The following is a 288,358-nucleotide window of genomic DNA, read 5'->3' as shown; positions in this document are numbered from 1 at the left end:
TGCCTCACTTCAGAATGCGTCACCCCACAGAAACTGGCTGGAAAGCGGGCCCTAAGCGCATGCCTGTTCCCATCTCACTGTAGGTCACCAATGTAATGTTTGTAGATCCCTTTATTACATTTATCCTCGCCATCCATAGTCTCTAAATAACTTATTTCACGTATATATGATATTTAGGCTCGCTGGTCTCATCGTACAACGGCAATGAAAAAAGCACCAGGAGAGGCAGCCATAACCTCTGCCGCTCTGAAGGGGGCGCACGTGAGCCCACAGGTTCTTGTTGCTACTGTTATTCTACCGCAAACAACAAACTACACTTTTGAAACTACAGGAAGATAAGGAGGACTTTTACAAAACAGTAATAGAGATTGTTGTCCAGAAGGATAGCATGGACTTATATTCATCTTCAAGTCAAGGTATAACACAACTGTAATGAAAATGGGATCTTACTTAGAAAGAACAATCCAATATTTAGATTTTGGGTATCCTTTTGTTGATCGGTCTGTTTAAAATTAATCATAGCATCAGACTAAAAAAGCTTTTGAAAATAACAGAATATTTCGATTAAGGTCAAAATAGGCTATAATATTTGTAAATCTGACTCTGAAAGAGTCAGTGCCTCACCAGCCATGAACCTCACCGCACGTCACTGCTTTACACCAATAATATTCTGGATCAAACGATTTCACTGTATATCCCTTATGAGTATTTAGTTGAAAACGTTAAGTCTGATGATAACATATCATGAGCGAACATCACACTGCTGTGCCGCACCCTTGGACCTTGGCTGTGGCTCAAAGCTGTGGAGTTGACAGAAGGTAATCCCCACCATGTGAGGCCTCGGCCCCAGTTTGGAGGCGGGGTGTGATTCATTCAAATCTTCCGGTGCTATAAAAAGAGGGGAAGTTGCAAGTAACCCAACTTCAACCCACAAGATCGTGGCACAGCTCAATACCATCCGGGTAGTAATTCCAAGTGATAATGAATACTATTAAATCTATTAAAAATGCAATAGTCTGTCTCGTCTTGCTGCCCCGTTTTCTGATGGCAGCAGTCATGTTTTGGCTGCTTGACTTTTTATGCATAAGGAAAAGGGTTTTCTTAAGGATGAAAGAGCAGGAGGGCGATGCCATCGATCCTCCAGTGTGCATATCGGACTCGAACCGTCTCTTCAGCATGGAGTCACTCAAAGCAGTGTGGCACGGCCATAAACTGGACTTCCTGAAGGCAGCACATCTCGGGCACGGAGCGCCTAACAGCGAAGTTGTTCAGCTGGGGGATCAGCAGCGCAGCCGCATCCTCGATTACGCAAAAGACAAGAGACCGCTCATCCTCAACTTTGGGAGCTGCACCTGACCGCCGTTCATGGCGCGTCTCAAGGCTTTCCAGGGAGTCGTGCAGCAGAACGCAGACATAGCAGACTCTGTAGTTGTGTACATCGAAGAAGCGCACCCCTCGGACGGCTGGGTGAGCACTGACGCGCCCTATCAGATCCCCAAACACCGGTGTCTGGAGGACCGGCTGAACGCGGCACAGCTGATGCACCTGGAGGTGCCCGGCTGCCCGGTGGTGGTCGACAGTATGGAAAACTCCTCCAACGCTGCGTACGGAGCTTATTTCGACAGACTTTATATTCTGCAGGAGGGAAAGATAGTTTACCAAGGTGGCAGAGGACCTGAGGGCTATCGAATCACAGAGCTCAGAGACTGGCTGGATCAATACAGAGAAACGCTGGGAAAATCCAATAATCTAGTTATTAATGTGTAGATTAATTCTCATCTTTGTAGAGCTGTGACGAAAACAAAAAATGCTGCATTTATTCAGTATTATAACTCTTATTAGATACATTTTTCTCCGCCAATAATGGTGTAAATGTATTTATTTTTGATATGGTTGGATCGAAGTTATGTGTTCAACATAGCAGACAGTAGGTGATTTCATATCATATTGGACATCTAGACATCCTGTTGGGAACAACCTACAAAAAAGGTTAGTTTTTTCTTAACTAAGTCCGTGAACAAAAGTATGTTGTGTGTCAAAAGTTTGTATTTCTTTTCCTCGTCTAAATGCGCATTTGATGAACCAGCAGGATGAGATGTGCGCATCACTGTGCTCCTCAGTATTTAGTGAAGGTCGGTTTTTAAACGGTCTAAAACCAGAGAACCGATACTGATGTTTTTCATACTGGAGATCATCGTGAAGGTGCAGCTCTCTGCCCTGCATGGCGCGACTACTTTGTACATAGTGTTCCGTTTTATGGATATATTTTTCATACATTAAAATTATTTGATCTACTTATTTCAAACTGAATACTTTAATTTTGTAAGTTGAATCATTTTTGTTTGCATGCAACATGAACGAGTTGTGTCTTTTCCCTTTATTCTCTTTTTGCAATAATGTCATGCTGTGCATAGATTTTACTGTAATTTGTTTTTTATATTAAGTAAACAAAAGAATGAATGTTCAATTTCCTGCACAATAAAACACAATGGCCTCTCATGAATTCCTCCAGAAATCTCCTCTCTGAAGGGAAGCCCCTGAAATTGGTGTGGAGAAGCAGAAGATATCAAATCACTTGAAAAATGATAAGATTTCCTGAAATCTACAAACATAAAAACTTCATTTATTGCTTTATTTTAATGCTAATTCTTTGTGATTCACATTTTAAACCAGTTTATTCTCAAATTAAAGAGCAACACAAATCTTCAAACTTAAAATCTAATTTGAGAACATTGTGTTTTTTTGGCTGAGCCTTTATTTTCAACTTTTCTGAATTACCTGTCTCACATAGTACATGCTCAAGTTCTTAAATCAACCAGCAAACACCAGTTCGCTCTGTAGTTAGGATCAAAGTATCAGATGTGTCCTTGGCAGACAGGCTTCTTTAAACTGTATCGACAGTGGCTATGGTCCACGCTGCTGTGAAATAGCCTCTCTTTGTTCTCCGCAGCCCCTTCCTAGGCCTTTGACCCCTACAAATAAGTGAGGATAATCACACTTGATCCTATTATGCCGAATTATATATCCACCTGTAAGGGTCTAAACGCATAAATGTTTTCAGAGATTAGCACACCAATCCCAGAGCAGAAAAACATGCAGTGTTAGGAGTGATTGCAGTTAACTGTTAGCGCACGTAGGCACTGAAATATATTTAACGCTCTGTAGTATAGGTAATGATGCATTATTGTTCTCATAAGCCTTCAGAATTAAACATAGAAATACAATGAAAACCACCATGTTGCCAAATGTGCAATAGGTGTATGTGTTTTTTGTTTACCTGGAAATAGAATTTCATTTACTTTTGTAGTACTCTCCATCAAAACCTGAATCCCCTCAGAGGCTTCAGATATGAGTCACGACGCAATAAGACACAAGGGTGGGGGTGGGGGGGTAGTGCCTTAGACACAGATGACTCAGGAAACAAGATGATAACGCTGACACAACCTGTATGCGGAGCGATATCTTGTCAGATGCTTTGGTTCTCCTTGTCTCCAGCTTTCACTGACGCCATTATTCATAGTCAACTATGGAGTTTCAAGTCACAACTGGGCTTTAAATCACTGCAAACGCATCACAACAAGGTTTTAAAAAGTGACTACACAAGGAGGCTCATTGTAGTTTAAGTAGGTAATTTGACCAGAAAACTGCCTCTAAATCAGGGCTTTACGACACATTTGAGTAATAGCTAAAAATGTCCCTTCATGTTTTATAATAAGTGGTTGTAACAAAGTTGAATGAAATGAAAGAAAGCCTTTGTTACGGGTCAGGAAAACAAGATCTGTGTTTTTCTTCAGATCCGTGGCAGTGAAAACATTCCAGTTTTTTGCAGTCCCTGGCTTGTTTGTGTAGTCCCATCAGTAACACATCACAGCTTCTGCAGCCAATTCACATCCACATTATGTCCTCGACACATTATGTCGACACATGAAGAGATGTGTTGATGGACAACAGAGCAACAAGCAGGAACAAGTCAACAGGTTTCCTGGTACTTTGGTTGGGGATACAGACGTTTCCAGTACCTGCATATCAAAATATGCTGCTTTTCTCTTAATATATTAATTACTGTATATTTTGTAGTCTTGGTTAAACAAAACCAGCAGTTTGGCAACCTCGCCTTCAGGTCAGTGAAATTGTAACAGGCGTTTTCACAATTTTCTGACAGTTACATGTCAAAGATATGGTAGTTAGTTGCAGCTGTACAGAATGATTGGGGAAACGAAAACGGAGAGAAATAAAGAAACACACTTCTATTTTTGCTTATTGTTCCGACTAATTAATAGATCATCTGTCCCCCTCTGGCTCCCAGAGATTTTTCCTACAAAACATTAAAGAGGCCCCTTCATTAGACTAACCATAGATGATAGATGTGCAGTATACAATGGGATAACAAGTAGACATTACATCAGAACAAACTGCATTGCTGGTTTGACTTCAGGGGGGTTGAAGTGACCTTACTTTCCTGCTCATCTGGAATACATTTAACACACATACATACATTATTCATGTAGAGCTGACAGTTGACTGAGGGGTATACCTGAAACACATCTTGCAGTGCTTCCAGAAACGACCCCCCACTGGAAATTCTTTGAATCTGGATTTCTTCAACATTTTTCCACGGACGTTAAGTTAATCTTTCTGTGGAGATGAGGACGGGAACAAAGGGTTAAGGGTCTCAGGTTTTGGGGGAGATATTTCACTTTTGCTGTTCTGGATTGCTTTATGACTCGAGGGGGAGCAGAATGGGTCTGTTGAGGTGGGTTTTTTGTAACTTTCTGGTCAGCTTTGAAGGAGAGGGCCCCTCACTCCCCAGGGTCCCCAAGGTCATAACTCCACAAATGAATGTCTGGTGGTGGGGAACCGGGGCCCCAGCACACTCAAATTCAGGTTTAACATGTTAAGATTTAACCATCCTCCAAACAACCATCTTTATAATGGTATAGATAAGTTCATATTTAAAAACTCAAGAGGCCAGTTTTAGTTTCACTGTGGATAGTTTTCCAGGAATACAAACACTACTCGAGAACTGAAAGTGTTGTCATGAATGATAGGAACTTAATGGAGCCTTAGTCATAGCATGTGTCACAAGCATTGTATCAATCAGCTGCTGTAAGAGTTCTACTAGTGCCAAGTTCAATAAAAGATGGAGATCTATATACAATTCATGGTGGTTAAACGTTTTGTATTACTTGTATAACTGCTGCAACATATTCAGATCCATTGGACAGTCAGGGGCTGGTAAGGACAGCTTTTATAGGTCAGGGACACAGTAACACAGCAGGCGTCTCTGAGACATTTTCCATTAAATGTTGGTCTGGAGTGAGAAAATGTTGCCTAAAGCGCAGAGGGAAAAATACAGATTGTTGCTAAGACATTTTTTTGGGTTCAAAGGTCTGTGATGTTGCTAGGTAAAAGAACAGTGAAATGGAAACCTGGGAAACATTGTCTGTAACATCAGCTGTTTTCACATTGTTTATGATACATTATTTTTAAACATAATATTTTGTATTTTAAAATGGAATGTTTTTTCTTCAGCTGCTTGAGATATATTAATAATTATGAGTGCATTTTAAATTCCAAATATGTCATATAGTCATTTTCGGTGTTGAATTACCTTATCGCAGTTAATGCAGCCCTTCACGCTGCACTCCTGTGTCTACAGCCACCCTTCGTCTGTCTCCTTTTAGATGTATGACACCTTGTGGCCATACTCCGAGACTACATGATCTTTACACCAAAATGTAAGACATGCTCTGCAGTGCTCTCTGTTGGCCAATGTGCATTAATGGGAAAGCAAAACAACTGCTGACTCACTTTTACTGAGGAATGTATGTACTGGGAATGTATGAATAAGCTAATTTCATAAAAGTTTTCCTGGTTCAATATTATTTTAAAGTTGAGAAACCATTAAGAAATGGCTTGAGAAAATAACTGCCAGAACACATTGTTATATACGAATCTAAATATTATTCACTTCATATACTGAAAGAATATTCAATTTCTTAATGTCTAACTATGTCGTAAAGACCTGGTTAGTTTGAAAAGGTTGCAGATCTTAAAAATCGGTTTTACACCAATAGAGTAAACGACGATTGGAGTGGTATGATTTTTCCCAAACAATATTATATAGGGATGCATGAAATATTATATAATGAATAAAAAAGTAAAATTGATAAAGCAACGTAATTTGTAACAGTTTAATTCCAAATGTATATATTCTTTCCAATAATTTATTTTTACATAAAATGCCTAAGAAACAACTGTGAGACTTTAACAAACCAACATACTGCCAAAACTCTCCAATACTCTGTTAAAATATCATTTGTATTTCTTTAGAGATTATGATTACTCACTTCAATGCAATATCATTGTTTTGTAGGCTATGACTGAGAAAAAGGTGGACCAATCTGACTTTAATTTTAGTGTCAGCTGTATTTCTAAATATATTGCTTATTTAAACTGCAGCTGAAGTCCTGGTGTCGTAGATAAGATGCACCACAAGGTGGAGGCAGAGACTGCTTTCTCTAGGTTTGGAGGGACAGAGGAGGAGAGCTGACAGAATCACTGTTCTCATCCAGTGGATGATCAGCAGTTGGCCCTGGGGAGTCTTTAGTTGCACATCCCAGAGCAGCAGAGCAGATGCTCCACTGATTTCAGAACAGGTAGGTGGGGGGGGGGGGGGGGGGGCATCGGATGGATCTCATGCTGTGAAACATCTGACATATTATCCTTGCCAAGCATCTGAACCTCCTTGTTGTGTCAACAGAAAGTCAGCGAGATAGACTTGATATTAAACTGGTGATTTTTAAGACCTGAATAGGACAAAACAGACAAAATAAGATTATATATTTTATTAAAAGCAATGAACAGACAACAAAAACGTATCCGGCCAAAACACAACAGCAAATAATCCCAGACTTAAACACATACTGATAAATATGCACAGTGACAGTCACTGCCCCCTTATAGAAATGTAATCTAAAATGATTCAAATGTCATTACTGCACAATGTATAACACAACTTGAAATGTACCTCTAGTCTATAGAGTGGTGCAGAGATGACGTATTTACCCGGAAATAAGCTGCGCATGGGTTCCCTCGACAAAAAAGCAATGGGATTTCTCCATAGGATTTTGGAAAATAGCTCGAAATAAGGTCTGTGGAAAACGAACCTGTTAGATAAATGCACGTTTTGTTCAGCCGGATAATATCCACATGTCTGCCCTACTTGTATAATTTTCTAATCATAAATCTAATTGCCAGAAGCAAAATGCTAACGTTATGCTATAAACGAACTACAGCAGGGTCGCTGCTTCAACGTCACGCCAACTTAAGATCGATATTCAAAAATACAGATTCAAAATTGTACAAGTTGAAGCGTTTGTTTTAACAGTTTGCAGGAGGCAGGTACTTGCTTTCAAGCAGAACAGGGAAAACAAACTTAGCGGGAGTGTTTACGTGTTCGGTGTAATGACGTACAACGTCCTCGACAACTTCTGTAGTCCTATTCAGCCACTTGTTAACAACCATCTTTTTTCAGACACGTAAACTCTTCAAAAATCTCCAGTGGGGTCACTGCTGATGTATTTAATGTCGTAGAACAAAACGTGATCCGTCTCTTACATTTGTGTCAACCACAGACCTTATATCGAGCTATTTTCCAAAATCCTATGGAGAAATACCATTGAGAGGCGAAGTCCCTCCCTTTCCGGTGGAACTCCATGGGACCTTATTTCGGAAAAATTATGTATTAAAGTCAATGGCGAGAGAAAAGTTATGCGGTGCGGTGCCCCCACAAATAGAATCAAATTATGTGGGAAACACTGGACCTTGTTAGTGTTAGCTAGCTGACATTAACGTTACCATTACACTCGTTTAACACTCACCTCGGCTCTTACGGAACCGACTAACTCCCCTTTTGTGTATACAGCTCTCAACATGCCCAGTAGTGATTTTCTCCTCGTTTAATACTTTTCGCCTCATTCTGAAATAAAGAGGTGAAATGTGCTAACGTGACGGCCGTCTTGCTGTTTGTGACGTGTATTGTGCACAACCAGAGATGTTCATTGAGCGGTTTCACACAAAAAAAAGTGTTACTTCACAGTTTTACGACAATTTTGTTTTTTTTGACTTGCAAAATTATCTTTTAAATTGACAAACATCGTGTAATTCATGGCACAATTCAAACGGGATTGAAAGATAACTTTTCTCTCGCCATTGTCTACATAATTCTTCCGAAATAAGGTCCCATGGAGTTCCACCAGAAAGGGAGGGACTTCGGCTCTCTATTGACTCTGAGACGAGGGAACCGGTAGTGGTAAAATGCTAACTCACTTCCGGGTTTTAGGACTCGTCACAGCATCACTCTATTATTAAGATAACCACTTTTTGGAGAATTGTGATAGATAAATCCCACACAGCATCTCCTCACAAGCTGAATTTCATTCATCATTGTCAGAGTGAGAGAATATCTCCCACTTGTAATCAGTTAATTAATTGAACATTTTACATTAAATATGTCCCACATGTTCATCTCTATCCTTACTGGGTACATAGATGTGCTTTTTTTGGTTTTCCAGTATTTTAGTATTCATGAAATCACTTCGCCCTCAAGAGTGGGTGTCCCTCTCATGCATGATGAGACAAACCAATATCATTTAACATATGTTACAGTATTGATTTCTGGGCTTAGAGATGAATGGTACATAGGCTGTGAAATTCCCACACTGGTGGTAAAAAGAAAAAAAAACTCCCACCTCTGAGACACTGCAAATGAGTTTGAGTGTGGTCGATAGGTGAAGGTGTAAGGATATTCATGGCATGGATACGAATAGATGATGAACTGTGAAATTACATCTACTATATAACTTTGACACCAACATCTAAAGTAATACAGAATTGGATGGTATATGGAAGTTAATTTACTAGAGGAACATACTGTACAATTTGTACCCTTCACAGGAAAAATATCTAGCTCTGCAGAGTTACTACCTGCAGGATCTAAAAGTACAGCTCTTTCGGTAGCCTGTGATATTTTATAAATACACAATTTAAATGCTAATACTTTAAAAATCAAAACAACTGATTTTGCATTCATTATAAAATGATAAATTCACATTACTCTGCATGGCGATATTCAGGGCTGATTATTTACTTGTCAGAAAATTGTGAAAAACAGATGTTAAAATATTGCAGGGCCTAATGTAATCTATATCGGTAGCTTGTTTTTTTATATTCAATTTACAATCAAATAACCTGTAGATTGACACTTTTAAGAGAAATATTGACTAAAATGATAAATACATTATCAAAATATCTGCTGAATATTTTTCTGTTAGGTTGATTCAGGGTTGTAAAATCAGTGAAAATGTTTAATACAATTTGTTTACACATTAAATATCAATGATTACTTGGTCACATTTCTAATACTGAAAGAAAAGTGCTCTGTGTGCTCTGTTCAAATCAAATCAAAGTCTCATTTTGTAATATTAACCCCATAATGATATTCCAAATCATCCTGGTTCAAAGAAGTTAAACCAGGATTGTGAAGTCAAAATCTTAAACACCTGACGACGACATCCATCCATTTGACCAGCTATCAAGGTAGAACATCGTTTCACATTTCGTACATTTCTAATCTGTAGTTTTCAACAGTACAATTAAAAACAAATTTGACAATCCAGTGTCGTGGCTGTCCACTTCGTCCAGCAGACTATACATTCAAATATCCTGGTGTAGTCCAGTATCTCTCACTTTAAAAACACAACTGTACAACAGTCATAGTATTTCCTCCGTGCCTTTTTCAGACATTTATCTTGAACTCCTTCCAGAGGGAGACGGGAAGAGGCACACTTGATTTGATCAGATGGAGGTGTAGTGTCTCCCAAAGCTGGTGAGTCTAATCTTCTCCGGCAGGATGATGTTCACGGAGTGCTCCGGCTCCTCCTGGCTCGCGCCGCCTGCTTCTCTCAGCAGGTGTTCCCTCTGCTGCCGAACGAGCTGGCTGTACTTGGCGTTGGCCAGCCAGGCCTCACAGCGGCCAAAAAACACGATGCCTGTGGTGCCCAGGATGACCAGGCAGGTGAGCAGGGCCAGCATGCCGAAGCAGACCAGCTGACCGTGGGTGACCAGCAGCCCGGGGGAGTGGACTGTCTCCTTCAGGGTGATCTTCAGCAGGTCTCTCTCGGGCGGCCGTAGAAGCTTGTGGAAGGTGTGAGCAGGGAGGGAGTAGTGCTGCGGAGTGAGTGCAAACACTCTGTGGTCCACAGGCCTGGGGCCCACCGGCTTGGGTCTGGCCTTGGGTCTGTGCTGCAGGGAGCATGTGGGACCTGCAAACCATTTCTGGCAATTGCACCGGAAGTATCCGTCAGGTTTTCCAACACACGTGCCCCGGTTGGCGCAGGGTCTGCCAGCGCAGGGCGAGAGACTGTTGGTGTCATTACAAGTGAACCCAGTGAAGCCAGGCGGACAGATGCATGTGAAGGCCAGGCCGTGGTTTGTGCAGTTTCCACCGTTGAGACAAGGGTTAGGCTGGCAGCTGTCAACGCTAATCTCACAGAAGTCTCCGGAAAATCCAGGGGGACATAAACAGGAAGAGGAACCAGCTGAGCCATCGGGATCCCTACATGAGCCTCCGTTCTGACAAGGAGAGCTGGAGGACAGAACAACACAACGTGAATATACAGCAGGGGAAATAAAGCTCGCTTTTACTGTGGAATAGTTTATCCTTTGCTTATGAAGCAGCCATCAGTCATGCAGTCTAATCCAATTTACAGGTTGATTTAGCAAAGTGGATGTTAATAGGTTGCTTTCTAGTCTAAATCCATAATTTGCGGGGTCCTCCAGAGAAGTTTATGGGGTCTTTTTTTAATTTAATTTTTTACTTTCGCCACACAGGTTATGTTTTCAGCTCAGTTTTTCTGTCTGTAATTTGGTTTGTCTGTTAGCAGGATTACAGAAAAAAAATTATTAGAAGGTTTAGCATATTCTAGTTTTGGAGCTTGTCCAAATCATCAGAGCACAAATTATGTGATAAGGGAATTCTCAGGAAAAACGACATCCTAACTGGGAAAATTCCTGCCCCCTTAATTTGAACAACAACTCAGACACAGATTTATATTTGTTGTTCACTCCAAGCAATAAAATACGACACATCCTCTTAGCGTCCATGTTGTTTTGACATTACGACTTAATCTTAATAGCTCTTGAAATATAGCTTTGGGATTCAGGGTTTCTTACAGTTTGTTTTAAGTGCCTGGTTGCAGCACAATGCAACAAGACTATTCATTAAGGGAAACGGAGGCAAAAATGATTGGATGTCAAAATAAAACGAAGAAAAATATTTCAAACCCAAAACAATCACATTCCTAAATCATGAGACAAGTATAAGCAAGTCATTAGAGCTGACTCATCTTCAAAATATTTCTTCTTTTTTCAAATGTTGACTTGATTTATCGATTCACTGTAGCTCGTTTCAGCTCTAGAATAATAGATTTATTAATATTGTGATGTGGATTGCAGTAATTTTTCCCAGCCCTAATGAAAAACAGTGTTCATTTGATCTACTGCAAATGAGAAATCTGTACCAGTAATAATAACAACAGGATATAAAAGCAGTCCCTGCAGTAGTGTTGGTGCACACACGTGCAGCATACCCGATCAATGCTTCACAAACTAAGTGCACAGATTAAAACGCTGGGATGAAAACAATCAATATATCTAATACCAGCTCTTGTTATTACACGAGTCCCTAACATTCTGTCTGTGAGTCAAACGAGTAATAGCTTTGGAAAACTTTTCAGACATCTCTGGTGTTTCTTAGAGGAGCTGATTAATGAAACCTCACACAGGCCTTTTTAATGGAGATGAATTTCCCTGGAATACAATTGAGGCTCTACTCATCTCGTAAAATGGTAGTAAGAGAACATATTATTTTCTTTTAGAGGATAAGGAGAGAAGCCAATGACATTGAGCTGTAGGCAATTTTATTTTAAGTGTATTATTTAATACCAGGTTGTCTGACAGAGGACAAACATGGTGGGTTTCAATGTCAGCTTGCTGTGTCTCCACAGAGTCTTTCATGTGTATCTGATGGACAGGAGCAGAACAGTTCAAGCTTTTCAGCATTGAAAGAGAAGAGATGAGGCCATTTCTAGAGCTTAAAGGAATGAGGTACTGCTTTTGTTGTGGATGTTTTTTCTGAAGCAAAACCGTTTTTTTTGTTCAGAATGATGTCTTGTTTTAGTGCCTGAAGCAAAGGCTGTACTGCGATTCACATTTTAACCTTGTGCCAATCCCGGCACTTTAAAGATACTTCAAAGGCCTGAGATCAACAGAAGGCCTGGCTGAACCAGCGCCTTGTCTCCCCAAATGGGGACAAAACCAGCGGTGCATTCAGGTGTTTCTCATCGACTCATTACGTCAAACATTTCCAGGAATCTGCTCTGGCATAAATAGTAGTACACGTCAACAGTAAATATGGCTCAATTAGACGTACAGTTTCAATGGTTCAATATTACATAATGAAGCCATGCCACACATTGTGGTTAGTACTAGTAAATGTTGTGTATCTATATAACTGGTATTTATCTGTGAGGCTCTGCTTTAACATGCCAAGCCTCTTGGCACACATTTACTATCCCTGAAGTTTACCTGATGCCATAGTGTGCAATTTGCAATGTCTTCCTACTGTAATTCGTTCAGTTTATTCACCTTTTTTCCACAGCACAATATCACCACCTGAGGGCAATTTCTTTGTAAAGGTATTTGTTAGGGAATAATTCTCCTGGACTCCTAGATATCTAACCTTTTTGCCCTTTGACGTTTCTGACCAACCCTGACGTCTGTTATCTCCCGTAAGGAAAGGGACTGCTTCAGCTATATGTTGTTGTTCCCAGTTTATGACCGGGCAACTCTCGGTCACAAATGGTTTATTGTTGTGAGAACGCTGGAACACTTCCTTCTCGGTGTTTGTGGACTCCAAGGTGTGAAATCGTCGAGGCCATAAGTGTCAGACGCAAGTAATTCAGTGTTCCCAGCTGTTTAGTCTATCTCCTCAAATATGTTGATTACTCTCTGTGAACCAGTTAAAAGGTATAGCAAGAGAGAGACTCTTCAGAATTGACGTGGCAACTCTCCCGTGAAGTCAGAACCTCTGACTCGTGACTTGTTTTGTGAATTCTCCGGCCGAAGCTCCTAAATAAACCATCAGTGTTTGACATCAAAGCTCCTGCTCTTCCCGTGTCTCCTTCATGAGTTGGTGACTCCTACTGCATTGCTGCACAGAAGTTTCCCCCACAGTATTGGTAATGTAATAATTTGGGAGGAAAGGACTGTCTTAATGTATCCTTAAACGACGCCTGGGAAGCAGTGGATTGTGGGATACCGGCAAAGTATCACATAAGTTGTCTCCTCTTTAGAAAAATGAAGAATGCATTTCTGGTACTGAATAGAGAAGCTTTGGAAATGTGATGCTCGATGACTTCAAAGGATCTCATTATTGCGATGCAGCTTGTGATGCTGTCCATGTTCACATCAACAGCTGCTTCATAAAGGTGAAGAGCACAATACACATGGCTGCCGCTGTATATTTATGACAGGCGGGAGCTGCAGAATGAACTCTATGAAGCCCCTTTCCTTTCTACATCAAAGGATCCATGTGTTTGAAAATTCAAGCCTGCAGGAAAGTTTGTTTTGGCAATGTACTGTAAGCCCAGTAGAGACGCACATTGCTTTTGTTGTTTACAATGTTTTGCAATTGCTGACTGAAAGAAAAACTGGCCAAAAAAATACAGACGCTTACAAATGACCCTTTCAATAAATGTACCGACAGATGCCAGGGCTGCATTCAGATTATCATTCATTTTAAATGGAACAACCTAAGAGAGTGAATATTGAAATTACATCCTCCATGTTGCTGGAAACAAAAGTTTAAATTAATCAGGGCTTTTCTTTGTTACTGCTGGATGTGTAAATCACCAAAAAGTGCTAACAAATTGACTTTGTAAATTATTAAAAAGAGAAATGTCAATGTTGACAAGAACAAATTAATGAATTAAGTAATTGTTCAAGTATTCCATTTTCCCAGAGTTGGTTCACTTGTTGTTCCAAGTGTCTTGAATATACCTGATTGCAAGTATGCTATTTTTTTTCATTTGCAGAGTTGTAGAGCTCAACACCAATAGAGTTAGTCCTCCAAGTAAAGTTGACTTTGCAACAAGAAATAATGAGCTGGAGCCCCATTCAAGTGGAGTTTTCCTTCAAAAAGCCGGCACCTTGCCAGTTCCCACACTTAAGCATCTCTGTGCACAACACAGATGCGCCGGAGAAGATGGCTGCATCGTCTATGTGCTCCTCTCCAACTTTGCCCATTTTCGTATTTTGTACATATGTTTTTTACTTTTGCCGTTTTACTTTTAACATGGTTCGCAACATGCTAGCCGACCGCACCTACTCTGCCATACAATATAGCAGAGAGGAACTTCTCCAATTGCGAAACTTCGTGGACAATAATAACCCTCCGACAAACAATGGAGATTCACCATGGCTACCTGTTGCTGTTCTACCTGAGAGACGCAAGAAGAGGACAAAGCGCGGATGCCGGGCCGGGTTGCTGGTCAGACTGAGGAAACGAGAGAATCGGCCCCCTCTTCCGAGTATTCTTCTGGCTAATGTTCAATCCATTGAAAATAAGCTAGATGAACTCAGAAGCCGGATTGCTTTTCAACGGGACATTAAGAACTGTAACGTGTTAATTCTTACTGAGACTTGGCTCAACCCCGCTATCCCGGACTCCGCCATTGTCCCGGATGGATTCTCTATTTTTCGTCAGGACCGGACTGCAAACTCGGGGAAAAGTAAGGGAGGCGGTGTGTGTGTAATGACTAACAACAACTGGTGCTCAGATGTGAAGATTATTTCATCGGACTGTTCCGCACAGCTAGAGCACCTCATGATCTCATGTCGGGCCTTCCATCTGCCGAGGGAATTCACATCTGTTGTGATAACAGCAGTGTATATCCCGCCGCAGCCACTCGCCGACAACAACACGGCACTCGATCAGCTGTTTGGGATTATTGATAAAACCGAGACTTCACGGCCAGATGCGGCGTTCGTTGTGGCCGGAGATTTCAACACCGCCAACATGAAGAAGGTTTTGCCAAAAATATTACCAACACATCAACTTCCCGACGCGCGGGGGAAACATACTGGACCATGTTTATTCCCCTTTCCGGAATGGATATAAGGCTCTCCCTCGCCCTCCCTTCGGCAAATCAGACCATATCTCACTACTGTTGTTGCCTGCGTACAAGCAGAAACTTAAAAGGGACAGACCGATTACAAGAACAGTACAACGATGGAGTGAGGAGTCAGATGAGGCACTGCAGGATTGCTTTGCATCCACGGATTGGAGTGTGTTTGAGGACAATAACATTAACACACACACGGACACTGTCATCTGCTACATTGGGAAATGCATCGATGACGTGGTACCGAAGGTTTCTGTACGGACATTCCCAAATCAAAAGCCCTGGGTAAACGGTGAGGTGCGCGGCAAACTGAAAGCGCGCACTATCGCGCACACAGCGGGAGATTTGGAGGAGTACAGGAAGTCTAGGTATGATCTCCGGAGAGCAATTAAAAATGCAAAGAGACAGTACAAAGACAAGGTGGAATCTGACTTCAAAGGCTGTAACGCTAGGAATATGTGTGCGGGACTAAGGACAATGACTGACTACAAAGGAGCAGCGGGGGGTGCTGCGGGAGTGTCTGCGTGCGCATCTCTCCCAGATGAGCTAAACAGTTTTTTTGCAAGCTTTGAGAGCAGCCGGGCTGTGGAGGTACAGAGGGACCAGGAGCTACACTGCCCTTTTGTTTTAAATAGGGCAGATGTGTGTAAATCCTTTAAAAGGGTTAACCCACACAAGGCTCCTGGACCTGATGGCATCCCTGGCCGTGTTCTCAGGGTGTGTGCAGTTCAGCTGGCAGAGGTGTTCACAGACATCTTCATCAGGTCCCTGCTGCAGTCTGTAGTCCCCACATGTTTTAAACACTCCACCATCATTCCTGTCCCCAAAAAGACAAAAATCACCTGCCCCAACGACTACCGCCCAGTAGCACTCACCTCCATCATAATGAAGTGCTTTGAGCGGTTAGTCAAATTATTCATCACCTCCTCCCTCCCTGAATCTCTGGACCCCCTGCAGTTTGCCTACAGAGCAACAGGTCCACAGACGACGCCATAGCCCTCACCCTCCACACTGCCCTCTCACACCTGGACCCGAAGAACAGGAACACATATGTGAGAATGCTGTTCATTGACTACAGTTCAGCATTCAATACCATTGTGCCCTCCAAGCTGGCCATCAAGCTCAGAGATCTCGGGCTCAACAGCGCCCTCTGTGACTGGATCCTGAACTTCCTGACGGGCAGACCCCAGGCAGTGCGGTTGGGAAACATCACATCCTCCACCCTGATTCTAAACACCGGTGCCCCTCAAGGCTGCGTGCTCAGCCCTCTCCTCTACTCCCTGTTCACCCACGACTGCGCGGCCACACACAGCTCCAACACCATCGTGAAGTTTGCTGATGACACGACCGTCATCGGCCAGATCACAGACGATGACGAGACGGCGTACAGAGAGGAGGTCGAAAACCTGACATCTTGGTGCCAGGATAACAACCTCCATCTCAACATCAGCAAAACAAAGGAGCTGATTGTGGACTACAGGAAGCAGCAGGGAGAGGGACACGCCCCCATCGCCATCAATGGACCTACGGTGGAGAGAGTCAAAAGCTTCAGGTTCCTTGGGGTCCACATCACTGAGGACCTGACATGGTCTCTTCACACCACCACCATCACCAAGAAAGCTCAACAGCGGCTCTTCTTCCTCCGCAGGTTGAGGAGGTTCAAAATGGATTCCAGGATACTCTGCAACTTCTACAGGTGCACGATAGAGAGTATCCTCACTGGCAGCATGACGGCCTGGTACGGCAGCTGCACCGACCTCGATCGTAAGGCTTTACAGAGGGTGGTGAAAACTGCACAGCACATCACCAGGACGGAGCTGCCATCCATGGAGGACCTTTACTCCCAGCGGCTCAGGAAGAAATCACTACGGATTATCAAAGACCCCCATCACCCCAGCCACAAACTGTTCTTTCTGTTGCCGTCTGGCAGACGTTACCGCAGCATCCTGGCAAGGACAAGAAGATTCGGAGACAGTTTCTTCCCGCGGGCAGTGAGACTGTTAAAAAATTGAACTGTTGAAACAACATCAAACATTCATCTGCTACTCAGTAGTATGTATCTAATACCTAATATATATATATATCATTCCAATAACTTGTATATAGACTCGTACTGCACTATTCCACATCATAACTTTATTTCATTTTTATAACTATTATTATTTTTGTATTGCTCATGCTCTTATTGTTATTGTTATTATGTTATTATGTTGCATTGTTGGAGAAGCCTGTGACATAAGATTTTCAACTGCATAATTACTCTGTAGCTATGTCAGATTGACAATAAAGAACCTTGAACCTTGAACTGTGGGAATTGTGTCAGCGTCTCTGCTAGTCTAACAAAATGTGCAAACACCCACTTGACTCTCTGAAGTTACAACAACTGAACTGGCTACAGGTCACAAAGTTAAGAACAAAAGAACATGCCATATTTGATCTACTAACCGCCTGCTACCAGTATACACAAACCCCAGTGTGGGATGGTTTTGATGTGCTGCCTCTGCGTTACAAAGTGAGCTGACAGACGTTGTAGACAGAGATATTGATTATTGCTCTATTTCCTAAAATAGAACCTCAAATAAAAGCTGCTGGTACCTGTTTGTGAGACACATTCCTCCCTTCAGGTGGCAGTTTTCACCGGTGTATCCGGGGGGACAGATGCACAGGTACCCCCCCTCTCCTGTCTCTATGCAGGTGGCATTACCAGCACAAGGCCTGGACGAGCAAAGGCGGATATCTGTTGCGAAAAAAACAAGCATGCTGTTTTTAGATCTTGTGTGCTCTCGCTCCAACTTCCAGTCTCTGCCTGTTTTTCCCTCCTCTGCTATTTCCATTCTCACACTTGCACTCCCCACCGCGGCATCTTTTCACAGAGAACAAAATTGAGAACATAACCGACCATGTTGCACAGCAAAGGAGCTCATATGCTCCAACAGAATAAGAGATGTACTTTGTGTGCTGATAAGGAGGTCAAACTGAGCCAGAAGCAAGAAATATCTCTCTGTTCTATCTTTGTTACTTCTATCACTCGAGGGGCAGAAAGTCATTTTCCATGCAATAATGTTAATCACAGATGCTAAAAGAATAATTGCTTAAGTGGTTTTAAATCGGTGTGTCAAGTGGGAATGTTACTTGTACATTTTTAATTTCTGCAGCGTCATAATTTTTTTAATTGCATGTTTCTTGCTCATTAGCTAAACGTTTCACAGTTATTTTGTTGCATAGTCTTCATTATTAACCCATAATAAATGTTGCCCGTCTAGAAATACGGTGAAATACATCCCAGACACAGACCTCATTCAGTGTTAACCAGTGTGTCCCTGGGGCCATGTGGCTCACCCTGACCTCTGGGATGTCAGTGGGTGTTAGGAGCAGAGATACGAGTATCAGGGGAGTTTAATGAGACTCACCTTGGTCACACAGGCTGCCCACCCAGCCCTCCTCACAGACACACTGCCATGCCTTCTCACATGTGCCGTGCAGACAGCCGGGGAAGGGCACGCACCGGTCACAGTTCTCTCCTTGCCACCCCGGTTTGCACCTAAAATAGGAGAAAAGGGAGCAATCCTGAGCTATAAATATACCACCCACAGAGCTCTGTCCCCATAACCTCTTTGTTTATTGCACTTATTGTAAGTCACTTCGGATAAAAGTGTCAGCTAATCAAGATGTAATGTAATTCATGCCTTTTTAAAAGTGTAATGATAGATTAATGTCATGTTTCGGCATAGTGCACTAATTGGTTAAATGCCTTTAAAATACTAACAGATGAAATTGTTATTTTGGCCCAAAAGTAGATACAGTAGCATTTGCCCGGAAAAAAAACCATTACAGACTGGGCATGGTTTTCAGACAGAAGCTTTTGAGCTGTTTGTTAGGATAACAGTGCTTTGAAACAAAGGGCTGATTTGGCAGATGAATAAACACAACATAGGTGCCAAACACATCTACAACAAAGAAACGCAGAAGGTTCCAGTTGGCTGGAATGTGATTGCGTTTCTCTAAGGGAGGAACATTCACATCTCCAGCAATGGAAATAAGGTTGCAAAAGCCCTAAGGACATAGTCTATCATCTACAACGGAATCTAGAGTCGTTTTAGTACCTGCACTTCCCGAGCTTCTCACAAAACCCATTTTCTGTGCACCCAGCGTTGCATTCCCAACCTTTGAGAAAGAAACAAAGGGACAGCAGCAGTTTGCATCAAAACATAAAACACTACGGGCAATAACATATTCATCCATTATACTTTTTATTCTATGGAGGAGAGTCTATCGACTCAGAAAATGAGTTTGTCGTTACGACTCAATTGTGCGTCTCTGTCAGTTTTTTCAACATTTCAGATTACCTTTGGCGATGCCTGTCACGACCAGAATTAAGACCACTGCTGTGAGACGCATCGTAATTGCGAGCAAGACCCCCGTTTGTCCTGCAAAAATATAAAGTGGATTAAGTCGCTAAAAGAGCTGTCTTTTGTGCAGAATGCTTAAGATATCAAATTACGCACAAGTTGTATTTTAGGGAAAGAAAATAAACCTTAAATAGACAATTCAGATGTATGCTTTACAAAGATGGCAAATGTTGTAGCCTACCTAGCAGCTGTAGGGTGTTTATGTATGGAGTTTTAAAAAAAAGTTGATTTTCATTATGAAAATCACGCTGCACATTTGAATATCATTTAAATAATTCTGTGTTAATATTCTCTATTAAATTAGGGCTATAATTGACGCACCTGAACCAAATACTTCTGCTCCCAAAGGCATCCATTACGCACAAGCAGAAAAATACAAAAGCCATTTCATTTAGTAGTTTTCACATTTGTATCTAAAAAACCTCTTACAGTAAACTGATGATATTGTAGCATCTAGAACGCTGCCTTACCTATGTCGCTCCTGCGCTCTGTCTCCAACTACCTTCGGTCATGTTTGATGGGTTTTATGAGACTCGTTTTAATCCAAGCGACGCGGTTGTAAGTGATTCCAAACTGGCACGAGTGGTGCGGCTCGCGCGAAGAGGACCTGGAGGTTTTGACGGGACTGCTGCATCGCGCGGCGTCCCAGTGCAACATGCTCCTCCCATCTTTTGAGGGAGAGTGTGTGCACCAGTCTGACCCCCGAGAGAGGGGCTGGAGCTGTAGAGAACATAGGTGCCCATGTTTTATACATGCGTTATTGCTTGGAAAGTCTTTAAGGAGAGTGAGAAAGTCCCTGTAAGTTATTCACACTACCATTACTGCTACATTTTACACTTTCATTAAAAGATGAAATCACTATCTAATCTATTAGGCTGTGTCTGCCATGAGTGGAAGATACATTCAGATCCATTATTTAAGTAAATGTAGCAACACTATAATGTAAAAATAATCCTGTCTATCTATTCAAATACCTTAACCATAGAACAAAATTGAATAATCTTTATTGCCATGCCGATGCATGAACATTTGTTTATCCTACCCAGCATAGGAAAAACAGAAACGCATGTACAAAAAATAAGTCACAATCTACAAAAAAATATATAATCCAATACAATATCCCTTAAAAGTAAATGTATGTATAATGCATCAGAATTTACATTTTGACTGCTACATTTTTGTTGATGCATTCATATGAAATATGATGCCTAACCGTATAAGCAACTTGCTGTTGTTGCTGGTTTAAAAATCCTCTTTTTTTACAAGGGAATCTAAAGTATCTAGTCACTATTAATTCAGATAAAGGTAGTGAACATTTTCCTGTATTACAGTCAGTGAGGAAATGTCAAATTCCATCCTTGATCTCTGCGGACCATATGTAAAAAGTAAATGTACAATGAAAGAGTCTAGGCTCACTCGCCCCCCCGTTTTCAAATTATATTGAGTGCCTACCATACATTATAATGCCCTATTCTAATCTTCATTGTTCATTTATTGCTGCCCACAATCTCTCCTCAGCCTTCCCAAGGGCAGTGAATGGTATTCTGCTTCCCACTAAGTATATGACTTATAGTCCAGGAGAGCTAATTATGAGTTTGCCTGCCCTCAGACTTTATTAGATCGGCAATAAAGATCAGAAATGGTGGGCGAGCAACCATCATGGGAAATCTAGCACTTTCTAATCCGCTCCACTGTTAATGCCTGTGAATGCAGTAGCATGAGGTGCCACCTGTGTCGTTTGAACATTTCCAGTTTTCCGGCTCTATTTTATACTTACATCATTCTGAGCAGACATTGCTTGATAAAACGGGCGTGAAAGTGAGAGCAGAAGGAAATCTCCATTTTATTTTTTACACACAATCAATATGCTTTCGGCAAAGAAATACACAGGTGATAAACAGACGAACAAGATAAAGAGAAAGGGATACATTTCCTCAGATTTGATGTTATCTTTATAGAGGTCTCCAGTCTCATTTCCCCCCGCTTCAATGCGTCTTGTGTGTCTATTTTCGAAACCTCCTGAGATGGAGCTCACAGCCGGGTCGTGACATACAGCCGTGATGTGTTTCCCTGAGACGACTACCAACCTGATCCACATCGGTCATTTATTTTTAATTAAATGTCTGAGGTTTGTATGTGCTTTATTAAACTCAAGGAGTCATCCATTGATTTGTTTTCATCCCCAGCACTCATCTCGTCTGCTATCTGTATCTGTTCTTTTATCTGCTCCGGAGGTGCAGCAGGCTTAAATTAGACATTATAGATCTGAGGTTTTGTGTGTGGAAAGTGTGTTTGTTGTTGCTTTTCTCAAGAGAGATTGAGGGTGAATTTGGTAACCACACAGGCAAAAAAATACATTTTTGTGTACACGCTATTTTATCTGAATGATTATATTAGAGCTGAGATCAATAGTTTATTGATTAGCCGATTGACAGGAAATTGTTTTGAGTAATTAGCAAAGCTAGGGCTAACATGCCCAGAATGAAAATGCTGACGTTTAGCAGTTATAATGTTTTTTCTTGTTCATAATCATTAACACTAAGCACAAATTACAAACAAGGCTTAAGAGGAATCAAACCATCCGAGAGACCTACATTTTGACCATGATGATGAAAGTGTTAATGTATCGCCATCATCCTGAAGAGGAATATGACCATTTGTACAACATTTAAAGGCAATCGATTCAATAGCTGTTGAGAAAAACAACAAGTGGCAACCTCATTGTAGCGCTAGAGGATAAAACATTAGATAACCAAAGGAATAGGGATAAATGGTAACCATGAATTCCTGTCAAATAGTGAATGTCAATCCATTTAGTTGTTATTAAGATAATTAACTCTGGATCCAAGTGGTGGCCAATGGATTCTTCTAACATTTAAATATTGGTTAGACAAAACAAGATCTTTATCCACTTAGATTCTGAGGAATGGTCGTGGGTATTGTTCACGATTTCCTGATATTAAATAGACCGTATTTGGTAATTAATACATTCTCAACAGATTCATCGATTATGAAATAACCTTAAATGGCAGTTCTGTGTGCATGTATGTGACAGGTTAAGTTAAAATCACCACCCAGTCTGATTTAATTTGCAGTAATTATGCCTCTGCAGGGAATGGGCGTATCACTCAGATCTCGATTATACAGGAGTCTTATTTCTAATATCTGTGAAGGTCAGTCCCTCTCGGAGCAGGTATTCTCCACAGAGGGGAGGAAACATTAAATGACATAGAGGCACACTTAGACCTGCATAAGACTGGCGTAGATCATTTTATTTCAAGTCCTTTAGAGATTGGAAATTAGTTCATCTGAATTCACAGCACGCTGATGCAAAATGTGGAAAAGTCTATCAGCGCAATATTAAATCTGATTAAAGGAAGTCCCCATTCAGTCGAAAAATACCAGCCAAGGTTTTGATTCATTTAAACATTTAGATGGCACACGTTGGTTTACAGGAAATGAATCCTCAGTATTGAATTCTAAACACATATGCTGCATAATAACACGAGGGGTTGCTGGCTACTTCCTCCCTGTCCACAGGCTGTCATACATCATTAGACAGAGATCACCGGTGGAGCTCAATAAGGCTCGCTTACACACATGATGCACAACTGTAAATCTGCCAGGACAATATATGTCCAGCACATAAACATAATTGCTGTTTTATATTGGTTAGAGCATCTGGTTACGCTTTGGATTACAGCCAGCAAATAAAACATTCTGCAGATACGGAGCAGCATTGGGATACTTACTGGGTACAGTGGATACAGCAGAACAAGTACAGGGAATAAATGTGTCGATAAATCACAATGTGGGGGCGGTCCTGGAGAGAAATAAACCTGTGATTACTTTTTAAATTACCCAGTATATAAGGGAATTACACGGTACAGACAGCCAGCCAACAGATGTATTTCCTGTGTCATTGTACTAAAGTTGTGTCTTAAAGCATGTGGCACATTCACTTAGGAGACAAATCTGTTTGAAAACTTGATGTAAATATTATAGATTGGGTTCGTGGACCAGCTCACCACGCTATCCTTGTTACTTTGTGCCCATAGAGCTGGTAAAGTAAAACGAATTATTTTAGCACCTCAATTATTTATGGTCTAATGATTTGACAGGATAAATTGGCTCTTCCACTTCTATAATGTTGGTTTTGATTTAGGAAAAGATCCAACGTAGGATCCTAAAACTACATTACTGTTTACTTTTCCCAGTATTTTATCATTTTATTAAATCATACACATACTGTAACTATTAGCTGGTATAGATGTATCCTTTGCTTCTTTTTCTAAAATAATAATTTACTTTGGGAAATAAATTGCTTAAAAATAAATGAGACTTTTGAGACTGCAGTCTCATGCTTTATTCCTTACAAAATTTAATGTACATGGCTATACTGTATATATAATGTTAATCGTTTTATTTTTAAGCAATTTAATTAATTTAAAGTAAATTCCTTTTTTTAAGTATATACATCTTAAAGAAAATGTACCATAAACTGTTTAATTGCAATATTGTTACTGTTACTCTATTATTTCTATCCCAGTAATAATGATACTGTTTATAAAAGAGGCACTCATTAAAGGGAATCTTTGCCCATTTTCAAACGGCTTTGTGTCGTTGCACTGGCTTTTCTAACCAAAAGAATACAGAGTAACCCTCTCATCCCTTAGCTTCCCATCTTATTTGTTCATAATGATATGTATTCCTGCTATACATACCAAGTAAGAGTTTTATTGGTTCCACAACTGTTGAATTGGCATCATCTGAAGCGTACCCAAACATCTTTTTACAGCACATTATACAACTAATAAGTGGATTATCCCTGTACGAAGAGCTGGAGAAGTACTGTGCTGCCAACGCGAGTGAGAGTTTAGTGCCCCGTGCCTCCAGGCGACTTAGAATCACATCGTAGAGAATCCTGTATTTGATAGACAGAGGCAATTTCTTCAGTCGATTTGGTCTCTTGACACCAATTTTCATTATAATTGACAATTTCTTAATGCACCATGATCGTTGGATGCTGCCTAAGTTCTTATGTCTCTGTGGGTAACAGACAGAAATAGGAGGTGTGTGTTTGAGGGTGAGAGATATGTCAGCATATTCAATTTTTTTGCCTTTCCGACTTCTTTATACATGCAGTAATTAGTCACAAAGGAGAAACCTGTCTCCCCCATTGGGGATAACTGGCTTATTCAATTGCACGTCTTGGTAGAAGGTGTCACTTCCTCAGTGATTTGGCTCCTCAGCAGTCCCAGTCTCAATACATGGACTTTAACAGATGGGATACAATATTTCTCCTTCAATTAGGCCCCTAGGTAGCTGTACAAAAGCCACATTTCTCAAAACACCCCAGCTCCTGAAAGATGCTTTTAGTGCCAAACAAAAATGAAGAAATACACACCACAGTCCAGGTGCACTTGGATAATGCATCTCACTTCTTACTTTTCGTATGCTGAGAAGAACAAATGTTAACATTTTTAATCCAAGCGAGCCAGCAGAAATAGAGGATAGTGACCGGATACGGAGAACACTCTTATCTCTTTCAAATACACCAATTACATGGAAGGAGGAGCAGAGACGGTCTGTTTCCGTCCGACTGGCGGCATATCACACGTTTTCCTGGCACAATATCCTGAGGCCTAACTCCTCTGTAGCCTTGGTCTCCTAGGTGTCTGCAGAACTTCAAGCACTTTCAGCTTCAACCTTTCATGTTTGTGGAAAATATAACCCAGAATGTTCTCGAATAAGAAAAAAGTAATTTAAACTAGTAGCGACGATATTATTTCAACTTTCTGCATGATTGAGCAATTAAATAGTGTAATGACAGCACACCTGAGTTTAGAACACTCATTAACATGTTGAAGGCAGTGAGATGTCTAATTTGGATCCCAGGGTTCACATCTGATGATTAATGTCAGTTCCTCTGCCTGCTGTCTTGTTATGCCCTCTCATCTATTACACACGCATGAACTACAGTGACCTCTTTCTAGTTTCTCTTGCACTAGTGTTACATCAACTTGGAACTTAACTCACACTGCAGAAAAGTATGTGATTAATCTTTTTTTTCATCGTGTCCTTTTTTAGCCTCACTCTAACACTCTGCTCCTCCAGCGCCAAAGTGGAAACCTCACTTGCTTTTATGCCGCAACACTCTCCTGGATCTTCAGCCATTCAAACCCAAAAAGCACCCTTCTGCTTCAAATACAACTGCATGGTTCTCTAGCTTTGCTGTTTCAATTCATATATTCTGCATAACATTTCTGTGGCTCTGTTTGGTAATGAGTATTTAACCTCAGCTAGAACCTGGATCTTTAATATTATGAAATAGGTATTATATTTCAACATTGAAAGCAAAATTATTTTCCTTTGTCTTTTTCAAAGAATAAAACCCATGTAAGCCCCCAGCATTACAACTGATTAAATTGTCCAATCATATCAGAACACTGCAACAAATCACTACATGGGGTTTGGGTCTGCACAAACGCAACAACACTAACTGTGATTTAGGAGGCAAAAACTCAATGGTGATGTTTGCGGGAATTTGCCATCTGCTCTGATGTGAGCCTGTGTGTCGAGATGTTAACTACATTTCATTAATGGAGACAGTGCCGTCGTTATCTCCATAGCAACTGTAGCCTCTCTTTGTCAGGAGCTTTCAGGTTGTGGAGGAAGCAGATAGACAAGACTGTTTGTGAAAGGAATAGAGCAGCAGTATAATGAGGCAGTAGAGAGAAGGAAGAGAATGAGAGGAAAACAGCTAATACAGAGGACTGACTTTTCCATGATCCCCTGTTAATCTGGTGCCAGTTATTCCTGGCTTGTTACCATGGGAACAGGAGGATGCTATCTTGTTAGGTGTGTTGCTCCTTTGCTAAGGGTTTGCATTATTACAACGATATAACAAAAAATGCACCTTTTCAATTCAATGGGGCGCACAGGGGGATATCATATCAAAGAGTAAATTCACACTAAATGAAACAGGGCAGAAAACCGCTACCGCTACTGCTCTGTATGGGTCCTAACTAATAAGTAAATGTACTGAGCATTAGTCACAGCACAAATTGATGTCCTGTTAGTAGTGATTTAATGCTTTGCTGGCTCCAAGTTAAGAAACTGATTCCCCGAGCACGGGTTAGTCTTAGCTTCTCCATCACATTCAGCTTTGATGTTAATGTCTCTATCTGAAATCCTCACTGACTTACGAAACTCTACTACATGATATGTGTACTGAAGAACCCATTTTCCTTCTGGCAAAACCAAATGGACGTTATGAGTTTTATTAAAAGATGTATAGCGTGTACAGTACGTACGTGCTTTTGTGTACATTTTGGCTTGCACTCCTGTGTGCAGTCTGCATTGTAAATTCCCTGCAGAGGTGAATGGATGATAAAATGTTTGTCTCTTTAGCTGCTCTCTGAGGCCCTATGTAGATGTGGAAAACCAGGGCACACAGCGAAATTGCAGGCTCTGGCAATAGCTGATATTCCAGCACAGAGTACACAAATACCAGAACCAGCAGACAGAATAGATAAATAACACTGAATCTGTTTGCTATATATTGCATCTCCCCAGGCACAGATTAAATGCAACCCTTTGCTGCAAACAACTGAAACTACATATTTTTACATTTTATGTAGAGGTAATTTAATTGGATGACGAACACAATTATTTCCTTTGTCGATACAGCGGGCGCCCATTTAGTTGTGGTTTATTAACCTTCCGGGAAAAGATTGTCCCACTCTTGACCTAACAATCAACATCGGCACCTCTACTGTTTCCCCGACTCAGACTGCAAGGAATCTCGGTGTGACCCTAGATAACAAACTGTCCTTCACTGCAAACATCGCTGCTACAACCCGCTGCTGCAGATACACTCTTTACAACATCAGGAGGATACGTCCCCTCCTGACCCAGAAAGCGACGCAGGTTCTGGTCCAGGCTCTCGTCATCTCACGCCTAGACTACTGCAACTCCCTCCTGGCTGGTCTACCTGCATGTGCCATCCGACCTCTGCAGCTCATCCAGAATGCAGCGGCTCGTCTGGTCTTCAACCTTCCAACATTTCCCCACACCACGCCGCTCCTCCGCTCACTTCACTGGCTTCCAGTAACTGCTAGAATCCACTTCAAGACACTGGTACTAGCGTACCATGCTGTGAATGGATCTGGCCCTTCCTACATCCAGGACATGGTTAAACCATACACCCCAGCACGTGCACTCCGCTGTGCATCAGCCAAACGGCTCGCTGCACCAGCACTGCGAGGGGGACCCAAGCTCCCATCAGCAAAAACACGTCGGTTTGCAATCCTGGCTCCAAAATGGTGGAATAAGCTCCCCATTGACATCAGGACAGCAGAAAGTTTACACATCTTCCGGCGCAGACTGAAAACTAATCTCTTTCGACTCCACTTCGAGCGATAGAATTACTAACAAAGCACTTATATACTAACAAAGGACTGGCTTATCTAAAGCCAGTTGAGTAGCACTTGAAATGTTTTGGCTCTATGAAACCTGATGTACTTGTATGGTTCTGTTTTCTTCAAGTTTGTATCTTCCTGGTCGAATGTACTTATTGTAAGTCGCTTTGGATAAAAGCGTCAGCTAAATGTAATGTAATGTAATACAAAGCCTTTTTATGTGCCTTGGAAGGGCTCTTCCCCCATTGTTATGGCCATATGTTTGTCTCTGAATATAAAACAGATGAATGGTGATGTTAAAGGGCTTTCTGACTTCTCCCCCTCTGCTAGTCTTCGACTTGTATCCATTACCAGACTGCATATATCCCTCACCTCACATAAAGAGTATTAAAGGACAGAGTGGGAGGAAGCATATACGGACAGAGGAAAGACCTGAGCTAACAACACAAAAACAGGCGCCTGCTGTGGTGCTTAAAGCGAGGATCTCTCATCCAAGCTGTTTCCAGCATGACTCATCTTGAATAATCATCCTGACTCATCTTGAATAATCATCCCTCTCTCACATGGATGAAGAAAGATCCAGACAAAATCCATATAGTTGTTTAGCACAGGTGGTAGAAGCTTAAAGATACAATAATGTATTTTCTCCTTGAAGAAAGAAACTGGATCCTACCCTCCTCCCTGTCAACTGATCAAATCCAAATCCTCTGTCACTCAGCATAATGAGCCGAGCACTTTCAACAGCATCCTCTACTTAGAATCAGGTTAGCGCTTCCTGAAGAAGCAGCAGGCAGTAAATGCAGACAATTTGAAACAAACTGTGCAACGTGGTTTACTGATGGCTTGAAATCACCAATTGTTGTGTCTGTGAGCTGATCGATAACAGCTGAAAGTTTAGACTGAACTGCACATAAGCTTCAGGAAGACAACAAAAGATGTAGAAATAAAGAATCCTTAAACTGTTATTGTACGACCAATAGTACCCAAGTGATGAGTGGAATAGTTGTGATGGAGCAAACAACAGTGAAAAAACTGAGGAAACTTCTACCACCCAGCTTCCCATTGATGTCTCTTCACGTCAGCGCCTAAAGGTGCAATCAGTAATCAGTATTTTATGGGCTCTTCGCTCAAATTGACCATCATTTATCTGCAGCGGTTCCCAAGTGTTGCTCATCAGTGTCACTCATCTGTTAAGTGTCTTCTCTGATTTCCAGCTGCCGTAGCAAAAAGAGCTGTGGAGAGTTGTTGGTGTTACTGGGCGTCCTTTCTGTTGTATGAATGCTAGTTTTTATTTGCAGGCAGTCATGTGCTTCTGTTTGTGCAGATTACATTCTTGCATAGATACAACATGTTATTGTTGAACTTCAAAGGGGCTTGTAGGCTTCCTTCTCATTATAGTCTTCACACCAGGCTAAGTTTACCGGCTGCATGCCGAGCTTTTGATTTATTCAACATTGGAAAACAACACTGCTATTTATTCCACAAATAAAATCTTCTAGTATTACATGTATAAACAAAAAAAGAACATTGTATGCACTTGTATATTCTTACAGATCACATATTTATATGAAAAATACATTGTATATCAAATGACTAATTTAGAATGTTATACAAAATCAAGTTTAAACATTTTAGAGACACATACCTTAATCACGGACATCAAGCTATATTACCAGAAGAACCTTTCTTTACATTTATTTTTATTTTAGAAACCTTTAAAACAATCACACTGTAAAACATTTACACAATTCCACATTCACATGTTGCTCATGTGCATTTAAAGCTAGGGTGGGTGAGGATCTATGAGGATTTACGAACTGCTGTTGGGATAAACATTTCAACAAAAATAACAACAAAGGTTTTGGGAGAAAATAACTCACCCTAGCTTATCGTGCTACATTTCTAAACATGCTCATTGTTAATAATTGAGTATACTGCAACTGTGAACATCTTACAAATGGCTCTGTTGAGCTGCAGGTAGGAAGGAATCAAGCAGAGGATAATTTATTCCTCTGCTCGTCTAATTGAATCTCCTCTCTCAGCTGAAACCTGTGGCTGCCAGCCCAAGGTTAAGGCGGTGTTGATATGGCCCCTCTGCTCACTCACACTCTCTCACTACAGTCCTTTGCTATGAATTATTCACATGCAGAGTCACAGCTGAAAAGAGGCCAACGCAAGAGGAGATAAACTCAGCATTAAGCCACCGTATATATATAACATGTTTTAAGAAAATCCTTTTGCAGAGCTGTTGCTTTAATTTGGTGTATTTTATTTTAAGAGCCTTATCTTCCAAATCACAAAATATGTCGGGTTCAGACAGTTTAAAAGCCCAAACCCTCCGGTATCAGATTGTGGTCGTGACATTGGTGAACGTTTTCCATCAGTTTCGTCCCTTACACACTACTGCAACCAAATAATAAGAATGCCAATGCCCCTCCAACTGTAACCAACATGATGGACCTAATTTCCTCGCTCAATTTACCCATCTCCCATGATGCAACAGGACAACCATTCTGCCAGCCACTGAGCAAGGGCTATCATTTTACAAAAATGATACGAAGGGCCAGATTGCTGAATAACACACACCAGTGGATTCATTTTTAAACATTACCTTGTGATGGAAGAACCTTGGTGCTAAAATGCTTAGACTGAAAATAAATATACAATGAAATTAACAACATATTGAAGTAGAGGTGTGTAAGCGGGAACCATCCACATTCTGCTATATGCAGCAGATGTATTCAAACTTAGGGAGAAATGTAATGTAAAAACTGCATTTAATTGAAAGAACCAGACAAAGAGAGAGAGACAAAGTTATCCATAAAAGAGAAGTACAGTCTGACCTTGCTGTACTTATTCAGCTTTTATCACTTTTTGTCTCTCTCTCGTTTTCTTTCACTAACAGTTTCTTTCACTTTTGCTGAAAGGCAAGAAGGAACAGAAAATGGAGCTGATGAATAGACGGATGCTCAAAAGGAGGTGATAAGGTACATGGAGAAATAGTTGTGCCATAACACCACAGAGGGAATGTTGATGAAAAATGATGAAAAGTAAGAGATGAATGGGAGAGTGGGGCAACATAAAGTACACAGAAAAACAGCTGTTAGTATAAAGTTTGCCCAGCGGAGAGTGGTCAGACTCTTTGAACTGCAAATCCCCAGGCTGGAAAATCCACAATCAGGGTTAGCAGTGCAGAGAGCTGCTCCAATAAGGCCACGCTGAGAGACATGAAAACAAGATGTGAACCGAATATACAACTACACCTCTGCTTTAAAACACGCCCTTAAATGTTCCTGTTTTTATAAACAAGACAAGATTTAATTTATCAACTAAAGGTAGAGGAATGCAAAGGGTCGGTAAATTCCTAGAACAATTCCGGGTCAAGGGATGTTCGACTTAATGGGATATTGGGGAATTATGCAACATTTTTTATAGAGGAAATGAGCAATACAACGTGGAATTCACATGTGCAGCCAACACTATTGTCAACCCAACTGCTCTGACAAAAATAGTTCTATGCTTTGCTGTAATATATATAAATATTTTTTGTAATATTTCAGGAAACCAGCAGATTTATAGTTAGTTTATAGTTGGTTTACCTTAAACCCCAAGTTTGGTTATTTTCCAATCAACCAGCTGCGAACAGAATAGTTTGTAAGATACACTACTAAAATGTTACCAAGATATTAGCATAGTAAACATCCAGTATTGTAAAGATAAGAATAGACAAACAAATGTATACATCTGTTTAATAACGAAAAATAACATCTGTTATTCGGTAAGGCTGCAACTAATACATATTTTCTCAATTTATCACATCCAAATATCTTGAACCAGACAATATTCTAATCGCTGCAGCGCTAATTGATAACAATAATAAATGTCAGAGTAATGTACTGCAAGTCTTTCATATTATTACAGTGTGCCATTAAACTGCTAAATGTACTTCTTTGCAAGTCAGTCAAAGCAGTCAGTGAGGCAGGGCAACGTCTCAAAGTCATAATTAACATCCATCACTCAACCTAAGGAACAGTACATTACTATAGAGGACATAACAGCGGTTGTAACAATGGCAAACATGAACATCTGGAGTACTACCACTGTGTAGAGTTCAGTGAGTGCAGGAGTGTGGTTCGCATTCAAAGCATTTCAGTCAAATATCATGCATCAGACCAGTGCTTATTGACTGAAGGGCAATATGACTATCATTTTCACAGATCTCAACACAAGGACACAGAAGTGCACTTCCCCTGAGCTTGATACCAAAACAAAAACATCAAATCCCTGTAAATGTCTGTTATTTATTCATAATATTAATGGAAAATAACTACTATACAGTCTTATTAGAGAACAAGACGACTTGGTAAGAATCAACAATACTAGTTGAACTTTACTTTAATGTTAAATGAATGTAAATTATATCACATTGCTTTGCACAACATTAACCTAAGAACTGCCCGTCTTCAGAGATGTGAGATTTAGATTTATAATGGTTCTTTGATGTGAATATTTTCTTTCCAAAATCGTGTGTCTCGTCTTCTGTTTTCATGGATCCAATCCTCCAGAAGGGAAGGCTATAGATTCAAAGACTACTCATAAAGTTTATCATGACTCATACTGGATTTTATATTCAGGAAGTCATCTTTTCAAATGACAGCTGTCTCATTTTGGAAGGCAAGTCTTACATTTAGAAAACCCATCCAAAGGTTCTGCTCATTTCCCCATCATTATAGCAGTAACGCCGTCATAGCCTCATGGTTAAGGAATTAAGTGGCACCCACACATGCATGCATCAGGTGCATGATGAGCTTGTTTTTTTCTGACTGTGTAATCATGTTTTCCTCACAGCACACAGTGCGTATCTCTGGCGATGCTTCCCACTGAGTGGCCTTTGAATTTGTTTCTTCTGGGCTGGCACGGCAATGCAGTAGAATCAGAAAGACATCTAACAAATTCATGTCATCAGTAAAGGCGTGGAAAACACATCACGCTATTTGTATTTATTACTTTACTGAGAAGCGAACAATCACGCGTGTAGCAATATTAGCTGATATGAAATGACTCCTTAATCCTTTACAATACAAAATATCCTTTTCATTTAATAACTTCTAAATCCATTATAGTGATACTTAAATCAATCCTAGCAAGAACACAAAGTCCACCGCAGCAGCAGCTCACTGAACTGCCACTGAGTTCTGCCTTTATCTAATAATCATATACTTCACTATATGAATTATGTAAGTGTCTTTATATGACAACTGAAGTTCAAAGATTGAGAGCTTCACGCTAAAGTAGAAAATTATAATAATCTTTACCGAGCGTATCATTTCCTTTGTCATGTCGATGTGTTATTACTAGAATGGGAAGACTCGTTTGATTGACATGTTATTTAATTGTAATTCCTGTAAAGTTGAAATCACTCTGTTGCTTAGAAACAGAAAGCTGTGTGTGCCCTGAATGCCACATGGACTCCAGTGGCTGTGCACATCGGAGAGATAATTCTACCAGTGTGAAAGGGAAAGGCTTTAAACTTAAATATTTTTAAAGAGTTGCGTCACAACTTATCACAAATTGAGTAAACCATGATGGGCAGAGTGTGACTTCCCTTAAATAATACAATTATTGCTAGTAAAATGAACACCTTTTAAACATAGCCTTCACCTGTGAGTAATTGCCACAGTCGTTGACATAGTGTGGGTTTTCTTGTGGGTTCGAGGATTTGCTCATTACATCTTGCCTCTACACAAACTCTGTCCCCTCAGGGCAGAAATGCTGACAGACTGCCAGCATAATTAGACCAGAGACTGTCCACATTTGTGCTTTACAAAGAACAAAACTGTCACCTAAAGCAAGCAAAATATCTTACAATATACATACAGTATGCTGTTTCTCCCCTTCAGTTGAAAGACTGAGCTCATGCAATTAGTGGCTTATTGTTAAATAATGTGAATGTGGAGGAGAAAAGAACAGGGCAATCTAATTAGGTGTAAGCCTCAGGAAAGTGAGACCTGATTAGTGTGTCCTCCTCTTGGTCATGGAGAAAGAAATCCAGCATGATTCTAAAGTGGTCACAGGTAATTTTGTACTGAGCATTACATTTCTCAAGGAAAGCTGTGAAAAGACTGAAATAGTCTGCAGATTTTCAGTGAAAGTTACACCCTATTAAAAGTTTGCTTCACCATAAGGCTTGTTTGATGTAAGCCATCTGTGAGAGTGTGTTCACAGTCATAGCGTTAGTTAGGATTCAAAGCGATTTTACACTGCACATTGCAAATACATCCCAAAACATAACATGGTGAAAAGAAAGTGATAACAAGGGAAAGATTGCTTAGTACACATGCAATAGATGATATCATATGCTTTCAGCCTCACTGCTGCTGTTATACGTTCAACTGAGTTTCAATACATCAACGCTTCGCTTCTGTAGCTCTGCACAATTCATGAGAAACATAATCCTAGGGGAGCAATGTGAAATAAACGTCTTTATTCTTCACAGAAGTTCCTCCTGTTTTAGTACTATTATGTTGTGAAAGTAGGCTGCAATAATAGCTTTTTTTAGTTTCACACAGTCTTAAAGCCTCTGGAGGGGCTCTTTAGGTTTATCCACTTGTATCTGTGCATTGGAAATGTACACACATCCTCAGAATCAGGCTGTTTCATCCCATGAGTGGAGGGCTGCCAGTTTAAAATTGCTTGGGCTATACTTCTCCTCATAAATGTGGAACACTAACCTCAGCTTATCCAATTTGTCATCAGAGCAAGACAGGGATGGATGACAATGCCAGAAGACTGTCCTGTCTTGGTCACCACAGTTTTACTTTCATTAGTATCAAAAACCCAGGAGAGAAATACTAACAACGATGGTAAACTTCCACTTATATTCCTCTAGTTCTGCACTACTAAGAAAGTTCTAGTTTGGGGTCTGCCCTCAGCTCTGCATGTCTGTGCTTTTGAAAATATCTGTTTCCCCTACTCGCATTTCAGAGATTTCTAGTATCATGTGCCTCTCTTTTTCAGTTGGAAAGTATTAACTTAGTTGTATAAGTTGCAATTGCTTCTGCAAATGACCCTATAGCCTGTTAAAGCCAATGTTCTCAGTTCTCTGATCCATCAAAGTCTAATTTCTTATTTCAGCGTGCCCCTGTTAACACAATTTTAAAAAAAAGACCCCAGTACCAGCAGGGGATTTTCATTACTGTCAGGGGCCGAGGCTCTGGTCAAAGTCTTTGTCTGGAGCAACTGGCCCTCCTGATGCCCTCTGGGATAACTGTAAGGGGGATTGTCTGGGTGTTCACCTTGTGTCCATTGCTATCTCTATTCCCAGCTGATTATTAGCGGCCATTTTTGTGGTGTCCTGCTCCTCTACCTGAGCTCCTGCTGCTGAAAAAGACTGGGATCTGCAGATGGGAGGGATGGAAACCCCCATCGGGCCCCCAGCCGTCCTTGACTGCAGCTCAGCATGTTGAACCGGCCCACCCTCCTATAAACGCTTCCCTAGCTCAACCTTCAAAGGCACGGAGGTTTTATGTCAAAGATAGAAGGGCTAGTGTGAGGTGTTTCTCACCCTTTAATCCTCTGATGTTGATCAGTTACACGTTTTCAATTTATGCTGACCGCTTCATAGCAGGAAGTGCAGTTATCAGGCTCGTCCTACAAAGCCTTGCTAGAGGGCAAAACCTGCGGATGTTTGCATTAAATTAAATAGCTTCGCCTTTCATTTAAAATAAACTAGTCAAACGCAGGATGGGCTTCTAGAGGTACTTAGATTTGATTAGATTTTTGGGTTGCACTGATCTTAGGGCTTTTTAATTCCAGACTGAAGTATGTTTACGACTATTGGATGGTTTGCCATAAAATGTGTTCAGTATTAGTTCTAATAACTTTAGTGACTCCTTGATGTTTCCTCTGATGCCAAAAACAGTATAAATCCTGCCAACATCAAGCTCTTACAAAACTAAGGATAGTCCCATCAGCCTTTGCTGTACTTTGCATGCTTACATGCTAAACTAAGGTGGAGAGCATGGTAAATATTATAAGAAGAATCATAGCATTAGGTTACATTTAGTATGAGCTGCTTTAGCCAAACTGTAGACTCTAAGCCTTGTTAGGGCCTGAGCACCGACAGTCGCAGCAGAGGACCTATTGTAATCACTAGAATCATTATTATTATTGGCGCTATAAATATTTTGAAGGCCTTAACATTCAGCATTTTTTGTTCAATATTTGGCAATTGTTTTGCATTTCTCAGGTGCCTTATTTCAACCAAATCCCCCTATAGTTGTAATTACATTACATGTCATTTGTTAGACACTTTTATCCAAAGCGACTTACATACATTGAGTACTGTGGACAATCCCCACAGGAGCAATTTGGGGTGAAGTGTCTTGCCCAGGGACACAACGACATGCTGACTGCAGTGGGACTCGAACTTGTTATCGCCTGATTCGAAGTCCATCACACCTCCACTGAGCCACAGCCTAATCCGATCGAAATACATTTGGTAGTTATTCCGACTCTAGTTTAAGCAAACAAAAGCATTAACTCTGGGCTTATCAGGTGAAATATCAAAATATTCTAAATCTGGTGTTATGGCTGCCCGTTTTGGTACCGCCAAAATGACACTCCTTTTAGTTATTCCCTCGAGTAATAATGAGATTATATATTGATTTTACGGTCTGTTTATATTGGCAGACCCCAGATAAATATAGTATAATAAATGTGTACAATTACATTAATGTATAATATCTACAATGACATATATGAATCAACACATTTAAGATCAGACATTTTTTCATAATAGCACTCTTAACAATTTCAGTGTGATTTGTATAGTGACTGAGGGGTTATTCATTTAAAGGGATTGACTCAGGATAACATAAAACTGTATTCAACATTTATAGTCCATTAGATATTCCAGCAGTGCTTTAATGTTTTTCAAGAGGTACAACGATCTGCAATTCACAGCTCAAGCAGCTGCAGGTAAAATTAAAGCTTCTTCTCTGAATGAGTCTTGTGGTGCGTTCACACCGCACACGAAAGCTTTTTATAGTACAGCTATCGACTGATGATGACATGCAATTTCCATAAAATCTTAATTGAAGTAATTGTAGAGACTTTGCTCTCATGTTGCAGTGTTTAATGAGTGTCGATAAGTGTGTTTATGGTGCAATGTTCTTGTGGTATCTAATGATGTAAATAAATAACATACATCTTATTAATGCACAGTAATGAACTTGTTTTATGGTATTATATTTACATTAGGTAACATTACCCAATTACTACAGTAGACTTTCTGGGCTCTGTGTCAAAGACTGACTTGATCCAACCAGTTTTAGCTTAGTCATTTTGCAATGTTCCATAATAGCACTCTTATCAATCTCATTGTGATTTATATAGTGTAATTTAGAAGAGTGTGTGCGGGTTAAAAAGCTCAAGTTATATAAGTTGGTAGAGCCTTAAAGTTCTGAATTTATGAACAACTGCTACTTTTCTAACTTATTATCTAAGGATCGTAATATGCACCTACTGAACAAAATTCTTTATTTTATATATCGGATAGTATAGAACTGAATGTGAGACATCACTTTTAGCCAGTAGTTGCAGTTATAATAATACTTTTATAATAAGATTGTTTTATAGATACAAATCATTCAGGACAGCTACTGATTCTTACAAATCTAACCTCACTTGAAGAATACTTAATACAACTAACAAGACTTTCTAAAAAAAAACGTTCATCTCCAAGTTATATCCCACGTGTATCCTTTTCTCAGTATCGGCACATTTCCAATTGATGGACTTCACATAAATGATATTAGCAAAGGGCACGCAGTGTATACCTCCTTATTCAGAAAGAGATAATTGGTCCCTCTGTGGCCGCACAGTCGTCCTATATATGCGCAGAGAGGAATCTGCAGTAGCCATGGTAACTGAGAGTTGCATTGATACCCAATTGTATTTGACCAAACATCGATAAAACCACAAAGCTACTAGATCCCTCTGTCTGCAACCCCCACTCCCCTGAACACTCTCCGACTCATCGTGTCCATATCTTTTCTCTTCGTCATATGCATTAAAAAACAAACAAACACGCGCTTTAGATGGTAGCATGTTTTGCAATTAGAAGATTTGAGATAAAATCTGGATATTAATGATTTCACTTGATCTCTGCAGCTTGCACGGACTGTGAAGCTGAAGGTCGCTGCTGAGAAGATTCCCTGAAGCCAAAGCAAGATGAAGCTCAGTAACAGCCCCGCTCACTGAGGGGATTAGAGAGACTGCACTTAATTTAAAAAAATGAAAAGGAAATGCGAAGAAAGAACACCAATTCATTGATGGTAATAATGATATGCAAATGGAGGCCACTGGTGAAATTAAAGGAGCAATCTTGCAGGGAATATTGTGATTAATGTTTGAGTTATTTTTCAATCTGCACAATATTTGTAAAAGCAATTCAGTTCTTCCTGCTTAATAATTCCACTGGTATTTATAACCACACAGCACGAGGCAACACTGTCAACTCAGGTGTTTATTCATGTGTGGGCCACCTGGAGGAACATCGAGCTGCTGTTTGATCCACTGTCACGGTGAGTAATGATAGTCTCGTTTTAAACCAATTACAAGGAATATTAGTGGAAACCTGACACAGAGGTAGTTCTGACCTTTAACCCAGCATACATTACAGATTGTAGATTGAATATTATGCACATTATTCCTACAGAAGTGTAACGAATAAAAGAGGCAGGAATCAGACAAAAGATCCACGCACTGTTTTATAAGCTACCAGCCGTTTCAATTGCGAATCGTTTCCATCTGAAAGACATTTTACACAATAAACAACCAACAATATGTTCATTCATCTCCCACTGCTCTCCCACTCCCCAGCTTGTATGTAGTGCTCAGAAACAAGCACATTTGTTTGTACTAAAGATAAGACTCCCGATAAATCTACCTCAAATAACTTCTTGAATTAAAAAAACCGAAGGAAGCTACGTCATTTCCTAAAACAGTCATTTTTACAAAAACAAAAATAATTGTCAGCTGCAGATTAATACATAAAGGGTTCACTTATTAGCATCAGGGAAGTTTATGTGTATAACATATTAAAATATCTATAATGCATCATAAAAGTACTCAGTGCTGAATAGTCATAAGCATTAAATATCATTAAATATTAAAATATCATAACTTAGAATATCATTGTATAATGAATATCATATTACTTCATTATTGCCGGTCACATACTGACTTTCTAGATGTACAAATATTTGTTTACTCTACAAGTCACAGTGGATATTTATGATGACTTATAACCAGTTTGCAATGGGTTATATCAGTCTACATCTCAAGAATATCATAAATTCCCCTAAGACACCCAATTAATACTTGAAGTCACTTATAATCATATTTTAATTCATTATAAAAGTAATACAACTGCATTATAAAATGATGTGAAATCAAGTTATTGTAAAGCATCAAGATAGCGGACCTTATGTCAAAAACGCCTGATGTGTCAGTTAATTGCTATAGCAGGATGTATGTTGCATGCTTTTATATAAAAAACATAGCTATAAGCACATTGTAACTTAGCTTAATGTATGTATGTTTATAATGCATTTTGACATGGAATCATAGAAGTGTTATAAAGTGTTATAAAAATAATAAACTCAACAATAGTATTTGATGTCAATCATTTGTTTCTTGAAACAAATGCAAGAACATTCTGTGAAAGTCTCTCAATCTTATCTAGATTCCATCTTAATTAGATTGTGAAAAGACAAAAGGTTACACGTCTTCTTTGTTTGAATCATAACCTTGTGCATAAACTGTGCATGTACTTTAACTCTGAAGGACATTGTGAGAATTTAAGAAGAACATTTACTCGATTTACGTGAAGATTCTTTTCAAGCATAAATCCTTTGTAAATTCAAGTGACAGTAAAGGAGTCACTGTCAAACCAGATCAATACATATCTGTGAGAAACGTGTGTTTTGTAAAGAACATTTATTGAGCAAGATAAAAACAGAGTGAGGAGCAGTACAGTTGTACATCAGTGGCTGCTTAACTAGTACGGATCCATTTAGGGCAAATAATGATTAAAGAACTAAGTCCCCTTGAGGTGGTTATTGTAATTGAATAATTAATTAGCTATCAACAACCTGTAACATTTCCTTTCCCCTGGTGTGTAATTCAGCCTTTGTTGCTATGCCAGAATAAATTAGATGCCTTTTGGTTTAATTTACAATATTGATAATAGTTTCATGTTTAAAATCCACCCAACGGTCATTTAACTGTGAAAGATTAAAAGATAAAACGTCTAAAATGTATTTTGCCTAGTTCGTAATTGAGTCAATCTTGTGGTCTTTGAACATCACAGAGTCTTATCATTGGACACCTGATTTGAATCTAAATCTTTATTCAAATTGCTCAGCATGAAAGACTCAATTTCTCTTTCGTATGGTTAGATAGTCAGAATACTTTCACAGAATATTACATTTATTTTATGGAGTATAGTACACATATATATTATATTCTTCAGTTGAAATGTTATTGCTGTTTGCTGATGTTGGAGAGAATCTCTGACAGTCTTTCTAAACCAAACCTTCCCTTACTTCTGCACGTCATTTGTGTGCGAGACATTTTAATAAATGAAGCCCTGGTGCACTTTATAGCTTGTGCAGACTAATGAAAACATTATTAATCTCAGCCCTCCCACATGCATTCAGCCTGAACGCTGCTGGTGTGCAAACAAAACCAAAAAACAATCTGGCTTCTTTAGATTCTCATCACAGCATTATCATTTCCATCTCTGCCATAACATTTCTCTTATGTGAGTGTGCTGCGTGTGATCTCCTTATTGATATTCATGGTTCCTGTTCAGACATATAAATTAATTATTACCAACTGTGCAAGACATCTAGACAGCTAATTTATCCACATTTCCCACAATTGTATATACGCCTTCTGCAGTTTGCATTACTTAGTGGAGCATCTCATTGTTTTCTTTCCTCTGCTAGCAGAAATATACGTCTTTGTAGCAGCAAATGTGTCCTCCATAATTACATTTTTACATATAAACACTTGCATACACACACGTACACACATACTCCAAACACATTTTTTTTTTTGTAAACCAAGGTTTTCTGATTCTGATATCTCTGCACTACAGTACACACACACACACACACACACACACACACACACACACACACACACACACACACACACACACACACACACACACACACACACACACACACACACACACACACACACACACACACACACACACACACACACACACACACACACACACACACCTGCCTTACAACCTGCAAAGTGGTTAATCAATAAAATTATACATGTAAATAAAGCATCTGAACACAAGGTCACTGAAATAACCAAGGCACAGAACATGAAAGTGAATAAGAAAATAAAACACTCATCCAAAATCAAACAATTATCCCATCATTCATTTATTTCAAAGCCATGGGCACACATATAAAACTGTTCTGTGGATCATCTGGGTATTCATTAGCAGTAACTCAATGCACCTCTTAGACCACTAAAAGCACCAAACAGGTGGTCAAATTCAACCTGGAGTGTGGTTTGAATTATGCTCCTCTTTCAAAATCTTCCGTGAGAGTCAAACTTGTAATAGAACCAGCCTTTTCTTTTATGTTACCTCGTTAAACCTTTTGATATAGGTCCTTTTTGTCAGTGCAATAACCTCAACAGCATAAAAACAAGGCCTGGATCACAATATGTGACTTCTCGAAAACAACAGTATTACCTTAGCAGTTCAATTTTCACCTGAACACACAGACATGTTCTGAAAGTCAATCAAACTGAGGTAGGAGTGTGTCCTGAAAACATGATGGTGCACCCATCTGGCTGTGTCTGTGTCAGGTAAAAAATACTTCACTATGAAACACTGCAGCAGCTGGGAATATGGATTTATAAATTGTTGTTATACTCTGTTCGACCACTTGAGAGCACTATTGCATACACAAACAATGGATTTTTGTAATTGCACTGATAAATGAAGGGAGTATTCTGCACATGTGCATTGCGTATAAGCATGTGCATACACAAGTGTGTGTTATAGTGTGGTTTAATCATGTTAATTTCCGTAACCTCGTATCCAAAGCTTTCAGTGTGCAGCCGTGCAATTTGTTTCAATTGCTGCTACTTACAGACCTTTTCTGCGTTAAATGAAAAAGATGCAGCACCCCAGGGTTCTGCTCGAAAATGAAACTGAAAAAGATTGCCTGTCATGGCTGTCAGACTCCATATCCACGGTCAGACAGTGCTGCTGACATTCTGTAAGTGTCTCTTTTATTGCCTTGGCATTTGGAGAGAAAGCTGTACGCGTCTCCCTGGCACATAGCTGGACTGAAAAAAGAGGGTTCCAGATCACAATCACTGTTTCCATGACAACATCAATGTTGACAAGGGGGGTGGTGGAGGGGGACGGGGGAATTTTGCCATTTGTTTGAGTGCTCATTAATATAAGATAAAAAACCAGCATGTGGTTACTGAATGAAACGGGCTAAAATTGCATTAAAGCTGAATGAGTGAAAGTTGCTACGCTCACAGTTGGCTTCTTCAGCAGATATTGGGGGGGGGTATCGTCTCATGCTGACTTGAGCAGACCGACATGCAAGTATTAATGCACGCAGACTGAAGCAGTAAGTGTGTTTGCAAAGGGAATGCTCACAGTGGTTCCTAATGCAGATTAGTGTGGAGCCATGTATACATAAAACCCATGGCAAATAGCCTTCTCTTGATTTAAGCTTAAAAATGTACTTGTCAGTATTAAGAGCCAATAATCCCTGAGGGCAGACATTTTTTTTCTGACCCCATATATGTACAGAACACTGTCATTCAAAATAAGAAGAATTGACTTAAATACACAGCAAAAAACAAATAATAATCAGTGTTTCCCTTGTGGTTTCAATGTGTTAGCAGGATGTCAAAGCGTATCTCTGAAGAGTTCATCAGGCAGATGCTTGAAGGGATGAAATGAGGCGTCTGATCTTTTTGTTTTAGTTGTGACGGCTTTGGGGAGTCTGAGCGTGGGCCTACACAGAAGATGAGTCAGCAGAGATCTTATTAGCAGGAAACAGTGTGCATTACTAAAAAAAATATCTGGGGGATGCTTAAATTGCTGCATCTGATTAAAGTATTATTATCCTGTCCCATTTGATTTTCAGTTTTGACAACAGAGCTTCTCTTTGGCAACTGAGGTTAAATGGATACAATGAAGGAAATTCTACGCCTTTTTTGATAAAATCAGTCATAAATGCAGTACAGACATGTTTAGTTGCTGACTTCAGACAATTTTCCTGATAGATAAAGAGTGGCTAACCAATAATTATGTGGAGATGTAATCAAAGGATGACAAAAGCCTGACATCTATTGTGTATTTCACAAAAGTTAAAACAAAATGCGGAAGTATATAAGAGTCTGCAGCCATGCTAACAGCTAAATGAGGCTGTAGCTAAATGATAAGTGTTTATGTTAGGACCAAATATCTACAGAAATGTATGGCATTAAAGGAAATTCTCAGCAAAAGGAATGTCTTTACCAAATGCCACAAAATAATCTATCAAATGATTCTTGACGTATTTTAGTCTTGAACAAAGCGATGGCAGAAAAGCGTTGCTATTACTAGCTTGGCTTTATTTGTACTATTCACCCTTTAGTAACTTGCATCCTAAAGAAAACAATAATAATTTGTATTAACTATATTTGAACTCTTCTCTTACATTTTAATTTGTGAGGCAAGATAATTAGTTGTCAGCTATTTGCGGCTAGTTAACATTTCTGTAAGGTGCAAAGATCTGCTGTGCAGAGAGCTGCTCTGGATATTGGTGATGGATGAATACCTCTCTGCTTATAGGCACATTTAATTAAAGCTGCTACCAAATTCTTTTTTTGATTACTTAGCAGAGTACAGACCCTTGAGAGTTAGTGTTTGTCAGCAAAATGGTCACAGGAACACATTTGAACATGTATCTTTTTAGCAACTTCATTTATATTATCCCACCAATTTAACAACCTTCTAGAGTTGAGTCCCAACGTAATCTAAAAATATTTCCCCGACATTATCATTCTAGTTTGAGGGGGGAAAAAGGGTCTGTTTCTTTGTCTTAAAACCAATCACACTTGTCGAGGACTGTGTACTTGCAAAATAGATAGCGCAGATATCAAATCAAATCAGAAATCAAATCAGGTTTTATTTATATAGCACATTTAAAAGCGATTTTTGGTCGAGCCAAAGTGCTGTACATGTAATACAAACACATTACTACAAATCACAATAAACGACAATAAATTACAACAGATATATCTTAAAAACAAAATAAAAATAAAACACACGGAAAAGTCAGGAGTCGTGCTCCGCTCTAACTAGAAAGCCAGAGAGAAGAAGTGTGTTTTTAGTTTAGATTTAAAAACCCCTAGGGTCTGGGCCGACCTCACATGGAGGGGCAGAGTGTTCCAGAGCCTGGGGCCAGCTGCTGCGAAGGCTCGGTGCCCTCGGGTTTTTAGCCTGGTCTTGGGCACTACCAGCAGCAGCTGGTCAGCAGACCTTAAAGCTCTGGCTGGGGTGTAGCGCTGGAGCAGTTCAGCTATATAGGCCGGAGCCAGCCCATTTAGTGCTTTAAAAACAAATAAAAGGATTTTAAAATCAATTCTGAACCGAACTGGAAGCCAGTGTAGTGAGGCCAGAATAGGGGTGATGTGGTCGCGCTTTTTGTGGCCAGTCAGCAAACGTGCAGCAGCGTTTTGGACTAGCTGTAAGCGTTTAATTGAGGCCTGGTCCATACCCACATACAGAGCGTTACAATAGTCCAGTCTCGAGGTTACAAAGGCGTTAATAACCCTTTCTAAGTCATTAAAAGATAAATACGACTTGGTTTTGGCCAATAGTCTTATTTTAAAAAAAGCAGGATTTTACTACGGTGCTGACCTGCTTGTCGAATTTAAAAGTGCTAGTGAAGGTCACTCCAAGGTTCATGACCGAGGGGAGGATGTTTTTTTTGATAGAGCCCAGAATATCAACCGGAGAGGCTGGAGGTTGCGGTCCAAAAAGATGACCTCGGTCTTGCTCTCGTTGAGGTTGAGGAAGTTTTTGCTCAGCCAGGATTTTATCTCTGCGAAGCAGTCCATCAACTGCTGTAGTGAGTGTGTGACATTTGCTTTGAGAGGCAGATAGATCTGTACATCGTCGGCGTAGCAGTGGAAGGGAATGTTATGTTTTGTGAGTATTGAACCTAGGGGCAGTATGTACAGTAGAAAAAGGATGGGGCCCAGAATCGAGCCTTGGGGAACCCCACAGGTAAGAGGGGCTTTGGCAGAGGAGAAGGCACCTAGCTGTACCGAGAAGCTACGGTCTGTCAGGTAGGACCTGAACCATGCAAGGGCAGAGCCTGTGATGCCAGCGGACTGTTCAAGCCGTGACAGCAGGATGCTATGGTCCACAGTGTCAAAGGCAGCTGTCAGGTCTAACAGCACCAAGACAGCTGGGCTACCTGAGTCGGCGGCTAGGAGCAGATCATTAAAAACTCTTAAAAGGGCTGTTTCAGTGCTGTGCATGGGTTTAAAGCCAGACTGAAACTTTTCATGGATTCCATGGATGGTTAAAAAAGACTGCAGCTGGGCGTAGACTACTCGCTCCAGGGCTTTTGATAAAAAAGGTAGCTGGGAGATGGGCCTAAAATTTGCGAGAATGGAGGGGTCGAGATTTTTCTTTTTAAGGAGTGGCTTAACCACGGCATGTTTGAAGGCAGCTGGGACACATCCTGAGGTAAGAGAGGTGTTTAAAAGTAATAAAATACTTGCTCCAACTGAATCAAAAACATCTCTGAGAAGGCGAGAGGGAATGCTGTCTGAGGTGCAGTTTGTCGGCCGCAGGTGCTTGACTACATCCGAGAGAGAAGAGAGGGATACAGGCTCAAAGTGGTCGAGGACAGCAGGGCACAGAAAAGGAGCAGGATCTGGGGTAGCACTAGTGTGGGCTAGCCTAAGAGCAGATACCTTTTCAATAAAAAATGTAAGAAACTTATCACAGAGAGTAGTCGATGGGACAATAGAAGAAACATCACAGGGATTAATGATAGAGTTGAGGACATTAAAAAGAACCTGAGGTTTATGGCTGTTTTTGGAGATTAACAGAGAAATGTGCTCTGTTTTGGCTGCTTTGACTGCCGTCTGGTAGTCAGAAAGGCAAGCACGAAGGATTTCTAGGGAGACATGGAGTTTATCCTTTTTCCATTTTCTCTCTGCACGCCTGCAAGCGCGTCTGAGAGCACGAGTACAGTCATTGAGCCACGGCTCTGATAGAACTTTGGTGCGTCTAAGCGTAAAAGGAGCAACAGAATCCAGTATTAGTGTGCATGTCGAATCAAACATGGAGATAAGCTCATCAGCATTAAAAGCACAGTTCACATCTAATTTACAGATCGGAGAAGCATTAAAAACATCAGAGAACTGTGAGGCAGTCAAGGGGTTAATCGAACGCAGACGACGCGCCGGGGCACGTGATTCGACTCCTGCGGAAGGGATGTAGGTTGTAAACAGAACCGGTAAATGGTCTGAGATACGCGTTGCTGCACATATTTCATCCACAGATACAGACAGTCCAAACGATAATACTAAGTCCAAAGTGTGTCCTTTTTCGTGTGTTGGGCCAGCCACGGACTGAACGAGACCAAAAGAATCAAGGAGATTTAAAAAGTCCCTAACCAGAGGTTTGGACTCGCAACACACATGGACATTGAAGTCTCCGGAGATCAAAACACGATCATATTTCACCATGATCCCGGACAGAAAGTCAGAAAAGTCATTTATGAAATCCTTATTACACTTTGGCGGACGAAACACGACTGCGCAGAGTATAGGCGAGGCCGGGTTCAGTTCAAAAAGCTGCAACTCAAAGCTGGCATAGCTAGATACAGGGTGAAGCAATCGGCATTGGAGGCTAGCTCTAAACACTGATGCTATGCCCCCACCATGGCCAGTGGCACGGGGGGAGCTGAAGAATGTACAGTCAGGAGGAAGAAGTTCAGAGAACGGTGTATACTCGCCAGCGTGGACCCAGGTCTCCGTCAGGAACATAAAATCCAGTTCACGAGAGGTGAAGAAGTCGTTTAGCAGGAACGTTTTGTTTGCTATCGACCTAGCATTCAGCAAAGCCATGCAAAGTTTTCGCTCCGGGCTTGCCGAAGGTGTAGTGCGTCTCAGCTCACGAAGATGTGCGTGTTGAACGCCGCGCGGGCCGGGAGCAGTCAGTCGGGCAGGAGGAGCTGCCAGCGGGCCCCTCAGAGTCCGGAGCTCCGGAAAAACGGGGCGAATCCACCGATCCCTCACATGGCGTGCAGCGGGAGGGCCATGACATCCGAGGCGTGGATAATTCACAGAAGAAGCCGTCAGGTATGCCTTAAGATGGACCAGTGCACCACCACGCTTTCCCCGTCGTCGAAAGCGCTTTCGGCGAGGCAGGATGCAAGACGACCGGCGCAGGTAAGTGGGGATATCCGACAGTAGAGGGGGGGGGGACGATTTATGGTTGCCAGATGTAGGTTTGGGCAGCAATATCAACTCCAGTGAGGGTCTGAGGTGGAGGAGAGCTTGGCGATCATAAACGAGCAGAGCAGAGACATTCTGACAAACATAAAACAAAAACAGGATAGCTAAAGGTAGAGAGCTGAGCGAGCGGCGAGCCGACACAGGCGCCATCTTGAATCACGAAATCACAAAAATCCATACAAAAATGTCATCTGTGGAAGCCGTAGTACTGTAAAAAGCACAACCAATCATTTTAGCCGGCCCAGCTAAAATAACTGGATGGCCTACCTGCCTGTCAGCCTTCCATCTGTGCACAAACTTATCTCGTGCCCTCATTGGTCATGTGCGCGTTTGTGTGTGTTGGAGGAGGGGCTCTGTAAGGAAGTGGCAGATTTTTTCCGGCTGTGTATTTTCAAATTCTAGCGCACTCGAGCTGGTTTCTCCAAAATGACCTACCCCACCTTTAAACTGTGTCTTCATCAGAGACATACAGCAAGAATTAATAAATAGTTCACCTCAATCTGTGGCTTTTCTGACTCTTGACATCCAGAATGTGACCACATGTAGGCGCAAATGTGCACCATGACCTCTATCATTAGATTCTTAATGGAAAGAGCAGCATTTCAATCTAGCCAATTACATACATGCTAAAGGTTGAAGGTAGGAGCAATGGTTAAGTATTTACTTATCAAGGGTTAACGGAATAAATATATTAGCTTGAGTCATTGAAACTGTAATTTGTTCATGTTTTCATCGGAGACTCTAACGAGGACATGCTTTATGTTGAAACATTAGTTGCTCCTTACTTTGAGCATGTGCTTCAGATCTCTTGTAGTTTCCAACCTCTAAGGTTTACTTTGTTCTTCCCAGAGCTCTGTCTCTCCATCATTACTCTTTCCTTCAACATCCTTTTTACATTAGAGCTGTTGGAGAGTTGGGTTATTTTTTAATATTTGTGAAATCTGCCATGTAGTGTAGCTTCACACTGTTCAACCACAGTGGGTCCGTCTTTCCTGTAGCAATCAGTCCTGCACAGTTTGTGAGAAATTGTACCAGCGGACACATGAACTAATGGAAAGCAGGTCAAATAATAAACCAATTTCTTACAGAATGTTCTCGTTCTCAAGTTACAAAATATAGAAAAAAACTGAGAATGATTTGGTCAGGTAAACACTTATAATATATATTAAAAGGTACAGTATGGCTATACAGCCAGATATGTCTACAGAGAATGGGTTCAAAAATGGCTTCAGTTCATTGTGAATAATGGAGTGGTAACAAATTGCAATTCACTCTGAATATATATACATTTACATTTTGGCTAAACACATCTCATTTAGATATACAGTATTCTAACAACTCAATTCAAATATCATTTTGAAGAATACAAATCTTATGCTTAACCTTTAGCATGTATTTAGTTGGTTAGATTGTATTGCTGATCTTTTCATTAGGTCTATTAATAGAGGCCAGGTTTCACCTTTGTGCTAACAATGCAATTATCTGCTGTGGTTACGCAAGACTGGAGCACTGCTTTGGATGCTATTAATGTCCCACTGATAAAACCAAAATGTGGTTACACCGTGAACGAGTCAGAACAGCCACAGATTCATTGTATTTGTCTCTTCTGCTCTCATAAAGACTTTAGTTTTCTTACGTCATTTTCTTTCATCTCTTCTTAATGTATAGTATACTGTACTTACATTTCTAGATTTGTTTCTGAATGCTCTAAAAGGTTTTGTTGGAGTTCTTTTTAGATTCAGCTCAAAATATATCAACTGTGTTGCTTTTACTAGATTAATAAATGAGGTTTTAGTAGTTGTGCAAGACTTCAGGGACTGATGTGTTATCCTTTCAGCAGGAAATCTCATGTTTCTTAAAGGAGAAGCATTTTGAAAGGCCAAGTGTAAATTGTACGAGGGACAAATTATTGATATTAAGTGTGTCTTGAGGGATGACTTAAAGTTAATGAGCATACTAGTGTAAGTTCATTTCTGCCTCACAGCACAATAAACACAACTCCAAACTACTAAAAATACCATGTGTGACCAATCAATTTGTGGTCACACAGAGTAGATTTCCCGTGGTAACTGTGGTCAATATCGCTGACCTGGATATCTAGCTGCTTTCCGACACCATCCCTGTCGATACACAAATTCATTAGAGATGATGCCCAAAGACAAAGCTCTGGTGATGCAGTTGTTGATCTATAATGCTATTTTTAAAGGAGAAAATTGAATTGACAGTGCCAATGAATGATAATGAAAGTAGGTTGGTTTACATCCAAAAGACTATCCGACTAGAACCTGTTTTGGATGTCATTGTGTACTAGGCTAGAGCAGGGAAAGTGTGTCACACTGCAACAGCTCTGTCGGTAGCTGGGACAATTAGGGCAGACAATTGGAATTGAGCAAAGCCAGGGGACGGAAAACCATTTGAAATCTGTTGTACAGAGCCTGACATGGTTCACTTGTGTGTGACAATTTCAAACGATGGTCTCAGGCTTGAGTCTGTACAGCAAGGATCACCAAAGACTGTGCGAAGGAGGGGGAAGATAGCGATTGATATGGCTACTCCACAGCGCCAACCGAAATCAAGATCAGCAGCAACTCGGCAGGATCGTGGCTCCTGCTCTTCCACCGCGTCTTGCCCGGTCTTCTCTGGACCATACAGTGACCAGGAGGAAGACCCACCGCTACGTCGCCAATCCTCTCTTTTGTCACTAAAAGGTTCTCTCTCCAATCTACAAAGCTCCACCAATCAAAGCCACACAGGCTCCCTTTCTAGCCTCCACAGGACTGTTCCCTGCCTCCAAGGATCATTGACAAGCCTCCAAGGATCATTGCCAAGCCTCCAAGGATCATTGCCAAGTCTTCAAGGATCTCTGTCAAGCTTTCGGGGCTCTTTATCCAGCCTGAGGGGTACGATCTCCCGGTTAAAGAGGAGGTCGCAGATTAGCCTGGACAACTCAAACACCAGAGAGAGCTGCACCAGCCCCAGCCTACAGAGCGCCACTGGCAGCTCCAGTGATGATGATGGCAGCTGGGACACCAACAGCTGGAGCTCAGGGGCCACCTGCCTGTTACGAACTCCTGTTAAGAAAGATAGCAATGAGGAGTCCAGTGGAAAGTCTTCCACTACTGACCATGGGTCTGTTGTTGAGGAGGATGAGCCTGAAATAATTTATCAAAACCTTGTATATTCACGTCCTGTTGCTCAAACTGAAAGTGATGGAGATTCAGAAAGGACTTCCACAGCCCTGCGGAAAGACATGGGAACACAAAGTGTGTCAACGTCTAGCCTGAGAACAACATCTTCTAAAGTCTCATACCATAAACGGGAAGAGAAGACCGAGCACAGGCGCAAGTTCTCGCAGTTTCTGAATGAGGTGACCGGCAGGGTCTTGAAATCTAACGGCGATCCTCCTCAACAAGAGTTCAACCTTCGACATCGCTACTCATCCCCTCCACCACAGCCACCAACACCAACCCCCTCTCACAACTCTCTAACAACCCCCCAGCATTCAATGCCAACAAACCCACCACCACCAGAACAATCTACATCGGCAACAAACTTGTGGCAGAGGTTGACCAGTTCAAACCTTCAGACCATTAAGGAGTACGATATGAAGGACATTAACAGCACCATCCACCAGTGGAGCAAGACATTACCCAGCTGTAAGATTTTGGAGCCCGGGGATGTTTTAAGTAAAGTGAAAGGGGAGAGCCACTCATTCTCAGAGCTCAACCTGGAGCTATGTACAAAAATTCAGGCACAGCCCTCCACTGGGAGACTTTATCTAGAGACAGACATTGACAGTGTGAGGCGACTTGATGAACTGGCAGCCAATGGCCCTCTCGGGAATGAAAGGAACGTTAAAACCCCGGAGAAGGTTATGGAGAAAGGGAAGGAGAGGGAAAACAGGATTACATGGGAATTAAATGGGGGATCGGGGATGGAGAGAGGGAAAGAGAGGGAAAAGAGAAAAGAAAACCCCTGGGGGAGGGACAGAGGAATAGACAAAGGGACGGGAAAGGATAACGATGGAGAGAGGCCTTACTGGGAGAAAGACAGAAGGATGGGAAGAGGGAAGGAGAAAGAGAAGAACATGGTGTTTCCCAGTTATGAGCTCCCTCACCCTCCATCAACTTCCAGTGGACGGAGTATCCCCTGCCCTGTGTTCAGCTGGCCAGAGGGCTTTCCCAGAATGTCCTACAGAACTACCTCACTGCCCAGACCTACTAATATCACTGTGAGTACCAATACATTCATGATAAGATTCCCCCTTTTTCAAAAAACATATCTTTTTTGTTTTCCAGGACGTATTTCCAATGCAATTGACGTTAAATGGAAAACAATTTCGAGCACACGTTTGACAGCAAGATTTCTTCTCATGGTTACAATCTTGGAAATAACATATAATATATTATGAAAACTGATCTTTAGAAGGTCACAAACTTAAATCTCCTGCATGAAAACTGTGCTACATTCTTGTACAAAATAAAAGTTGTACAATATGAATGTTGTTTCTAAGGAAACTGGGATGCAGAACACCCTGGCACCAATTTCTGTTTGGTAGAATATCGTTCCTGTGGATATTTGTTTGTGTTTGACCAAGCTGTTTTTGCTTCCTGATGTATTTCTTTTAACACTTCTCTTGGCAATGGAAAGGTGCAAACTACCATCTGCTATCATTTCTATTGATATATATGATACTGCCAGCTGCTTCTTTCTGCCTGATACCGGGAAATGTGGCCAAGTAAGTCTGAAACATGCTTTTTGGACCCTGTGACCCAAGATGGCGTAAACTAAGAATGTATCATAATTTCTTGTGTTGTTGAAAGTGATAATAAGATTGAACTTATTGTAAGTAAGTGTATGTCTAACTCAGGTAAGAAGCTGGTCTAGATCACCATTGGTTTCAAGAAGAGGACTGCTGATACAATTATACATTAAGGACAATAGCTATGATCATTCAAAAAAACATACCAGAGAGCAACATACACTGTGTTTCATCACCACGCAGTAAGAGTAGCAGAGATCACTGGAACTGAGGAGCCAAATGAATAACATTACACAAGCCTCTGATGATTTAACTCAATCTTTATTCAAGGCTTTGATTTACTGTATTGCATCACATTCCTCCTTGATAGCTGAATATTACTCATCCAGACTTAGATTTTAATCATTTATGTTTGGTGTTTTGCTTAATTGGGTCTGACACATCACACACTTGCCATACAAAACAAAATTTGTAAAACATGATTATTCATTAATGTGAGGTGAATAAGAAATGTGATTTATGTTGTGCTGTACATGAACAGAAATGTAGTACATGTAAAAAACATATCCTCATTCACTCTTTTCGTACACAGTCTGGAAATGAAAGCATGACCTGCAGTTTGAATTAAAAATGTACATTTACATAGCCAGGGTGTTCTCGAAGGATGGCTACAGAAAAAGGTCTATATTATTTCTCATTTAAATGGATTAGCATCTCTCTGCCCCCCAAACATCCAACAGAGATAGCAAAGGGAAAGTTTGGTTCCCCTTGGCATGTAATATTAAAAATATATCCACCCTTATTTACTGCTTATTTACTCAGAGCCTAGAGTAAAAGAGAAAAAGATAGCCTGGGTTTCAAACCCATTTTACTATCCTGCTTGGCAGCCTGTGTGAAGGTAGCTAATACATGAATAATTTAAACACTTTCCTCCATATTTTTAGGTGCCTTGAGCCTCTGGCTTGGAAATGCCACTTGGTACTACGTAGCTGCTAACACCTTGCAACACTGTTGTACTATTACTCTGCAGTATGTGGTGAAGTATTACAAAAACACATACTAGAGTATAATAAATGGTAACATTGAAGTACACAACAATTGTATCAACTGTTACCAGATTTGTACCCTGCACTGAAATGTGAAGATATAAATAAGATTAAAGACCCAATCATTGTGAAGCAGAGGGCTTAGAGGATTCATTGCATCATGTTGTTTGAACATCAACAATGTTAAACTCATGAATGAATGTTGTCTCCTGCTAAATGTGCTCTTGCAACAGCTTATTGGTTTTGCATTACAACCAGCACAGAAATTGCAGGCATGTTTTCCATGCTTTTTTGTCAATGCAGAAAGAGGGAACCCAGCTTGTCACAATGAACTATTGAATGACTATAGATAATTACATAATACAAGCACATTGAAAGGCTGTATCAAAAATAATTGTTGGCCAATAATAGTGTCAAAGCTGGGATATAGTATAATAACAATCTTAGGAAATGTAACTGCAAGGACTTACTTAATAGCCGTTCGAAACAAACTGTGTTGTCTGCTCTGGTTGAACAAACCCCTGTTGTGTTTTTTCAGAGGTATTGCACCTGTAAGAACAGCCATCAGTCATGGTGTACTAATGGTGACTCACTCTTGAGAACACTTTTATATCACTACAGCACGCTGGAAAGTTTAACCACTGCAGGTCAGCAAAAACAAGGATTTGTGTTGCTCTGTAACATTTAAAACTGTGCACAGTGTCGTATTTGAGAATAGAATCATGTTAATTGCAGTCTTCACAACCTTTGCGGATGTAAATTAACTATAATCATAATTTGGTGGTTGGTTCAAATTGTTTTCACTGATACTTGTAATTTAACGACAGCATAATAAGGGCTAACATTTAACATTTTTCCCCTAAAGAATGTACATCCATACTAGCTGCAGATTATCATTTAATGACGCCTTCCAGGAATGCCGACCCCCCCCCCCCCCTCCTCCTCCTCCCTCTCTCTCTCTCTCTCTCTCTCTCTCTCTGGGCTTGCCCTCCCTGCACAGAGGCATGCTGGGATGGAGGGATGGACAGAGGGGATTACCGAGCGTTGTCTCATTCAGTAGCTGTATGAGTCATCCTGCTGTATCACTCACACTGTTTGTAACACCCACATCACATCTAGACACACACACACATGCAAACAAACACACACTGTTCTCTCACAACCTGTGTATTGAAGCTGTGTACCTGACACATTCATTACAGCTCACTGAACACAGACTATAAATCCTGAGCCTGGCTGCAACTGCATGCAACACAAGCACCTGCTGCAGCACAAACAACCCTCACTAACGGCATCCTGAGCTCTAAAAGGTTCATGGTCATGAGCATGAATCAGAGTGAGCGTTATCACCAGGGTTCCAGGTGACATGTTGATTTTCCTTTGTTTTGTTTTGTTTTGGACCTTGCCTGCACATACAGTATATGTTCTGCCATATCAACTCTGATCCAGGGGAGCATTGACTGATTGGTTCTGCACCAAAGAATTAAGCAAACATGTAAACGGTAGATGGTCTTCTGAAATCCATGTCATGCATAATTCATGTGCAACAAACAAATGTGTGCAAACAACAAACTGCTTTCACATCCATCTCGATATGAGGTAGTACAAATGTGATTTAAGCGTAACGGAGTGGGGTCTCACCTCTATCTTGTATGACATTTCAAATGTTTATGTGTTAAAGGGAGACATTTGTGTTTGGTGATATACATTTTCCTTGTTATTGTTTTTTTCTTCTTTTAAGAACAAAGCCAAAAGTGTATTTTTTAAAGTGTATTCAACTATTCTTTTAAATTGACTCTCAAACTTCAAATTGTTCTATTTTGTTTAGCTTTTCCTGCTAGAACTGTATATGTCCTATCATTCATCTGTTGTGTTCTTCAGTATGTAAGTCTGCCTCTCACCCTCGGGCACTTTCTTTTCATTTCTGCAACACACAGCATTTTTCCGTTGCGCTTTTAATCTGTCATTTCTGGCTCGGGCTCTCTCCCTCCTCCCTCTGTCACTTAATGCTCTCAATGCTGATATATATATTTATGGGAGAGAGTGAGAAATAACAGATATTTGTTTGGCTGCTCTGAGATCTCGTTAAACATCAGATAAGAGGCACTCCACAGCAGGCAGTGACAGCCGCGGCGCCAGATGAATCTGCTTGATAAATAAATCTAATCATTGTACCCCTCTCTTCTTGTCTTCCCAACAGGAATCTGATGGAGAGATGCAGCGTGACACGAGGTTAGCCACTTTCACTTTGACCCCCTCTCCTCCCGGTAGTGACACCACCACCACACCTCTCTTTCCTTCTTCTTCTTCTTCTTCTTCTTCTTCTTCTTCTTCTTCTTCTTCTCTCCATCACTCCTAAAACCCCTCCTCTTTCCAAACACCTCCTTCTGCTCCATTCAATGCTCAGCCTCCCCCCCCCCCCCTCTCTCTCTCTCTCTCTCTCTCTCTCTCTCTCTCTCTCTCTCTCTCTCTCTCTCTCTCTCTCTCTCTCTCTCTCTATCTCTCTCTCTCTCTCTGCCTACCAGCCCGTCTCAGTCAGAATTAGAGGAGGCTTTCCTAAATGCATGCCGCTCTGAGGGGACGCAAAGGCACATGTGAACATTGTGATTTTATCTTCTGACAATGAGGCGAAAAGCATATCAACGGTAAGGCGCTAGAGAGGAGAAGTGCATGCCTGGTTTTATTAGCTGCTCTGAGATAAGTGTGTGTAGTTTCTTTGCCACACTTACAGTCTGGAGATAATGATTGTTGTGAGTGGCTGTCCATGTGTTGCATAGTCTGAGTGCTTCCACAAAAGCGTTGTGTAGACTGCTGTTCAACAGTGCAGTATGTTTGGAGAATGTGAATACATGCTGTGCAACGTGTTGGAGCTTTTTGTCACTGTAATCTCTGCAGCAGATTAAGAGAGTCGGCTGAAGACTGTTTGCTTTAGTTGAAGGAAATCTGCGTTGTTCTTTTGTTTTGTTGGTCAGTGGATTCAGCTATCATTGTGATTTTATTGGCAGGAGAATAATGAGGCGGCTAATGTTTTCACAGCCCTCAATTAACTCTTATATTCGTTCTCTGGGCAGTATGATACCACAGAGAGGCAATTATGGATGAACAAGCGCATCACGAGAGAGCAAGTTGTTCTCATTAAAAGAAACCCTTAACCTTGTATAGATAAAGAGAAGGGTAAATCCATAGTGCTGCATTTTACCTGATGAGTTGATAAGTTCATATATATCAGTGAGTACATCATGAAGTCTTACATGTGGTGTCTTTACAATCTGCATGTCAGCATAACATGATCATAACATCGAGAAGTTAATTACTTTCACCTGCAGCAAGCGAGGAACCATTAACTTCTGAGGAGATGATCTCTGCTTCCTGTTACATAATTAAAGCAAACAGCACTTCGAATAAGGTGCTGTCCAGAGGGAAAGTTTAGGTCTTTAAGTGAGTGTCAAACTTTCTGTGCACTAGGAAGAGCTTTAATTAATCTGGGGGTGAAAACAATTTAAAATGATTGCTATCTTCTTCAGCACTTTAGTGTTTCCACGATATGTAAGTTTGTAGCACTACTTCAAGTAAAATCAGGTGTCCTAAGCTTTGCTACTGTACTGCCATGAAGTACATTCTTAGCATGATTTATTGCAGGTTTTCTGGTGATACAACCAAAACTACAAATAAATACTTTGGCATACACAGCCAAACACTTAAATGACATTCATACGGTATATTACAATGAACAAGTCTTTACTCGAGTTGAATTAGATTGATGTCAACTACGTAAATTGAGATAATCTCGTACCTACAAAACAGCACAAAGCAGAGTGTAACATTTGAGAAGCACAGGTAAGAAGGCCACATTTAAGAGAAAATAAGCTTCATAAAAGTCAGTTTTTATGACATTTGCTATATTTAGATGTTACCCTTGTTACCCTTGTGTAATAATTAGAACTTTGGGGGGAGTCGTATTTTCCATTTTCTGCTTCAAGTTTTCGATTACAGCCGATTGCTGTAATAGCCATTATTCTTACATTTTTTTAGATTGTTAATTTCCTCTTTATGAGGTTATTTGCTGAACTTGTTCATTTGTGCCAAATCTCACTGTCAAATGGAAATACAATCCAAATGGTAATGCCCAAAAGGAGTATTATTATTACAAGTGTACATTGTGCGCTAAACATTCAAAGATCCCTGCTGACTGACTGATGATGTTGCATCCACAAGTTCAACTTTGTCAATTCGTCAAAACATTTCAAAGTGTTTCCATGAGTCCAATAAGGTAGTGGAGGTTTCCTTACGTGTGTACTGTAGGAGCAGATATTATTACCAGTCATAGTCGCTATAGGACAGAAAAGCGAAGAAATAAGAACAAACGGCATCTCATTAAGAAAAAAAATGTATGTTAGCTTCACTTGACTTTTAATTAGATCTTTACAAATGTTTCCCTTACCTTCATCAGCTGTATCTACCCATGATCCACTTGTACTCTTTCCCCAGGCCCTGTGAGAAATCTCAACCCCTCTGGGCTTTTCTCAGACTTTGAGGAAAATGCCTAAAGAGGCTTTGTTTGTTCACCTCTCTCGTATTTCCCTAAGCTAGGCATGCAGCATCCAATGGCAGATGCTATGTGAAGGCTCCCTTCAGGTTAGCCCGGAGCAGTTTACTACCTCCCCAGTCTCTCATTCTTCCGTCTAATGATTTCCATGAGGATGAGATCAGAGATTTATGCACGAGTCATTTGTGAGGATGGACTATATGTTGCATCTGGAGGTGGTTGATGAGGGATCTGCCTATGGCCTACCCAACGGCTTGTTTCTGCATCTGTATTCTGCTTCAGACCCCTGTGAGTCACATGTCTAAGTCTTTAGACTCCCTCTCTCTTTTACTTCCCACCTCGCCACCCTCATCGCTCCCTGGACTATTGGAGATACGCCTGTCTGCCACACAGCATTGATAAGGCTCAGTCAAAGCCAACAGGACAGGGCCAGCGGAGCAACATAAGCCTCTGGAGCGCCCATACAGTGGACCTTAAGTGTCTTGTAAACAAAAAGTCTATGTACTGTGTGTCAAGAGTAAGATGTGTGGCATTTTAATGTCTCGTACAGTAAAAAATACAACGAGCAGAGCTCTTCAGATGGGTTTTAACCTGATCCGACTGTCCTCTCACAGGCTGCTTCAGCTCGGATGAATTATTCCTTTTTTTGTTGCATGCATTAGCTTTAGTCCTGATCTTTCTTGTTCAGGGTCATGGTTCCTGCTCCTGTTACATCAAAATAATCTTTTGTGTGTCGGGCTACAAAAAAACATGTTGTTCCTCAGACAAGAGGTCTCACCAGCTCAAACAAACACACTTAGCCCTCTTATGAGTTCGATAAACACAATACTACACGTATTGCAGCCATTACACCTCAGTCAATTCTTCATTGCACCCTGGGGGGGCTGTGCATGCTGCTGTATGTTCTGCCTACATGCCAGACACAGCTCTCCTCCTGCAGTGTATTGCTTGGTGGATTTACAGATGTCACATCTGGGCAGTGGTGATAAAGAGAAAACGCCTCGAAGGTGGAAAGCGCAACCTTTCTTCAAAGGCGAAATGATGTTGTCATGACCCTTTCTACCTCTTTGTGCTCTTTGTGCTCCCTGTATGCTGAGGAGGATCCCATCATCTGCAGTCTCTGAATTCAGATTTCAGGAGGTTATAAACAGTAATTTATTCAACCTTAGCAATGTTTGAACACAGTAAATATAGATTTGCAGAGGGATTGGAGTGCAATGTGTTTCTTAACTTGCTGTTCTGCAGTCACTGAAAATGTTAACATTGACCAAACGTGCCACATTAGTTCAAAAGGTGATTATATGTTCATTTGTTTTACTAAATATATAAATAAGGCTATTCTACCTTTATTTTAAGCCATGAATAAGAACAATGTATTGATCCCACACAGGGAAGAGTTCAGATGTAGTACAAGTCAAACTGATGCTGATGGGAATGTCATGAGTTGGGCATTTGCTGATAAACCAAATAAATAAATAAAGTATTGGACAAATTAAAATCATAAAGAAGTGAAATTATCATCAAAGTTATTAGAATTCATTCTGAGGGGGAAATGAAAGTAAGTACTAAGTTTAATGGCAATCCATCCAATAGTTGTTCAGATATATTCAAACATTATAGCCTGGACCAAAATCACAAACACTATGCCAACAGGATGACTAAAAACTACAATACTACAGTATGAGCCTTTTTCTAATAAATGAAGAATACACGTATACCAAACTGAATACAACATGCCCAAATGTTAGGTAGTAAATCAGCAGCAGCAGTTTCCTTCTACACGTTGTCTTTTAAACCCCTCCATGTCTACATAGTGATGTATCTCTGTCTCTCAGGCGATTACTTCTCGTCGTCCGCCAGGCGGGGGAGCACAGGTATGTCACGACTGTGTTGTCGTGGCAACCTGCAGTGAGGAGTGAACTCATTCAGTTTTAACAATGGATAAATCTTAACACTGTGGTCTTTACACACACACACAGCGTACACATTGTACAAATAATTTTAATCTGTGCACTGCCCCCTTCTTTGCTGTATCTGTATCTGTCTATTGTTTCTTTTTTGAAAGGTTGTGAAGGGGTTAAGAGCTCAATTAAATGCTGGCCTGCGGCTCTGTGTAGCTCTGGAGCCGAACTATTGTCTAGAAAGAGAGATAGAGAAAACACTTTCTCAATACATACAGCAGGGCAATATGAAACATACATCTTTATCCAATTATTATTATTATTATTATTTATTCAACTCTTTTTTGTTATTATAGTTTTTACTATCCAGGCAGTACAACATTGAGAATAATTTAAAGCAATCTCACATTTGTGCCGTGGGCTGAAAAATAAATTAAATTTAGGAGGAGTGAAGTTGTTTTTCTTGATGAAAAGGGAAACATCTTTGCAATAGGGTTACTTGAACTTCATTTGACCTCACGAATCTAAAGTCTCTTTAGAAAAAATACTGAAGGAGTTTCTTTCATCCTGTACACGTACCTGTATCTACTGTCAAAAAGTGAAATGCCTTGACATAGCCCCCTAAGGCCCCCCTTGAATCCGATTGATTCAAACCTGATCAGGACCTTTGTAACATTAAAGCTATCTTAAAAAACAAAGAAACAAAGACATGTGCCTAAACTAATGTTCACCAAGTTCTTCTCAATATATTGACCTTTATTAAAGAGAATTGGATATCCCTGTTTACATTGCTGTTTAAATTACATTTAATTTCACAACTTGAGTATTATCATCCAAAATACTGCCAGAAAGTTGGGAAGAACAGATTTATTTAAAGAGAACTCAATGTAGTTATTACAAATCCATGAAATTGGGTTGCAAGAGGCAGATTAGAAGACTTCACATGTTGTGACTGTAGTTACTTTTACTAGACCGTCCCCTCTTAGTCAATAACCCGTTTATTAAACAGGCTTTCAAAGTTATGAGACTTCTCAAAGCACCCTCCAGAGCCACAATAGACGTTCCCTGCATGGTCTGATAAATGAACATATAAAACCAGCCTAAAGTTGCCAAATGAACCTGATGTTAATCCTCTGTCGGTATTGACCAGTCTGGCGAAGTCCTTATGTTGTGCTGTAACAGATGGAGACCCAGTCAGTGCAAAGATGCATTGCACTGAGCAGCACACTAAAGCAGGTTTGAATTGGACTGTGATGGGCTGTGAGCTGCCAGTAGCACACAGTAGTAAGTAGGTTTGGCAGCAGTAAATTACAGATGGGATTTTAATGTACTCATTTTATGTGCAGTACGTTTCCTCAAGCTTCTCCATCGTTTCGCTCATTCTGCCAATGAAAGCTTCTCCATTGGGGCAAAATGGCTTTTCAATAAGATTAGGTTGTGTTATTGGTGAATCTCAAGTCTGTCTTCAGGTATATAGAAGCTCAGCTAAAGCCAATATGAGGAATATAAGTCAAATAGAGAAAACACCAGCCCTGAACTGCACAACACGCACAGCAAGATGTTTGAGCGCTCCCCTGTGAAGACTCCTGCTGCGATCTGATCTGATCAGGAACAGAATGAAATATCGCAAACAAATTGCCAAAATGGATTGAACGCTTACTGTTTCCTCTGATGCTTGTTACACATATGCAACCACGCTTCTACTCTACACAAATACAACTTTATTGCTATGTGATGTTCAAAGGGCCAAGGAGACATGAAGGAGCTGGGGGGAGTTTGATGAGCGGCGTCGCAGCAGGGTAAAATATTCATCATAGTTTCATTTATCCCGGGAGGCTTTTGTGTTGGAAAACAGCAGTATGGTAACAAGCCTGACAGTGAATGCAAGCATATTTGCTGAGTTGCCCTGAACAGCGTTTGACATTACCTGCAACGCATGGTGAGGGGCGATGCTTTTATTATGTTACTGTAAATCAGGTTCCTGTTTTATTACCTTATAACAACCAAAGTGAATTAATGCAAATGTAATCAATGACATTTTAAGATGATTTGATGCATGATTTGATACTTCAGTCGTTCTTTTTAAGAAGTTAGAGGGCTTTAAAATGTGTATCACTTTCAAGGCCAACACATTTTTCCTACCCACTTAAGGTTTAGTTTCTTTTGATATGTAGATAGAAATTAAAACAGATAAACAGTGTTGGGGAAGCGCCTCAGTTGCAGTTATTGACTTCAAGCAGCAAACTGTGTTGACTAGTCATCATCATTGCTCTGGTGACTTAATCCACAGAGCTGTTTTTTCTGGCCGCTGGTAGTGAAGAGACACAAGAGACTGTGGTATTTCTGGAGTCTTGCATCAGAAGAAACACACAACTCATGGCTCTTAAGTAAAGCCTCTGCGGTAGATTATACCATGGGAAAGAAAAGTAAAGTCATGTTGCTAATCATCTCCAACCCTGCTCATGTTTGGTCCCTTTTGGCTTTTAGGCTGTTTGAGTCTTCACCGGACGCGATGCAATGTTTGGGGGCGGCGCGATTACATGTAAAGTCAATGCAGAGACGCGGACAGATGCGAATTCGCTCCGACGGCAAGCATGAAACGGTGGACGCGGCGCGAATCACACGATTGAACGGTGCCGCGTCAAACGCGAGAGTTCCATTTTTTCAACTCGAGCGTTAAATTCACGTGGCGCGTTCTTGCGGAAGCCAATCAGCGGTGAGGATCTCAGCCTGCCGGCACTGACGTTCAACCAGAAAACATCAGCCGTTAGCTGTTAGCAGTTAGCACACAGAGCTCACAGCTCCTCATATATGTTCAGAAACTGGACAAAAGTGAAACGAGTACAAACCACAGACTGTCTGTGTCATGGCGAATACAGTCGCTGGTTTATTTATGTTTGAAGGCCGTTGTTATGAGTGTGGAATGAGCATATACAACGTTAGCTTAGCCTGGTCGACCCGATCTTCATTCAGAAAACAAGCATTTTAAAAGGTTTTTCTCCTGCCGTCTGTCTGCAGACTTGTCAAAGCATTAATTCATGGTTTTTACTAACCAGTATCAGTATGTTGTTACTTCGGCATCATTTAGAAACGTGTATTACAATTTAATCACGGTAAAATATGTTCATTTTTTTGTAGTTGTAGCTCCCGAGCCAGCGCGTCTTGTTTGAATGATGCGAGTAAACACAGCTGGCAGCCGCGGTGAAACTCGAGCGTTTAGAGCGATGCGAATATTCACATCGCGTCCTGTGTGAACGCAGCATTATGCTGCGTTCACACAGGACGCGATGCAATGTTTGGGGGCTCCTATCGCATCGCTCTAAACGCTTGAGTTTCACCGCGGCTGCCAGCTGTGTTTACTCGCATCATTCAAACAAGACGCGCTGGCTCGGGAGCTACAACTACAAAAAAATGAACATATTTTACCGTGATTAAATTGTAATACACGTTTCTAAATGATGCCGAAGTAACAACATACTGATACCGGTTAGTAAAAACCATGAATTAATGCTTGACAAGTCTGCAGACAAGACGGCAGGAGAAAAACCTTTTAAAATGCTTGTTTTCTGAATGAAGATCGGGTCGACCAGGCTAAGCTAACGTTGTATATGCTCATTCCACACTCATAACAACGGCCTACAGACATAAATAAACCAGCGACTGTATTCGCCATGACACAGACAGTCTGTGGTTTGTACTTGTTTAACTTTTGTCCAGTTTCTGAACATATATGAGGAGCTGTGAGCTCTGTGTGCTAACTGCTAACAGCTAACGGCTGATGTTTTCTGGTTGAACGTCAGTGACGGCAGGCTGAGATCCTCACCGCTGATTGGCTTCAGCGAGAACGCGTCACGTGAATTTGACGCTCGAGTTGAAAAAATGGAACACTCGCGTTTGACGCGGCACCGTTCAATCGCCTCAATCGCGTGATTCGCGCCGCGTCCACCGCTTCATGCTCGCCGTCGGAGCGAATTCGCGTCTGTTCGTGTCTGTCCGTGAATTCGCGTCTGTCCGTGTCTCTGCACTTTACATGTAATCGCGCCGCCCCCAAACATCGCATCGCGTCCGGTGTGAACGCAGCATTTTGTCTCAGACCGTTAATAATAATAATACTTTTCTTTTTAATCTGGTTTATTACAACCCAGGTCTAAGTTTAGTTTTTTGGTCCATTATTCCTACTGCAATACTTGGATATTTGGATAATTGCTAAGGTCTGGGAAGGCACTGATACTGCAAAGATAGAGGCACTACATTCATAGTCAATATGGAAGCACTGACAACTACCTTTTTGTTGTGTGGATGACTTGTTGAAAGTGGTTTAGTGGTTGTTTACCATTAGCTCTTATCTTTTCTTGCCCCATCGGACTTCTCTGCTCCCACATCTCACTATAACGTTGGTTATTATCATTGGAGATAAGGCCACAACAACATAAATAACACCTACTGAGATATCCTCTAAACTGGAACAGGAAGGTTTACTGTTCAAAGTAGATATGGTGATTGTGTCTCTGTTAGCTCCTCACTTAATAGCAGACTTCAGGAGGGATGGCACAGCGGCCATTAAAGTTTAATCTCCTCATTTGGTCATTGTGAATATGTTATCTGGCAAGCAGTGACTACCTGCTCACCTCCTGTAGCGTAGCACCACTAAATCAACCTGCGGGCACCGTAAAGGCTCCCCATTGTAGATCCAAAATGGATGCTGTCTAGTATTGACCTTTAGAAGGTTTCACATTAAGGCTTTTTTTTCTAAATTAAATTGGAGTCACTTGCTGTAGGAGCCATGGAGGAGAAAACATATACAGGCAGTGTGGGAGGCGGAAACTGCCTAAAGTAGGTTATATTCTGAAGCAGTGGCAAAACTTTGTTGTACTCCCTGTAGTGTGCGTTGTCTGATCCTCTTGACAAGATGTAACACATGGGGACAGTTTTTAGGGAGACAGGGTTTACTCATGTTTGCATCCCCACTATAGCCTCCTCTTAACGCTTTGAGGGGACTCTGTAGAACAGAAAGTGTGCTTAATTTACATATCTTTTGTTTTTTAGAGTTTTTCTGGCAGTGTTGGAACAGCAGTGGGCCTATCATGAGGCTCTCTGAGGACTCAGAAATGTTCCTTCATGTGGAAAGTGGGTTTACTTTGCCAAACAACACCTGAGGCACCGAGATCTCATGTGTATCTCTCTGTGGGAGGTGTTAGGATACAGTGAGGCTACAGTGCTTCCTGTGCACTGCAGGAAGGTGTGTGTTTATGTCTGAGCATGTGAGGGCGGACTCTATAGTAGCACACTTACTTACCAATTCAGCAGCTACTTCTGTCGTCTTTCGCTCTCTCCCCCTCTGTGACTTGCAGATAAGAAACTGCAACCATATTAACAATGTTTGCACAAACTGCCATTGTTTCCTGAGCCACTGTTGAAGAGAGATTACAAATAATAAGTGGTGGTGCCATTAAAAATGGCAGCGGGCGACAAAACATTCATTCCAGTTTGTCGTTGAACTGCTACCCTGACACTCTGCGGGAGGTGATAAAAGTTGTGCCGCTGGCCTGCATTTATTCATTTATGCTTACTTGGCTCTTCAGGACAAGACACCATGTTTAAAAGGCAAATATATTATATCTAAAATGTTTGCACCCCAGTTAGATTATGGTGGTAATTTGACCGTTTGACAAGCCCCACCACTCTTTAGTAACTGTTGCCATGCCTTTCAAGCTTTTCCTCTTCATTCAGCATATAATAACATTTACAGTCCTAATGGTGGCAGATTCAGCATTAAAAGTATTTTAATATTCAAAACTGGTTTTCAATTTTAAACGAAGTAGACAAAAGCAGGCTTCACAATTTCAGCCATTGACTTTAGATGACGGAAAAGAACACTCATGCTATAAGGTTTTATCAGGATCAGTTAGCTAACATCTAAACAAATGCTAACCCATCTCTTCTCCTTGGGAAAGATACAAATTCCCAAATTGCTCCTGAAGGTATAACCAAGATACTACCAAATGCTGGCTAGTTCAACATGTGCAGAAATCAATAGCCTAGCAGACCATGCTCAGGGGCAATTGTTTTGCTCTTAAAGTAATAGTATAAGTAATATAGTAATACTCACCCGTTCATTTTCTCTTAAAACCTTCTACTGCAAACACTAGCGTGGCTGAGTTTATGCGGCTGTTTCATGCTTGCTAATGACAGGTTATTAGGCTCTAACCGTGCAGTCGACCGGAGTTCAAGCCCTAGCACCGCAGAGAGATGGTGAACGATGGAAATGGAAACATACACGCATTCATCACATCACTGATTGATTGAGGAATAACCTTTATGGTCAGCTGGTCAATACTTCTCTATTCCATAGGGTGTTGCAGTTTGTGGTGACAGCATTCAATTGCTCACAACAAGAGAGATATGTGAGATAAGTACACGATAAAAAAGAAGGCTAAAGCAATACAAAATATGAATCACTCGACATTCGATGTTGTAGATTGCTTTAACAGTGTTACTAAGGTTGGTTATATTGTAGAACTTACATGTAAAAGTTATATAGGAAAAATATCTGTGCATTAATCTTTGGTGTGATAATTCAAAAATATTGCACGCCAGGTTTTTTCACTGAATTTACCTCATTCATTATTACGTTTCATCATAACCAAATGTCTCGTTTTCTGAATGCACCCTAAATCTGTGTTTTTCTCTGGAGTCAACAGAACTAAATGTGCCTCTAAATCTTTGGGACTTCAAAGCTGTTTTTCTCTGCTCTCTTGCCAGGGTCATCACAGATAGCCAACTCCTATCTGCCTCCCCAGGCAAGACTTAGAGCTTTGACTGTTGGTTTGTGGTTAGAGTTCAAACTTGGCTTCAACATTCAGGCGACCAGCAGCAGCAGCCGTGGTAACAACTATACACACATGACAGCCGAGGCAGAGAGAAAAGTATGAAAAAGATATATATTGGCAAAACTGCCCTGAAAACACAGAGAAATGGTTGCAAACATCAGAAAAGAAGGTAAGATGAGTGAGTCTGGGGACTGTTTTAATCTCTAAACATCAGCCTCATATATGGGGATCCATTTCATTCATTGTGTCTAATGGAAATGGATTCTCATTGCGAGGTCATGACCATTAAAAAGCCATTAAAAAAAGAACGAGGCATCTAGTCATTCCCATCATTCATCTTCATTTCTCCTGTCATGTATCGGCTAACATCTACATCAAAACCGCTGTGCTGCAACAACAGTCTATACATCTGAAAAATAAAACAACATGTTATACCATAAAAAAGAAAAATCAATGGCTCTGTGCTCAGACCTAATTAAACTGGCATTACATAGTGATAAGAGCTCCGGGGCAATTTTCACATACTGTAGCTCCCTGGCTCTTTGCCGTCTGATTTTACAACACCGCGAGCAGCTGTTAGGCAGCGGAGAGGTTGTAAAGATTTCATTCTCTTGTAGCATCAGGCAAGCACAGGAGCATGATTGATACATAAACTCTTCAATGACTCAACTATCTGTCTGTCTGTCAAATATTAACAGTTCAACATATACAGTATATACTCATAAGGTCTTGTAAATACTCTTACTTGCTTTGTATACAGGAGTGTGATTGATGACAATTGTCAAACTTTGCTATTTAAAAGATGATGGTAACAATTCAACATGTGCTGTTTTAACACCCACACGTTTATTTACTATATAACCTCAGGGTCCACGTTTATAGACATCTTTTTTCTTGTCTCCTTATTATCTGACTTACGGCTTGATGAAGGCTTAATTAGTGGAGATCTTCCCCCAAGTACACAGACATTAAAAGGTAGTCGATCCCTCGTGTTGACAGAAAACAGTCTATAAGTCTTTCTGTGGACACGACTTTCTCCTGCTTTGCTGCCAGCTTTCTAATTGAGGCTGTGGGTCGAGGTGGTCTTGGAGGCCCACTCTGCTGCTGGTTGGCAGCGCTGAGCCATTGAACTTCTCTGTGAGCCAACTACCCATCAGTCTGGCAAAATGCTAAATCCCCCAGAGCGCACACAGACCATGCTACCCATCTCCAGCCTTTCATTATCCGCATCCATTCCCTAAGTCCGTCCCAGTCGCTATGTTTCCCCACATTCAAACAATCTTCGAGTGTCTGAAATATTGCTCCCTGTCTGGTCTGTTGTTGTTGTTGATACAGTGCTGTTGTTGCGTCTCGCTGCTCTCTGATGCTCTTTGTGTCTCTTTCACCCTCTTTTAAAGCTCACTCACACACAAAGCTGCAGTCCATTCTATATGTTCTTCTATGAATCACCCATGCTCTGTGTCTGGGGGCGAGAAATCCTTTCCTATTCTTTCAGGGGCTGTGTAATGGGATTCACCATTACACCGATGGGAGCTCTTTTCCCAGCCTCGCTCCCTCTCTGTGAATGGGAAATGATTTGTATTCTTCCTCCATCCATCTGCTCCTCCCCATCTGCCTCACTGCTTTCCCCCTGCCTGGGACCTCTCTCACACTCTGGCTACACTTCATCCTTTTCCCTCCTTCTTACTCTCACACACTTTACTTTTTAGACCATTGCCTTTCTCTCTGTCTGTTTTCTTCCCCTCTCTCTGTCAGACTCAATGAATCTGACACACTTTGACAGCAATGAAAGTACATCAGTGTTGTGACCGTGTCTCTGAACTCTCCCTGCTGCATGTTCAGCTCTTTACACGACCACAAGGACGACCTCCGTAAGCGCCTGTCGTACACCACCCACAAACTAGAGATGGTGGAGACGGAGTTCGACTCCACTCGGCAGTACCTGGAGACAGAGCTGCGCCGGGCCCAGGAGGAACTAGAGAAATTTACAGAGAAACTACGCAGGTTTGTGTGCATGACCTTGTAGATTGCCTTCTTGTGTATGCATGGGTTGTAATTTTCCCTCCAGGAAGAAACTGGTGATGAATTTATTATGTTGTAAAAGGCTGTAACATGTCATTAAAAGCCATGACAGTGGTACTCGCCTCATTTTCAGCCCAGTATCCCAAGTGATCAAGTTCATATTGGATGACTTCACACCTCCAACTAATGTCGACATAGGAAGTAGTGGGCACCCTTCAGTGCATCTCACCAAAGGTCAGCAGACCACAATGTATGCCTTGTTGCACTCCTAAAATAAACATATTTATTCAAACGTATTTAATGTGACCCTAATCTCTCCCTAACCTTAACTGTAACTTTGTACTTTGCCTGAATTACCCTCGTTAACATGTGCTGATATTGTAAATATCGATGATTAGTTTTTTGGCAATTTTGTTGGAAGCCCCAAATCCCCTTTTTTCTCTGGTCCTCTGATTTAATACCAAATGTACAACTATGGGCATGGGTAATTTGCTTTAAAAACATAATTTAAACTCTTTGTGGAATTTTGGAAATCAGACAGATTTCGTCTGACCGATGGGGCATTTGGGATTTTCTTGCAATGATACTGATCTTTATAGGCTATTCACAGATTCCATATTTGTTTGTTATGATTGGCACAACCCAAACTCGACACCCTACGTCATAATTCCAACCCTTCTCACTGATTGGTGGAGCTTAGTGAAGACGGAGAGTGCTGCCTTTCAGACTCATCTCAAAGCTTATCTGAAATGAGTAATCGGGCTCGATGTTGTTGCTAATGTGCCGGTTTTGTTTGCTCTAAATCAATCAGGGAACCACTCTCTTTCAGTGCCACTCCTTCATGTTCATGTACGCTTTGTCAGAGTCTTCTCACATCTCTTTCAGGTCTTCATTTAATGATTTATTTGTGCTCTTTGTCTCCACTGCTCACACTCTCCATATCTGTCTGGTTAATAGAGCCATAAATGCTGGTTTATCAACACTCTCTAAGGCCCCAGAGCTAATGTGAAAATGTGATACTGAACCGAGAGGTGACATGATAAAAACACCAGGAACAAGTTAACAAATGGAGTGTCGAGGACCTGTTTCATTAAGATCACTTATGTGCTGGAAGTCTCCCAAAGAGCAACAGTGATGAACGAATTCAAAGGAGAAATACAAGAGAGAAATAAACATGTTTGTCTTCAGCCTTAGAGCTAAGCGTTTGATTATGTATGTTTACTAATTTCCTACCTTAAAATATTTATATATGAACATATTTTTCTTAATATCTCCTGATGTGGCGCTTAAATATATCATCAAACCTTTTTACTTTGTTTTGGCTTGGCAGATTTTATCTTGAGTGATCTCCAAATCTGAGTCAGTACTTCAAATATCCTTTAAATCCCATCTGAGGTGTTTTGTCAGTGCCCTGATGTGGTTATTTATGTATTTCTCTGTCTAAAGTGGAGATTATTGAGCTGTGTGAACAGTACAATACTCTTCAGTCATCATGTGTTGTGGATTGTATTTAAAACAGACGTTGTTATTGTTCTCTATTCTTTCAGGATCCAGAGCAGCTATGCAGCTCTTCAGAGGATCAACCAGGATTTGGAGGACAAGATGCACAGGACGGTAAGAGACTGCTGCCGGGTATTTTTAAATCTGCAACGCTATAATCGTCATATCGGTCACAAAATGAACCAAAATCACATCTTTGTTTGTAAAAAGCAGTTGCAAAAAAACATTTAAAGGTCCCATGTCATGCTTTTCTGGTTATTACCCGTCCCCTTGTGTGTTATGTAGCTTTTTATGCATGTAAACGGTCTGCAGAGTCACAAACCCTCAAAGTACACCCTGTAGCGAGTAAAACTCTAACACAGAGAAGACGTGTCTATGCTGCCCCAGAACGCCTCGTTGGGGATTTCTCTTTTTCCATTGTTTACTTCTTGGGTATAGTGACGTATTTCGGGTATAGTGACGTGCCGCTACGTTACGTCCGCGGAGCCGTTACGTTTGGAACAATCCGCGGACTTCCTCTCACACACACACTCGGCGGGACGTTGCGAGGCTCGCTGCTGCGAGGAGCGGGACACTGTGAGCTGGCTCACTGGTGTGGGGTCGGCGAGACAGCGAGACACAGCTGAACTCAGCCTGGGCACACACACAAACTCCCAGCCAGGCTGCGGGTGTGTGTGTGTGTTTCGGGCTGGGTTTCGCTGTGTCTCGCTGTCCCGCAGACGGCCACTGGGCTCACAGGGAGGGGGAGGGCAGGAGCTCCAACAAGCCGTTTAGGACAGAGAGTGAATACACATACAGAGATGCTGTATGAGAAACCAATGTGAGTTTGGAAAATTGCACAATATGAATGTATTTTAGTATACCTCAACAATGGAATTATGATCAGTAGAAATGGCCATGACATGGGACCTTTAATTAAGGTTCATCAAATATCAAAAAATTCCGTTCCAGCCACAGTCTTCTTCTTTTGCCGCCTTTCTGTCCTGTACTATTTGTAAATGTAGCCTACCTTTATCAAAGTGTCATTCATTTGATGTCATTAAAATATATTAGTAAAACAATGCTGCATTGATTCATTGGGTCACATGACATGAAAACGATTGACAAAATTTAAAAAAGCACCATATTTATAAAAGATATGAATAACATAAAATACACTAAAATCAAGTAAAAAGAGGTGAGTGTTCTATTTGTCCTGTGTTGCAAATATATATTGTGTTAATTTGGAGTCACTGGGTCACATGACATTGGTTTTGTGTTTCAAACGGTAATGTATTGACGGTCCCTAAGTGAAATCCTGTGGTATAGAGCGAGCGCTCGGATGTGAGCTAACCGTCCTCTGACTGCTGACATTTAGTAAGAAGATCAGAGTGAATGTATGTCCAATATACATGTACTACCTAAAACTAATTTCAACACTTTATTTTTTTAAATAATAAAGCACGACTTTTATGACACCATTTTTTATGGTTTATTTTTTATGGCATAGCATTTATTTTTTAAACGTGTCTAGAATGACATGTTTAATGGCACACTTCACAATACGTTTTTTTGAGTTTTTGATAGCATACTATATACTATGATTCTGTTATACTATGTGATACTTTGTTTATATAAATTACTTGTGTTTTTCATGACTTTTTTGATGGCATTGTAGTTCAGATTCTTGTTATGGCCTATGTCTTTAGCTGACAGCACTTGCATTGATGAATATCCTCAGGCACTTGCGAGGTACCACTAGTTAACCAGTAGATTTCTACAAGTTATTCTAGTATTCCTAACCTGACAGACGTTTGTTGGGGCGGGGGGTGATGCTGTTGCTGAGAAGTATATTGGATGTTAACAGTTGAAATGTACTGCAAATGATTGTAATTGAATGAATGCATTCAGTGGTTAAACTAAATATATTTTGAGGGGGCTCATCTGGTCGCACATCTGGTCAAGTCGGCGACCATGGGCTGCTGTTGCTGTTAAAATATGCATACATTATTCTCTGGTCTGCCACACACTCAAACATAATTGTATAAACGAGTGTTTGCTGAGAAGCCTTAGGCTCTTTTAAAAGGGAAAGTCCCTGGAAAAGGGCCAAACCGAAGTTTAATGTCAAGGAAGACAAATTGACGATAAACACACAAGCTTCACATCCTGAAATACAGTGATCATAATAAATGACATAATGATAAACTATAGTCTAACACAAACCGTTAATGTGAGAGTGATGGCGACCTTTATTCTCTCAGCTCTCCCTCTCTGAACTGAGAAATGAGAAATCCACAATAATCGACCTGAACACCTGTTTAGCTGCAGAACCCCTCTCATCTCTCTCAAAGCAATTACATGATCAAAGACAGGGAGCGCAATCAATGTCCAAAGTAATTGGTCTTACCTGACATGCAACCTCTATTAAAACTATTACAGCTAACTGCGATCTGGTCAGCAGTAGCTGTCCAATCACATCAGGTTGAGAGGACCCCTTATTGCCCCCCCCCCCCACCAACACACAGCCTCTGTTTTAGTATTTACCAGCCAGAATCAGAGCAGGAGATGAGGCGGCTCTACACCAAAATCCTTTCTGATGAAATACAGTATCTTTATTCAAGAGGATTTTAATCTCATCAGAAGTTTGATCCGTAGGGTTCGTCTGTCCGGCACACACACTAATGGAAGAGGACCGAGTGAAGGTATTGAACCAGCAGCAAGTGGCTAGAATATTTATAGCAAGCTTCAGCGAATTGTTGTATAGAAAGGCTTCAGATGACTTTTACTGTACCCTCCTGTTCATTTCTATAACAAAAACGGCAAATGAGGAATATTTTTCCATTTCAGTATATTTTCTTATTCACCTTGATGTTAATAGATGGATGAGAAGATTATTGCCACTCATATTTGTCAAAACGTATTTGCATTTGCAAGGAGATAGTTTGTTTAGCTCAGCAAAGTCCATATACAGTATAATATGAGCCTTGCCTTTTGAATCTAATCACCAGTAAAACTATTAATTTATATTCAGACCAATATGTTATTTTCAGAATGCTGTCTGAATATGTATAAAATGCACATACCAAACAATGTACAGTAGCCTACGTTTAATAAGCACGTTTTTAGGAATAGGCAAAACGTTAGGGGGTAAAAAGGTAGATCAGGTACAGTACGTGTCCTATTGTCAATTTATTATTGCATAAAGATACCAAAATTCATTTGTAATGTATGGTGACAACATTCGGAACGGCTACATTTGGACTTGCCGTCGAGATTTGTTGGATGAATTTCTCTGCATAGTACAAACCAGTGAGGCGTGATCATTTTCATAAATCTACTCAGACATGAAACACAGTACTGTATGTACAGAATACAGACAATCACAATGCTTTTTATATCGTATACACAATGATAGCCTAAAATGCCTAACCATCATGGATCATTTCTCTTATACAGAACACACACACACACACACACACACACACACACACACACACACACACACACACACACACACACACACACACACACACACGCACACACACATCATTGTATTCAAGTCATGTGAAAATTATTCACAGAGTCTCACAGAGAGCAAATCGGTCTTCATGGCAGAAGACAGTATATGAATCGTTTTTTTGAGGCAGGCTCATTGGGATTGCCACTTATTTTGATGTCATGTCATGCGATGGCATTTCAAGGGGAACATATGTTCCTTTGTAGAAGAAAGGCAGGCAGACAGTGACGAGGGGAGCTCAAATGAAATCAGACATGTAATTAAATAATTTCTGAAAGCCCTGAACTGACAAGGTCACTGGAAAACAGCGAATAATGAAACTATTTCCTAGAAAGCAGAGCATGAGATTAACACCTGGAAGAAGTGACGGACGCACGTCGAGATGACATTGTAGTAACTTTCCGCTTTTTGATCAGTAGAAAAACGGAGCTGCAGATGAAGCTGTTTGTGTAGACGGAATATTAGGACTACAAGAAAACGTATTGCAATGTCAGTGACAGACTAGCTACAGCTTGGTGCCTGTGAGACGGTTTTAAAAAGAATTTCAATTAAACTTTGTGCCACTTCTCAGACAGTGCCGCTGAAGTTGAAAGGACATATTTACATACAATTGTTAGTCAGGTACTGTAGCCTTTTTGTCTCTGTTGGCCAAAGTATACACACTGCATTTAAATAGATGACATTTTGAAGACCAGACGGTAATAAAGTACAAGTAATAAAACTCCTACTTATACTTGAAGTTGTATAATAGGCTTTTTTATGTGATATGGGATGCGATTCTGCCACTAGATTGTGGGACTGTAGTGCTGGAGGAGCTGTCCGAGGTGCTGGAAGTCATTGTTTCTCCGGTGAGTCTTTGGCAGGGTCAGCTGACTAACAGCCGCCCTGAATCTGGCAGGAACCCAAGGTCCCACTCAACGACTGCCCTGCTAATAAGGCTAATAGGCACTTCATCAGGAAGTGGCACCGCTTAACACTGTGGCGCTGTGTACTTATAAACATTCATGAAATCCTGTCCCCGTTATAATATAATAACAAATCTGAAGAAGCAGCACATTAGCAATTATTGATCATATTAGAGATCCTCTGGTCTCGAGCAGAAACAGATGCAACAATAATCATTCGAAAAAATAATTAAGACTTGTAACCATTTAGTTATGTACTTTACTTTACTTAAATTATACATTGAATTACTTTGCCGATATGGATTAATTTCCTTAAGATGGGCCAAATAGCAAATAATGTCTTGTTTTATGTTTACCTGTGTGAAAGGTGTTGGAGGGATCATATCCTTGTTGCTGAGTGAGGAACATGTGTGTGAAGCCTCTCTTTTAGTATGAATGTGTTTTATTTCTCTCTGTTCTACACTGAGGCCACCGCTGCAACAATTACACTACACTCTTAAATGAAAAGACCAAAATACACAAAGGAGAGTATCACCATAGTGACGGAAGCAGATGTGATGCACATACAAGAAATAGTTTCTCTCTGCAGCAGAAAAGCAGGGAATAATTAGCAGATGTGAACATTCATTATAGTGCAAAACCATTGGGACTAATTAAATGACTTGTTACCATGCATGTGACATATACTGTATTTTTTCATTACATAACAGTGTTTCTGCACACTTTATAAACATGCAGGGACATGGCATTTCTAGGAGTCGACTTTAAATTCATCCCTAGCCAGTTACGTTTACTTTTTTATAACATACTGTAGTTGCAAGCAGGACATATTTGGACATGAGAAAGGTTTATTGATTTGTTAAAGTTAACTATTTTCAGGGTCCATCTCTTTTGCCTCTATGGTGTCAACTGAGTGTGTTTCCCTGGTTTCTGATTTTTTTTTTTTACCCACAATATTTATATCCTGCTTTGTTCAGGAATGTATCTGATCTTTGGTATCTCCATTTGAAGATCCTCTCTAATGAGGTTAGAAAATATCATTTGTTTCTTTGCTTTCCCCCCCCCCACAAAATAGGATTGCGTTTAACTGAAGTGGAGTTTTCTGCTCGCCTGCATGAGCCGCAGTCTTCAGTAATTGTATCTCAAGGGATTTAGGCTTCATTTGTTGTCCAGTGAAGAGAGAGAATCTCCAGCAGAATATGTAAAACTAATTGGGGGAAGGTGGGGTTTTTATATAATGTGCACTCAATTCAAGAAATCTTCCTGATCAATAATTGAAAAACGCTCTATAAGTTTTGTTTTCTTGTCTGCAATATAGAGGAGAGAACTGTCTCATTGGTTAGCTGAGTCAGTATATTTGTCTTCAATATCATGTAATTGCTGAGGAATGAGAAGAAACTTGCTTTCATTGATCGAAAGACAAAGAGGAGGCGAAGTGAGCCCCAAACTGTCTTGTGTTTGGATATAATACCCCTCTCCTCCACTGGGTCAATCTCCTTAAGATATGATCCAAATTTGCATATTAATTTATCGTGTTGCTGTTCTCCTATATGTGTGGCACCAACTGATAACACAGTCTTTGGGTACAGCCTATGTATCTAACTCGGTGTGACTGGAGGAGATAACAAAATTCAGCGTGCAGCACAGCTGTGATTCTTCCGCTGGCCATAACGCTGTAATTAAAATAACTCTTCCTCCCACTCTCCAAAGTACAGTACAAGATCATGTTCATCAAATTAAGCCAATCAAGATTGCCCTCTGTGTCATTTTTTAATCTATAGGTAGACTCTGTTTTAAAGACTGCCTGTAATCACGGCAAGTGGAGCATCAGCATGTTGGAAGATCTAAGAGATTACCGGAAAGTTTTCAAAGTCTATTGAAAAATGATGTCTGGCTTCAAAGTAGCAGACTATTTTACTTCAAATGTGCACCACAGTTTTGCCTTAATACTGTGATATAAGATTTTTTTTCTTATATTTCACTCTTGTATTATCCTTTGCATAAGACCAAAGTATTACAGTACAAGCATATGAGTGAGAAATCATCCAATAAAACATATTGTAACAAAGACGGAGGCTGTGGATAGTGTGCTGGACTTCAAATCAGGGGATAGCAAGTCGAGTCCCACTGCAGTCAGCATGTCGTTGTGTCATGGATAAAAGCGCCTAACAAATGACATGTAATGTAAAAGACCGAACATGGAGCAATTACATATCTGAGCCTTAAAGTGCCCTAATGTGGTCGTACGCACGGTCAGCGCCAGAAAACACGGATAGCAATCCAGAGTAATGAGCTGGAGAGAGAGTCCCAGGAAGCTGCGTGTCTCATCAGCTGATTAATGAGATCCTTGCAGAATTGGATTTGAATATCAATCCTGGCCTTTCGCTTAAATTGACATTAATTGCCACCTATTAGATTGGCTCTGCACCTCGCTATTTCCAAACAATCACCGCCATCGAGAGATTAGAGGAGAGAACGATGGAAGGCCAGGCGAGTGCTCAGAGCTGTGTGTGTGTGTGTGTGTGTGTGTGTGTGTGTGTGTGTGTGTGTGTGTGTGTGTGTGTGTGTGTGTGTGTGTGTGTGTGTGTGTGTGTGTGTGTGTGTGTGTGTGTGTGTGTGTGTGTGTGTGTGTGTGTGTGTGTGTGTGTGTGTGTGTGTGTGTGTGTGTGTGTGTGTGTGTGTGTGTGTGTGTGTGTGTGTGTGTGTGTGTGTGTGTGTGTGTGTGTGTGTGTGTGTGTGTGTGTGTGTGTGTGTGTTGTAGTGCAGAGATATCAGAATCAGAAAACCTTGGTTTACAAAAACAAAATGTGTTTGGAGTATGTGTGTACGTGTGTGTGTCAGCCTGTCCTCCTCCAAAAAACGACCAAATAGGTTGATTGTTCAGCAGCTTATTACGACCTATAGTCACGTTTTAAAGTTTAGCACCTCTAGTGGTCGTGTAAGAAACTGCCCCCCACCCTTCTTTCACATAATGGTATGATCCTAGTGTGTCCTCGCATATGATTGGCCGCATGGTGGCTCAGCAAAATAAAGTCCCGCCCCTGCCTGCATGGATTCACAGCAAGAGTTGGAGCGGCTGAAGGTTCTGCTCTCCCCGACTGGAGTCTGCTCTTCTTGCAGCATCTCGCGATCGGCGTGTTGGAGACCCCCGAAATAAATTATCAAGTCACCTCAAGTCAGAAGGTTCAAGTCCAAGTCAAGTCCCGAGTCATTGGTGTTCAAGTCCAAGTCAAGTCCCGAGTCATTGGTGTTCAAGTCCAAGTCGAGTCGCAAGTGTTTTGTGATTTTGTCAAGTCGAGTCCAAAGTCATCAAATTGGTGACTCGAGTCCAAGTCATGTGACTCGAGTCCAAGTCATGTGACTCGAGTCCACACCTCTGCTATTGACTGCAAGGAGACGTATTGTGTGAAGAGAAATTGAAGATGTTGTTTAATTGCTGATATATTTATGATCCACGTCACATATTCAGTTTCGGCGGCATTTCTTCCAGTTTGTCCAAAGGTCTTCTAATCAGGGCTCTATAAATAGAGAACTACGGCAGATGTGTAATATTTAATGCAGCCGAACCGTGTATTACAATGCCGTTATGTGATGACTTCCAAAGAGAAAAGCAAGAACACGCGGAATAAAGTATTATTTTCTTCTTTTTTTTTAAAAATGTTTTCGGATTTCACATCGCATAAACACCATATCCCAACCTGCATTGCGGCTAAAACATCCAATCACCGAGCTTCAACGATAGCTGAGGATTATGGGTAGTTCGATGTTTTAGCCTATCAAAACCTCTGATAAAAGAAATGTGTTTCTCAGAATCAAAAGGGAAAAACACAAAAGTAGTGTACACAATTTAAACCAATCAATGTTGTGTAATTAACAAGGATAAACTGATGTGTTTTAGTGGATGAGTACGGCAGATATCACTGTGAAATCATTTGACAGTGAGGGGAATACGGTTTTATTATGAAAACTTCGAGACCGAAAATACTGTTTTCACCCCGTGAGGGTTGACGCTAACTTTACATGAATTAATAGGGGGAAAGACGTAGTATATACACGTTCTCCTGGCGAGACCTCAAATAATCTTCGTAATATCTATCAAACTATAGATCCTACACATCCACTGGACCTGGATTCTAAAAGTACAATATACACTTCTCGCTAGAAATATAATCAAAAAGCTTTTTAATGGCCAAACTATCGTACAATTTAGGATTTTTCAGAGAGGTTATTTTTTAATATAAGACCCACCGTAGCGTTTGCAGTCAACGGGAGCACTAGAGGTCGAAAACTTTAAAACGTGATTATAGGTCGTAATAAGCGCTTGAACAATTTACCTATTTGGTCGTATGAGTTGGAGGACTTGTTGAAATAAAAATAGTTTATCTCCTAGAGAACATGCATCTCAGCTGAGGCCCTGACAGTGTGTTCATTATGGATTAAAGAGGCCCTATTATGCTTTTTGGGGTTTTCCCTTTCGCTTGGTGTGTTTATAGGTTTTTGTGCAAGTAAATGGTCAGCAAAGGCTAAAATCACAAAGTTCACCCCAGGGGGAGTTTCTCTCTCATACGCTCCCTCCCTGCCTGAAACGCCTCAATCAGACTCCTTTGTTTACTTATGTAACATAGTGACATCACTATGTAACACGTGTATGTTATAGACCAATCACAAAATAGTTGGCCAGCTAACCAATCAGAGTAGACTGGGCTCTGGTTTCAGACAGAGGGTGAAAAGAGGTGGTATGAGAACAATAAATACCTTTTTAATATTGAAGTATTTAAACATGTCACTGTAAGGCACACAATAAATAATATGAACCTGAAATCACCATATATGTCCTCTTTATGATATCCTGCTTGCAATGCAAAGTTATAGCTTTTTAAACTGAGGATGATGCCAGAGGAAAGTTCATAGTGTTTTCAAATGGAAATTGATTATCCTCTGAGGAGCAAGAACATGTTTAATCAATCTGTTGAATTAGTTTCTTGTGTACAGTAGATCCTTTAGCCTGATGTGTCTTTTAGAGAGAGAAACAAGCAAAAAAGAGACATCAGACATTAAGAGAGACTATACTCTGTACAGCAGGGTTCTTTCTTTGATGCTATTGTTTGCCATAAAACATATTTGTGACTTGCACCAGGATCATTAGGAATAATCCCCAGGGCACCATGAATGTCCGGGCCAGATAACAAACAGTAGTGGAGATTAAAATGGGCCAACAGAAAGACAGACCAGAAGACCAGAAGACATCATCAACAGGCTACGCTGGCACTAGGGATGAGATGTCACTTCACCAGGGTCATTTGGAATATTTTCGACAGTAATCACTAAAAATCATGTGTCTTTCTTACTCTATCCTTTATTTGTTCTTCTCCTTTTTCTCTCCCCCTCTTGTTCTCTTCCTCCCAGAGTAATTGATATGATATGAGCACTGGCAAGTGTAATCTTCTTTTAATTAAGACCTGCTGCTGGCATCGGCTTCCGCCTGATAGTGACTCACGGCCCTCTTGCTCTCATTTCTCTTCCCCTCTTCCATCATCAATTTTTTTTCCCGATGCTCCTCCAACTTTGGCTCCCTCATCTTTCTCCCGCTATCTCAACACTCTATCTAAGCCCCTTCTTATCATCTTCTCGGTCTATTTCTAACATCCTTGTTTCTCCTCTTTTCCACCCTTTTTCTCTTACACTGCAGTCCCAGCACCATGAAGAGGAAAAGAGAGCCCTCAGCAGGGAAATCATCCTCCTCAACAACCACCTCATGGAGGCGAAGATCACCATCACTAAACTCAGAGAGGACAACGTGAGTACAGAGAGTTTCAGTACATCATGTTATATTGGCTCCTGCTGACACCTCTGTCAGCGTTGTGCCTGAACGCTCACTTGTACAAAACCTGAACCTTTTGTGTGCGACGTGACTTCAGTTGAGGACATGACCAAAATATATTTCACCTTCAAGCCCACAAATTCAGCAGCAGCCAGGGGCATTAAGGACCTTAAAGGGCGGTTGCTGTCCTTTGCCGGTCTTTAAAGCCTTTATAGCACTTCTTGAACTCGGAGAACTCTTCCAAAAGCTGTTTCTCCTGATGGAAACACTTTGGCAGCCTTCCCCACTAACCCACAATGTCTCTTATCCACTGTCTTTCTGCAACTTCCTGAGTATTTGTGCTTCAAGGAGCCACAGCAGGAATTAACTATAAGCTACTGGGTGTGTTATAGTGATTATACTGAAATCAATGGGCACCCTCGGGCTGCTGAGTTTGGAGCCGGTGCTGTGGATCTGAGCTCTGGGGCATCTGGCTATCTGGTACCTCATTTTCTTTGAAGTGATTTAAGTGCTATTTCTACTAGGGGCTCTAGGTCAGGTTAGATGTCTCACTATGGTATATGGCAGTTTTTAGAATTTCTGAGCTATATAGTCTTTTGACAATCCCCCCGCATTGGTCCAGATTGATTTGAGTCAAGGTTCATTCAGAATTTGTCGCATCAGAGACGGCAGCAGGGAAGGCATTTTCTCAAGAGAGCATGCTTTAAATTAACTGCGTATGACATGAAATAAAAATAAATCACATTTCTAATGTGACATGCCTGACATGATAAAAACAAATGCATCATGTTGAATAAAATATCTTCTGTGATAAACCATTCAATCTGCAATAGATTATTACTATGGATGGATTACTGAAGTGATCTTTCAGGTCCAAACCTGAGGGTCTAAAGGCCAGAGCCTTAGTTTTAGTCAATCAACAACTTAGAAAGGGTTGCAAAACAACCAAAAACAGACAAAAAAAACACTGCAAAACATAAAAGACAACATGAAAAGGCAAAATTGCATAAAAGACTCGCAAAACAATGCAAAATGCTTATTTCTGGCTATCAGTTTGCATGAATATGGTTTATAAAAAGCCACATTTGCATTACTTAAATAGTCATTTAAAATAAATGATACAGTATGTAAAGACCTAATCATCATAAGACCTCACATAATCAGCAGCAGAAACTCAACTCACGTTTCCTAAAACAACACTAACGTCTCAAAGGATTATTTTGCATCTCCACAGCAAATACTCCACACCAAACGTCCCCTGGTGCCAAAAGAAAAGCAGTCACTGTTAACTGGTATGGGAGTTGAAACTGTCAGAGAGGAGGCTCTGATGTCCGGGGAGGTATTGTCAGGGCCGGGGTGTGATGGAGGCACCGGGGAGCTACACTGCACCAAGAAGTGACCTTTAAAGGAGGAAGGATTTCAGAGAGGAGGGAGTAGAATAGAAAGAGAGCCAAACGGCTAACCACCCACACAGCATTCATTCAGAAAAACTGAAAACAATTCATCCTCGCTCTGATCTAACATTTAAGTAAATATCCAACAACCATCCATAATAGAGAGAAAATACAGAGAAGGAGATAAATAATGCTGCTCTATCTTCCTAGGCTGGAGCCTGCAGATAAGTGAATGCATAATAACATTAGACTGAATTGGGCAGATATATTACAAATGAAAAAGTTCAGTGGAGTTAATAAGATCCTGTAATCCCCTGATGTCAACCTAGTGAAATAATAAAGCCAAGGTGAAAAATACCAGCTCACTAATTAAGCTCCACCAGCTCTAATGGATGATTTTCTTCCTTTGATTTGACGGTTCACTAAATCAGTAAATTGGCTAATCCAGCGGGCTACATGTCCTATTTTTCAATGGAATACAGCCCATTATGTCTACTGCATATTATACGCTTTACTATATTGTGTCAGAATTAAAACCATACATGCCAGGGTTCTTGTTTGGTTTCCCCCTTACCCATTATTAATGTATAAATACCTCATTAATAGTAAATTGATACATTTATTTTTAGATCTGCTGTTGTAATTGTATCACGGTTCATTACCATAATGCTCCTGGCTGTAATCTCTTACACAATTCCCCCAAAAGCTTATTGAACCATCCGGCAACCATAATGATAAAGATTTTTAAAAGCATCATTTGGTGAATATATAATCTTTCTGCGTCTTCCAGGATCTGTACAGGAAGGACTGCAACCTGGCCGCCCAGCTGCTGCAGTGCTCCAAGTCTCACTACCGCTCTCACAAGATGTCTGAGGTGAGCGCCACTGCATCAAAGTGTACACTCAATCTGTGCTGCAATAAAAAGCGGAACTGTTTGGGAATTGAAATTCGTTTTTTTAACCATTTAGGCTTTCAGTGCCAAGATTTTACATTTGGTTGAGTAACATTTTAAATAATACTTATTTATTTGTGTCTTGGTCTATATTAAGCAGCTCAAACACTAAGGTCATATCATCTGTATTTATTATGGGAGTGCTGAGTCTTTAAATAACCTGGGGGGAGTTAAAACATTTTAATAAACATGTTGTCATGGAACTTTAAGGAATATAAGCATTAAGCCTCATATGAATTCAAGACAATCCGTTAATCTGTGGTAAATACAGATAAATAAAGGATTGCCTATAACCTGTAAATGGTTTGCCTGATTAAATTAGGACATATTTAATCAAAGAATAAATAAACAAACTGAGTAATTGGACGGACCTCCAGTACCCAGTTGATCAGATCACCACAGACACATTTTACACCCCCCAACATTTTAAAACTAATGTTGGAAAATAGGATTAACCAAAAATATATCTAAACCATTATCAACAACATGACACTCATTTTACCGAGGTATTTGGGAGGACTTTTGACTATTGCCACAGTGGCTATAGCTCTGAGCCTTGTGATAAAACGACATCATCCATCACTGAAATTATCCTGTACATATTAAGTGTATTATAATTTGTTCTTGATGCATTATTTCTGTAATGGAGAGAGTTGTCCCATGTTGTGCAGTCTCCCTAGAAGCCTTGGTGAGTGTTTTCACAGAGAGGATGAAGGCACAGTGCTCTTCTTCAGACAGCCTGATGGAGGTCTGCTGTCTGAAGAGCCATCTGTCTGCAGCCCGCTGTGCATAATGAATGAATGAAATAATAATAAAGTGATACTCTCCAACAGAGCTGATAAGAGATTGAAGCACAGCATACATATCAAACATTTTTAAATCATTATATATGCACCAGTTATCATTTATGAGGATATATACAGTATATGAAAGGGGATTCTACTTCATAAACCTGTAAAAAGATGGTTTCTGTTAAAGTGGACCTATCATGCTATATTTTAATAATATAGTGTAGGACCATACCTATATAAGGCATATTTATACTTTTTTTTTCAAAATACCAAACAGATCATGCATTTTAGCCATGCCTCATTTTGCTCAATTTGACAATGTCTGTGAGAACAGCACCATCTACTGGCCTGGCATAATGTACTACAGCGTCTCCAGCGCTTTCGAACGGCAATGGCCGTGGCTGTCTCCTTCTGATTGGTGGAGTTGGCCCAATAGCCGTAGCGCCACTGTCCTGACGTCAGGAAAGTGTTCAAATCTGGATCAGTTTTTATCAGATCCGTTGCAGCCCCTTTTTTAGAGATTTGGGTATGGAGGAAAATAGAGAGGGTTGTGTTTTCTGACACTTGGTGAGTTCCCTGGAACACCGGGGACACATATTCATGTATAAAAGACGTACAAAAGTGCATTTTGCATGATAGGTCCCCTTTAAATATACATAGTGGTGGACAAGAAGGCAAGATGGAGGTAAACGGTAGAGGAAGTCTATGTATCTATTGCAGAAAACGGGCACAGTGGTCACAAGCGACCAATATTGGCTAACAGTAAATGCTAATCACATTACAGACCCATTGGACCCATTGCCTACGTGTTATTTGTAAGCTTTCACTGCTAAGGAGAGGCTCTGATAAAGGGAGAGGTTGTGCTTGATTGCTTACAACTGACACTTCTCGTTTTAAAAAGACTGTTTTCTGGTATTATAAACTATCACTTCCACAAAATAATTTACCCCTGGAAATGTAGAATCTCGTCAAAATGTGAAGTGTTTTGAAGAAATAGCTTCCACAGAATGGCTGTAAACTGCTAGTGGCTAATAAGTTCATCTTTCCTCAGATAGCAGCTAACGCTGAGCTAGCTCACACTGTATATCATTTTGTGCTTCCCCCCACAGCCTCACCTATTTTCCATCTTTATTCCCTCTGGGAGAGGCAGTGGCTGCTAAAAATAGCTCGGACTTAAAAGATGCAGGTTATTTTATGCCGCGGCGAGCTTCTATTTCTTAACAAAGCCAAGTCAGTATTTTATCTTTTTTAATTTTTATTCCCAGCTGGAGACCCAGAGCACTGGTTTAATTTGAATCTAAGCTGGTCCCTGTGGAACTGATATGTGTTTGATGGTAGACAGAAGAAAGACAGAACGAGAGAGAGAGAGGGAATGAGGGCCTTTCAGTTGTGAAGGCAGTGAGCAAAAGGAGGAAGATGAAAGGATAACAAATGGGAGGAGAAAAGAGAAAACTCTGTGTGGAAGAAACAGTTCATAGTGACCCGGACCAGCTCTAATAGGCACAAAGAAACATGTCTGTAATTGACAAGAACAGTTTTCTACAACATGAGCCAATCAAACTGTGTGTGTGTGTGTGTGTGTGTGTGTGTGTGTGTGTGTGTGTGTGTGTGTGTGTGTGTGTGTGTGTGTGTGTGTGTGTGTGTGTGTGTGTGTGTGTGTGTGTGTGTGTGTGTGTGTGTGTGTGTGTGTGTGTGTGTGTGTGTGTGTGTGTGTGTGTGTGTGTGTGTGTGTGTGTGTGTGTGTGTGTGTGTGTGTGTGTGTGTGTGTGTGTGTGGTGTGTGTGTGTGTGTGTGTGTGTGTGTGTGTGTGTGTGTGTGTGTGTGTGTGTGTGTGTGTGTGTGTGTGTGTGTTGTGTGTGTGTGGTTGTGTGTGTGTTACAGCAAGAGCGGAGGAAAGAACTAGAAGGTTCAGATGGGAGAAAGGAGGAAAAATACATATTTGGAAAGATGAAAATATATATGTGTGTCCACAAAACATTTATTTTGTAGTTAATGTAAGAAAACAGAACAAAATTGATATAAGGATTGTGTAGGGAGAAAAGGGAAGCAACAGATAAATGCAGATTGTGATCGGAGGTTTTCTGACATTTTCATTATAGGGGCCAAGTTGCACAATTCCTTTGAGATAGACAAACTAATCAGGACTGTGTGAGCTTTGCGAGAATGAATTAGTTTCTACACCAGGACTATAGATTTAAATCACTGAGGAATAACTTTAGCCACACGTTCAGTGCACAGATAGCATTGAATATGTTTAATGAACAGATCTAGGTTGATTGTGTAAATAATTAAGAAAGTTGGGGATTGTTTTCTGAAATATTTTCTGGCTAAATCTCTTTTCTATTTGTTTTTCTTAGCTGCCAGTGGATCTGCAGGAACGCATCAGTTCCCACATGGAGAAACATAATCGAGGCAGTGGAGCAACCATTGCAATGTTCTCCTCCAATTACTCTGACGCCGTGCCCACATCTCTGATTGCCAAGGTCCTTGAAAAGCCTGAACCAGGCAGCAGTTGCCCGGTAACGCGCTCACCCAGCCCACAGCCACAAGATGGAGACTTTCTGACAGCAACAGGAAGCACTGACCACCTGAACCGCCGTATTTCCTATAAAACATCTGACCTGTACTGCAGCGATACGGCCCTCTACTGCCCTGAGCGATGGCAAAATGCCGAGCGCAGGCAGAGCGTCGACCTCCACGGCACCGCGCTGTTCCAGCTTCACGCCCAGAACTCCACGGACAGCAACCCGGATGAAGAGGCCTACCACTCTGGAAGTTTCTCCCACCGTGAGCCCCAATCCCCCTTCGACCAACAAGACGACTTCGGCACTGGCAGCCTCCCGGCCTCCAGCTCCTACTCCAGCTTCAGCCTCGCATCAGACGAGAAGGGAGGGGTTATTGGTGGTGGTGGGCGCAACACCAGCAGCACCTTGTCCTCCTCCCACCAGGGTCTCTATATGGACTGGCGAGATGGTGGCAGTGGGGATTATGAGCGCAAAAGCATGTCCTCTTACGATAAAGACAGCCTAAGCTTCCCCAAGTCCCTCAGCATCCAGCACATGGCGATCCCAAGGAGCCCGCAGAAGGGCACCTCACCGGGGTACAGCAGGACGGCGTCATGCATCAGTGAGCCGTACCACTCCAGCACCCCTCGCCTGGCCTCCTCTCACAGCATGGGGTCCACAACCGGACTGGGCCAGGCTCGTGGAGGAGCTCTGGACAACAGAGGGGACCTCCCGGTCCCAGAGGACGACCTGAGCAGCCGCTGGAGGCAGCTCAGCGTGGAGGACATCAACACGTTCTCCTCTTCCTACCGCAACGTCGCAGGGCGGGCCTCTCCCTTCAGTTCCTCCGAGCGCCACTTCGCCATGGGCCCCTCCAGTAAGGTCAAGGGGTCTCTCTACAGCAGCTTCCAGGAAGGAGACGACGTCTTCCACAACCGCGTGCTGGACCAGTGTTTCACTGTGGCCCCCCTTTCGCCCAGCCGCAGCCCAAAACCCATGGAGCATCATAAGCAGGAGAACACAATGCTGTACCGAGCCAAGGAGGACAGTCAAGACTCCGAGGGCAGCTTGTTCCTCTCAGGGAGCTCCAAGGAGAAGGAGAGCGGTGGGGGAGCAAAGGCGGCAAGCAGCGCCAACAGCACAGCAGAGTCCCTACACCAAAGCTCCCTGGAAGCCTCCAGTCTTCAGCACTACCCCTCCCCCCGGCCCAGTGTCCGGCCTCGCCCCAGCTCCAGCTCCGCCCTCAGCGTCGGCCCCGCACTCCCAAAGAAGACCTCTCCAAGATACCAAAAATTTGGCAGCACGGGACTGACGAGGAAGGACAGTTTGACCAAGGCCCAGCTGTACGGTACACTACTGAACTGAGGGGAGATTTTCCTTTTATGCATGATAATGATGATGATGATGATTCCTCACTTACTGTAGTGTATGTCTCACAAGTTCCCTGCAGCAAACACATGCTGGGTGTGATGGGGAATTAGGTTGTTGGTGTTTTATGTAACTCTTAGCCAAGGCACGTTTCATTCAGTCTGCAACACTTTTTCTATCGTATGTGATGATAGCGACCTGAAACCAGCTTTTTTCTGTTTCATGACAATACCGATAATTAAAGTGACTGGGGATTTCTGCAACACAGCCCAGGCAACAACAACGTACTGTGCGATTTGCTTTTACATTTTTTGGTGTTAAGAACTGTTAGTAAAACCAGCAAAAGACCATTAAATTCCTGCTCTAATATAGTACAGTATAGATAATGGACTAAAGCGTGTGCAATGGGGTGACTTAATTACACATGTTTTGAGAAGGAAGGTTATCCATTATGTATTGTGGACCCTGCTGACTTCAGGCTGTTAAAAAAAAACTTTTTCATTCTCTATTTCAAACAAAATGCATGCTGTATTATGCATATAAATAAGATAAGAAACACTAATTTCCAGCTTAATTGTTTCTCATGGGGACATTATCTGCAAACTCCACTTATTCAGTGGTAAGGAAGATGTATTACTATTTCTAAATTAGCTAAACAAGAGATATTAGAAAAACTAAACTAAAGTATTTTATGCAAAAGACATTTAATGTTAATAGCAAGACACTCAATTTAGATTGCAAGAGATTCTTGATGCAAAATGTGTCACTTCTTCATATGGAAACTTAGCATAGAAATAGTCCAAAAATAAATATTGTTTAAGGTACAAGTACAATTGTTTGCCAGGTGAACAACAAAATAAATGATAAAGCAGAACTGTGAGATTTTCAGCTTGATTTTTCAGATTTTTTTTATAAAGATTAGTAGTTACCCTCATACCAGGACACTTGTGAAATTGCCTTAATCCTGTTCAATGGACAGAACGGTTTCCTTTACAATAACTGTACATACTGTATTATCTGCTCTATTGTTAATGTACGTATACTCTACTGTTACAGCGTCTATTCTTCCTGTCATAACACACTTAAAGGTAGGGTAGGTAAGAATGGAGAAACCAGCTCGAGTGCGCTAGAATTTGAAAGTACACAACCGAAAAAAATCTGCCCCTTCCTTCAGACTTTCTTACAGAGCCCCTCCTCCAACACACACGAACGCGCACATGACCAATGAGGGCACGAGATAAGTTTGTGCACGAGATGGAAGGCTGACAGGCAGGTAGGCCATCCAGCTATCAGATAATTGGACTTGCTTTTTACAGCGCCACGGCTTCCACAGATGAAATATTTGTATATATTTATTGTCAAAGCATTTAATTTATTCATTGCTATCGGGATGTTAAGAGCATTCCATGGAATATTACCAAAAATGTTTCTGAAGTGAATTACCTACCCCACCTTTAAGTTTTCTTGGAAAAGGATTAAGTCCATTATTAGATTAAGGATAATTCTTCAGTGGAGATATTCATTGACATTTGTTTTTAGTCAAAGACAATTAAGCTTACTGTAAACCCTTTCGGAGAGTTGAGAACACGCAGCCAAATTTCGACCCCGGAAATTCTTAAAGGTTACCTATTATGCAAAATACCCTTTTATGTCTTTAATACATAAATATGTGTCCCCTCTGTGTTAAAAGATTTGGAAAGTTTCAGGAAAAGATATTCCCTCTCTCTTTTTGTCCTGATCCATCTATATAAAAACCTGTCTGAAAATGAGCCATTAGCCAATAACCAACCAAGGTAGCACCCCCCCACCTTATCACCTGAATCTCCTCCTAGAGCACCATTGTTTTTTGTTTTTTTTAACCAAACATCTCACAGAGGGGCGTGGCCAGCAGCAGCTCATTAGCATTTAAAGCTACAGATGCAGAATCAGCACTTTTCGAACGGGGCTGAACCAGAGGGGTTTACGGCATGCTACAATGGGTGATCTGTTGGGTATTTCGAGCCAAACACTTCAGATACATGTTTTGTATATCAGAGACTTATAATATATTGTTGAAAAAAAGTATAATAGGGGACCTTTAAACACACATGTAGGACTAGTTGCACAAACCAAAAGTCTTCGTGTTTACAGGACGGATTAATGAAATATTCCCAAGGCATGTTCGCAAAAAAAAAGGTTTACAGAAAGTGAAAAGAAAGGAATGTATAGTCACTGTGTTGTTTTTAAACCAGCATGCTCAATTTAGAGAAAACACTGTGAAATTAAAAAGTGTATATACATAGAAAGTGGCAAGTCCTGTTGGTAAATTAAAAAGATGTACAGGATGTAAGATACAGAGCTGCAGAGAGGTTGACTTGCTGCTCAACAATCATGCTCCCATCTGTGTCAGTATAGATGGAAAACATCTGTGCGCCCTGTGGCATGTTACATCTTCAAGGTGTTCCTCCTGCCTGCGTAGCTCTATAGATCTGAGAGGAATGGCGACAGGGATAAGCTAAATATTGAGAACCTAGCTTTGCCCTGCACTAGTAACGTATAGATTTGTCTGGAAGGCCTCTTCCACTCCCATCCCCGCGGATCTGGGAACTGGCTTAATACTGTTTTTTTTTTAAGATTTCAAAACTGCATCTCTTCTTTTCAACCTTGGCATGTTATGGAGGTGAAACTGTGCCACATATGGGTTAAGAGGTTTTTGATTTCATGTAACCAATGTACAGAGGGATTGAGAGGATATATGGTATTTTTGTTGTGATGTATACAAAGACATATAGATACTACATGCACACTTGTTATTACACTATGACTATTTTTTATCCAGTTTCAGTTGATGTTATATTTATTGAATGTTTTGACCCTGAATGAAGAGGCTGCCTGTTCTACCTCCAGCCCTGTTCCAGGAACAACAGGCCGGCTGTCTAAATGTCCACATATGTGTCTGTCTGATGCATGGTTATATATTTTTGCTGTAAGTTTATTTACATAATAAAGACGGCTGTTGGAAAATACGTCATGGACTTCCAAGGATATTATTTCACAAACTTTAAATCCTACAGAGTGGAGAAATGTCTTGATCTGCAGTTTCAGAGGGCGGGACAGTTCTCAAAATCCTTAAAGCATTTGTTGTGATTCCATTTGACTTCCTCAAGTTATTGTAGCAAGTTTAGACAACCGCAAAAATGCTTCCCATTCCCAAAATTCCATGAAATTTAGAAATACGTCAATTTCCACCTCCTAGCCTACTTTCGCAATGGTTAGCTTTAGGCAGGGAGCAGAGGTTCGCTGGAGAAAGAGTTACATTTAGGTTTTTTCCCTTTGGATTTTTATTTTTGAAGTTTGCTGTGTCTGTCTTTTGCCATTTCCTAAATCTTTGTGAACATTTTCTTGATAGTTTTATTGATTTTAAGGGTTTAAAAAGCTGGTAACAGGAATTTGTATGAAAATTGCCAGACTCACAGATGTGTAGGTGATTTTGGCATTTCATTTGCCCTAAAGATTTCCTCAAACGATCTTGAATACCCTTATGTGACAGTTTTCACACCAAAACAGACATATATCACTTTAATTGTTTAATTTTAAACAGAAAGATGTGTTAGTATAAGCTTGGTTACTTACCCGTTGAATATCAAAGAGGCAGCAGCATCTTCAAAGACGTCTCTCCTTCAAGGCTCTCCAACATTTACCCTGATTTTTTTTTTGTATGTTGCTAGTCTTGAACCTTATTCTTTGGTCTTTTGAAGCTTTATTGTTTCATCTTTTTTTAATTGTTTTAACGTTAATTACCACTAGCCAGCAAAAACACAAAGAAGGACCGTAGTACTGCAAACGGCAGAAGCTATTTATGTAAATTATAATTTGGCTTCACAATTTCCCTGTTGGTCCTTTAAGACAATAATAATGTCAGTTGAACTTTTAATTACTACAGTATAAACAACTGCAGGGGAAATACACACAAACCAGCACATTGTATTTTAAGGCTTGTTCTCCGAGATACTGAATAAAGATCACAGGCATCGGTCTGCACTTCACTGATCTGTTGTTGGCAGGATTTTGGAAGAACCTGCAATGTTTTAAAGGTTGTCTTTCTGTGATGCTTTAAGCTGTCAGTGTGAAACGACATGTCATACCAAAGCAGGGAGAACAAAAAGGCACAGAGAAAAGTGATGTGTATGCACAATGTGGATTGAAAAACACTTCTGATTAGAAAAAGGCCTTAAGAGATCTTTTTAAGAACATGATGAAGTTCCTAGCTTTTTTGTGTGTGTGTGTGTGTGTTTCGCCTAGACTGCTTTAACACCGCCTACCACTGCAGACATATCTCTCACGCAAGTAACTTTCTTTTATCTCAAGCAGTGTGTCTATCCCAGATTTTCAGTTGAATCAATGCAAGATGGGCCAAAGATGCAAAACAATCGTATTGCTTACAAAACATTTACACAAAAGATCAGTTCAAATCAATGACAATAAAGATGTGGGTGGTTTTGAATTGTTTTCAGAGCATCGTAAGACAAAAAATAAACCGTTTTCAAAGCGTCAGTAGATCTGCTGACTTCCAGATTTGTTTGCCAAGTTCTTATCATTTTATGCCAAGGGATTATAGGAGATAAAGTCATGGAGATGGATGTTAGTCTTCTCTTGGCCTACTTTAGTCCATATTAACTTGTTCATTCTCAGTCTTTATTGCCAGACCTTGATCTCTCCGGCCCAGTCGCAGGTGGCTGCAGTCGCCGGCAGAACGGGATGCTGGGAAACGCACAGGCAGGGCTGGCTGTGGGCGCGGAGAGTGTGCAGCATGTGAGCGTTGTGGTAATCGTAGAAGTGGGCGGAGCCAGTGGAGCTTCCTGAGGCCAGGATACTTCCATCCAGAGAAAACTCACACTGCACTGCATATCCCTCCACCTGCAACAAGAATATATAAGTCAATCACGCTGCAATATTTTTTTTATTTTTTTTTATTTAACCTTTATTTAACCAGATAAAAACATTGAGATAAAATCTCATTTTCAATGCTGACCTGGCCAAGAAGGCAGCAACGTTACACATAACACATAACACAAACATATAAAATACAGAGAACATAACAAAGAAAACAAAAGACGAAAAAGCAGTCACTACATTGTGCACATTAGGACAATAAAAAAAGTACACTACTTGTTACTGCAAGAGCAGCTGGTGGTGAGGACTTCAGACAACTTCAATTTAAAACATGATATAGAGACAAGTGCCCTCAGTTTAAGGCGTGATTGAAGGTCATTCCAAGACCAAGGACCATAATAAGAAAGACTCCTTTTTCCAGCCTCAGTCCGTACAGTAGGTACCTGGAACCGTATCCAGGCACTGGATCTGAGTTTGTAAGAGTCACAAACTGGGGCAAATCTGACACATATGTAGAGTGGAAGCTTACCTAAAATGGCTTTATACATTAATAAAAACCAGTGCTGCATCCTACGCATAGTAAGTGAGGACCATCCAGTTAGGCTATACAGTGTGCAATGATGAGTCCTATAGGGTGCATTTGATATATAACGCAGTGCAGCATGGTAAAGTGGGTCAAGTTTGGCCAAAACAGTGGGACAGGCAAATCTATAAATGGTATCACCGTAGTCCAGCTGGGACAGGAATAAGCCAAAGACCAACCTTTTACGGGATGAAATTGAAAAACAACATTTAAATCTGAAAAGGAAGCCAAGAGTGAATTTCAATTTCTTTGTTAAAACTTCAATATGGTGTTTAAAGTTCAGATTACTGTCCAACCAAAAGCCCAGATATTTGTAGGTATCAACAAACTCAACAGAAACGCCATCAAGGGTGTCAATGGAGAGGCAAGAGGAGGACGCTGACTTGGGAGCAAAAAGCATTGCTTTGGTTTTCTTACTGTTCAATAGCAGTTTAGAATCAAGAAGCGCATGCTGCAGCGTGATAAAATCTGATTTTAAATTGGAAACGGCCATATCCAGAGAAGGAGCACACGAGTATACAATAGTGTCATCAGCATACATATGATAGGTAGAAAATTGCATCTGATTACAAATATTGTTTACATATAATAAAAAGAGCAAGGGCCCCAAGATAGAGCCCTGTGGAACTCCCTTCTCCAAGGTGACAGGGTCAGAGACAGTACTACCCAACCTGACGCATTGAGTACGGTCGGTTAGATAACTCTGAAACCAGCAAATGGCATTGTGACCGAAACGAGACACCAACATAACATTAGACATAATGTGGTGATCTACAGTGTCAAATGCTTTGGCTAGGTCAATAAACAATGCAACACAAACTGATTTCTTATCCAAAGCAGCCTTAATAAGACTTTCAGACTGGCAGTCACAGTACTGTGCTTTGATCTGAATCCAGATTGCATAGGGTTAAGGATGTTGTGTGAATTTAAAAAAAGTTTTAGCTGAGTAGAAACAAGGGACTCAAGAATCTTTGATAACACAGAAAGATTTGAGATAGGACGATAGTTATTCAACTCCGTGGGATCACCAGCTTTCAAGAGGGGCGATACCAGAGCTTGCTTCCACACAGCTGGCAGTGTGTGAGTGGACAGGGAGAGATTAAAAATATCAGTTACTGGTTGTGCTATCATCTGAGCTGCAATTTTTAAAAAGAATAAACTTCCACAAAGAGGCATTTTAACGTCTGAGTAATTCCAGGTTCGGGATCCAGTTTATAACACACTTGGGCAGCCTAAATGTTAGAATAGCGTGCATGTGTTCTTACAATACACAGCTTAAAGCCAACAATGACAATAGTTAAAGAGTAGGATGACTCCAAATGGCCCTGACCATGAGATAAGGTATTATTAATAAGAAGGCGGGTTTTGTTTAGTTTTTCTGCTTCATTGAGTTTTATTTTCTCTCAATCTCTTATTCTTTGTTTATACTGAATACATTTTACTTGATCTTAATGGCACAAACATGATTCCATACATCTTGGGCTTTTATTGTGATAGGTAAGAAGAGATGGGGTTTTGCTGTAGCGCGCTGACTTTGACAATATGGCAATAAATGACCAAACATTTTGTTTTATTTATTAAGATATTTTATTATAGGCACAACAAGCGCTATTCTCTTCCTCTGCCGTATATCGAGTGACAGATGGTGTCATTATTCTGCAGCCATTCAATTATGCAATTTAAATATACCTCATAACGACACAAAAAAGGAAAAATGCTGTCTATTGCCAAGTTGAGTTACACCTAAAAACTCTGGACCTTTACTTTATTTGGAGGTATTTTTGTCAATAAAGCCTTAAGGCTCTAGTAACGTATTATAATAACGATAACGGTTGTGTGATGCGCTGACAGGTTGCTTACACATTTACTCTTTTAGAAATGCTACAAAAGACTCTCTAATAAAGTACATAAGAAAGAAAGTGGGAAAAAGGTTCAGACATTAAATTACTTTGTGTTTTCTGAAATGTTCTTTCGGTTTGAAAGGTTGTGTTTTGCACCTCAGGGCCACCGACAAAAAAAACCTGGAATGTGAGATACCAATTTGTTTTCTGTCCATCTCTGGATTTGTCTTGAATCAATAAACCAGACGCCACGGGAGCAGCTCAACGTGCTCTCAGTAATATTTGCCAGCCATATTCTGCTCTGTTTGCCCGCCTCAGTGGAAATATTGCTTTGTACTTAGTGTGTTTGTTTTAGGGGAGGGGGGCTGAGGAGGAAACAGGGTATGGATCTACGCTGCTTGTCGACTGTTTTGTGTAGGTTACCATGGGCGTTTCATCTGTGTGTGTATGGGTTTGTTTCAGTGACTTTGAACAGTTTGGTGTGCGTGTGTGAAGCTGCTGAAGTTGTTAGTGTGTGTGTACATTCTGTATTGATGAGGCCTGCGTTAGACCCGACCCCTCACATCCCCCACCCCGAGGCCACAGTCGTTCCTGACCTTGTGTCCTTCGAATCGCCGCCTCTTGTTCATTCTGAAGGGCCGCTGGGAGGAGAACGCCGCCATGTAGTCCCCGTTAGTCTGGGCAACAAAGGACTCCTCGAGTGGGTGGAGAGCCAGGCTCGGGCACGTGAATCGCTCCTGGAGGCCAAATGCATGCAGGGAAAAAACAGAGTGTGAATGATTTCATTATTTTACCTTTTTGTTGCTGTTGCTAACCATGAAGTTAGCTGCATGTCAAGTATAACATTGTATGAAAACATTTTATATTCAGAAGAGGAGAGGGAGGACCAATTAGTGGATACCCTGTATAATGCTGCAATTCATCCACTGAGGTCATATATCACACACACACACACACACACACACACACACACACACACACACACACACACACACACACACACACACACACACACCACACACACACACACACACACACACACACACACACACACACACACACACACACACACACACACACACACACACACACACACACACACACACACACACACACACACACACACACACACACACACACACACACACACACACACACGTTTATTCAGTAGAACGCACACTTCCTTCAGCACTATGTAAATGTCAAAATATGCCAGCTCCACATGCCTCATTATTACAAACTTGTCAGGGAGTTCAAACTATTCAGAAATGCACCCTAACTGTGAAATATATTGAGGCTGTTAAATTCAAGCTGCTTCTTAGCCTTTTTAGCTGATGATTTTTGAAATCATGTGCCAATCAGAACAGGGACCCTTTTTGCTCTTCACACTTTATTTTGGAATTGTATTTGGAAAGTTGGTTTCTCCACAAATAGTTTGTAAAATGACAACAGCTTATTAGCTAACATTTAACAATTATACTGTTTTGCTTTGCCTGTACAGTATATGTTGAAAAGATTATGTCTGGAGTTTTTATGACAATTCATGAACATACATATACTCAGAACAACCTATGATCATTTATATAGCAAGGGTTGTGTGATCAGTTCATATAAACACATAATTATATGTAGGTATTGTGGGGGAAACTTCTGAAGCAATTGGAAACAGGACTCGGAGAGGCACGAGGAGAGCTGGAGCTTTGATGGCAAACACTGGTGGTTTATTTGGAGTTACGGCTGGAGAATTAGACAGGTGGTGTGTCACGAGTTGACACAGCGGTTGCCAAACCAATTCTGAAGAACTCTTCTGCAGCTCGATGTTTTAACTAGTTCGGAGTGTAATAATCAACATTCTTCATCAGTGAGACTAAACAATTATGGACCCTGAATCTAACTAGAGCTCTCGTCCATAGGAAAGAATGTGCGCCAGGGAACCTACGTCCCTGAACAGTAAACTACCTCATGGCGGCTTGTGCTCTGTCATAGACTGGCAACAACAATGCGCCCAAGCTGCTCTTCCTTAAGAGAGATAGCAGCAATACCCAAGGCCGTAGAACTATGCCATGGGAAAGGAGACAGTGAAGAGAGAAAACGATGAACTGGGTCGAAGGTTGAATACCTAAGCAAATTATTCCCTAACAGGTATGTTCATAAATTCTCACATTTACTCTATGTATAACATATTGAATATCTACTGACAAATCAAAACAAACAAAAAAACCTCAATTGTTGAATCTTAACCAACAAGCTGTTGAAATGCTACAGATACTCTATAAACTACTGTATGTAGGCAGACTATCAAAATGGAGTGTAAACATGTTCCTCTTCCACATAGAGACTTCCTGACCTGGTAGATCTGGTTGGAGAGCCTGGCGGTGGTCTGGTAGTCCCAGGCGATGAGCGTGCGGTCGGCCGAGTCTCTGCTCACACAGTCAGAGCTCGATATGAAGTCCACACCACCTCTCAGAAACAGGATGTCCAAGGTCTGCTGGACCCCGGCTTTGTACACTTTCTCCACCTGGAAACACACATAAATATTAAACCTCATAGTAAAACATTCCATATATGATATAGCGGGAAGTGTCTCTGTTTGAAATAACTTAAGTAGTTCTTTAAACCACATTTTAATTTAGTTAGAATTGAGCCACCCATGAGGCTGTTTTAGCACAGTATACTTCTTGCTTGAATACACAATGTTAATTGCAGAAGAGCAATGGACAGGAAGGAGGGAAACATCTGGACCTCTGCGTTTATGACAAGATAATTACTTCAGTAGAGTTGTAAGCTGTGTTTGCCTAAAAACACTTGCACAATTACCTAGTTCTTATGCACACACACCAGCATATAAGTTCATCACAGTGCTGCACTGAGGTTATAGTATAAACACAGGGAGTGAAGCCACCATCGGGCCGTCATAAAAACATTTATATTTATATTTAATATTTACTAACCCTAACAAAAAAGCATCAAAATCAAGTGTTAAAGCGGCCGTTTCAGGTAAACTTGAATAAACTCACTCAACCATTTTCAGTTGAAATGCTGAAATGACATTAGTCTTTGTCTCAATTTGGAGGGACACAAATTGATCCTACTTCTGTGTGAAGGCCACAGCTTTCTTTTTTACAAATCAGATGACTTATCTTCAGAGGTGCTACACTACAAGGCACAATGTAACATTCAACAGTAGAATAGCTGCCCACTGCTCCTACTAGGATGGGTTAAATGCAGAGAACACATTTCACTGTGTGAGCTGTGTGCTCTGCATGTGTGACCATTAAAGAGGGTTTCATCCCTCCCAATCTATCTATCTATCTAACCCTTAACTACAACTTCAACTGCTCTCCTTTGCTTTGTAACATGAACCACATTTTAATCAGTGAGGTTTAACAAACAACAGTAGAGCAGTTTCAGACAGCCGGCTCAACCTCAGAAGTCCCATTGGAGGACTTCAGCCTAAGTTTAATGTTGTGCCTGTGAGACTTGGACCTTTTATCTAGTTGGGTAATTTCAGCCCAAGAAGGGATAACGCAGCCCAGGACTAAGACTGACAGGCAGCCACGGATCTACAGCATTAACAAGCCCTTTGCTGAGGACTGGTCTACGCTCACATCAACACACCAGCTGAAGCAATCCCTGCTCTATTTAATTAAAAAACCCTGCAGGGAAACGATTCAGCCGTAGGGAAAAAAGACATGTGAGCGTTCAGATTGTGAGGAGGTGAATAGTATTATCATATAAAACAGTCCATTAAGCGTAATAGAAAAACAAGGCTGGAGCTTCATGGGAACAATTTATGAGTCGTAAATGAAATTAAAATGCGGTCTGAACAATTAGTGTGAGAACCTGCAGTGTTGCTTCGATGCATACGGCTTTACTGCCCTTTGAGTGAAATACATCATGGGTGCGCGGCCAAATAGACACCCTGTTTTTGTAGTGGTGTGTAACTCTGAGTGTGTAGGAGGGAGCGAATGTTCAAAGCCGACCTGCCTCAGATTTATAAGTTCAAACAACCGTGTGTGAGGCGAAGTCAATAAAAATGATAATTCTACGGTAGGGAGGTTAATAAGTTTGACCTTGCAGCTGCGGGAGTCCCAGGCCTTCACCATTGAACTGTAACCACCACACAGGAACACGTGGGGGTCGCTGGGATGGAGGACGGCGCACATCACTTTGAACTGGTTGTCCAATTTCACCAGCTGCTGCCCTACAGACAGGAAGACATGAGAGAGAGAGAGGGAAAATGTAGAGAGGTAGAGAGAGAGAGGGAAAAGGTAGAGAGAAAACAAATCCATCATTTTTTGTCGCAACAGCTCACTTGGTTTACACACTATCAAACCAAAACATGAAGGAAACGGGAATAAAGCTCACATTTGCAACATTGCTCTCACAAACGTAAATCCTAAAATATAGCATTACAGATTATGTTTTTCACTATCTTTGAGATCCATGAAACAAGGCTATTTTGACATTTCTACAATTTAAGTCTTGAATATAACGTATTTTATGTGGAATGGAAGCACTGCTTTGATATGTAATGCTAGAAAGGTGATGCTTCTATGTATTTTTTTGTTGTGAAATGACAAGACTAAACCAAATAAGAAAATCATTTAAATTACATTTCATTTGAGATGCAAACCCTCCTGAAACTTCTCTTTGGTTTATTAATTGATCACAGTGCCCATTAGATTCTGTGCAGTGAACAGTGTGTGTAATTCAATTGTGCCGTCGCCTTTGCTTATAAACAGAGTGATTGGAAAACAAGCTCACTGATAAAAGATACAGTAAATCTGGATGTAAGTTGCTGCCAAAGAGAAAAGTGTTCCCAACTCAGTGTACCTTCTGAAATTCAGGAAGAATTCATGTTACATTAAATGGCAAAATGTTTTCTGTGGTCATTTTAAGGTCAGCAGAGCTTCTCGACAGGCTAAATTACACAAAGTGTGTTTTGATAATATACAACTATTAAGTTATCATCGGATGCCCCAGAGCAGTTTAACAAATCAATTGCCTGTCTCAATTTCACAGCTTTGGTGTGTATCTAAAAAGCTTAAATATAATCTAAACTAACAAAGACGTTCAGAAGAGAATTATGAAACACTGTTTTGGCTGGAGGCGGCTTTATCTAATATCAGTTTAAAAATGTCATATTTAGAAACAAAACAAAAACACTGAGGGGATTAAATATAATTAGGCCTGTCAGGGTGCGACCAAAAATAGATTTCCTGGGAAAACGTTAAAAAAAAAACTACACAAGGAACTTAAGCAGACTAGCTGCTCTGTCAAAGGCTATGCAAAGTAGAACAGCTCAGGGTTCACCGGCTCCTCATTAATTCAACAACAAAACCCCATCTAAACAGCCATAGCCCCACAACAAAAACGCACTTCATTACGCACTAGTCCTAGGAAGTTCTTTGTAGAAGGGGCAATGAGTCACAGCTCGTAAACTGCCGCACAAATTGACCTTTTTTCACTTAATGGCAGGCTAGCTCGCTTTTAAATTCGACTGCATTGATCCAAAGTTTTAAAAGGCAATTTTGTCAGGCTCAGACTTCCTGTTTAATTGGCTTACCCACAGAGATCTGTCATTGAGATTTAAAAATGATGTTTGGCAAGGCGAGGAAAAATCAACACTGTTCTTATGATAAATGGGGCATCATCATGTTTTAATTAAGCAAGATTAATTAGTTTGCTTTAGGGGGGAGATAAGGAAAGTCTGCAGTGATCTGTCCCTCCACTCACGATAGTTTACTTTAGTCCTAAAAAGAGCTGTGATCATGCTGTGGAGTGACACACACAGCGGATAACTACAGAGCAGGGGACATTAGGAAAGATTGGAGCCAGCCCCTTAGAGCAGTGGGAAGCTAGCATGAAATGGATATTATGCCTCATTAACGGCTCCACCAAAGCGGGGTGCTGCCACCGCTACATAAACAAAGGTTAGAAAAACATTGCTGGGTTTTGACAGTCCAAATACATGTTTTGGTAAACAAGCCATATGTGTAACTAGTTTAAAAAATATGTACAGTGACCTCCAGCTACATTTAGGAGGTGTTGTGAGACATGTAAGAAGCACATTTAGCTTGAAAATGAAAGCTTATATATGCTTTAATGATCATGTGTTTAATTAGCACGCTCACATTGATAACCGAGCTTAAAAGGAGAGAACAACGTCTGCATAATGGATTTTTGTGAAAGCACAAGTGAGCAGCACTTATCGCTCATGTGAGGAGGGTTGCTGATGACACGAGGGTGGCAAATGATACTTAATATTTAAGATATTCACTTCAAGGGCAGAAGACCTTAATTTTCTGAAGGGAACAGGAAGAAAGTACCCTTGAGTAGTCAAATGTATTCAAGTGTCAAGCTACTCGATGTCAGATGCTTTGAAATGATATCATCACATTAGCATATTCTATATATTTAAAAATATAGCCAATGTTTCTATTTTTACAACAGGTGCATCTGAGCAGGTTATAAATGAGACAGTCACCACAGTGAATAACAATCAAGTAGATAGTCAACCGAGCAGGTTACTACGGTAACTTGAAAGTTTAAAGTAGGTCAAAATGCACATATGCTTGCCGGTGGCATTTGGAGTAAATGCTTCTGAGTGTGCTGCTGCATGCATGGTCTCCTGAGGAGCACTGCTTAAAGTTCCCGAGCGAATACAGCCTCAGTGTACGAGTTACCTCTTGAATGTGCAAAGGAGGCATCAAGAACATAATATGAAATTGTAAACAAAATTAAATACAGAAAAACTCCAACATGATGCCAATAATATTGAAACTTTTTATTGGATCTCTCTTGGATCAGTCTCACGATTGCCATTATCTAAGTTATCATTATATAAAGGATAATGTTTTCTTATAATAAATATAAAATGCTACAAAGAAAATAGCCTAGAGACACTGTTAGAAACATTACAATCTATTTATTTCTGAAATCAAAAGTATGTCTTTATATTTCTTTATTGTTAAGTTCCTGCTGTGTAAATGTGTAAAACTAAAATATATTTTTATTTATAAAAACAAAAGATGTACCTGAAGTAGCTGCAGCCAAAATGTCTAAATATCAAGACAGATTTATAGTCTGGACAGGATTTAGTCACATCAATTATAGGATTGGCTTGGAGGTATACTGAAATTTTTTATCAAACTATTTTCTGTGGGATGACCCAAAGTGTCAAACCCCATTGTGACTCATTATTTTGCCCTTGCAAGTACTTTTTAGCTCATTCTCAACTAGCGCATTGCAATGATGTGAAACTCCATCTCACAGATAAACTATTATTGAATGCTTCTACTCATCGAAATATGATTCTGCCAAACCAAGGGGAGCTGGAAGGGCATCTCACTCGCTCACTCCAGCACTGGCAAAAAATCTTCGTGTATATTTGTTTTGTCTTTTTGAAAGCAAGGACACTCTCCTCTCTGCCGGTGCCTGAAGGCATCTGCACAGAAAACTCAAGTTTTGCATACACATGAACGAACTGACACTTCAACCTGTGGCAGCCTGAGGGGAGATGAGCATATTTTCCCACACCGCCCTCTGACAATCAGCTTTTCCAAGGACAGCCGAGGAAGCTCTGGACAACAGCTGCCACCTCAGACTAATGCCCTCCAAGAAGAAATTCATTTTATTCCACTCACCAACTCCTGCTTTTCTGAATGTATTCTGCCTCTTTTGATTTCTTTCTCTCGCATTCTTCCACTGCCCTCTCTTTCTCATTCCGCATTATGCCTCCTAACCTGCGCTCCCTCTTTATATCCTCCTCTCCCGCCTCTTTTGCTATTCAGCTGAGACAGCCTGCCTGTGGCCCGCTGGGAGTGGATATAAAGATTCTACAAATTAAATTGGACACAGGAACAACTGCAAAGACAGCCAGAGAAAATGGGCCCACACACAATTCTGAATGCTTAGACTTCTTTTATATTTCTCTTATAAATACCAATTGGAGCAGCATTTGGAGGCTGTGGTAAAATACGGGTCAGGTGTCTTATAAAACCCCTCATTAAAGAGCCTGGAGACATTTCTGAAGAGAGCTCAATTGAACAGAATAGGCCCAGCTGCCTTCCTTGTTAGAGTAAACGGCTCGGCATTACTGTGAAGAGCTAAAGATCACATTCACCCTGATTACAGTCTGATGTGGCAAACACTCAGCTTCCTCAGCGTCCACTCACTACTGGTAGAATTAGTATTATTTATTTTTTTATATTAATCTGTAATGGAGCCAGGACCTTTTTATAGCCCTACGAGTGTGCCATTTGCATGATCTCCTGCAAAGATGGGAGCAAACAATGTCGTGTTAAGAACCACATTCATTTCAAAGTATGCAGCTTGGCCTCTATGTTATTTTCACTGCTCGAAAATAATTGGTTTTAAAGTGTCAGTGCCGAGGTCTTTACGAGCACACAATAAAATGCACTACAATTGAGCAGAAACTGGGCAGGAATTCCCAACTCCCATGTTAATATGCAACTAAATTACATTTTCTTCATCTTGTGACGCCAAAAGAATAGCTGTGTAGAACCAGCACACTTCTTAAGCCTCACCTTCAAAAAGGAATTTGGTTTATTGAATTTTGTTAACAAATAAATCATATGAAAATAAAAAGGATTAGAAAATATCATAGAAAATGAGAAAACGGATTATTTGTTGCTTGAAGAAGGCCCGATAAACAATGTGTGGAGGATGTGATGACACCTCTCAAATTTGTACAACTTAATCCACCATCCTCTTCCGGAAAATTCTGTAAAGGTCCCTTTCTTTTTTAATTTGGAAACTAATTCCCGTCTGCTAGTACAGCCCTATCATAAATCCTAACCATATTCCCTCTCTTTTTCATCTTATTTTCATCCATTTCATTTAAATGTAATTATAACTCATCTGGAAATTGTCCATAAATAAAGTAGAATAATACAAACTAAGAAATACATACAAATAAAACAATATGTTTAACCTCAACAAGTTCAAAGTTGAAGTTATGGCCATAAATGTGAGGACAGTTTAGCCCTTTTTTTTCCCTTGAGGGTCTTCAATCTTTTTACTGATTCAGGTTGGAGGAGGTCATTCATTTTCTACATGCAATAGTAAACAGTGACGATAACCAATTCCGTTACTATAGCCAAACGAAAAAAAGAAAAAGTGGTGCAGGATTGTTGTGCGACGGCTCTTTGGATGTCTGACATCACTTCATAGTTGTACGTTTCACCTCACTAGGACATCCCACGGTGCTGAGCAAGGCAGCGGTGTAAGACCAAAACATTGGTCAATTTATGGTGGTTGTTTGTGACGTTACAGTGTAAAGTCATGGTTGCTGCTCCTGCGGTGATGTATCCATTATTGATCCCCTTCCTGGAGCTGCCTGTGTGTTTACTGGGCTGGCCACGCTATTATCCGTAGGCTCTATTGACAGTATTGACAGACATGCTGCGAGGGGAAGTGCAAACGGCAGCAAGGCATCACATAGCAATGTGTTGACCCTAGAGCTGTAGATGCTACAGGGGCTTTACAACTATGAGGATTGTATGTTGGCTCATTGTGTTAAGCCCCTCCGAGTCTATGATACCACAGCCATTTAAATGTCGGGGGAAAGGACGATGGGGCAAATGGGGGTTTTTATTTCAGCTGTGTGGAAATTCATGATTTGTTTCAGATGAAGGAAATGATAAGGCAGCATCACATATGTAGATTGTATATTTGATTGGTTTCTTATCTTTTCTGCCATGCCAATTTAAATGTTCGCTTGGCCAGAAAGTTAACCAAATGATTGATCAGTTGTAAATGTCACCTTGAATGGTATGTATGGTCACTAAAAAAATAAGAACTAGGAAATCCAATGAGCCAGCAGATTTAGTTCAAGGTTAATTTTGTTAAAGGTTAATACAAATATTGGAAATGTACAGAAAGTAATAATGATTAATGTCTTTGTATATGTAGGTTTGTGTGTGATATATGTCAGATATGAAGAGAGGGAGAAAAAAGCAAGAGTGATGTCTCATTTTAGGAAGGTGTAGACATAAGTTTCAATGTTACAGTTTCAATTCAACAACTTCATTCCTCCTCTCTAAATGAGACTACAGCTTCACGGCAGGTTTTCCAGAATACATTCTCAAATACCAACATTTTATTTACATTTTGGAAAAAGAAGGCAGCAATCCTTGAGTTACTTGGAGGAATCTTTGCAATGGAATCATTTACTAACCTTAAATTCGGACTAGAAAAAAAACTAACTAAATTAGAATTTAGTTAGTTTAAGGTATAATGGCCAAGAAGTAGTTTTCCTACAATTCGAGCAATACGTTTAGAGACATTTGAATCCAAAAAGCAGCTCAAACTACATTTCAATTAAATAAATGTAAAGCTGACTGGCTGTAACTTCTTCAGTATTTAAGAAAACACAAAAAGCTTCACCAAAGTTATTGAAGTTAAACTTTCCTGGCCTGTAGTCAAATGCAAAATCGTTGTTATGCGACAATTGTGTTCATCAGAGCCTGGAGAAAGTTGTCACCTGTCTCAACGTCTGTGATCACAGCCGTGTTGTCAAAGGATCCTGTGAGGAGGCGTCGTCCGCAGGGGGTCCAACAGGCATCACGCACGGCTCCCGAATGGCAGGTGTAGACCCTCAGGCATCGCCCGCTCTCCGCGCCGTCCCACACCTGCCAGATATGAGCACATTGCATCAAGCCAAAGCCACAAACACGCCGAGACTGCAGAACCACGGTCGCTGGAGGGGAGAGTGTTCAGCTTGAAAAACAAAGCACATGGTATAGAACAACTTCAATTGACGGGAAGTGATTGAAGAGTTTAACAAAATGGTCAAATCCAGTCATTTGTGCAAACTGACATCTCTCTGCCATGCCTTTGCAGACGATGCATTGAAAGTGAAAGGGATATAATCGTTTCATTCCTGCCCTTAATTCTATTGTAATGACACAAAATTGATTGGCTCGGCAAAGTATGGCTGGATAAATTGGTAAAATATGTATACAAATCAGGCTTATTTGCTGGATTTAAAAGCAAGGACAACCTTACTAATGAATGAATCAAAGTAATGACCTTTGAGAGTGCCTGTAAATCAATTCCCTGCAGAGTGTAAAGGCTGTAATGGTTTGTATTAGAGGTTTCTCTGATTATAGCGAGAGCACAAGAGAAAAGCCCCCAGCTGCCATTTGTTAGTTGGGACTGCCACGACTAAAAAGGGTTGGAAATGTTACAATATGATATAAATAAAATTCCTTAAAAAGCAGACAGTGATTTATGAATAAGGGTTTAATCTACCAGGTTGTTTTGACAGTCCTTGTTGTGGTGTTTTTACACTGTGCTTCAAAAAGATCACTTACGATGCTAGTCACTATTGCAATGACATGCTTTTTTTATCAGATTTACAAATGAAATATAGAGAGAAATAGATTTTATGTCACATATGTCAACAGACAAAAGCTCCTCAGTGGTCCGGTCGCGTGCCCACTGAGCTATATGACACTAATGATGAAGTCTTTTTTGCTTCCCCAGCATCGCCAGGGCCACAGAGGGACTTTGAAGATCTGTGGGGCCCTGCAGCCTCTCCCTGTGTTTCATTATTTACGCTGAATTCTCCATACAGCATAATAAAGTAAAGAAGCACAGAAGTTCTGTACCGAGCCCCCCCCCCCCCCCCCCAGGAGACAGATGGGGGGTAAGGAGATGGACGGGGGAGGCTGACATATCCATCCAGCAGGCAGCGGTTTGACAAACAGAATGGCAGAGATGCCTTCAGGGCGGGAAAAAAGTGACAGAGAGACAGAGAGTAACACTTCTAATAGCAAGAAGCTTAATACTGGAGTGACGGCTCTATTAGGAATATTTCCGTTCATTGTCCACACAGGAGGCCACTTCTTTTATACGATCCTAGGTTTAGGGAAACACTTCCATCTCAAGGTAAAAGGAAATCGGTTAAACTGATGATAGCATCTTCAGTCACAAAAGCTTCAAAATGTTCAACTAAACATACTTATTTAGAACAAATCTGCATGTTGCTTAAGCCCTGACTCCAGTGAGTGACAGCATTAATGATTTCTCCAAAACAGCACCATACAATGCACACACAATTGCAACAATCCCATACAATGTGGGCACGGGTTGTAAATAAGCACTCGTTTATTTGAATCCACTTTAATTTCACCGGCCACTTAACAGACACGCAGAGCGGATCCTGGTGAATGACTTGTTTGGAGTCATCTGTTTCCTAAATGACTCTGTGTTATTAAAACTAAATTAGTATTCGTGTTATCAACTTAAAAACTGCTGCTTTACACCTGCCGTAGCCATGGTGACAACGGCTGCCAACTGGCTGGAGTAATGATAGTGTCTCGGAAGGTGGTGGCGAAGTCCATAGGGACTTGGCTTGGCAACTGGAAGGTCACCAGTTCTGGAAAGACCAAGTGCTACCGAGGTGTCCCTGAGCAAGGCGCCGTTCCCTACACTGCTCCCCGGGCGCCGTACATAATGGCAGCCCACTGCTCCTAACACTAGGATGGGTCAAATGCAGAGAAACCGTTTCGTTACATACTACGTAATGACAATAAGTTGAATCTTCTTCAATCTTCAATCTTCTTCTAAGGAACTGATACACAGGATTGAGGAAGACTAAAGGAGAGACTCCGACTTCAGCCAAAGAGAGAGGTAAAGAATCAGTCAGTACTGAAGACATAATCAATAGAGCAGGCAGTATGTCAATAAGTAAGAAGTGTATGACAAGCTGCCTCAATACAAGAAGATGAACAATGCCACGTATGTCATTTTCTAAACAGTGTTATTGTACTCTTACTGTAGCACTTTCAAAAGTCATGCAATAGATGTCAAAGGAAATTGCAGTTATGTGTAATGCACCTTTTCCAGCAGGATACTATGCTGCCTCTGTGCAACTATTCTAATAATTGCTACATCACTCCGATTTTTTTTCAAGGAACAATTCCTTCTTCTAAATTTACATTTGTATTAGGAGTTTCTTCTTCTGTCTTACATAACAGTATATGAATATCTTTAAAGACCCATTTTAACGTTCATATTTGTATTGTGTGCCTTTACTGAGACAATGTACATGCGTAAAAACCTTTATAAGTTTGTAATCAGTTAAAACCAGAGCAAGGTCCTATTAATGAGAGTAAACATTTAAGTGTGAAACTCAAGTATTGTTCATGCAGTTTATTGTATTGCAGTTTGTAGAGGCATATCATTTAATGAACACCTGCCAAATGATTTCTGTTGCCATAAAAACATCTACAATTATAACATGGTGGGAAAATGACAACTGCTTGAAGACGAGCACCTTCTTTTCTCTGCTACAAACTCATTCATAAACACAATGAGAGTTTTCAATTGAAATATCTGCTTACTTAAATATATTTTGTATTATGTTTAAAATAATATCTCTTACGAGTTTTACAATTTTTACATTTGGCATCTTCTTAAATCAATGAATTATTGTATGTTTCTTCTTGTATAATCATGAGGATTGCATCATGCATCATTTCTTTTTCACCTCATAATCCTGCAATACGGAATCATTATTGCTTCCAGTTGAAGTATGCATTACCAGTTACTGGGGCTAACACAAATGACTGTGTGGAGGCTGAATGTCTCTGAAGTCGGGACAAACATTTGGAGAAAAAAAAGAGACCTGTTGAAAATCCTCCACTCAAATCGAGCAAAATCACCCACGGATAAATGATAGTATTTCATATGCTCTCTATCTAATGGTGTCACAGAAAACAGCTGGTTTGGCAGTCTGAGATAGAGGGAAAAGAGACATCCTTGCATACAAACAAACAAGTCTTATCCTCCCTTTACCTCCCCATCTGCTCCAAACCTTCTTTCCAGGAGAAATAGAAGAGGTGGACTCCATACTGCTGCACTTGTATGATTATGCAAATGATCACATGCATATTCAAATCATTAATTATTCAGAGTCCTCTTAGGATATTGGTGGGGTTTGTGGTTTACTACTGGGATAGACATATTTATCTGGCTGGCAAGCACCTGCATGATTTGACCTTTACAGTAGGGAAATGAAGGATTGTTTTCATGGTGTGAATTACTGAAAAGGAGGAGGAGAGGGAATTGGAAAAAGGGAAAGAGAGAGAGAGATAGCAAACCCCGGGGGTCCTGACATACATTTAGCTGACAGTGACAGATATGATTCTGAAGACAGTGGTTTGTGGTACATTTATAAATTGAAGCAGCAGGACTGATATCTCTGCCTGGGACTCTGTGCCAATTACACTGCATGTCAGGTAAGTGATTATCCCCTTCTCTGTGAACTTGGCACCTGCCTGAAAGTATACTGATAAATGGGTTGTTGTGTTATAAAGCAATACAAATGGAAAGACAAGGGTTCCCTATCACTGTGTATGGAGTCGTCAACCTGAGCAAGAAGGACTATCATATGATTCAATCTTGAATTACAAGATAGACCAAATACCTCAATATTGCAATGATATTGTAGGGTTGACATTGGTGCTATCACAAAATATGTATCAAGTTAGATTTTTGATAGATAAGCATCAATATTGGGAAAAAAGTGATAAACAAACAACAGAGTGGTAAATTAAGAAGATAAGACGCATGCAATATTACGATATCAAAATCTAAGAATAAATCCATACGATATCAATATATTGCTTAGCCCTACAATTAGGGTTGAATACAAAGCCTAAATGATAGCACTACAGAAGCATTGAATCCCTTTCCATCATCGTCATACTATAGGTTCAAGGGCTAAGTATCAATGATTATCTGATCTGAATTCAATGAGAGTTTTAATTTTAGCTCATTACCTTGAAAGTCTTGTCCATGGAGGCAGACATCAGCAGATGGCTGAGCTGAGGCACAGGACACCACTGCACTGTGTTGACGGGCCCCTGGTGGCCCCCCAGCCTCATCAGGAGCCTACGCGGTATCCCTGCAGCACCAGCCTTGTGGGCCAGATACGGCTTTACTCTGGCCGACACTTCTGAAAGAATTTGGCTTTCCCTGGTCTGATTCCCTGAGGCTTGTACTCCTGGGTGTTTTGGGTCCGTTATCTCCACCGAGGGGGCCAGTCTCTGTCTCTTGGGGATGTACGGTCTCACACCAGGCTGGACAGTGTGATGTCTTTTTGCTGAGTTCAACCCATCGCTGAAACTTTGTGGCATATGAGGAAGAGTCTGCATTGGTGAGATAATTCTCGGAGTCACAGGTAAACTCAAAGGAGCAGCAGTATCTCTAAAATGTTGTTCTGGTGCCGTCCTGTCACTGCAATATTTTCCATCCCAACTCTGAGGTTGTGAATGTGGGTGTAGGGAAGAACTGCTTCTTTCCGAGGCATTTTCATGATATTCCAACACTGAACTGTCAGGGTCAAGTGTGAAACTGTGAGGGCACGGTGTTATCTTTGGGGAATGACACATCTTGACATCTTGGTTTTGTTTAAAAGATCCAGTTTGGAGAGAAGCTGTGAATCCCTCCTCTGTTCGATCATGATCATCATCTTCAGACTCTGAATCCTCGTAGGCCACTAATGATGACATGTTCACATGAGGACAACCTGTGTGAAAATAACCCAGAGGGGAAAAAGGGAAAACAGATGAGATGTCAATCCATTGGAGGCCCAAGGGTGACATCTAGTGGTTGCGTATTGCTCCCCTGTTACTTTAAAATGTGTTACAGCCATAGTCTGTATGTAAACAACAGCAACCCTGATCCAGATCCTTTTAGGGAGGTCCATCATTTCAATTTGTGCATTTTAGCCTTTACTTTAGCTTTCGTCACATGTTTGAGGTCCTTCCATCAGTCAACACAAAGCCAAAACTTAGTAATGCTAGCTAAACTCAGAAACTTTGATAGAACAAATCACCTATAGTTCCTTACGTTAGTTAAGAAACATAAGGTACATTAAAGACAGGACGCCGTCGCATTACGTTGATATTGCGTTAACGCAATTGTTACATTCTGAAGTTAGATTATGTGTTGAATGCCATGGAGCAAAATTAGCTAATGTTGGACGTTTGCATTTATGACTGAAAGTCTAATAAAGCTTACAAAGTAAAGCTAACGCTACCCGATTCATCTGCATTAAATTGTCGTACCTGAAACTTGGTTAAACAAGTAATATCCGACGTCTGAGCGTTAAAGCAGTCATACCTCAGGTTCAACATCCCGCAAAATCATAAGAGATTATGCAGTTTCAGAATAAAACGAATATTTCGATGTGTCCACTCGTGTAACACTACGCGCACGTTTACATGCTTTTATTTTGAAAGCTTCCGGTAGGGGCAGACAGAAGTGGTTGTCACACTGATACTATTCCTACGATGTATACGTATTTACAATTAGTTTAACTTGAGGATTTTCAATTAATTTAACATGAACAAATATTAAACACTTCTGCGTATTCAATGTACTAAACATAGCTTTTTATTATTGGTCCTTCTCCTTATTAATGTATAACGGAACCTTTGAAGGAGCCTGTTTCCCTGGGAACTATTTTGTCCAAACACCACCTCACTCAGGCTGAAGCTGATGCAAGTTGTATGAGTGAGCTGTCAGCTGTGTGAAGAATATTATAAGGTATGCCGGCTAGTCGCTTTTCTAATAGATGGATACACTAAAATGACATACTCCATTATTTAATGTATGTTATATATGTTTAATTATATGAAATACCGTAGCGTAGGGTTATTAATCTACAGGCTTTATACGATTAGCTAGTTCGCTGTGGTCGGTTCACATATGGGATAATCCCAACTGCTGAGATACAGTATTGCTAAAGCAGATACAACCTCAGTAATTCTGTTAACCTCATACTAAAACATGTTTCTTTCATTTATGTTGTGTATTGGTCTGTAATATACTTTAAATGTATATTACCTGTATCTGTTGAAGGATGGCAGAGTGTCAAGGAGACGGGGAAGGAGCCAAGAGTCCAATGGAGCTCTACGAGAAACTGACAGCACAAGGAGAACAAGTCAGGGCCTTGAAAACAGCTAAAGCGACTAAAGTAAGTGTTTACAAACTACAATGGAAAACAGTGATTTTACTCTCTGGGATATAACTTTTCTCACCAACTGTGACTAGCCTTACAGGTAGTTTTGGTTTTTATTGTTTTGACATGTCTGCAACAAACCCATTATGATAATATAATGTGATGAATGCAATTTCTTTTGAGCACTGTTGGAAATAAGAAGGATTACATTTGTATATGAGTTTTGCATCAGTGTGATACTTTGTTGTTATTCCAATCCTAGAGTAGTCATTGTTTTCTAGTTATTTCCCAATAATTCTAGTAGGTTGTCAGTCGATTTACTAGAAAATGTATTATTCAATCATATGTATATCAATATTGCGATTTAAAGTTACAAACACAGAAACAACCCTAGCTGAAAGCAGTGAAAAGAGAAATTTTAAACGATTCAAAAGCAACATATTTCTTCCATAAACTGGGCCTATTTCTTCTGTAAAACCCACAGAACATGCTGTAAAAGTTTTCACAGTAACCATTTCTCAATTTGTAGAAAGTGGTTCCATTGAAAAGTTGTTAGTGTGGATTTTCCAATGTAGCCGGGACATTTATTTCTGAAACAACATGACTATCTAATCACTTTAGTCTTGTCTTTTGTCAAGCACACCCACTAAGCACCACAGTACCACTTGAATCTGTTGGGATTTGGTTGCTTTTTTCTGTGGGAGTCATCTGACGGTGGTGTTTGGCTCCCTGTAGGCTGATGTTGATGCTGCTGTCCAGCTGCTGATACAGTTGAAAACAGACTACAAACAGATGACAGGTCAGGACTACAAAGCAGGCTGTCCACCTTCAGATAACTCTGTTGCCCCCGACAACGGGCCAGCAGCAGGTGGCGCTGATGATGAAGACACAGTCGACCCGTGGAACGTTTCCACGAACAACGCCAAGGGGGTGGATTATGACAAACTCATATGTAAGATTCAAATTAACTTCACTTATTGCCTTCAATAAAGAACTACATGTTCTTTTACAACAGTTAAAATAAAATACATTTCTCCAAAATGTACTTTTAACTATGGGGTAATTTAAGCTATACAGCATTGAAATCTGAGTTGTGTCTGGTCTTTCCTTAGTGAGGTTTGGCAGCAGTAAAGTTGACAAGGAGCTGGTGGACAGAATAGAGAAGGTCTCGGGACAGAAGCCTCATCGCTTTCTAAGAAGAGGAATCTTCTTCTCACACAGGTCAGCCTTTAAGGAACTGAAAATATTTCATCATTGTGTTCTTTTCCTAATTTCTGACTTCTAGTGTGTGGGTGTTTCACAACCACTTTTGCAATTTATCATCTATATTCACTCGTAAAAGACTGTCATATATAAAAATATCCACTCTGAACCTTTGACCTTTTCCAACAAAGACACATCAATATATTTATTTTCTCTTATTGCTGTTTCTGGCAGGGATATGCATCAAGTACTGGATGCGTATGAGAAGCAGAAGTCCTTCTACCTTTACACTGGCAGAGGTCCGTCGTCTGAGGCCATGCACGTTGGTCACCTCATCCCCTTCATCTTCACCAAGTGAGTACTCCCTCTTTAATGTTTTAATACCAAAGAGCTGTTAATTAAAAGCACATTTAACCGTAAAATCAGCAGGGCACCATCTAGAATGAAGCTAGTTACACTTATGTCCTTCTTTGCAGATGGTTGCAGGATGTATTTGACATTCCCCTCGTGGTCCAGTTGACTGATGATGAGAAGTACCTGTGGAAGGATCTATCACTAGAAGACTGCCACCGCTTTGCTGTGGAAAACGCCAAAGACATCATTGCCTGTGGCTTTGATGTCAACAAAACCTTCATCTTCTCTGACCTCGACTACATGGGGTAATTATGACAAAAAGTATCTTTGTATTTCCTCCAGACAAACCTTACTGCCAAGGCGTTTGAGGATGCATATAACAGGGTGCGTACGGGTGCTGGAAATCCTTGAAAATGCTTGAAATTGTACGAGGTGGTTTCAAGGTTTGAAAAGTGCTTGAATTTTGGGAATGGTGCTTGAATTTGGGACAAAGTGCTTGAAATTGTAAATGCTTTACTTCGCTTTTTAGATTAAAAGAAAATAAAGAAGTCGGAGCGCGCTTAATTGCTTCGCTTTTACATAAAACAGCTCCGCTCCGGCCTTCCCGGCAAGTGTTTTTGTTACGTGTGTGACCTGGGCATTCTGATGAGAGTGATAGATGACAGTATGCAGGGATGCAAACTTGTCACCTTTCGGCGAAATTTGCCGTTTTGATTCCAAAATAGGTCGTTTGTGTGATTCATGTAGATCTGCAATAAAAATATGTTTGGGGTATGGGGGGGGGTCTGGGACCCGGAGTAATCTGCGGCCGCGAGCTGTTATATGCCATCATGACACGCATGGTGTTCTTTTTTTATATATTATAATGAAGCGGGAGCACAAGTCTTCCTGCCTGTCAGCTCTGCTCATGGATGTATAATAAGGCTCTGCTGCTCCGGGATGAGGGTCTAGCTTCAGCAGCTACATTACCAGTTAATATTAACTGTGCGGGCACAGACTGGACCGCTGGTTAGAACGGGGTGTTCAGAGCAGAGCTCCCTGTCGGAGCGGCAGAGCGTGATGTGCACTGAAAAGTGTTTCTGTCGCAATATTATTTAATGAATCGTTGAGCTAGCTAACTAGCATACATTGTCACTATCTGCTAACGTTAGCTTTAGCCTTCGTTTTCAAATAGTTTCTTTCATAGCCTATAAACGGAGGTGGTATAAGTATCTTGTACTTGAGTAAAAGTAGAAGCACTCAGATCTTGTACTTGAGTAAAAGTTGAAGTACTCAGGTCTTGTACTTGAGTACAAGTAGAAGTACTCAGATCTTGTTCTTGAGTAAAAGTTGAAGTACTCAGGTCTTGTACTTGAGTACAAGTAGAAGTACTCAGATCTTGTTCTTGAGTAAAAGTAGAAGTACCAGAGTGTAGGAATACTCTGTTACAGTAAAAGTCCTGCATTCAAAATGTTACTCAAGTAAAAGTAGAAAAGTATCATCATCAAAATATAGTTAAAGTAGCGACAGTAAAAGTAGTCATTGTGCAGATTGGTCCATTTCAGAATAATAGATATGATATGTTTTATAATGATTGATCATGAAAGTGTTCTCAAAGCTGGTAAAGGTGCAGCTAGTTTGAATGACTTTGTATACTGCAGGGTAGCTTGTGAATTTACTCCAGGTGGAACTAAAGTCTGATTTAACACTTGATTATATTTCACAGCATTCATCCACATCTGTAAAGTAACTAAAGGTATTAAATACATGTAGTGGAGGAAAAGTACACCATTTACCTCTGAACTGTAGAGGAGAAGAAGAACAAAGTAGCAAAACATTGAAATACTTAAATAAAGTACAAGTATCTCAAAATTGTACCCAAGTATAGTACTTGTTGAGTTTATGAACTTGGTTACTTTACACCACTGGCTATAAAGATAGAAAGACAGCCTTGCACAGAGGCATGAAAATACATTTTCAAAATGCTCAACAGTCCTGTCAAAATTATAAACTGACTGCTACACAATTAAAATAAATGCTTAAATATATTTCTATTAGATGTGACTCTTTGGCGTTTCTGTTATTATTAACTGCTGCTTTAGTTGTTCTGACTGCTAAAATCCTCTGTTATTCCTCATTTTAAAGCCGATATTCCGTGGGGTCGGGGGGCTCGGATCCTTGTCACCTTTTTCATACCTGATGAGTTTGCATCCCTGAGTATGCCAGGAGGTTGCCGTTTCAACGAGCGTTGGCTAGCAGAAGACAAATACAAGCCATGGCTAAGACGAGGGTCAAGCGAAGCCCAAGAGTAGCCTCCTGCAAAGTGTGCAACAATAACGATGCGAGAGTCTGCGCTGACGAGCCACACACCACACAAAAGGTACGCCAGAGTAGAGCATTTTAGATTAGGCTATCGTTGCATGTAAAATACATGACACTTTTCTCTGTGCGCGGCAAAACAAGCTCGCCAAAATGGCTTCACTAGTCTGGCAGTATTTTAAGTGTCCGAAAATGACAATAAAATAGCGGTATGCAACGTGTGTGTGAAGCAGAAATCCTGCAGCTCCACCCGCTGTGACGGACCGGTGAGCGGAGCAGAACACACATTAAGAGTTAGACCTAACACACTTAGCTATTTGATCTACCTCTGGAACAAGCTAAACTAGTTATAAATATATGTATTCTTCACTGTCGGGTCACTCATTACTGGATCAGTGAGCTGCAGGAGATACTGACGGGCTGTCAGGAGGGAGAGAGACGGGGAGAGAGGAAAAGAGAGCGCTTCCGCTAATTTCTCCCGTGTTATTATCCCAAGTTAATGTAAACTTGAATAATGTACTTCATTTGAATGTAATAATTATGTTGGTTGGTTGGTTGGTTTGTGGAAGCGCCAGTGAATGAGCCCCATTAACTGAGTTTTAAACATCACTTTAAATGGAAGATCCCCATAGGCCCCGCCCACTCGATCGGATCGGCGATCGGTATCGGCCGATACTGATTCCGGCGATCGGCCCCAAAATTGGCGATCGGAGCATCCCTCATAATTGTATATGATATGTTTTATAATGATTGATCATTAAAGTGTTATCAAAGCTGGTAAAGGTGCAGCTAGTTTGAATGACTTTGTATACTACAGAGTAGCTTGTGAATTTACTCCAGGTGGAACTAAAGTCTCATTTAACACTTGATTATATTTCACATCATTCATCCACATCTGTAAAGTAACTAAAGGTATTAAATACATGTAGTGGAGTAAAAGTACACCATTTACCTCTGACTTATGTTTACTGCCAACCTAAAAGTACCTCAAAAATAGTAATCAATAATGTATTGAAAAGTTATTTGGCTGATTGTTTTATATTGGCTCAGCCAGGTTATATGGGATGCCCAGTCTACGTACAGATGGGTCTCATTTTGAAATATTAAACTTAGTTTTCTTCTCTAACATTTTTAATTTTTCATCCTCATGTAGAATGCTATTACGAAACACACATTTGGTTGTTTATAGCATAAAGAACATCTGATTTAATGTAAGGTAGGGAAATAATCATTTGAGTATAATGTATAATGTATAATGTATAATGTGTATATAAATATGTAATTTACAACAGCTGTAAGATGCTTGAAAAGCTTGAAAATGCACCTTGAAAATGCTTGTAAAGTGCTTGAATTTGACTTTGGAAAAGGTGTAAGAACCCTGATATAAGTTCCTGCCATATATACAAGGACAATTCTGCTTTTAAAGTATCTGTTAATGGAATGGAATTTTAGTGAAGAGTTGTTTCTAAATGTGTTAATTCCATTTTGTTTTCTGCAGTGCATCCCCTGAATTCTACAGAAATGTGGTAAAGGTCCAGAAGCATGTGACGTTCAACCAGGTCAAAGGAATATTTGGCTTTACCGACAGTGACTGCATTGGTAAGACAACTAAAAACTGGATCAAATAGAAAGTCATTCTTTGAGCAATCAATTCTCCTTCTCCTTTTTAAAAGAAGAAGCAACACAATGACAAATTACTCTTGTTTTCATATGCCTGTTGTGTCATCCTGGGTTTGTGGTTTTGTTACATCATCTCCTGGTCCTGAATTGAAATCACGTGAATACCATGTTGGTGATTGATCGTGTCTTATTTTCTCTCCATCCAGGAAAGATCAGCTTCCCAGCCATCCAGGCAGCGCCGTCCTTCAGTAGCTCTTTCCCACAGATCTTCAAAGGCAGAAAGGACATTCAGTGTCTCATCCCCTGCGCCATAGACCAGGTCAGGACACCATTGCATTAAAGGTCACCTATTATGCAAAATCCACTTTTTCATGTCTTTTATACATAAACATGTGTCCCCTCTGTGTAAAGAGATTCTGAAAGTTTCAGGAAAAAAGATTTGCTCACTTTTTGTCCTGATCCATTTATATAAAAACCTGTCTGAAAATGAGCTGATCAGATTTTGGCCACTTTATGATGTCATTACGATTTTTTGGCTTGTGTAACCATTAACCAATAACCAACCAAGGTAACCGTATAAAAACAGTATAATAGGGGACCTTTAATAGTCTACAACACCACATACTAATATTGCACAGTCACATGTATTGATATTTATTTTCTTGCTCCCCCAGGATCCCTACTTCAGGATGACCCGTGATGTAGCTCCAAGGATCGGCTATCCCAAACCAGCCCTGCTGCACTCCACCTTCTTCCCCGCCCTGCAGGGGGCACAGACCAAGATGAGCGCCAGTGACGCCAACACCTCCATCTTCCTCACTGACACACCCAAGCAGATCAAAAACAAGGTGCTGCCCATACTAGTTATTTCTCTGAATAGTTATCAGTCCGTTTCATATCGCTTATGATTGCTTAATGACCTGTGTATCCACGTCTCACAGGTCAACAAACATGCGTTTTCGGGAGGAAAGGACACAGTGGAAGAGCACAGGAAGTATGGAGGAAACCCAGACGTCGACGTTGCCTTCATGTACTTGACATTCTTCCTGGAGGATGATGAACAGCTGGAAAAGATCCGACAGGTGAGAGTTTGGAGAAAAGAGGAAATATATAATATGTTATTTTGCTTATCAGACCCTTTTCTCTATTTTGTTTTCCTTATTCTTACGGGAACTCTTGTTTTGCTTTCTCTATCCACCCTTGAACACTTTATCTTGGTTTTTGTTTTCCATTCCTCTCGGCTCACTGATCGTCCTCTTCAACTTCCTTTTTTCACATTCCTCACATCCACTCTTTCTATCTTTTCTCTACAGGATTACGCAAGTGGAGCTCTCTTAACAGGAGAACTGAAGAAGCTTTTGATTGAGACTCTGCAGCCAATGATTGAGCAGCATCAGCAGCGACGCAAACAAGTCACAGAGGAGGAGGTCAAGCTGTTCATGACTCCCAGACCTCTAAATTTTAACTTCTAGCATGCTTGAAGAGATGAGATGTCAAGCTTCATCATGTCACTAAACTTTATACACGAGGAAATAAGTATCTTTCTCCATTCCACATTATTGTAATTTGTAACAGGAATACAAACGTTTTCTCTTTCAGTTTGCATCAGACCTGGAGAAAATGTAAACATGTAAATTACTGAAGCAATGGTGTAATTATCTGTGTTAAACTAAGCATGGCATTGCCTTTGACGTCATGCTTATTGTCATGCAACTTGTTGGCTTCACTCTGCACCAAATGTACACATCCATCTCCATGAAGTGTTTGTGTTGGAAGCGCTGCTTTACTCTCTGCCCTGAATTCAGATCAGGTTGAATGAAAATTAAATCGAAGTATAAGGGAACATTGTGGCAATTTCTTACTATAACACATTTACACATCCAGTTTGAATGAAAAGTATTCTACTTTGGAGAAAAAGCGTTTGAACAGTCACTTCCACTGTGTTCTACATGGTGTTAAGAGATAGTGTCAGTATGGTAATGAAGAGATATATTATGGGAAGTTAATCTCTGAAGAGTCAGAGCATATATAACAGGAAATGGGATATCAGTGTTACTCAAAGGAATGAAAGCAACTCTATTTTTATCAGCAAACGGGAATGACTCAAGGCAACTCATTTTTTTTGGAAGATAAATAGTTTCATTTGGTTCAAGTATAGTTTAATTGTTAGTCTAAGCAGAGTTTCACTTCTGCCCAGATCAAAAATTAAACTGTACTTAAACAAAACAAAACATACCGTTATAGAAACAATGTTTCCATATTCAGACAGAAACAGTTGTAATGTTTTCCATTATGCTCCTTCACCACGTAAGCTTGGCACTCTAGTAATACCTGAGTTAAGTGTAGGTACTTTTACATCTGTTCTCAATGCTTTAAAACTTAGCTAAAAGTTCCTGCAAACGCTGTTGTCAAATAAATGTAGCACAATAATGTCTTCCAAGATGTAACGGAGTACAAGCAAAGGGGACAGTTAGATAAACAGGCAAAATAAAATGAGTAGACCAACATATTAAATAAAGTTATAATTATAAACATAATTATAAGTAGCAGCCAGAAGTGTAAAGTATCAAAGTACATTTACTCAAGTACTGCACTTAATTACAATTTTGAGGTACTTGTACTTTACTTGAGTATTTCCATTTTATACTTTTACTCCACTACATTGATTTAATACCTTTAGTTACTTTGTAGATTTTGATTCATAATGTGAAATATATCAACACTTAAATAAGACTTTAGTTACACCTGGAGAACATTCACAAGCTACCCTGCAGTATACAAAGTAATTAAAACTAGCTGCACCTTTACCAGCTTTGATAACACTTTAATGCATCAATAACTGTCAGCAAAACATATAATATATATAATTATGTTTCTGGAATGGATCAATTTGTATAATACATACTTTTACTTTTGATATCAATATGTTTCTGGAATGCACCAATCTGCAAAATAAATACTTTTGGTACTTTAGGTATATTTTGATGCTAATACTTTTCTCCTTTTACTTGAGTAACATTTTGAATGCAGGACTTTAACTTGTAACAGAGTATTCCTACGCTCTGGTACTTATACTTATACTTAAGTACAACAAGATAGATAGATAGATAGATAGATAGATAGGTACTTTATTGATTCCAATTTTGGGACATTTTTGCGTATAGGCAAGGCAATGTACATGAGAGAAATAAACAGTCCAAAATATTTCAGAAATGGAAATAAAATAGCATTAAAAATGTAAAAAGTTAAAGGTAGGGTAGGTAAGTTTGAGAAACCGGCTATAAAAATATATATATACATGTGGAAAATATACATAGATCTGAGTACTTTTGCAGCTCTGGTAGCAGCATTAAGAAAACATGTAACAGATATACTCAAGTTATTTGTTTTCTGTTGTTTTTATGTGTAACCAATGTACTGCAGGTCTCCCTTGAAAAAGAGATCGTTGATCTCAATGGGATTTTTCACCTGGTTAAATAAAGGCTACAAACAAACAATTAGGCTACAAGTATGAGCAATACTTTTCATATGTACTTCCACCACGTGTTGGTTGGTTGCAGGGCTGTTTTATTCCATTTCATTTCACCACACCGCACAGCTGTTTTTGTGTCCTGAATTTGGCACAATGCTCTGTAGTCTCTGTTTCAATATCCTAGTTAGACACTCATACGCATGATGACGACCACCATGATAACACTATTGATTTTGACGCTGTGGAGTATCTCTAGAGTTTTAAACTCTCCTCTGCCCGCCCGGCGTCAGCCAATGGGAGGGGGGGGCGGACAGCACCCACTGGGGAGTTGTCTGCGTCCTGCTAACCTGATTGGACTGCCTTACAAAAGGGCAGACACGCTTAACTCTTCTTCACTCTGAACCCCCGCCTCCTCCTCCCCCTCCCGCGGTACAGAAATAGAAAGGTTTTGGGCACTTCTAGTAGTGAGCGTGAGGACACATCAGCAAAATACATCTGTCACAGTTTTAACCAGGCTCCGAGTCCGTGTGGTTATCAATAAACCGGGAGAAATCTTCACTCTGCTCGGCAGCATCAGTCTGACACCCAGGAGAGGATATTGCACAGCGCTGCACTAGTTTGTAAATAATCCAAGTTAAGACAGATTTCCGGGAAGTATTATCTTTCCAATAATACGTTTTGTCAGTCAAAGAGGTAACTTAACACTTTCAAAGCGTAAGATTTTTGAGGGAATGGCATTGGACTTCGCTGCAGGCTGCATAGGAGGTAAGTAATTAGCCAGTATTGATGTTCGCTAGCCACGTTACCCAGGTTAACAAGTAAAAGCTAGCATTAGCATTAGCCAGCTTTCCTTTTTTCCCCCGTCTTCAAGCAACGCATGGACAGCTCACACAGTGAAGATAGGGATTTGTCTCCCACTGCCACGTCTGAGAAACATTTATACCACAATAACAGGCTAGAGACATCTTGCAAGATTATATTCTAAATATAAATTCCCGGATGTAGTTAAATCCTGTCTGAAGTTACATTCTATACCTGTAACGCATAGAGGGAGTGGTGTTTATAGTCTGTGTTGTCATTCAAGTTATAACTAGTTTTATATTAATTTAGCTTGCTCAAATCAGTTTAGCTTAACCCAAAAATAAAGGGGAACAAGTTTTGTGTATCAGTGCATCAGGTGTATATAGCATCATCTCTTTTCGTGATTATTTATCATGATATATCAGACCAGTCTGCATTGTGAATGGGTTTCATTTACGCTAGGTGCTTATTTCCACATAATAAAACATTACATCAAATTTTAAATATAGAATAAAAAAAGTGTGCATTGTAATCAACTAACCACCCCTGGATTAATCATAAAATGTTGTATTGATCAGTAACATTTCTCTCTTCCCTCATCTTGGTCATTATCTACCCTGACCTCAATCTGACCCACCTTTACATTACCTACAACTCTATATGTTAAAGACCATTCAGAAATCTTCCAATCCCCAATGTCCCCACCAGTTTCCAATATAAAGTGATCCCTTGAACTCCAACCACTCCCCTTACCCATTTCTGATGACTTCTAGTTATACTGGAAAGTCATGATCTTTCCCAGTATAACTAGAAGACGACCTGAAGTTGACTGAGTTCATTGCTTACCGTTTGATTATAAATACCTCACAGACAGTTTTTCCTGGTAGTCTCACCATTAACCCCTGGGAATCTTGTCAGCTGTTGTGTCTTTGCCCAAGGCCAGGTCTTCCCAAACGACCCCAGATTGTACCACTTTACAGAGCAGAGGCCCTGATGGGATGCACGTTTGCAATAATGCACAATGAGATGAACGTTTTGGGTCCGAAGACACAGTTCCTAAGGCATACATTGCAAAATAATGTTGTTGTATTTGGTAAAATATGTCTAAATACCAGCCTGTTTTGTGTGCATCGCAGTCAGGGATAATTGCATTCATTCATTCAAACTTTATAATAACTAGGAGGACATTAAAGGTGGGGTAGGTCATTTTGGAGAAACCAGCTTGAGTGCGCTAGAATTTGAAAATACACAGCTGGAAAAAATCTGCATGAGAATAGCCATTTGGAAGACATAATTAACAACATATCCTTGTCTCCAATAAACACAAATAGGAAGCATTCATTTTAAAGAAAGCCATTAAATGTCAGGCAAATGAATTAAATAAATAAATGAACTTCAAGGGAAACAGGATGACCTTTTTTTAGATTCCACTAAAGATAAAAATGCTTTGGATAGTGCTGCATGCGTTACATTTCTGCAGTTGCACGATGAGAAAAACTGGTTTGTTAAGCTCAGTCAAAACAAAGTGCACCTGCAAGTGTTGTACAATAATTTGAGCATATTTTAAATGGATTCACTCCAACGCTGCTGTAGACAGTTTTGTTATTCATTCACTAATACATACAAGCCTGTGCCAAGGCAAGCTGGTTGCACCATAGTTATAACTGGAGGTAGATATGTTTTTTAATCATAAGCTCAAGACATTAGAATTGGGATGCATCCCCATGAATAATTATGTTAAAGTTTCTACACCACAACAGAGTTTAATAATGAGCCTTTGTTTCCCTCTGTCTATAAACAACATTTCTAAATCAGTAAATATGTTTGCACACATTTTTAGTTCATGGACAACAGGATATATAGGTTGAACAGTACACATTTGAATATTAGGTGATCATTTGTCATGACTAGAATTTCCTACTGTATAATAGATTTATGTCTCAGTCAAGTCAAGGACAGGTCATGCACGTAAAGCCGTCATCAGCGACCAGCAGATTATACATTTGCTTTTGAGTGAAGAGCCACTTCCATTTGTTTTCTAATTATGATTACCATTTTTTTTAATATGATTTTAAATCCTGTCAATTCTTTTCTCAGGTGCTGCTGGTGTTTTGGTCGGACATCCATTTGACACAGTGAAGGTGGGTGTGTGTCCATCGTCATCACTATTTACTCACATTAGCCAATGGCATGATCCAGTACTTTCAGTGTTGTCATTTTGACCACTCTGTAAATACAGTGAGTTTACAAGAGGAATCAGATACTGTAATTGAAGACCTTTTAGATTATGTTTTCTGTTTTACAGTTGCATTTCTTAAATTCTAAACCGATATTTCTTTCCCCCAAAAATGCAGTATTTATCAGCAACCATACCTATGTACCAAGAACGTGCTCTCACTTCCTTTATAAGTGAAATAGTCTTTTATTACTGGCATTTTACTGAGTAACTCCTGCACTCACTAACCCTAAACAGTCATTGTTTTCAACTAACCCCAAAGTCACAAAGTCGCTTTAGTTAGTGGACTAACTTATACTCCTTTTGGCATACAGCTACTAAAAATGGTAAAATAAAACATTGTGCATGGTTTTTCGACATTGCATTTTTAGGATACCGTGACTTATAAGATTGCATTGAATTTGCTGTGATATATCATTCACTTGATTTGTTTAAAAAGGCAAGAAAGTTACATTTAGCACACAATTGTTTGAATGTCATTTCTCCCTGAGCTGTTGCTGGGTCTTTAACAGTAACAGTGTCGCTGTGTTGTAGATGAGAAAGAGAAATAAACAACCTCTCCATGGAAATGTGACCTAGTAAGTATCGTCAAGGTCTTTCTTTTCCTCTCACCCAATGTCTTGTCTTTAAGCTATAGCAATACAAAGCACAGAAGACATTACGTTTTTACAACAACTTTATTTTGGTTATTTTCTCTCCCTTCATGTTGCATCCCATTTTCACCCTTAAAATATTTAAAAGCTCTAGCTGTTGTTTTTGTACCCCTTGTATTATAATGTGCGTTTTGTCGTTTTTGGCTTCATAACTCTTGGATGTCTCTAACATGAAGCATATCATTCGCAGGTGAGACTTCAAGTTCAAAATGTGGACAGACCTCTGTACCGTGGGACATATCACTGCTTCCAGTCAATCATACGGCAGGAGTCGGTACGTTGTGTTTGTTTCTTAGAATGCAGCTCCATACCTCATGTGTGTTAAGTAATGAGTGTAACTTTCACAATGTGCCGAGGTTAAAGAGGGTCACTTTAATGTAGCCAGTTTCACTCTAAGTACATGCAGCAGCCAGCATGTTCCTACATGGGGTGTTAGGGGGTAGGGGGTGGGAGGTGTGTCTGTGAGCCAGGGCCAGTGAGGACCTTATCCTGCGTGGGCTAAATAAAGCTTTGGGACATCATGCCATTTGAGCTGAGTGGAGAGTTTGGTCTCTGTGAGTTTCTTGTGGCCGTCTTGGAGGGATTATTAGATTGTATTCCTCCTACACCACAATGTTATAGTGGTTCCTGGCCCATTGTTCCCTCGTAATCTAATTTGTCAGCAATCATTTAGTAGTATCCACAATTCAATGTTTTTAATATCACGTTTTGTTTTAACCTTGTTACAAAAAGTCATTTCAAGCAACTCCACTGTGTAGTCTCTGAGCTGCATGCTGCGGTTAGTTGTGAAGTGTCATTTGAAGTCTTCAAGCATCATCAGCTCTTTTATGATAGTAGAAATCATGACACCTATAGGCATCACATGTACATTTGACAGCAGATTTTGGGTTATGACACTGATTTTACAGATTTAAATCAATCGGTGCATTACTCATATTTAGATTAACCATGACCGGTCTACTTTTTTTAATTTAGCCAGGTACTCATAGTTGTATGTAAGAAAGTACTGTTTTCAGCCTCCATGATGTGGATATTTGTAGCTTTTCATATGATATTAAACAAAAAGCTCTGGGCTCTGGACTGACAAAACAAGACATTTAAAGACATCACGTTTGACTTTGAGAAACTGAATAGGGCATCTCATTAGAAAGAATCAACAGCATTAAAAGAAATAGTAAATGTTTACTGTATTTCTTGCTAATTTCACTCAAGTAAAATTAGTGTATTTTTAAAATACACATGTAAAATGTTTCTTGTATCATTTGAGCCATCCATATTGTTCTCTCCCTGATGTCCATGTCAAGTCATCCGCTCTCTGTTTTCCTCTAAAGTGTTAACACTACATTCTTATTTTAATGGTTACAAATACAAACAGACATACACATGTAGAAATTGTTGTATTCTTTTTTGACTTTACAACTGTAGTTCAGCTTTCCTATGAGAAGGCATAGGAATTAGATGCAGAGAGTTGCTACTGTCTGTAGTTATAATTGGGATGATTACAGGCTCAGGCATTGGCCCATTACATTATGAAATAACATGGTGTAGATAGTCGTCTACAAATAAATAATGTTTAATGTTTTTAAACACAGTCATTGTGCTAAACCAAATCTGATGCAGTCTATTTGTTCTGGACATTGTAAAGTGTCCAAGGACAGCACCTTATGGTATAATTTAGCCAGGTACTCATAGTTGTATGTATTACGGATGAGCTGTCAAGTGTCAACTAAAAACAAACAAGCCTCAAAATTGAAAACTTTTCAAATTCAACACATTTCTCTGCTATGATTATTAACACTATGAGCTTCATTTGAAGGAGTTGTTTAAGGGAGTAACAACCCAGTATTTAAAAATGTGTGTAAATCTTGCTGTGTTTCCTGTTTGTGTCTGTAGATGACCGGTCTGTACAAAGGCATCGGCTCTCCTATGATGGGCCTGACCTTCATCAATGCCATAGTGTTTGGCGTCCAGGGCAACGCCATGCGCAAGCTTGGCCGTGACACGCCTCTCAACCAGTTCCTGGCTGGAGCGTCAGCAGGAACCATCCAGTGTGTCATCTGCTGCCCCATGGAGCTGGCCAAGACGCGCATGCAGCTGCAAGGGACTGGAGAGAAGAAGTCTAAGCGGAAGCTGTACAAGAACTCCCTGGACTGCCTGGTGAGAATATACAAGAAGGAGGGGATCCGAGGGATAAACCGCGGCATGGTGACCACCCTGATGCGCGAGACGCCCGGGTTCGGGGTGTACTTTCTCGCTTGGGACACGTGGACCCGTTACCTGGGCTGTGAGCCGGAGGACCCTTACATGATCCTCAAGCTGTTGTTCGCCGGTGGAATGTCTGGCATCGCTTCCTGGATCTCCACCTATCCCGTGGATGTGATCAAGTCGCGTCTTCAAGCGGACGGGGTGGGCGGGGTCAACCAGTACAGTGGCATTATGGACTGTGTCCGACAGAGCTTAAAGAAGGAGGGGTGGAGGGTGTTCACACGCGGGCTCACGTCCACTTTGCTCCGCGCGTTCCCAGTCAATGCTACCACATTTGCCACTGTGACTCTATTTCTGATGTACATGCGCGAGGGACAAGAGTGTAGCATTGAGGACTCGAAGCAGCAGCCTGTCCCGCTGCAGCAGCCTGTCCCGCTGCAGCCACAGACGCAGCCAACCAGCATGTGAGCTTTACGTCAGTCCGCAGCAAGTGTGATGACAGGAAGATGAAATACGATGTTGAACGTAGGTCTATGATCTGTTAACCGGTGTCTATAATGAGAAAGGTAAACTGATCCTAGGTTAGGCCATGGAGCTTTAGCCAAGTGACCACATGTATTATTTAAATAATATATATATATTTTAAGATTAATGCTGCACTTGTAAATATGGCATGGTTTTTTTTAAAAGGTCCTTGGTTTTTTTTACACTTTTTTTTAGTTTTAAGTAATTTAGGACCGTTACATAAGTTACTACAAAAAATACAGTGGCAGATACAGATGTTTCTAAAGGTTAGAGTAAAATAAGTACGGTCTTTAATGCTGTGCGCTAGAGTAGCAACTGTTAGTGACTAATTCATTGGGGGGAATTTCAAGGCAAAAATGGCAGAAAGTACTGTTTTCAGCCTCCATGATGTGGATATTTGTAGCTTTTCATATGATATTAAACAAAAAGCTCTGGGCTCTGGACTGACAAAACAAGACATTTAAAGACATCACGTTTGACTTTGAGAAACTGAATAGGGCATCTCATTAGAAAGAATCAACAGCATTAAAAGAAATAGTAAATGTTTACTGTATTTCTTGCTAATTTCACTCAAGTAAAATTAGTGTATTTTTTAAATACACATGTAAAATGTTTCTTGTATCATTTGAGCCATCCATATTGTTCTCTCCCTGATGTCCATGTCAAGTCATCCGCTCTCTGTTTTCCTCTAAAGTGTTAACACTACATTCTTATTTTAATGGTTACAAATACAAACAGACATACACATGTAGAAATTGTTGTATTCTTTTTTGACTTTACAACTGTAGTTCAGCTTTCCTATGAGAAGGCATAGGAATTAGATGCAGAGAGTTGCTACTGTCTGTAGTTATAATTGGGATGATTACAGGCTCAGGCATTGGCCCATTACATTATGAAATAACATGGTGTAGATAGTCGTCTACAAATAAATAATGTTTAATGTTTTTAAACACAATCATTGTGCTAAACCAAATCTGATGCAGTCTATTTGTTCTGGACATTGTAAAGTGTCCAAGGACAGCACCTTATGGTATGATATAAAGCACATTTGCAGATAAAAACTATTTTCTCCATAAATTCTCACTTTACAGTAGATTGTATATTTCCCACTAATGAACGATTATGTTACAGCGTTACCCTAAGATGATGGCTTGATAAAAGTGGCTTTTTTTAAAACCCAAAATGTATTTTGAAACCTTGTGCTTCTTGTCGGTAGGTGGTAGATACAATATTTAGAAGGCTCTACACTTTGCACTGTGTAGACATTAGACCATCCGAGTCACAAGTGGTATTTTTGAAGCGAACTGGTCATTTGTTAAAAGCCTACTATTCAGCCATAGTGTATATTTAAAAAAATATATATATAGGATCTCCTTTCAAAGATAAAACTAAACCATTTGCTATTGATAGCGTTGTCTTTTAGTTTTGTCAGACAAACAAAGGGAGAATTCACACACTGTTATGAAATGAAGTGACAACATTACGGTCTTAATCAGACATTGAGGTTGTGCATCAGCCTTTACAATCTGGTTAGGACCCCTTTGCGTTCCTCTCAATGTTAACCTTCAGTCATTATATAACAGAGTGAACACACAGGGCAGCGTGACCTCTGTACCCTGTTAACAGCTGCTCCATTTCACAAACGTTTTACATTTAGCAGGTTTAAAATGTAAACTATAACACGTCTAACACTGAAACTGCAGTCCGGCACAAATCACACATGTATCTTTATGTCTGCAGTACTAAACTAAACTGCTGCTGCTGTAACTCGTCAATGAGATGTTAGACTGACCTGAAACAGCTTGGGGTTGTCCATACACACAATACTGTACGTACTGTGAATTTGGTGTTTTAATGTCATCCTTTATACGTTTGAAAGTGTGAAATATAAGTAGGCTAAATATGTTTTCTTTAATTATAATCGGTGTTTTTCTGTTTCTAGATTTATTTCTTGTTTAAAAGTGTGTCTGTAAAAGGGATGTTTTATCCGTCTGATGTTGCCTTTGTGTTCTGTGACGTTAATGTAACTATCTTGCACCAAAGCAGCATGCATACCATGTAGACCATGTAGCTCTTGAATGGAGAAATAAAGGTCAACATTTTTGTACAGCATCAACATGTTAAAATAAAATACAAAATAAATAAATGGATGAGTTGATTTAGGTAAGTGACCCTAGAAAAATTTGAAAGTCTGACCTCTAGTGGTTATAGATGGATATCACAGGTACTGCTAATATTTGATACTGACGCAGACTCATTCAAATCCTTCACATAAATATGGTGTGAAACTTTTTGTATAAAAATATCAATGTTTATTAAAGAAAGGTTATACCTTATTTATTTCAGAGTAGCATTGTAAACAAATGTATCCATTATTATGACAAAATAATAAGTTATTCAAGTGACAAACAAATATAGATTTCTTATGATTCCTCGTGGTAGTGCTTTAACTGAGTCCGACAGCATTAGTGCCATTTATCAAGGATCACATTGTATTTTATAACATACAGATAGGTGACTGGTGTTCCCTTAATATCCTGACTGTCTTCTCTTATAGATAAACAACTTCCGAAGGAGAAGTTGCTGGACATAGCATAGTAACTGTCCCCGCTGCTAGCTGCTCTTCCCTGCTGTGGATGAGTTCATCATGAAGGAGTCACAGGAGTAGCGCAGGAAGCGGTAGATCTCCTCGGCTCTGGATCGACTCATACTGCCTCCCTTCTGTATGGCTTCAATGGAGCTGCAGGAGGGGAGAGGACACTGTGTATAATCAATCAATCAACAACTGTATTAATCTCGCAAGGGGCAATTGGTTATGAGCAGTTTATGTCATGTACACAGGCAGGAACATACGGGAAGAAAGCACACAGATACACCCGGGAGCACAGATGTGGATCATTCCAATTTAGACGATAAGTACTTCATAGCATCACAATCAATAAATAATCAAATAAAAAAACCTATCAAGAATTTAAAAGTTTGAGTGCAGAGGGGATGAATGATTTTGAAAAGCAATTTGTCTTAAGAGCAGGTAGAGCATATCTACGCCCAACAGAACAAATTAATCTGCAAGAACATGACCTGGAGAGGCCAGAATGTTCTCTGCTTTCCGCAGAATCTGCTGGTTACAAAAGGAGTTTAAGTCTCTCCGTTTCACTCGGATGACCTTAGAGCAGGTTTTAATAATGTTGTTCAGGCTGTTCCTGTCTTTCAGTGAAGGGAAAGAAGCCATCTGAACATGTTCGCCCACGATGTACACACTCTTCCTTTACCTGTTGATGAGTTGGGCGATGGAGCTGAAGTTGTGGCTCAGGCTGAGGGCGTGGACGTAGCTGACGGAGGGCAGGCCGAGGTACAGCTGCAGGGCCTGCTGCCGGTGCGACCCTTTGACCTCCAGCGGCACGGCGATGGCCTGACCTTTCCGCTGCTCCAGCCGGGCCAGGTCTGCCAGCAGGCCGGCGCTCTGCTCAGCGCCGTCGCTCCACAGCAGGCGCACCCCCGTACTCACCAGAGCCGTCAGAGTGCTGTCATAGCAACGTGTTCGCTGAAACGGACGTGATGCCTCACCTGTGGAGGAGACAATTATCATGAGCAGCAGATATATATATCGTGGTAGAACTGGGATAATGAGTATAATTTTGAGGCAATTAACTGAGTATTTCCATTATATGCTACTTTATACTTTTGGTACTCGGAGGAAGGTATTCTACTTTTTACGGCACTATATTTATTTGACAGATTCAGTTACTTTAAAGATTCAGATTGTCAATAAAAAATATAAATAAACAAATTAGTGATGATATATTGTTATAGATGAGGCTTTCACTAGATCATAAAGTCTTTAAAATGAGCTCCATCTCTAACAGCTGCATCAGTAATCTGAAATAAACCATTCTGTACACTGATCGCTTTTACTTCTGGTACTATTAGTATAATCTTGACGCCTACACTTGAGTACTTTTACTCATGTAAGACTTTAAATGCAGGACTTTTAGGTGTAAGACTGTGATAACGCTACTTGTTATGTTAAATATGTGAGTAGTTCTTTGATTGATTACTAATTCATATTAAATCAAATTATTGTGTGAACTATCATATTTTCCTGTAATCCAAATATAGGCTAATAATCTACAAAACGTTGCTTATCAAATCAACAGTCTGACTGACCTGGCTTGGACCGGTCCTTCTCCACTATGAGACAAACTCGCTCAAACAACCCCTGCAGGCTGTTCACTCTCTCAGCCAATCGCTTCCGGTTCTGCGTTGCCGCCAGATCTGATTGGCTGTGCTTCTCCACTGCTGTGCGGTTGCTGACGATGAAGTAGCTGCTGTCCAGTGAGCAGACGTGGAGGGTGGCTGCGTGGCGCTGACGGAGGCTGGTCATCAGCTCCGCTCCTCCACTGAGGCAGCGGCTGTCCACCAGGATGCAGACGGGAGGAGCACTGACGGAAGAACTCTGAGCGGAGGACGTCTGCGGCTCTGAGGAGGGGGCAGGGGGGGCCTGGACCTGCAGGGAATCCTCAATGTAGTTTTATTGAAGTATGTTTTAGGGATCATGGGTCAAGTTCTCACATACGGACCTCTGCATCCCTCTCAGTTTTTAAGAAAAGCCTCAACACCCACATGTTCCGCACCGCATTTTACTGACTGTCCTTTATTTTTATTCTAACCTTTTATGCTCTTAACCTTTTTTATATTAACATATTTTATTCAATATGCTCCTTAGATAACTTTATTTTCTCCTGATAGCATTGTGAAGCACCTTGAGAGGACGTTGTTTTTAAAGTGTGCTATATAAATGAAATGTATTATTATTAAGTTTCCCTTCTAACACCGAGCATAACCCATAAGTGTGCGTGTGTGTGTGTGTGTGTGTGTGTCATGTTTGCTCGTACCTGGGGTTGTTTCTTGGAGGATACCGGCAAATCTGACTCTGCAAAGTCTAGTTCATCAGAGAGCAAATGCTGATTTTCTAATCTCCGGCGATACCTGCAGGAGAAAGAAAATGATTCTCTAGTGCTTGTTGAATGTTTTCCTCGATATTCCCTGCACAGTATTCAATAACTAACCTGAACTTTTTCTATTGTTCTGTGTTTTTTTAAATTGAATAATTCATTTTATAGTTCATGTTCAACAACTATATTCCTTGCAAAGAAAACATGATATTCTTGCTTGTTCAAAATGTTTGTGAACATCACAGTACACTCCAAATGTATATTTATGTATAGATTTTGTGATTGTACAAACCTTTGGCAGTACTGCATGTCATTATGGTCATGCCAATAAAGCTATTTGAATTGAATGTGCTACCAGATGAGAATTTCTTTACCTCTCATTTTGCTGTTCCGCACTCACTGAGCTCCTCTTTGCCTTGCTCAGCAACGAGACTTTGGATGCTATGGTTGAAGAGGATGAGGAGGAGGAAGGTTTCTGCTGCTGCTGCTGCCTGTTAGGCTCAGGCTGTACTGCCTGTGGCCACAAGGGGGCAGCAACACCCCCTTCTGTTGCTAGACTTCTCCTTATAGCTTCCTCCAGCTCCTCATCACTTGAATCATTCATGTGTATGACACGGGTGCGTTTAGTTTTCACACCAGCTGTCGTTGGAGGACATCCAGGTGTAGTCTTAGCGCCTGCTCTGGCTTTGTGGAGGAAAACCCGCCGTCTGGTGGCATACTGCCTCCGCCCCTCCACATACGACTCCTCGGGCATAAGTTCAATGTCTTCAGCCTCCTGCTCGCTGCTCTCCCCCTCCTCTTCATCACTTCCCACCACAAAGCTGTCCGCTGCATACGTTTCATCCATCTCGGGCACCTGTGAACCAATGTTAGGAACATGGACTCGAGTCAATCATAATTGTTTTCATTGTTATGAAAAGTTGTATATATGCATTGAGAAGTTAATATCCAGTATACCTGAGAAAATATGTCCATGTTCTTATGATTTTTGTAGGACAATTTAAACTTTCCATGGACAGCTGGGCTTCTCACCGACTTTAGGTAGACACCTTGCATCTCTGAGTCTGTCATAAAACAAACAGGAAGCCATCTTCAACTCAAACACTCAGTTGATTACATTTGAAATGTACTTCACTAGGGTACAACATTTTTTTTTATTTCTTCAGATAAATCCATGGTGTACCATTCAGTCCCTGAGAGCAGTGTGTGTTGTCCACCACAAAGCCTTCCAGAGAGTGGTTCTGATCTTCTCCATCCTCTTCATCAGAAGACACGTCTGACCCCTCCTCCTCCGACAGCTTTGCTTCTTCATCCAGGAACTGCCGACCCCTTCGACATTTTGGGTGCTGAGGAAAACAAAATGACAAATGCCAAAGCTGATGGATGTTGAAGGTGTCTGTGATAGATATTTATAGACTTGACATTTTATGTACAGAGGAAGGTGTCTGAAATGTTTTATGATTGTTTTGAGGGAGGCAAAACAACTTTATTTTGTGTGATTTAAGAGCAGCTATATCATTTATATTTTCTCTATCTTATCAACTATTAAATTACAATATAAAAATGTAAAAGGGGTCGCTCGTATGGATTAACACTAAAGAGTTTTTACCTGAATCTGCCTCTTCACTCGGAATTTTTTACATGTACAGCTTTTTTTCCACTCTCAACACTCAGTGTTTTCTTTTTGGACGCAGCACGCAACTGTTTTCAGCCCCAAAACACATGACTTATTTATGGTATAAAAACAAAATGCAGGAAGAAAATACACTCATTAACCTCAAATAATGACGGTGCATTGAGTTTTCTGCTCTAGTAACTCATCAGTTAAAACAAAAGTAACATATTTACATTACATTACATTGCATTTAGCTGACGCTTTTATCCAAAGCGACTTACAATAAGTACATTCGACCAGGAAGACACAAACTTGAAGAAAACAGAACCATATAAGTACATCAGGTTTCATAGAGCCAAAACATTTCAAGTGCTACTCAACTAGCTTTAGATAAGCCAGTCCTTTATTAGTATATAAGTGCTCTGTTAGCAGTTCTTTGTTAGTAATTCTATCGCTCGAAGTGGAGTCACTAACCAGAGCTCTACAGCAGTGGTTCTCAACTGGTCAAGCCTCGGGACCCACTTTTTACTTGGTCAATACATCGCGACCCAACATTTTGAAGCACTCAAATCTATTCAACAAAATATCGTGCTGTAATATATACGCTTTTGAGCATACAATATTAATAAAAGTGAAGTACAGTGCATATATCCCTTATATCCCTTCACAGAACTAAAGTATGCTTTTAAAAAAGGTTTAATGAGATGATGGAATCAAAGCTGAACTATATAAAAAGGCACACATGCTGAAACCCAACCCCAGCAGGGGGGTCTGGGGGATTCTCCCCCAGGAGATTTTTAGAAATACTAACATAAACTACGCATTCTGGTACACTCTGAGAAGAAAATCGGGCCTTCAAAATAAAAGTTTGAGTTTTTCCCCAAAAAAAAAAAAAAAAAAAATTCAAAAAAATTTTTTCAACTTTTTTTTCTTCACTCACACATCCGCGACCCACTCGAAACGGGTCCGCGACCCACCAGTTGAGAACCACTGCTCTACAGTATACGCAGGTATACAAACTTAAAGTATACATGTTATAATTCAGACTCTGATCACAGCGTTCTGCAGAGTCATCTGTTGTCACACAGACCTTGGCTTTGCTCTGTAGGACTGGTTCCCTCTCAGCTCCGTGTGCTGTGTTTCTGTGTGTGAACACAGAGTCATTCTGGAAATCATCATCGGAGACAGTTTGGTCCTCCATTTCATCAGACTGCAGACCAACGAGGAGAACAAATGAGTCACGTATTGTACACTGCTAATGGCTTAGGAAGATGCATATTAGCAAAGCAGTAGGACTAAAGAATTGATCATTAGTAATGCATGGAGTGAAAGTATGTCAAATCAAATCGGCTGTGTTGAATAGGATGAACCATTTGGTGTAATTTACTGCTAATGATGGAAATCTCACAGTAATAAGAGCAGCTGTGCGTTTCCTCTTCACTACCAGCGGGGAGTCCACATCACTGGAGATCTTCGACTAGCAGAGAAGAGACATTGCTCTTATACACACACGAGTTATACAGTAAACACTGCACAATATGTGAACGTCATACATATTTATCAAGATGTGTTTTGGTAAGAACTTTCAGGAGCTGCACATGCTTCTGCTTGCAAAATGGTTGTCATGACAACTGCAAGTACCTTGAAATTGATGGACAGAGGCAGCCTGAGCCATCTGAATCAGATATCTCCTGTCTAGTCCGTTGTTTTTGTACCAAAACACAACAACACAGAGGGTGACTCTGGATTTTTACCCACTTTGTATTTCAAATGTTTACACAAAGATTCAAACTTAAGTGGCCATCATTTTGTATTCAAGTCATAAATGTTATGAAAGGGAAAAGGAAAGACGTATATCAACAAGAGGTGCACTTAAAAAAATCAATCACAGGCAATTTTGATGATTGTTGTGTATAGTAAATAGAACATCTGTTGGTGTTGGACTTTTGTTTAGGATACAAAACATTTAAAAACATAAGCTCTGGTGAGTGGCATCTTCACAATTTGACATAAGACCGGAGGATGTATCTAGAAAATAATCAGCAGATGAATCCAATTATTTTTGAAAATCATTAGTTGCAGCTCTAATATCGAGAGGCCTTACTCACCACTTCCGGTGACGACAATGGTTTGACCTTGCTCTGAGCTCTCCTTTTATGAACCACGACATCATCACTGTCACTGACGCACTCCACTGAGAGAGAAGGTGAGCGAGACAGAAAAAGGCACATCTTACAACAGCAGGTTCAAAAAGAGGATGACAACCATTATGAACAAATGTAGGTACGAACCTGGATGAGGAGGGGAGTTCTCCAGTTGTGTCTGTCTTAAACTGGGGAATAAAGATTGGATGCGAGGCCCGGTGATGCCAGACACGAGCGTCCGTCTAGCTCCTTGTGAGGTGATTGGAGATGGGAGAGCACCATATCTAGAAACCAGAGGCGATGCCAGAAAATCAGCTGTTTCTGTCTTTCTATACGCCGACAGCATTTGTGGTGTAGATATTTTAGATTCACTGGACTGCAGAGGGGTTTTCTGTCTATGGAAGCTGTAAGAGGGGGTGGAGGAGTTGGAGACGGCCCGTGGAGACGCTGTAGTGTCGGCCTCCTTGGGGTTTGGAGAGGTCCACATAGAAGGAGCAGGAACCGCCTCTTCCTCAGCTTCATCAGAGTCCTCCAGGGAATAGCCAAGATCAAAGTTGACAGGGAAGTAGTCATGGGAGCTGTCAAATGATTTGGAATTTTGTTGCACTGTGGGAGAGTCACAATGAGCTGAAATGTCCTGGTCTGCCATTGAATTGTCTGTTACAGGTTTACTTGATGTTGTTGTGTGTTTTGTCTCCATATTGCTTGGGGTATTCGGCTTCGTGTGTGCTACATCATCCGTATTGGATCTACGGGGGGTTTTAGCTGTGTGTGTAGGGCCACTTAGGTGTGTCGGTGTATGTGTGTGTAAAACATTAGATGTATTTTTTGATGTATTAGCCATGTCTCTAGCACCCGGGGACGTCCTGGAAGTGCCGCCAGGCGTGGAGATTTCTGGGATGGTCATCTGCAGGAAGTCCTCGTCGTCCCCAAACAGATCCATGCTGTCGTCCATCTGAGCGTCATCTAACACACCACCATGTGTCAAGTCTGGCATTTCCTGGTTTCTCTCATCAACCCAACAGCTCTCTTTTTCCTCCGTCATGGCATCATCCGTCATTTCTATTTCCTTGTACTTCTTGGCTTCTTCACCTGCTTGTTTCTCATTGTGAATCTCATTATCTGTCTCCTTGTGGTTATGTCCTATATCATGATTATTGTTCTCTTCAGCTTCCCCAAAAACCTCATCCCAGGTGGGGCTGCCCATGCTGACGCTCTGCTGCTGCTGATCCTCAAGAGGCCAATCATGATACATTTTACCTTCCTCTTTATTAACTGGATGCTCATCTGAGTTAGCCCTCAGTGGTGCATCATCAGCATCACTCATCATTACTTCATCATCATCGTCGTCGTCTTCCACATCTAGTGTAAAATTGACGTGGAATGGCTGATGAGGTTGCTGAGGAGACGGAGGAAGTGATGGAGCAGCCATGTCTGCCTCTAAATCTTCAATCAGTGGCGGAGGAGATCGGGATAGGAGTTCCGCCACGTTTGCCAGGATAACCTTCAGACTCTGATCTCTTCCTGAGAGGAGTTTAGCAAATGATGGAGGAATGGCTGAATCCCATTTAGGAAGGTAGAACATAGCCTGAAGTTCAACATCCTCCTCTTCTTCAAGCTTCAGCCGTGAAGTTGTTTTAGAATTTACAGGCTCACCGACCATTTGCTGCTCGTTAACAATGACACAGTCATAATCCATGTCAGCTTCTGGACAGTCATTGTTTGAGGGAAGAGGACAAACACCCTCGGGTCCTCGGTGATCTGTGATCCCATCATTAGGCGCCTCAGTAACATGTTCAGCAGCAAGTTTCTGTTTTGTCGCAGCAAATGAAGAAAGTATACTCTTTCCTCGTGTGTTTTGCCAATCTTCTTCCTCTTCGAAGCATTCCAGATCAGACAACGTCGAGTGACACGGTTTGGCTTTGCTGTTGGTGGTTTTAGTGGCGGACTTTGAACCCTTCTGTTTCTGCTTCGGTCCTTTTTTCACGTGGCCAACAGCATTGGCTTTGTGGAGGTAAGGAAGGAGTTCCTGTTCGTAACGACACTCCCCCTGAACACAAACACACACAGAAGAGTTGTGTACAAAATATCTCCAAGGTCAGGGGGCTGTAATCAGGACTCTCAGGGTGGGCAGTTCACCAATCATACAGCTTATCATTAACATTAAAGTGGACCTATCATGCTATATTTGAATAATATAGTGTAGGACCATACCTATATAAGGCATATTTATACTTTTTCTTTTTCAAAATACCAAACAGATCATGCATTGTAGCCATGCCTCATTTTGCTCAATTTGACAATTTCTAGCTCTGGGCAGATTCAGTGAGAACAGCACCATCTACTGGCCTGGCATATGTACTACAGCGTCTCCAGCGCTTTCCAACGGCAATGGCCGTGGCTGTCTCCTCCTGATTGGTGGAGTTGGCCCAATAGCCGTAGCGCCACCGTCCTGACGTCAGGACAGTGTTCAAATCTGGATCAGTTTTTATCAGATGCGTTGCAGCCCCTTTTTTAGAGATTTGGGTATGGAGGAAAATAGAGAGGGTTGTGTTTTCTGACACTTGGTGAGTTCCCTGGAACACCGGGGACACATATTCATGTATAAAAGACGTACAAAAGTGCATTTTGCATGATAGGTCCCCTTTAAGGGATTTAATCAAGAAGTGTCCTATGAAGAGCTACAGTATTGCAGGAACACCTTGAGAACATATACAAAACTGATGTAACATATCTCATATTTTTCTGAAACATCGAGGAAGATCAACCTTTTGTCCACATTAGAATGTTTTGTAACCCTAACCCTAACCAACACAAAAAAATCAGCCAAAAATGAAAACATCTCCCCATCTATTTTTCGCTCTTTCTTGTTGTATCTTACGCCCAAGCACACACGTGGGCAAGTCATCTAACACCTGTCATCTGTGCAAGCCATATGGCCTGGAAGTGATTCAACTAGAGTGGCATCCTGCTATGGCTGACGGGGGGCCATCGAACCCACCACCAGAAGGATGGATATGCTCAATGAACAGAAAAGAAAGAACAAGATGTAAGACTGACAAGGGAAGTGTGTGTGTACAACATATTAGTGCTTCTGCCTCAAAATAAGACGATACAATGAGATGTGGAGTGCTTATGTCACTGATTTAAGTGCAGCTTCCGACTCAATAGAATGGAAAATGATTTGAATGGAGAGAAAAAGAAGCCCCATTTGTTTTTAGAAATGGGGAACTGCATAAAATCGTGCAGTGACTAAACAGGTCAAGACTGTTTCCACATTTACTTTGTTATAAAACTGGATTTGTGCAGACAACAAAGCTTCATCTATATCGCTTGGTCAGATAACACATGCCTATTGATTCATATGCTGTTGGTAAGGCCCTACTTTGTCTTTACACTAACAGGTCAATAAGCGTAGAGGAGCTGTATCACCCATTCAACTCTGTGTGAAAGCATCAACTGTGAAACCGTTGTTTTATTTTGGTTTACATGATCTTTTTAAACCATGTGTTACTCCAACATATCTTCAAACCATTCCTGTCTGTTGCTGACTGGTTGAAAGTTAGTCACGCCCTATTTTTATCCTCTCTTGATTATTTAACTGTATATACTCAGCAGTCTGTAAAAACTAGGGAGCACCAATACCTAAATGTTCAAAGCAATTCATAGTTCTTGAGATATATATTTTTTTATATTTCATTTTAGACCAAACTGATGAATTAAGATGTCTTTATGTTGAATAACAGAACCAGTGTTGTTGATGTCTCTATGTGGCATGAACTTACTGACATGAATGATTTAGACTCTTGACAAACAGGTTTCTACTTTAAGATGTAAAAAGCATGAATGCAGTGCGTCAGTGTTTTTTCTTTGTTTCCCAACCCACTTTTTCATTCCCACAAGAAGACACACAGTGGCAGTAAGCTATTATACAGGCTGTTAAATTATATGTTGGCTTTATATCAATCACAAACATCATTGCAATGTTTATTCGGAAAAGTAAATAAAAGAATAATGAGCACCTGAACAATTATTCCTTCCTTCACACTTTCAACTACCTCCCGTATTTCTCTTATTAGACACACAACTCTGGCACAAACACCGGGCACCTCGCAGGCGCCGCACCCCGCAGCCCGAGTGCGAAAGCTATAATTAACATTTCAACACTTGGCACTTTATAATGAGGGCGAAATGCTTCAACCAGGCGAAGCTTTCCATGGAAAATACGTCATCAGTCCTACACTAAAAAAAAACTAAAAATATCAAATGGTGTTTCTCGGATTAAATCAAATCAACAGGAGCTGACAGGGATGTGTTGATGTCGTTAGTGGCATCGATTCATATGTTAAAACCAAATCTGATCAAACAAATATACTTCCAAGTTGGAAAAGGGATAATTGGAAAGGCTTTTGTTTTACTTGAATTTGCTACAAATGACTGAGTCTGATGAATGCAGAGATATGGCGGCAGATGCCAGATGTAGAATGTCGTTTTTTTAAAGATACATATTTTTTTAATATATTCAGCTACAGGCCTCCTACACATAATAGTTTTGAGAATTTTTTCACAGCAGACCTTGTCTTCTTAGGAGAAGTTACTCATAACACTAATGAGTACGCACAGGTTCCTGGAAAGCAGAGAAAGGAAATTCAGCCATTATTAATCTGTATTATTTACACCTCTGCTTTTTCCTCTGAGTGACAGCCAAGATGTCACTCAGGCAAATTGCTCTTAATGAACAACTTAACTTTCTGGTAATTAAACTGTCCCCGCACCCTGCAGTCAATCAGACCACAGATCATCACACCCAGCGAGGAGAGGTGAGGCTGGGATGACTAAAAGCTTTCCACCACTTGCTATATCCAATGAATGGAAGTGTGTTTTTACAAGATGTTTGAATCATTCCTTTTATCTTTACAATACATGCCATCATTGATACAGCAGCTATAATGTAAAATATTGCGAAAGTATTACCCTAAATCTGAGAAACAAATTTTTTTTTTTTTTTTTTTTTTTTTTTTTTTTTTTTTAAATGGTAATCCAATTTATACAAATCCTTAAGTCTCCTGAATCTCTCAGACACACTTTGCACAAAGACAGAGGCCACAGTGAGTCCTTTAAACATCACAATCCTCATGAAAAATGGAACACAGGATTTTAGGTATTCAAGGATTTAGTGGCAGTATATATTATTATGTTCCTCCATTGAAGATGAATTTTAATATCTTATTCTTGTGAGTTTTAGATACCCTTTCTTGACACTCTTTGTGAAAAAATGAATGACTAGGAGTGAATTCACACAGGATTGACCTTAACCCTAGACACACAATTTATTAATGATCAGATTAAGTCTCTAGATGGAGAGATGTCGCAGACCGAAATAAACCTGATGGAGAGAGAGGGGAGTGATGCAGGGTCAGGAGGATCAGAGGGTTCCTGTTTTTAGCAGACTGAAAGATGAAGGAAGCAGCAAAGTGGAAACTCCTCTCTGTTGATTATCTAATTTCACTACAATGATCATGCAAATGTGAGGCTCATGAACGCACACAAAGAATGCATCATCCGTATTAATCAGTCTGCACGACTTTGTCCGAAACTTGCTACAGCGCAGGATGAAGAGTTCCCGGAGCTTCTTTGTCCTTAGATAAGAAAATGTGGATTGACCGACAACACAAGCCGTTCTAAATCAAATGACGATCTATGCAAATGTTTTTGGTAAGAGACTTTTTGGCAGCAGTAGTTATAAACTGGCTGATCATATCACAACTCCAGAACCATCTGAATCAATTAAAGATACAAAAAGTTGTCTGAAGGACGGAAGAAGGAAGAAGAGGGCAAGCTGCTTTTGATGTCGGCCGGTGATACCAGACGAGCAACCATGTTGAGCCTGAAAATGTATAAACTACAACAATTGGCAACCATTTTTTGACCCAAAAATAAACAAACCCAAAGCACATTTGTTAATCAATGTAAAATGGTGAAATAAACTTTGTATAAAGCACTCATGTACTTCAAGTATTGAAGTGTGTGGCACTTTAAACAACTGAAGGACATTCAAAATAAAACTATTCGACAAATGCTGATTGCGTTGCTAATAATTCAAACCATTTCTTTCTCCGGATGTGTAATTAAGTAGATCATTTGTTTATACATAACTTAGAATCAGAAATATTTTTGTATATCAATTTGAGACTGCTTAATTTTGTATTGTATAATAATTCTCATGTTACATTTTTGTAACATGACTATTCCTCCTCAGCGCAGTGCGCTATAAATGTAGGTCATCACTGCCCGACCTACTTTCAACTTCCTGGCTTTATGCAACAGTTCAGAGAAACGTTACATAATCAGAGTAGAGGCCTGCCTCGTGTCTCCTCATCGTACAGAGGCAGCAGAAAGAAAAACACAGCATGTCCTCAAATATAATGAATGGCTTCTGAAAAGCAAGGTTATTAAGGGAGGAAGATGTGTGAGGGACACATATTCTAAAAAGAAATGAAGTTGAAATGTTCTTTTAGGTGCTTTATTTTTTTGTTCTTCCTTTGATGTTTCTGGTAGCGAAAGTTCAGAAGGCCTCTTCAGGCCGAGCAAGTAAGAGCTGTTTACCGATTTTCCACCCAGAGTCAAGATGAGTGTGAACCATCGCTGCAGGAGAGGCTGCTTGTGTGTTCACAGGAACATCACTTTCTGCACAAAGAGTGTGCCTGCTACTGTATGAAGCCTTTATAATACTTATGACCAGAGAAAAAGCATCACCTAAAAATACAGAAAAATAGAGCACAGCCTCTGTCCGACACACAGAGGACATATTTCAATCTTGTTTAATAAAAAAAAAGCAAAAAAGAAATAAGCCTTGTTCTGGTAACGTTGAATTAACTATAAAAGGTATTAAATATATTTTTTTGTTTTCAGTCACATTTGGACCTCAGACATTAATATTGTTTTAATTGACTTTGATAGAGAATTGTTTAGAAGATTTTGGCTTAATATGAATTATATATGAATATTTACACGGGGTTGCAAAGATTAGTCATGATGCTAGCATGCAACTCTGTTAGTTATTACATTGAATGCCATAAGGAAAAAAACTATAGAATAAGAGGCATGATTTATGGAGCACATATAGCCAAAAAGCAAATACAAAGTCATTAGACCTACCTATTGAACAGTATAAATAACTACAGTGTGACATGCACAGAATCCCTCTGGCACCTGCTTAGGGGTCAGGTTTAAGAACTCTGTGTTGTACAGCGTGATAGTACTTTCTGTGACTAATTAATCTTGTTGTTGTTGTTTTTTGATCAAATCTTTATAGTTTGTCTTGGGTGTTACAATGACCTGAATTCATCCATGAAGGCATGTGAGAAATTAGCTGCCATCTAGCCTGTAATCCAGTTTTGTTTTTACAGGTGGGCTAATTCTCTCCTTCCCAAGTATGGTGAGAACCCACGTAGGAAGAAAAAAATAGCTAATAAGAATCCACTAGTAAGTTCAGCCAATAGTTTGTTTTAAGATAATCTCTGACCTGATTTCAAGGATTTGGACAAATTCAGGGGGGGGGGGGGGGTGGTTATCGATGGCACAATCTGGTGAAGTAGCAGATGGTGAGATAGGAAGGCCTGGAACATTCTTATAACTGATGTTTGGAAATGATAATGAGAAGGGATTGGCCAAATGTAAACGAGACGAAAAAAATGCAATGGTGGTTAATTACCTGACTGATTTTACTTAAAAAAACCAGCAACACTAACGTCTGTAAAATATATTTTCCATTGATGCTCTGTAAATTTAGACAATGGTTGTGTGACTACTTCTAGTAGATCTCATGACCGTGCTGATATAACTAAGCAAAGCAAGATTGCTTCAACGGGCAGACCATAGAGCAAGCTGCTGTCAGGTCAGCAGACAGCAAAATCCGATGAGATAAATAAGTATATAATCACATTACTTTTCCTGGTGATTTTTCAAAAAGCCAGATATTATTTGATTTGTTTTTCGAATAAAACTAAAAATTGAGAGAAAGAGGACAAACAGCTTGGAAACACGTGGTTGAATATGAATGAGCTTTCTCTCTTTTTTTGTTACTTAAACAACAATTAGACCATGGAGCCCGTTTGTAATGTGAGGTATTTGCCTTCCAGCTCAGGACGATGAATGCATTGACACAAACTACAATCGTTTACTCTCATGAAACTCCTTCATGGTGAGGAGATTTGGGCTCCCTTTCATTAACACAGATAACTGTCTGTCCTTTAAGAAATGTAGCAAAAATGTTTGCCTTTTAACATTCTTTTCAGTCTCAAATAATAAATACACAGCAATATTATGATCATTTTAACTTGTATGTTCCTGTTCTTACCTCTTTCTCCTCTCTCATGCCGTCTACTAGCTCCATCACCTTAATAAAGTGGTTGCAGCGGAGGGAATGATCAACAACATGGGTAGGAAGCGCTTTATGCTGCCAGTGTCTCCATTCCCACAAAGAAAGCTCCCTGGACGCCGGCCTGCTTTTGGAAACTTCATCCTTTGGGACATAAAATGACAAAATTAAGGTATTAGTGAAATAGTTCATAGTTAATGTATTTTTTCTAGGGTCTCTACATATTCTGTACAAAGGTTTCAGGGCATGGATGGCTATACAAGCCTCTTTAGGTAAAATATATTCTATTGTATCAGACACCCAAAGGAAAAAAGAAACAATCTAAGTGAAGAAAGGAAATAAACCTGAGGTGGTAGATCGCCGGGTATGGACAAGAAACGGGACGGTTTTAGAGTAGGATGAGCTTCATCTTCCCCCAGCTTCATTGTGGCCGCCCAGAGGGAATATTCAGTACTGCTAAGAAACCCGTCAGACGTCGAGCTGCCCTGTCGAACTACCATATTAGACAAGCACACACTCAGAAACACATGTGAAGTTTCCCTAATCAAGGAAAAACAGTTTTTGTTTAACCAAAAAATGCCCCGGCGTATTACTCACTCAGATTTTGAGGGTGGATGAGTGAGACCCGCCCCTCAGAGTTGGACCGTCGACCCCTAATGGACCGCCTGTTACTCTCCTGATGGTCAAACTGGCCGCAGGTGATGTGCATCTTATGCAGGATGGGGTTCACCCCCTCAGGCAGCATGCGGGGACTGTTAGGGTACATGTGGAACCCACTCCTGTTGCCGATAATGGACTTGTCCACACTGCGCTTGTTGCTCATGCTCTGGTTGTAGGTCTGAGGGAAATAAAAGTTAAACATGTAGCATTAGTGGTTTTGTGGATCTGTGTTATGTGCATTTGGTAGAACATCAAACTGTTGGTTCAAGACTCCACAGCTCATTTTGTCCTGCTTTTGAAACACTCACCCTGTCCTCGCGTCCCTCAGCCAGGATGACCACAATTCTTCCCTGCCTCTTGCGTCCCGTACGTCCCATTCTCTGCACCAGACGGATGGGATTCTTCTGTGCATCGAAGCAGACAATGAGGTCCACCTCTCCGATATCCAGCCCCTCTTCCCCCACACAGGTCGACACCAGCGTGTTGAAGCCTCCTTGACGGAACCTGGACATTACCTGCAACACAAGTGACCAAAGATTTAAAGTGGACCTATTATGCTATATTGGAAAAATATATTGTAGGGCCATACCTATACAAAACATGTCTGTGAAGTTTTTTGCTTAAAATACCAAACAGTTCACCCGTTGTAGCCATGCCTCATACTGCTCATACCCCTCTTTTGCAGCCCTGTTAGAGAAACGCGGATTTTGGGTCCTTAGCTTGAAAAAAATAAAAAGAGGAGGCGGAGCTAATGCCTGATCAGAATTCTACCGGAGATAAAGTTAAATTCTGCTGTGATAAAACGCCATCCTGTTCTAAACCACATCAAAGATTATTTCTGAAACAGTATGGAGCTCAAATGCTTTTTCTCTTGCGGGTTTATCACAAGGTGAGTTCCTTTTTTTATTTCCTGTTTTTTTTAAACACATGAGTGTTAGCGAGGCTTGCTAATGTAAACAAAGACGAGATTACGTCCAAAACACGTCAGGCATCGTTTCTGATGGCAACTTTCTGTGGGTCCGCTGCCGATTTGACGTCATATCGTCAGGAAATCTATATCCGCTCGTTGTACACCCGTTTTTAAAAGATTTGGGTACGGAGGAAAAGAGAGAGGGTTTTATTTTCTGACGCTGCGCGAGTTCCCCGACACACAGGGGACACCTATTTATGTATAAAAGACATCACAAAGTGCATTTTGCATGATAGGTCCCCTTTAAAGTATTTTATTCTTTCCATCCTAGGTTATCCTACTTCACTCATGTGCCTATATACCCATCAGCATATTGAGTTAAAGTTTATGTGTGCTAGTTATTAAAATTGAGGTTGCTGTATACACGTTCCAAATAAAATGACTCTTTCATAACATATTGACGATCTGGTCTATTTTCAGTACTGTTTACAGAACATGGACCTTTCCATCAAAGCACTATTCTTGGATCTATAGAGGGGAAATGGCACAGACTGTCTGCAGAGAGACTGTAGTGCTGGGCAACGAGCAGTGATGTCAAAGCAGCAGTATTCATTGGAAAATATAGATATAGTGCTCTGGAAAGAATTAAGAGACCACTCCAAATTGTTCTTAAATCTCAATCACTACATGTATGGCAGCCATTCCAGTGTCTGTTGAATTCAAACACAGAGAAATGTCGTAAGTATGTTATAGAATAACATTAAAAAAAATTCATTTTATTCAAAAACATACCTATAAATAGTCAAACTAGAGAAACTGATTACGCTGCAGTGGATCTTTTTTCCAGCCAAATGTTAACTTGAAGGTTTTTATACGTATTTCTTGAGACTTTTAACAACATATTATGTTTTATTCACTGTACCTCCAGTTGTTCCTTCTGGGTGAAGCCTTTGACTCCCTTCCCTGCCGAGGCTTGGCCCATAAATGTCATGACCCGTATCAGCGGAGCATGGTGGTTCAACATGTCGGCGATTTCCTGTACACTCTCACGGAACGAGGAAAAGATCATCACACGCGTGCTTAATTCCTGAGGCCCTGGACATTAATAAGACAGAGGAAAACAGGACGCTTAAAATGACAGTAGCCATGAAACCATTTTTTTTTTATTAGATATGTTTGATTCAGATGCTGGGATGCTTTGTTCTGTGATCTTCTCAAATGTACTATGCTAAGTATAAACATACATAGCCTCATCAAAATTAGTTTCCCTTAGCTCCAAAGTCTATGTTGAAGTTATTAGCTCTAATAGGTTGAATTATGCTGTAACAAAGCTCTCCTGTTTGGACACTGTGGCAATATTCATTTTTGTAAACATCCCATTATGAAACATGATACAATTTTGCGTAACCCAAATCCAGCACTGCATGTATGAGTTACAGCATAGCAATGATATAACAAGGAAATCACCTTTACTTTCTGCCAAACTCTCAGCCTGTTTGAAATGCTGCAGAACCACCTCATCCAGTTTCTTCAGTTTTGGGTGACTGTAAATGAACGGCTCACCTGGACCTGGAAATATTAATCAGAGAGGATGTTAGTCAAATAGATCCCTAGCTTTATCATTAAGGGATGGATGGATATTTTCAAGTAGGGTTTTTTTAAAAGGTATGTATCCAAGTCAATGTAATATCTACAGTAGCTGGCGGTCAGTACGACCCCAGTTTGGAGAAAAATACAGAAGGGGCCAGCTGGGACTGGAGCGATCAGCAAAAAGAGTTTTAGCCAAATTGAAAATATCTATATCAGTTTTAGTGAACGCTATATTTATAATATGTTCACCACCTAACCTTGCTGTCAGAGAACCTTTCCAACAGTGAACTGAAGAGGTTATCGATATTTCTTCAAAACCACCTGACTCCGTAAGAAAGAAAAACATTAATTTGCGATGGCAGAACACAGAAGTTGCTAGTAGCTAAATTGTTTTATATTATTGGACTTTGACGAATTTGGATTCACCAAAGTCACACAATAACCGAACAAACTAACCGATTGAGGCAGCAGTATACACGCAACCCATGTGTTATGCGGAAAGAAATGGAGTCTGGTGGCTTACAAAAGAAACATAGATAATGGCTTCAGTTCCCCATCATAAAAGGCTGTCTGAATAAGAGATAAAGGGATGGAAACGGTCTAAATTCAGCACACACTTAACCTGATATTGATTTGTTTTAGATAGCTAAAACATGTTTGCATGATGACCCTGTCCAGAGCAGTCAATAGGTTTGCTTTCAAGCCATAACAGCTGTCTGTTTCCAAACTGGGGCCGTGTCGACCTCCATCTAATTTAGGTAGAACACTAAATAAGGACTTTATTTCCCCCAACTTCAAAAGCTTCAAAGCATCCCCATTGTATTTCTTTAAATACATTTCCTAAAAAGTTCATAAATGTGTCTGATATGGTATAAATGAGTTCTCATATACCAGCAGATGGCTTCACAAACATTGCTTCCATCTCATGGTAGAGGTCAACGAAGGTGGGAGTCCTCTGCAGCTCATTTCTGGCCCTGGACATCTCTAAGCCAGACAAAGAATGGACAGTGCTCATATCGAACATCATACACAGACATTACACATTATGGAGTGTACATACACCAACAGGGCATTGATCAATCTGGGGTCAGAAAGCTTAGTGTGTCTGTAAATAAAGGGAACAAAAGGTTCTTCAAGGCCTTTTCATTTACAAATCACGATTCACAAGCAGAGGTAGGTTTCTATGTGATGTGCAGAGAAGTTACAGTGACACAATACAAGTTAGAACAATCAATTTAAAAAGTAAGACAACACAATTTAAAGTAATGAAAATACAGTTTAAAGCAAATTGAAAGACATGGATTTGTGTAATATAAAATAAAAAAATAAACAATTATAAGAATACAAATAAATGCACTAACCTCTGGTTCCGTCCATGATTCCCTGAATGTAAAAGAAGAGTGATCTGAGCCCCATCTGCATCAGCAGCTCGTAGCCATGGTACAGGCTGATGCAGAGGGCAAAGTCGCCCTCCAGCATTCCCTGCTGCGGACCCTGTAGAGAGCACACAAGTCGACAATAATCAGATTTTAAAAAGGTTTTATAAAAAATAAACATAAAGATTAAACTAACAAAATATTAAAAAATATTGTAAACATTCTAAGATCATTATAAAACAGTTCTTAAATTAATATATTGTTCTAGATATTAAATGCATCAAAAATCCAATAATTAAGATGGGTTTTATTTATGAAGTGTCTTAACCTCACTGTGTTATTGATTCTTTTCTACAGCCTTGGGCCAATCTTTATGAAGACTTACAAAATATAAAGGTTTTTAGAAAAGTAAGTTTTAATACAAATAATAACAAGTAATACCTGAAAATGTCAATAAATAAGATTGTTAGTTATATGACTTAAATGTTAAAAGAATGCAAGAAGAAATATAAATTCTTTGCACTCTCCTTTACCACCAACGAGTTAATAGATAAAAGAAAAAAATAGTTTCTCTCCCCTACTGTAGTTATCAATGGTTTATATTTAATTATTTGTATAACTCTTACTGAAATGTTATAGTTTTGGGGCTCCCTACAGCTTAAAAGCAGAACTCAATTCTGAAAGGCTGTGTATCATGAGAAATTGTACTCTAAAGCACACTGGATTTGACTATATTGTACTATAAAGCACACTGGATTTGAGACTATAGCACCCAAACATTTGTAGAGGAAAGTCTGTGCCTTGATGTTTGGCGGTGGGTTCTTGCGGAACTGATCCCTGGCGAGAATGATCTGGTATTTGCTGAGAGACCGCAGATCCTTGTGTGGCATCACCCGGTTCTGGACCAGACGAGAAACGAATTTGTCCAACACCTAGCAGGAAGAGCAACACACGGGTCATAGGTCATCAATAATAGGCCAATTCCAAGTTAAAGTGTGATGATTCAGAGTGATTGGCAAGCACCTTGCTAACACGAAGTTTGACAATGCACTCAAACACACACATGCCTTCTGTGAAAGCTTTGAGATACACCACTGCCACCTCTATTGGTCAACAGACTTGCACAGCCTGAATGGAGGTCCTACTTCAACAAAAGACACATAATAACAATACATGTGTTGGATTTGTTCTCGCTCCTGCCTTCGTTTCCTAGTAAAGAGAGGAGAGATGGAAGCATTTTGTCAGAGGGACAATTTGACCAATATCTATTCATCCTCACGGTCACAGATAATGGGATGCTGGGTCATTACGATTTCAATTTCAGCTGAGTATGGAACTGTTGCTTGAGAAACGCAACATGACAAAAGGCCTTTCGGAAAGAAGAAGTGGCCTCCCCCTTAGAAATAATTTTAAAAAATGAGTTTCTGCAACAGATGAGAAGCAATTTCGTTGTTCTGATTGGTAGTAATGAGGTTTGTGTCATGACATGAACAGAAAGCTTATTTATAGTTTGATGTTCAAAGTATGCCAAAATATATTGGTAAGCATGCAGTTACATTCATAATTTTATAAGCTTATAGGCTATATTTTGTATACTAACTTGTAGTAAAGCAGTAGAATAAGCTGCATTTACCCTTTCAATATATCATAATAGATATACTTACATCTAGTTACAGATGGAACAACAAGTATTACAATAAAAATGGATAGGAAGAGAATAAAGAACCTACTATAAAAACAATATTAATTCAGTTGTGCTGTTGAAATGGACACACTGAGCTCTCCACTTGTCCTATATCTGCTAAACCTCAGCCTGCTTACATGAACACAAAAGCAAAGGGTTAAATAACGGCCTTTAATTCCCCTGACCTTTCAGAAAACATAAACAGATATATCACCATGACCCAAACATTCATTCATAAGAGTAAAAAGGTTTGGCAGCCCATCTGGCTCTATTGCGCTTCATCCCATGTTATATGGTTCAAGTTTATAAAACATATGACGGTTGCGGAAGATGATTTAATAAGAAACTGAGGAAACAACTAAAGCCAGGTCAAAACAAATTAAACTAACCCATATCAATTTTAATTATTCAATGTTATAATTGAAAGTATTTCAACATCTTTATCTTCATTTTCTAAAATGTGGAGCGGAGTGAGATTTCAGGAGATTGATTTCTTATGGGGCAAATACAAGTATTTATTGTTATATTTTATATTAATACAATTAAAATTGTTGTAAGGGCTTTAGACACAGGGAAAAAATCTAAAAGAAAATTATTATTTGAAAGATTCTTTACATTTCTTAGAAGATGGTCAAATCATAGTTGTTATAGGTGTAGAGAATGATGGGCCACTTGTGGGGATAACTTGAAGGAGGAGGTTTAATTGCATAATGCAGGGTCAAATGTGGCATTGGGTAAAGAAGAAGATATACGATGACTTGGAAAACCCTGTTGGCCTTTCTTTGGATAGTGATGTAAGAGGTTCAGAGAAAAGAGGGAGTTTTAAAGGGACAACGTAACATCCTGCACCAACATGGTCAGAGACAGATGCTCCTAATGGGTGTGGTGAGATGTAGACATATATCCAGAAATTACATAAGGTTTGCCCAGAGGAGTTATATATTGCTCATGTGGACAGAGGAATGCCTACTCCCTTTATTTTTTGTATTGCTAAATTGTTTGGTGTCAAAATAGTCTTGAATAATGACGAATACCACAACAGAGTACTAAGCCTAAAGCAATGTCCTAAGATGTGTTACAGCTGAACCTGTGTGCAATTTTAAAACTTGCTCATGTTTATCATACTTTGGCAGCAGCCATATATTGCATAAACGGGGCAGGATGCTATCCCATCTTAAATTGGCAGTGTAGATCAATCTAACCTACAGTAATTAACCCACCATGTTAGCATACTAAACAATGCATCGGAATATGTTTACAGGCTACAGTAATGGATGCTAACAAGCTAGCATGCTTAATGTTTCATGCTATATGTCAGCATGTTAACTGCAATAGCTCTTAATCCACATAGTTGTTAGCATGCTCACAAAGCAAAGCATAGATTGATCAAAGTCGGACCAGTACTTAAATGAACACCATGACCTTTTCTCTGGCACCACCCTCAGGTCAAATGTACATATTTAGCCTGTGGTGGAGACACCAGAGGAACAAGTTTGTCTTTAAATCTATCCAACTTCTTCCTTTTCTTCTGTACGGTGTAAAATAATTCTTACATTTATTGTGAGGTTAAAATAAATGGACTTGTTTTCACAAAGACTTTGACTATTTTAAATCAATAAACATAGTAATATGAAGTGTTCTGCTGTGTGTCTAATGTGCTGTATATGCATGTCTTTCTGGTTGTGCGTGTCAGAGAGAAGCAGACAGCATTTTGAGAGACAGGCCCACAATCTGTTTACGAGGCAAAATCTCTCTCTCTCGTTAATTGAAAGGTGGGGTTTAATGAGGCAATGTGTCGGGTCCAGATTATGAGATTACTCGGCACCAGATTAGTGAGGTCTCTGTATTTGTCTAGCTGGAATGTGGAGTGAAATTCAATGAAACAACAACTTTGTGCATGTTTCCTTTACACTGATGTGCCATGTCTGAAACAGTTAGGCTGCCTGCTAAAGGTTATTATATTATCATACATAATTGAGTAATTCGCCCTTTTTTTTTTACTTATAAAATGTTAATTGTTGAGTCTATAAAACATGTCGCACCTATAAAAGGAAAGGTGGCTGTTTTCTACAATTTATGAATTCAGAGTTAGGGTCTAAAAAAACAAGTGACATGTAATGTGAAAAAATAGCAAAACATGACGTGAATGTAAGATTGAAAATTTCCGCAAAGCCACTAAGATTATTAAAAAGAGTAGAGTAGAGAGGATAGGAGGATGTGTGCCAAATGACAGCATTGTCTACGACAGCCTCCCTGAGCATGCTCCAGCTGTGGCCAACAGATGATTGGTTAAGGGGCATGGAGCTAAGTGACGTGGTGAAAAGCTGAAAAGGCCAGTCTGTAGGCAGCTTTTAATAACAAAACCTACAATAAGCTGAATTCTTACCACTGCATGTCTGCAATTGTGTAGGAAGAAGTCTACATCCAGGCATGGGGGCTAAGTAGAGTATTTTTAGTGTGTGTGTATCAGTGTATGTGTGCACGTTTGCATGTGTGTATTTAGATGGAGAATCCCCCACAGACTGTAGAGGATTATATAATGTCCTCTCTACGTGCATGTTGAAGGGTACAACATGGTGGTTGGCTGTTGCAGCGAAACAGATCAGAGGAAATCCTGCTTAGTCTGTCCTCTAGCACACAAGTTCAAGTTTGTTTATTATCCTCAAAAGGGTACATTTCAGTTCCCCATCTGCTACAATAAAAGACATAATAAAAAATAACGAACTTACAAAAGATGTTCCAAATTAATTAGTTTTTTCTCAGGTATTCTGGTATTAGTATCCATAAAGCTTGTGTATTTTATCCATCGAATGATATATATATATATAAAATTAAACAAAACTGAACAATCAACTAAAACAGAGATGCATTTTTCGTACTAACACAAGAATTGATAAAGAATGAAGTTGACGTTGCCCCATTATGCAGTATACATTTATTACTATTTTCAAATATTTTATAGCCAAACCAATTAAATAAATAATCGGTAAAATATTCTGAAGAGGAATTGTTAATGGAAAAATAATAATAATTTGCAGCGCTATTGGCTTAAGCATGCACACATTTGCACCTGCATAAAAGGCAAATTAGAAAATAACAACAATAATTTGGAAAATACCGCTTAAATGCTGTTTAAGACCTAGGCTTTGTGTAATTGTTGCCATATTCGCCCCTTCTGGAATATTTGTTATCAACAAATGTGTGTACCCGGGTGAGGGTCTTGGGTATTTACGGTTTCGGGCAGCAGGGGGAGGAGGAGGTAGTGGGAGCCCGCAGCATCACGTGGTGCGACCTCATCTCCTGTAAACATCGCATTCACCTCCGGCTGCAGCAGCGAAGGAAGCTCACTCGGCTCCGGGGGAGGGGACCTCTTACTTCGTTTGTAGCGAATATAAAGTCGAAGGAACATGGCTCGTTAAAGTCGGATTTATGAATGAGAGCATGAATATCGCTACATATGTCGAGGAAATCAACGTAGCGCCTGGTTTGTTGACCAGAAAGTAACGACTTCCCTAATCTGGACACGCAAACACGCCAAGGTCCGAAGAAAAACAAGTAACGTAGCGTAAATTCAGCGAGGATTCACAAGTGAGTCGAGTTTCTTTTTTTAAGGTATTTTCGCTTCTTTAGTGCTAGTTCTCCGCATAGAAATGGACCGAGGTGGCTGCCAGATGAGTGGCGGGGGTGGTGGTGACAGCAGCGGGCCCGACAACAGCGGGATGATCACACTGGAGGACCTGGAGTCTTTCTCGGAAGACCAGCTGTCAGACTCGGGCAACGGCAGCCTGGGAGATAGAGAAACCATGCAGGAGGAGGAAGAGTCCGGCCGACTGCTGCATTACTGGCAGGACGTCGCGAGGGGACACCAGGTGGAAGTGGCACCAGGTAAAATAATTAAAAATAAACACGACGAAGGAAAAAATAGACAGACAACTCCTTGCAGGCTAGGCTATACGTACATAATAAAAGGCTGTAGTCCTTTATGTTTTAAGCGAGCCGTCTTATTTTGGATGTAAACTTAGGTAAGGTGCAGAGATGAGTCAAAACAACACATGTTTGACAGTTAATACACTTTGTCTACACTTCCTCACGGCTCCATGTGCATTGACCTAGTTTTCAGTCAGGCTCAGATAAACCAGTTCCACGCAGGACTTTGCATTCCCTGTCCTTCAGTCAAACGTGTTTGTTGACCAACCGTATAGTTACTAAAAACGGTAATGCATTAAATGCAAGGCCAGCTTTTGGAGAACACAAACACATTGCTAAGACTTTTGGCGGGTTGAGACAGGTCGTAAATTAAATGATCAAATTGTTGTAAACAAGTTGTGTTTCCTCATGTGAAATCATGGGACCAATTGGATTCCTGTTGGGTCCCAGGAAGAAGAAAACATATTATTTATTTTTATTTTAGTCCGGATTTTTTACTCTTTTCATATTTTAAGAATAAATCTGTTGGGTCTATTGGGTATTGTGGAGATCCACTTGGTCAAAACAATTGTGAAAGCCCTCTGTCAAACTTAACACTGTTGCACAGAAAGCAAGGGATCACAAGTACAGTTAGGCGGTCGTAATAAACATGACATGTAAATAATTCAATTGACATGTAAATAAGCATTTGCTCAGATCCAAGCGTATTGTGTTGTTTTCAGGAATATAAATGGCAAATACTGGTTTCCTCTTGTGTTTTTAAATATTCTATTACGCCAGTACAATCTCATAGACATGACATTATGATAAGAGTGCTGAATCAGTCATCGTCTTGATAATAACATATTAATACTATCATATTTTGTGTCTACTAGTTAGAAGCGCAATTCAAAACAATAGGTAAAATGGCACACACTTACCTGGTCTTTGTGAGGTATATAAAGTGCCTGTTTGTGTATTTACAATCACTGGTAAAATTGCAATTATTTATTTTTTGCTATAAAATTCAGCGTATGACAGTATATTCACAGGCAACATGGGGATGTGTTACTTTATGTCAAAGGTTACCAATCTGAACACTTACTTTCCCACATCTAAATGCTACAGGAAAACAAGAAAGGTTGCAAAGTTATATTCTTTTAATTTATTTTCTCACTATGGTGGATCTAGCCAGGGGGAAATGGCTGCAATGTGGGTCCATATATTCATGATCTATTTGCAAGTTATCTGGAGTGTCGTTAGAGCGCTCAAGGTTGAACTGCTCTGCAAGTCCTGAACTGAAAAGACGGCCTCCGACCAATTCACTGATATAAATGTGCAGAGGAGCTGCCCCTCAGGCTGCCCATCCCTGTTGCAGCACAAAAAGTGCAAACATGTTCGGTCAAAATTGGTCTTAACATCCTAATTTGACATTTGCAGGTGTCAAATTTGTTTTGAAGTGTTAACAAATATTTACTGACAGGCAAAAACTGCATCACTTTGTCAAGGAATCAAACAGAATTAAAATGGAAAAATAAATTATTTCGGTCACTGATACTTCAATTGGCTTATTTTCAAAGTCTATTTCAATTCCACTGTTGTTTTTCTGGAAGATTGTTGACCAATACAAACCAAAAAAAGGACCTGAATTATATATTATTATTTCAATCAATGATTGATTTGTCAACTTGTAGCTTCTCGAGTGTGATTTTAGTGTTTAGCTAGAGACAACAATGTCAGGTGTTTTCGAATCACAGCTATTACACATCTTGGACCCAATGACTTAACTTCAAGAGTTTAATATATAAATAAAATGCTTATTTAAAAAACACCATTAATTAAATCAACATCAAAGCCTTCTTCAATATTTAAAGGTCCCATGACATGGCCATTTCTACTGATCATAATTCCATTGTTGAAGTCTACTAGAATAGATTTACATTATTCAATGTTGCAAAATCACATTGTTTTCTCATACAGCATCTCTGTATAGTATGTGTATTCACTCTGTCCTACACGCCTTGTTGGAGCTCCTGATGTAGGGTAGCACTGTCTACGCGTGACCCCTCTACTCCAGTAGACAAGGCGTTTAATACATTTTTTGTGTTTAAAAAGCTAAGAATAAAAGAATAGGACATAACACAACACATTGGGAATTATTAGAGAACAGTCACTACCCAGTGTTGTTCCCTCTAAATGCAGACCCATACCCGCTTCTTTAGGTATTTGTCATCTAACTAGGTGACCTCTTAGAGTCCAATAACACAGACCGGCATGTTCTCCTCCCTCGATCCTCAGAACACCCCACTAATTGAGGACGTGGTACGAAATCACTTACTGGGGCTTTCTGACTCAGGGTGGGATTAGCTCCCTTGCCTGGACTGGTACTGAGGTTGTGGCTGCTAAATCCTGGACTACGACACTGTTGCTAACTCCAGTACAAGGCCACAGTAAACTAGTTTTCTCTAATTGGGATGGAGCAGGGGTAATGTGGGAGTTCTGATTTCCAAGCTGTTTGAGTTCATTTGACTGGCTAACATGAGCTAATGCTAAGACATAGCAACCACCTAGTTGTTGTTGGTGTGGAAAAAATATGCATTAATTGTTTAAATCAGGGGTTTTCAAAGTGTGGGAAGGTGAGCCTCCCCTCAGAGAACATAAGAACAGCCGCGCCCCCTCTCCCAATTATTATTGCTATTATTATTATTGTTGTTGCTATAATGCAGGGGTATTATTATCCAGTGGAATGCCCTTACCTACTGGCCTAGTTAAATCAAAGTGGTTACTTTTTTTTGGCTGGGCAGTGTAGTTTTACACACCGTCTTATTTGACTTTCTCAGGACTTAAAACAGTTTTTTGGGGGCAGACCCCCACAAAGAAAAAAAAATATTTACAGCCAAACTTGACAGTCTCTTCTCTGTCATTGTAGACCGCAAATACCTCATTCCTTCCGTCTACTTGGGGTCCGAATGCGCCGTCCCGTTCAAATGAAATCGCCGGCAATCACATTTCCTCGCTCGCGCCAGGGCCGGGGGAGGGGGGTTACAAGGCTTGCGTCTTATGCTGCATTCACTTGCACTCGGACATTAGGGATTTTCTCTCATAAATGTCCGATGAGCCACAACTTTTATTTCAAAAACAAAGTTGCCAACTGGGGTGGCAAGGCTATTTTTAGGGTGGCAGTTGCCACCCCATGCCACCCCGGTAGATCCGCCCCTGCTTGACCGGTACTTGCTTTTGATCAAAGTCAATGCGGAAAACCCGCACTCACACAGGTAGGCGGAGGTGAAGGGAATGAGCACTTTTACAGCCTTTTTGGCGAGGTGGGGGAACTCGGTCTCCACAGACAGCCAAAAGTGTGCAAGTGACGTTTTCTGCCAGACGCTGTCTCCTCTTTCACTTTAGGTAACTTCACTAAAAATCGATCCATGTTGCCGCTCGCATAAAGTTAGCTGAAGTTAACTAGCTAGATTTCACGGTTTCTCGTTATTTTTTTCTCACGCTACGCCTCCCCTGAAGCTCTCTGGCGCCCCCCAGGCGAGGCGCGCCTCACACTTTGAAAACCGCTGGTTTAAATGATATATATATAGCAAGACCCATCTGTACCATTTTACATGTTTGACTCTTACAATACAACATATTAGTAATGTACAAAAGCCCTTTACAGACTATGATTTTCATGCATTCCCAGTCAAAGTCTTTGCTGGAAACAAAGACGATATTATTTGCAAAGGATATCCACAATGGCTCATTGCAAAGAAAAATGAGGTCAGAGGAGCAGAAATCATCAACTGATGTGGATGCACGCAGGCTTTGTAGCTCGTAAACAAGATGGAATGTATTGCTCCGAAGAGTCTCAGATGGGCACTGCAATGTTTTTTAGTGAACACCAAATGAAAAGTTAAAAACAAAGTGCACCTTAAGCGCACCCAATAAACAATAAATAAATGAAACCGCAGTGTTTTATTGCAAAATCACAAAAACCCTACGTACTTACACGCTGATCTTTTACCACACTAATCTGTTGTGACATTTTTCCACTTTGTAAGTGTGTTTGCAAGAGACTAAAGAAAACAAGTATGCACATGTTTCTGTGCTGTGTGTCGTTCAGTGTTGTTGCACAGGCCAGTCAACACATACAGCATTCCATACAGGGGTTATAAAAACATGAAATACAGACTGCCCCATGTTTCTACTTAACAATCTCAATCAACTGACCGGAAATGTGACACCACACATTATTTTAACAGTACACACATGGTAGAAAACAATTCTGCTGCATTATTATGCAACTTTTACATAAGAAAAGTTACAAATTAGACTGCTCGTTCACCACTTACTACAGCAAGCTCGACTCTAATGTTTAAATACTTTAAATGTGTATATTATGTGCAATTTGTTTAAAAGAAAACAATGTGCATTGAACAGAGGTGCTACTGTAGAGTCTGGTTATCTGTAGGATATAGTCTGAACTATGAAAGGGAAGTGAAGTCGTTAAAAGCGGAAAAACAAAATCGTCTCAAAATGATTTGTCAGTTAATCAGAGAAGAAAAAAATATGGAAAATCAACATAGCCGACCAGAGGTTAGTGGAACAGAGGCCAGACTGAAAGTGGGACGTGCAGCCCGTCACTGATTACAAGGCTCAGGTAAAAAAAACTGTTTGTGTTGACTGTTGTGCGTCAACACTGAGCGGCTCTTGAGGTGCTGCCATAGAAACTGATGAGTTTGCTTGGTCGTGCGTGCGTTACGTGCCTGTGTGTGTGGACAACCATGCAGCGGTTTAAGCTAAGTGTTTTCTTTCCCTTGTCCCTCTTATTGAGGACACGGACATAAACTGACGGGTAATATTTGACTGTCAAACGTACAGGGTCATTCTCCATGCCAAGCCACTCCTCATAATCAGTGATTTATAGTGTAACCTTGATTCCATGAGATCCTCAATGAGTTTCGTATCGTTCAGATGTCCAGATCCTCTCAGACAGACAGCTTGTTGGGAGGATTGATCACCTAAATACCACAGATACCACTGACCCAGTTCTCCACCATGATATTGATTGACAAAATGTGATTGCATTGGGTTCACCTTCACGGACGTGTATTTGACAGTTTCACAATGGAATATATTGGCATTATTGGATCAGATAACATTAGCATTATAATAACAGTGTCCTGTTAATGTTTAATTCACTGATTTGCTGTAGTCATAGTTTTATGCGGCATTGTGCACACTAAATTCAGTTTAAGCATGTGTGGCTTACAAGGTGTCCTTAAGTTACAGTTCCATAAGGGGGTACACCACATTTTAGATCCATACTATGCTGTTTTTAATCAAAAATGTGGTACTAGGTGAAAGATGCTCCAGTATTTCAAATGCATTGGCCTCTGCTGTAGTCCCTCTCTGTTAATTCAAGTCTATATCTGGCCTTGGGCAGCTTTAGGCAAGGCAAGGCAAGGCAAGGCAAGTTTATTTATATAGCACCTTTCAACACAAGGCAATTCAAAGTGCTTTACAAAAATGGAAGACATTATGAAAATGGCATTTAAAATCAGTCATTAAAAAGAAAAGATAATAAAATAAACATTAAAAGAAAAAATACATGGATAAAAGTTAAAAGTTACAGTGCAGTTTAAGATGTGAATAGTTCAATTAAAAGCAGCGGCTGGATCTGGATGGTTCATAATTTAGCAGTAGGTCAGACATGTATTTTGGGCCTAAACCATTCAAAGCTTTATAAACCAGCAGCAGTATTTTGAAATCTATTCTTTGACACACAGGAAGCCAGTGTAAGGACTTCAGAACAGGAGTGATGTGATCCACTTTCTTAGTGTCAGTGAGGACTCGAGCAGCGGCGTTCTGAATCAGCTGCAGCTTTCTAATAGATTTTTTAGTGAGACCTGTAAAGACACTGAGCCAGCGGTAGCATGTAGATGTTAAAGAGAATGTTTAGTCAGTGTTCTCTCCATCAGCTCCAATGAACATTACTCTCTGCGACATCCTGGCACAGCGCTCTGCCCATCTGGCAGCCTTTCCTCACACAAAGTACCAACACTGCCTGACAGTAGATTACTAGAAATGAGGATACAAGAGCCAAAAAACTCAATTTCTCCCATTTAAGCATGAAAACGATTAAGATCAAGATGGTGGACGATTATTTTCTTTTAGTTGACTTGTCTTCGCAGCTCTAGTATAAACCTAATGCGGGTGTAAAACAGTTGTATGGAAATATATCACTGTACTGTACACGTTAATGACTATATTGTTGTTACATTGTTTAAACTGACTAAGTATTGTTTGTCTATTTGCAGAAATGGCAGAGCCAATTCAACAGCTAACCACCAACAACCAAGGACACAGCAGCAGAGAACACGTCCCTTTCACTCTGCTCGGACGCAAAGAAAAGGTATCTACTATTAATACTTTCACCAAGACAAATACTTTCAGCTGGTGGAAAACATGTCTTTCTGTACATTTTCTATATAATAATAACATAGGTTAGCTATTGAGTATGGGTCAGCTATTTATATTTGACATAATGACCGTGTCACTCTATACAATAAGCCATGTAAACTCCTTAGGGGACCATATAAATAAAGAGGGCTAATTGGTTTAACTTGAGTCAATTAGTTCATTACAACTTGGCAGGAGACTTTGATTAAACAAAGGACAATCTTGGCACCCTATTCTTAGAGCAGGTTTCAGTGCTTTGTATGGACAGCAAGGAAGTAGGTCATTCACTTGAACTTCAAGGGGGACGTTTTCTCAATATAATGATGGATAAAGTACGAAACAAAGTATTACTTTTATCACCGATTCATCTAAATATTCAGAATAATTATCTAGCTAGAACTTGAAGAGCTGCTTTAATCATATATATTTTTTGGATAGTTAACAGTAGGGTAAAAAAACTGAAGAATATTAACTGACAGTCTGTAACTAAAGTAAAAATAAAATCCAAAAGATGCACCAGCAATAATAACTTTACAACACCTCATCAGCTAAAATGTATTCAGTCCAACCAAGTTTTATAAATGTGTCTGGGAAAATATGTCATACACACACAAAGTTATGTTTTACAACTTTCGTAGTAAGCAGTTAGCCGTCTATACGTCTGTTGCTGGCATTCTCAAAATCCTTCTCTAGTTATAATAGAATAAGTTCATTTGATTAAAAGACATAATCTAAATTTGAAACAGCATTCAAGAGTATTTCAAGTTACAACCCAGTCTTCTCTTATCCTTTTCAGTGTGGGGAGCTGCTGTACGAGAAACGGCAGTATGAGAAGGGCCACTGGGCTTGTACAACGATGCGCGAGGAAACTTATGAACAGAGCATCTGCTATGGTTTTATGAAGATTATGAGATACATCTGCCAGCAGAACTCCTTGGGTGAGTTCACAAACAATGGACTATTTCAAATAAGGTTATGGCCCTTTCAATGTCCCTGCCTTTTCTTCATATTTGTTTTTCAAGCAAGTCTTACAGTTAATAACATCTATTTTTATTTCCGTTTCATCTCTAGAAAGCTACCTGGGCATGACGCTGCCCATCGTCACAGTGGTGACCACAGATGAGAGTCATTCTACGATCTCCAATGACGTCAGGGTGGCATATTTTCTTCCCACTGAGCATCAGGCCCAGCCGCCACAACCCAATGACACCGACATCACCATAGAGATCTGGCCCGCCGCTACTGTATACTCAAGGTCAGTTGAGAATGTAGGGCTGTACTCAAGTAAAGAAATCTTTAGTTGTCCAACGATCATATAATGTTGTCTACTAATCGATTAGTTGTATAACCAATAAAACTGTAACCCTGAGTTTCTCTACAAAGACTTGTCTTTCAAAATAAAAGTAAAGGATATAATTGTCAATTGAAATGTTAGTCGATGAAGACCAAAACAACCAATTAGTCCACTTAAAAAGGTAGATAGATCTACATTTGATTTAGATACCGTTTCTATCCAAAGGGACTTACAATAAGTGCAAGACAATATAACAAACGTTAACTTGTGCTATTCTAAGATAAACTCTCTCTTCTTGTTAGCATTGGTAGCTTACAATAAGTCTTTATGATTATTGATCAATAGTTAGGCCTGTAGAAATGTGATTCCTCAAATGTATGCACGACTACATCCTTCTTCTAGGCCCTTCACTGGTCCCACCAATGAAGTGACCATCGTTCAGCAGATCAATGCCATGGCTGAGCAGCTAGAGCCCGCTGGCGAGTGCGTCAACAACTCCTTCATGGTGGCCGGCTACACTAACCCTGCTCACATCAACCGCCAGAACGAGATCTGGTTCCTAGAGCGGCCCTGAGGGACGAGAGAAGATTAAGCATCATTCTTATCTGTGACCCTTGAGCCTCATAAAGACTCCCTTAACACTGCCGCAGCTCAGCTACAGCCTCAGATGAGGTGCAACCCAGTCTTTAGTCGCCACCTCTACCTGAAACGCCCACCAGCCCAGCACACTCCAGAACAGTTGGGGCCATAACAAAAAAAAAACTCAGCCCTTATTTTACCCTCAGTGAATTTTCCATGTTCATTTAGATAGATCCCTATTTCACCCATAAGAGCTCAACCAAACCACTGCCATACCCCTTCATGGACATAACACAGATATAAAAGTGCAGTATAGCATTCGCTCTTACATTGAGGTGGCAAATAACCTTTCCTAAGCACAGTGCCCTGTAGTTGAAATAGTTTTAACTCTTAAGCGCTGTGTGAACACATGCAACGGCCTGTCTTTCCACAGCGGAGGCAGGTTCCCAGAGGACATGCAGCCTTATCATGCTCCCTTTCTGTTTGTTGCACAGCTACAATGTCTTGTCATGTGGGCTGAAAGTCAATACACAACAAACACAAACAGATGTGTTTCCCTGTCATTCTCTAGCTAGCTGAGGTGATTTCAACTCTATCACTGTTTATTTGCCGTTTCCTTTATCTCTTGACTACATGATTCACAACAATGTGATGCCAGTCACACTGATATGCTATATTGTTTTAGTAGTAAGTGCAATATATAAAAAAATAAAGTTATTAGAGTTGCTGAGCCACTAACCCAATGTATGACAACCAGATAGACAACAACCGAGGCGTCAACTTTAAATAAGCTCAACACAACAGGAAACACTAATGAAAACGCACACAATGTGTTTGTTTGAGCATGAATGTACAGCTATATGGAGGGTAACAACTAATGACACACTTCTATAAACCAAACACTGAAAAACTCACTGATTTTACAGCTGAATGACAATCAAAGTACTCAATAAATACATCCTTCTCTCTTAAGGAAATGATGCAAGTAAATGCATTCCTTGTTTCAAATCTATTCACACATAAAATAGTTACCGTGTACCTCTTATGCTCTTTCTACTATGTGTCAATGTTAGTGCAAACACCACTGCTGCTGAGTAGAGACAATGCAACCAAGAAAAGAAGAGTGAAGAGAATATCTTTACTGTGATTATACACTTTATGTTCAATAGAAGCTACATTCTGTTTTAGTTCAAACTGTCTTTATATACTCTCTTTAGATAGGTCATAGAACATTAAACAGAGTGAATTAAGTATATATATGTTTATCTTCAATATATTTGTAATTAAAAACTAATGCAATCCAACACAACACCACTACACATCAAACCAGCTACACCTAGAGTTCACAGTAATATAGAAATGTTTCTGCTTAGGAACTTTACATTTACTGCTTGGGTGCCAGTGAAATAAAACTGGAAGTGAACTAGCCAAATCATCACTGTGTGATTCACCAGGACAGGGTCATCCTATGAAATGCTTCTGCGGTCAGTTATTGAGGCCTAATATTTGTGTGTAAAATACAAATAAATTGAAATTCAGCTCAAATTGTGAGCAGGTTTGTTTCATTGTATTTAATCCACAAAACAAAGATATTAAGAAAGTTAGTTTTGGGTTGGAAAGGTTGCCCAGTCTTAAAGTCAGGCAGTTTTGGTTGACATCAAGATATCCAAATCCAAATAATTGATTTTGCATTAAATGATTGTAGAGTTGACTTGCAAAGCCATGATTCATGTGAGTGGGGTTTCCCTTTAAAAGCCTGGTTATATGGGAACATCAAGTGTGAGTTTTTCCTTTCTTTTTGCTTATTGTTTTGGTGTTTTTCAAAAGTGTGCTGTACTGTAAAAATGCAAGTGCAACAGCAAGAGCTACTGTGGTTTTCTTTGTTCAATAAAAACGTACTTGTCTCCTGTCTTTTGAAATGTACAGTGACGTGGAGTTTCATTAGGCTCGTATACACAATACACAAGATCTACATCATGCTGGGAGTATCACTGCAGAAATGTGTTTAAGTAATATACAGAAGTACAGAAGAGTTCAGGATAAACCTCTAAATACATACAGTTAACTATTTATGTTCATACTAATGTAACAACTGACCTAGTTTGTTTGATTAAAAAAACATCTTAGCTTCATACTAATACATCCCAAACAGCAAGTACTGTATACTTAATAGATAATATGGGCTCTATGTAGACAACAAACACACCTACTTTGTTCCAAAATATATAGCTTAACCTGTTTTACAAAACAACTGGTGCTCAGTTACTGTAGCATAGTAACATGATGAGTTCTCACAAGAGGGTCACATACACACACACACACACACACACACACACACACACTATAGTATATCAGAGTGTAGACTATTGCACAATACGGTGCAATGTTTATATGGGATTTCTAACAAAGAACTGTTTGCAGCTGACTCCAAGGTACACAGGAAATATTCTAATAAATGTGAAAACACAATTTATATGTTTAAACCGAACACGTGTTAAAGTACAGACTGTTCATGACAGATAGAATATTTTAAAGTAAATAACAGATATTCGTATACAAATTACTTCCAATGTATGTGGAATGCCACCAATACAGAGTCCTAACTTACACCATAGGTTTCTATCTAGGTTGTACAAATGTATGAAGGTATATCAGGTCTGACTTGGACACCGTGGCCTAGATGTTCACTGAGATTAAACGCGTTGTCTACAAAAACCTCTATCCACGCTCAATTAAAACCACAATGCATGGGCACAAGAAATCATGAGGCTTCTTTAAGTGTTATGAGGACTGGTCTCTCTCTAATGTCTATATTAAAAATGGGCCAAAAGCTAAAAGGAACAGCACACACACTGAGCCCCAAAAAAACCTGTCTGCATGACTGGCTAATCTTTCTGATTTGCTCAGCAATCATGAAATTCCACTTGAATAACTCCAGTGGTGCTCATTTTACACCCGAGTGCAGGCATATCTGTATTTTGTGTCCTGTCCGATCAAATTAAGAGAGAGCAGGGGGAAATGGAGGTTAACCGGCGGGCTGCAGACGCCATCCCATCAGGGGGGGGTAATATAAAGAGAAGGTGAACATTGAAAGTCAAAGCAATTACACATTAAGCCAGACAATCTCTATTATTACAAAGATTCCAAAAAGGATCAGAAAGATGGGAATAAAAGGACCAAGAAGACCCAACAGAGCTTATGTACAACAGGTCGAAGCTCTCGAATGCAGGTGTCACATTCCAGCTGTCCAGCCAGATGAAGTGTAGCTGCACATTTACAGTACAGTACACACCGACAGTAAGCCAACCCGTGACACGAAGAGAGCCTGTAGGGTCCGTTAATAATCCAGAACCATTTAGTCCACCAGCGCTGGAGCCAGACCAATGAGTGGGGAAAGGATGTTGCTTTCAGGACAAATCAACCAATGTAACATTAATCGACCCAGGATGAACCACAGAGCCAGAGGAAATATGTGTTGCTGAGAAAAGGATTAAGGCCAAAGTTTTTCTACAACAGAATCAAGCAAACAGTGACCACAAGGTGGCAGCAAAACACCAAAACAAACTACAAATGTAAGATGCTATATCATCTATATATCCATAAATCTATATTTCACTAAAAACAAAAAGGAACAGGAAACAAAGGGGGAATATAAAACTAACGTTTAAATTAAAAGTTGAAATGTTTTTGTGTTCTGGTGTGTTACTGGATATAACAGTCATGAATCCAGCAGTGAAAACATCAATGACAATGAAGATTGATTAAAAATATAAATTAATAAAAAAGTAGTTTTGGTAACAACAAGAAAGAAATTCAGTCTTAGCAATTAGCTGCAATTGTATAAAAAAAAGTGAGCTTCACGTTCTCTTAACTCGGACCGTTATGTCTGATGTTTAATTGTTAAGGGTTTGTACAGGAGTTAAAGTTGAGCGCTTTCAATGCATTTTCTAGGTACCTTAAAGGTGGGGTCGGTGATTTTGGAGAAACCAGCTCGAGTGCGCTGGAATTTGAAAATACACAACCGGAAAAAATCTGCCACTTCCTTACAGAGCCCCTCCTCCAACACACACGAGCGCGCACGTGACCAATGAGGGCACGAGATAAGTTTGTGCACAGATGGAAGGCTGACAGGCAGGTAGGCCATCCAGTTATTTTAGCCGGGCCGGCTAAAATGATTGGTCGTGCTTTTTACAGTACTACGGCTTCCACAGATGAAATTTTTTTATGGATTTTTTGTCAAAGCACTTAAGATATTCATTGCTATCGGGATGTTAAGAGCATTCCATGGAATATAACAAAAAGTGTATCTCGAGCCGGTTTCTCAAACTTACCTACCCCACCTTTAACCAAAGTGTACAAACTATAAAAGCCTTTATTATCGTATATATATATATATATATATATATATATATATTATCGTAAATAGTCATTCGGAAAAAAATGTTTTGTTTTGGCAGCTGTTCATATTAACTTTGATTGAATGTTTTATGAGCTCTGGTTCGCTCCACATCTGGTGTGAGACGCCAGGAGACAACCAACAATAATGACGATGGGATTGTTTCAATTAAATGTTAAAAGATTGTTGGCCTACATGAGTGTTGTGTAGTAGAAACACCAGTTTATGTTGCAAATCACACATATTTAAAGGAGAGCACTTGAAATCAAACATATTCCGAGCAATTTGTAGGAAAAATTAAAAGCTTTAAAGAAAAGGAGAAGTTTTGTTAAAATGCTTGTGACTACCTGCAGGTAGCGCGCCTGGTGAGCAGAAAGAGCCTCTCCCAGGGGAACCACCACTTTCTCCACACTGCGCTGGTGGGAATGGGCCTGGATGTCTGGGCTCTCTTCTGAACGCAGCTCAATGTGGGAAATGAGCAAATTAGAGATCACTGCCTGCACCGCCTGGAGGGAGAGGGAAGGTGGAATCAGATAAGGAAATAGTTAAATAGAGATTTTTGTTATGAGGTCACATTAGGCTAGAGAGAAAAAAGGGATAACAGATATAGGATATTGTTCTTACCTTTGTATCTCCACCTGGGGTTGCACTTAGGGCCAGGATACGGAATTGCAGAGTCTGACTGCCGAGCTGCCTGATCACCTGAGTAACAGGAAGATGAGCCGATATAAAACATTGTGAGAAATGAATTGTATTGCCATAGTCTCAAGTATATTCATTTTCTTTAATGTTAGACAAATTACAGCAAATTAATTAATTAGTATAAAGATCATGGTACTTCGTTACATTAAAGCACGCCTGCTTTTGATTTTGTCACATTGCCGACAGTAGTTTGATATTACAGCAACAATTGTGAATAAAGTTTCATACTGCTGCAGCAGTCAGCAGTGACACAACACTGAATTGAATGACAAGCTGTGATAATTAGTGAAAAGTTTGTGTACCTGACAGTAGGCATGGTTACCCAGCGCCTTGTGGGCTTCATCGATCACCACACACTTGATCTGCTGGGCCGGGCAGGTGTCTCTGGACAGATCGTTCACCATCACCTGAGGGGTGAGGAAGAAGATACGCTTGTTCCTCCACACCTCCTGTCTGTTCTTTGCTGCTGTGCTGCCTGTAGAGAAAGGAGATGGACTGATTGTTGGTAAAGTATAACAAAAGAAAGATGGGAGCCACAGCCTGTGTGTCATGAGTGTTACCTGTCAGCTCAGCCATGTGTGCCTGTGGGATCCCCATCACTTTGTAACAGGCCTCGATCTGCTGAGCCACCAGAGGTTTGGTGGGAGCCATGAATACAATCTTCCCCGATGGATACCAGCGGTAGAAGTTGTACATAACCACAGCGGCTATAAATGTCTTTCCCAGACCAGTGGGAAGACACACCAGTGTGTTCTGAAACAGAGCTGCCTCTGATATCTTCAGCTGGTACTCCCTGAGGGGGTAGTTGGTGGGGTAAATCCATACCTTAGCTGAGGAGCTGTCAAAGCCAGGGAAGTCTGGATATGTCTGCCCACCTGAGGGGACGGGAGAGAGGGCAGTGCTCTCTGCTGCTACAGGGTTGTCATATTGAAAAGAGTTCCCATTTTCAAGTTGTAGGCTCTTCTCAGCTTCATAAACAGCGACCACCATCAAATCATCGTCATCAAAATCCTCTTCATATGCAGGTTTAGGGTCCTCTGTCCTCCTCACTTGGTTTTCTGTTGTGTATGAACACCCCTGCCCTATTTGAGCCCATAGTGGATTGAGAGGAGGATATGTTGTAGCTACCTGAGCAGTGTTGCTTGGGGTTGTTTTGCGCCGTCCAGCAGCTTTCTTGACATCCTGTTTCGGTGGAACAACTTTGTTTTTGGAGACGGATGCACCCCAAGTCTGGAACAACGTCTTCTGATTTGAACCACTACTCATTTTCTTTAGTTAAGGCGAAAAACGTAAAGAAACCGTGCCATGTGACGAGCAGCAACATTGCAAACTGAATACAGGCTGGTACATAAACACGGGGTCACTTCCGCCAACGTTTTACCATAATATAACACCACATACATGACAACGGCTTTACTCCAATCATTTAGGTCGATTAAATATAAACACAAGTGTACAAAGTAATTCCCTGTATTGTCAAGACGACAATATATATTTTTAAGAGCTTAACCGAAACACGTTTGGTTACAAATAAGAAGGAGGCTTTTATTTTGTCAGTGTGACACCGGAAACAAATTAAAAGTTTGAGTTCATCTCCCGCTCTCCGTCATGTAACCATAGTAATGGACAGAAGCGAATGGGAGCATATACTCACCTGTTTTCAGGTAATTATGTTATGTTATTAGCCTACTTCAAACCCGTACAGCCCCACGAAGTGTTTTATACCTACACTAATTCCATTCAGGTGTTTATTTTAGCTATGTCGGGCTGTTTACCTTCTAACTCCAGAAACGGTGCTAATAGTAGCTATTGTTTTTAGCATTTCGCTACTAAAGTAAGTGTTGCAGTTAGCTTGAGGCTACATGTGACATGTTCCTATAGTTACTGTGAATTATTCTCTTCGGTAGGCATCTGCACGTAGATACCTGGTAATAAATGAAATCCGTAGTGCACGAGAGGACTTTGAGGACATCGTTAAGGAGATTGATGGAGGGTTGACCCATTTACAGTGGAGGGAGACAATCATCCCCATTCCCCACTTCACAGACACTGTAAGTAACTACATCGGATGTGAGAGTTTACGTTAATCGTTTGAAATCGGTGCTTATTCAAATCCTTTACTTACAAAAGTACGAATACCACTCTATTACTAGTAGAAATGTTGAAAATGTTACTTCACTATATGAAAATCTATTTAAATTATTAAAAGTACTTCTATACATTTAGAAACATGTATCCTGTGACTATTCATCTTAATTAATATATTATAACGATTATTATTATTTTAAATGTATTACTATTTTATATTAACTGCAAACAATTATTAATTCATTATGGATTACTACTGATCATTTCTCAATTAATCGATTGATTGTTTTGTATGTGAAAATAATGTGGAATGTCACAATTACCTATATATCGCTCAAATCTACTTCATCACAAGTAGAAAGTGGCATAAAAATAAAAAACTCAATTATAGTAAAAATATAGTCAGATTGTACTGAAGTACAGTTCTTGATTAAATATAAATAAATTGTAGCTCTGTTCTCATGCATTACCAGGAGTGCCCATTCCTACGACACCGCAGCTCTAGCAGAAAATCTTCAACTCCTGGACTCGATGTCTGTGTCAGTCCCCAGAGCCTGTCATTACTGTCATCGTCATTATCATCATCGTCTTCAGCACCCTTACCAGAGGAGAAAGGAGACCATCATGTCCTGCTTGAGAAGATAGAAGCAGAGCGAGATGATTCACAAACCAAAAGACAGGCTTCTCCCTCTAAGGACTGTTCCCTCAGCAGTAATGTTAGAGAGGATGGAGAGGGACAGAAAGGAAGCACTGAGGGGGAGAAAGATGGAGACTCCACCACCGTCTGGAGCAGTTTGGAGCTGGACAACAACGAGGGTCATTCTCCCAAAGGTTGCTAACATAACAAAAGTAGTTCCTCTCACAGCACTGCAGACATTAATATCTGTATACAAAATATATATATATTCAGTTGATTATGGAACATATAGGCTATAGTTTGCTTCGAATATATAAAAAACAGTGGATTGACATTATTATAGTTTAGTTTTTTTAAAGAAAAATGTTTGGCCTTCATTCCTTTTTTAATGATAGCATAGCGAGTGAGGGAGGATGACACTCTGCACTTATTATAATGTGTTTAACAGTAATAACTTAAGAAAGGGACCTTTTCATCTTTTTTTATGTAAGTAATAAAATGCATACCATTTATTTAATCTGATCAAAATGTGAGGTTTTAAATGAAATAGAAGAATAAACACAAAACATGTACAAAACGCATGTAACTGTGGTTGCCAACCGATGTGATTCCTGTAGAGTTAATGCCTTATCGCTCACCTTTCCTCCAGGTCCCCGACAGTTCAGCTTGGCTCAGGAAGTGCCCCCCACCCCACAGGCCTTGCGTCTCCATAGAAACACCCTGACCATGGAGCTGGTCTGGCTCCAACAGGCCATTGACAGCAGGAAAAAGGTAATGTGAAGGAAGGGAGGAATGTGGCGTTTCAATACATTTATTAATTGGTGGCAGTCTCCTGCTGTAAGAAAATTACAAACAACATTTATTAACTGACCTCAGAAGTAAGTCAGTAAATTGGGTCAAAGATGCATTAGTTCTAGAAGAAATACTTAAACCTATATTGTAGATATTAATACCTAAATAATAACCACAGTGTTACCTATTGAACACAATCAATATGTCCTGATAGCAGTAAAGCAGCACAGAGCATCATTTTCTTCCTACAATCGAACCTCCTTAATATCTGTGTGCATCTGCAATGTTGTTTTTAGTTTATCCAGCTTTCTGTCACCTTTGCAGCCAGCCTGTGTACTAATCTAATCCCGTAATTTATCTATTAACAAATGACTGTCTTCACCAAACCTGCACCACTGCCCCCATGTAGCACCCTGCAGCTCCAGAGGGTGTAAAGGTGTCAAGATGTGGAGGAATGTGCAAAAACAACACCAAATGTAAACTGCAGCTGAACCCAGACCAGCAGGATTTACTCATGCATGGGGTTCACCTGAGGTGTAACGGGTCAGAAGAATTAACTTTTAATGATTGTTTTTTCCTCTCTTCCTTCTCCTCTACAGTACTTGTCACTCAAGGATGGGCTGAGCGTATCTTGAAGGCAGAAGTAATCTGAACTGGACTGATCGCTGTCAGGATATTATTGTACTCAAATACAAAGACACCGGAAATAAATTGTCATCCATGGAATTAACTCATTTTTTGTAGATCTGTACATTGTGTATATTTTATTTGCTATGTTTAAAAATAAAGATTAAACTGTATTTTTCTAAAAAGTCTACTTTCTGCTGTTGTTGCCACTGCTCATATCGGTCTCGTGACATCATTTGTGACTGGGTGAGGTAGTTACTGTTACTGTTGTGGAGGAAAAGGTGAACTCAATCCAGGTCAGGGCGATCGCTGGCTCAAAACAAGTTGGTTGTGACTCACAGAAGCTCAAATTCCCCATTTAGATCACAATGAATGAGCTCTCACGCATCACATAGGAGTTCTGCACACAACTGTCTCCTATTAAGCTGCTGTAGTCTTAAGGTATTAATGTCATTAAAGAGCACTTAGGAACATGCTTTTAAAAGGAAAAAATTACATTGTCCTGCTTCCAAAAAAGTCCTTGTTTTTAGATCAAATGTCATGTTTAAAAGGTCACTTGAGACATTTCCGTAATGGTTTTGTCACCATAATTGCCAGCTTATGCTTATTTGGCAAATATGTTTTTGGGGGAAAATACAGACAAGTGGATGTAGAAGTTATCTTATTGATTCAGCTTACAACAACACAGCGACCCACCCCTTCTCTCCTCTGTCTGTCCCCTTTTGTTGTGGTTGCTGCCGATGGTTTGGCCCACAAAGCCGGTCATTGCTGGCCATGCTGCCATAGCAACCAGGAAATACTCACTGCCGTCAGTGGAGTACCTAGTGTGTGAATGTGTGTGTGTGTGCTAGGGGGGATAGAGAGAGCAGAACGTGGTGAGTGGGAGTCCAGACGGATCACAACAATAGAAGGGAAGGATTTTCACCTTTCGCCTCCGATTCAAGCCTTTCCTCGCTTCATCGTCCAACAGGAGGTAGTGACTGAACATGGTTTTTATTCATGTGTGATTCAAAGAATGTGTTATGTAAATGTACCTGGTGTATGAAGATGGTCAGGAAATGCAATTATAGGCTAAGTGAGTGAAATTACATGTATGTGGAGAGAATGATGTGGTGTTAGTGGTTTAAAAAAACACCTTTTAAAAAAAATTGTGTGTGGACTATCAGTAGCCTACCTGGCTCAGATGGCTGCCAGCACAGCAGCCACGGCTCTCCTGCCTCCAGTGAAGAGCGTGGTGGTCTATAAGAATGGAGACCCTTTCTACAGTGGACGCAGGTTTGTGGTCAACCAACGACAGGTGGCCAGCATGGAGGCCTTTCTGACTGAAGTGACCCGGAGCATCGGGGCCCCCCTGGCCGTCAGGACCCTCTACACGCCCAGGCAGGGGCACAGGGTCTCAGACCTCCAGGATCTTCAGACAGGAGCCAAGTATGTTGCTGCTGGCTTTGAACGGTTCAAAAAACTTGAGTAAGTACAAAAAACACTTACTATGCTGATATTAGTGTGCAGTTCTAGAGGCTTTCTGTGTCTAAAATGAAAGGAAATTAATTAAGAATCAATTCTAGCATACCTTTTGTGTGAGAAAAGGGTTTAAAAGGATTTTCTTCGTTATATCTTTTGTTTTAATGCATAGTTACCTGACCGCAAGAACGAAAAAGCAGCCTTCTGGCCGTGAAGAAACCCAGGTAGGCTTTTATTTTGATGTGTGGGCGTTTTGCTTTTAAGGCCCACTCCATCACTGATTAATCCCAGTTTAACCAGGAAGAATGCACCCCCTGGCACTGTACTCAAATCAAACCTTTTCTAGTTGATATTGTGCCAAAGCAAATATGAGGAATTTCCATTAGTGAGATTTGCCTTTACATTTGACCACACATTGTTTTGTTGGCATTAGTTTGATTAGGGCCACCCTTTGCGTTTACCGTCCCCTCGATGTCCGTGTGGTTGTCATGTAAATTACCGGATACAATGGTCTAATGACTTAACTGTCATTTACATGTCACTCAGGCCTTGCGGTGCGCCCTGTAAAAGCTCCAATGTGACATTAGACTCAGTAATTACAGCTGGATGTCGCCAAAGAGCAAAACATCTGAAGTAAATCAGATTTTATAACCATTTTCTATAGTGAATCTGAAATCTGTTTTCTTCAGTGATGGCGGAAGCTCTCTTAAAATCCAAACAAAATTCATTTCAAACACGTTCACACATGCTGAGGAGTGCTTGCTTTGTATTCTGACCCGCTGGCAGGTACAGTATGACCCCCTTTTTTTGAGTGTGCTCTCAGTCTCAAACCATCAGTGTTACTTTTCTGAAAAACATAAAAGGAGCGGAGACCGATTGTGTGTGCCTTGGGTGACTGCCATTTGGAAAGCGAGAGTTCTTAGGTTTTAAAGTCTTACATGCCTGTGTTGTGGTTGCTGTGGAGCAATGCAGGAAGTGTGTCTGTATGTGAGTTGTGTTTGATCCAGCTGGTGAAACAAAGAGTGGTGCTTTCACGCAGTGTTATCAGGGCTGTGTCTGGACAGGCCTATTACCCACAATTCACCGCCCCATGCCTCCTTATTCTCTGCTCTGAGACACTGTAAATGCATCAAATGTCTCTCTCTTCAAAGTAAAAACAATAACGGGAGATTATCAATGTCGGGGGCGTTCTGAGTGGATTGATTTAGTCCAGCTACATATCAGAGGCAGACATGGATATCGACTGAAGAGTTAATTGAAATATGGGACAAAATGGGCTTTGAGAGGAACCCTCAGATCACAAAAATGAGCCTTTTAAGACATCTCGCAGTGATGTTAGATTCATTTGCTGCGCCACTTGAGCAGAATAGTTAGTGAGCCATTACAGGTTAAGGATAAATAATTTTTTCTGTGATGGATGTGCAGGATATACAGTACATGATTTAAGAGGAATTTTCAATAGCACTGAGTTTGCAGTGTCAACTATCTGATTTTCTTGTCTTCTGCAGGCCAAAGCATCCCAGAGGCTCAATGTTTCAGCCAAATGGAGAAAGTTTATACCTCTACCCTGCATTATACAGTGAGTTTGATAAACTACATGCAATAAATAATGTTTCTTTTGAGGATATAGGTAACTAACTGTATTTGTTTGTACAATTTGACTGTGGCTCCTTCTCAGAATGAGTTGTAATAACTTTCGTGAATCTTTTTTAAGCGCCCAAACTTGTGTGAATGTTTTTATTTGTCCAGGGAAACAAAAAGAAGGGCTTCTGCAAGTAAAAGACTGTTACTTTGAAAGATACCCCTTGATTTATCTAATTCAGAATTATAGTCTCATAGCTTTGGCTTTCCCATCTTTTACTTTGACTTAACATTAGGACATTTAGGAAAACCCTGTGTTCTCTGTTCAGCGTTTTCCGAAATGGAGACTTGCTTTGTCCACCATTCCGGTTCATCATTCCTCGGAGCATGCAGCAGGACCTGGAGCAGATCCTGAGTCTGGTCACTGAGAAGGTCAGCTTAAGAACTGGAGCTGTGCGCAGGTCAGTGACACAAACCCATTAAATACACGTGTGGAACAAAAATAGACGAGGAGATATAGAATAAAAACCTCCCTGTGACCCCGGTGCTTTATCAGGTTGTGCTCTCTGGAAGGAGCGACTTTGTCGTCAGTTGTGGAACTGGAGACTGGCCACTGCTATGTTGCCGTGGGAACTGAGAGGTTCAAGAAACTTCCATATGTGGAGCTTTTGGTTTCAAAAGCTACAGAGAGGTATTGTGCAAGGTCCTCTGTGGGTGTGTGTAAATACGTCTGTTCTGCTCCATAAATAAAAAGTTGATTGTCAGACAAGACATGTTTTTTAAACATTTAAGGAATTGTTTTTTTATTTTGCAGATATTACCCAGGAAAGAGAAGGCTGTTAAGGAGAAATGAGGTACCTTTAATTATATGCAGTTTATTCACCATACCTTTAAGTCTTAACATACAGTCTAAGCATTGTTTGTCTTCCCTTATGTTCACATGTCAGGTGTGAGTGACAGCTGTATGTGTTTGTGTGTTTCTCTCAGAACAGGAAAGCAGGAAGTGGTCCAGAGGATCAGTACAGTGACTCAGCCCTCCTCGACTCTCCAGAGGTACAAATCGGTCTATAATTCACACCACAAGAGCTATATAGGGACTGCTAATTTGTTTTGTGTATTCTTCCTAACACGTTCAATACCCCAGCGAGACAAACTGTGCAGAGAGTATTTTTATTTTGCCTATAAATGAAATGATATATTTAGTCAGTTGCATCCCATGAATTTCAGTCAGATGGTCGCAGGGTGAAGTCCACAGGAGATGACGCTGCAGCTCCAGCAGAGCAGAGCAGGAGAGAGGGAGCAGAGGAGACGTCTGCCTTCTTCTCCAGGCCCGTCAAGATCCGCAACAACAGAGGACAGCCCAGACCCCCACTCAGCAATGGATCTGGTTAGGAACCCCAACTTTAAACATCTTTACTGAATTTAGTTTTCCTCATTTGAACTAGAAAGGCGAACTTTGTAAAATGCAGATCTCCTCCTGCTGGATCTCTCTTTTACCTCCCTCAATATAGCGACAAAGACAAGAAAATGTGGGATTTATTCATCTCATGTGGTGCCCAATTTAACTGATTATAAGTGTTGGAAAAATATCACTCGTCACCGGCTTGAGCTTCAATATCAGGATACATGTATTTATTATCCTTGCAAGAATGGAAGTAGTCATTACATACAGAGCATATGATACAACTAGTTCCCAGAACAGCGTCCTTCACATGCTTATACAAGAAGAGGGTGTTACAGTCACAAGATGCAGGAATACCGGTTCAAAGCCGTATACAATGTTTTGTTCAAATTAGCTAATCTGTTCATCATGTTAATCGTTGTCACATAGCTATCATATGCCTAAAACAGTGTTTCTATGGATGTTGGTGTTTGAGCCCTGACAAAAGACCAAATGTGGCCTACTGTACAACAGTCAAGGTAAGGTTTTTTTTCAGCCTAGCTGATTGTCTGAAATGTTTTTTGCTACTAAAGCCCACCAGCCGGTTATGAGGAGTCAGCAAACAAAACAGTCAATACCATTTTTTATATTCAAAAGAGTGACTCAGCCCAACAATAAGCTGTCCTTGAACACAACTGAGCAGAAATAAGTATCAGGTCGATGGGTCCAGGAGTAGGCATGCGTATAATAAATGTTCTGTTGATCATAGCAGCAGCTTTTTGATTTCTGTCTGTCACAGTCCAGCCCAGCCTGTTGAAGAGAGCAGCACGGAGGAGAAGAGAGGAGGCACGAGGGGCCGAGGAGGTGCACGAGGACGAAAACACAGCTACAGAGCTTCCTGTTGACCAGGTCAGCTTTACACATTAACATTTTTTGTCTTCATATTTGTTTAAAGCAGAGCTAACTCTTAATCTGTCTCTCATTTTCTGTCCAAAGAGAGTAGCAGAGATAGTGGAGGATGAGGAACAAAACGCTCCTCTAGACAACACTCAGCAGGTAGGCATTGTTCATGTTCATCTGTTAGCTTCCTGTATAATTAGAGAAATGTGGAAAAACAATGTCCTTCACATTTACAGACTGGGTATAATTTAGAAAAGAGGTGGATGATGGAACATTTATTAATTTATGTATTTATACATTACTGTGACCTTTTTTGTATTCTACACAGTTGCCAATTTAAATATGCGTGATGAACAAATGACACTGAATTCTGCATTTGGGAACAAAAACCCTTTTTCTCAAGAGACTTTCACAAATGATGGGAAAGCAGGTACAGTATAGGACATATGAGTGGGCGGTTACAATTACACAACACACGGGTGCTGATATTAACAGGTTCAGTTTCTGTGTAAATGGGTTCAGAATATGATATTTGTAACCTGTAACACGGTAACATCTCAACAAATGGTGTGAAACAACAGAATAGTATGCAAGGACCATCGAGTATGATGAAATTCTGGGATGACACATACTGTACTGCTTATGTTCAGTAGTAAAGGGACACAGACATTTTTCAGCATTCAATGTGTGTCTAATTTCAGGATCCTGAAAGGCAGCAGACGTCTTTGAAGTCAAGGCCTTCGTCAAACACATCTCAGGTAGAGAGCAGGGAAGAAAAGGCGAGTCTACCCACCTCAAAGTGTATTAAAATGCTTCATTGCTTTTCCTCTAACACTATTTTCGTTATATCCTCTAACAGGAGAGCCCACAGGTTGCCCCGTCAATACAACAGAACACAACCATCATCAGGAGTCCTGGTGAATTCATCAAAGAGGTTTAACTACAGCTGACGAGCCAGCGGCTGTTTCTATGATGACCAAATGTGCTCAAATTAATGTTTGATTACATTTGTACTTTAAAAGTGTTAATGAGCCAAGCGACAACTTTAATTTATGTTGTTTTATTTTAGAACAAAGTCCAAAATGTGAACAGGCATGCAAAATAAGAACAAATAACTCAGGAGATTTACACTCTCTTTAGTTCTAGTACAATCCAGAATCTGACAAAACAACGCTATTCTGACATTATACCCTTCATAAAGTTAGTGTTATATTATATTGTTGTGAATCTGTTTTACAGGAATGATTCATAAACTGTCTAGGTGTTCGGGGACGCATTTTATTCCATATTCAAAATGTACATAAGAAACAATATTTTTGGGATATTTTAAGACTTCATGTATTTTTGATTTGCAGAAATCAGTGATTCAGACAAAAAATTATGTTTTGCCAACAATTTATTAATAGAATACCAGCCACATTCCATAATCTGTACAGAATTTTGTGTCAATAAAATACTGTGACAATAAAAACAAAATATATTACTATGTACATCACTGTTGTTTCTCAAATACTTCAGACATGTTCGCACAGCATACAACAAGGTAACTCGCTATAAAACAACAAAACCATTATTTTATCTAACTCAGTAATACATTATGTAAACAAGAGTCAAGACAGCCAGAAAATAAGTAAATGAATAACCGTTTTATCCTCGAGCAAAACAGCAATTTGTTCTCCTGTGTCCTGCTCTTTCCCAAACAGAAGGAGTCCGCAGTAAAATGTCCCCGTTAAACGAGAAGGTTAGATCTAATTGGTTCATTTTCAAAACCCAGCCTTATTTCTATTTGGTCTCTATAGCATTTATGCAGATGCCAGTCACATGGCGGGGCAGCAGAGTACTTAAACTTAAAAGTTAACAACCACCAACTTGTATGCAAGCCCCATAAATCTAGTCTAGCCTTGAGTTGAACCCCACATGCACCCAATTCCCCTTAAACTTGGCGTAAAAGCTTCTGGACAGGTTTTTTGAAGCTCACACTGAGTTCATTTAGGCACCATTCTCCCACCAGAGCCGTTGCTCTAAGGAGTCGCTGTCAGAATCTTAATTGCCCCCTCTAGTCCCGCCCCAAATCTGCTTTGGCCTTTCCTTCCCTGCAAAGGAATCACTTGAAGGTATGGGAGTTTTTATTTAATCCTCATCCCTGTTAGAGTTCCTGGGTCATATTCTGCTTCACAGTGTCTGTGTCATTAATGGAGCTTATAACACACAGCGTGATGCCAGCCGTGGTGAGGAACATTCCCGCGACAGCCTCTGCAGAGAGTGAGGAGTGTGGGGGAGGATATGAAAGAAAAATGAAAGTTAAAAAAAGCACATTTAAAAAGACAGAGCACAACCAGTACTGTATTTTTTCAGGCAGAGGAGGGAATTAACTGCTCCATAAAATGCTATAAAAAATGTCTTGTGTCTTGCTTATGTAACCGCTCTGAATTAGTTTTGAAGCCACATTTTTCATCCTAAAGCTTGAAGTATCCCAGATTTGCCTGCATCAGTATTACTCAATATTTGACTGCCCTGGTACTTGAAAGCTAGCTTGTGTATGAAAATAAAGTCCCTTACGTTTGCCTCCAAACTCTTCACCCAGAAACTTGCCGGTGAGCAGAGTGCAGAGGAAGGTAAGAGAGTTGGCCACAGGAACAGCCAGCGAAATCTCTGGGGAGAAGTGGAGAAGAACATTTATAATATAGATATATACTTGTATATATACTGCTACCAAATGAGCAGGCTTGACTCCTACTGGAAATAGATGATGTAAATTCAGAACAAAAAAGGAAAATACCCCAAAGAACCAATGTTCTCATAATGGATATTGAAAAAACTAAACCAGTAGAAATACATTTATTTCTCAAAAAACAAGCACATTATCAAGGCAGGAGGACATAGATGATGATTGTATTTATCCATTGTCCTTAAGGGAAGATCCCTCCCGTTTAACATTTAAAGCTGCACATGTTACCACAAGCAGTATAATTTGCTGTTTTAGGTATTATTGAGCTTTCCGACTCCGAAGCTTACTGGGAACTATCACATTACATGTTACTTGTTATCACAGAACTAAACCATTATTATTAATATTAGTTACACCTGTGCATTTCAACTTGTCTGCTGTGAAAGATGCCTAGTCTTCATAAATAAGGTGGGCTGAAGAATTGTTCTCACTGGCTGAAAGCAGGTTGAAATTATAAGAACAATTTATATTAGATTAAAAATATCATTATTATGTGTGTGACTTCTGGGTGGGCGGGCAGGCAGGCAGGCAGGCAGGAAATGCACCTGATCTTATTGGCTGAAGAGAAGCCAGGTGTGAGAAATAACAATAATGATGATTGCTTTGCTTTAGCCACTTCCAAGCCTTTAGTATTGTGCTTGCCAACTAAATGGGATGCTTTACTGGCAAACGTAATGGAACAACTCAGCTATCGTTAATTTTATTAGCAACACCTGTGCTCTTCGTGATAGTTATTTGATTGTACAATGCCATGTCTTTTTATGCTGTTGCAACGCAAAAATGTCCCAAATTGGGATCAATAAAAGTACTATCTTATCTTATCTTATAGTTCAAATGTCAGCTTTAAAAAAATAATTCTCAGTTAGTCCACCTTCAGACTGTGTTGGTGTCTCACCTGTGGTGGAGAGTGTGTAATAGTACACCAAAGAGCCACTCTGGTTCAGGAGAAAGGGGACCAGGTACTGTGGAGCAACACATGGAACAAAGTGCAATGTAACTAATTGTAAGGAAAAGCAATCCTTTCACAGTGGCAAACAATGAATGGATGCAAGGGTGTTTACCTTGAGGTTTAGGAAAAGAAACTTGACCTCAGCCAGCAGCTGTGAGACTCTGTTGTTGTGTTGGACATGTTCAATCCCCTCAGTGCCTCTCTTCAGGAAGGGGTTGGTGCAGCCCCACAGCACGGACACCAGCAGGAGACTCAGCAGCTCCACTGCAACACAGAACAGTCATACAATCTTCCCTGTGGCTTCACACCCTGGTCAGATATGCTACTAGTTGTGTTGAACGACAGGTGTCCATGACCAAGCCACGACCCGATAAACCACAAGAGTAGCGCAGTTAGCACCTGTGCTATAAACACCATGGAAAACACCGGTGGTCATTAGCTTAACGTTACTTCCCTAGCATTAGCTCTTTAAAAAGTTAGCTTTATTTTGGTTACGTTATACGTGCTCAAGAGGAAGCGGATACGTAGATATATTTTCGGAATCAAAATAAATAAGAAAAGGTGCCAAATATCATGATTTGAGAGAGGAATTGTGCTTTTAACCACTCACCTACGGTCACCATCGTAATGTAAACATCCAATGACTGACGAGTCGCGTTCAAGTCTTCAGCTCAGTTAGTAAATGTTACGTAAATTGCCAGAATATTAAACGGTTTTAGAAATAGTAATGATAGTTATTCAGTGGAGTAATTTAGGTTTAAAAACTACGACAATAAAGCACCGTAATTTTTGGGGGCAATGCTCTCATTCATGAACCTCAACATTTTGTAACGTTTCTCGTTATCTTGAATGTTGCTTTGGATCTTTCCCCCTGTTGTTGTACCGAAAGGTAGCAGCTGAGGGCGCAATAACTAACAATAATAAATCAACATTATAGTTATTCTTTTTTTACATTTTCTTTTTTTTCTCATCCTTTAGTTATACATTACATGCATTAGTTGCATATGATTATAAGCATCCTTCTCATTTCATGTCTGTACAAATAAAGCTCCATTCCAAAAACAGGTAAGCCACAATTAGAAATATTATATTTTATTTGTATCTCACTTCATTTAAACAACCACAAACAATTCAAATACAAGGAACAACGGAAATAAAGTGCAAAATCCTTTGGCGTCAGAATAAAAGGATCAGCGTGTTTGACTGACACCCAGATGTCTCACAAAATATCTTTGTGGTCTCTTCGTTATGGTAAAAATATATACACTGACATGTTATAGATTCCTTTAACGAAAACAAATCTGTTATCAGAAGACAAAGATAATTTAATGCAAGGTTAACCAGATTTAGAAAGGTATATTGATGGTAAATCAAAATACATTTGCACATTTCGCTGAAACATACTACACACTGAGTTTCCCTTTCATACCGCCTTTGCATTCTCAGAAGTTTACACTAATCCTACATTTACTCATGAATTTATGTGGTCCTCTTTAATACAGAAATGTACACGCAACATGGACAAGCCATTACAGTCTTTACTACACATTGTCTTCATGGTATTAGTAGTAATCTGCAAAGAGTACAAACAGTGAGAACCTTCTGGCATCTATACTCTGAACACTGACTGTAGCCAAAAAGCAGTTCTTCTCAAGAAAGCCTCAGTTTCCTTTCATGCAAAATCCTTCATGCAATCCATTGTGTCTGTTTATTGTAGCATGCTGTTCATGGTGTGTGTTTTAGCACACAAAAAGACATCATGTTATTGTAGTCACCAGCAGTGGCTCAGTTGGTGGAGATCGACAGTCACGACACTAACGTCACAGATCGAGTCTCCACGGGATTCAGTCAGCACACAGTATTTGGTCACGGATGAAGATGACACATCGGTCAGTACAATCGTGTTGCTATGTGTCTCCTATGGATGGAATGTCATGTATGGTGATCACTGTGGAGTCACTGATGGAGCTCGACTGCTCTATGTGGTTTCCCTCTGCGCTGTTCAGCTCCGTTCTGGGCAGCTGGAAGTTGTTCTCCGAGGCCGGGTTTGAGTTCAAAACACTGCCCGACACAGAGTTGACTCCCAGGGTGCTCAGCGGCATGTTGCTCTGAACGGTGGATTGTGACAACTTCGGTCGAGGTTTGGGGCCGCCGTTGCCTCCGAGGACTCTGGATACATGTGTCCGCCTGGAAACAAATAGACAATGATGTTACTTCCCTTAAATTCAATGTGATATTCAGTGTTTGTATCTTCATAATTGGTATTTAACAGTTATATATCAATATGGATATAGATCTTCCCTCTGGCCTTCTGGTATAATTTTGCTAGTATGCCAATAACTTCAACAGTTGTCATTAATAAATGATAAAAAAAAATCTGTGAATAAAATGACCCACACTTCCTAACCTTTTTACTTTGTTTACCCTTAAATTAGTGTCTATATGTGATCTCTCATCATTCATTATTTCATATTAATCCATTACAATGTTTTTACCCCTCAAATTCCCCTTGCGGGTCCCAAAACGTACAATGGTAGCAGCAGAAAGTTACAAAACTACCTTAACTTAAATAATTGTAATTAGGATTTCCATGTTTTACGTCTTTACACTTCTACTTTTGAAATAAATATAGTTTTTACCCCCTCTGGCCTAAAAATAATTATTGTTTTTATTAGCCTGAAGAGAAGACTATAAACAGCAGCAGGTTTATAGTGCTCCTTGAAGTTGATACAAATAGAATGATGTTTTGTTTCATGGCTCGTGACATTCACTATGCAGGAATTGTCCCATCAAACAGGAATGCGGCTTTACCTGTTGTATGTCTTCAGGATGATCAGAAGAATGGCGAGAATAAGGATGACGCCTACGACGATGACAGCGATCATTGCCCCAGAACCTGAGAGAAGGAAAAATGAACACGTTGAAAGGTTGAGTTTGTCTTTTTACATTTGACACATTGCTCCATGCAACTTATTCTCGATAAGAAGTGTGTGTAGTAGCTTAGCTACGGCATCCCTCACAAGAAAAAACAGAGAATGGCAAATATATTCGGTCAAATGTATGGGGGCCACTCCCAAACAATCCCTTCAGATTGCATGACACAATTTGTTGTTATTTACGAGGCTTGTCTCATCACACAATATCGAAGATCTTATAGTGTCCAGACAAACACCTCTTTCACAAGGGTGTGTTTTATCGGTATCTAAGTTAAGAGGACAAGGACACAATGCACACACACACACACACACACACACACACACACACACACACACACACACACACACACACACACACACACACACACACACACACACACACACACACACACACACACACACACACACTTTTTGAACACAAACACAGTATGTTTATCCTTACTCTGGATGAGTATTTGTTCTTTGGTCTTTGTGACGGCGGTAGTGTTTGAAGGGACAGTAGTGTCGGTCACAGGTGAGACAGTTGGAGCTTGCATCTTCAGCAATAACCTGCACAGACACAACACACACACACACACACACACACACACACACACACACACACACACACACACACACACACACACACACACACACACACACACACACACACACACACACACACACACACACACACACACACAAAACATTAGAATAATTTCTGACCTTGACTAATAAGCACTACATGTGTGTAAAACTGTTTCTTTTGCAGTCATATTAAGACAGGGAACCAAGAATAGAATGAGGAGCGAATATGGATGAGATTTGAAGACTAAAATATCTGTGATATATTTATAAACAGTAGACGGGTGGCATAGCAGAGGGAGTGCACCAATGAATTATGTTTTATAGAAACCACAGGAATGAGGATCCTCACCAGAACATTTTCACAAATAACTAATCGGACATTAACACGTTTTTAACAGCCGATACTGTACACTTTTCCGCCATGCAAACTTCTCTATTTTTAACTGACATGCAGCTGACAGACGTGATTGAACGACTTTGTGTTCAACTTTCTTTAGGATCGTGTCCTCAGTCCATACATCACTGTCATGTCTGCTTTATGGAAACGTCTGTGGTTTTAAATATCACACCAGAACTGACCAGGGGACAATGTTGTGAATGAATTCATTGCACATCTTCTCTCTCCTCCTACACACATACTACACACAATACATTCTTAAGTAATTTAAAGGGAGTTATTTTTCCTGCGTAGGCTGAAAAGAAGGTTTGGTACTTTGAACCTTTCAAAAATATTTTAATGACATTTTCAGCATATAATTCTCAGGGTTTAGGGTTTAAAAAATATTCCACATTGTTAAAAATATACATCAGACATATCCTGTAAAACATATAATAACAGTAATAAAGTATGTTAGCCTGAACAACTCCTTTGAGTATCTAAAAATGATCAAACTAAAGTTGTAGCTATTTGGTATTATGAAATGATGTCAAAAAGGGTGCACAGGTCTTAGATCATTTTTTCTCAGAGGCACGGACTTTAAGTGTATCATCTCCAAGTGAAGGTGTCTGGTAAATATACCCGCCACTGTATGGCTGCTTGAGTTTTCACCTTGTGAGTTTGTGCTTGTCATTATTGTAAAATGGGGCCCTGGAAACACCAGCTGTAGAGGGAATTAGGGGGGTAGGATGGGGGGACGGCCCAAATGTTATGTCCATGGCCCCATCTGGAAAAGCAAACCACAGGAGATGACAGGCAACCGCTTTATCCGCAATGTTCAACTCCAAACATGTGGCACTTGACTATGAGATGAGTGTTTCATGCTTAGAGATCTTTCCTGGTCTCAGAGAGTTTAAACATTTTCATCTTTGGGTCAAATTTAGTTGTTTTAAAGTCAATCACACATGCACCATCTATTCCAACAAATGAACTATGAGCTCCTTTTTGAGTATTGTTTGCTAAAAAAAAAACAGTGTCCATATGTTTTAAATGACAATTTTGCAAATGTTGTTCTAGATCTTCATCATCAGTCCTAACAGATGGACTTGGTGCTGGAAGTTGCAGACTCTGCAGGGAATTCGGAAAATACTGAGAGATTAAGTTGTATTTGTCTTCTCGTTGGATTTGTTGGGTGAGTTTAACATAAGACACATTATTCCATAATTGTTTCCCTTATTGATCCACGAATTACCATATTCACTGCACTTTCTTAAAAATGAATTGAATTATATCCATAACTACCTTGACAAAAATGTAATAATATAAAGATGCGCTTGATATTATGCGAAGTTGGTTCGTATTCTCTCAATCATGACTCATTTAATCATACAACAAAAACAAAGTGTATTGTCAGGTGATATGATCCAGACTCATCATGTTTTCACTGATCTCATCACACTGTAATCTTGATCTAATCTACTCTGATGCAATTGTTGTTTCAGGCAGAGATCCTCTATCATTAAGGAGGTTCCCTGATACTGTTCAGGAAACACCCCACACACAGCTGTAGGTTTCCTGTAACCCGAAACTTCCCCCTGAGTTGGAATAACACGCCTCTGCATGCCCATAAATCTAAACTCATGCAAACTACAGATACAATAATTACACCTGCGGCCCTTTTCTGTTCCGTTTTCAGAGTTCTAAAACTTGTAGGTTCATTAAAAATGTCCGCTTGCCCTTTGTTTGAGAAAGGTCAATCATACTTCAACCACTAGAACTGCACAAGTGTCATAATGGGAGTTCCTCATCCTCTTTTCATGACTCTCTGAGTCAGTGAAGTGACTCAGAGAATCATTAGATAAGTCACTATTAATCACAAGATCATCTTTAAATCGTTGCCCAAAACCATCTTTCTTTCTGATTTTGCAGGCAGTTTACCTGTTAAACAAGTTTCCAAATGATTCTATGTTATCATATTTATGTAAAATTATTAGATAAATGTCACGTTTTTCAATCACCGCTGACATCTTTTTTTGCAACAATTGTAATAAGTATAGGAGACGGATAAACTTAGAGGCCTTGTGTTTCTCACAATGAGTAGGCCTACATGAATTACGTTGCATTGTGGCTACAGGGAGTGAAGCAGAGTAGCACAATCAGAGGTATTCAAGCTGACAACATTTGCATTGGCTATACAAAGCTGGAAACCCTGACACAAGGAAGAGCAGAGACACACAATACCAAGCCCTCTGTTTTCTGTTAGATTGACAGCTCTATTGATTTATTCAAATTCACAAGAAAGTATGGAAAACGTTTACTTCTGTAGCATCTCTGTTTTTGAAGATTCAGTTGAACACCAGATTTATGAATCACTCGTTAACTTAACGAGAGGTCGTTGACAGATTTTAGACTCCCGTCTCTCTCAAAACCACTAACTGATGACAAATATAACGCCAATATAACTTCACTTTTACCTTTCAGGTGTGTAGCTGCTGCAGTTACAAAGAGCCTGTTATAATAAATGAAAAAGTGGGTGGGGGGGGGGGGTACTTTGTAATGAACACCTGGCTGCTGAAAGACTGTCCCACTTTCATTTCTCTCTTTATCACGCACTTACAGTAGCCTAATTATTTTGTGCCACAGAGTCTGCCACCGGAAGAAGTTGGACATTCTGAAAAATACTATTATTTGCTTTCTTGCAGAGGGTTAGAGGAGAAGGTTGATACCCTCACATTAGTTAAGTAAACATGTTGCTAATCATAAAAACAGGAAGCAAGGGGAAACAGATAGCCTGGCTATGTCTAAAATCGCCTACCAGCACATTAAAGTCTTGTTTGTTTTATCCAAACAAAAACCAAAGTATTCAAACAACAATTCGCCGTATTTCTTGGCTGGGAGCAGTCATTTCCTCTCCGGTGTTTTTCCTAAAAAATGGTTAGAGCTAAACAATGGAGCAAAATATGATGTTTAAATAATATGTGAGCTTTAGAAGATTATGGTAGGCAGATTTATTTTACCTCTTGATAGGCAGGCTAGCTGTTTCCCCTTGCTGCCTGTCTGTATGCTAAGCTAAGCTAAGCTAAACTAAGCTGCTGGGGCCAGCTACACATCTACAACACAGTTTTAAGAACAGTATCAATCTTCTAAGTGGATATTCGTTTTTTATATAAGTTTTTAACACATTTTTCACATTATCTAGGAACAACATTTACCTTACACTCAAAATGTACTTTGGTTCACAAAGGTTATGAGATGACATTCTTGGCTTGTTTTTATGACATCTGGCTGCTGTGTTTCTGCAGCTAATGTATGGACAAATACAGGCTTGTATAAATAGCCTTAACCTTTAATGGAGCAGAAAAGTTTACATTACACCTCCAAGTATATCCTGCAGGCCTTGTTAAAGGACCATTTAAAACCCCATACATGTGACAGACGAAAAGCACAGCATGCTCCCCGTAACATGGCTCAAATGTGTCCACAATTATCCAACAAACAATTACTTGGACTCTTTATTTTTGAGATTTGATTAAATAAAACCAAATCAGGATTTTTAAGGCTGAGACTCCTCGATACCTGTGTGTACTGTATGTCTTATCCGGCTTCCTGCTCAAGAGCAAACATTACACAACCAACTCTCCCTGTGTTGACACACTATTAAGCCTAAAGATTAGTAATGACGTATATCATGTTTGCTGTTTGCAGAGGTGACAGTTTCTGATAAGTGGCCGATCATATTGCTGTTTAAAGGTAGTAATACCGCTGCATTGGTAACATGTTGGAGAAAACTAAAATAACAAATACTAAGAGACCTTTGCACAGCACGGACAAGAGTATGCCTCCATTTAGAGTAAATGAATCAGCCTTTTTAATTGAATTTATACCCACAAACATAAATGTACTACATAAAGGGCACTGATTTTATTATGTACAGACAAGAGGGACTTTGACCCATGTGTTGACACATTTACACACAATACGTATGTTCCTGCCCCGAGGGGAGAGAAATTGTTCCAACGACCCAATAGTGGGAAAAATGTCTGTCTAATGTTTAATAATAAGATGCCAGCCAGAGTATCCGCTCAGGGCTCAGGGAATTCCCCAGTGTTTCGTTGCTGCTGTTTACATTCACCAATATACTGTAGGACCGTGATATTGTATTTGTTTTGATTCTTTGTCATTTCTGCAGCATTAAGGGATTACAACTGCATTTCCTTGTGCAACCCTGTGTTGTACAATGACAATACATTTACCTTGAACAATATTGCACCTGTTTAATCAAATTAGACGGGCTACTTGCTTAAATTATTGGCTATTCGCTTTTTTCATCACATAGCTATCTTAAGCTCAAACAGGTTGCTTTTTTCATCCAGAACCATGTCTGATAAAGAGTGATGTGCAGTTCAGCTTTTTCTTTTCATAGTCAAAAGTAATTTATGATCACGTTAGAACTTTTCCATATTATTACAAGAAAGGGTTTCTCATTACTTCTGCTGAGCTTGCTTTGGTGCAGTTTTAAAGAATACCAGAACAAGCTATCGCATAAAGAAATCTAGTCTTTAAAGTTTAGTCCCGATTGGCTCAAGCACGATAATTTCAATTATATTTAAACTGCTCCTCTCATGTTTTTGTGTTGTGTTATAGCCCTGGTAGTAATGAAGAAGGCATCACTGCTGATGTATAGTATGTTCAGCTATTTATTACCGTTGCCAATCGCAGCCCTGGGTCATGGTGACATTTCATCATTAGTGGGTGGGTGTGTCAACTGCTGCATCATGGGGTGTGTCAACAGGAGGTGGTATACACCGCATTAATTGATTTGGATATCACGAAGGGATCATGAGAGCCCTCAGCTGAGGAAAACACCTACAGCTAACATGTCTCATGACGTGACTTCTGCTGGAAAACAAACAACTTTTGTTTTGGCGCTGCCTAATTAGCAAACACCATAATTGCCCTGAGGACTGCCAAAAGTGTTACGCAGGAACATCTAATTAATAACTGTTTAAAAGATGCCTATTTTAATGATGCAGTATGAAGAGACTTAAGTATATTTACCACACACAAAATATTTCCGCTGCATTCAACCCCCACCAAGATGTTAATTGATATCCATCTTATTATATCTTAAAGGAGACACGTCATGGCCATTTCCACTGATCATAATTCCATTGTTGAGGTCTACTAAAATAGATTTATACTGTGCATTTTTCCAAACTCACATTGGTTTCTCATACAGCATCTCTGTAAACTACTTGTATTCACTGAATTTCACTCTCTGCCTTTAACGGCTCGTTGTAGCTCCAATAGCTCCAGCCCCCACCCTCCCTGTGAGCACAGTGTGCTCTGATTGGTCGGGACGTTGTGAATCGCGCTGAGCTCCGTGGAGGTGTTGTTTCCTTGTTTAGCATACATAGCGAAACACAGCCAAACTCATCCTGAGCACACACAAAGTCACATCCGAAGTAAAAACAATAAGTGTGGCTTGATATTGAGTAAGAAAAAGGTTGATAAACGCTGTGAGAATGGGTCTGCAGAGAGAATTTTGCCGCGATCCCAACTGTCTGTTATCAGCCTGCAGCCAGGGAGGAGAAATCAGCAGAGCTGCCTGTGTGTGAGGAAGTCCGTGGATTGGTCAATTTGGACCAATCAGCGGGGGCTTAATGTAACGGCTCCACGGATTGGTCCATTTCGTTCCGGGTACGGGATTACATCAGCCCGTACCCGGAAGAATCAAATGGACAATGACGTATCTCCAACGAGGCGTTTTGGGGAGGTATTTTTTCTGTGTTAGAGTTTTACTCGCTACAGGGTGTACTTTGAGGGTTTTGACTCTGCACACCGTTTACATGCATACAAACCTTCATAACACACAAGGGGACGGGCAATAACTGGAAAAGCATGACACCGCTCCTTTAAGTATATATCACAGAAAATGTTTTCCATCAACTTTAAGATAAGTTAAAACACTATGTGAAATATTACTAGACAGAATTGTTGTTTGATTTTCCTCTTCACATTCATCTAGATCTCAAATTCAGGAGAAAATCTGACCTTTACTCAGACAAAAGAAGACATTGACCTCTGAGAAAATCCCAAGTGTAGAACTGTTAACCCTGGCTTCCATTCTTTATGCTCAGCTAAGATAAGTGACCACTGGCTGTAGTTTCGCTTTTATTGTACTGATATATTTGAGATCGGTAATAACCAGCTCATCTATCCCTCCATGATAAGGTCATAACATGGGGAACTATCTCTTCAAATACACAAAATAACAGCTTCTAAATAGCTTGGGTGATAACCAAATAGCACCATCAATTGATAAATGTAGTTATCCACACACTGGATATGCCATAAACAATTAACATACATCATTTATTGTCACGATAACAGAAGGGCAATTCAAATGTGAGTGCTAGTAAAGGACAATGGCAAGAAATAGGTCTAAATGTCAGAACAATATTAATAAAATCCACATAAACAGAGGATCCTCTTCCTGTGATGTAACAGTGCTGACGGCTGGCCTCCTTCTGCTAACAATAAAGCCAAAGATATCACCAATAACAGGATTTCTATGATTTTTAGGCAAAGGAATTTGAAGCTTCAACTAATCATATCACTTTGACGTCAGTATCTACTCTTCTTCTTGCTGTAATAATAGTTTGTTTGTTGTTCCACAAATTGCAGCTATTCACTCACATGGCAGATTCAATATCCTTTCTTCCACCCTCAGTAAACAAATCGTTTATTGCTTTTTTAGAGAGCGGACTCTCAATGCAGAACAGGAACGATTTAGTTTCCTCTTTTTTATACGGGGAAAAACCAGACAGAGCCGTTAACCTGCTCGACTCTTCCCCACTCTCCCAGACATTGTGTTTAACGCCGGCTCCTGCACACACACGTTCATAAACATGTTCAAAGTAAGACCTTCATCAAGCGGCGGTGAGAGTCAATATTTGAGCTGTCTGTTAGAGGCGCGTTAATAAGACACAGGTGGAGCTATTAGTTCTACAAGCACACAGTCTGAAGTCACCGCAGAGAGGTCATCTGCGTCATGTCAGATGTACATTTCACATATGATTTGTTTTTCCAGATGTCATGCTAAAGAGGGATTTAACTATGACTTTTATCGACCTCAATCCGTCACTAAGGGATTTGTTACAGCACTGACAGGCCTCTGGCACTGTTATTGATAAAAATTACGTGATATGACATCAGAGATTTGAAAACTAGCTAATAAAAAGATGTATTGGGTAAAGAGGTAATATATCATGATTGTGCGTCAGCTCATAATGTGAGTGTAAGTAGTAACAGCATTGTTATGTCATTATACATCACTGCACTGCAATATATCTACAAATCATGAGGGGAAAATTGAATAAGAATCATCTGAATACAGAATTAGGTTAGCAAAAGAATGATTTAAATAATTCAATATTATGTTTTGTTATATTGCTATTAAGAATCATACAACAGGAGAAAGGAGAGAACTTTGTCATTGAGGGTACGGTAGGTTTGCACAACATCTTACAATGTATTGTTCACATGGTTACAAAAAGCATGACAAATGGATATTTATAGAAAGGCAACAAAACTAAAAGTGCTGTGGTGTGATCGCACAAACAAGCCTGGTCAATGCTTTTTTCAAAAGGCTTCGATTGATTCAGTTATTGTCCAATCTATATTAGTTTAAAAATAGCTGGGATAAAGTGGAGGATGAGTTTACCAACCTTTTAGACTATATCTTATGTACATTTTGTATTCTTGTTTTACTGTTGCACATTCCTTAGACGATTTTGCACATTCCTGCACAAAATAATCAATTGTAAAACTGCACAGCTCTTTCATTTGGAATTCAGATATATTGTACATATTTTATAGTTATTTTTACATCCTTTTTTTCGTTATTCTTCTATTAGTTATTTCAGTTTTTTGGACATAATTGTTATGTTTTTGTATTTTTATTTTATTGTTTCATATATTCATGTGTCTTGATTTTATTGAATAATTTATTTTATATTTAATTTCAAATGAGCTTACTATCTTTACGTCATGCACCAATACATCAAAACACATTTCTTGGATGTGAAAACCTAGTGACTATAAACCAGAGTCTGATTCTGAATGACATGAACGCTCTGGTCTTATTCACATTGATGTGAGTCCAGCTGAAATATTTGTGGAAGAAGAGCATTGAAACTATGCTCAAACATTATCTAGTGTTTATTTGTTCGATAAGGAAAATTAAATGGTATTATCTCTGTGCTTATTAACTGTGTACAGAAGCTGCACTGAGTTAAAAATCAGTCAGTCGATGGCATTTATCACTCCACCACTGACAGCCAATTGAAATCCTTGGGTCATGACAACTATCTTAAATGATGTGTATTTAAGGATTTTGAATGCATGCAATGTGTTTATTGTCCTGATAGTATTTGATTATTAAAATGAATATAGATATACCAAAAACTGAAACTTGCTCAAATGTTGGGTTTTGATTTTCAAGGAAGGTGTCACATATGATCCAATAGGACAACACCTTACTCAATACTGTACAATACTAAGATCATATTAGTCAGAATAAAGTAATGTAGTAGAGCTGGATTTCCTTGAGCCCTTCTCTTTGTATTATATCTATTGTTTGCAACATATCAACTGAATCAACACTCCCTTTATAAAATAAGCCTCTGGCTGCTGCACTGACATTACTTTTTATTTAGAGTTTAGCGTCCTGAAAAAACAGCAAATGTTTTTGTTCGAGACTCTTTCACACAGTCCTTTCTGGTGTGTCCACTATGCTTTCTAAGGCAGGACAATAAAGGCATATTTTCAAAGAATGCTTATCGGAGTTGATAACAATCATGTTTAGCAATAACAAAAGAAAGTACACATAATAGCACTGTGCTTATCATCTGCAGAGCCAGACACAAGTATTTCTATTTCTCGTGTGAAAATAAGTTAAATCAGACTTTTTAAGTTGAGTAGTGGTGGTCTAATTACAGCGTCAGTGTAATTGCATTCATTTATTCATAATTCCATAAATAAAATGAGTGGACATCATATTGCGGGATAGTCTGCTTGTTGTTCTTTGCACCCTGCATTACTTTTCTTTACTTTTGGCCTTTGAATTTAAATGTTTTATTGTTTACCTATTGACTATGTTGTTAAACAAAAACAAACTACTGTTAGCCAATAAAAAAATGCTAAAATGTTTACACGCCGTTTACACTGGCCATCATCCCAGTGACACTTCAAAACGATCCAAACTCTTTTTTAATCTTGTTAAAACCTGTAGGGTGCAGCTGTTATGCAATGCTTGTCATTAACATTTATGGCAGGATTGTTAACTCATTTAATGAGCTAAAGAGTTAAACACACTAGAGGAGCAGCAGGTAAGCTTTCCAAACTTAAAATATAGGACAACTCCTCAGGTCAAATAACAAAAAATGCAAATGTTAACTACATCATCATCTATGAAAACACTGGGGAACTCTGAATGGCACAACAGTGCTTTGTAAACAAAAGTCATACTTTCCTATTAGTGGCAACTGATTAGATGATAAGTAGAGCTGTTCCATCACATAAATACTTATCAATAAAGAGATACACCAGCAGATAGTGCTAGGAACTGATGTTAAAAACTCCTTACTCTGACATAAATCTGAATTGTATTAACAGGTTCAACAGTAAAAGTTGAATTCTGAATCGGAGAGCTCTCTGGAATGTGAGCTATTCCCTTTCACCCGAGACTCACCTGCTGTCTCGCCATATTGTCTGGAGAACCCCTCACACAGATACTGTACACACATACGCTGGCACTCTCACAGAAAACACTGACAAGAAATGATTCCCCAAACCACACGAGACAGTTTAGAGGAAAACTCTAAAAGGAGTCAAAAGCAGAGACTTACCTTACCGTGTCCTCTCTGATTTCAGCTCAAGCCTTCTCCAGATGGGAGCCTGAGCAGCGCAGAGCCCCCTCCCTCAGCTGGCGGATGGGGGCATAGTCCACCAGTGGAGGGCTGACAGTCACAGCAAGTCCGGGGCAGGAGGCACGAGAGTTAAGAAGAGTGTGTGAGCTACTCCAATAGAGTAAATAAGTCCCAGGTGCTGCTAGAGTGACAGTCTGACAGGTACACACAGACGGGACGGACACAAACAAAAGACAAAAAGGGTTAAAAAGAAGCAGAGATGCCTCTGTGTGCTGTTTCTGTGCGAATCAGAGTGTTTATGTGAAGTAGGAGGAGAGTCAATAGGAGGAGGAGGCTCCACGCTTGCTCACTTGTTGCTCATGAGCTGCTCCTCGCTCAGAGTAATAATCTCAGGCAGCTGGTTTTTCAGGTCCTTCCGCCTGGCCCTTAGGCGTGCCGGCCACTGATCAAAAGCATTGGCTCCTCTTCAAAATTGTGCGCTCTGCTCGGCTCTCACCATGACTACTGCCTCTCAAAATCAGACTGGCTGCATCACACAGGAACTGCAGAGGGTGAGGCGCTGTGAGATTTGTCAAGAAAGATGAAAATAACCCAAAATAACATCTCATATAAAAGCATTGTTAGAAAGAATTTTTTTTATATTCTTATATATTGAGTGCATTTTCTTATATTGTGTGCATGCATATACTGAAAATTGTATTCAGGTATGTGAGTGTGTCTTTCAATCTAATCATTATCCCTTATTTGGGTATTAAGACTGAATGTGTGTGCACGTTTTTGCGAGTGTGAAGACAAAGTATGTGACTTCAAAGTTATCACAAATCCATTCATCCTTGCACGAACATGCTTCATGTATGTAGTTGAAAATTAACTGAATTACAGTACACTACTTGTCCAAAGGGTACTGGGTGTGTTTGTACAGAAGAAAAGATATGCAACAGTGTTGCCTCTTCTTGTTCTCATAGGTCAGGACAATGAGTTCCATTGAAGCACTTGGCAACATTTGTTAGGAAGTTTTATACTGAACAGGAAATATGTTTTTATTGGCATAATCTTCCTGTAACTATCTGTTTCATGCTAAATGTAGCACACAAGCTCCTGTAACACATCCCTCGTCGTAGTCTTTCCCAAAACGGTGCCAATAAGTCGTCAGGATCTCGCCTCGTGTTACCTCCAAGGGCTAGGTGGTGCCTCCGACTATAAAGCAAGTCAGTGTTGGGCCTTTGTGAGGAAGTGTAATGAAACTTCATTTGGAAGACACTATTGTTCTGCTTCACCTGATGGCCTGAATACTTTCATACAACGTGTCCCTGTGTCCTTAGTTGAGCTTCTGTGGTGAAGGGACATTACAAAAGTCTGAAAGCTCCAGTTTCACAGAGAAGAGTACATCTTTGAAAATAGCATCCCCATGCATTGTCTTGGTTTCAGTCAAAAGTGTAGACACCATGTGGGAAACATGCGTTTAAATCAGCCTGCACATTGAGGATCAGGCTACATATCTAAAGCTCACAAAACGTGATTTATTTATCGTTTTTTTAATGCCATTTACAATTTGCAAATGGAATTTAATTTTGTATTTGTTCATTTTATAATGAAAATCTAGGGTTACGGTTTAAAGCAAAGGAACAATAACATAATGTACAATACAATATGAGGTATAAAGTTTGTATCTGAGTTACTATAAAATGCTCAATTATTGTGAATAGCTTATGAACTGATGAATAAAATGTGACTTACTTAGTCTTAGAGCTTCAATACAATTGTTATCAAAGCCCATTTGCTAAAGTTAACATGCTAACTACGTCCATGCTGCTAGCATGTATATGCTAAGCAGGTTTAGCCTAGCGTGTTAGCATGCTAACATGTGCTAAATCCTAAACTATCGTATTGGACAAATAGAAATGGACAAAAACAACCTTAAAGGTAGGGTAGGTAATTCACTTCAGAAACACTTTTTGTTATATTCCATGGAATGCTCTTAACATCCCGATAGCAATGAATAAATTAAATGCTTTGACAATAAATATATACAAATATTTCATCTGTGGAAGCCGTGGCGCTGTAAAAAGCAAGTCCAATTATCTGATAATTGGATGGCCTATCTGCCTGTCAGCATTCCATCTCGTGCACAAACTTATCTCGTGCCCTCATTGGTCATGTGCGCGTTCGTGTGTGTTGGAGGAGGGTCTCTGTAAGGAAGTCTGAAGGAAGGGGCAGATCTTTTTCGGATGTGTACTTTCAAATTCTAGCGCACTCGAGCTGGTTTCTCCATTCTTACCTACCCTACCTTTAAGGGATGACTTACCTTGTTAGAATGTATTCTCTTATGACAACGGATATCTATTACTTACCAAATGTTATTAATGACCATGCATTTAATCGTTGAGGTATTTCATATGGCCCAAAGTTGTAGATTGACCAACAGACAGACGATGCTATCTCTGAGCCAAGCTATAGCCCGGCTAAACATTCACCAATATGTCATATTTTTCTGTATTTTTCCTAACAATTTAAGGCAGCAGTTTAACAGGGCAGGCAATCTCTTCCTGAGGGAGATTCAAGTGTTTACACTAACTGTACTTATCAACATTTGATTGCATTAGGGGACTTTGATTTAAAAGCTGAAGTAAATGTTTAAATTCAGTCAGGATAAACCCATTACACAAAACCTGTTTATTCCACTATGTGTGCTTAAGGAACCATGTTACTAAAAACTCATGTGCCAACCATAGGTGTCAACTTATGATGACTAATGCCTCACTTAAGATTCCTGAATTGAGCCACTGAGACGAATGCTGACTAATCAGGGAAGGTACCTTCAAAGGAATCTGGAGGCACTGGTCCCGTTAATACCCACCGGGCCACATGATCCGTTCCTCCTAGTGCACATGCATCTTCACGTTCAACAGTAAGGGTTATTGTGAAGAAAAGTTTCCCACCCCTAGCATCATGAGGGTCCTTTTTGTGCTGTGAAAGGAGCGTAGAGGGCAGCAGAGATATCCTTTATCCCACAGCTGTTGATCAGCTCTTCCTAAAACACAGACAGTCTGTTAAATTTGACCTTTGAACTGTTAGTCAGCAGTAACACAGGTATAATGTAAGACAATGGATCTTCTACATACCTACTTCTTAATGTTACATAGTGGCCATGTCAGGAAACACATTTTTTAAACTGGGTCTGTAACAAAAGATGTAGAAACATATATATTTTGTTCAACCTGTTTTTGCAAAACATGCTTTAGGCTGAGACTGTGCCATTGTTTTAGCTTTGTTGCTTTTTTTCCCTTCATGTAATAATGAAGTAGTTTGTCAGTGAGAAATGGATGAGAGACATCTATTGTCATGAGCAGCCAGTCATCTGTCTTCATGGCTGACACGAGGAAACGGCAGCTGTGAAATTCAATAGGCTGTTGAACTTTAGGTCATGGCTGTATTGCTATATCTTACCTTTCATGTAATACATTTCATGTCCAGTATTGCTTACTGGAAAAATCATTAACTCAACCTTGCTGTCAGTGTCTTTACCATTGAAACAAGGCCCTGACCATACACATTAACTGTTGTAATGTCTTTGGGGAAATATGAGGTGCAAGGTGCAAGTGACAGGACCACTTTTGTACCATTCTAGCATAAAGTAGGATTTAAATGCATGTCACAGCTGTAATGAAGTGTATTTTATTTCATAACCTTGTATGGAAGTCAAGCCAATACCAATGGGACTCAGTTTGATTCATGAATTGTGTAATCTCTTGAATAGAAAAGCAAAACAATTGAGAAAAAACAAGTGATGAGTGGATGATAACGAGAGAACAATATTGCATGTTCCTGAGCGATGATGGACGGGTATAAGGTAATTATAAAAGTTTATATTTGCATGATTTGGCAATCCATAGCCCCACTTGGTGTCTAACATGTTTTTATCATCACTTTTGGGTCACAGAGCCAGGCACCTGTTTTCCTGCTAGATCTTTTAACAACACAAAAACCCTCCAGCTATTAAAGTGATATTTTAATCTCTTAACACTATTTAATTTATCTAGATAAATATTGTTAAAAAATAATATGTCACTTAAAATATTTGCAATTTTAATCTTCTTTTCCAAGTTGCAATATCGTTTAATAAATCAAATGATATGGTAGAAGGAAGTGAGATATTTTTGCTTATTTTATAAAAAACAGGACATTTAAAAGCATTGTTTTGTAAGAACATATTTAATACTGGAAAATAACATTCAGTAATTAAATGATTTACCTCTCCAAAAAAGGATGCTTACTGTCGCTCTGTAATTTGAATGTAATGACAATTTGAAATGCACAAACAAGCAATAGTGCTAAAAGAGTGTTTTTATCAGATAAATATGCAATGTGAAGATGATGTGTAAGAAATCCGTACTATGTTTTATAGCCTACATTGAACATTTTGTTTGAGATTCTGTGTGGCCCCTAAAGTAAAAACTAAACCTAAAATGAACAACTCTAAACATGGCTTTTAAGAATAAGTCTTTATGTATTTCTCTATGTGAAACAAATGGCTATTATACTACACAAATAGAAGCGGATACTGAGATACAGAGACAGAGACCATCTCTGAGAAATAAGTACAGAACATGAAAATACACATACCGGTATTATAGAACTGTAAATTATTGCTTGTTTTGCTACTTTGTTTTCTGGATTTCTACAATACGAGACACAATATTCATATTTCAACAGAAACAGTACAACAGTGACAAACGGTATTATTGACCTTTTTAGTAGACGTTCCCCAGAAATTAAAGAAACATTCAAACAGAGTCCATGTTGAACACAACACAATGACAGTTGGTCAAATTGGACATTTGATCGCGCATCTTCAGGACTTATTATTACACATTTTTGTATTTATTTTTTACATTACAACATTGCCAAGAGAAGCCGTAACAAACTGCACACTGGGACTGGCCTCAGCAACAAAAAAACACTTGGCATATTTACATTAATATACAATTTCATTTCAACTGTGACCAAAATGCACCCGGTTTTAAACACCATGACCACGAGAGTAAAAAAATCTTCATGAGTGTCTTCCTCCTGCTCCGCTGCTTCCTCTTTACCATAATGCACCTCAGTAGTTCCACCAATCTTCTGTCTGCTTACATAACTGTGACAGCTTTACTGTAGTGCCTTTAAAACTGCACTCTGCCAACATTTTAAACAACTGTTGAACTTTCTCAGCAGATAAAATGAATGTTCCTTGCAGACAAACACCAAAAACAAAGACATTGATTTTGCTCTGCGGTGTTATCCTGTCTCATTTAAAACCTTTAACTGTCCTGCATGTCTACAACTTTTCAGTAGTTCACTTCCAAAGATCCAAAAGAAGGCTTGAAATTCTCCAAGGTTCACACTAGCAAAAGGAAGTGGAGTGTTTCTCTCACTGCAATATGCTGGTGAAAAGGCTAACCAGGTGTTCAGCTTGAGATAAAAAAAACAAATAAAGAAACGAAACAGAGAAGAAATGCAATGTGCTTCCTACTTTGTCTAGAGAAGGACTACTTTATGTGAAGGAAACAAACAAAACAGTGACAATAAAGTGCTCACATGCAGATGGGTTTTTCATTTTGCTTACTGCTATTGTTACGTAGCAAAAAAGTATTTTTAGATTTCATGCTGCCAAATGACAAAGAAGGTTTAGACTCACCGCTGACACTCAAAAGCCCTGTCGGGAACATTTGTTCATGCTGTTTCATAAGCTCTGAAATATTGTATTCCATATTGTATCATTAAAATTATACGGGATTATGGGGAGAATTAATTTAAAAAAGGGAAAAATGTTGGTGTGGAGACTGTCCACTGAACTAGATATTTATGAAATAAAACATGATGGATAAAAAGGGTGGTTACTTACTTGAACAAAAGATTTGAGTGTAAGAAATGTTTATGGGGTGAGTGAATGCTTTGGTTGATATTTCATCAGGCTACCTACTGTAATTTTCCCTTTTTTTCAGCAAAATGCTTTGAAACAAAAAATTATTAAAGGAATATTCCACAGACCTACTGTTCAGCTATTTACAGCGGGAAACAGCGCAGTATTCTGGTGCGAGAGACGGTCAAAAGCCTCGCAACTGCTTGGAGATATCTAGAGATACTCAGTGCAAAACAAGCAGTCGTAGGTTTCAGAAGAAAACCTGACACATAGAAATTGGGTTTGATCAAACAGCATGACATTAAAGATGTGAGCTACAACAAACAGAATCAGAAAAGAAAATCCACATCCCAAACCTCTTGAAGAAAAATGAGGGGGATGAACTGTCTCTGATCCATCAAATCCCAACAAAAGCGACAAATGCACATTTGCCAAAAGTGTCAATCACCATTCGGCTTTTTTTCCCCCCTAAGACGTCACTTTTAAACTCTGCGCGGGGATATGCACTTGCGTCAAAAGCTTCACACTGTTTTCCTGTCATCACAAACAACAATAAAAAAACACCTCAGCTCCTCATCTACGGAATTAACTAAGCATGCAAAAAGTGTTGGGGTATCAAATACATAGTAAGAATACACATCTAGTAGTTCAGCAAAAAACAACACCTCTCCAAATAAAAAAGACAATAAGCAAAAAACGAGCAACAAAAAGAAAGAAAGTCAAACAGCCACCACAACTTTGTTAGTCACATATGTCGCTTCGTGCTGTGTGTGATGTTAAATAGGTTCCTTTTTCTTGATATATCTCGTTAGTATTTGTGTTTCTGTACGTATTTTTTGTAATACAGTATATACATGCAGACAAGAGCGGGAACATCACACACTCAATCTTGATGCAAGTTGAAGCGACAAACCAGCAGATATGAAAATGAAAAAGAAGAAAAAAATAGTAGTATATTTGTTAATCTGAAACACAATTTATCGTAAAAAAGAAAGGAAAAAAATGTCTTTGTTTAACCAAAGACTATTGTAGACACACGACTGTGAGACGAAGGGATAGGTAAAAGCTAACAAGCTAACTAACTAGCAAGCTACCGAGCAGGACTAGCAATGAGAGCTGAGAGTGTGTGATAAGTGACAGGTGCCTGCGTTGGGACAGGTATGCCCGCCCCTCTAGCTGAAAACGAGGGGGGGTTTGTGGGGTGGAGGCAAAAGTGCCCGCCGCTCCCCACGCTGTCCGCAGAATGTGATGAGTGTGTGTGTGATTCTCATCCATCCCCTTCAAGCCGCCTCATTCCATCGCCACGCTCCCCACAAACACCGTCTTCGAGCAATGTTTGTTGGTTTGTTTTTAACTTGTAGTTGAACTGAAATGAGGGGCATCGACGTTCTCTGTGAGTGCAGAGACGAGAGAGAGAGGGCAGGTGTGTTGCGGGTTTAAAGGGCGGTCGGGGGCCGCCCGGTGTCGGGGGGAGGCCTCTCTAGTTGAAGACTTTGGGGGGTTCATCTGGACGTCTGGTCTGGACAATCTGCTGCTTTGGCCGCGCCGCCTCGTCCTCCTCCGTCTCGCTCTCGCACACGTGGACCACCACGCTGGGGGTGGACTCTGTCCCGGCGTGGAGCTCGTACTTTTCACCTGGAAGAGAGGAAGAGTAGAAGAAGGGGGTCAAATAAAATGATACATTCAATTCATTTGTGATAATGACATTTGTGAAGAACTGTACTTATTGTCTTCAATTTTCATGATATCTTTTTTTATTTCTTCTTGCTTTTATTTATATTCTGGTATAAGTAAGTCCTTCACTCTTTCTCTTTTCTTTCTTCTGTCTGGCAGGTTCAGGGTTTTTGTTGTGTCATTTAAGATTTGGTTTTATGGATTTGGAGTTCAACAAACTAAAAAGAACACCTTCTAAAACAAACATTGCTGGCCCTCCACTGGGGTCGAATAGGTGGACCTTAATCTATGAATTCTAGAAAAAACGTAAATGAAAATAGTGCAATGAAACAGAGTACGATAAATTTGAATAAAATAGAGCATGTGAAAAAACAGAATCATAATATTAACAAAGCCAAATTCAAAATAGATAAATAAATAAGAGAACTAATCAGACCTCTCACTTTCAAAATGTCGACAGTTTTGGATTGAATAATAATGTATCTTCCTAATACTACTGTTATGATACTAAAGAATGATCCGTTACTTAGTCTAACTCTAAGTCTAAGCAGGACTTTGACTTGTAAATTAGTATTTATTTCAACATTTCCCAATTTGGGATCAATAAAGTACATCTTATCTTATCTTTATTGTTTTAATCAAATTATTTATTTCATAATTATTGATAGGGAGATCAACGCTTAAGCAGCTCTGGTTGAAATACCATGCTTGTGAGTTTCATAATTATTTTTATTGTTACTATTTATAACACACTGAGGTTGTTTCTACAGTTTGTCTTTCCAGTGCATCGAAGCATTCGGGATCAGGTCGGCACATTGTTTCAAAGCCACTTGCTAGATTGTATCACAGTTGCCATGGAGATGAGATCAGACAGCTGGCAGACAGGAGGAAATTGGTCTACTGGCGTTTTCAATGTGGTGCCAAACAGAAGGACGGAGCGTGAATAGAGTCCTGCTGTTACCGCGGGGACCTGACAGGGGGAGGCAGCGTGCCGTGCTGCTGCCCAACGCTAATCTGATCTCAGATGCCAGGATGTGAGGCGTGGAACAAAGCCATTTCCTGATTCCTCATGTTGCTATGGTAACAGCAGAAAGTGTCCAAAGTGATCCTCTGAGCTGGACTGTGTGTGTGTGTGTGTGTGTGTGTGTGTGTGTGTGTGTGTGTGTGTGTGTGTGTGTGTGGTGTGTGTGTGGTGTGTGTGTGTGTGTGTGTGTGTGTGTGTGTGTGTGTGTGTGTGTGTGTGTGTGTGTGTGTGTGTGTGTGTGTGTGTGTGTGTGTGTGTGTGTGTGTGTGTGTGTGTGTGTGTGTGTGTGTGTGTGTGTGTGTGTGTGTGTGTGTGTGGGGGAAGTTTAATCATGCTTTTGTTGATGATGGAAAAGATAATAGTGTTCAAATAAATACTGACTAGAAGCGATGTTTCCCAGCTCGTCGTGCAGTTATGCTGAGTTGGAAGGAAGCTGCCCCACCCATTCTCACAATGATTGGAGGAAATAATGTTGTGCCTAAATAAATAAATAAAACTGTGCTATGCTGCGGTGGATTTGGTAAAAAATGTAAAGAGATTTGGAGACATATCTTCAGGGCTCTCAAGGGGTATGAGTATGCTGTGTTTGTAACTGACCTCTTATACATAACCCCAATATTATGAAACATTTTATTAAGCTGATATTATTGCTATTATTAATATTATTATGGTTAGCTTATTGGCTTCCCTGGGATAAAATTGTCTTGGAGAAAGGGAAATTGCTGCTTCAAGACCAGACATCCCAATAATACACACTGAATAAAAACAGATGTGCAAACCTCAGCCTGAAATAGAAAACAACCAGAAGATAAATCGCACTAACTCTGTTAAGAGCTAAATACATTCAAGGGATATATATTAAAACATACAGACTTTCATACATAGACTCCACCAAAATGACATTTCTAAGTTGAAAAAAAAAGTTGATGTTTGCTTGAACCTGCATTTTCAAACGTATTTTCTCCTCTTCCTTATGCCATATTTATTCTCATACTCACTGTAACCACCATCTTCTTTAGACAGTGTGTGTACAAGTTATTGTATGTTTTATTACCAGTAAGGTTAGTTGGGAGTGGAAGTTAGTTTCTCCCTGATATATGCCGAAACATATACAATATAAAATACTGTTGGGTTGAAAATTAAATCAAATATTTTTGGGAAAAGGATGTAAAAGTAAAAAGCTAGGTTTTCCACTTCACCGGCATGAGCATACCCACTGACACAAACATGGAGACATTGTGGATGTGCCACACATTTCCCTGTGTTAGGTGACATTTTAGAAAGGTTGCTGCAATCTAAAATCTAGTCCGCGAGGCAGACAGAGGAGTTATTATTTCTGAGCGTAGAAGCTGATTAGGAGCGAGACTGCTGGGAGAGCGAATGTTACTGTGCTGAGCTATACTGGATAAAACTGTAAAAGTATGGGAACTGCAAACATATATATTGGTGGTGCAGTGAATCTGAGCTACAGTAATATCATTACATCAGTTTGTTGTGAAGTATTTGTCTGAATTTTACGATTTTTGAATTGATCATTTTCAAGGGAATTTGCCACACTTAAAAATACACAATTCAGAGTTATAATTATTTTAGATTTATCACATAGAACTCTTAGTAATTTCTGAAACTGGGGTTTGTTTACCTAGCCACTTTCAGGTCATCTATTAGCTACAGATGGCTAATTTAGCTAAAGTAAATTCTGTCGGTTGGTATATAGTACTGTCTCTAGCTGACTACTTCGGCAGTGGCTCAGTCAGTAGGGGCTTGGACTGTGAGCCGTAGGGTCGCCGGTTCAAGTCCCTGAACAGACCTAAATATGGAGTGTGGACTGCTACTTGGAGCTACTGCTACACGGCAGGGACCTATTGGGCCCTGCCATGGTGCCCTTGAGCAAGGCACCGGACAACCCCATTGCTCCCCGAGCGCTGTACAATAGCTGCCCACTGCTCCTAGTACTAGACTCCTGGTACTAGGATGGGTTGAATGCAGAGGTCAAATTTCACTGTGTTTGCTGTGTGCTCTGCATGTGTGACCATTAAAGAGGGTTTCATCCCTCCGATCCCTATCTACTTTTAAAACTAGAACCTAAAAAAAAAGTTTTAAAATATGCCACTGTACATAACAGCATGCTGAAAGGAGTGAAGAACTTAATTTATCTTGTATTGTAAGGTAGTACTATTTACGATAAGGGTACATGTACGTTTTAAACTCTGTAAGCTGGGTTTACAGCACATCATTGTTCCTATTTTTAAACTGTGTGTTTTTTTTTTAGACAATTTCCAGAAGGAGGGTTACCCAATGTGAGTGTAAACGTCCGCAAATTAAGTAAAGAGCCTGACGGAGCTTCCAATCTTACCCTAACTCTGACAGCGTGCAGGCCATGTTCTGAGCTAGTTGTTAGACATCATAACAAATTTAGCTTGTGTTTGCGCAGATCTACACTGTTGGCTTTGGAAAGCCTGGAAATTAAAGACCATGCAAATCCATAATCAAACACAGACAGACACACACAGATATAAGGACGGATGCATATCTCCTTAGAGATGTCACAATGCAGGCGGGAGGGTTAAGCACCCTTGACATTGACAGATGGCGGCGAGCACTGTGGATTTCATTTATGGGCTTTAGTTGATTTATTTATGTTTATGTTGTCACGTGCACAGTAGCACTGGAGAAATTCTATGTTGACAGCCTTTTCCCATCAATTTTAAAAGGCCACTCTCTATTCATAATGACATTATCTGAAACGTAATGGCAGTTTTAAATACAAATGCATCTGTGATCAGGTAAATTATACTTAACGCTGCTTCACAGACATTACTGAAACGCCTGAGAGAGAAGTCAAGAATAAAACAGTGATGATTCAACAACGTCCGCCACAAGCCCTTTGTCAAATTGCTTCCTAGACTAATAACCTTTCTTTAACACCCTGCTGAGGAGCGTGAAATGATTTCCTGTTTGTATCTGGATGACTCAAAAATACGAATTATACCTTCATTAAACACAATTTCCTCCGCGTGTTTATGTGCATGTCGGTGAGTTTCGATTAATCTGAGTGTGAGCGTGGTGCATACAGATTGACTGACCAGGTCCGAGCTTGGCGACTGCACACAGCAGGTCGTAGTTGATGCCGGGCGTAGCGTCCTCGCTCTGGCTCCAGCCCACAGGAGGCGAGGCAGGCGGCGAGATCAGAAACTGTTTGGTGGGCTGGGGAGGGGCCAGGTACGACTTGTCGATGTCCTCACCCCCACTCTGGACCTATGGGAGAGGAGAGGGACATTGATAAAGGCTGTAGTGCTCTTAAGAGGAGGTCAGGGGGATTGAAAGTGGGTCAAAGCTGTTCAATTTCTCTGTGAAGAATATTTCATGTTCTTGGTTATGTGTATACATTTCAAGGTTCAAGGTTCAAGGCTTTTATTGTAATTTGTACATAGCTACAGTGTAGTTATGACAATGAAAATCTTAGGTCACATGCTCCAACAACAGTGCAACACAATAAAAACAGATAAAATAGTGCAAGTAAATACAAATAAAATAAAAACCATACCTATCTCTGTGCCTTCACAACTTCATACCATTCATCTGTTTGCACTTCACATATTTATCTAGTATTACAATAAGCATTATTTTATTTCACTGTACAGCATTTCATGCACTATTTGTAATGTTCTTGTATTGTTTTATGTCTTATAGATAGATTTTCATTGTTTAACTACACTGTAGCCGTACATATGACAATAAAGCCTTTGAACTTTAGATAGTGGACACAGCAGCAACCTAAATGTATGCCACACTGCCTGAGGCAACAGAGGAGAAATATAAATAATAATTCTAATATTTATAATATAGTAATGCAAAGCTGAAATTGGTATAGTTGTCAAAGATCCAGTATTTTCTTCAGATAATCCTGAAACTTATGAGCAGGAAAAACCCATTAGTTTGCAGTCACAGCTCCAGTCACTTGGTCTCAATTTGCAGGATCCTTCCCAGGAGAGGGGATTTGGCGTTTTGATAGCACCCAATTGCCATCATTACGATACCAACATGTGGCAACTGTGGGGTAAAATCCTTAATCCTCTTACATCAAAGTACTTAGAGGTGCAGAGGGGGTCATGACTGGTGATTGACTGTGTAAAAACTGCCAACAATTTGACCATGTTTACCCAGTTATCCACAATTTGATTATTTAAGGCCAAATAACAGCTATGCATTTAGGCTAAATGGTGTTTTTTTAACATAGCCTTGGTGGCTACATTTCAATAGCATTTCTAGACTTGCTAATCATTCAATTTAGTTGACTTTTAACCAAACATGCTGACATTGATTCACCTATAGATTAAACAATGTATGCCATCTGGAATCTTATTTTTTGTAGCTATGAGCCGATATGTAAAACAATTTCATCATAGAACAGAATATATATATATATGCTATTCTTATTATGAGTTTGCACTAGAAACACACTTGAATGTATTTATCCTTCTCTCTCTCCCTAAAGGCACAGACATAGTGCACAGAGATGAAAAATCAAGGATGTATGTCTTTATGTGTTCAGTCATGTGACTGATGAGGTTTGACAGGGGGCGTGGTAGGTTGACGAAGCATTCAATTGTGGTTCAGAGAAGAAAATAAAAAAAGAGAGGAAGTGAACTGACTTGAGAGCGAGAGTCACCCTCCTTCCCTGAGTTCTTTGTCTGTGTGTGTGTGTGTGTGTGTGTGTGTGTGTGTGTGTGTGTGTGTGTGTGTGTGTGTGTGTGTGTGTGTGTGTGTGTGTGTGTGTGTGTGTGTGTGTGTGTGTGTGTGTGTGTGTGTGTGTGTGTGTGTGTGTGTGTGTGTGTGTTGCAGTGAATGATGCACTGAAGCATAACTCCCCATATAAACGAGCAGTGCCTATCCTAAGACGGTCCATGTCCCAGGCCCCCTTCCTGCCCTTTCCCAGACCAATTAACTGGCACTCACTTGGGCAAAGTAAAGTTTGAGCTTCTGGCCGTTGAACTCGGACTCGTGCAGCTCGATGCGAGCGCGGGCAGCGGCCTCGGGGGTGCTGAAGTTAATCCGCACTCTTCGAAAGCTTTTAAACATCTGGAAAGTCGTCTGTTCATCGTAGATCCTAAACAACGCCTCGAACCTCTCCTGCAAAAGACACAAACAGAACAAATGTATTTCAATATATTTATGTTTAATGATAAAGCAGGTTAAATAATGAGTTATTAGTTTGATGCCTTGTTTCAGCTCTAGCATCACAAATGAGTGTTGCTTGAGATAATTTTTGTTGATATCCATCACAAATGATGTCACTAATTCCATATTAGGATGAGTCAAATTTAGAGTGAGCTAAAAGGGTTTGAGGGTTTAAGTTATTCACTGACACCTCTCTCTGAGCATCAGGCGTGACTCCAACTGCTCTGCACCCATTTTGTTTGCTATCGAGTTAATGGGCAAATTATTTCTAACTTCCCCCTTACTGTCCTTCAATCTTCTCGGATACTGTCTGTCTCTCAATCTTCTCCCTTCCTGTCTTTTTATGTAATCCTCTCCTCTCTCCGATCACTTGCCCCTTTTATCCTCATGCACCACACTTGGTCTTTAACTACACCCATATGATATGTTCCCATATCTCCCATGTTTTATTACTCCATCCTCTCCTTGGGCGCCATTGGCGTCCGCAGCTGTGAACTCAATCAAGCGGCTCAGTAGGAGGGCGAAAGGAAAATGAAAGAAGGCTGCCGGGAGCGTTGTTTCGGAGTAATCAGAAGCGTTGTTAGTTGTCTCCTAGCCGACCGTCTCCCAGCACAACAGAAACATGACTATGAAAACAAGTCTTTCCAAAAAAATCAAGATGGACACACATCACTTTGCACTAACTTTTTGCAAAAACACACAACAATCGAGTGGCCATATCATTGCCTTTCTCCTTTAATCTATTCATGTGTCCTGAGAGCCAAATGTGTGCAGTCAGTGGCATCAACATCAATCGGCCCCTATCAAATCAGGCCAGGATTGTGAGCCAATGCTTGTCTCAATATATTTTCAGTGAGAAACACCAGATTGAAATACTCCCACAACACTTCTCTTGTTGGGCTGACACAGCAGCTCTCACCAGGATGGAGTGTGTATGTGTGTGTTCAATGTGTGTGTGTCAGCTGGAGGAACACAGGCAGCATGTCAGCCATGAGATGTGCCTCTGAGCATTACTGACAGCTTACTGATGGCAGGTATCTGTAAACTCAGCACACTCAAATTAGTTCTACAGTCTCCTTTGGATAAATCCATCAAAAACTCCTGCCCAGATACATCTGCTCTTATCTTTCTTGACATGATGTGACTCCAAACAAATCATACTCTATTTCATAACGATAACAATTGTTAAGGTTTAATGAATATGTAAGGTTCAATATGAGCCAAAGTGAAAGCCATGACGTAATCTAATTTCCATAAATGGTTGAGCTGTGCACGACTAGAGGGTGGAAACTAACAATGATTATTTTCATGATTAAGTGATCTAACACTTTTTCTTCTTTAATCAACTTATTGTTTGTTCTATAAAACCTCCCCATAACAGTGAATAATGCCCATAAAAATCCATTCAAGTCATCTTTAAAAAAAGTAATGTGAAACAATAACTTTTATATGAGAAGCTGTTAATATTTGCTAACTCAACATATCATTTAACACAACATTGCAATATGTTAGTTCAGGACTGGAAAGTTAAATAAAGTTCGGAATAAATTAAAAAAAGAAATCAAATCATTAAAAGTATGAACTGTAGATTATAGTATTATGCAACACCTGAGGACATACATACATACATTTCAATTCTAGAAATAGATTTATTTTACTATTGCCAAGGAAATATAACATTAGCCCTTAGTCCACAGGATCTTATTTTGTATATTTTCAAAGCCTATAGCATTATTTCTAAAACATTTTACAATTACTATTTGAGCTACTGCCATTTAGCTTTCCCTAATAACTGTCTTTTTCATAACAGCTGAGTACTTTTAAGTGATCGTTATCATAGGAATATGCTCTTAAATACAGGTTGTCTTCTGCTCTGTGCAGATGAACACGTCATCGCCCTGTCGGACACACGCAGAGCTGCTGATGACAGAGCAAGCTGTGAAACACAGTTGGTGCAGTGTGATACAAACTGTGGTAAAACAATTAGCATTTCAACAAATAAGAAGATTAACACTACTTCTCATAATCCTCCCTCCTTCCATCTTGTTTTATTTCCAGTTCTTCTCTCCATGTAAGTGCACCTGGTCTTTTCTTGCTAAGTGCCTCGGGGCGGCGGGCTAAACTTCAGAGCTGACCTCGTGTCTCTGTGATACCATTTTTAGTCTCATTTCTACTTAACCATTCCAAATAAGCGCAGAAGAGAGGTCAAGTCAGGAATGTGTGAATGTCTTGACTCCTTTTATGCGTTTCGAGGAGAATTACCAAATACTTTAGCACGCTACAATCCAAAAAAAGCCAGAGGAGAGGGAAGAGTGTGACTCACCACGATACAGGGACAGCCAAGTGTTAAGTGTGCTCATTTAAAATGCATTCTCTCACCCCCAAAGTCAAAAGAGCAGTTAACCAAATCACTTTAATTGTATATACACTGTATCCATTCAATTGTGTACAAACAGCAGTAGAACCCACACATGTTGTATAAGGGCAGCAGGGTCACCCTCTGCAAACTGTATTTATGTTGTAATCACTCTTGAGAGCCCCCCCTTTATTGAATTGAAATATAACATCATTGAAGCACCCATTAAATATTTTTAGTGTCTATTTTTATCAGGTTTATTAGTGTGTTGATGTCAGAGAACACACCCTGCAGCAAAGCTATTTCTAAATGAGCTTTCAAGACAATTTTTAAGTGAACCAATAAAACAGTTTTGATTTCCTATTCTGTAAAACAGACACTGTTTATCGGTTTATGATTTGAATCTGTTTTGCTATTGTCACTGGTTAGTTGTTAACTTTGTCGTTCTTGCTGAGATTGTAGCATACAGTAGAGTATGTCGATTTCCGATTTTGCCGTTCTAGTCCTGTCTACATGGTTAAACAGTTTTATTTTTCTTCAGATTTTTAAATCCGGCAAATTTCAGAATAACCTACATCAGCAAGCTGTGTCAAAAGTGTCGCTGTGAGTCACACACACTCATTATAGTTTACCTTCGCCAAATACATTACTGAATGGAGCTTGAACACATCACAATGTTGATAAATGGATCCTCCTACACAAAAATGAGAACCATTATGTTTTCATATTTTTAGATCACACTCAGTTCTTGTGACATCCCTAATCCTCAATGCCGATAGGAGGTGCTGACGTGTTTAAAGCTTGTCTTCTTAATGCTTCAGGTGAGTAGCAGACTCTCTCACACACAATACTAAGATTTGGTTGTAAGTGTGACACCTGGTGGTACATTTCAATGTATCGGTCCGGTTCAGTGTTTAGCTTTATTACAAACCGGTTTGAACCATTTCACAACCCTTTAACCTTAGCGTACAGCCAGCATATCATGGCATTAACCAAAAAATAAATGTCGTAATGAAAAACAAAAACAATGAGAAATGCTTTAGAGCTGCATTGAGGTGAGGGCTTCGTCACTACAGGTGACACTTTCCACTTTGGAGTATTTTTGAAAATAAATAACGATTAGTGCAGCTTAAAAAATCTGCAGGGTCTCTGCATCGAATCATGAAAATTACAACCTTGGCAAAACTCGGCCTTGTGTAACAAGATTTCCCACTAAGAATCACAAACCAGTACAACATCACTACAATCTAAATCCTACTCAAATGTTAACCAGCTATTGTTTGTTTGAAAACTCCTCTGATTTCGCTGTAATTGTGTTTATAATGACAACAAAGCACTTGTTTGCCCTATCTACAGAGTGCTTTTAAGCAAACTGTGAATTTTCCATGAGCCTTTGCCAGCTAATATGACTCCTATGTCATCAAACTCCATGTGTGATAACCGATAAGGTTGTCGCACGCACGCACGCACGCACGCACGCACGCGCACATATCACTTAAATTGATGTTTTGGCATGAGGAGAGATGGGGGAACGCTCAGAGATCATGTTCCATAATAGCATGTACTGTTTGTTTTTAACCCCCTGACGCTGAAACACCCCCAGCCTGATCGCTGTGTAAGAAGTGAGCGTGCTCATTACTAATTCATGCGGTCTCTATGAGTGGACATCCTGAGGGAATAAGAGGAGGAAGAGGAGGGGGGGGAGGAGGAAGAGAGGAGGGGAGTTGAGTTACACCGGGCTGAAAAGTGGCCAGCTCATCTACCATCACAACGTTCCCTGCGGTGACCCACTCTCTCTGTTCTCTCTGTGCATGAGTGTGTGTGAGAGAGACTTGTGAGTAAGCATGTGTGTGATGTGCACAATGTGTTCAGGATTCTTCACTGTCTTTCCACAATTAGTTAGCTGGTATTTCCGCAGCTATCCAAGCACACAGAGGGCATGTCCGCATGGAAAAGTAATGCGACAGGTAGCAGCATATTTACCGAAGCACAACTGAAGGACAACTGTCTGCCTGTCAGCAGCAGAGATAGACAGGTTTCAACTGCACACACACACACACACACAAACACACACACACACACACACAGCTTGATCCAGCACCTGCTACTTCTGCGTTTGCAGTGACTGAGAGCTGTAGGACGACCAGTGAGAGAGGAGAAGAGAACAGCATGTCCTTGTTTTTCCATTCTCAACAAGGCAGATAACAACATCTATTGAAGAGGCTTGACGAAAATATGATTTGTATCTCATCCAGTAACTAGGTAACAGGAAACAAGAGAAAACTGGATATATTTTGGAGAAGAAATTAGGGCGGAGGGGGGGCGGGGGGGGGAATTTATAAACCTCACATAACCCTCATGGTTCCTTCCTAAAGTTCATGTTTGGCCTACAGGTTTGTTTAAATAACAACATAAATCGGATGTGCTTAGGCTGGAGAAAGTCAAGAGGAAGAGGCGTATAATCTCAGCTCTCAACTAGTCGACAACATGGCATGATTGAAACAGGCTGTTATTGTTGCCGCTGACCGCCTGTTTCTCAATGTAACCTTTACATAACAGTACCTCAACAGGCTGAATTCCATTTATCTTTCTTTCCTCTTGTCTCGTTATCTCGGCTCCCCGGGTGAACAACTGAGTCACCTAGGGGACTGTTTACCACATTTTCAACATTACACCTTCCGTCTCACATTTATTTAGACAATTGCTATTGCGACCAATTTCTGACAATGCAAGAACCTAGTATAACTCCCAAATGTACACCCTATTAGCTAGTGGCAACCATTTGGAAACTTGACGCTGCAACAATTAGCAAACTGTGTGTAAACAGCTCTTGCTTTTGTTTCAAGAGGCCCCGGGAGATGGAAACATCTAGAGACTTTAAATGAAAATGGTAAATAGTTTTCTTTTAGCATCAGTTGGGAAATTCACTTCGGGCAATGTGTTAATGTTTTCTACAGATTTCATCAAAAAGTACAAATTAGATGATATTTTTACCTGGATTTCAAGGAAAATTGGGAGAACATGCAAATGAGAAACTGCCAATGTGCCATAAAAAAAATAAGGAGGTAAACTAGTGTCTGAACTGTATATTGTATAAACAAATTTAACACATTTTTGTATGTTTAATGAGCCATGACTAGACTGTTTATATATTAAGAGAGGTTAAATCATGAACTTTAGAGTGCCAACAAACCCTCATGTTACTGTTGTGGCCACATGTCCTCAGGGGGGGGGGGGGGAAAGGTCCAGAAAGTGACCCAGCAATAAAATGTGGAGCGGCTCCGGCGCTGGCTGCAGGGCCATCCTTCAGCTGTTTGCCTCTTGGGTAATGAGGCAGTTATGCCCCTGACAGTAATGGAAAGGCTGTCATCGCGGTGGCAACAGGACATGACTGCGAGCATGACTCTCGTTCAGCGGCACACGGACGCAGCAAACGCAGAACCAACTAGTGGTCTTGACTCAAAATCAAACAAACAAAAGATCAGTCGGCTTAGTGATGAGTCGCAGGTTTATGGGTCGATGTCAACAGGGTCACATCTGGGGCCAAGTCAGGCACCAGAACAATAATCGGCTGATTGACAGAACAGTGCAGAAGCACCCACCAGGGTACAGGAGATGAGATAAAGCACAGGATGTTAAAAGTATTTACAGCAAATCTGCTTCACACCTTGAAATGAATCAGTCAAGTGGCGGAATTGGGTCTGTGACTTAAAGGTCACCTATTATGCAAAATCCACTTTTTCATGTCTTTTATACATAAACATGTGTCCCCTCTGTGTAAAGAGATTCTGAAAGTTTCAGTAAAAAAGATTCGCTCACTTTTTGTCCTGATCCATTTATATAAAAACCTGTCTGAAAATGAGCTGATCAGATTTTGGCCACTTTATGATGTCATAACGATTTGGCTTGTGTAACCATTAGCCAATAACCAACCAAGGTAACCCCCCCGGAATCACCTGAATCTCCACCTAGAGCACCATTGTGTTCTTTTTAACCAAATATCTCGCAGAGGGGCGTGGGGAGTGGCTCCTTATTTTCATCTAAAGTAAAAGACAGAGAATCAGCACTTTGAAACAGGGTTGAAACAGAGGGGATTATGGGATGCTACAATGATCTGTTTGGTATTTCGAGCCAAACACTTCAGAGACATGTTTTGTATATAACTGAGACCTATAATATATTGATGAAAAACAGCATAATAGGGGACCTTTAAGTGTTTGCCCATCTTATGTAAAGGAAGGATAAGATTTCCTCAATGTGTAGGGATCACTTACGATTAGCAGAGCTTCAGGTCCATCCTGTTCTGTTTGCACGACAAACACAATGATAAACACGCGCTGAATGAAATACCAGATTCTGTATTCTCTGAAAAGTGTGCTCAAACAGTGACATTCGGAAAAAGCTCCAGCAAGCTGTCAACTTTCATTGTCGTTGCTGTCAACTCATTGTGCGGTTTAGAGTTAAATAAGGCTTGCATATTCAGTTGTTTGTGCTCTGTCACTGGTGAGAGTGAACAAGTAACATCGGTTGGAACACACCGACCTGTCACTTCATTCCTTTGATAAAACATGTGCCTGGAAATACACTGAAGACACACAAAGAAGCGAAAAAATGATCTTAATTAACATTTCAAAATTGCATTGTGGCATGACATTGAACAACTAAATGAGCAGAGCTAGAGAAAAGCATGTGCAAAATACAGAATGTTGCACTACATTATTGTAAGATATATGAAAAGCATTTAGTAGAGAGATGAACCGATAGTTGATTAATCGATGAGTAGAAAATGTCAAAATACAAAAAGTTTAGCTTATAATTGCAAATACTTCAAAAGTGTTTTGTGATTGTACTGCATACAATGTGAGCCCACTGTGCTCTGGTCAGCTTGCCCACTCTGTTCTGATGAAATCTCCAACGAGGCGTTCTGGGGCAGCATAGACAGGTCTTTTCTGTGTTAGAGTTTTACTTCATAACACACAAGGGGACGGGTAATAACCGGACAAGCATGACATGGGACCTTTAAAAGACTTAAACTCTAGGAAATATGGCATTTCAACAGTTTTTTGGCTTTTCGTAGACCAAACTCACTAATTCAGGAGAGGATTAACAGATTAATCAGTAATAAAAACTGCTATTGGTTGCATTCCTAATTTGGTTTCTACAGTGCAAGCAAGGTCTGAGTAGAAATCCGCAGCCACAACATTTAAATTCACTGACCGAGTCTATGCTCTGTTTTTATCCTTTTTTTTCATTTGGGCTAGTACAGTATTTAAATTACATTTCCTCTCAGACAGCAAAATCCAAGACTGTAATCCACAAGCTAGTCCAATTCTATGTTGTATTACACCATTTGGCATTTAGGATCAAAATGAAAAGATTAACCACGCCTAATTGGGAAAAGGAGAGTTATCTGTGTTTGTTTTGTTTTTGTTTATCTCTCTTCTTTCTTTGCAACATGTGACCCTTTAGCACAGTCTGAACCGCATGCTCGAATGGGATTTGGGTGAAAATCAACAAACTAGGCCAATGTGCCTCAGGTTGAGTCCGGGATAGTGTTAAACTAAAAATAGATTATGTTGATATAATTAAGAAATTCATTTCTTAAATGTGCGGACCATCATTTTTAATTACCATCCTCCCTAAAGGGCCAAACTAGAACCAGTCTAATGAGGTTGAACACGTGAGGCAGATTGAAGAGATAACAGATGCAGCTGGATAATAAACCTCATACCTTCATGCATGTCTGGTCCAGCATTCTTTTGCTTATCACATTGCTTATTTTTTTTCCATTACTGTTCCTTAAAACAGGGCCAACTTTCCATTGCAATTATGTCTGTGTGCAGTTACAACCTGCACTTGTGACATGAAAATGTATTATGTTAAACACAAAGCAGACCTTTTGGCTGCCAAGCTTTACTACGACCACTGTGGAATGGAAATCAAATTCTCTAAATATTGAGATGTTTCCATTACGTTTTACAGATGTCAATCCTATTCTACAATGTAGTACGAAACACAACTCAATTAACTTTTACTGAGGGTCTACTATGTTTCAGTTAAATGTTCTGTAACAGTTTCATGACACACTGACTAGCATCTATAATCTACGACCCAAACACTCCCTTTTCTGAAGCATTATAGGATAGTAGGTTCTCTCATAGATGGTTATAATTGTTTATTTAGCTTTCCTGCAATCATTGTACTGCTACTGTAACTATGTTAGTCATAATGCTAGCTTTTTAGGCTAATGTGTTGTTTATTTTAGTGTTGGTACCAGTCATTACTGTTAGATTTTGGTGTGGTTTGTTGGTTACTTTGTCTTTTTGTCAGCAAGATGACAGAAAAATTACTGGCCTAATTCTCCTACATCTTTTAGGAAGGGTTAAGCATTGGATAAGCATGAACCGGTTTCATTTCGGAGAGGATCCAGATAGAATTATTATATTTTATTTATGGAAACATGATCGACGCAGGTCTGCTTTCTTCGAGTACCCTACCCAAGTGTATTTGGATTATTGCATACGTAGCTCTTGCCCTACAGACACGGTGATAACAAAATAAATAAACTAATGTTGTATTTTAAAAGTCGTTTTGACTAACAGAAATAACCAATTGGCCACCAACTGAATACTATTTTTAATGTTAACAAACCTATCTGCTTATGTACTTAATGTGCCTGACATTTCATTGCATCAGAAGACCACCAGAGTTATTAAAGAGTCCGGAGCAACTTGTGTATTTAACTCTCCTAATCTGTAATATAAATATGCTTTTGGCAAGTATACACATGTCTGCTCAGTGATGTTACACCATTGTTTGCTCTTCAGTTAACATGGCAGTATGTGGCCAGTGGTTTAGCACAATGAAGGACTGTAACCTACACTGAGTTTGCTGACGATGTAGGATGAGGTAATGTGAATCAGTGGATAAACTCTGAGGTTGTTGTGTGTGTGGTGACCCAACGCTCAGGACACACAGGCTATGGTCAAAGCAGCTATTAATATTAGCATAGCAGCAAATCCTCACAATTACAGACCAACAAAAACAACTCATGATTAATAACCTTGTGTGTATTGTGAGAGCGTAAGCACCAGGGAGGCATGTGAAAGGGGCAAGTGTTATTACGCTGGGATCAATAGCTCGGGCGGGGAGCTGTATCGACGGGCACGACGCCGCGGCGCTACACTGCCGCTCCCTCCGGGACAGCCTGTCCACGGCAGGGAGATTGAAATCAGTTTACATCGTGAGGGGACACATTAATCCTATTACCACCAATCTGGTCGTTATGGTTTTTATGAGGCAGGAGCTTTTCCTCGTCAGCAGCACTCAGGTCTCGGTTAAACACACAAACACATTTTCAAACACTTAACATGCAAGTACGTCCACACAGTCTCCTACGCAGATTCACACTTTAGAAGCGATAGTTATCCAAAGAGCTACACAACATTAACTTAGAGAGATGCTGCAGCTCTCACCTTCATCTCTCCATCACCACTGTCTCATCCTACTGCTCTGTTGCATTTTCCCTTCTTTCTGTATCTGTCTGCTGGCGGCAGTGATGATCAAACATTACTGGATCAAAGCTAGGAGCATTGTTGCACATCTGACAGTGTGATGCATGTTTATATTCCAGTCTCGAGACGTATTGGAACTGATGGAAGTAAAAAAGTACAATTCTGTACATTATTCGACTTTTTACTGCACAATATTTTTGTAACAGCTTTGGTTTCTTTGAATGAAACAATAAATAAATCAACAAAAAGGCATTGAGGTTTTGCTGACGAACAATCCATTAACAACTGAGAAAGTTATCACTTTTTAGAAGGTGAAAACAGCCATTTCTGCTTGATAAAATACTTAAAGGGGACCTATCATGCAAAATGCACTTTGGTACGTCTTTTATACATGAATATGTGTCCCCGGTGTTCCAGGGAACTCACCAAGTGTCAGAAAACACAACCCTCTCTATTTTCCTCCATACCCAAATCTCTAAAAAAAGGGGCTGCAACGGATCTGATAAAAACTGATCCAGATTTGAACACTGTCCTGACGTCAGGACAGTGGCGCTACGGCTATTGGGCCAACTCCACCAATCAGGAGGAGACAGCCACGGCCATTGCCGTTCGAAAGCGCTGGAGACGCTGTAGTACATATGCCAGGCCTGTAGGTGGTGCTGTTCTCACAGAATCAGCCCTTGCAAAAACAGAGCTAACATTTTTCAAATTGAGAGAAATGAGGCATGGCTAAGATGCATGATCTGTTTGGTATTTTGAAAAAAAAAAAAGTATAAATATGCCTTATGGTCCTACACTATATTATTCAAATATAGCATGATAGGTCCACTTTAAATAAATTATGAATCAATCATAAAGTTGAAGTCGAATATTTTTTTCTCTTAATTTAAATGACTTCGGCACTTCTATACGTTTTTTTAAATGTAATCAGTGCTTTAGAAAACATGAATACATTTGCCTTTAGAGTGCAGTATGCTGCAGGCACAATGGACTGCAGCAAACTGTATTCTTAAGATAATTGGTTTAGCGTTGCTATTTTAAGCACTGCAATGACCTTGTATTACCACGGCTGTTTGTGTTGGAGTGGAAATTGTATTGGAAATTCTGAGAGGAAAATTATGTTTGACCTGTAATTACGATAACAAAGGCCAATCATAGTATGACGCCGTTTCCCCAATCTTTTTTCTCGGTGGGTAAATTGTTGGCCTCTACATTCCAATGCGGGGCTTTATGTTCGTGTCTAATTTTATCACTTCATAGTTGTGTCTTCTCGGACACATGGTAACCAGACACCCCCACCCAGGAGACTGTCCTTTGTTCTACGTCACCCTAACGGACGCAGCGCTAACCTTTAGCTGACACCTGAGCCCCGGCCCTTCTCTAAGGTTTCAGGCCAATGTGAGCTGCCCCTCTCCCCCCGCCCAGAGCCTCGGACTGGGGGAGCAGCACACCTGAACCCACAGCTCTGGCCGGGGAGCGTTCAACCTTGCAAAGAATTAGATCTGGTTTCCCACCGGCACAGAACACGATACCGCGAGCGTCTACATCCATCCCGTCTGTCCTGCCTCTGCTCCTCTGCCTCCTGCCTTCACGTCAACATCTCAGAGTGCATCACTACAGTGTTTTGAAATGCCGGGTAGGATCATATTAAAATTAAGACCTGATTTATGTTTGATGAGTGGGGAGAGAGAGGTCTGTCGGTGTCCTTTCTCTAAATTATAAAACACTACAGAGTAATTGGGTTACTTACTAAATGGCCAACGATTTATAATAGCCGATCAAGTTAGTCAATTGAGACAGCTGATACCCGTCAAGACTTGCCTTTGATACATAAACTAGATTCCGATATAAAAAACAATGAGCAATGTTTGCTGTAGTCAAATATTTTGTTAACTGATAATCCAAAAGGCACAATTTCAAGCAGAAATGTAAATAAACCTGATTTCAACTTTTAAATTGTGATGATTTTCTGATTTTCTTTCTCTGACGTTAGAGTAAAGTATTGCGTCAAAACAATTTACTGAAAGCAACTGAAGGTTAGAATTGATTAAACCTCAAAATCAGTTTATTTTTGCAAGTAATCGCAATATTCAACAACAGTACACATAACCTGTGTTCTTCATATTGCGCAGCCCTACTCCACATTGTAATAAGTTATATCAAATAACATAAAGTTACACAATGATACACTGTTTGTACCATCCTGTTGTTGCTTGGATGCCCGAAGTAACATTCCTAACTTATAAGAAATGACAGAACCTTATATAAGGGCTTGTATCAAAAGAGCCGCTTTGAAAGAATGAAAACATCACAGGCATCAGCAAAATCACTAGTGCAAATACCAGATTAGTCATCAAAGCTCTCCTCCTTCCTTAAAACAAGCATGACATCTGTGACGATAGCGCCTGAGAAAAAAGACATCTGACACAAGGGACAGACAGACGGAGAGAAGGACAAATGGAAAGTGACCCAGGTGGACGGAAACTCCTTCAGTTGTCCTCAACCGGGTGGAATAGTGTGTGTTTGCTGACGGAGGCGTTTGTCTGTAGGTCTGTGAGTCTGCTGACTCACTGTTGTGGTTGGAGTGTGTGACTGTTGAGTGTGTGAGTGTGTCAGTGTTACTACTGTACAGACGTCTGTGTGTGGGAAGGCAGGTTTAAGCTGAAAACTCTGTCCTTTATGGCTTGCAATGCAGCCATTCTGTAGTGTTCCTGTAAATGTTTTTCTATAATAGTTTGCTAACTAGTCATAACGTCAAAATCCTGTTTCCTCCCAATGTTTTTCTAATTGTTCAAGTCGGTAATAGACTGCAACCAGAGAGGAACTTATCCAGAGAAAGAGCAGGTTGACAGCGGCTGATAATTTATTCATACATGTATAAAGGAGCAAATAAAGGGGCAAGCCTCAAACTGCCAAGTGAATAAATAAATACATGAAATGCAGCCGCCAGCATCAAATGTAGCATTCATGGTAACTGTAAAGGCTTGCATCACTCTGTGTTTTTCTTTAATACACTCCCTGCCTGCCTATGTGCTATGACCTTCACCAAGTGTCCTGTGCTATCATTTGCTGATGCTGTTACATTTCCCAGGTAATGATGGTGTTGTGACGAACATACACATGCTACAGCGTCTGCCCACTGATCTGGTCTAGCGAAAACTCACGGCAACAATGGACCTTTTGTTTTTCTCCAAAATGGACACAAAGCACTTTGGTATGAAAGCCTACTGTACCACCAGCTCCGCCATTGTGGCAACAACAAGCTGCTCTGTCCACTGCCTCTGTGTTTGCCTCATTAATGATGTAACTGGGATGGAGCCAAGGCAGGCCATTTCAACCGTGTCAAAACAATTGCTCCAAAACACCACAGCCAGTAGCGCAGCGTTTTCTCTAATTAAAAACCCACCATTCACTTTATTTTCCTCAGGTTGCCCATTCAAGCACCACTGCTATTGCCTAATCGTTCCATCAAGTGCCTACAAATAGCAGCAGTCCACATAGTGGTTAACCTCAAGAGCTGTCCAACAAAACAGGAGCCTTGAGATTATTGTTTCTCATCCTCAGCTTTGGAGATATTAATAAAAAACAGGGGCCTCAGACAGGCTCAGATCTTGTTGGATGATAATAAAAACAAGAGCAGTCTCACAGGGAGGTGAGCTCAATCAGGGGCCACTCCCCACGTGCGCTGCTTTTAATCTGGCCTCTCCCCCGGCGCTCTCCATCACTCTGTGTGCCAGAAACCGGGATTAGTGGTGTTCTTCGTGCCATTCGAAAGTCAGCCCTCTGTCTGCTCTTTTAATGGTGCACAGACCATCCTTTTCTTTAGGTGAGTCTGGGAGAGGTGAGCTGATAAGAGCTGCTTGACAGGAAGCTTTAGTGAAGAATGTGCTCTGATCAGAGAGCCCTGCATTGGCTGTGTCAAGCCTGTCTGGAGAGGATGGCTAATCTTAGAGCATTCAACATTAAATTAACAAAGGTAGATCACTGAGAAATAAAACCCCAGTCTCCTCTGGCAACACAATAGCCCAAGTTCTGTGTTGTAAACAAAGAGACATTCAAAATATGTCATGGTCAGAAGTATCACCAGGGTGAACCCTGCATGTTCCACACTGCTGAGGTTTTACAAGCAGAAATGTTGTCCCTCCAAAATATTAAAGATTATGACCGCCATCCTATAATTACGAGACAACTACAGGGTGACACATTCAAAGTGTTTTTCACCTTGGCTGGTCTGCAGTGGTTAGAGAGTATAATGAGAGTTGGAAACAAGCACAGCAGCTGTTTGGCCTCGCTGGCTGAATGCAGACCACAGGGGTGGGTCAAAGGCTGAAATGCATAGTTTGATATGTGAGGAATATGTGAGGAATATTTATCCGTAACATCAAATTACAAATCACATGCTGTGCTAACATGCAATTCATGCCATGACGGACGAAATAAGTACATTCCACATTATACACACAAACAATGTTCCTCTCGGCGGCTAGGGGAAGGTTACTCTAGTAATGCACATGGAGTTGCAGAAAAGGGATAAAATATGGCTGACCTAGGTGCTGTGGGAATGAGGGTGGGGTGACTGGGTGCTTAAAACCTGCAACTGCTGCTATTGGCTGCAATAAATAGCTGAATTCAGCCTTCAACACACCAGAGCACATCAGCACTGAGGAGCCTATGATTAATTATATCTTCCTCTTATGAAAACACTCAGTTATACTTTTAGTTGTTTGTGTCAGACTCTCAAACTGCACTGTAGCTTGGTTTCATTATTTCTCTACTGCTGCTTCACTTTAGTGATGAGTGAAATATGATATGAAATGTCCAAAGGGTTTAGTAGGTGAGCCAAGCTTTGGCAGAGCATCTGTGTGGCCTTCTAGGACCCAAAACTGGCACCTCTCAGTGCCAAAGGTGGGCTAACTATGAACACATTTACGTACATCCTGCTCTGTGACTGACAGGCTGCATAGCCTACTCAGTACCTGTACCTGTCCTCAGGGCAAGTCAATAAAATATGACCGTAGGGAGTGTTTAGGTTAGTAGAGTGTATAGTGACCTGGGTGTACTTGAGTTAAGTCAATTTAATCAATACTCGAGAAAAACAGCTCATTACCTGCTTATGGCACCAATCACAACCATACAGACTATCATGGTAAGATTATTTATACTTCAGTTGTATAGAAAAATACGAGATGTTGGTATGATTATTACATTCATTTTAATTGGGTTATGTTTTTTGCTAACCCATCTAGCCTCGCGCACCTGCAATGCTGTTGGGATGAATGAGCAGAAATTAAGAGGGGGGTGAAGAGGGTCTGTCTTCCACTGCGTCTAAAACTGCCACACTTCTTCCCCTGCATGTGCCTTGCATGGACAATTTAATTCATCACACCCTCCCATTCAACTTGCGCATCATCCAATCCCCTCACGCTCCAAAACTTACACAACGATACATCAATTGGTGCATTAGGGATCTTTTTTTGTGTGTGTGTGCGCGTGTCCCATTCTTGCCATCTCTACCTATTTTTGCAATTCACCAAGCGTCAATCAACTGTGCCGTGCGCGCGGCGCTGGACGTGTGTTCGCGAGCTGTGGCTCCCATTGATAAAAATCCTGCTCTGAGAGACAGGGCTGCATTCACGTCACCATGACACATGCAAGCGCTTCTTTGTGGCAGCATGCAGTCTGTCCTGAGCAAACTGATGCACAAACACACCACAAGGGCACAGCCGTAATGATGAGTTACAGCGTGCATTTTTTCTTGTTGTTGGTGAAAAACCGTACCTGCATTTTGTCTGACGTAAACACTTCAATGTCTACTTCGCAGGCGATGATGGTCACCATCTCCAGTTTCATATTTATCGATGGCATTCCCTTTCGTGTTTAGGGGGATAAACCGAAGCGGTGTAAAAGTCTTCTCTCTAGCAGCGTGTCGAAAAAGTCTTTACGGCTCTTCCTCCAGAAACTTGAGGTTAAGTCCAGCTGAGTGTTGTGCTCGGTGCTGTGCGAGTTGCTGCTGGACTCCTCACTGCACTGACGCGCTGCTGAGAGTGATGCTGCAGCAGCAGCCGCACAAACTCTCCCTCTCCCTCCTGCCCTCCCCCTGGCTCCTCATTGACGTCATTACCATCCGCACGTTCGTCGTGTTTTACGCCACTACAGAGCTTGGCGAACCGTGCAGGGGGCACTGCAGAATTCACGGTCCGGTTTAGTCCGCTTTTTCTTGTATTTTCCTGTGTGCTTTTTTATGTTCACTGAGCCGCTTTAGAAATAAATGTTTCATAACCTTTCTGAAAAAAATCATTTCATCTGCCAAACTGTAGGCACATCAAGTTATTTCAGCTTCAGTGTGACCCTGGCTGCATTCAGACAGTAATGTACCTTTCATGCTATTGACTGGTGCTCTTATACATATTCTGTAAGATGAACGCATCACCACATTACACCAGGACATAGGCTATACAATGTGCAGCCATTCAGGTCTTATGTAAAAGCCCTACAGTACAATAAGTGTGCTATTTTTTAAGGCTATGACACAGTGGATCAGAGGCAAAGGGTACTATGCTATCTAGAGCATGGACTGTATTCAACCTGATACAACATACAGTATATTACAGTTTCTCAAATCAACATCAGGTATTATTTAAAGAGTTATATCAAAAACTTAAAAAAAAAAGAACGTCATACTGTCAATTAATTGATCGACTAATCATATCAGCTATGCAGATTTTGTAAAGCTTTCCTCTAATCTTTTTTGTGAAACACTTGTTAAACCTCTACGAGCCTTGAAAGAAGACGTGAAATGAAACACAAATCGCTCAATTTTGTAGGGGGGGATTGTACACAAGTAGACATTGCTCTGTATAAGGGGTCACAATCAAAAAAAGTTGCACACTGTACAGGTGTTTTTGTTAATGTGGCCATCGCCCGTGTACCAGCAACATTACAGAAACGTTACAAAATGTACAGCTACAGCTTAATCATAATATCCTTGTGATATACAATCATATAGGAGCTACGGTATATTGGAAAAGTTGTTTTACTGAATTGCATAAAATATTGTTTGGTATCATCAATAATGGGCTCACTGACATCCACTGAACTCTGTGTCACACACGTAACGTTTAGTGAAGAACTCTACTGCACTGCACTTTTTTTACCCTCGTCAAGGCATAATTGCGTAACCATGCCTGTCAGCTGCATGCACCAGAGTTAGCGCTGCCTTCAGTTGACATGGTATGTGACTTCATGAGCCTAAGAATAACAGACAAGCAACATGGGTATAAGGTGGTCATGATGTTGTGTCCAGTGTCAAATCTGTTCCCTCACATAGCATTAATGGAAAGACAGGGCAGATGTATTGAAGTTCCTGGAAAGACTCAAATATAAAAACTTTAAAATAAGTTCTTAGTGAGCTTTACTTTAAGTGCTGACTACTTGATGTGAGATTAACTGTACCGTGGCTCTTGATCACTAACATTAAAGCAGCTGATGAAGCCGATTTTAACACTGCTGCTTTTTCTCTTAAAAATGATGATACATTGCGAGTTTTCCACTTGAGCTGAAGACCAATCATTAAAAAATCCCCACAGACATTATGCCATTGCATAATAAACCATGTCTTTTTATTTCCCCATCACTCAGACCATCTCTTCCACTCTCCCTCTGTTTCATAATAATTGCCCGGCCGGCCGAGACAGCTAAGTCCCCTATAAGCCATTAATATTAAGGCTCTAGGCGGTGAGGGCTATTTATGTCAGGCATGTGTGTGTCAGGCATTGTCCACGCTGTGCAGACGGAGGACATGAGTGAGGTATGTGAGGATGACTGTGACATTCCTCCACCAGACAGCATCAGTCAGTCACCCAGTCTGGAACAATCGGACTCTAAACGTCAGAAAACGCCACGAATCAGACACTAGCATGTTCTCCTTCTGTTTGAGTTGATCTGGTTTACTCTTTCAAGCAAATATAGTAAGAGCAGGCAGTAGAGAAGATGTTATTTGACAGGTTTGTTTAGAATTCAGCCCCTCAGCTCATTCATCAAAAGCTCAGAAGTGATAAAGCACTGTCACCTTTTCTTTTAAATCCACTCTGTTTCTGGAGTCCAATGCAGCCTTAGCTTGGCAAACCCTGTGATCATTTATTTATGGCTTGTTGGAAAATTCTCTTTTCACATGCCCCTATTTACAAAGCCTTGGGTCAAGATGGTTGAGTTTCACAGTCTTGCTGATGGAAACTTCAGCACAGCAGATGCTTTTAATCAAAGCCCTCCTGCTTGTATTTAACCTCACATTTAGTCTAAACCAGTTTAATCTAGTCTAACACAATATTGTCGAGTCTGTTCCCCCTCAAGTGCTGCGCTGTTGAGCAGTGATTCCTAAGCAGTGTGTACCTGTAACCGAGGGGACTGCAGTTGCTATGGGATATGTGGAAAGATTGTGGAGATGCTCCGCTAGACTTTTACTAATTTACTGGCACAATAACAAGCTAGCCATGAGAAGCTGCCTGGGAAGTTCACACCTCTGCCAGTGGTAACACCATAACATGTAATGGATATAGGTGAATGAAAAAGCATAAAGCAAATAATATATGTTTAAAGTAATGGGTATATGGTTTAAACAGCCAAAATAACATAACATTTAACAGTAGTGAAAAATCAAGTTAAAGTGTAATGGTAGAAATAGCAAAAAAAAATGAATAAATGGTTGAAATATCTTAAGATTATAAATAAATATGTGAAATAGTTATACTGTATCATCATCATCAGCTTTATTAAAGAGACTCTAGGTCCATTTTTAAAAGACATACAACACTCGAATAGTGTTATAGTAGCTAAGACCTATTGATAAAGAGTTGCAATAGTTAGTTTAACTAATGGATTAATGATTTCAACACCCAGCTTCCTTCAATCCAAGCAAAGCAACCTACAACTGTTTGTAAGATATCTTTTTAAAAGTTATTATTTACTTCCAGTGGCCTTCCTCACTGAAATTGCGATGTTTGTTTGACCTTTCCATCCACCTGAGCCTTCTCTTAGCACTTTGTTTTACCATCTTCTGACTTCCTTAGAGGCAGCCTATCATATTCTGGTTTATAATTATGTGTGTAGTGCGTTAGTCATTATTAAAGTTTTTTAGTTTACAGACGAACATTTAAAAAACTGAATGAGCACAACCTGCTCCAAGTGCTTGTAGTAAAGATGCGATCATAAACAAACAAATTATTGACAATTTGATTGTATAACCAAAATAATATTGTAACATTATCAGCTTTATATACAAAAATATAAAAAAGAAATAAAATAAAAAGCACTTATATACTAACTAAGCAATTATAACTAAGCACTTATATACTAACAAAGGACTGGCTTATCTAAAGCCAGTTGAGTAGCACTTAAAATGGTTTGGCTCTATGAAACCTGATGTACTTATATGATTCTGTTTTCTTCAAGTTTGTATCTTATTGGTCGAATGTACTTATTGTAAGTCGCTTTGGATAGAAGCGTCAGCTAAATGCAATGTAATAATGTAATATAAGTAACAGTGTGAAATCTATTCCTGAACATGACGTGTTGTATTCATGAGGCTGAGCTCAAAAGAGGTTGCTTGTACTTTCCACTGATATAAAGTGCAGTGCATTTGATGTATGGTTAAATACTTTTGGTTATCAAAGCATTCCTCCGAACCCTTTTGAGCCCTTTTTGTCACTCTTGATAAGCAGGATGGATCGCTATGGATGATGAAGCACTTTTCTTCCTCTCTGGCCTCATTCTGCGACTCTCCTCCTCCTCATTCTCAGTTCTCTTCTCCTCATTCACAATTCCCTGTGTTAGATCTCACTGTCAGCACGCCCCGAACAAGGCGCCATGTTGGAAAATACAACACATTCTTGATTAATTTCAAATGAATTTGTAACTGAGAAGAGTGACTGCTCATTTCTCACAAAATGCAGATGATTATCACCTTCCAATAGCTGCCACCTTGTATGATTTAATAACAGTAACAGTGTGTGTTTTATAAACAAATATTCCCACCTTATTGAACTCAAGTAAGTTGCATCGTGGCATCAAATACAAAGGAAGTGGTTATATTAAGGAAGTGCAGATCTGTGCTAAGATTTTTCTTTTTAATTCAACCTGTGTTTTGCCTTTGTGTGTCTTTATGTGCAGCATACATTCCCAGTTAAGGCACACAGTTAGTAGTAGAAAGGTAGGTTTTACAGAGTCTCTACTGTGCATAAAGCACTTCATAAGGGATGAGAAGAGGAGGAGGCAGAGAGGCAGTCGAGATGCTCAAAGGGTGAGACGCTGTGTCTGAGAATCACTGACTAGCAGAATTTGTATTCTGGAGTGGAGCTCTGCAGAGAGCAGGGTGGAGGAAATGAGGGCAGTGGATCATCACCGTGGGCTCTTCTACACATGCGCATAACACTCACATGCATATTAATGTACAATCTAAACAAATGCAACACCTTAACGTAAACACAATGCCAAAACATAATTCCAATCACATTTATATTGTGCTTTATCAGCTGTCGATTCAAATTGAACACATGGAAACACACACATAGGTGATTGTTTATTAACTACAATTCCCCAAAAATAGAAGTGTGTGTGTGTGTGTGTGTGTGTGTGTGTGTGTGTGTGTGTGTGTGTTTGTGTGTGTGTGTGTGTGCGCGTGTATTATGTAACAGCACAAGAATGGAAGGACTGACAATGAAAAGCAATCTCTGGAGCTTCGCCACTGCAGGCATGCACATAGACTGTATGGGCACCATCCTTATGATCACATGATCACATGATCACACACACACACACACACACACACACACACACACACACACACACACACACACACACACACACACACACACACACACACACACACACACACACACACACACACACACACACACACACACACACACACACACACACACACACACACACACACACACACACACACACACACACACACACACACACACACACACACACACAATCCCCTCACTGCCAGCCCTCTGGTTACACCAGACTACCTCCCTTGGCCAAACGAACCCCTGGTGCCAGCGCCAATGCAGCTGCTGTAATCTAGGCCAAGCTATTTATAAAGCAAGCAGCCAAGTACAGGCGCGGGGAGCCAGGGGGAGACAGAGGGAGACAGAGGGATGGGAGGATAAAAGAGTGTCTACAGGGCAGAGAGACAGATCTACAGAGTGTAGGTGAGAGAGAGCAAGGGGAGAACAGAGGAGCACAGGGGAGCAGGATGGCACAGAGGGAATACAAGTAACAAGAGGGTGAGGGGAAATAGAAATAGGCATTGAAAGAAAGAGAGGCTGTGTCAGGTGCAGGGGACAGGATGAAAATCTGGGGAGCAGTAATGCTGTCATCGTGTAAATCAGGAACACAAGTAGATGATTAACACTCCTTTGGAGAATGATATTTGTTTTATTTGATGGTTGGAATTCTGAAGATGAGCTTATAGGGTTATTTTAAGTGTGGGAATAATGCTGCTGCAGCTTTGATTATTTTTAATGAGTTTTACTAGTAATTGTTGTTTTGTAGGGTATGGTGGAAAGATGTTGTGCTTTCAATAACATCAATATGTACATTAGTAAAAGATTAGTATAACAAAGCAGGCTTTATGTGCTTAATGTGCTTTTAAAATCAGCATCACAATCACTCACTGTCCAAACATGGGAGCCTAGTGTTGGCCCCCAGCAGCTGTGCAGTGCTTTAACCCGGTAGCTTAGGAGCTGCAGAGATGAGCTGCTGTATCGCTGTGGGAGAGGGACAGAGGCAGAGGAGGGGGATGGACGAGGTAGAGGAGAGCAACACGTGCCCATGGTTCCACTGATTGCTTTGATTTAGAATCAGGTCAAATCTCTGGATTGGTTAGACAGACTCTCCGACCCGCATGCGAACATCGAATATACCAGACACAACAAAAGGGGAGAAATAAAAAAGGCCCTGAGCTTTTGAGACAACAAAGTGCCATGAGAGTCGGGTGGCATTTTTCGAAGGCAGGAAAACAAAGAGAGAAACATAAATGACACTCATCACCAGAGGATAGGAAGATATTTCACTGATTTAAAGTCAAGGGTCATCATAGCTACTGGGGTATTGCAAACTTTAAATGAAAGTCCATAAGGAATCTAAATGCAAAGGGGAATAGAATAATGCTATAGCTTCCATAAGACAACACACCTGCCACCAGAGCAACAGCCTGTATACATCACAGGCTGCCTCACAGGCCCACGGACATTATTAGCTCTGGTATAGGCCGTCAATAAGCAACATGATGGAGACAGTGATGGGCAGAGAAAGTGAGATACACACTTAAATGACAGTGACAAGAACTCATAGGAGAAATGAACAATATATAGATACAAACAAAGAACCATAGTACACCAAAATTGCATCGGGGAGACCCACATCGATAATTGTATTTCTTTTTCGCAGCAAAATAACAACAGTGCAAAACAAGTTCAGGGAAGAAAACAATCAGCAACAGACTGTCAATAGTCCTTTTCTGGAAATGACAACCGGGAGAAATTGATTTGGATGCTGGTCCCCCCGACTCTCTCTCTCTGTTCTCATAAATAACTCCTAGAAATAGCCTCGCAGGAACCTGCTCTATACAGACTCAGGAGACAAACAACATTACAATGTCAACAACGTTCTGTAACGTCAAATTGGAGCTACGGTAGTACAAAGTCTCTTTTCAAGTACTTTGAGAGGAGCAACACAGTCCAGTCAACTCTCTGTTAAGAACATTCAAAAAACATATCTTTAAGATAGACAAACAGAGAGAGATACAAACATTTTTACAGGGTAACTTAACTCCCTGTGGGTTTATTTATGCTCCTCATGTATGACTAGCTATCATCTGCATTCTCATTTCATTGCATGTATGACTGCAGCTACGTCTCAATCTATGAGAGTCTATTTATATGTCAGTCCAATAAGAGATCATGTTCTGTTGTAAGTGCTATTCTTGAAGCGCCAAGAGAACATTTCTTTTTTTAGACTGATTGAACCAGAAAATAATGTTGATTTAAATAGACTCACAAGAGAAGGACTAAGGACAAATAACACAGCAGCTTACAGAGCATGCTAAATCGTATAGTTTCATAATCAGCTCCTGTGTAGTAGGAGAGGGCGGGGTAAAATGAGGGGTCTTTTATCTTTTTTTAAACCCAATCGTAATCACACATCAAAAAGGAAATATCTATTGCACTGAATCTAATGCTTAATGTGTCTGAGAGGTACTGTATAAGTATTATAAAATACAAAACTGAAATGAAACTCATCATAATGTGTACATTACGATCTTAAATATAGATATGTCTGAGGTTTAGAAAGTACAATTAAACGTAATAGACTTCAGTAACTGGGTTTGAGGAGTACAGTTTTTCAAACTACTTGGCAATTTAATCACAATAATGTGTCCAAGAGATATTTTTAAAATCAAGTGCATGTTTCTCTATGTCTCCCGAGTACAAACATAAGAAACACAGGGGAATCAGCCTCTTTGTAGACTATAATAAGTTTCTGCTTGTGGGAAATATGTGAATTCCTTGTAAATTAAGAGAAAAACAAGAGATTTATGAGAAACAGGGGCTGAAAGTGACAGCCAACATTTGGATATATATACATGTACATAGAAATATATATAAATAATTACAATACAAGTTACAATAACATTTTCCCAAAGTATTGAAGAACATAATAGTGAGAAAAGCCTCACATGAGAGCAGCGGAAGTCAGCAAATGTGTGGCGTTCATGCTTAGTTTGCGTGATAAATTATTCATTGTCAGTATTATTGTCAAATGACTAATCAACTAATATGCTCTGCACTATGAGAAATGATCAACTTCCTCTTTCTTTTGAGTTTGACATCAGCTTCTGTTTGTGAAAGAAATGAACCACATACAGACTAACTAAATCTATAACTCTACTTCTGGATATCTTTATGTAACTGCCAGTGGTGGTGCTTTGCAGCCGGTCTGCCAGCGGTTTGTTTACATGTCTGTTGTCCTCTTTTTTTACAAAGTAGATATCGATTTGAAAGTGGGAGGCTCATATGAACTGTTTTTCCCAATCTGATGTTAGTTATTTCAGTAAAAACGAAATAATGTGAACAGGGCACAGCCACACAGGTGTGCTGTCTGATTCGACATCCATCCCGTTAAGGTGGGTTAATACAAAAGGTGGGTAGTATTACATTATATGATATACAGTATAGATGTCTAAAATCACTACCTAATAACTGATGAATGTCCAAAATCCCAAACTGAACTCACTACAAAATAAACTACAGAGTGTCTTTTTACATAGGCAATAGTGATGATGGGACAAGAGCCTTTGACTTATCCTAGTAAGTAGCAAAGGTGTTACTAATATCATTAACGATGGCTCTGTTCTGTTCAAGTGTGGTCAATCAAGGAGACTAAAGTGGACTGCTGGCAGGGTGTTTTGTGTACTGAAATAAAATAGAGCGAAAACCAGGTCTGACTAGCACTAGTTGCGTCTTCTCTATAGGTTTGAAGCACACTCAATAATGAAAAAAGTGTAATTTGTTTGTCCTAGCTGATAAAGCAGGAAAGAGAAGAAGGTGTCAAACAAGCCAACCCACAATGTCCTGAGGAGAGACCTAATTAGCCAAATAATTGAAATCACCTGTGTGGGTTTACTGTGTGTACAGGGCATTTAACATTTACCTTTCCCCCTTCCGTTTAACCTGCAGTACACACACCAAGACCTTTTATTATTGGATATGTTCAACCAGTAAAAGGTCAACAATGTTATGTAAACACAGACATTACCATTAAAGATAATACAGGCTGTAAAGTGAATAAAGATGTTTTGTCCCAATCATGTCACAGTGTTTTCTTCTGCTCAGATTTGACTCAAGTTTCAAGTTGAGCTACTCATTGAAATGCAAGGGATATTCTAACAGAGAATACTTTAGCAGAGAAAAAGTGGAAAACTGTCATTGCAAAGGAAAACACTATCATCTTGTCAAATGTGAAAACTGCTTTTCCTCCCCGAGTGCCTCAACAGCTCAATTCAACCAAACTGCTCTCCATTGTTGTCGGCCTGATTCGTTTTGATGAATTAAAGCACCGCAGCCGGGTCGGTGAGACATCCCGGTCAGTGTACCAGAATAATATCCCGGCTGCGGCAGGAGCGGGGCCCGGCGGCACTCACTCACTCTGCACTGCATCATGTCTGACCTTCAGCCTGCCGAGCACCCGCTGCCTCACGTTCACCCCCCGGGACGGACGCCCAAAAATAGACTGTAGTCTGACACATGACCACGCGCATGTACAGGCATTGTGTGAGCTCATAAAAACTCACACACACACATGCAGTGACACTCACTTTACATATCACTTTTCACATCCTCCATCACGCTATCTTTAGTCCCTGATGTGTTTCATTGCTCCACTCTGCTCTGGGGTTGTCTTACTTTATCGTCCGATATGAGTCACACTATCAAACACATTAGACTGAAGTCAGACAGTTGTGTCAACCCAAGTGGCATTTCAACTTTTCACGTACTTACAGCACTCTATCGCAGATACACTGCTAATGCATTGCTAACAGGAACAGTTTGGAATATATTTGTAGGGACATGTTATCTTGTGACGACTGCAATAGTTTTGGTGTAAAATGCTTAAATATACTGAACATCTCCAACAAATCTGCTGCTGCCCCAATACAATGGAGGTTAATGGAATTTAAATTGTGGTGCTTTGTAACATAACACTTTAAAAGTCATTATCCAGAAACAATGTCCTTGTTTCTCTGAACTATCAATAGAGAACACTGTGGACTGGTTTGAAATCGAAGGATTTCACACCAAACAACGAGTCCCTAGTTGAAATGGTCTGTTGACAAGACTGTGCTGTGATTTATCAACAGTAATGGGGAAGGTGCTGCATTTAAACAGGAATAAGATTTGAATTGCAATGATAGTGATTACAATTTAGAAAATACATGAGATATGATAAACAGTAGATATACCAAATATCAAATAACTACAGTAATATGAAAACTGGATTCACAAAAGTATCATCAGTAAAAGATCAACATGAAGTCTCCAGAGGAAGTACAACACAGAACTAATCTTGTTAAAATCCTCAATTCACAAGAGAGTAAAAAACATAAAATGACTTAGACTTGTATTAGCAAGTCATTAGCCTAGATATCAAAGCTAAGCAAACACACTAGAAATCAGGAATCACAAACATACATACAGCCAATGTTTTAACAAGAGAGGCGCATTAAAGAAGGCCTGTCAATATTTGCTTGGTCACAGATCTGACAAAACTTCTGGCTGGTGGCAGAATATACACAACGCTGGCATCAAATGTTTGCTTGGATTAACGCGCTTTTTTAAAAGCACTCTTTGATCAGACTGTTGCTCATTTAAATGAACATGTTGCCAAATTTAGATCTGTGCATCTGCTTGAGATAAAAGGATAAAAGGCTTGTGAAAAAAGAGATACATCTAGATAAGGTATCAAATAAATACTGTCAATGTAAACTTCATTTATTTCACCTTGAATTAAGTAGGTAAGAAGAAAACATTGTCCCTTTACTAAGGTTAATATGGTCAAATTGGTGGTGTGAACATGTGAGCACACAGTTGTTCATATACATATCCAGAAAACAAATTACAGAACATAAGCGTTCATTCTGATTCTTGTTTCCAGCCAGCTTATTAATGCTAATCCATCATCTTTATTATTAAACTAGACACTGACATATTTTAGTGTTCTGATTAAATTGTCATATTCCTATTGAACTTACTTTTTTTGCGCGTTTATATTTCTTGTACATTTTTTTATTTTATAATAGTTCAATATTTGCTCATTTTTCCAACTTAATTCCTCTTATGTATGCACCATTATACACCCAAGCAAATTCCTTTAATGTGCAAACGTACCTTTCGAATACAGCTGATTCTGGTAGTGCGCAGTTGGTTTAGGGAGTATGAGGTTTTTTTTAGCTCTAAACAGCTACCTCTGTGGCTGCAAATGAGGTTCATGAGAGTGAACCTAACAGTAAATTATATGGTGTTGTAAACCCAAAACAATGAACTGACAAGGTGCAGTCCAGAGGGTTTGTCACTTTGAGTTACCTCCAATGCACTTAATGATCTAACCTATTCTTTATAAAACAATTATTGATTCAGTTTAGCTTTAGTACTAACAATACAAGACAGCAACTTAAAACATTAAAGGTCTCCTATTATGCTATTTTTAGGCATATATTATGGGTCTCAGATATATACAAATATATAAAAACATGTCTATGATGTGTGTTGCTCAAAATACCAAACAGATCATGCATTTTAGACATCCTCTATTTCAGCCCTGTTAGAGAAACGCAGATGTAGGTCCTTAGCTTGAAAATTCTGCCGTGATTAAAAGCCATATTATGTTCCAAATCACATCAAGGATTATTTCTGAAACAGTATGGAGCTCAAATGCTTTTTCTCTTGCCGGTTTACCACAAGGTGAGTTCCTTTTTTGTACTCTCACCAGTACAGGTTAGCTCTGAGTGTTAGCGATGCTTGCTAATGTAAACAAAGACCATATTACATCCAAAATGCGTCAGGCAGTGTTTCTGATAGCAACTTTCTGATAGTGCCGTGGGTCCGCGTCATATCGGACACAAATCTGGATCAGCTCCGTTGTACCCCCATTTTTAGAAATTTGGGTACAGAGAAAAAGAGAGAGGGTTTTCTTTTATTACACTTTGTGAGTTCCCCGAGACACCGGGGACACATATGTATGTATAAAAAGACATCAAAAAGTGCATTTTGCATGATAGGTCCCCGTTAAGGTTGGTTGTCTAGCTCCTGTAAAATAGCAACATGTAGCTTGGTGTTGTATTAATCCTGCATCTGGTGCCTGCCTGATTGCACTGGTTATGGATCGAGGAGAGCTCAGTCTGACAGCAGCAGAAGCAGCGATGAAAGCTTTGCTCTGCTGATTAGGCCTGGTATACACTGGGCACTATGAGAAACCACTTCTAATGGCTTCTCTGACCTTTGTCTTGACAAGCACAGAAACCACTTTGCCTCGTTACTTCGCCCACACACACCTCTGTCTCTAACTCCTTCACTCCTTGTACATACTTGTGTTCTGTGGGAGTTATAGATAATGAATCAGTTCAGAATTAGAAACCACACTATCTGCCGCTGTGTTCACTCTGTGTTGCACTGCTGTTAATCATATTCATATGCTGAATGAAGTTGATCATCCCTCAGGCCACAGGGAGAAAGAGTCTTAGAAAGCTAAGGTAAAGGTAAAAGTGACTCAGCAGTTTCAAAGTAAAGTCTGAAATGATTTGATATTATATACTGTAGGTCAGTACATTTTTTATTTTTGGCTTGGTTTAGTTAAAGGTGGGGTAGGTAATTTTGGAGAAACCAGCTCGAGTGCGCTAGAATTTGAAAATACACAACCGGAACAAATCTGCCACTTCCTTACAGAGCCCCTCCTCCAACACACACGAACGCGCACATGACCAATGAGGCTGACAGGCAGGTAGGCCATCCAATTATTTTAGCCTGGTCGTACTTTTTACAGTATTACGGCTTCCACAGATGAAAATGTTGTATGGATTTTTTGTCAAAGCACTTAAGATATTCATTGCTATCGGGATGTCAAGAGCATTCCATGGAATATAACAAAAAGTGTATCTCGAGCCGGTTTCTCAAACTTACCTACCCCACCTTTAATGTCAACATTCTGATTAACTATAAAGTCCTGGACAGGCTCTGTTTACATCTTCTATTATGTGAAATTAAGAAATATAGTAAAAATAGAAACTAAAAAAGTAGAAAAAAGATGGACATACACAAACATTCACCACCTAAGGATATATTCACTATTCATTGTGTTTTCCCAAACAATGCCGTATGGATGTTTCTCTTTATCTGCCGAATGGTTTTAATGTAGGACAAAGAGATAAGATTGTTTATTTATTTCCCTTTAATAATGACGTGGCAAATTAAAAGTAATACTTACTTGATATCTTAATTGAGAGACCAATGACTCAAGCTCGGTGAGAGATTATGTGATTCATGAACTGTGGTGGCGCAGCCGTGTTTTAATCATAAGAATTCATTTTTAATAAATGAATAATAAACTGAATATTTGAGATGTGTGCTGATCTGACCGGACCTGAGCTGAACCTCTTAAGGCAAGGCAAGGCAAGTTTATTTATATAGCACTTTTCTGTACGCGACAATTCAAAGTGCTTTACAAAACAAATTAAAATACTTTTTATGAATAAATACAGTAAAAACACATTATATAATGGCATTTTACAACAGGCGTTACAAAGCAAAGATAATAAAATAATTAAAATAAACACCACAGGTATACAATACATGTTTAAAAGGCATACTGTAGTTCAAATATGAGCAGCTCAATTAAAAGCAGCGGCAAAGAGATATGTTTTTAAAGAAACAATAAAGATTTGTAAAGCATCTTTCCGTTGGTCAGGGGGAAAAAATAGGCAACAGAGATAGTATGCCGCTAGGTTTTACTGTCTAATGCAGAAGAAAGGAAAAGGCTGTTACAATTTGCTAAGAGCTTCTTAAAATATTTGGGGGCATGTCTCTCCCTCTCCCTCTCTAAAGAAGAAACAGCCCATCCTCCTGCATGCAGGCTTTTGAGAACAGAAACAGAAGGTAATGTCAGTGATGGGAGGGAGCCAAGATCCCAAAGACACCAAAATGTAGGTTGCAATGTCCTTGTTCTTCACTCAGGAAGTAGACAATAGGATTAGACTTGTCAAATATTCGGCAAGTAGAAAAATGCAGAAATTGTGCAATTATAGAACAAGTTGGGTGTGTGTGCGTGTGTGTGTGTGTGTGTGTGTGTGTGTGTGTGTGTGTGTGTGTGTGTGTGTGTGTGTGTGTGTGCAGAATCAAACAGCACTGCTACAGGCCAAAAACAACCTCATACAGTCCCTGTTTGTGTTTTAAAAATATCACAAGCAACCTGTTTTCTATTTCGTACCCCGTCCCTTTCCGTCCTCATTTTAAGGTTTAAATAGGCGTCAGAAGTTCTATTTTTAGTGGAGCTCATTTAACTGAATCATATGGAGAACAATCTATTGACACGCTCTGACTGAAGGGTGCGTGGGTGGCATTTCCACTTAAAAGACGGAGTGTGAATTGTAATGAAGTGAGGAGGCAAAACGAAATGGATGGGAGGGGGCAGACTCCATGGCTAAGAGCAATGGGTGTACAAACAGCGAGCTCACAAAGAGTGATTCATTTAAAGGGATTTTGTGTACGCTCCAGATTTAGGCACTCATCATAAACATAGAAAGGATAAATAAAGAATGCCCAGGAGAGAGAGATGGGAATATTAAAATAATTTAGGAAAGAGAACAAAGTTGACAAAGTGATAAGAAAGTGGAGAGGAAATGTTGAGGAGAAAATAGCTTTTGGAGATATACATCAGAGAGAGATAGCTGGATGTACTTGACAGATACAGAAACGCTGTGAGACTTAAAGAGAGGGAGGCATGGCAGCTGGATGGATGGAGGGATGGTAGGACCACATCATTGGATTACAGGGGCAGAAAATTAAAAGTATTTTCTTTGTATCCACCTCCAGCAAAAAGGATCCAGTGATCCATAATGTTCCCGCTCTGAGGAGTCTGATAAAGCTGCGACAGCAAGACTTAACAGAAGGCCTTAACAGAATATAAACAGCAAGTGTGTGCATGGGTACAAATGAAACATGTCTGTATGAGCCTATTGCATAATCATCTATAAGTTGGCATGAAGAACACACTGCTGGGGTGATGATCAAATGATATGCACAGGCACACGGATAATGGTTGCTTATGACTCATGATTCATATTGTAATCCGCTGCCCTGCATTCATTCATACTCATTGGCAAATAAATAACAGCACCTGGTGTGTGTGTGTGTGTGTGTGTGTGTGTGTGTGTGTGTGTGTGTGTGTGTGTGTGTGTGTGTGTGTGTGTGTGTGTCATCAGTAGCACAGCTTGAGACTGTGGGTGTTTCTCAATGTCAAGGAAGGATCCTTCAGAGCCACCATTTCAAGGATGCTACGTCATCGAATCCCGCCGAAGGACTGTTCCAATGTACGGGATCCTTGGAATTCTTTGGCGGAAAATGGCTGAATCCAGGCAGTACACATTTAAATGTAAGTATGTTCAGTGGCGTAGTAAGTGCACATGACTTGTGTTTAAAGTGTATAGTCCGTTTGCGTTTTGCCCATGTGAACGCAAACCGAACCTTCTGAAAAATGAAACAATGTAACAAACTGTAGTCTGGCGCGCACCAGAGTGTGAATGAGACCTTAGACCGTTTTGCACCTAAATAAATAATTAAAATTAACCTTGACTTTGCCTCTTTTGTTGATATTTGTGGTTTATGCTACAATGTGCACCAATATGTGTAAAAAAGGTTTGCAGACATCAAGTATGATATATGAATGGAAAAGATGTACAGAAACACTTTTTTGGAAAACTATGAGAATGAAGAAAGGTGATTTAAAGTGGACCTATCATGCTATATTTAAATTATATATTGTAGGGCCATACCTATATAAGGTATATTTATACGTTTCTGTTTTCAAAATACCAAACAGATCATGCATTTTAGCCATGCCTCATTTCGCTCTATGTGCTGTTTGCTGTCTACGGGGCTGATTCTATGAGCTGCAGCTGACCACTGCAGGAGAGGGGTGCCGCTCTGATCAAGTCAAGAGGGGGAGAAAAAAAGATCTCCGTCCTCCGTGTTTTATTATATTGTTATAGGCCTATAGAGTCGTTATTCATTTGTTTTAAAGCTCAATAAATAACAAAGAAGACCTTTGACCGGCACTTTTCTAATTTTGTCCGGAAGATTTCAACTTTAACGGACATCTTGACCGGCGAAAGAAACTGAAACTGAAACTCTGCCACACGGTCCCCTCGTTCCTTGGAAGAGGCGGAGAGGTGGGTGTTTGTCATCTGCTGGTGGACTAACCGGAGAGAATTACAGTGCTTGCCCCGACGGGGAGGGATTGCATTGAATTAAAGCAGCAGGAGCAAACGCTTGCCTCAGGGAGGGAGAAAAAAAGCCACAGCGGAGAATAGAGTGGCGAAGTCACGCCCATCTACTTCCGCCCCATGGGACCTTATTTCGGAAAAATAATGTATTGAAGTCAATGGAGAGAGAAAACTTATCTTTCGATCCCGTTTGAATTTTGCCATGAATTACACATATGATGTTTGTCAATCTTAAAAAATAATTTCGATGTCAAAAAAGTCACAGTTTGTCGTAAAACTGTTGAAATATAAGACTATGAAAAATACGTAACTAGAAAGACTACAAATCCCAGAGTCGCGTAAGTGATGTCACAATTGTTTTCCTCCACTAAGAGATAGCTAAGATCAGCGCCATATAGATATAATCTATCTATATGGCGCTGGCTAAGATAAGATCACTTTAACAAGATGCCTGTGTGCTTAGTACCAGGTTGTTATTATACCAGCAATGGGTCTTGCTCGTTCTTTCGCTTCCCGTCTGATGAAAGGACCAGGAGTGTGTGGATCAAGCTAGCTAGTAGCTAGCACGTTAGTTAGCATTACAGCCTTGTCATTTTTATTAGCCTTAACATGAAGTAACATTAAGTAACCCAAAATGTTAAACAGTAAGAGTAGTAGTCATATTTCGTGAACCCTTTGAAGAGCACTGTCACCGGTGTGATCATTCTATAATACACAATTTAAGCCCGGGGGAGAAATGCTAACGCTAACGCTAGCATCGACGATCTTCTCTACTTCATGCTATCTGCACAAATGGTTGACATTAAACATTAAAACGACCAGGCAGTTCAGAGAGAATCAAAGGAAGGCAGGCAGGCAGCTTTGCATGACATTCTTCAGGACGTGTTTCATTGTGGTGATAGTGAGGGTAGTCAATCGTTTTGTTGACAAGACAGTAGTGACGGCCATCTTGGTGACGTGTGTTGTTGACCAGAGATGTAGTTCATTGAGCGTTTCACACAAACAAATGTGTTACTTCACAGTTTTACGACACATTTTTTTTTTTTTGACTTGCAAAATTATCTTTTAAATTGACAAACATCATATGTGTAATTCGTGGCACAATTCAAACGGGATCGAAAGATAATCTTTCTCTCTCCATTGACTTCAATACATAATTTTTCCGAAATAAGGTCCCATGGAGGTCCGCCGGAAGGGGAGGGACTTTGCCACTCTATAAACAGAAGGGTAACCATGGCAACTATGGGCGGGAAGTCTTCTTTGCTGCTTTTGTGGCAGACTACAGCGCCACTTACAGGCCTGGCATATGTACTACAGCGTCTCCAGCGCTTTCGAGCGGCAATGGCCGGCCGTGGCCCAACCCCACATTCCCGATAGGTGGAGAGTTGGCCCAATAGCCGTAGCGCCACTTCTGTGACGTCATTGAAGTGTTCAAATCTGGATCAGTTTTTATCAGATCCGTTGCAGCCCCTTTTTTAGAGATTTGGGTATGGAGGAAAATAGAGAGGGTTGTGTTTTCTGACACTTGGTGAGTTCCCTGGAACACCGGGGACACATATTCATGTATAAAAGACGTACAAAAGTGCCTTTTGCATGATAGGTCCCCTTTAAGATGAGAAATGATTGTAGATGTATGTATAAATGTAAATATGTAAGTAGGAATAACTTGCAGAAATGATTTGGATAATCATTGATCAGCAGTAAGTAAGGGGTGGGAATTATAAGCATTTGCTTCCTCCTGCTGCCTTTTGGGCACATATGATTTATTATTATTATTATTATGAATATTCTTGTTGAATATATAAATATTATTATGAATATTGATAAATACTGTATTCTAACAATACGGTATTCTGTTTTTCAAATTTTTTATTAGTTTTTTTAATCTGTTCGAAATAAAGATGGAAATGAAAAATCTAATGAAATACACATTTTATTATTGATTGGTGATGGTGATTTTTATGATTTTCTTATGGCTGCTTATCCTCCAGGACTTTTTCAAGGCTGCAAACAGAAGGAGAACGTTTTATGTTAGTTTAGTGGTTCTGTCCTGGAGAGATGATCATTTTACAAAATACAGTTACTCAAGCACATCATCGATCTTCGCAAATCAGTTATGAGTCTTCAAACAAATCGCGCTCAATTTAAGGCGGGACCTCTCATATGACGCACACCTGCACACTTGCTAGCCTGTTCCATTCTTCGTTCTCCGAATGCCAGGAAGGATTCTTGCCTAGCCTCTGAAGGACCTGACTCTGAAGACATGTCCTACCAAGGAAGCGTCCTCGACATTGAGAAACACCCTGTGACAGGAGTGAAAGCTGTGGATGACATCATGCATGTGTTGCTGGGCTTTTGAATCTTGGACTCGCTGACACATTCATCCGATGTACACACAAACTGATGCACCAACCCACAAATAAAACACAAAACACAACTGCAATTTGACCCAGTAAGTGTGTTTGCATCTCACCCTGTGCATGTCCTCTTCGAACGCGGTTTCATGGACGCTGCATGCAAAGAGCGCCGTGGGGAGGTCGCTCAGATCCATCATCTCCTCCCCTACGCCATCCTGATCAGTCTCCCCAAACACCATGTCCTCTTCGTCCTCCTCGTCCTCCTCAGGATCGCTGCTGTAGGCCTCTGAGCCTTTGCTCCAGGCCTTGGAGCTCTCTCTGAGCATTCTAATTTATTTTAGGATGGCAGCTGACAGGAACCACAAGGGCTGGGAACTGGGAAGAGATTGGACATTGGGAGATAAGGTGAATATACATTAACTGTAAGTTTGTGGAAGAGTTATCAGTAAATGGTGGTAGTGGGACAATGGTGCATGAAGATTACACAGTTGCAGATTATATTAAAATAGGCTGGGGGATAGATAAAAGAGAGAAACAGAGAGGGAAAATGAAGGAAGGGTTGACGCTTTAAGTGCATGACAACGACTCAAATTCAAAAAAGGAATTCAAAAAAGAGGTGGAATTTTTATACTGTATTTAAACCTTTTTGTGGGTCAGTATTCCTGATTTGATCCCGGTCAAGGATTACTTGCTGGTTAAAATGTACAACTTGTTTCTGGTGAGTGTTTTGAGAATCTTTTAATGATCCATTACAAAAGGAACTGTATTCATATTTGGCCTGCAAGTATTGATGTTTGACCAATTTGCTGATTATTATCCTAATTGTTAAAAGGTTGACTCGATAAAAAAAAAGGTGAAAAATTATATCCCGGATCCCAAGTTGGCCAACAGTTCAACACTGAACATATTCATTTCATACTCATAGAAGGCTAAGAAAACAGCTCATATTAACTTTAATTTACTTTTTTTCGGCATTTGCTCAAATAATTTCTTGATGTAGTTAATTTACTGTTAACTAATCAATGCATCGACATAATTTAACAAATGAAAAACACTGATAAAAAAGGAATAGGGTTATGATGAAGTCTGATCCCAATGTGAAACTTCCAACATTGTACTGGGGATAGAGTGCCATCTACTGGAATATTTAGCCAAGTGAAGATTATTATTAATAATTTAATCACAACACCGTTAGAAAATCGACCTTATCTCAAATAGATTAGGAGAAATATGGCGTTGATATTTAAATTACAGTCAAAACTGCACACTAGTGTCATCTATCTCATTACAATAACATGGAAATAGAGGACGCTAAAACAACATCACATGTCCTCAGAATAAATGGCCGTAGATAACTATGACATCAACATTTGCGTCGCGTGCATTCAAAACAAACCCCTGGCTCTCACATCAAGGGCGCGTGTTAATGAAGTGTTGCACGCGCGTTTAGCACAAAAGTAACGTAATATCTCACAAAAACACTTCCCATGCTAAATGCTGTTTTAAGCTACAACGACGAGGGAAATCATACGAAAGTTAGCACAGACCCATGGTTGCAAGCTAACGAGCGAAGTTACTGCTTTAATTTACCTTTCAAACCGGTTTAATTGCGAACATTTGTGTCTGTGGTACTCACCTCACTGCTGTCAGTGAAAGCGGCCGGAACGACCCATTGCACGTGCACTGACAGCTATATTTTCTGGTGACTTTGTCAAACAGATTAAAGCTGCTGTGATGTTTTTAAACCTCTGTCAGACCCGTCGTTGTTTATTACTGGATTATTTGACTACTATTTGATGCAGCCTACTCCGGCGTCAGGACCCGCAGGTGAGACCAATCAAAGGCCGCCGGAGGAACCTAGCGACCAATGAGGCTGCAGCAGGGGAGGATGCTCCGCTTCAAGATTGGTGGCGACTGAGCAGAGAAGTGTCACAGAGGTTTCTGCTGGGAAACTATGCTTTAATTTGACAAGGACAAGCATCCAAAAGTGGGTCAATCACAACATAAAGTGAGTAAACATGAGTTACTCACATTGTTATACTTCTAGTTAGATTCAAGTTAAAATATCTGATATACCTGTTGCATTCATAGGCCTACACAAAATAAGGACAATTTTTCTACAGCGAATTTAAATTCCTCAGTTTCAAGTGTTTCAGTTTTTTTCAAGCAACATGAAGCAACAGCATGTCAAAAGTAGGTTTTTTCACACACCAAATTGCAGAATTGATGATTACAACTTCAAAAGAATGCTGTAGTGCAGTTACCTCTTTACATCTCTGAAAGGTTATCTTTCTGGCAGATTGATACAGTGTGCTATGACACAGTTTATGACTGTTGTCTGACAATGCAGTGAGTTATATATTTTGTTTTTCATTTATCGTTAAATCAATCATCAGTTCGGACAGAAAAGACGGGCAGTATATGGTAAGTTAGATCAGTATTATTTACATTGATTAAAACTGAGAAAACGTTTTTTCATCAATTCTCAGAGTTAAAACTTTTGATATATAGTATATCAGAATTAGGTTACATTAAGTTTGGCACAACATTGCATATCATTCACAAGGGAAAAAGGCTAGACATTTGACTGGACAGTTTAGGTTCCATTAATGGCAGTTTTGTTAAGACTGGCTGGTTTATACAGGGATGTAATGACTTTTTGCACACACACACAACAAACCACAGGCGACATAACTACAATTACTACATGATGAATACTGTGGAAAGGTTCTGCTTTTTTAACAGTGCAGAAATGCATTACATACAGTATGTAGAGGTGGAGTCTATCCAATCATTATGGAGTGTTTTTTTGTCAAGTTTAATAATAAATTATGATTCACAAACCGCAGAAATATCTTTGTAACATTTTGATGGGAAGGTTACATTTCCTAAAACATAATTAACAAAATGTATATGCAAATGTTAACTTTTATTTCTTGATTTGTTTGTCATCAGAAACTTCAAGGTTATCAGGTTAAAAAGGACAGCAAAATTATTTTCAAAATGTACACAAACAGTAGACTACCCAACCTTAAACGTACAGTTCACATTTAAATAGTTGTACAGTTCATCAGTAATTTCAAGAGGCTTGTATGATTTACTTCCCTTCTTTTTGAGTGACCACCTTCTTTTCAATGGTTTCAGATTTCAATAAACAGAATACAGTAGCTTTTTGTTTACAACTAAACTGCTACAGTGATGCTTGAATTACCCTCCTGGGTCATGTAACACCTCACAGTTATTACAGTAACTTCCAGTGTACTGTGACTTGTTAAGGCACACTAAGAGCTAACTTCAATAGATAAATACATTATAATAAATTAGAAAATGTGCCCCCATTGTTTGGTCACATCAGGAAAGTAGTAATACAATGAAATTCCTACAACAGGAGGCAAAATTGCGGAGTAAAAACCGCTCACATAATAAAAAGTTAGAGGCAGATATTTAAGGTCAAAAAGTTCATTGGCAAGTCTGCAGCTATATTTTATAACGTTGAGGAGTAACTTGAAAATCCTCAATGGAAGAACAGATCCATTAATGTCGTCATTAATGAGCGAAGAATAGCTTAACAGTCATGGGAGTGAGTCCTTAGATCTCCATTCTAACACAGTGAAGGCAGTAAGCTCCAAGGCACAGCATCTGCTCTGCTGTGAATCCAATAAAACATCCAGCAGCTTCAGGTTTCCTCTCTTCATTTTGGAATGATAACAGCTGACATCTTCTCAAAAAGGAATGCTACTAATGGTCAGGTTTTGGTGAAGAGATTATAGAAAGCAAAGCATGTGAATGGGAGTGTAAGGCACCCAGTTAACACCCTCTACTGGGCTGGAGGTTGGCCCAGAGTACATGTGAAAAGAGCTGAACATACCCATCATGGCCTTCCAAGCTCCTTGTATGTTGTCTTTTTGTTGAATGAAGGGGAAAATACTCTGTTTTAATCTCTCTTTAGGTCTGGCTGGCCATGAGATGCTTCAGTGGACCTGGAGCGGACCGGTGTTAGTTCCAGGTTGACCGAATGTGTAGCAGGAGCAGCTCCATCATTGTTGACCAGGGCTCCATAGGAGAAAGAGCCATTGGAGTCTGGCTGAACAACCAGGCCTTTGTCATGAATAGTTGGGACTCCTGATGATGGAAGGTAAGGTAGGATAAGTTTCAAGTAAGGACATTGTAGTTAAAATAAAGACACTGAATGATGAATTTGCAATGGAACTTTTGGGAAGTGTTAACAAGTATGCCAGGCTATAGTAGAAATCAGTAAACTGTCACTTTGTACAAATCTTTAAATATCAATATATACAATATTCTATTATTTAAGTAAAATTGTATACAAACCATTAACCATGTCCATAGTCACATATGGCTCAAAGTTCTTTGTCTTTTTCCTGTTTTTGGTGATGAGAAACACTCCAAGGAAACAGAATGCAGATCTGTACAAAGCACAAAATATGTGTACAATTCTTTAATGCAAGTCACCCATAATTTAATTACATCAAATGTCTGTTTTCTTGGATATTTGTCTATAACATTAAAAATAACTTCACAGGCCTTTCACGGAGCAGCCATTTTAACATGTAGTAGGAAAAGCACAGGTGTTACTAATACAAGATGATTTCAGCATGCACAATACCAGGAAACTAAAGGAGTTAAATTGAATTCAGCCATAATTTTTCTTTATTATTAAAAAGTGTGCTTGTCCTATGTGACATTTCAAAATGTCTGTCAGAAAGACCCATGATGGACGATTACTCACCCCAACAAAAACATGCAGATGTGAAGGATGTCCTCTTTATTGAACTCTAGGTAGAACACAGCACCTGAAAAAATCAGAAAAATATTTGTTGACTCTAAAAGGGTTAAGCAGGAAAACATTGCAAATCAGACCCTAGCCACACGGAGACGGTAACGAAAACGAACCGAATTCGATATCAAAAAAGTCTTCCGTTCACACGCAATCGGCACCAGAAACGTGTCCGTCCACACGAGACCGCTAGACCCGCTGGAGACGCTGTAGTACATATGCCGGGCCTGTAAGTGCGCTGTACTTCCGCCACAAAATACACCAAAAGCAGCGAAGAATACTTCACGAGCATGCATGGTTGCCATGGTTGCCCTTCTGTTTATTCTCCAAAGTGGATTTAGCAGCAGAGGTGGGGAGAGGCAGGGGCCAGGGCTCTGGCTCTTTTTCTCCCTCCCCGATGCAAGCGTGTGCTCCTGCAGTAAATCTCCCTGGTAGTCCACCAGCAGATGAAAAACACCCACCTCTCCGTCTCTTCCAAGGGACGAGGGAACCGTGCGGCAGAGTTTCCGTTAGAATTTTTTTCCGCCGGTCAACATGTCCGTTAAAGTTTAAATCTTCCAGACAAAATTATAAAAGTGCCGGTCAAAGGTCTTCTTTGTTATTTATTGAGCTTTAAAACAAATGAATAACGACTCTATATAATAATATACGGAGTCTCTCTTTTCCAACCCCTCTCCTGACAACCCGTCAGTATTTTCGTTATCAGGAAATGATCGTATAGGGCGTAATCACGGAGCCGTTTGGCCCCCCCAGAGCGATGCGTCCGCAGATCTACCACCTTGGGACCCGTTATCGTTATCGTTATCTGCGTTTCCCTGTCGGCCACACGTGGCCGAACCGTCTATATGATCGAGAACTGTAGCGGATACGACCCGTTGCGTCAGGCATCAGGCTCCAGGGCGTTGCATTTGTTTGTGTGTGGCAGTAATATGCAAACACCGGTCAATACCCGTCAGAGTATTAGCTGCGGATAATAACTCACCAGCTACCACAGCAAAGACGGTAGAGAGGATGTAGTTGAAACTGGCAATCAGAGAGGAGTCATGCAGCTTACAGGCTTGGGAGAGGAAACTAAAAAAGGCAATAGAAGACAACAAAATATAAAATCAGCATTGATTTAATAAAACCTATTGAAAGACCTTCACTTAGTTCTGATCACCTAAACTATACAATCTTGAATTGAAGCCAATGTTATGAAAAATACAACCTCAGACTCAGTAAACACTTTATCTGTGATGTTCACTCACCTAGCCTGGAAGACCACTGAAGCCACCATACACACAAACATGACACTAAAGATCGGGTAGTCCAGCTGCATGGTGCCCTCGAATGTGAGAACCAACATGCCTGACACCGCCTTCACTGTGATGACTGTGACCGAGCCTGTGCATAAAGGTAGAAAGAACAGCACAATTAAATACAAAACAAACCAAAAAATGTTTCACAAAAGCTCAAATGCATTTCAAACATTAACCATGAGGGAATTGTGATTCTAATATTCTAATGAAATATGGTAAACAGCTTGGGGGTATTAAATTGACAGGCTTTAATGAGAGACACTCACCCAATAGAGCCACCAGCATCAGAATAACAACGAGGGAGTTAGCATTGCGCTGTTTGTAGAAGTATAAAAGCAGGCAGAACGTGATGATCTCCAGGAGCTGTCAATGAGGGGGATAGAAACAATAAACAGAAAATTAACAGCAAATAAACATGGAACAGGAAGCTCTGCGGTCCTTTGTGGATCACAGCTAGAGTAGAAACAAATCTTTGTGCTAAATAACAACAACGGTAGAGAGAGCTGGGACATTTGTTTAATACCATAATATGGAAGAGTATATTTGTTGCTGCCGCTTGTAGTGTTTTAAAGAAAGTATCCCTCCATTTGTCTCTCATCCAGTGTTAACTACTTGGACATACTGTTCCAGTTTGCTAACACTGTTGTCCAGTGTGTTTGGCTTAAAGGATGTATTTATGACTTAAGAGGCTATTACCACTTGGAACATTAAATAATGATGCAGTGTGTGTGACAATACAGGGAGTGACTATCCTCTTAATACCTCCGTGAGATGTTTCTATGAAATAACCCTAACCTTAATGACTCACTTGTGCAACTGTTCATTGCCCGACTTCCTGGTATGTAGGCTAAATTACAACCTGAATTTGGCAAATTGTAGAGACACATATGTCTGTTAAAGGAGGGACCACTGAGTTGATTCATAACTTTTGACAGTATCAGCTTAAATAAAATAAGTCATCAAACCTGTACTGCAGGGCTTTTGTGTTGCTTTAAATATGTTATATTGGCAGATGTTAAATGGTTTTGAAGGCCCACAGGTTAGCAGAGGCAAATTGAGTCAACTGTACATGTTGAAAAGTTGTACCTTTTCAACTTAAAACATTTAATTAAAATGTCTTACCAGATACAAGAGAACAGGCCATCCTACAAGGTGATTCACAATGTTCTCTGCTTTGAGTTTTTCATGAGAGTTTGGTCCAAATGCTACAAATAGATATGTTCCTCCTATAGTTAGGAGACAGCCCAGGAAGGACAGCCCATAGCGCTCTGGAATAACATAACAGTGTTAGGACATTTACTATGAATGAACATGGAATAGACATTTATACACAACATTGAACTCTAAATTTGACAATTATTTTTTACATTTTCACTCACAAAACTATATTTTCAACAAAATATGTCCTGTACATAGACACATCTTTTGACTTTGTTACTTCAGTCATTAAACTTTAGCAGCTTATCAGGTAGTATGTTGTTAGTCAAGTTTGGCATGAGGCCAATTGAACATTTAAATACAATGGGACACATTCCATGTTATTTGCATGTATGTATCTTCACTAACACACATTTGCTGAGCTTACTTGCAAAGTCCTTTGGCTTGAATTTCTCACGCAGGAAAATAAGGCCCAAAATTGAGCTTGCTGAGAAGAAAAGAAAAGGAGGAGGTTTAATACATATTTCCCTTTTAATTTATTTTATGCATACATTTGAGACTGCTTTTATTCATTTCTCTGGCAGATAACAATAAGCAGAACATTTACTACTAAAATATAAGTAAAACAAATACTTACTAAGTACTGACACAGCGTTTAGAGGTGCTACCAGTGCGAGGGGGGCGAAGGCATAAGAAATGAAGTTAGCTCCTTCCCCGAGGCATGTCAGTACAAAACCACACCACCAGGTTTTGGTGCGGTAGAAGGCACGCAGGTCCTTGGTTCCTGCCAACGTCACATGGCTATATTTCTGAGAGTGAAAGGCGTGCAGGGTAAACACAAAGCAAAGGTCAGTTTACTAAGTTAAGACAAGGCAAACATGTAGAGGACGCTTAAACCAAACACTCAAGGCAAAATTGTTTAGCATTAGAGTTAGTACAAATTAGAACAAATAGGATTGTCAATCAATCAGGGACCAACTCAATGTGTTAAATAATAATTATTGTATATTATTGCTTCCATATAAGTTTCAATTAAAGGTTGATAATACTATATAGCAGCTTTTTGAGAGGGTTATTGTTATGTGGACATCAGAGGACCTGACACACAGAAGTTAGAGAAACTAAACTGTTCCATATAAGAGACCTGTACCAAAGTAGCACCATATTCTGTCCAAATACTGGTTAAATGTGCAAGCAGCTACTAGATGTGCATCACTGACAAGCAATATTATCTAATAATTTGTGTGCATGGGCGTCGCAGCCATTATATGAGGGTGGGACAAGTCCCCCCCACTTTTTCAAATGATTAGTTTAGACCCCCCCCACTTTTACTATGCGGAAAGTCCGTGAATCGGTCTATCCACTCGCCGCACTTTGTAGAGCGCTGTGTCAGTGCTTCACTATCAAATGAAATCCATTCCACTTGCTTATTGAGAGAATGCCCAAATCAATGAAACTCCGTACCATGTTTGCACTGCTACTTTGTACCAAGGCAGATTCTCACATAGCGCGCGCATGTTCAAGGAGTGTTGTCATAGTTGGACAGCTCAGACCTGTTGTATGAAGCGATGCCGGTAGCGGAGGTAAGGCACACACACCAAATGTTCAGGAAAAGGTTAATACAGCGAAAATCAAAGCTGACGATCTCTTGGTTTGATATGTTTTCTCCCCCAGACAACATAAGAACATTTTTTTCAAAGAAGAGGAAAGTAAGTCATCAGTTAACAGTGATGGCGGCGTCTCACTTCTGGAGAGGAGTTTCGTCTTTATGTCATGATAGAGAGATACAAATACTGAATAGTTTAGATGAGAAAAGGCATCGAAATGCCAGGTTACTAGTATTTATCATGTAAACAGGGAACATGAATAACCCGATCTCTCTGTGCTCATGTAAACACCATATCCCCAATATGATCATAACCGGGATAATACTCATAAACGGCTTACTGATGTCCATGTAGAGACGCAGTCAGTGTGCTTTACTGGAGCCTCAGTTCGATAAGAGATTATTTTCTGAGTTCTTTAATTTAGGTACTCTCTCTCAAAATGGTAATGTGCATTATGTTTTAATTATACTTATCATTCAGAAGCTTTTTGTGTGTGTTTATGTTTTACTGAGTGCTTATAGGCTATTTCCATCCCAGTATTCAGTTAACTATTTATTTTCTGCGAACATTACATAGACTAGCTAATATTCTACCTACTGCTTGGGACTTTGAGTCTTCAAAATGTCCAATGTCACAGACTGGGACTTACTTTAGAGTCAGTTGTATTTACATTCAGTATGACTTGTTATGATTCAATGTGAAAGAGTATACTGCTCAATAAATAATTATCACTTCACCACCTCTCTTGACATCTAGGCACTTGAGAGTGAGTCAGAGGCAGAATACAGGGACAGTGGAGAGAGGTCCATTGCTGAGGTGAGTGATGAAAGGGAAATGACAGTTGAGAGTAAATTGTGATGTGGACTCTCATCCCAGGATTTTAAGAAAATCAGTGGGGATATTGAACAGGAAACATTTCAGTCAAGGGGCATCATATGACCAATATAGACAGAAGAGCAACATTTATTTGAACATTTAAGTCAATGATACCATTCCTAGGTGAACTTAACATCTGTATGGAGTCAGATCAGTCTCAATATTAATAAATGCTCACAGAAGGATTCACAAATGTATTTTGTGATTTATATATAAATGACTCTCCACAACAATATCTCTCAATGCACTCACAAATATTTGTTGTTGTATATAAATGTACAAAAAATGGGCATTTAAACTGCTTTTTATTAATTCAAAGACAGCTCTGAATTAATAATCAAATATGTTTCCTTTCTTTACTACTGGATGAAATTACAAAATGTACCCATCATTTTCCTCATGCTAGTATAGCCACATAAAAGTATCAAACCACCTGTTAAAATGCACCAGAATACAGGAAATCTATATATTTTTTCGCCCCCACACCCCCCGTTAAAAATGTCCCCCCCACATTCAGGATGCTTCCTACGCCCATGTTTGTGTGGCTGGTAAAACTGGAACATTGAGTAGCCATTTGGCCGGTGGACAATAAGTTAATAGTGCTCCCTGAAGGACACATATTCACTTTACTATTACAGTTTGCTAGGATGGCATAGTAAACACTTTAAGAGAAATGTTTGAACAGATCGGCCTGTACCTGAATACTGAGGGAGATGCTGACAAGCACATTTCCAAAAATGGCAAGTAAAGTCCCAATAAGATTATCCTAAGGAACAAAAACATGAAATACATTAGGTTATGTTGCATACAGTTGTACAAACTATACGTACAACTTAATTTTAGCTTTACTGTTACTAAAATTATGTTTTCACTTTCTACCGGCTTCTAACATACAGCGACGTTAGGGTATCTCGTTTTCTACAATATGCAAAAACATTAGGCGTGAAAAGGCAAATAATGTACATACACAGCCATGTACGTTTTTTTCCAACACCCATCATTGGGAGAAAGTAAATTAAAGTATTACAAAACCCTTAAAAAGTAAACAGGTCTCACCGTGTAGGAGCCTCCGTAGGCTCTGCTCATATCCATCATGGTGCCCTCAGAGGCTGTTTATTATTTATCAGCAGTAACCAGACATTCAAAGACCAGACATTTCATCTTGTCGCTGAGACATTATGTGATTTTTCTCTCATATTCTTTTGTTTATCTGGCATTGCGCTGAGGAGGACACCATCTTTGTGACGAGCATTTCACTTCCGGGTTTAATTCCACCTGTTCAGGCTACGCCTTGACGCAGTTACGCCAGAATCACGTGACCATGGACTGTGACGAGGGTTTCTTTACAAACTTGATAAATAAGATAACATAACGGGTAGGTCAAGTTTCTGTTGTTATTTATAAAGACTAAAAAAAAAGACGTATTGACTTCTCAGTGTCAGTCATTCGCTTTCCAGCCACTGAAGTCAACATGTTGAGGTGTTCTTGGGCACTAAACCCAAATTGCTCCAGTAGGCATGTCTAAGTTATGGAAATGTAAGTACGTCGCTTAAAATCGTTAGCTAAATAAGTTGTAATGTAGCGTTAGCGTAAAACGTTAACAATTCCTTAATTTTAATGAGTTTTCTTTGGTTTACTCTATAATGGAGCCTGCAGTACCACTTAAGGACACTAGGCTGTGCCATGGAACTGGTATTCATGTTCAATGGGCATTACTGCTGAGTAGGAAAGTATTGAACAATTTAAGTATAACTCAAATGACAAGAAATTATTGGGTCTCATTTAGAGCACAACCCTGCTGCTATTAGCCAGACAATTAGTACACAAACGCACCATTTTGTATTTCTTTTTTTTGTTAAAGAGTTTGAGTTTATAGGCATTCATGCTCACAATTAACAACTTAATAGAAGCAGAATTGCCATTATTACAAAAAATTAATTGTATCTATATGGTTGTACATCATAAATAAGTATCTACTTATAAACATACATTGGCCTACACATTTTCGAATACAATCATCAGTAACACAACACAAACACGTTTGAAAGAGAAAACAAAAACACACCCATTCATTTCAAATAGACTAAATGTTCCTGACACGAGGTGTTTCTTCCCATTCATCTCTAAAACAATTTTTTTTTAATAAAGTAATGACATCATATTATAATCCTGACTAACACTAAAGGTATGTTTTCTCTTTTGTTTGTGTCATTGCAACAGGGAAGGATAGACACGGCACGGTACGTCAGCAACAGTGTTTCTATAATAGGATCTGTGGAGAAAACAAAGGTAGGTCAATGAAGGGTGTTAGCCTCAGCTAAGAGAGTCGTTTTCATATTTCTAAAGCAGATAACAATTATGTGTGTAACTGATGAGTCATGATTCCACCTGCAATATTGGCAATAAATATGGCAAAGGACAATTACTGTGGTAACACCAGTAAGCAATATCACCATGTACTTTTTTTAAGAATGACTCAACTTAAAAATAAGTTGACACCTTAAACATGTGTTTGACATGTTAAAACTCGAGTCCATTCTCAGTTTTCAACACGATAACATTAGCTTGATATGATGCAAAATGTGCTTTTACATTTTTTACGCAAACTTTGAAACAAAATGCACTTTCGCATTTCAATTGCTAACCAACAGAGGGAGTGAAACACCGCAGCTGAGAGGATTGCATTGACCTGTCCCATTGTGCTCATGTTGAAGCCAGGAAATCCACATTCTCCGTTGTCCTTTGATGTTTGATTGGCATTTTAATTTCACCTTTTGCCTGCAGTGATTTGTTATGCCTGAATTCTTCATACATGTATGAAAATGAAGTATTTATTTTTGGCAAACTGCGGTTCCCGTTGTGCATGCTTTTCAGGTTGCAGTTAGGCTTGCTTGTATAGTTTACAATATGCCAAGCTTTAATTTATCAATGAATATGGAGCTGAATTTATTGTAGACTTGTGCTTTAAAATTCTATTAGTTAAAGCAGGCAAGTTTCTTTGAGTGTCTTTCAACAACAAGGCAATACTAAGTGCTTTCCATACATACCATTAAGACAATATATGCATGATACACAAGACCATATATAGAGACACACATTGAAACAACATCCATAACATTCATCTGGCTGCAACTTACAAAGGATTTATCTAATATATCATATTCCAATCACTTGTATATAGAATCTTATTGCACTATTTCACTATTTTACTATTTTCTTTTTGTATTTACTTGCATTATTTTTTCAGTTTTTCAGTTTTATTGTGTTGCAATGTTGGAGGAGCCTGGGACCTAAGACCCATCGTCATAACTACACCGTAGCTATGTACGTATGACTAACAAAAGCCTTGAACCTTGAACATAAAAAGCATTTAAAGAGTGTAAATCAAAATGAATTAATGAAGAGACAAAAAATCTAAAATAAAATAGATTAAACATTATAATTCAAATGACAGCAAAGCTACAGTGCAGGGTAAGATATGAATAAATAATCCCACATTCATTTTTTCAAAAGCTGTGGAAAAATGGGAAAGCTTTAACCTCTTATTAAAAAACACTGAGCAGATCTCAAGTTTTTTCGAAGTATGTGGTTCATAAGTGATTTTTGATTATTTGCTGTGTTTAGTTCTGACTCTGAGGACAGTAAGTGGAGCTGTCCGAGATGATCTGAGATCTGGTCAGTTATAATGGAGCAGCAGCTCAGAGAGTTATGTTTTCCCTAAAACCATTGAGTGCTCTATAAAGCAACAGCAGAAGTAATTTCTTCGACGCAAAGGAAGCCATTGAGCCATACAAACGTAATCTACTTTCTATCCCGCCACGCCTGTTACAGCTTAGTGTCCTTCTCGACTTGTTGTAATGAAACGTGGCACTATAGGCCGCTGTAGATATTTATCACTAAGACACTGATTATAGCTCACAGACACAGAAGAGGTTGGGACAGGTGCTTTTTCCTCAGGGTGTTAACAGGTGTGTGTAGGTATGCAGGTGAATCTCTTTTCCACTTCATTACCTCATATGAAGTACAAATACATTCTATACACCTTACAATTAACGTAATTATCAAAATATGAATAACATAATGTTTCAGTTTACACAAATAGAAACAATAGAACTGCAGCCTGCAAGTAGTGCAAACACAACACATTAAGCCTTGTATGTCAGCTCACTATCATTTTTATTGTTAATTGTCAATAACCACTTGTTTATGATGGATTTATTGCATGCAATGCAATGCTTCATTGCTTAACATGACAATTAGAAAACATTAAAAGCCCATTTAAAAGCCTCTTTTTGCAATTTCTCTAATACGATTGACAGACAAACATCTTGCAACATCAATAAGTTACTTTTATTTAGTTTTTATGTCATTATACATGCAAATGCTTCACAGAACATTTATTTTCAGTAATTATCATACCCTCACACTGTTACTAGTTACCAATTATGACTATTCATTATGCCTCATGAACTAACGGTAGACGATCATACGTTTTAGGACTTTGGTCATTGTCTTGAGTTCCTGCCGGGTCAGAAGGCTTGGTAAGTAAAGGTGTGTCCCTTCCTCGGGGCATCAGGTCACCCTGCATAGTGGACAGACCTGTTCACTGCCACCTGTGTGTGTCCCTGCGAGACAGCTTTTAAGGCCCTGAGGATGAATGCATGGATTAACAGGCTTACGTGTGGATTGATGTGTGGATGAAAAAGTAGAAAAAGCAAACACAGCAATTGAAAAAAAACGCAGCAAAAGTGCAGCATTGTGTTCCCCAATGGTAGACCAAACATGATAAAGTGTGCATGTGTCCTCTACTGTTGCCCAATGTGCAAGAGAACATAATGTGCACTGCATACAAGGCTTTAATAGTTTTACATTTTGAATTCATTTTTATTTTTAATTTAGGTGCAGCATGTTTTCTGGTTGTGTTCTGATATTTGGTTTCAGTTGTAAGAAGGCTTAGGTTTTTATATATTCATTTTTTTTTTTAAGGGCCAGGCATAATATCTCAGAAATATATAACTACATGGACACACACACACACACACACACACACACACACACACACACACACACACACACACACACACACACACACACACACAAATACAATGAGAACTCTGTAAGAATGACCATAATGTTTGAAAATGTTGCTTTGGCTCCTCTTTGACTACCACACGCTGACCATCTTGGTTTAATGGTATTTGATCTTTATATGAAACTATGTTCTTATTTAATTCTATAGATTGCATGTGAAAAACAAACGGGATGAATCTCCTTTCATGTCAATTTTGTTCAATTTCTGGGGCTAAATGTCAAATTCAAAAAATGCAGGCCGTCTTCTTTTTTGTCTGGCAGTAATTTATTAAAGCTAACAAAGTACAAATGTAAACAATTTGGGTTATTTTATTTAAGTGAAGTTACATTTGTTTTAACCAAGCAATATTGTCTTAGGATATTGTTTTTATTTAGTATGTTTTTTATTTGGATTCAGTTTTCATCTAGATGGTAAAGCATGCACATACTGTACAGTATAAGTGCATACATATATACTGTGCATTATACATCATATAAATAAGTAATGATTATCAAAATTGTAGCTGCTAAAATTTCTGTTGAACAACTAATCATAATGGATGACTTATTGTTTGAACTCTCAGCATCCATTACACGGCACCTGCCATGTGTGTCTTGCTTCAGGTCACAAAGTAGTTTCCATTGACAGCTTTTGAATTTCATGAACCTCGACACCTCTGGCATCGAGTTGAAGTCCTCATGTATCCTCTTATCCACAAGACTCAACGAGCCTTTTTTAACCAATCCATCCTACAATTTACATTTTCTCACTTTCAACTCCTTTTGTCGACTCAGAAAGAGGAATGGTATTCTCAACACCCTACAGTCGAATATCTATTATAACTACTTTCTTTTACTTTACTATCAACAAAATATCTTTCTCTATCAGTTACTTGTGATGCGTGGGCGCCGTCATACATCTGTAGAGGAATGCACGAACGTTAGCGACATGCATGGCGGTGTGTATTTAATAACTGCCAGGCCTGTTGTGAAAACCAAACAGACCAGCATCCATTTGTAATGACTGAAGAATGCGTGTACGTTAGGGAACAGGGAATGAAGGGGATGTATTCATTACAGTATGGCACCATGCAACAGGAAGTCCTTCGCTGTGAGGTGATACTCCAACTCGTGAAGGAATGTTAACACGTTATAAAGCATTGGTGGCGGAGCAGGCTTTTCCTAAATCCTCTGCGAGTCCAGGCCTGTCGGGAACCTTGCTAGCGATGACTCCTAAGTGACAATGACAACATCATAAATAAAGGCTAGATACAATATTTGAGTATAATTAAGGCACAGCTTGTAACTATGGTTGTAATAATGAATGCAGCAACAAATCAACTTTCTATTGTGACTTTTCGGCATCTTTCCAAAATTCTGGTTTCGATGATTTGTGCGCTTTCATACAGGATGAAGAAACCTGTGGGACAACAGACAATGAATCTGTGTTAAGCCACAATAGTAATAAAGATAACCACAGGTGGAAGATAAATACCCAATGAGAAAAAGGCTCATGTATACTTATTCGTGATGAGTGTCTATTGGACCGAATGCTTAGAATCAAGTTGTATTTTTGTCAAATCTTTACAAAATATCACATTTTTATGATGTTTTTCCTGCAAATTGTTCATCTTAGAGTGACAGTTATTACTTGATGAGGAGTTTCTCAAACAACGTCTGTAAGTCTTTAATGGACTGGATTAAAGTTTTTTTGTATCATTATCCTTTGTTGTACCGACCCTGATCCTATTTCATGAGAACTATTCATTCCCAGCTTTGTAAAAATATCCCTTTTAGCTAACTGAATCACGCCAAACTCTTTCAAATTTACTTACGGATGAATGAAAGAAGCATGCAGAAAAACATCCGACTGTTGAGATAATAATCTATAAAACTGTGTCCGCCTAACCTCTCAAAGGCCCTGTGCATGCCCAGCTCAGCCGTTTGTTGTTCTCTGTGTCATACCTGTCTATTATGTGTGAGCGGAAAATTATAGCGTGCTAATGTCTGTTATTAGGCATTTATTTTGCATCAGATGAAAGGTCACTGAGGCTTTAGTTTACGTTTCTGCCTCCTACATATCAAAGAGCATGTCAGATGGAGTAAAATCTGTTATTATTCAGGATGCGAAAATAGATTATATATTTAGTCTTTCAAATTGTGGTGGCATTATACAGCCATTTACTTACTGTTACTGTCAGATGTCATGTCATATAAAGCCATTTATTGAAAGTAACAAACATTGGGATTGCTAAAACAACAGAGAAATACTGCTTTTTGGATCCATTAGGTTTTCTGTGGTTATTGCATCTCGTGAAGGGCCCATTGCATTGGTGAAATATGGTCTCAAAATATATACAAGACAATGCAGTAGCTATGGCGGATGCCGATAATGACCCTGATGAAAACCTATGTTGTACTCAACACACTGGTCATTTTATTAAACATTGCCATTTCAATTGTTGGCATTTTAAGGATTGTTTTAAGAAAACATTTTTATTTTCTTCACGTTAAATTTAAGATGTGAATTCACAGTTAATTCCCTTTGATACATAAGTTGTTTGGCTTCTGAAAATGAGTTTGAAAACTATTTTCCTATCATATTGTACTTATTTTTCTCCATGTTAAAAACTGTTATTTATATTGATCCTGTTTTTAAAGCCCCATTAAACCAATTTGTGCTTTTTGGCTGTGTAAATGAAATTGACTAACAATTAATAATGGAATAGTAACATCAAAAGAAATATGAGTTAATCAATGAACTATTTAAGCATTTCTGACAAAGTAAAAATGTCCATTTCACAATATGTTTGTGTTATGACACATTATTAGTCAGGTAATGCTCTTATTAATATCTCAACAGTTTATAATGCTTCATGACTCATTATGACAAGGCATAATCTACTTTGCTTCTGTTCAATGACAAATGATTGAGTAACACTCAAACGGCCCTGCTTTGTCATGTAGTCACGACACAATGTTAAAAAATGGAACATTACTATAATTACACAGTGCATCAGTAATTACTACAGTATAATTAAACAATATGACTTTTGACCAACAACCTGGGTTCTAAGATAGACAAAGTGACATGTTGTGATGTCCCACAGTCAACACTGCTCTTGGTCTGCAGCCTTTTCCTTTTCTCACCCACAGTTATGAGAAGAGTAAGATAACACGTTGTCTCCACTGTTAACCTCAGTGCACTGTGTGTGTTACACATCTCCCAGTGTTTGTGTGTGATCGCGTGGGTGTTTGAAACATGAGGGGATGATTTTCTTTTATTCTCTCTTTGGTTCCCAACTGTACACTTTTATTTATATAGTATTATTCTTAGAAAGGTGTTTAATTGTGTGCACAGTGCTCATTGATTTGGTACACCATTGTGCAATTTCCATTTTTGCTAAGACAGTTTTTCTGTCTAGCCCTATAAGAAAGTGGACAGTCAAATGCTGCTTGTACATTCATATATCAGTCATATAAATACAATTACAGGATGATCTGCTGAAACACTCTGAAAGTGGTCCTTTTGCCTTTTACTTTGGTCTTTTCTTTCCTCATTAAGATATTATTTTTAATGCATGATTTCCTTTTGCAACAGTATTTTCCCACTTTAAGGAACTACAGTATGTACCATTTCCACCCTTCCAACATGACCACATTTTCGAATGAGTGAAGACTTTTAAAATGCATGAGAAGTGCTCTAACCGGGAGTTAGGATGTGCAGGTTGCAGGGTTTGTGTGTGTGTGTGTGTGTGTGTGTGTGTGTGTGTGTGTGTGTGTGTGTGTGTGTGTGTGTGTGTGTGTGTGTGTGTGTGTGTGTGTGTGTGTGTGTGTGTGTGTGTGTGTGTGTGTGTGGCTCACTCACAGATGTTGCCTGCATGCTCATAGTGCATGCACCCTGACTGTCTTGCATTGCAGTGTGACTTAAGACAAGGGGCACAACTTTATTCTTTCTGCAACATTTCGCCACATTTCCAGACCTAAACACCTGCATTTTTTGTGAGTGAGGGTATGTCTGTTTGTGTGTTTGTGTCAAAGAGACAGAGAGAGCTGTCGTCTGTCTGAAACCTGAGGAGAGAGAGGAGACCTGAGCAAACAAGAGGTCGTGTTTAATTTTCTTTTCTTTTTTTTTCTCTTGTCTTTGGTTGTTCCATATTTTCAGCGCCCTGCAATCACAGCATCTTGTTAGCTTTGGATTCAGGTTAAACTTGTTGCAGGAGACGACAACTCCCTCCTTCTCCTCCTTCCTCGCCCCCTCTTTCTGTCCTCTCCTCCTCCTCCTCTTCCTCACATCTTCTCCAGTCTTCCATTCACACCTGTCCTCTGATTTGCGTTTTCTTTTTAAACGGGTGACAAGCCACAGTTGGCTCGAAGGCATGACTGTCTCTCCTGGGCCTCCGCTATTCATTCAGTCCAGCTTCCCCCCTCTCCCCCCCCCCCTTTGCAACGACAGGTGAATTCTCTTTCAGGAGAGACGGAAGTCACACAATAGCAGGTGCGTGCCTGCCAGATATGAATCAAAAAGATAAACTAATATTCACTATTGTATAACCACAGCAATTCACTTAAATTGTAAATCTTGTTGATGTTGGAAGGTTACGGTAAACATTTTCAGTGATTCTACGGATACTATACTTTACCTTTATGTATCTAAACTTCACTTTCCGTTAAATATTCTTCCTTAAGCCGTATTCTGCTTTTTGACTGGACCTATATAGAACAAGAAAATGATGTTGCTTCTGCTGTCGGTTCGAATTCAAACAACTTGACATTTTCTTTCCCTTAAAATCGTCCGAGAGATCGCAGTTTTTGTATTTCATCTTTATTCACTCATTCTGTTGTAGGCACAGTTCCCACACTATTGATGCATCACTCATAACAATCATTTCCTTCATTAAGATAATTACACCTTCTAATAAGTAATTTGTCTGGTTTCATTACAGGTTGAATATCACAATCGTTGAAATTGCGTTATATCATTATCACTTACAGTAAGAGGAAGTGTCTACTCCTAACCCAAGCTCAGTTTAAGACGGAAGGCAATCAAAACATTACCCTTACGCACTCCTTAACTCTTTTGTATTCATTACAATTCATAATTTTTTTTTAATTGAATTGCAGTCAGTCAGTAGCAAAATCACACACTAATAACCACTGGGTCAAATTATGTCAAATTCATGTCAACAAAGCACAGTAGTGGCTTGGCTTCACTACTCAGGGCTTGAAAACAACCACAAATGCAATTAATTATACTATGGTTATAAATTGTTATGGTCCACTTTAGCTCCTTTAAAACTCAATAATCGTTGACCAATCGTCAGTGGTTTATAACATAAACTGTTTGGATTATTAGTGTGCAAAGTTTACACAAGCGTCTTAAATCTAAAGCTTTATCAGCAATATCTATTTGGATTAGGGCTGTACTTAGGAAACAAAAAAGAACAAAAAACAACACGTGAACTTTTGACTTGAGAAGGAAGTTTCTGAATTGAACCCCTATGGGATTAAATCATAACCAGGTATCTTATTACAGTGAAAAGCAGATTCATTTAGCTCCATGGCAACAGACTTGTGGACCTAGCCTAGAGGTCACAGGTGCACCAATGCGTCAATCTTCCTTGTTCCCTGTTCTGCAATGGGGCGCACCCTGCTGCGGCCCTTGAGCATGGCACGCTGTGATTGTTCCAGAGGATTGAGGAGAAAAAGGAGTGCGTGGTTCCTCTAAAACTCAGACGAGCCGAGACACGTAGACTGAAACTGGGCGCGAGACGAAGAAAGGAAAAGGGAGGGAGAGATAGAAAAATAGATTATGGGGAGGAACTCAGATGAACATGGGAATATTTTTCTTTCCCTTTAATCAGAGCAGGACTTTCCTTAAAATTATAATGTAAACTTTATATGAAAACTGCTTTTTCCTTTCCTTCAACGATAATGTAATATGTAGAAAAGCGCTTATGGACGTAATTTAGCTAAAAAGTTTATATTACCATCCATATATTAAGTTTGGGTTGCACATTATAGAATTAACAGGTTGCACATAAACAGGAACAATTAAATGGACATAAAACAATAAGAATATGCATCTTAAAAGAAAGAGCTAAACAGCATTATATAAAGAAGTGATTGTGTGTACAAGGAGGGCATGACTTGAAAAAAATGAGTTTCTGTCAGAGGGTTTCATCACTGAGCCGACGGAGAGGTGGTCTGAACATGTTCCCTGTTTTATTTGGGATGATGAAGCAACAAACCCTGGAAAGCTCTCCTCCTCCACTATCCCACGGGAATATCACCACTCATCCATAGAGGAAGAGGGACAGACAGGGATGATGAGTGGATGAGGGAAAGAAGGAGGAGGAGGGAAGGAAAGAGGTGCCGGGAGAGTGGGAGAGAGAGTGATGTTTATCGTGAGGGAAAGGAAGGGATGTGTCGAGAAGTGCTTAATTCAAGAGTGATTATCAAACCTGCATACATGTAGATGCCTGATTGAGAGTCATTTCCCAGGAATATATTCTCACTGCTGCCATCATGTTCCACAGTTTCCACTTGATTTTGACCTGCAGGTGAACATCCACACACTGAAACTGCATGCTTACATCTAACACACATAAAACAACAGGCGTACGCTCCAGGAACATTTATTGAATTGCAACAGCGTCCCATTCTGTGGAGAATAAAGATTCGATTGTTGCGACGCCAGCTGGCAATAACTTGTCATTCTGGAGAATTTGAGCTGTACTGTATCTGCTGTGAACCCACACCGCCAACGTGTAGTATTACTGCCTGCAGGACATCTTCACAAACATATCTGGCTTCGCTTTTCCCCAAGGTGTCCCTGGCCTGGGGGGACAAAATGAGCTCACCCGGCACACTACAAATGTGAGGTTTGATGCTTTGCTTATTCTTGTTGTCCAAAGTCATTTGTTACTCATAATGTCGCTCGAGAGGGCAGAGATACAGGTGAAGAACACATGAGCAGGGTAGATGTTTATTTTAGTCACAGTGAGATGGACATGTTTAGGGCCAATTAATCAGCAGAACATCGGGCTATATTATAATATTCTGGAAAATACGTTTCTTGCAAAGAGACCATTCTGAACAATACATATGAAGTTACAGCCAGCAGCGGGTTAGCCTAGCTTAGCATAAAGACTGGAAACAGAGGGAAACAGTTAGCCTGGCTCTGACCAATGATGAAGAAAAAAGCACCATACCACCACCTCAAACCACCTACTGTGGGCAATCCCCTACAGGAGCAATTTGGGGTAAAGTGTCTTGCCCAGGGACACAACGACATGCCGACTGCAGTGGGACTCAAACTTGCTACCCCCTGATTCGAAGTTCAGTGCACTATCCACTGAGCCACAGCCTCCCTAATGCACACACACTCTTAAACAAATGTTTCCTAGCAGACATGAACTCATACAGTAAACATATGTTCACGAGTCCATGTCGGCTATCATCTTTTAATTCCTTAACAGACAGTATCAATTTGTGTATACATTAAAGGTGGGGTAGGTAAGTTTGAGAAACCGGCTCGAGATACACTTTTTGTTATATTCCATGGAATGCTCTTAACATCCCGATAGCAATGAATATCTTAAGTGCTTTGACAAAAAATCCATAAAAGAATTTCATCTGTGGAAGCTGTAGTACTGTAAAAAGTACGACCAATCATTTTAGCCGGCCCGGCTAAAATAACTGGATGGCCTACCTGCCTGTCAGCCTTCCATCTGTGCACAAACTTATCTCGTGCCCTCATTGGTCATGTGCGCGTGCGTGTGTGTTGGAGGAGGGGCTCTGTAAGGAAGTGGCAGATTTTCTCCGGTTGTGTATTTTCAAATTCAAGCGATCTCGAGCCGGTTTCTCAAACTTACCTACCCCACCTTTAAATACAATCGAAACGTAATGTGATTTACTGAGTCTTGGTGATGCTGGAAGGTGAAATGTGGTTCTTTATGATGGGCAGAATCAGACTAGCTGTTTCCAGACCTTACACTATTTGAATAGGCCGGCTTTGTGTACTCAACAACTAGACTAGTAGACAGTTATGTTTGTGTAAAGTGTGCTATTACTTGGGAATGTTGCCTCAACCTAGATCTGAGTGCAATTTTGCATATGTGTTTGTGATTGTTAGTTACTGCAGATAAGAATGTCACCCTAAAGCTCATTATAAAGCCTGAGGCGTCCAGATGAAACCTAAAATGGAGATGAGCCCAATACCTGCTCTCTGCTTGGGTGGGACCACAGTCAGTGGCCTTAACACCATAAAGTCAGTGTGTGTGTTACCCTCTTGCCTCCATATCCTGATGAGCTCATCGTCTTCATTAAAAATGTGAACACTCACACAGCTCTGAGATTTCCATTTCCCTATTCAAATAACAAATATCAGATGTTGCCAGTTCCAATGACTAAATCAACACGTTACTAGAGATTGTGTTTCTTGACATCTCGACTCTCTTTGAGTGTCTTTTGCTTTGATGAGCATTACTTTATTTGTTTGTCTGTTAGTTGATAAGGCAGAAGGGAGAGAATGTGGCTTGTGTGACAGACAGGAATATCACATGTCTGTGTCTTAGTCTTTTTGTTTGTGTAGCTCTTACAGGCCTTTATAAGAGAGAGAGAAGGTTTGCGTGTGTGATTTATTGTAGATGTGTGTGCGAGTCTGCCTAAAGACTACATGTCATTCCACAGTGGTGGCTGTTATCTTACCGGCTCTTTCCATTGTGTTCATACCGATCCTTCAAAAACAAGAGAACAGTCTGAGACAGAAATGAAAGAGGAATGACAGACAAGGAGTACCAACACACTCACTTTCTCAAACAATCCTTGACGTGTTTTTATTGGCCTACATGGCAAACTTACTGTTCGAAAACAACTCGGTTTGAAAGGACAGCGGGTATTGATGCAGAAGTAATAAAGAATTAATGAAAGTAAACCAAGAAAACTTCTGAAGAGCTTAATAATGTGAACTTTACCTTCTTTCCACCTGAGTGACTCTTAAGAAACGCATTTGGAGAGAATTAAAAGAATGTCTTGGAAGCTCAAATATTTACCATCGCACAGAGGTTTTTCAGACAGAGACAGCATGCTTCAAAATGTCCTAAAATGAAATTGGATGAAGATCCTGGACACAATGCTATATTGCGTAACATTCGTATATATCTTCTTTTCTCAAGAAAGTTGTTATACATTTGCGCATGAACAACATGAAAATCCCAGCAAAATGTAAGTTCCTAACGTCTGTTTATTTAGTTTAGTCTCCTCCAGTGTAGGCTTAACCACATTTTTGTGTTTTATGACATTGATGAAATTGCAGGAACTCCCTATTTTTGTTGCATGTAAAACCCCTTTGTACTTAACATGTCAACACATTTGCCCTGGAGAAGAGCGCAGAGAAATGCAACGACCATATACTCCTCTGCAGCTCCCCCTTGCCCCAGGTTAAACAGCCAACACGAGGATACTTTGAAGTGACTGTAAAACTCCAAAACTCTCCCAATTTCCTTTCCTATCCTTGCATTTTCGTCATTACCATTAATCTGCTGATCTTCATATTCTTGCTGACACCTCCTCAGCCCTCGATTCTACCTTCTTTCCCCATTCTGACACCCAAGCCCCCCCTTCTCTCCAACCCCCAGCCCTCATCCCTCACTCGGGGGAATGTGGAGTTTCTGGGTGTGGCGGCTGGTGGGGTGGAATATTAAAAAGGAGTGGGTCTGATGAGGTGGGGTGGTTGGTTAGAGAGTGTGTCCAGACTCTTGGAGCCTCTCTTGTCCAGGCCAAACAAAGTGACAGCAGGATTTTTGCTAAAGAGCTCTCTCCATTCACCACATTATCACAGCCCAGAGGAGGTCAGATCTCCCAGCAGAGGTCAACGAATCAAGCAAACACTCACACTGCTGCACACAGATCAGTGGACACACAGCGAGCTGATTTTAGTGTCAAACACAAATGCACACTCACTCTTCCTTGCAGACATAGGGTCGTAAACATATTTTGGCTCAGCAAACCAGAGCAGGTCATGTTTAAAGTCCTTCACAGACACTAGGCCTTGGTATCAGAACTGGACTGAATCAGAATGAAAACCAAATAACATTACAGCAAAGGAAATATCTTAAGCTATTGACATTGAAGACATAAATGTTCATATAATTTAGTGGCAAAAAAACTAGTTTTATCAGCAAAGGGTTATTTGTCTATCAATACGAAGCATTCATAATAGTAAATTAAAGGTAGGGTAGGTGAGAAACCGGCTCGAGATCGCTAGAATTTGAAAATACACAACCGGGGAAAATCTGCCACTTCCTTACAGAGCCCCTCCTCCAACACACACAAACGTGCACATGACCAATGAGGGCACGAGATAAGTTGGTGCACAGATGGAAGGCTGACAGGCAGGTAGGCCATCCAGTTATGTTAGCCGGGCCGGCTAAAATGATTGGTCGTGCTTTTTACAGTACTTCCGGCTTCCACAGATGACATTTTTTTATGGATTTTTTGTCAAAGCACTTAAGATATTCATTGCTATCGGGATGTTAAGAGCATTCCATGGAATATAACAAAAAGTGTATCTCGAGCCGGTTTCTCAAACTTACCTACCCCACCTTTAACTGTATGTGATACTCAAAAACAAGCATGATAATGTTCTTCTTCTCTCCGTGTGTGTGCTTGTTTTATAGCTATAAGGAAATACGTATTCTCTCCTTAAAATTGCGTTGCTAAGACAAAACTGTACTCAAACTGCTCAGATATACTTTAGAATAAGTTTATAACTCACTTCTGTATATGCTGAATACTGTTTCAAATGAAAAGGATCTCAATGACGCTAATGTTGGCGAGTGGCACTAAGTATAGGAAATGTATATCTGGGTAAGGAACAAGAACAATAACTCACTTTTAAAAAATGTAATTCTGTTAGAGCCTAAGTGGTATATGATGTAAAACAACATAAAACATTTGCATTGACAAGTTCAATATCTTATCTTTTTGAAATGTTATCATTAGAAAAGTATTAGATTATACAAAAGTTTATTATAAAGAAGCACTTATTTTGTTTCAAAGTGTGAACATTTCCAAACCTGATGTCTGATGCAAGAATGCAGAAGATGTTAGGGACACGTTTAACTGCATCAACTACAACATCAATGATTCACTCATTCTACTTAGACTACATATTGTGCAGAGCATATTGGGTAAGGATGGAAAGTAGTGAAGGAAGAGATTACATTATTGGAAAAGGAGAGGCATCTCAGTTAGAATAAACATGTCAGGGTTTTACGGTAACAGGTGCAACACTCAGTGCTTTGCCAATGTGAGGAACAGAAAGAGAGTAACAAGCCCCGGGCTCCTCATATCTCTGTTAACCCTCAGCACACATTCCTCCATGACAAACGAAGCATTAGAGCAGATTGAAGAGGTAGAAAAAAGAACGAGATGAAGAGATATGTGCGCTGTGTCGGAGTTGATGAGAAGAATCAGCCTTAAAGAAGAGAGACAAGAATCTGCTTGACCTGGTGACTTATTCACTGCCGTTTAGGAATTTGAATTTGCATGATATTAAGGTTAAGAGTTTAAGCCTTGCAGAAAATGTTCTCAAGCAGTGAGGATACCATTTAGTGGTCAAACAGTCGTAGGGGAAAGGAAGAGTCAATGGGAGACAGGAAAAAGAGAAAGAGAAGTGGGAGGAGAGAGGTGATGAGAGAGCTTCTTCTCAGCAGCAGTCGTGCGTAGAGCCAGCGCTGATCTCTGTTTGTATGCGACCATGCATGGCTAGGTGCTCACATGCACATGCACACAAACAGACACACAAACACACCAAAGCATCGGGACACTTGGGCCCAGGTTTCTGACTAGAAAGAGTGAGTTTCAAGGCACTAAAGGAAGTCGTTTGAACATCTCGTCACATCCATCCATCTTCCCCATCGTTCCCACCCTGTCAGATCGAACCAGAGATCTCAATAGGGCCGTTTACACTTTTTACACAATCCGGCATGAAGGAGCTCAAAGATAATCCTAATCGATCCTTGTGTAAGGTTTGTGTAAAAGAAATAAAGACACCATGTTCTCATATTGTCAGCACGGGTTAGTGTTCAAAATCAAATCTGGTGACGCTTTTCTTTTTACAGGTTCATAACTTTCCGATCATTTCCTTTGAAGTTACACGGAAAATAACTCTGTATTGATATTGAATTATAAAGAAAGCAGTAGCCTTTTTGAAAAGAAATACATGCTCAATATAAACCTGAACAAATATTTATTTATCATGAATTAATTATTAGAGACTTAATTCCCTATGCGTACATGTGTAAAAATGTTGAATTTCCAAATCACATTTGAATCAACTTTTTGGAAATTCCTAAGAAATACTCTGGTGATTACAGCACCATTTCACATTTCATCATAAAATGTCTTAAATATGTCTTATTGTCTTATTCATGATTTTATCTTTTTAGGGTTATTTTGTGATGTAACATTAATCAAAAACGTTCTTATTTTAACAGTAATGTTTTTCTGCTTCTGTAAACATTTTCTTTTACACATTTTAAATGACTTTACTTTTCTAAAAATATAGTAACATTTGTTTCAGAACACATCTGTTGTAATGGTTGTCCCTGAGCGCCTTCTAGGATTAGTCCTGTGAGTGAATTGCAGAGAGAGAAACTGAGAGACTTGAGAGAGAATAGAAGCGTTTGACGTGTTAATGTCACAAACACTAATGAGGGACAGATCAAAAAAATATAGGAAAGACAGCGTAAAAGAGAAAGAAACCTTTCACACCCTCAACGAGCAGTAGACACGTTTTAATTAGTTCAATTCATTATAATTGTGGACATGTGTGCTGAAAATAATGAAATAAAAGGTGTGCCGTCTCACAGAAAGTCAAACTTCTTTCTTGTATACTCTTCTGATTCAAAGCCAACTTGCCCTTTGGGGTTTTGTGTCTGTGTGTGTTATATTTATGAGGGTGTGTGTGAGTGTGTGGGCAAGCTGCACAGCACGCACCCTTGTGTTACCATGCCAGATTCCCTCAGGTGCCGGCCGCAAGAAGTGCACAACACGCACACACGTACACGCACACACATATGAACAGATAAACAGCTACATGCAAATACAAATATACTGTGTGTGTGTGTTTGTGCATCAGCGTGTGGGTGGAAGATTATATCGCTGAATGACATGGGGACCTTATGAGCTTCACTGCTTCTTTTGGATTCCTAAGTTGTGTTTGCTTGGGCTTTACTTGCTTGTGTGTGTGTGTGTGTGTGTGTGTGTGTGTGTGTGTGTGTGTGTGTGTGTGTGTGTGTGTGTGTGTGTGTGTGTGTGTGTGTGTGTGTGTGTGTGTGTGTGTGTGTGTGTGTGTGTGTGTGTGTGTGTGTGTGTGTGTGTGTGTGTGTGTGTGTGTGTGTGTGTGTGTGTGTGTGTGTGTGTGTGTGTGTGTGTGTTTTAACTCAGTCAAATTGAAAGTTAACATTTCATCTTGTAGTCATAAGTCTCCACTCATTTGAAAGGCTTGTTTTCTAATATAACACATTCAATTAATATTGTACTTCTAACTCCACTACATGTGTTCATTCATATAAAGTAGAAATAATACAATAAATTGTAATTTAATTTAAATTAATTAAATGTAATGTCATTATTGTAATAGATTAAAAAGTCCATCACCATTTAATTAAACTTTTCTTCAGCTGCACATATTGCACTACTACATTTCAAATGTTGATGAAGTGATACAAATGCATCAATAACAATAATATATATTATAAAATAAATCTGTGAAACAAAACCCAAAATAATACGTCTTTACTTCAACTTTAGGACAATTTGCATTCATGACTTTTACTTGTAATTGAGTATTTTTATATTGTATTTCACTTTTTAAGCATATAGTAACTACTAATTATAAATGAGCACAGTCATATTTCACCAAGTTTAAAATGGGTTTTTTTTCACTATATATTTTTGGGTTTATTTAATACTGAGAACTAGAAATCAATTGCGACAAATAATGATTACCAATGGTAATAAAAGTTACCAACTGATGATAGAAATTCAAGAGAAGGCTTTAACATCAGGGTTCCCAAGAGCAGGCTGAACCGCTATAAGCACTCATTCCTACCTATGTCCATTAAGCTTCTTAACAGTCACATGTAGTGAAATGTACTTTTTAAATGTTGGCCATGAGGGTTGCCATGTAGGTCGCCATTGTCAATATGTGCGTCTGTGTATTGTGTTTGTTCAAACGGTGTATGAGTGATGATATGTGTATGTATTTTAATGTTTACTATGTTTGTATATGTACATGTATGCGGAACTGCAGGGCGGAGTCCAGAACAAATGTCCTTACGGGGACAATAAAGTATATCTATCGTAACGTAATGTATTTAAATAAATAGCCAGATTTAAAAAAGAAAATAGCCTTTAATCTCCTGTAAAACATACAGGGAGAGCTATTTTTAATACAGTTAAATAATTGACAGTGGCTGCATTAATCTATATTCAAGAAATATCTTGATGATTAATTATTTTTCTTAGATCCTTAATGCACAACATATTCAATTCTTGTAACTTTTTCACTTTATTTTGGTTGAAGAATCCCACCTCTAGCAGAAACAGCGCGTCTCTCTTAAGCATTCACTGTATTTTTGCATCTTTGATCCGTAGTAAATAAAGGAACCAAAACCAGTGCATGAAATGTAAATAAGGGGGAGAGTGTGACATTTCACACCTCTTGGATCCCCAATCTCACTCTTTCATTCTGCACCTAATGAGATTCAAAACCCTCCTGCCTCGGATTGTCTTGCAAAGTGTTCTCTTGGCTGCACACACTCATACACATGCAAGCCAGTTTCTCTCCAGCCTGTGAAGAGTTAATGATCCTACACCTGTCCCATCAGACACCTGTTTCACTCTCTCAGCCAATCAGAGAAGAGAGGGAAACTCACTGCTTGCATGAAATAAATCTGGATCCCCAGCCAGAGGAAATCACAACACTTGACTCATCTGCGTGTCAGTGCTCTTCTCTGCTTGACTGATAGACTCACTGACTCAGAGAGAGGAGATCTCACACAAACAGCAAAGAGTAGAAACTAAAGGAACCTATTTCTGCTGACTTGGATTGGAGACATGACCAAAGAGACTGAGTAAGTTCTGTGAGGATTTATTTTAATATTTCTGCTTAAAATAAATTTTTGTCCACAAGATTAAGACATTCTGATAGACTTTGTTATACAGTAAAATAATTCATGGGGGTTTCTGTCCCCCCCCTTCCTCCTGTTTGCAATGAGAACCCCATGTGAAAGATCCCAGTTTTAAGAAAGGGGTGTTTTGCAGCGTAAATTGATATGGATAATTCTAACACACACACACACACACACACATGGGGTCTGTGGTTGTAGTGGGTCTGTTTCGGCTTCTGTTGTCACTAACCTAAGGGGCCACGGAGCACAAAAGGACAACGGGAAATGAGAATCTCCTCTTGGGGTGTTGGACACAGACAGAGGGCAATGACAGCATGTATTGCATTGTATTACATAATGGAGAAATCCTAGACACGAGCCCCCCTCTCTGTCTGTTTAAAAACCTCTGCACCCGGCTGGTTTTAGGGGGAAATGGAGAGTAACTAAAGGAGTTGTGTGGTATTTACTGAGGCTGAGTGTGAAAGGGAGAGACAGGTGCATCTTAGAGCAGGTGTATGAGTTTGGTTTAGTATCTGTAGTTGAACTATCAAGTAAACTGACAAAAACATATAACTTGGCTTCATAGCAAATGTTAAAATCTACAGTATTCGATGCTTGAACACAGTGTTTCTAGTTTCACTTCCAGGTGGGGTCTTCAAGCTAATCCTTGTGAGAAACCTCTGGATTTCTCTTTAAGCTGTGGTTCAGTTGTGGTTGTGAACACCTGTGGTCTTTCTGTCCTGTCAGCACATTTAATTAGCTGTTTATCCAGAGTAAACGGCAGCTATTTGTTCATTAGCTACTACAGACAAACTCCAAAGGGGGATTATCCCGGTAGGCAGGATATTTACAATCTGATGTCACTGCGAGTCTTTCCAAACAAACCCAATCCTCTGAATCCCCTCTTATTTCTTTTTCAAGTGATTTGGAAAGCCCACCTCTCGTGGGTATTTATTTACTTAGTAAGACACTTGTCATCTCATTTGAGTTCTTTGCAAATAAGAGAGCTTATGAAGGATTCAAGAATGTAGTTTTTTTTCCCTTTCACAAAACAAGAAACTACAAAACACTAGGTGTGTGTGTGTGTTTGGGGGGTTAAGAGGGCTGTTAGTGGGTGGCCCATGTTTTTTTAAACCTCATTTACAACACTGCTTTTGAGGGATGTTACTCAGCTCTGTGGTTTTGCAATCGAAACCCTCCATGCTCAGGGGCAAGTATGTGCAGTGCCCCGAGGCTCAGGTACTGCTGTTAAACTCTAGCTAACTTTCACTCGATCAACCCTGCATGTCAAATAAGCATTTTGACATTCCTTAAGGACCTCAAGATAATTAAACGTGTTTACCACTTTTACAGTAAATTGTGATTTGTAAGTCAAACTGTCAATCTAATCAATCATTCTCAAATCTTTTGTCTCCTCTGCAGGACTCTGGGACTGGTCTTTCAGAGCGAGAACTTCAACTATAACCGTTACAATAACTACGCCATGGACTCCTGGCCCTACCTGGAGAGCCCAGTGCCCGAGCAGAACCACACCAAATCCAGACTCCACCCAGGAGACGACCTCACAGCCTTAACCATGCTTTATGAACAGTGCAAGGTAGATAATGTTGATATTGATAAACAAACCTTAACCCAACATCTACCCCTAGATGAATCCTATTGCCCTCGGACCATTTTGTAAATGGTATACATTTTGTTTTACAGAACCAGAAAGATCAAAAGAATGTTCCCGGCCATCGTGGTGGCAACATCTGCAAAACAGAGCGGTAAGACACAAGTTCAAAAACTGGTGCTGTAAAATCATTTTTACCGCATTTATAATTTGTTACACACACTTTCTACCAAGTAAAGTGATTACCTTCATTGCAAAAGAACATGTATTTATATAACTTAAAGAAAATTAAATAAATGTTCCCTTATTATTTCCAACCCCTGTTGTCACTGATTACAATGTATTAGAGAGAGTGTAAAAAGAGAAAGGCAGGGCTTTGGGAGGCCATAAACAGGTGAGTGGGTAATCCCCAAGTCAAACAGAGTGAAGGGGATTATTGTTGACCTCTCCAGCCCTTCCATCCATCCATCCTCTCTCTATCATCATCTCTGCTTTGCTTAAAGAGTTTCACAACAGGCAGACAAATGGTTGTTTTTCCTTCCTCTGTCCTCACTGAGCCCTCCATTCCTTGTTCAGTGGGTGAGAAATGACCATTCTGTGAGTTTACCTTGCGGTAGCTGTGTGTGCAGAACGTTTGCACAGGCTGTCTGCAGGCTTCTGTAATGTTTAACACACACCACTGTTAGTCACTTTAAGGCAGTTTGTTTCATTGCTTTCTTGGTACCTGGTTGAAGTATTACCAATAGTCATGCTGACCTCTCAAAAGCTGCTTCCCTGTTGTAATTAATCTTCTCCTTCCTCTTCTTTCTTCCTCCTCGCCAGGAGTCTAAGCAATGATCTTGTTTCATTGGATGGGTCCGCCAACGTAATGAAGATCCACTCTGAGAGTGGAACCTTGAGCCATCACCAAGATGTTTTGGGATCCAAGCAGAACGTCTCTATGCCCCTCTCTGTTCCCACCACCTCAGACACCTACGCCACCCTGACCAGCGTAGTGTCGGACACTTACGACAAACAGGAACTCAACATCATCTTCGATTCCCTGCTGACCGGTGCTTTCCCCGACCCCAACGCTGAGGTAATTTTATCCTCAAGTGAAAGTGAATACTACCCTCTTTTATTTGGTATTTCCTTCTCTCCTTTTTCCCTTTCATTAAAAAAAGAAATCCTTTTGTGCATTTCAGACTCTTCCCTACAGCGATCCCTTTACTGAAGATCAGCCCAGCCCGGTTTACTCCGGCTCCTACACTGATTCCCCACGGGAGAGGTTCAGGAGTGACTTCCAGTTTACCTTAGGAGCTCCCATCGCTTCTTCTTACAAATCCAGTGAACTGCCCATGGTCTACCTGAACAAGGGACAGTTTTACCCCATTACTCTCTCAGGAGTGGACAGCAGCGCCGGCCTCACCGCCACTAAAGTCAAGGTGAGTCACAGAAACACATCATTTATTGTTATTTTAGAAATGATAATCCTGAGATGTTGTTTTTTTCCTACGTGTAAGTTACATCAAAACATGGTGAATTCTTTGCGTGCCACCAAGCCAACCCTTCCCAAATATCTGTCCCTCCCTTGGAGTTGGCTCCTCTGTGACTAATTCCCTGCTGACACCCTGCTCACCGGGGTGGTTCCATTAAAATGACAAGTGCTCTGCCCTGTATAATTTATTCCTGCGCTGGTGTAATGAGGCCAGAGTGCAGCGAATCAACAGCTCCTTAGGAGAGTGGGAAAAAAGGAGTGGACGAGGAAGAGGGGGGAGGAAGGTGTGGTGTGGGTTTAATACATAGGTAACAACACTTTTCTTTGTCAGGTGACTTAGAGAGGACATATATACACAAAAGCACACCCGCTCACTGCAAACAACTGATGACAATGTGGGAGAAAAGAGGGATTCGGAGTGATAAATGAATATAAAAGGAGATTTCTTGAACAAATATAAGCAGGTGAAAGAATAACACTGTTTTCTGTCACCTTCTTTTCTCCACTTCAGACTGTTGTGATGGCTGTGTTTGACAACGACAAAAGCCCAGAAATGCAGCTCCGCTTTTGGAATCACTGGCACGCACGTCAGCCGACAGCCAAGCAGAGGGTTATTGACATCGGTATGTTCCTCACACACGAAAACATGCATGCAAACTCACTGTGTACCGGCAGTGTTCTGTCATGTGTTACACAAGAATATCCTATTACATTATCTGATTAGACACCTGGAAAAAAAGTGTATTTAAGACGGAAAAGAATACTCAAAATGTTTTCGTTTTCTTTTATAGCGGACTACAAAGAAGTGTTCGACGGCGTTAGCAACGTAGAGGAGGTGGCATTCAATGCTATCTCCTTTGTTTGGAACCCCAATGAAGAAGCCAAGGTAAACACACACACACACACAGGTATGCATAGATGTTTTTCATATAACTTGGCACCGCAAGGCCAGTTCTCTGAAGAGGGAAGGAACAGGTGGAGGGTTTAAAAGAAAAGGTTGAGAAGGGAGGTGGAGAGGAGAAGGAGCGGCTGAGGAGGGAGGGGAGGAATCCCAGAAATGTGTTTGGCCCTGAGGCTCCTGTCACCACAGAAAAGCCACTGCGGCTTATTCGAGTTCCTCTGGCCCAAAGTCGCTGGGGCGGGGCCACCAAACCTGCTGCAGGTGGAAAGAAGCAGGAAGAGGGGAAATTATTGGCAGAACATGTGATGATGAAGAGTATATAGACTGTTTAAATTAAAAAAAAAGGGGAAAAATAAGACAGTGAAATTTGTAGATGACGGGAAAAGACAGTTACTGCACACCATTTTCTTCTGCAGTTTTCTTTGGTATTCTTCATTCTATCTAATAATAAAAAAAAACTACTCCTATCTCCACAGGTGTTCATTGGCATCAACTCTCTAAGCACAGACTTCTCCGCTCAGAAAGGCGTGAAAGGCCAGCCTCTACACATCCAGATCGACACGTACGACTTCAGCTCGGGAACCAACCAGCTCCTACACAGAGCCGCCTGCCAGGTCAAGATTTTCTGTGATAAGGTATGTCGCTTTTGGCATTTCACTTCAAACACCTTCTTTAACACACACAAAAAACCACATATTGTGTGGCATTTGTGGAGTCATATTTGTAACCATGCGATTGTGTGTCCTCAGGGTGCAGAGAGAAAGATGCGTGATGAGGAGAGGAAGAGAAGCAAACGGAGGGGACAGAAAGATTCTAACAGTGAGTGTTTCAATAAGACAATAAGATAATTTCCTACAGTAAACAAGCATTTCAAGAGAGTGTATTCTAACTTCTTCCATTTGTTTCCAGACAAGTCTTTAGTGAGCAGCTCCATGGGCAGCGAATGCACCTTCTTCCAAACCCTGGAAGACCACATCACCCAGCCAGTCCTCTTCATTCCAGAAACACACCTCTCCAGCATACAGCGCATGGTAGGTCCTCCTCTCACTAATGTATATCCCCTCCCTCTGTGTTGAGTGAATCATGTTCCCGACCTCTGTATCCCTGCAGGCAGTAGCACAGACACGGGAGAGGCAGGGAAAATAACGTGGGAAAGTATGTAGTGGGAAAAGTGGGCTGGGAGGGGAAAAAGACAGACTTTACATCAGATGAGCTAATTGGAGTCGAAACCAGGCACAACTGCAAGTCGCTACAGCTGCTGACACTGGGATTAAGCTATGGGGGCTTACACACACAAACACACACACCTGGTGCATCAGACACCTAACATACAGTGTGAGCCACCCTTATAGTCCCTGTTTTTTTCTCACACATGCACACACACTTACAATAACAGTAAGGAGCTGTTCAGACAGGTCAGTTTTCCCACACTATGGGGTCTACACTGATGTGTATTTAACAGTGTGTGTACAGTAGAGGGAAAGCAATATATGTCATTTAAACACAACTCACCTGATTAACAGTGAGGGAAACTGAAGGAAAAAATGAATTGCAAAATAACAACATGATGCAATGCTCCACAGTCTGTGGCTAAGACGGAAAACGGTTAAGCGTAGGACGGTCCTATCTGTGTCTCTCCATCAGTGTCCATGCTTATGTAGTTCTGTTAAGGGTTATGGGAAATGCAGAGATATCTTGGAGAGATAACATTCCTCTATCTAGATATTGCGCACTGACAATGGTGGGAAAGGTGACTTTAAGCAATGCTTTTATCAGTAGATTGGTCTCTAATCAGATCTCTTGTCTCCTGTCTGCTTCTCTTTGTCTCTCCAGGCTCCACCAGTGGATGAGAATGAAAGGTAAGCAAAGTGAACAACAATGCAAAATGAACAGCTATCACAACCAGTTATTTCCAAATGCACACATTGTGGCTTTTAGTCTAATGTGAACGTCTTTTGTTTGTTTTAGGAGTTCTATGAAGAGATCGTATTCAGACAGAGACCAGAACAGCTCTCCCACTAAGCAAGCCCGCAAAGAAGACTCACAAAGAGGTACATAGCAAACTAAAACGCTTATAAAACGAAAAAGGTGCTATCAATTATGACCAAATTAGGTTTCCTTGTCTTTCAAGCTAACCGGTTTGTTCCTTTTCCTGATTTCCAATAGTTCTTCTGTACGTGAGGACATGCGCTGAAGAGGTGTTCGATGCGCTCATGCTCAAAGCGCCAACACTGCTGGGCCTCCGAGAAGCTGTAAGTAACAAACACTGACTTCAAACAAATCTGAGCACATTTCTGAGCTGGAGATAAACGGCACCTTTACCTCGTCTCTGTTGTCTTCCAACAAACGCATAACTTCCCCGCATAGGATTAACTTTACTGTCAAGATTTACTGTCGTTACCTGTCAAGTACGTCATCTTTCTTTCAGTGGGAGCTCATGCTAACTGTTGTCTCCTTCCTCAGGTTTCAGAAAAGTACGGTATGCAAATAGACACCATTGGGAAAATCTACAAAAAATGCAAGAGAGGGTGAGTGTCTTTTTGTTTCTTTGGTATGTCAGATGGCTTAAACCAGTTCATTTGACAGACAATGAGCATAAATTCAGGGATTAGTTTGTGTTTTCAATCTGGTCCTGCTCTATGGAAGCGCATGTGGACAGACTGGGTAGGTAGGTTAGTTGGCTCGGCCTCCTGGAATGTGTTAATTGCAGCTCCTCGGAAAGAACGACGAATGACTAGGGGAGGATGAAAAGATTTCAAAAGCCCTGCAGATGAGTCATGAGGCAATTGTTGTACTTTGCATTTATGTTTTCATAACATCATCTAATCGGAACATCAGGAAGTATTTTGATGTTGAAAGAGATAATGCTGAAGGCTTCCAATTACTAACGGAAAGGTTGTCCATCAAGTTGTGATCTTATTTTAAACTCATCAGCCATCAGCCAGACATTTAAAAAAAAAAAAAAAAAGGGTGGCACTGCAGAAGTACAGAAAAGGTTACCACAAAAATATCTACTAAAAAGGATCATCAAAAGCAGCACGTGTTATTTACAACATTTTTCGAATAATGCATTGGCTTTATCTCACGCCGTCAGTGCACTCAAACGGATACATCTGGCTCACCTCCTGTAAAATAACAAAGGAGATCAGGGGTGATTTCTTGAGATGTAAATAGGACCTCCTGACAGAGACTGAAACACCTTTTTAGGTTATTTTCCTGCGGCTTCATGCTTGCTGCTGGCAGCTATCACTGCAGGGGGAGCAGCTAGGCTAACAGGTTGGGTTACATTCTCCCCGCAGCTCCCTCCCTTCTCTTTTGCTCTTGTCTTCAATCAGCCCTGTCCCTGCAGGCAAAATGCACAAGCCTCTGGTTAGTTCAGTCATTAAAGACTTAAAGGTTATGATGGTGCTGGGAAGGAGGAAGAGAGTGACCTGATTTACTTTGTTTTTGTATGAGAAGTTTCCTCAAACAACACATCATATATTGTCTTTAACCAACAACAAGAACCCTTGTGACCTGTTTATGTCACACTTGAGTAAAAAAAAGTAAGGCAGGTCACATTTTTAGACGTGCTAGTTTTAAAGAAGACAAATGTTTGTATTTATCTTGTCGTTTTGGCACACTGTGTTCTCCCACTGAGATAGCGATCACTGAACTGACCTTTTTTCTTTTTGCTTGTCGTTTTGTTTTAGGATTTTTGTCCACATGGATGACAACATCATCCAACACTACACCAACCAGTCGGCCTTCCTCATTGAGATGTCAGATGTCGGCGGTCAGTTCCAGATCACCCTCGTTGAAGTATGAGAGCCAGCTGGCTCCGTTGAAGGATGTTAAATATCACAGCTGCCAGTTGAAACCATCTATAATAGCACTGCTCAGTAAAAGACAATTTAAGCTGAGGACTTCTGAAACCAACTTGGCTAAAAAGACTCCAGTTTCTCCAATTTTTGTTGAAAACATCAATACGTTTCTCGATGTTGTAAATACCACTACTCGCCCCATTATTTTGTTGTTTGTAACGTAAGAGCAATTATGATAAACAGCTTGTACATATATTGTATATAGATTTTAATATGACAGTGTTTTATGAACTAGCTAAAGCATGTCGCAATCCATTTTCTACAAGTTGCTATGTATTTCAATTTTTTTTACAGACCTCTGTACATGATTTGTGTACAGTGTATTTTCAGAGGTTGCTATTCTTGCTGCTTTTATTGTATCCATCATTTCTTCCACAAGAGCCAATGGTGCGTTTTCTCACCCGCAACCTACTAATGAGGTTTTTTCACTGCCATAAGTATCTTCGTGTAGGTTCCTGTTAGTTTCATGACTAAAATGGCCGACATTGGGTTTGATTCAGAACCTCTAGTCAGACATTTCCACCCATAAAACCACACAAAAGTTAGTATTGGCCATCAATTAGTCCTACAGTACGTTGTGGACATTTCCTGCCTGTATGGTGCAACCGCAGAGGTTTCCTGAACGGTTTTAAATCCCCCAAAGCCCCTGAGGACGTTCATAGTATGCATGTTTATGTGTGTGTGTGTTCAAAGTTTTTTCCCTTATACGTTACGCATCATTTCAAATCGTGCATGTATCCCTGTAATATTTCATTGTTGTACAATTGCAGTTCCGGTTGTATTAGTCACATCTTGCCTCTTTTTTAAAGAAAATAAAGAAAATGCATAATACATTTTAGGTCTGACTCATTTCTGTTATGCACACATATCTGATGGAAAGCTAGCAATTCACAGCCAAAATCAATATTCACTATGACAAACTAAGGGTAAGGGGCACTTCTCGTTTGTGTGTGTGTGTCCACAATTAAAATCATCTTCTCTTTTGATGTGAAGTACTAATTTGAAATATGCAACAAGCACTCTGCAGAGTAAAGAAAAGCATCTGAAGGAGGTGTATGTATGGGTCAGTTTGCTGAAAGAGGTGAGATGAACACACAAACAAATGACATCCTTTGTTTTGTCACAGCTTTGTGTGCTGCAAAAAAGGGAAACACACTCATATGTTGAAGTGTTGGCATATGCAGAAAAGCTCTCCCTATTTGGTAACACTGGCAGGGAAAAGCATTGAGGCACTCTGTCCAAGATATAACACAGACATCCTCCAGCAAGTAGAATAGGCAGCCACACACACACACACAGAACCTGAGACAGAGAGGCAGACGACCCGGGAGGCAGCAATGCAAGCGGACAAAAGCAGGGACAGACACAAGGACAAACAAAGGCAGAGACGTGTGGGGAGACTGCTGAAGCGAGGACAAATGAGGAGGAAGAGAGAGCGAGAATAATGAAGAGGTGGTTGCACCATCTGCTGCCTGAGAGAGAAACATGTTAGCCATTCAGAGGAGAGCAGGGAGGCAGCCAGCGATCTGCAGTGAGATACCCCAACATCCCCTCCTGCATGGTAAGTGGCTGCCAGTGCATGGACTGCGTCTGTATGTGTGTTTGCATTCAAATGTGCCTGCATGAGAGAAAGTGTTGCTATTAATAAGCCTACAGCATATTCATCATTTCCAATTCATGACAAGCCTCTGCGATGTTGTGCCACCCTGCAGATGTTTTTATAGCTCCCCTCTCACTAGCTCTGCAACAACAACCTCTGGTGAAGTCAATGCGTTTAGATGATAAGATGATAACTGATTATTCTGCGTATTGATACAAAGTGGAAACAGAGAGGATATCCTGACTGCTGGGTCAAGTCTTCGATCCTCATGCGTGTCATCTAAAGTCAATACATTCTAGTAGCACACGAGGAAATAATGCAATCAATCTTATTACAAGGTTGACATTTAAACTCTCCTAGATTTTTGCAGCATCCTTTGGTATTTTCATTTATTGTGGTATATATATTCTGGTATGCCTCATTTAATCATTTATGTCTATTCTGAAACTGATACAAGCTTGATTGTCTTTGAACTTTTCATAATTAAAATAAATTGCATTTCCCACTGCACCTTGAAATGTGATTGATCGGTTTATATGTCATCCACTCTCCAGTGACATTTCCAGAAGTGAAATATCTAACCATCAATGAGATTGAATGTACACATATAATTCAGCTCAACATCCTCTCCATCGTGCACCACATAAATACAAGCTGATATCTGGCTTACAAATTGGCGTTTTCCCCCATTATCCATACACCATTTCTTTACTTAAACAGATTATTTATTATATGTCTTGCCAATATTTTATTCTAAATACAAAAACGGTTCAAACTCATCAATCAAATGGTTTCTTTTTTTCATCTTCAAAATTATTTATTCAGTACAGGGTCTGCGCCAATTCTGTATGTCCCAATCCAGTAGGATTTCTTTAATGTCTTACTTTTTTTGTATAACTATAAGGAAGTGACTTTTTTCATTTTGTGGAAAGCACATGATCTCTGGTGTCAAATATTCCAGTCATTACAACTCAGCAGTTTGTGAGCGTATCCTTCAGTAGATAAAAGGTACCGTTCATTATTCAAGGCAGTATAATGAAGTGTATATATAGTATATAAATGGATATTTACTGTACGTTATAGAGTTATTTACTTACTCACCAGTTCGAAAGCCGCCGCCGCTGCGTCTGTAACGCCGCTGTGTCCTTGGGCAAGACACTTCACCTGAATTTGCTTCTGTGGGTATTGTCCACAGTACATGTATGATATGTGTGTAATGTGTATTGTAAAGCGCTTTGAGCATCTGGAAAAATAATAAATGTAAGGAATTATTATTATTATTACCTATTACACTTAAAGGTGGGTAGGTAATTTTGGAGAAACCAGCTCGAGTGTGCTAGAATTTGAAAATACACAGCCGGAAAAAATCTCCCACTTCCTTACAGAGCCCCTCCTCCAACACACACGAACGTGCACATGACCAATGAGGGCACGAGATAAGTTTGTGCACAGATGGAAGGCTGACAGGCAGGTAGGCCATCCAGTTACTTTAGCCGGGCCGGCTAAAATGATTGGTCGTGCTTTTTACAGTACGGCTTCCACAGATTACATTTTTTTATGGATTTTTTGTCAAAGCACTTAAGATATTCATTGCTATCGGGATGTTAAGAGCATTCCAGGGAATATAACAAAAAGTGTATCTCGAGCCGGTTTCTCAAACTTACCTACCCCACCTTTAAGTTTTTATTCAAAATGTATTTCTTTTCAATGAATTACAAGTAATAATGGCTATATTTTAGGGTTGAAATAAAAACATATTATTTATCCTTCCTTTATTTCCTTTGGTTTAAATAAAGATGTTGTGACTGTGACAGGGAAATAGAGGTTTATTTACATTATGGGCATTATCACACTATCAATCATGTGTGTGTTTGTTTGACAGAGATCATTGATTGTGGCTGCCTGTGTGCATGTGCGTCACACACTCAAGTTGTTGTGTCTCTGTCCCAGAGGGCATTGTTTGTCTCCAGTCAGAGACACCATAGTTGCACTCATTCTGCATTCAGACGCTGGCTGGATATAATTACTAACCTGGAAAAAATGATTAGAAGGTAATAGCTGGACATCAATTCAGTCAGGCTTTGAGAAAAAAACAACACACACAGATTCAGAAAAAAACACATGCATTAACGTCAAGTCTGCCTTCGTCTGCGTACTCAAGGCAATCATGAATTGTAGAGATGAGTTGAATAGGTATTATGATAAATAGAGCCACACTGTCACGGTGTGACTGGCCTTGTTACTGTAACCTAGCAACAGAGACAGCTGCCTGCAACCGTTCAATATTTCTCCTGTCCAGCGAAGCCCAACCTCCTTCTGCTTCCTCCAGATGCTGATGTTTTCATCTCTGCTCCGCTTCACACATATTTTGTGTCTTAAACCTCTACCTGTCTTCTCCATCACTTCCACCTGACACTCTCTGATGATCTCTTCCCTTTCACTCAGACGGTCACAATGAAGAGTCAGCTGCCAAAAGAGGGGAGAGTTTTGACGAAGAGGTAAGGTGTTATCTTCCACTTCTTTGGGCTTTTGTTGTTCCGATCATTAATAATAATAATAATAATTCATTCTATTCAGAGGCATTTCAAAGCACCCAAGGACACCTTACAATTTATAAAATATTAGAAGGAAACCGTAACAGGGAACATGTAGGGAAACAGGGGGGATCATTGCACTGTTAAAAGCTGAATTATATATTTTTGTGAGAGAAATATTTCAGTTTTACAGTTATTTGTCTGGCAGTGTCTGGTCAAGGACATTTTTTGAAACACTCCAATAAATAACAGAAGAGATTGTGTCTTTGTTATCATCAACATGTTGTTATCTTATCCTTTCTGAACAGATTTGCACTTCTCTAAGGGGACCAACAACACAGACACAAGCAGAATCCACTCTCCTCTAACTTTGGAAAATACTCTAGACTGAGTACAGTTACAGCGGGAATATTTCATCCTGAATAATTAATTACATGACCTCAGATCTGTGCTAAAGAAGCAGGGTTGCGATGCACACTCCAGCCTCCATGGTGATGGGGATTGTCTTCGCCCCTTTGGGATTGGTCCTGGTGTTCACTGCGGCCATCACCCCTCAGTGGAGAGAGGGACAGGCTCGTCTGGACATGACAGGGGTCAAAGGTCAAGGGGTGGGGGTCAGGTCTGGGGCAGTGGAAGCTCTGCTGCTGCTGCGCTCTGATGGCCTCTGGGAGAGCTGCCTGCAGGTGGAGCACTCGGAGCTGAAGCAGTGCTGGCCTGTGACGGGTCCGTACCAGAGGGACCCGAGGGTTCGCCTGGCACAAGGTTTGATCCTGAGCTCGTTGTTCCTGTGCGGCACCGGCATCGTCCTGGCGTGTATCGGGGTCCGGTGCTGGACAGATATTCCCATGAGAGGTGTAGCAGCTACAGGGGGTCTCCTGGTGGTGACGGCCGGGCTGCTGAGCCTCACTGCTCTCGGGGTGTACACCCACAATCTGGCAAGACTGGGGATGGCGTTTCCAAGTCAGGGGATCAACTACCCCAGGTTCCCCCACCTCATCCTGCGTCCGGCGGGCTCGCTCTACTTTGGGTGGTTGGGGTCTTGTTTACAGGTGGTGGGAGGCATTGCTCTGATGTTCAGCTTCAAACGAGCAAGATATCCCACCTGCCCGGCCTGCCCGGAGCTGACCGTCTGTCCTGCATGCCGATCATGTCCCGAGATCACCAAGCATGACACGGAGGTATATGAAGTCAGCTGTTAGAGTATGAAGCTCACACATAAATGACCTAAAGATCACATGGGTGAAGATGACCAAATCTGGACAGGTGGGAACTTAATAAAGTCAACTCATCAGCTGATAAATCTGCCAACTAACAAAATGGGTCAATTCAAAATGACTGTGGAAATTACCGCTCCATAATGGACTTGAATGTCAGATATGAGCAAGACGGATGTAATTGCCTCGTGATGTAGACAGAAACACAATCACAGAGAACAAATAATGTTACAAAAAACTAAAAAGCTCAAGTTTTCTGCTGCCTTTCACTGTAGTGAAACATGACTGAGGTATCTTTGTGCCGTATTTTACATTGTAGCCATGCTTTTGTACTGTTGGCAAGATATTTTTACATATAAATGTGACATATTTGTGATCAATTAAATGCTGCTTAGATAATGTTAAGGCTTTGAATAAAGACAATTGATTAAACGTGTTTTAGATATACATTGTAAACTTTGAACGCTTGTTTTATCTGTACTTTGTAGTAAGTCACATTGATGAAAATCCCCTGTTTTTCTGGCAAATAGTTAATTGGACTGTAGAGAACAATCTTCAAAAATACATGTTTTAGAAGTCAGGTAGACTGTAAGAACATCACACATAATCTGTAGATTTCTCAGCCTTCCAGAGTAAATCTTTGTAAAATACATCCACAAAGGACCCTTCATCTAGGGAATGTGATATTACTGTCTTGATAACACAAACATTGAGGAGTCCAAACAGTGTTTGAGGAGGAGGAGGAGGAGGAGGATGTACAACAGGGTGTTGTTTGTTCTTTGTACTGGTGTTAACTTGTCACAGTGTGTTCATACGTGGTGTATTCCACATTGAATAAAACATTAAAAACCTAAATATCACTGTGTGCTGCCTCCTACTTTTTTACTTGCCATCAAGAGTAAAAGCAGATTAAGGTAAATAAATTAAAAAAACACATCCCCACACAAAGCTAACAGGTAAAAGGTCACCTCATGCACAGCGGACAAGGTCAGTGAATCATCAGAAAGAGCCCCATTATGTGAACACATCACGAGCTGATGGGCACTTATATAAATCAGTTGCAAACAACACCATTTAGCAAGTGAGTAACAATGAGCAATCTAATGCAGACCAGACGTTCAATACAGTACATTTTGCGCAATTATAAGGCAATTATGTTCACTAGTTGAGAAAACAAAGGACACTTAATGTAGGCAGGGACTGGAGTCATGCACTGAAAAGAAAAGGGATTCAACCATACAGTAAGAAAGAACATTCCACTTTTTTCCTTTAAAGGGGACCTATCATGCAAAATGCACTTTTGTACGTCTTTTATACATGAATATGTGTCCCCGGTGTTCCAGGGAACTCACCAAGTGTCAGAAAACACAACCCTCTCTATTTTCCTCCATACCCAAATCTCTAAAAAAGGAGCTGCAAACGGATCTGATAAAAACTGATCCAGATTTGAACACTGTCCTGACGTCAGGACGGTGGCGCTACGGCTATTGGGCCAACTCCACCAATCAGGAGGAGACAACCACGGCCAAAGCGCTGGAGATGCTGTAGTACATATGCCAGGCCTGTAGGTGGTGCTGTTCTCACAGAATCAGCTCTTGCAAAAACAGGGCTAAAAAATGTCAAATTGAGCGAAATGAGGCATGGCTAAAATGCATGATCTGTTTGGTATTTTGAAAAAAAAAAGTATAAATATGCCTTATATAGGTATGGTCCTACACTATATTATTATAATATAGCATGATAGGTCCACTTTAAATTCTGTGTTTTTTTGCATAATTTGTGTTTGAGTATCCTAAAAACACATTCCAATAAGAAATAATTCAGACCCCTTTACTTTTACGTTATGTTAAGTTGCAACTTCTTGAGAAAATTGTTAAAATAATGGAACAATCTCCAATAAACCCTATTAGTGAATCATATGTATTAAAGACACTTTTATACTGTCTCACAGGCGCGTCCAGATTCTCTTGATCATCTTTCAGACACGTCTTCTTGAGTGGAGTCCACCTGTGGGTAATTTAACTGATTGGACATGATTTGGAAAAGCACACACCCACCTGTATGTAGGGGATCATGTCCAGACACATATCTGGGGAAGGCTGGAAAAAGGACGAGCTGCATTGAAGGTTCCCAAGTTCACAGTGGTCTCCATAGTTTGGAGAAACCATACTCCTCCAGTACAGAGATAACGATCTAAATGTCCAAGTAACATTTCAATGTTTTTCTGGGAAAAACTTGCTGCAAACAAAATGAAAAATCCCTTTATCACTTTGTCATTAAGCATTGAGTGTAGATTGAAGAGGAACAAGCAGTATTTTAATAATGTTAGCA

At 40.1% G+C, this 288,358-nt stretch overlaps 16 protein-coding genes across 25 annotated transcripts in view; 9 read left to right on the top strand and 7 right to left on the bottom strand.

The window, feature by feature from the left end:
- LOC117478294 (brain-enriched guanylate kinase-associated protein) overlaps nucleotides 1-88,662 on the top strand; it is a 112,210-nt gene extending 23,548 nt beyond the window's left edge. Inside the window, exons 2-9 of one of the 4 annotated variants that reach the window (XM_034125306.1) lie at nucleotides 38,251-38,414; nucleotides 38,578-38,663; nucleotides 55,679-55,710; nucleotides 68,598-68,759; nucleotides 70,325-70,391; nucleotides 80,368-80,475; nucleotides 82,684-82,767; nucleotides 85,994-88,662. In XM_034125306.1, the coding sequence (XP_033981197.1) occupies nucleotides 55,694-55,710; nucleotides 68,598-68,759; nucleotides 70,325-70,391; nucleotides 80,368-80,475; nucleotides 82,684-82,767; nucleotides 85,994-87,505 (1,950 nt within the window). In that variant the 5' untranslated portion in view covers nucleotides 38,251-38,414; nucleotides 38,578-38,663; nucleotides 55,679-55,693 and the 3' untranslated portion in view covers nucleotides 87,506-88,662. Of the gene's footprint in view, nucleotides 1-38,250; nucleotides 38,415-38,577; nucleotides 38,664-55,633; nucleotides 55,711-56,059; nucleotides 56,124-66,687; nucleotides 66,925-68,597; nucleotides 68,760-70,324; nucleotides 70,392-80,367; nucleotides 80,476-82,683; nucleotides 82,768-85,993 lie in introns of those variants that run through there. The other 3 variants (XM_034125290.1, XM_034125313.1, XM_034125298.1) reach the window with 3 other exon arrangements.
- dio3a (iodothyronine deiodinase 3a) lies at nucleotides 913-2,503 on the top strand. Its single transcript, XM_034125343.1, has one exon. It carries the CDS (start codon nucleotides 982-984, stop codon nucleotides 1,765-1,767), a length of 786 nt encoding a protein of 261 aa, XP_033981234.1. The 5' UTR covers nucleotides 913-981; the 3' UTR covers nucleotides 1,768-2,503.
- LOC117478322 (protein delta homolog 1) lies at nucleotides 7,716-20,261 on the bottom strand. Of its 2 annotated transcripts, XM_034125332.1 has the most exons (7): nucleotides 20,125-20,252; nucleotides 19,976-19,990; nucleotides 19,592-19,672; nucleotides 19,349-19,409; nucleotides 18,656-18,786; nucleotides 17,841-17,982; nucleotides 7,716-10,648 (listed from the first exon to the last, which is right to left on the bottom strand). In XM_034125332.1, the coding sequence occupies exons 3-7, from the start codon at nucleotides 19,641-19,643 to the stop codon at nucleotides 9,859-9,861; spliced, it is 1,176 nt and encodes a 391-aa protein (XP_033981223.1). In that variant the 5' UTR covers nucleotides 19,644-19,672; nucleotides 19,976-19,990; nucleotides 20,125-20,252; the 3' UTR covers nucleotides 7,716-9,858. The 2 variants fall into 2 exon arrangements, with proteins under 2 accessions (XP_033981223.1, XP_033981215.1); XM_034125324.1 differs by lacking the exon at nucleotides 19,976-19,990 and having other exon boundaries at nucleotides 20,125-20,261.
- A 3,319-nt stretch (nucleotides 88,663-91,981) lies between the features above and the next one.
- Nucleotides 91,982-110,984, bottom strand: wdr25 (WD repeat domain 25). The gene is made up of 7 exons (XM_034125690.1): nucleotides 110,911-110,984; nucleotides 109,621-110,369; nucleotides 105,315-105,462; nucleotides 98,878-99,008; nucleotides 97,152-97,322; nucleotides 95,401-95,541; nucleotides 91,982-92,404 (listed from the first exon to the last, which is right to left on the bottom strand). Exons 2-7 carry the CDS (start codon nucleotides 110,350-110,352, stop codon nucleotides 92,183-92,185), a joined length of 1,545 nt encoding a protein of 514 aa, XP_033981581.1. The 5' UTR covers nucleotides 110,353-110,369; nucleotides 110,911-110,984; the 3' UTR covers nucleotides 91,982-92,182.
- Nucleotides 110,985-111,299: 315 nt separating this feature from the next.
- Nucleotides 111,300-119,124, top strand: LOC117479006 (tryptophan--tRNA ligase, cytoplasmic-like). The gene is made up of 11 exons (XM_034126008.1): nucleotides 111,300-111,391; nucleotides 111,707-111,821; nucleotides 112,542-112,758; nucleotides 112,919-113,027; nucleotides 113,244-113,363; nucleotides 113,486-113,668; nucleotides 117,160-117,260; nucleotides 117,488-117,600; nucleotides 117,956-118,129; nucleotides 118,223-118,363; nucleotides 118,595-119,124. Exons 2-11 carry the CDS (start codon nucleotides 111,708-111,710, stop codon nucleotides 118,751-118,753), a joined length of 1,431 nt encoding a protein of 476 aa, XP_033981899.1. The 5' UTR covers nucleotides 111,300-111,391; nucleotide 111,707; the 3' UTR covers nucleotides 118,754-119,124.
- A 2,039-nt stretch (nucleotides 119,125-121,163) lies between these two features.
- On the top strand, nucleotides 121,164-128,204 carry LOC117480769 (mitochondrial basic amino acids transporter). 2 transcript variants are annotated; one of them, XM_034128561.1, is made up of 4 exons: nucleotides 121,164-121,518; nucleotides 123,652-123,695; nucleotides 124,634-124,717; nucleotides 126,337-128,204. In XM_034128561.1, exons 1-4 carry the CDS (start codon nucleotides 121,485-121,487, stop codon nucleotides 127,114-127,116), a joined length of 942 nt encoding a protein of 313 aa, XP_033984452.1. In that variant the 5' UTR covers nucleotides 121,164-121,484; the 3' UTR covers nucleotides 127,117-128,204. The 2 variants fall into 2 exon arrangements, with proteins under 2 accessions (XP_033984452.1, XP_033985184.1); XM_034129293.1 differs by lacking the exons at nucleotides 121,164-121,518; nucleotides 123,652-123,695 and adding an exon at nucleotides 124,338-124,368.
- A 1,241-nt stretch (nucleotides 128,205-129,445) lies between these two features.
- On the bottom strand, nucleotides 129,446-169,173 carry fancm (FA complementation group M). 2 transcript variants are annotated; one of them, XM_034126744.1, is made up of 24 exons: nucleotides 168,375-169,173; nucleotides 168,117-168,289; nucleotides 167,737-167,814; nucleotides 167,460-167,618; nucleotides 149,604-149,735; nucleotides 148,789-148,921; nucleotides 148,319-148,411; nucleotides 147,305-147,406; nucleotides 146,760-146,932; nucleotides 145,236-145,442; nucleotides 144,865-145,105; nucleotides 144,612-144,760; nucleotides 144,247-144,411; nucleotides 136,035-137,937; nucleotides 135,852-135,937; nucleotides 135,152-135,220; nucleotides 134,834-134,953; nucleotides 133,312-133,474; nucleotides 133,086-133,192; nucleotides 132,503-132,984; nucleotides 132,069-132,162; nucleotides 131,341-131,680; nucleotides 130,446-130,740; nucleotides 129,446-129,913 (listed from the first exon to the last, which is right to left on the bottom strand). In XM_034126744.1, exons 1-24 carry the CDS (start codon nucleotides 169,078-169,080, stop codon nucleotides 129,787-129,789), a joined length of 6,297 nt encoding a protein of 2,098 aa, XP_033982635.1. In that variant the 5' UTR covers nucleotides 169,081-169,173; the 3' UTR covers nucleotides 129,446-129,786. The 2 variants fall into 2 exon arrangements, with proteins under 2 accessions (XP_033982635.1, XP_033983346.1); XM_034127455.1 differs by lacking the exons at nucleotides 167,460-167,618; nucleotides 167,737-167,814; nucleotides 168,117-168,289; nucleotides 168,375-169,173 and adding an exon at nucleotides 149,827-149,881 and having other exon boundaries at nucleotides 129,448-129,913.
- soul3 (heme-binding protein soul3) lies at nucleotides 153,799-164,639 on the top strand. The gene is made up of 5 exons (XM_034130434.1): nucleotides 153,799-154,372; nucleotides 160,702-160,796; nucleotides 161,640-161,781; nucleotides 161,915-162,098; nucleotides 162,540-164,639. The coding sequence occupies exons 1-5, from the start codon at nucleotides 154,138-154,140 to the stop codon at nucleotides 162,709-162,711; spliced, it is 828 nt and encodes a 275-aa protein (XP_033986325.1). The 5' UTR covers nucleotides 153,799-154,137; the 3' UTR covers nucleotides 162,712-164,639.
- A 224-nt stretch (nucleotides 169,174-169,397) lies between the features above and the next one.
- On the top strand, nucleotides 169,398-172,143 carry iqcc (IQ motif containing C). The gene is made up of 5 exons (XM_034123503.1): nucleotides 169,398-169,478; nucleotides 169,722-169,865; nucleotides 170,376-170,733; nucleotides 171,189-171,310; nucleotides 171,931-172,143. Exons 1-5 carry the CDS (start codon nucleotides 169,437-169,439, stop codon nucleotides 171,964-171,966), a joined length of 702 nt encoding a protein of 233 aa, XP_033979394.1. The 5' UTR covers nucleotides 169,398-169,436; the 3' UTR covers nucleotides 171,967-172,143.
- Nucleotides 172,144-172,972: 829 nt separating this feature from the next.
- On the top strand, nucleotides 172,973-178,378 carry dcdc2b (doublecortin domain containing 2B). Of its 2 annotated transcripts, none has more exons than XM_034133851.1 (12): nucleotides 172,973-173,425; nucleotides 173,592-173,643; nucleotides 174,928-174,998; nucleotides 175,330-175,461; nucleotides 175,557-175,691; nucleotides 175,815-175,854; nucleotides 175,988-176,053; nucleotides 176,228-176,387; nucleotides 177,181-177,290; nucleotides 177,378-177,437; nucleotides 177,983-178,039; nucleotides 178,141-178,378. In XM_034133851.1, exons 1-12 carry the CDS (start codon nucleotides 173,142-173,144, stop codon nucleotides 178,219-178,221), a joined length of 1,248 nt encoding a protein of 415 aa, XP_033989742.1. In that variant the 5' UTR covers nucleotides 172,973-173,141; the 3' UTR covers nucleotides 178,222-178,378. The 2 variants fall into 2 exon arrangements, with proteins under 2 accessions (XP_033989742.1, XP_033989710.1); XM_034133819.1 differs by having other exon boundaries at nucleotides 177,983-178,060.
- Nucleotides 178,379-178,659: 281 nt separating this feature from the next.
- tmem234 (transmembrane protein 234) lies at nucleotides 178,660-181,625 on the bottom strand. The gene is made up of 5 exons (XM_034133966.1): nucleotides 181,569-181,625; nucleotides 181,071-181,222; nucleotides 180,905-180,971; nucleotides 179,841-179,933; nucleotides 178,660-179,534 (listed from the first exon to the last, which is right to left on the bottom strand). The coding sequence occupies exons 1-5, from the start codon at nucleotides 181,579-181,581 to the stop codon at nucleotides 179,428-179,430; spliced, it is 432 nt and encodes a 143-aa protein (XP_033989857.1). The 5' UTR covers nucleotides 181,582-181,625; the 3' UTR covers nucleotides 178,660-179,427.
- A 434-nt stretch (nucleotides 181,626-182,059) lies between these two features.
- Nucleotides 182,060-195,062, bottom strand: ncmap (non-compact myelin associated protein). Of its 2 annotated transcripts, none has more exons than XM_034133692.1 (4): nucleotides 194,749-195,062; nucleotides 184,337-184,443; nucleotides 183,770-183,854; nucleotides 182,060-183,145 (listed from the first exon to the last, which is right to left on the bottom strand). In XM_034133692.1, the coding sequence occupies exons 2-4, from the start codon at nucleotides 184,428-184,430 to the stop codon at nucleotides 182,866-182,868; spliced, it is 459 nt and encodes a 152-aa protein (XP_033989583.1). In that variant the 5' UTR covers nucleotides 184,431-184,443; nucleotides 194,749-195,062; the 3' UTR covers nucleotides 182,060-182,865. The 2 variants fall into 2 exon arrangements, with proteins under 2 accessions (XP_033989583.1, XP_033989613.1); XM_034133722.1 differs by having other exon boundaries at nucleotides 194,754-195,062.
- Nucleotides 195,063-198,962: 3,900 nt separating this feature from the next.
- Nucleotides 198,963-244,628, bottom strand: rcan3 (regulator of calcineurin 3). 2 transcript variants are annotated; one of them, XM_034133483.1, is made up of 5 exons: nucleotides 244,474-244,628; nucleotides 242,954-243,212; nucleotides 208,332-208,505; nucleotides 206,459-206,630; nucleotides 198,963-202,309 (listed from the first exon to the last, which is right to left on the bottom strand). In XM_034133483.1, exons 2-5 carry the CDS (start codon nucleotides 243,161-243,163, stop codon nucleotides 202,155-202,157), a joined length of 711 nt encoding a protein of 236 aa, XP_033989374.1. In that variant the 5' UTR covers nucleotides 243,164-243,212; nucleotides 244,474-244,628; the 3' UTR covers nucleotides 198,963-202,154. The 2 variants fall into 2 exon arrangements, with proteins under 2 accessions (XP_033989374.1, XP_033989459.1); XM_034133568.1 differs by lacking the exons at nucleotides 242,954-243,212; nucleotides 244,474-244,628 and adding an exon at nucleotides 224,202-224,508.
- Nucleotides 244,629-244,937: 309 nt separating this feature from the next.
- Nucleotides 244,938-253,832, bottom strand: nipal3 (NIPA like domain containing 3). Its single transcript, XM_034124665.1, has 11 exons — nucleotides 253,631-253,832; nucleotides 253,272-253,340; nucleotides 250,729-250,900; nucleotides 250,519-250,578; nucleotides 250,056-250,201; nucleotides 249,200-249,296; nucleotides 248,883-249,018; nucleotides 248,618-248,706; nucleotides 247,588-247,651; nucleotides 247,170-247,264; nucleotides 244,938-246,959 (listed from the first exon to the last, which is right to left on the bottom strand). The coding sequence occupies exons 1-11, from the start codon at nucleotides 253,667-253,669 to the stop codon at nucleotides 246,772-246,774; spliced, it is 1,155 nt and encodes a 384-aa protein (XP_033980556.1). The 5' UTR covers nucleotides 253,670-253,832; the 3' UTR covers nucleotides 244,938-246,771.
- Nucleotides 253,833-272,624: 18,792 nt separating this feature from the next.
- grhl3 (grainyhead-like transcription factor 3) lies at nucleotides 272,625-281,510 on the top strand. Its single transcript, XM_034123773.1, has 15 exons — nucleotides 272,625-272,790; nucleotides 274,249-274,423; nucleotides 274,531-274,592; nucleotides 275,261-275,516; nucleotides 275,623-275,862; nucleotides 276,427-276,538; nucleotides 276,707-276,801; nucleotides 277,293-277,451; nucleotides 277,566-277,635; nucleotides 277,726-277,847; nucleotides 278,650-278,675; nucleotides 278,785-278,867; nucleotides 278,983-279,068; nucleotides 279,280-279,344; nucleotides 280,509-281,510. Exons 1-15 carry the CDS (start codon nucleotides 272,774-272,776, stop codon nucleotides 280,621-280,623), a joined length of 1,683 nt encoding a protein of 560 aa, XP_033979664.1. The 5' UTR covers nucleotides 272,625-272,773; the 3' UTR covers nucleotides 280,624-281,510.
- Nucleotides 281,511-281,967: 457 nt separating this feature from the next.
- si:dkey-221l4.11 (claudin-23) lies at nucleotides 281,968-286,887 on the top strand. Its single transcript, XM_034123771.1, has 3 exons — nucleotides 281,968-282,240; nucleotides 284,725-284,777; nucleotides 285,122-286,887. Exon 3 carries the CDS (start codon nucleotides 285,284-285,286, stop codon nucleotides 286,010-286,012), a length of 729 nt encoding a protein of 242 aa, XP_033979662.1. The 5' UTR covers nucleotides 281,968-282,240; nucleotides 284,725-284,777; nucleotides 285,122-285,283; the 3' UTR covers nucleotides 286,013-286,887.
- The last annotated feature ends 1,471 nt before the right edge of the window (nucleotides 286,888-288,358 follow it).

This window comes from Trematomus bernacchii, unplaced genomic scaffold, assembly GCF_902827165.1.
Source record: "Trematomus bernacchii unplaced genomic scaffold, fTreBer1.1, whole genome shotgun sequence".
NCBI lineage: Eukaryota > Metazoa > Chordata > Actinopteri > Perciformes > Nototheniidae > Trematomus > Trematomus bernacchii.
Note: the sequence above shows the minus strand (reverse complement) of the source record. Positions and strands in the feature narration are given on the sequence as shown.

Excerpts from the sequence above, each read along its gene's own strand:
- fancm (XM_034126744.1), bottom strand. The coding sequence starts at position 169,080 with ATGAGTAGTGGTTCAAATCAGAAGACGTTGTTCCAGACTTGGGGTGCA. Across the intron at positions 145,443-146,759 it reads CCCAGAAGGAACAACTGGAG|GTAATGTCCAGGTTCCGTCA; the intron begins GTACAGTGAATA and ends CTTGTGTTGCAG. Across the intron at positions 133,193-133,311 it reads CTGCTCTCAGGGACTGAATG|ACTCAGAGATGCAAGGTGTC; the intron begins GTACACCATGGA and ends GTTTTATGACAG.
- LOC117478322 (XM_034125324.1), bottom strand. The coding sequence starts at position 19,643 with ATGCGTCTCACAGCAGTGGTCTTAATTCTGGTCGTGACAGGCATCGCC. Across the intron at positions 19,410-19,591 it reads CGTGACAGGCATCGCCAAAG|GTTGGGAATGCAACGCTGGG; the intron begins GTAATCTGAAAT and ends TCTTTCTCAAAG. Across the intron at positions 18,787-19,348 it reads GAGAAGCTCGGGAAGTGCAG|GTGCAAACCGGGGTGGCAAG; the intron begins GTACTAAAACGA and ends CTCCTATTTTAG.
- si:dkey-221l4.11 (XM_034123771.1), top strand. The coding sequence starts at position 285,284 with ATGCACACTCCAGCCTCCATGGTGATGGGGATTGTCTTCGCCCCTTTG.
- rcan3 (XM_034133483.1), bottom strand. The coding sequence starts at position 243,163 with ATGCTCAGAGAGAGCTCCAAGGCCTGGAGCAAAGGCTCAGAGGCCTAC. Across the intron at positions 206,631-208,331 it reads TCAAACTTTACTTTGCCCAA|GTCCAGAGTGGGGGTGAGGA; the intron begins GTGAGTGCCAGT and ends CCTCTCCCATAG. Across the intron at positions 202,310-206,458 it reads AGTCGCCAAGCTCGGACCTG|GTGAAAAGTACGAGCTCCAC; the intron begins GTCAGTCAATCT and ends CCTCTCTTCCAG.
- LOC117480769 (XM_034128561.1), top strand. The coding sequence starts at position 121,485 with ATGGCATTGGACTTCGCTGCAGGCTGCATAGGAG. Across the intron at positions 123,696-124,633 it reads ATCCATTTGACACAGTGAAG|GTGAGACTTCAAGTTCAAAA; the intron begins GTGGGTGTGTGT and ends TATCATTCGCAG. Across the intron at positions 124,718-126,336 it reads CAATCATACGGCAGGAGTCG|ATGACCGGTCTGTACAAAGG; the intron begins GTACGTTGTGTT and ends TTGTGTCTGTAG.
- grhl3 (XM_034123773.1), top strand. Across the intron at positions 276,802-277,292 it reads ACCCCAATGAAGAAGCCAAG|GTGTTCATTGGCATCAACTC; the intron begins GTAAACACACAC and ends CTATCTCCACAG. Across the intron at positions 278,676-278,784 it reads CCAGTGGATGAGAATGAAAG|GAGTTCTATGAAGAGATCGT; the intron begins GTAAGCAAAGTG and ends TGTTTGTTTTAG.
- tmem234 (XM_034133966.1), bottom strand. Across the intron at positions 180,972-181,070 it reads TTCTTTTCCTAAACCTCAAG|TACCTGGTCCCCTTTCTCCT; the intron begins GTAAACACCCTT and ends GTTGCTCCACAG. Across the intron at positions 179,535-179,840 it reads TGAAGAGTTTGGAGGCAAAC|AGGCTGTCGCGGGAATGTTC; the intron begins GTAAGGGACTTT and ends CACTCTCTGCAG.
- soul3 (XM_034130434.1), top strand. The coding sequence starts at position 154,138 with ATGGACCGAGGTGGCTGCCAGATGAGTGGCGGGGGTGGTGGTGACAGC. Across the intron at positions 154,373-160,701 it reads CCAGGTGGAAGTGGCACCAG|AAATGGCAGAGCCAATTCAA; the intron begins GTAAAATAATTA and ends GTCTATTTGCAG. Across the intron at positions 160,797-161,639 it reads TGCTCGGACGCAAAGAAAAG|TGTGGGGAGCTGCTGTACGA; the intron begins GTATCTACTATT and ends TATCCTTTTCAG.
- LOC117479006 (XM_034126008.1), top strand. The coding sequence starts at position 111,708 with ATGGCAGAGTGTCAAGGAGACGGGGAAGGAGCCAAGAGTCCAATGGAG. Across the intron at positions 112,759-112,918 it reads GGATTATGACAAACTCATAT|TGAGGTTTGGCAGCAGTAAA; the intron begins GTAAGATTCAAA and ends GTCTTTCCTTAG. Across the intron at positions 113,364-113,485 it reads ATCCCCTTCATCTTCACCAA|ATGGTTGCAGGATGTATTTG; the intron begins GTGAGTACTCCC and ends CCTTCTTTGCAG.
- ncmap (XM_034133692.1), bottom strand. The coding sequence starts at position 184,430 with ATGCAAGCTCCAACTGTCTCACCTGTGACCGACACTACTGTCCCTTCA. Across the intron at positions 183,855-184,336 it reads AGAACAAATACTCATCCAGA|GTTCTGGGGCAATGATCGCT; the intron begins GTAAGGATAAAC and ends TCCTTCTCTCAG. Across the intron at positions 183,146-183,769 it reads ATCCTGAAGACATACAACAG|GCGGACACATGTATCCAGAG; the intron begins GTAAAGCCGCAT and ends ATTTGTTTCCAG.
- wdr25 (XM_034125690.1), bottom strand. The coding sequence starts at position 110,352 with ATGTCATCATTAGTGGCCTACGAGGATTCAGAGTCTGAAGATGATGAT. Across the intron at positions 105,463-109,620 it reads CCATGGACAAGACTTTCAAG|GTGTGGGACGGCGCGGAGAG; the intron begins GTAATGAGCTAA and ends CATATCTGGCAG. Across the intron at positions 95,542-97,151 it reads TCTCCAACCAGATCTACCAG|GAGCGATTCACGTGCCCGAG; the intron begins GTCAGGAAGTCT and ends TTTGGCCTCCAG.
- nipal3 (XM_034124665.1), bottom strand. The coding sequence starts at position 253,669 with ATGATGGATATGAGCAGAGCCTACGGAGGCTCCTACACG. Across the intron at positions 250,901-253,271 it reads GCATCTCCCTCAGTATTCAG|AAATATAGCCATGTGACGTT; the intron begins GTACAGGCCGAT and ends TTTCACTCTCAG. Across the intron at positions 250,202-250,518 it reads CAAGCCAAAGGACTTTGCAA|AGCGCTATGGGCTGTCCTTC; the intron begins GTAAGCTCAGCA and ends ATGTTATTCCAG.
- iqcc (XM_034123503.1), top strand. The coding sequence starts at position 169,437 with ATGGACAGAAGCGAATGGGAGCATATACTCACCTGTTTTCAG. Across the intron at positions 169,479-169,721 it reads ATATACTCACCTGTTTTCAG|GCATCTGCACGTAGATACCT; the intron begins GTAATTATGTTA and ends TCTCTTCGGTAG. Across the intron at positions 169,866-170,375 it reads TTCCCCACTTCACAGACACT|GAGTGCCCATTCCTACGACA; the intron begins GTAAGTAACTAC and ends ATGCATTACCAG.
- dcdc2b (XM_034133819.1), top strand. The coding sequence starts at position 173,142 with ATGGCTGCCAGCACAGCAGCCACGGCTCTCCTGCCTCCAGTGAAGAGC. Across the intron at positions 175,462-175,556 it reads AGAACTGGAGCTGTGCGCAG|GTTGTGCTCTCTGGAAGGAG; the intron begins GTCAGTGACACA and ends GTGCTTTATCAG. Across the intron at positions 176,388-177,180 it reads CCCACTCAGCAATGGATCTG|TCCAGCCCAGCCTGTTGAAG; the intron begins GTTAGGAACCCC and ends TGTCTGTCACAG.